The 288,358-nt window shown below is 50.3% G+C and overlaps 3 protein-coding genes across 4 annotated transcripts in view; 2 read left to right on the top strand and 1 right to left on the bottom strand.

Moving 5' to 3' along the window:
* LOC142258105 (uncharacterized) overlaps nucleotides 1-25,947 on the top strand; it is a 198,804-nt gene extending 172,857 nt beyond the window's left edge. Inside the window, exons 6-9 of one of the 2 annotated variants that reach the window (XM_075330573.1) lie at nucleotides 6,730-6,899; nucleotides 7,297-7,530; nucleotides 25,553-25,695; nucleotides 25,826-25,947. In XM_075330573.1, coding sequence (XP_075186688.1) covers nucleotides 6,730-6,899; nucleotides 7,297-7,530; nucleotides 25,553-25,695; nucleotides 25,826-25,875 — 597 coding nt within the window. In that variant the 3' untranslated portion in view covers nucleotides 25,876-25,947. The remainder of the gene's footprint in view (nucleotides 1-6,729; nucleotides 6,900-7,296; nucleotides 7,531-25,552; nucleotides 25,696-25,825) is intronic. The other variant, XM_075330580.1, reaches the window with a different exon arrangement.
* A 99,029-nt stretch (nucleotides 25,948-124,976) lies between these two features.
* SPAG8 (sperm associated antigen 8) lies at nucleotides 124,977-279,515 on the top strand. Its single transcript, XM_075330551.1, has 8 exons — nucleotides 124,977-125,066; nucleotides 129,521-129,584; nucleotides 221,527-221,701; nucleotides 227,119-227,164; nucleotides 261,748-261,865; nucleotides 261,973-262,035; nucleotides 262,114-262,259; nucleotides 276,154-279,515. Exons 2-7 carry the CDS (start codon nucleotides 129,528-129,530, stop codon nucleotides 262,234-262,236), a joined length of 582 nt encoding a protein of 193 aa, XP_075186666.1. The 5' UTR covers nucleotides 124,977-125,066; nucleotides 129,521-129,527; the 3' UTR covers nucleotides 262,237-262,259; nucleotides 276,154-279,515.
* Nucleotides 270,579-285,234, bottom strand: NPR2 (natriuretic peptide receptor 2). Its single transcript, XM_075330564.1, has 4 exons — nucleotides 285,041-285,234; nucleotides 276,498-276,596; nucleotides 276,184-276,275; nucleotides 270,579-271,571 (listed from the first exon to the last, which is right to left on the bottom strand). Exons 1-4 carry the CDS (start codon nucleotides 285,189-285,191, stop codon nucleotides 271,509-271,511), a joined length of 405 nt encoding a protein of 134 aa, XP_075186679.1. The 5' UTR covers nucleotides 285,192-285,234; the 3' UTR covers nucleotides 270,579-271,508.
* Between the last annotated feature and the right edge of the window lie 3,124 nt (nucleotides 285,235-288,358).

Genomic DNA, 288,358 nt, shown 5'->3' with positions numbered 1-288,358 from the left:
CCTGCTCTCTGCTTATCCCTGCAGAGGGCAACAGATCCCAGCTCACTGGCTGGTTACTTGTAGAGGCATTGTCACACCTTTCTCTGACCCCCTCCCCTCCTGTCACAGCTGCAGCTGCGTGTGTGTCTATGGTGTCTGTGCAAGCCGAAATATCAGAGTTCACTCCCTCCTCCCTTACATCATTCATAGATAACACATTAACATTGTCAGGAGTCATGTCAGTACTGGCTGAAGGTTCAGCCCTTGGTTGGGGCCCAAACTGGGAGGTTATCTGCCCCAAATCTGTCCCAAGTAGCACGTTTGCGGGGATCCGATCAGTTACCCCCACCTCCCTCACCCCTCGCCCTGCGCCCCAGTCCACATAAATGTCAGCAACAGGCAGCGCCGGGTCAATGCCTCCAATCCCGGAGACAGCGAGGGTTTTTCCAGGGATCAAGTCTTGGGGGGACACCATCTCAGGCCGCACCAGAGTCACCTCCGAGGCGCTGTCTCGCAGTCCTATGGTCACAGACCGGCCGACGGTGACAGGTTGGAAGCTGTCCAGGGACCTACCACCACCCCCACCCACACAATACACCTTGGGCGGCCCTTGGGACGGGGACGGAGCCGGGGCCTTGGGACGCTGAGGGCACATGGCCTTGAAGTGTCCAGGTAGGTTGCACTGGTGGCACCGTCTTGGCTCTGCCACGGGCCTGGAGAGGGGAGTTGAGGGGGACACCCCCTGCAGTCTAGGGGCAGGTGGGGCAGTCGCCGAATTCATCTTACCCCCTCTCCAGGGGCTGCTGGTGGCCGCTCTCCTGGCCTCAGGGGCCCGGTTGTTGGTGTAGTCATCGGCCAGGGCAGCTGTAGCCGTGGACCCCTTTGGCTTCTGGTCTCGGATGAACTGGCGGAGATCCTCAGGGCAGTTCCACAAGAGTTGCTCCGTGATGAACAAGTCCAGGATCTCCGGTCCGGTGGAAAGCTGCAGGCCTTGGGTCCAGTGGTCGGCAGCTCGGGCAAGTGCCCGCCTGTGGTCAGCCCAGGAGTCCTTTGGTCCCTTCTGTAGGCTCCGGAACTTCTTGCGGTAGGACTCCGGGGTGAGGTTGTACTGTTGGATCAGGGCCCGCTTGATGGTGTCGTAGCCCTGATCTGCCTCAGCAGGCAAGTCCCCAAGGATATCCAGGGCCTTACCCCTTAAACGGGGGGTCAGGTATTTGGCCCACTGGTCCTTGTTCAGATGGTGCTGCAAGCAAGTCCGTTCAAAAGCAGTCAAGAAAGAGTCCAAGTCTCCATCCTTCTCCAGCACTGGGAAGTCCTCAACACGGACCTTTGGAAGTTTGGTGTCTTGAAGGTCACGTGTGGCTGATGAGGGCCGGAGCTGAGCTAGCTGCAGCTGGTAGTCACGCTCTGCCTGGCGCTCTTCACGCGCTGCCTGCCGCTCCGCAGCCTCAGCCTCACGCGCTGCTTGCCGCTCTGCCCTGCACTCTGCCAGGAGTCCCTTGTAGCCCTCCTGGTCTCCAGCCTGGAGAAGGGCCATAGCCATTTGAAGAAGGCTATCCGAGCCTCCCAGGCTCGGTGGAATGGCACGTGGTGATCTGCGGCACGCTGCAGAGCTAGGCGATTCACTGTCCCTTTCAGAGCGGAGGGCTGGCATCTGGCTCGTTGAGGAACCTTGGGTGAGCTCCTCCTCATCTTGTCCAGCAGTGCCAGGTTGCGCAATGTCCTCGGCAGAACGGTTTTCTGGCGTCGAGCTCCTGGAGGACTCGTGGGCAACCTCCTCATTGCTGTCCACAGCACCGTCCTCCCTCTCTTCGGCTCCTGCCTTAGCATTGGCCAGTTGCATAGCTCTGCTCCTGGTGCCATCAGCCATTCTTGCAGACTTTTGGTCACTGACACAGAACTGACACCTGATGCCTCCACACACCTTACAGTATCTGCACTCTGACACTCTAGTGTTGAGCTAGTCTGAAGACCCCAGCAGCCACAGCTGCTGCAGGCAGTCTTTAGTGTCTGGGAGTATGGGTCTCACACTCACACACACTATTATCTCGATCCCACCGCTATGCCACCAATATGTCACAAACCACCGGGGGGGTCACTCAGAAATCCCCCGCGCTGGCTACCAGTACGTCACAATCGGGGGGTAACAAGTGGGGTCACCCCTCCTTTATACCTCCCGACCGACAGACAGAGCACGTGACGCGCTCTCTAGCGCCCCTCTTATAGTCAGGCCAATTATGGAATTGCCCGACAATAAGCAAGGAGGCCGCTATACTACTTATGCCGATTATTGAAGGGTCCCCGGTGAGAGTAAGGTATATATTCCCCCGACCTCCGCGGGCGGAATATATAAAATCTCCCCGAATCTCACTGGCCTCCTCACAATAATCCTTGGCACAATTCGCTGCCACCAACCGATTTACGGTAACTATTAGCCGAACACACAGACGTGGGATTCAAGATCGAGATAACAGAACAGCCCAAGATTAATTATATAATTTAATCAGCCTAAAGCACACTAGAAACTACAATATATACAATAGGGAATCTACAGAATATACATATGTCAGAGTACAGTTACAATCAAAGCATGGGTTACAAACAGGCATACACAGTTCCAGCAGTTACCTTGTTGCGTCTGGCCACAGGGGGGCGCTGTACCCAGGTTTCTAGGATCCTTCCCACAGATGTTTCCTACACGTGCCCCCAGCGAAAGAACCCTGGAAAATGGCCGAAGTAGGGTTATCAACCTGGGCAGATCCAGGTCCCCTCCTACCTTAGTGACCTCACAGGGAGCACTGCTCCACCCCTGGCTTGAGTTATGGACAAAATCCACAACATGGAATATGGCCATAACTTGGCCTGGGAGCGTCGTAGGCGGACGCCGACGCTCTCATTGTGACAGTTATGAATTTAGCTACAGAACGAGGGGACTCATGACCTGTCTGCCAGTTCCCCATTGGCTGATATCACGCCTGGGGCATTTCCCAATGTCCTGCTCCCATAAAAAGGGTGTGCCGGCATCGTCCGCATGCAGAGACACCATTTTTATGGTTGCCATATTTATCGGAAATATGGCTTGCGAGATATGAACCATTTTTTACTGGAGTCGTTCTGTCTGGCTATTTCCATAGCCTTGCTAACTAGCTAGCAGCTCCTACTACAGGGTGACGGCAGGGAGTCATCCTGTGTCCATTGTTCCCACACCACCTCATTTCCATATCACAGGACATGGCCATGGAGGTGTAAGTGGAACACTGAGAACAAGAAGGGAGGGGGCACTGCCAGGGAGTGATGAGGGATTATGACTGGAGTCATAATTCATCTTCATATCCCGGGATTTGCCTCACAATATATATATATATATAATGTATGTGTATATATAGATAAAGATATAGATATATATAATATTATATATATATATAGATAGATAGATAGATAGAGATATATATATATATATATATATATATATATATATATAGATAGATAATTTTATATATCATCTCCTATAGTATATATATCATATATATAGCTGCCACCACCAACTGCTCATCAAGCAGATTGGTCACACATTAAAGATGGTGTAAGGCTTCGGGGCAGTGGTTTATAGAACAAGAGGAACAAAACTATTTAATGTTATGTATTTACTTCTAAAATATTGCCTGTAGTTACAAAAATATACAAAAGCATTTACAAAGGGGACAAAACAATATATGACTGGATGGAGGGAGAGTAGATACAGCGTGTGCTTCAAAAGAAGAGTAAGGGTGGGATTGGATAAAGGATCAGTTATTAGGAGACCCCTCCTCGCCCTGACACTGGGCATGTGAAGGAGTGTACAACAAAGGAAAAAGAAGCGATCAGACGACATTGATGCAAAAAAGTGACCTGTATGATACAATGTGAGGAAAGTGGGGGTAATGTGGCGACACGATAGTCAAAAAGACACACAATACCCATGCAGATGATAAATGTATCTACAACCATATGTAAAAAATCCAATTCTGAAGGATACAATAATATGGTGGCTACAATGTAATGAAATGTAAATAGCCTGTGTGGCCACTATCGGCCGTGTAACCAGAAAGGATTAATAAGATATCCAAAGAAGGGGAGGGGAAATATATGGAGCTACTCTAGTGTCTAATAATGGTCTCAGGATTTCAGTACCATATACTAAAGGAGAATATAATCAATATAAATATGTACAAATATCAAATGACCCAGAGAACCTGGTGTCTCAGTTATAAGATATCACAGTCTAAAGTAGTATATGAAAAAGTACTAAAAGACCTGATTCTTATGGTGAAGGAGTGTGCATGAAGTGAAGGTCAACGTAACACTGCCTACTCCTCTGGGCTGGCGGAGGGTGTCAGCCATGTTTCTTTGAAGCCCAGGAAGGCTAGTTTTCTAGAGGTAGTGAATGACGTGCAGTTTATAGCAGACAGAACAGGTATTCCAAGTGATCCAGAGAAAGGGAGAGTGTGGAGCGGGAGAGTGTGGAGCGGGAGAAAGGGAGCGGGTGGAGCGGAAGAGTGTGGAGCGGAAGAGTGTGGAGCGGAAGAGTGTGGAGCGGAAGAGTGTGGAGCGGAAGAGTGTGGAGCGGAAGAGTGTGGAGCGGAAGAGTGTGGAGCGGAAGAGTGTGGAGCGGAAGAGTGTGGAGCGGAAGAGTGTGGAGCGGAAGAGTGTGGAGCGGAAGAGTGTGGAGCGGGAGAGTGTGGAGCGGGAGAGTGTGGAGCGGGAGAGTGTGGAGCGGGAGAGTGTGGAGCGGGAGAGTGTGGAGCGGGAGAGTGTGGAGCGGGAGAGTGTGGAGCGGGAAGAGCGGGAGAGGTGGAGCGGGTGACCGGGGAATGCATTTTATGTTGGAGAGAATTCAGTAGTTTCTAGTAGGTGGAAAAGTTAATGTGGAGCGTCAGCGGTGTGGGGCGAGGATTGGAAGATATCACCAGCAGTGAGGAGAAGCAGAAAAAGGGAAAGCAGGTGGAGAAGATAAGGAGGTGGGAGGAGAGCGGACGACGTCTTTTAGTGGGAAGGATGTGAGGTGTAGGAGCAGGTCAGCAGATATCAGGTTCGGGGTAAGAGGGACGGTGAAATAAGTATTTGGTGAGTGCTAAAGTTTGGGAGTAGTGAAGGAGGGTAAGAATTAATGGAGGAGAGAATGTAAGGGCAAATATGACCACGGAAAAGGAGAGTATAGAAGAATACACTGGGCGAGTACACTTAAGAGGTAGCGCTATCCTTCCTTCTGGCCATGTCTGGAGTATTTCTGCCGGGCACTTACTGTATAAGCTGCACTTATTGAGCTGCACTGAGACCCCAATGTGAAGAATTCATCTGCTCTGGATGTTAGTCACTGTCCCCCGACCAGTGTCTTGGGAGCCATATGTGGCCGCACAACACTTGCATCTAGCTCCCCAGCTACAGATGCCATTGTACTGGTTGGGTTGGAAGAGGCTCAGATCCGGGGGTTGTGATTGCTCGTGGCTCGAGGGTCTCCGGACTCTGGGGCTCGGGGCCACGCTCAAATGGAAAAGGGAGTATTTACAGGGGATATGGATATAGTTCGTGATGCCACCCGTGGTGTACGGTAATTGGGAGTACTGTTGCTGCCATTGGGAGTACCCGGGGTGATGGAGTGGGGCAGCTAGATGATGTTACCTTCCACGGGTAGGGACAGGCCCCGGGACTCTGGATGGTGATGCGGGGACACAGTGCAGGGGTCAGTCGGGTACTCACTCAGCAATGAAGCAGACGCTGACAACAGGGTAAACAAAGTATCTGAATGCCGTTGCCTCTCGAGGGGAGCTCGTCCGGGTCCCATCCCCTGCAGTGCTGCTGGTAGTCCATAACCTGTCTCCTGGCACAAAAGTTTTAGATTGTCCGTTGTGGTCCGGTAGCTTGGAGCTTTCCGGGCCCCGCTCCCCACTGTGGCTAAGTGAAAGAGCCTGCTCTCAGGAGCTCATGTGGGCTCCTTGCTAGGAAAGCCCTATCCCCCTCGTTGCGCTAGTGCCCCCGATCTCTGAGCTGGTGGGAATAGCCCATAAAGGCCCTGTCCTCCGCAGGTTAATTGCCAGGTCGCCTGAAGCTTCCCCCCGACCTAGGGTCTGTGTACCGTGACATGCCTTCGGTCCCAGACTGGTGATAGGACCAGGCTGCTGACCGTCCTCCTTGACTGGTTCCAGCCACCTAGCCTCAATCCCCTGCGACCGGGGGTCCGACTTCTCTAGGTCCAGACCACCGTCTGCGACCTAGTTTACTTCTCCCCTGGGAGCTCCAACTCCCAGCTTCCTCAGAGCTCCTCTCAGCTCGAGGGCAACCACTGAACTGACTGGACACCTCCCTGCCTGACCCCTAGGTGGGCGGCCCTATTCATGCTTAAGCAGCCCACTGGTGTGCCTGACAGGTTTGGTGCAAAGTGTATCTAGGATTTGTGAATGCTGGTGGAGCCATCACCGCAGGATAGAGACCCAGAACCATGGGGGGTTGAATACTGCACGGGGAGGACAGTTTGTGCAGTACCCGGTGATGACCCGAATAGTCCAGGGGCATCACATATAGCCCTATTCCGCAAGGATCTGGCACAAGCTTAAAATCCCTTTCACTTGAATCTTTCATGTTTTCATTTTAAGAAGCATCCTACGTGTAAGAAGTTGAGTCATCTGTGATAACGGGACATACAAGTGGTTACACGGATGGTGCCCGTCCCCAGGCGCATATGAAGCTGTACAGATCCCATACGTGTATTCACAGGGGTCTCTGGTGTCTACACTGCGTGATGTCCACCCCACCATCTTCATGGGATTCCCTGGACTCTGGGAGAAGGTGCACAGGCAGTGGATATTGGTGGAGAAGAAGGCGACGCCATTACAGAAGATGACCATTGGCTGGGCCAGGACGAAAGGTCTCGTTTGCTACACAAGGTAGGTGACCTGTTGGGGTCCTCTCCAGTCTTCATATAGTGGTGCCCTTACACACGGCCATCATTATCTAATTGTGACTAGTCACTTTTGTGGGTTATTTATGAGTTTGTTGATTGTATTATATGAATTGGCAAAATGATTTTCATGCCCTTACATTTTGGCTATGCAGAGACCATAATTCAACAGTGCAAGGACTCAAAGTAACAACCAAACCCCCTTGTCTTAGTAGTATGACCTTCCGGGATTGTCCCCTGGAGGCTCCTGTACCACCTCTCCTGTGTGGCTATGGCAGATCATCAGATGCCCCCCCCCCTGTGCAGTCATACCATTGACATCCATCTTGGCCGAGTGTGATAGGTAGCACATGCTGATTTCATGGTTCCTCTCTCCTCTACAGCTCGAGCTCGCTCTCCTGGGGACATAGCGTTGCTGATCGTCTGGTCTTCAGGCCTGCCCGGATGGCTCTGGGCTTGGATCGCTGCACGCACTGTTATGTAGGCATGGAGCCAATCAGTCACAATGTGGTGGAGTATTTTGGAAGCTTGGGGATTGATCTGCTGTCGTTATCTGGAAAGAACGAGACCAGTGGGATTCAGAGTGCGGTGCTGCCTTCATCAAAGAGGACCGGAAGGTGAGACACCAGACTCAGAAGACGTAATAGATCTCTCCATCCAGATGCAATACCAAAAACCTCATAAACCTGCCCTGCTCTACAACTGAGAATATGCATGTGTTCTGGAGCTGCCCATCTGCTGGTATGGAGCACAGAGCTGAGAATATCTATGTGCTCTGGAGCTACCCATCTGCTGGTATGGTGCACAGAGCTGACAATATCCATGTGTTCTGGAGCTGACCATCTGCTGGTATGGAGCACAGAGCTGAGAATATCCATGTGTTCTGGAGCTGCCCATCTGCTGGTATGGTGCACAGAGCTGAGAATATCCATGTGTTCTGGAGCTGCCCATCTGCTGGTATGGTGCACAGAGCTGAGAATATCCATGTGTTCTGGAGCTGACCATCTGCTGGTATGGAGCACAGAGCTGAGAATATCCATGTGTTCTGGAGCTGCCCATCTGCTGGTATGGTGCACAGAGCTGAGAATATCCATGTGTTCTGGAGCTGCCCATCTGCTGGTATGGTGCACAGAGCTGAGAATATCCATGTGTTCTGGAGCTGCCCATCTGCTGGTATGGTGCACAGAGCTGAGAATATCCATGTGTTCTGGAGCTGACCATCTGCTGGTATGGAGCACAGAGCTGAGAATATCTATGTGCTCTGGAGCTACCCATCTGCTGGTATGGTGCACAGAGCTGAGAATATCCATGTGTTCTGGAGCTGACCATCTGCTGGTATGGAGCACAGAGCTGAGAATATCCATGTGTTCTGGAGCTGCCCATCTGCTGGTATGGTGCACAGAGCTGAGAATATCCATGTGTTCTGGAGCTGCCCATCTGCTGGTATGGTGCACAGAGCTGAGAATATCCATGTGTTCTGGAGCTGCCCATCTCCTGGTATGGAGCACAGAGCTGGGAATATCCATGTGTTCTGGAGCTGCCCCTCTGCTGGTATGGAGCACAGAGCTGAGAATATCCATGTGTTATGGAGCTGCCCATCTGCTGGTATGGAGCACAGAGCTGAGAATATCCATGTGCTCTGGAGCTGCCCATCTGCTGGTATGGTGCACAGAGCTGAGAATATCCATGTGTTCTGGAGCTGCCCATCTGCTGGTATGGAGCACAGAACTGGAAATATCCATGTGTTCTGGAGCTGCCCATCTGCTGGTATGGTGCACAGAGCTGAGAACATCCATGTGCTCTGGAGCTGCCCATCTGCTGGTATATTGCAGAGAGCTGAGAATATCCATGTGTTCTGGATCTGCCCATATGCTGGTATGGAGCACAGAGCTGAGAATATCCATGTGTTCTGGAGCTGCCACTCTGCTGGTATGGTGCACAGAGCTGAGAATATCCATGTGCTCTGGAGCTGCCCATCTGCTGGTATGCAGCACAGAGCTGAGAATATCGGTGTTCTGGAGCTGCCCATCTGCTGGTATGGTGCACAGAGCTGAGAATATTCATGTGTTCTGGAGCTGACCATCTGCTGGTATGGAGCACAGAGCTGAGAATATCCAGGTGTTCTGGAGCTGCCCATCTGCTGGTATGGAGCACAGAGCTGAGAATATCCATGTGTTCTGGAGCTGCCCATCTGCTGGTATGGAGCACAGAGCTGAGAATATCCATGTGTTCTAGAGCTGCCCATCTGCTGGTATGGAGCACAGAGCTGAGAATATCCATGTGTTCTGGAGCTGCCCCTCTGCTGGTATGGAGCACAGAGCTGGGAATATCCTGGTGTTCTGGAGCTGCCCCTCTGCTGGTATGGAGCACAGAGCTGGGAATATCCTGGTGTTCTGGAGCTGCCCATCTGCTGGTATGGAGCACAGAGCTGAGAATATCCATGTGCTCTGGAGCTGCCCATCTGCTGGTATGGAGCACAGAGCTGAGAATATCCATGTGTTCTGGAGCTGACCATCTGCTGGTATGGTGCACAGAGCTGAGAATATCCTGGTGTTCTGGAGCTGCCCATCTGCTGGTATGGTGCACAGAGCTGGGAATATCCATGTGTTCTGGATCTGCCCATCTGCTGGTATGGAGCACAGAGCTGGGAATATCCATGTGTTCTGGAGCTGCCCCTCTGCTGGTATGGAGCACAGAGCTGGGAATATCCAGGTGTTCTGGAGCTGCCCATCTGGTATGGAGCACAGAGCTGAGAATATCCATGTGTTCTGGAGCTGCCCATCTGCTGGTATGGTGCACAGAGCTGAGAATATTCATGTGTTCTGGAGCTGACCATCTGCTGGTATGGAGCACAGAGCTGGGAATATCCATGTGTTCTGGAGCTGACCATCTGCTGGTATGGTGCACAGAGCTGAGAACATCTATGTGCTCTGGAGCTGCCCATCTGCTGGTATGGTGCACGGAGTTGAGAATATCCTTGTGTTCTGGAGCTGACCATCTGCTGGTATGGAGCACAAAGCTCAGAATATGCATGTCTTCTGGATCTGCCCATATGCTGGTATGGTGCACAGAGCTGAGAATATCCAGGTGTTCTGGAGCTGCCCATCTGCTGGTATGTGGCACAGAGTTGAGAATATCCTTGTGTTCTGGAGCTGACCATCTGCTGGTATGGAGCACAAAGCTCAGAATATGCATGCCTTCTGGATCTGCCCATATGCTGGTATGGTGCACAGAGCTGAGAATATCCATGTGCTCTGGAGCTGCCCCTCTGCTGGTATGGAGCACAGAGCTGAGAATATCCAGGTGTTCTGGAGCTGCCCATCTGCTGGTATGGAGCACAGAGCTGAGAATATCAATGTGTTCTGGAGCTGCCCATCTGCTGGTATGGAGCACAGAGCTGAGACTATCCATGTGTTCTGGAGCTGCCCATCTGCTGGTATGGAGCACAGAGCTGGGAATATCCATGTGTTCTGGAGCTGCCCCTCTGCTGGTATGGGTGCACAGAGCTGGGAATATCCTGGTGTTCTGGAGCTACCCATCTGCTGGTATGGTGCACACAGCTGAGAATATCCATGTGTTCTGGAGCTGCCCATCTGCTGGTATGGAGCACAGAGCTGAGAATATCCATGTGTTCTGGAGCTGCCCATCTGCTGGTATGGTGCACAGAACTGAGAATATCCAGGTGTTCTGGAGCTGCTCATCTGCTGGTATGGTGCACAGAGCTGGGAATATACATGTGTTCTGGAGCTGCCCATCTGCTGGTATGGAGCACAGAGCTGAGAATATCCATGTGTTCTGGAGCTGCCCATCTGCTGGTATGGAGCACAGAGCTGAGAATATCCATGTGTTCTGGAGCTGCCCATCTGCTGGTATGGTGCACAGAGCTGGGAATATACATGTGTTCTGGAGCTGCCCATCTGCCGGTATTGAACACAGAGCTGAGAATATCCATGTGCTCTGGAGCTACCCATCTGCTGGTACTGTGCACAGAGCTGAGAATATCCATGTGCTCTGGAGCTGCCCCTCTGCTGGTATGGAGCACAGAGCTGAGAATATCCATGTGCTCTGGAGCTGCCCATCTGCTGGTATGGTGCACAGAGCTGAGGATATCCAGGTGTTCTGGAGCTGTCAATCTGCCTGTATGGTGCACAGAGCTGGGAATATACATGTGTGCTGGAGCTGCCCATCTGCCTGCTGTTTTTTCTTTGTCCTGATGAAGAAGGCGGATATGCCTTTGAAACGCGTTGGCCTGTGAAAATAAAGGAAAGAATTTACTAAATCTCCCGGATTTGTGGTTTTTAGCGCAGCATTTAGCCCGATTTCCCTTCCTACTCTGTGATTGGTATGGAGCACAGAGCTGAGAATATGCATGTCTTCTGGAGCTGCCCATCTGCTGGTATGGAGCACAGAGCTGAGAATATCCATGTCTTCTGGAGCTGCCCATCTGTTGGTATGGGGCACTGAGCTGAGAATATCCATGTCTTCTGGAGCTGCCCCTCTGCTGGTATGGAGCACAGAGCTGAGAATATCCATGTGTTCTGAAGCTGCCCCTCTGCTGGTATGGAGCACAGAGCTGAGAATATCCATGTGTTCTGGAGCTGCCCATCTGCTGGTATGGAGCACAGAGCTGAGAATATCCATGTGTTCTGGAGCTGCCCATCTGCTGGTATGGTGCACAGAGCTGAGAATATCCATGTGTTCTGGAGCTGCCCATCTGCTGGTATGGAGCACAGAGCTGGGAATATCCATGTGTTCTGGAGCTGCCCATCTGCTGGTATGGAGCACAGAGCTGAGGATATCCATGTCTTCTGGATCTGCCCATCTGCTGGTATGGAGCACAGAGCTGAGAATATCCATGTGTTCTGGAGCTGCCCCTCTGCTGGTATGGAGCACACAGCTGAGGATATCCATGTCTTCTGGAGCTGCCCACCTGCTGGTATGGTGCACAGAGCTGAGAATATCCAGGTGTTCTGGAGCTGCCCATCTGCTGGTATGGAGCACAGAGCTGAGAATATCCATGTGCTCTGTAGCTGCCCATCTGCTGGTATGGAGCACAGAGCTGAGAATATCCATGTGTTCTGGAGCTGCCCCTCTGCTGGTATGGAGCACAGAGCTGAGAATATCCATGTGTTCTGGAGCTGCCCATATGCTGGTATGGTGCACAGAGCTGGGAATATCCATGTGTTCTGGAGCTGACCATCTGCTGGTATGGAGCACAGAGCTGAGAATATCCATGTGTTCTGGAGCTGCCCCTCTGCTGGTATGGAGCACAGAGCTGAGAATATCCATGTGTTCTGGAGCTGCCCATCTGCTGGTATGGAGCACAGAGCTGAGAATATCCAGGTGTTCTGGAGCTGCCCACCTGCTGGTATGGTGCACAGAACTGAGAATATCCATGTGTTCTGGAGCTGCCCATCTGCTGGTATGGAGCACAGAGCTGGGAATATCCTGGTGTTCTGGAGCTGCCCCTCTGCTGGTTTGGTGCACAGAGGTGAGAATATCCATGTGTTCTGGAGCTGCCCATATGCTGGTATGGTGCACAGAGCTGTGAATATCCATGTGTTCTGGAGCTGCCCATCTGCTGGTATGGAGCACAGAGCTGAGAATATCCATGTGTTCTGGAGCTGCCCATATGCTGGTATGGTGCACAGAGCTGGGAATATCCATGTGTTCTGGAGCTGACCATCTGCTGGTATGGAGCACAGAGCTGAGAATATCCATGTGTTCTGGAGCTGCCCATCTGCTGGTATGGAGCACAGAGCTGGGAATATACATGTGTTCTGGAGCTGCCCATCTGCTGGTATGGAGCACAGAGCTGGGAATATACATGTGTTCTGGAGCTGCCCATCTGCTGGTATGGAGCTCAGAGCTGAGAATATCCAGGTGTTCTGGAGCTGCCCATCTGCTGGTATGGAGCACAGAGCTGGAAATATACATGTGTTCTGGAGCTGCCCATCTGCTGGTATGGAGCTCAGAGCTGAGAATATCCAGGTGTTCTGGAGCTGCCCATCTGGTATGGAGCACAGAGCTGGGAATATCCATGTGTTCTGGAGCTTCCCATCTGCTGGTATGGAGCACAGAGCTGAGAATATCCATGTGTTCTGGAGCTGCCCATCTGCTGGTATGGAGCACAGAGCTGAGAATATCCATGTGTTCTGGAGCTGCCCCTCTGCTGGTATGGAGCACAGAGCTGAGAATATCCATGTGTTCTGGAGCTGCCCCTCTGCTGGTATGGAGCACAGAGCTGGGAATATCCATGTGTTCTGGAGCTGCCCATCTGCTGGTATGGAGCACAGAGCTGAGAATATCCATGTGTTCTGGAGCTGCCCATCTGCTGGTATGGAGCACAGAGCTGAGAATATCCATGTGCTCTGGAGCTGCCCATCTGCTGGTATGGTGCACAGAGCTGAGAATATGCATGTCTTCTGGAGCTGCCCATCTGCTGGTATGGAGCACAGAGCTGAGAATATCCATGTGCTCTGGAGCTGCCCATCTGCTGGTATGGTGCACAGAGCTGAGAATATGCATGTCTTCTGGAGCTGCCCATCTGCTGGTATGGAGCACAGAGCTGAGAATATCCATGTGCTCTGGAGCTGCCCATCTGCTGGTATGGTGCACAGAGCTGGGAATATCCATGTGTTCTGGAGCTGCCCCTCTGCTGGTATGGTGCACAGAGCTGAGAATATCCATGTGTTCTGGAGCTGCCCATCTGCTGGTATGGAGCACAGAGCTGAGAATATCCATGTGTTCTGGAGCTGCCCATCTGCTGGTATGGTGCACAGAGCTGAGAATATGCATGTCTTCTGGAGCTGCCCATCTGCTGGTATGGAGCACAGAGCTGAGAATATCCATGTGCTCTGGAGCTGCCCATCTGCTGGTATGGAGCACAGAGCTGAGAATATCCATGTGCTCTGGAGCTGCCCATCTGCTGGTATGGAGCACAGGGCTGAGAATATCCATGTGCTCTGGAGCTGCCCATCTGCTGGTATGGAGCACAGAGCTGAGAATATGCATGTGTTCTGGAGCTGCCCATCTGCTGGTATGGTGCACAGGGCTGAGAATATCCATGTGTTCTGGAGCTGCCCCTCTGCTGGTATGGAGCACAGAGCTGAGAATATCCATGTGCTCTGGAGCTGCCCATCTGCTGGTATGGTGCACAGGGCTGAGAATATCCATGTGCTCTGGAGCTGCCCATCTGCTGGTATGGAGCACAGAGCTGCGGATATGCATGTGTTCTGGAGCTGCCCATCTGCTGGTATGGTGCACAGAGCTGAGAATATCCATGTGTTCTGGAGCTGCCCCTCTGCTGGTATGGAGCACAGAGCTGAGAATATCCATGTGTTCTGGAGCTGCCCATCTGCTGGTATGGTGCACAGGGCTGAGAATATCCATGTGTTCTGGAGCTGCCCCTCTGCTGGTATGGAGCACAGGGCTGAGAATATCCATGTGTTCTGGAGCTGCCCCTCTGCTGGTATGGTGCACAGGGCTGAGAATATCCATGTGTTCTGGAGCTGCCCCTCTGCTGGTATGGAGCACAGAGCTGAGAATATCCATGTGTTCTGGAGCTGCCCATCTGCTGGTATGGAGCACAGAGCTGAGAATATCCATGTGTTCTGGAGCTGCCCCTCTGCTGGTATGGAGCACAGAGCTGAGAATATCCATGTGTTCTGGAGCTGCCCATCTGCTGGTATGGAGCACAGAGCTGAGAATATCCATGTGCTCTGGAGCTGCCCATCTGCTGGTATGGAGCACAGAGCTGAGAATATCCATGTGCTCTGGAGCTGCCCATCTGCTGGTATGGAGCACAGGGCTGAGAATATCCATGTGCTCTGGAGCTGCCCATCTGCTGGTATGGAGCACAGAGCTGAGAATATGCATGTGTTCTGGAGCTGCCCATCTGCTGGTATGGTGCACAGGGCTGAGAATATCCATGTGTTCTGGAGCTGCCCCTCTGCTGGTATGGAGCACAGAGCTGAGAATATCCATGTGCTCTGGAGCTGCCAATCTGCTGGTATGGTGCACAGGGCTGAGAATATCCATGTGCTCTGGAGCTGCCCATCTGCTGGTATGGAGCACAGAGCTGAGAATATGCATGTCTTCTGGAGCTGCCCATCTGCTGGTATGGAGCACAGAGCTGAGAATATCCATGTGCTCTGGAGCTGCCCATCTGCTGGTATGGAGCACAGAGCTGAGAATATCCATGTGCTCTGGAGCTGCCCATCTGCTGGTATGGAGCACAGGGCTGAGAATATCCATGTGCTCTGGAGCTGCCCATCTGCTGGTATGGAGCACAGAGCTGAGAATATGCATGTGTTCTGGAGCTGCCCATCTGCTGGTATGGTGCACAGGGCTGAGAATATCCATGTGTTCTGGAGCTGCCCCTCTGCTGGTATGGAGCACAGAGCTGAGAATATCCATGTGCTCTGGAGCTGCCCATCTGCTGGTATGGAGCACAGAGCTGGGAATATCCATGTGTTCTGGAGCTGCCCATCTGCTGGTATGGAGCACAGAGCTGCGGATATGCATGTGTTCTGGAGCTGCCCATCTGCTGGTATGGTGCACAGAGCTGAGAATATCCATGTGTTCTGGAGCTGCCCCTCTGCTGGTATGGTGCACAGGGCTGAGAATATCCATGTGCTCTGGAGCTGCCCATCTGCTGGTATGGAGCACAGAGCTGCGGATATGCATGTGTTCTGGAGCTGCCCCTCTGCTGGTATGGAGCACAGAGCTGAGAATATCCATGTGTTCTGGAGCTGCCCATCTGCTGGTATGGTGCACAGGGCTGAGAATATCCATGTGTTCTGGAGCTGCCCCTCTGCTGGTATGGAGCACAGGGCTGAGAATATCCATGTGTTCTGGAGCTGCCCCTCTGCTGATATGGTGCACAGGGCTGAGAATATCCATGTGTTCTGGAGCTGCCCCTCTGCTGGTATGGAGCACAGAGCTGAGAATATCCATGTGTTCTGGAGCTGCCCATCTGCTGGTATGGTGCACAGAGCTGGGAATATACATGTGTTCTGGAGCTGCCCCTCTGCTGGTATGGAGCACAGAGCTGAGAATATCCATGTGTTCTGGAGCTGCCCATCTGCTGGTATGGTGCACAGGGCTGAGAATATCCATGTGTTCTGGAGCTGCCCCTCTGCTGGTATGGAGCACAGAGCTGAGAATATCCATGTGTTCTGGAGCTGCCCATATGATGGTATGGTGCACAGGGCTGAGAATATCCATGTGTTCTGGAGCTGCCCATCTGCTGGTATGGAGCACAGAGCTGAGAATATCCATGTGTTCTGGAGCTGCCCATTAATCCTTTGCACCATATCAGCAGTGGTGACAGACCAATGTCCGCTGATGGGTGTGAATAGCCTTTCTTATTTATGAAGAGTCCGCGGTGAGGGACAGGAAGGAAAAAACTTGAGGATAAAATATATTCATTTACTGTATATGTCAGTGATGGCGAACCTATGGCATGCGTGCCACCAGGGGCACGCTGAGCCCATTCTGCTGGCACGCGTGCTGTCGCCTGATCCTGCCGCTTTGATCTGCTGGTGCAGTGGTGCCAGCAGATCAAAGCTGTGTTGGAGCGGAGGAGACATTTCTCCTCGCTCTGACACTCCTCCTCCCCCAGGCCGCAGGTCTGTTGCCTAGGAGACGGAGGAGCGTCAGTGAGGACCCAGCGGCGCGCAGCGGTGGAGCGTTTGCAGGAAGGTGAGTTGTATGTTGTGTTTTTTTTTTTATAACTCGTGTGCGGCTGTGCCAAGGCGGGATGGGGGGGGGCCAGTGCCAGCGCCAGCATGGGGTGGGGGAGAACACACATGCCAGCATGGGGGGGGGGCACACATGCCAGCATAAGGGATGGGGGGAAGAACACATATGCCAGCATGGGGGGGGAAATATACATGCCAGGATGGGGAACAATGCATGGCAAGATGGAGGAAGCATGCATGCCAGGATGGGGAACAATGCATGCCAGGATGGAGGAAACATGCATGCCAGGATGGAGGAAACATGCATGCCAGGATGGAGGAAACATGCATGCCAGGATGGAGGAAACATGCATGCCAGGATGGAGGAAACATGCATGCCAGGATGGAGGAAACATGCATGCCAGGATGGAGGAAACATGCATGCCAGGATGGAGGAAACATGCATGCCAGGATGGAGGAAACATACATGCCAGGATGGAGGAAACATACATGCCAGGATGGAGGAAACATGCATGCCAGGATGGAGGAAACATGCATGGCAGGATGGAGGAAACATGCATGCCAGGATGGAGGAAACATGCATGGCAGGATGGAGGAAACATGCATGCCAGGATGGAGGAAACATGCATGGCAGGATGGAGGAAACATGCATGCCAGGATGGAGGAAACATACATGCCAGGATGGAGGAAACATGCATGCCAGGATGGAGGAAACATGCATGCCAGGATGGAGGAAACATGCATGCCAGGATGGAGGAAACATACATGCCAGGATGGAGGAAACATGCATGGCAGGATGGAGGAAACATGCATGCCAGGATGGAGGAAACATACATGCCAGGATGGAGGAAACATGCATGCCAGGATGGAGGAAACATGCATGCCAGGATGGAGGAAACATTCATGCCAAGATGGAGGAAACATGCATGCCAAGATGGAGGAAACATGCATGCCAGGATGGGGAAACATACATGCCAGGATGGAGAAAACATGCATGCCAGGATGGAGGAAACATGCATGCCAGGATGGAGGAAACATGCATGCCAGGATGGGGAAACATGCATGCCAGGATGGAGGAAACATGCATGCCAGGATGGAGGAAACATGCCTGCCAGGATGGAGGAAACATGCATGCCAGGATGGAGGAAACATGCATGCCAGGATGGAGGAAACATACATGCCAGGATGAAGGAAACATGCATGCCAGGATGGAGGAAACATGCATGCCAGGATGGAGGAAACATACATGCCAGGATGGAGGAAACATGCATGCCAGGATGGAGGAAACATGCATGCCAGGATAGAGGAAACATGCATGCCAGGATGGAGGAAACATGCATGCCAGGATGGAGGAAACATGCATGCCAGGATGGATGAAACATGCATGCCAGGATGGAGGAAACATGCATGCCAGGATGGAGGAAACATGCATGCCAGGATGGAGGAAACATGCATGCCAGGATGGAGGAAACATGCATGGCAGGATGGAGGAAACATGCATGCCAGGATGGAGGAAACATGCATGCCAGGATGGGGAAACATGCATGCCAGGATGGAGGAAACATGCATGCCAGGATGGAGGAAACATGCATGCCAGGATGGGGGAAACATGCATGCCAGGATGGAGGAAACATGCATGCCAGGATGGGGAAAACATGCATGCCAGGATGGAGGAAACATGCATGCCAGGATGGGGGAAACATGCATGCCAGGATGGGGAAACATGCATGCCAGGATGGAGGAAACATGCACGCCAGGATGGAGGAAACATGCACGCCAGGATGGAGGAAACATGCATGCCAGGATGGAGGAAACATGCATGCCAGGATGGAGGAAACATGCATGCCAGGATGGGGAAAACATGCATGCCAGGATGGGGGAAACATGCATGCCAGGATGGAGGAAACATGCCACAATAGGGTACATTTACCACAGGGGTGGGCAATTAATTTTCCCATGGGGCCGCATGAGAAATTGGGATTGGTTTAGAGGGCCGGACTAATATAATTACCTCAGTTCTACCCAATATACTACATCACTACACCCCCTCCATATACTACACCTGTAATAAACTGCACCCCTATATACTACACCTGTAATAAACTTCACCACTACACCCCTATATACACCTGTATTATACTACACCACTATATAATACACCTCCGATATACTACATCATTACACCCCTATATACTACACCTGTAATATACTACATCACTACACCCCATGTACTACAACTGTAATATAGTACACCCCCATATACACCTGTATTATACTACACCACTATATAATACACCTCCATATACTACACCTGTAATAAACTTCACCACTACACCCCCATATACACCTGTATTATACTACACCACTATATAATACACCTCCATATACTACACCTGTAATAAACTTCACCACTACACCCCCATATACACCTGTATTATACTACACCCGCTCCATATATCTGTAATATACTACACCCCCATATACACCTGTATTATACTACACCACTATATAATACACCTCCGATATACTACATCATTACACCCCTATATACTACACCTGTAATACACTACATCACTACACCCCATATACTACACCTGTAATATACTACATCCCCATATAGCACACCTGTAATATACTACACCCCCATATAGTACACCTGTAATATACTACAACTCCATATAGTACACCTGTAATATACTACATCACTGCACCCCTGTATAGCACACCTGTAATATACTACATCACTATACCCCCATATACTACACCACTATATACACCTCCATATAGCACACCTGTAATATACTACACCCCCATATGTCACACACCCTGCTCCCCATACAGCCTGCACCCCCATATCACACACACTACACCCCATACAGCCTGCACCCCCATATCAAACACACTACACCCCGATATGTCACACCCTGCCCACATATCTCACCCTGCCTGTACCCCAACTTACCCCTCTCAAACACTCTGCACCCATTCACATCCTTCTGTCAGTCTGCAGCCCTCATATGCCACTCACCCTGCAACTCCATCTTCCCTGATATGCCGCTCACCCTGCAACTCCATCTTCCCTCATATGCCACTCCCCCTGCAACTCCATCTTCCCTCATATGCCACTCCCCCTGCAACTCCATCTTCCCTCATATGCCACTCCCCCTGCAACTCCATCTTCCCTCATATGCCACTCCCCCTGCAACTCCATCTTCCCTCATATGCCACTCCCCCTGCAACTCCATCTTCCCTCATATGCCACTCCCCCTGCAACTCCATCTTCCCTCATATGCCCCTCACCCTGCAACTCCATCTTCTCTCATATGCCCCTCCCCCTGCAACTCCATCTTCCCTCATATGCCACTCACCCTGCAGCTCCATCTTCCCTCATATGCCCCTCACCCTGCAGCTCCATCTTCCCTCATATGCCACTCACCCTGCAACTCCATCTTACCTCATATGCCACTCCCCCTGCAACTCCATCTTCCCACATATGCCCCTCACCCTGCAACTCCATCTTCCCTCATATGCCACTCCCCCTGCAACTCCATCTTCCCTCAAATGCCACTCACCCTGCAGCTCCATCTTCCCTCATATGCCCCTCACCCTGCAGCTCCATCTTCCCTCATATGCCCCTCACCCTGCAACTCCATCTTCCCTCATATGCCCCTCACCCTGCAACTCCATCTTCCCTCATATGCCACTCACCCTGCAGCTCCATCTTCCCTCATATGCCACTCACCCTGCAGCTCCATCTTCCCTCATATGCCACTCACCCTGCAACTCCATCTTCCCTCATATGCACTCACCCTGCAACTCCATCTTCCCTCATATGCACTCACCCTGCAACTCCATCTTCCCACATATGCCACTCACCCTGCAACTCCATCTTCCCTCATATGCCACTCCCCCTGCAACTCCATCTTCCCTCATATGCCCCTCACCCTGCAACTCCATCTTCCCTCATATGCCACTCCCCCTGCAACTCCATCTTCCCACATATGCCACTCCCCCTGCAACTCCATCTTCCCTCATATGCCACTCCCCCTGCAACTCCATCTTCCCTCATATGCCCCTCCCCCTGCAACTCCATCTTCCCTCATATGCCCCTCACCCTGCAACTCCATCTTCCCTCATATGCCACTCACCCTGCAACTCCATCTTCCCTCATATGCCCCTCACCCTGCAACTCCATCTTCCCTCATATGCCACTCACCCTGCAACTCCATCTTCCCTCAAAGGCCACTCACCCTGCAGCTCCATCTTCCCTCATAGGCCACTCACCCTGCAACTCCAGCTTCCCTCATATGCACTCACCCTGGAACTCCATCTTCCCTCATATGCCACTCCCCCTGCAACTCCATCTTCCCACATATGCCACTCACCCTGCAACTCCATCTTCCCTCATATGCCACTCACCCTGCAACTCCATCTTCCCTCATATGCCACTCCCCCTGCAACTCCATCTTCCCTCATATGCCACTCCCCCTGCAACTCCATCTTCCCTCATATGCCACTCACTCTGCAGCTCCATCTTCCCTCATATGCCACTCACTCTGCAGCTCCATCTTCCCTCATATGCCCCTCACCCTGCAACTCCATCTTCCCTCATATGCCCCTCACCCTGCAACTCCATCTTCCCTCATATGCCCCTCACCCTGCAACTCCATCTTCCCTCATATGCCACTCCCCCTGCAACTCCATCTTCCCTCATATGCAGCTCACCCTGCCTCTCCATCTTCCCTCATATGCCCCTTACCCTGCAACTCCATCTTCCCTCATATGCCACTCCCCCTGCAACTCCATCTTCCCACATATGCCACTCCCCCTGCAACTCCATCTTCCCTCATATGCCACTCCCCCTGCAACTCCATCTTCCCTCATATGCCCCTCACCCTGCAACTCCATCTTCCCTCATATGCCCCTCACCCTGCAACTCCATCTTCCCTCATATGCCCCGCACCCTGCAACTCCATCTTCCCTCATATGCCCCGCACCCTGCAACTCCATCTTCCCTCATATGCCCCGCACCCTGCAACTCCATCTTCCCTCATATGCCCCTCACCCTGCAACTCCATCTTCCCTCATATGCCCCTCACCCTGCAACTCCATCTTCCCTCATATGCCACTCACCCTGCAGCTCCATCTTCCCTCAAAGGCCACTCACCCTGCAGCTCCCCTCCCCCTCATGTCCCCTCTTTTCTTATTACCAGTCATCATGTGTCCATGTCTCCTTCAGGATTCAGTATCTTTGCTTTCTGTCCGGCATCCTGTGTCTCCTCCCACACAGTCACATGGGCGTGACGTCATCGCAGGTCCTGCAGGATGAATTATTCCGTCTGCTGTGCTGCTTCTTCTCCTGCCCGGCGGGAACTTTTGAAATGACACACGCAGCGCAGTACTGACAACGTCAGAGTGCGCGCATGTCACTGACAATTAGTGCCGGCAGGGAACAGAGGAAAGACTCCTGCGTTCCGCTGCCTGCACTGACTGTGCGGACCTGCACAGGATCTCTCCCTGCTCGGCACGCTGCAGCCCGGCTCCACTGCACCGGCTGAAGACGGGCGGGCCGGTAACAGAGACCAGGCGGGCCGGATGTGGCCCGCGGGCCGCCCCTTGCCCAGGTCTGATTTACCAGGATGGGGAACATGCTAGGAACGGGGACATTTACCTGGATGGGGGTACATTTACCTGGATGGGAGTAAATTAACCAGGATTTGGAACATTTACCAGGAAGGGGTACATGCCGGGATGGGGGAACATTTACAAGGATGGGCAATATGCCAGAATGGGGTAGATTTACCAGGATGGAGGACATTTACCAGGATGAGGTATATTTACCAGGATGGGGCCATGATTGGGACAAATATACCAGAATGTAGGAAATATATATCAGGATGGGGGACATGTTTACCAGGAAGTGGCCAGGAAGGGGACAGAACTACACAATGAAGGGGGAGGGCAACTCGTACGTCTTTATGGGATTTCGAGATGTTCAGACTTTGAAATGTAGATGTGGATTACAGGGTGACATCTGATTGCATTCCAGACTAAAATCTGTCTAATCTGCAATTTTTTCCAGAAAGATCAACTGCTGTGTCTGGAAAGGGCTCCGCTTCAATGTGTGGCAAGCATGCATGAGCGTGATGCCCCCTGCTGGAGAGAAGAGAAGACTGCAAAGGTAAGGTTAAAATCAATTATGTACATGATAGGATACATGATAGGATTGGTTGGCACTTCGGAAAAAAAATTGGGTTTAGGGCTACAGTTTGGGCACTCTGCCTGTAAAAGGTTCGCCATGACTGGTATATGGTAAAAATAATGAAAAATGAAATAAATAATTCTTCGCACAGAAAAATGTTTAAGTGAAAAACAAATCTAAAGGCAGAGTCTTTGCATCTTCCATAATCTTCCATATGGCATCGGATCCCACCATAGAACGTGACAGCAGTTATGAGGTTCTTTCCCGTCCTCTAGGAGACGCCTCGTCCCAGAAGTGTCCTCTAGGAGACGCCTCGTCCCAGAAGTGTCCTCTAGGAGACGCCTCGTCCCAGAAGTGTCCTCTAGGAGACGCCTCGTCCCAGAAGTGTCCTCTAGGAGACGCCTCGTCCCAGAAGTGTCCTCTAGGAGACGCCTCGTTCCAGAAGTGTCCTCTAGGAGACGCCTCGTTCCAGAAGTGTCCTCTAGGAGACGCCTCGTTCCAGAAGTGTCCTCTAGGAGACGCCTCGTTCCAGAAGTGTCCTCTAGGAGACGCCTCGTTCCAGAAGTGTCCTCTAGGAGACGCCTCGTTCCAGAAGTGTCCTCTAGGAGACGCCTCGTTCCAGAAGTGTCCTCTAGGAGACGCCTCGTCCCAGAAGTGTCCTCTAGGAGACGCCTCGTCCCAGAAGTGTCCTCTAGGAGACGCCTCGTTCCAGAAGTGTCCTCTAGGAGACGCCTCGTCCCAGAAGTGTCCTCTAGGAGACGCCTCGTCCCAGAAGTGTCCTCTAGGAGACGCCTCGTCCCAGAAGTGTCCTCTAGGAGACGCCTCGTCCCAGAAGTGTCCTCTAGGAGACGCCTCGTTCCAGAAGTGTCCTCTAGGAGACGCCTCGTTCCAGAAGTGTCCTCTAGGAGACGCCTCGTTCCAGAAGTGTCCTCTAGGAGACGCCTCGTTCCAGAAGTGTCCTCTAGGAGACGCCTCGTTCCAGAAGTGTCCTCTAGGAGACGCCTCGTTCCAGAAGTGTCCTCTAGGAGACGCCTCGTTCCAGAAGTGTCCTCTAGGAGACGCCTCGTCCCAGAAGTGTCCTCTAGGAGACGCCTCGTCCCAGAAGTGTCCTCTAGGAGACGCCTCGTCCCAGAAGTGTCCTCTAGGAGACGCCTCGTCCCAGAAGTGTCCTCTAGGAGACGCCTCGTCCCAGAAGTGTCCTCTAGGAGACGCCTCGTCCCAGAAGTGTCCTCTAGGAGACGCCTCGTCCCAGAAGTGTCCTCTCCTCATATCCTGAATCTTCTGTCCACTAACATGCCTTATGCTGGAATCCATTCATGGTTATCGCTTTAGTCTACAATGGTTATGCTCAGCTCTGTAGCTGGTTACCAGTAAACATATTATTGGTTTCCATAGTAGATGTAGATTTTAGGCTAACCTCTGTTGCTTTTGTCGTCTGAAGCCATTTGAGTCTTGTAGAGAACATTCAAGTCATTAACATGAGTTTGAGTTATTTCAAGGCAGGTGTCTCAGCCAAGATTCCCAAAATACTCATCTGCACCCTGGAGTTGTAGTCTGTCCATGAAAAACCCATTGTAACTTGTATTACTGTGAGGCTTCATATGCATAAAATTATTCATAAAAAGTCACTATTTTACACTGGCATGATAGTTGGCTACCCCACACTGTCTACTGCGGGGATGGTGGTTGGCTTCCTCTGCTGCGGGGATGGTGAATGACTACCCTACACTGTCTGCTGCAGGAATGGTGGTTGGCTACCCTACAATATCTCCTCCAGGGATGGTGGTTGGCTACCCTACACTGTCTGCTGCAGGGATGGTAGTTCGCTACCCTACACTGTCTTATGCAGGGATGTTGGTTTGCTACCCTACACTGCTGCAGGGATGGTGGTTGGCTACCCTACACTGCTGCAGGTATGGTGGTTGGCTACCCTATACTGTCTGCTGCAGGGATGGTGGTTGGCTACCCTATACTGTCTGCTGCAGGGATGGTGGTTGGCTACCCTACCCGGTCTCCTCCAGGGATGGTGGTTAGCTACCCTACACGGTCTCCTGCAGGGATGGTGGTTGGCTACCCTACACTGTCTGCTGCAGGGATGGTGGTTGGCTACCCTACACTGCTGCAGGGATGGTGGTTGGCTACCCTACACTGCTGCAGGGATGGTGGTTGGCTACCCTACACTGCTGCAGGGATGGTGGTTGGCTACCCTACACTGCTGCAGGGATGGTGGTTGGCTACCCTACACTGCTGCAGGGATGGTGGTTGGCTACCCTACACTGCTGCAGGGATGGTTGTTGGCTACCCTACACTGTCTTCTGCAGGGATGGTTGGCTTCCTCAGTGTAGTCTATAAGGGATGATGGTTGGCTTCCAAAGTGTCATGGGGATCATGGTTGGCTGCTTAAAGCCAACTGCCTATTAATGTGTAACTTTGGCAACATACAAATCTATAGGAAAGGCCCTGTAGACTATTTTATATTTTAATTTGGGGGTAAGGGGTGTTGCTAGTTATTGGGAATCCTCCCTTACAAAAAGGGATCCCCACTAGGTCAATGAGCATTTCTTTGGTCCCTGCCACCTTCTGCTTTGAAGGGAGTCTCCAGTGCACAAGTGAACAGGGCACATCATGGCACAAGTCTGGAGAAGTTTGTGGTACATACTACACAGATGTGGCTGGAGGACTGGAGGACACGAAGCCTCTTGTGCGCTGATAAATTGTTGTCTTCACTTGCAGAACTGAACTTGCTGGATGTAAAAGTTGTGAGAATGAAGATGGATTTGGGCTCTGCCTGTGGGGGCGTCATATCTTTCTGGGATACTTAGGAAAGGAGCAGGCAACAAGCGAGGCCTTCACAGAGGATGGCTGGTTCATCACAGGTAACGGGATGGAAAGGCTGAGATGATGGGCATTGCCATCAGTACTGAAGACTCTGAATACTACGGAGGGATGGAGGAGGGTAACAGAGGCACAATTTTCCTTAACTAGATTTCCTCTTCCTCTTCTCAGGCCATCAACAACCTTTGAAGATGAGACAAGACGTGTACGAGGAGCTGTGACCTCCGGATGATGGCCGCCTCCACCCCTAGGAACCATGCATTCTGTACTTCATAATAAACTCTTTATTACGACTCCTGGTCTCGTCTGTTCCAGCAGCGTCCATACTGCGCCTTGGCTCCGGCCTTCGTGAAGTTATAGTAATACACGTGAAACTGGCACCCTGCAGAGCATTACACCCAGATATCACTACTACAGTGTCTTGTGCACCAGTCACATCCAGAGCTGCACTCTTAACGCTGCTGCATCTTTCTGGACACACAAGGAGGCCCATAGTCTGTACAGCAGTATAAAATGAAGCAGAGAGTGCAGCTCTGGATGTGGCGGTAGAATGACGCATGCTTTATATTGTGGGGGTACAGGCAGGCAGTGGTAGTCCTGTATACAGGGGTTTCCAGGCCGCAGAGCAGACGCTCGGTAACCCCTTGCCTTCCAGTCGCTGCTCCTCTAAAAGGATGACCGCCACAGTCCATTCTTCAATCCATTCTCTCTCATACAATAAAGTACAGGGTGGGCCATAAGTATGGATACACCCTGATAGAATGGAAGTGGTGGCTGATATCCATATCTGAGAGCGATACCGCAGAAGAAATGCTGCCACAGGCCTCCGGTATCCGCTGTCAGGTCCCCACACCCTGGAGCTGCGGTATGGCGCTCGGTGTCAGGAGTGGTAGAAGAGAATGGCGCTGACAGCACAATGGCAGCACTTTGAGCACATCCTTTAGTGGTTATGTTGTTGCTCCATGTCAAACGTGTCAATAACTCGATAATGAATACAGCCACGTTAATAATGAGCGCATCATTGTTTTTCTTGTGCATTTCTGTGTTTGATGTCTCATGACCCCCTTCCCTGTGAGAAAAGTGAAGTTGAATTCAAAATGGCAGCTTTGCATATGGCCGCCATGGGCGTCACCCGACCTCAAATGTTTTGCCCCTCTCTAGTACTAATATGCCACAAACGGTAAGGTGATATCAGCAACCACTTCCATGTTATCAGGTGTATCCATACTTATGGTCCACCCTGTACACACCGGAGTATTCTCTTTCAATAACTGAACTTTACTATTCTTCTTTACAGTAACTGCAACTCTCTCCTCTTAACCCCTAAACTGTCCACCCAGGTACCAGGACCACCGTCCCTAAGCCACATTGCCTCCTGTGTGACCCTTCAGTGTCCTGGCTACTTCTGCAGGGGTGAGCATAGCCCTGACCCTCCTACATTTTCTCCTTTCTTAAGCTAGGCCGTCCCGAACGACTATACACGGGCCGCACACATTCACTTGACCCAACGCCCAGCAGATACCCCACCGCTTACCAAGCAGCCTAACACCGCTGCTCCAGGGGTCCAGATCAGTCTTCTGCCGCTGGGTCCTACAAACCAAACAGTTAATTTTATGCACACCTTCACACCACAAATTTATATACACAAGTGCAGAACAATATAAATAACCTTAATGAAAACACAATGGCTTTTAAGGCTGAACTCTGTATCTTCGGGCCAGCTGCCCCTCCAAGACCGCATAAAACAAAAACCCGCCAAAAATAAACCGAAACCCCGTATTCATCAGCTCAAGTTCTCAGGGAAGTTCAGTTCCTTCTTCAAATGTTAGGAACCTGATACTGTCCGGCTCAGTCTTCCACCTCCTTTGTGCCCGGCAGTCTTGGGGATAACCATATAACCATGGGAACCAGTTCAGGGGGTTAACCGGGGAAACTTTTTGAACCAGGAAACAGAGAATGTCTTTCTCGCATGCAGTCAGTCCTGGCTTCCAAACTGAACAGTGACTATCGTTGGTAGTGTTTACGCTGATGGTTACATCTAAATTTCGTAATCATGTGTGTCCTGCAATACCTGTCATGGATGGTGCGCGTGCGTGTGCTGTGCCTCTGGCCCGTTCTCCTCCTGGCCGTCACTGATTGGTGTTGGCGCATGCTCGGGAGCTATGGCGACGCGTCTCCGCTCTCGCGCATGCGCTGTCTCCATGACGGCTGGTGAGGGTTTCTGGGATCCGGGAGCGCCGCGCGCGCATGCGCCGTGATGATCCATGGACTCAACACAGCTGATTACAAGCTGTTTCCGGCTATTTAAATCGGCCGGTCACTGGGACAAATCACTCCCTGATGAAGCGTGGTTATATTCCTTGTGAAACGTACGTTGGAGTCTTTATTTGGGTCTAATCCCCTCCTCATCTAACCTTCCTGCCTGCTGATTTGTTCCCTACGTGATATCAGTGCTGCACGGTATGTAGCTGGTCCTCCTTTTGCATGTGCTTAACTGCTGCTGTGTTGGAATCATAGGCACATCATTGTTATAGCACACTGATGCCTGGGTAGTACGAATGTGTGGTGACCTTCCTTGCAGCATTCTTTGCACTATGCAGGTGGGACCTCTGCATGACTGTTTTTACTAATTGAATATTCCAGCATTGGGATCCCCTATATGAGGTGTGCAGGTACGGTCATTGGGACACATGCTCACGCTGCTGTATTGAGATTGGGTGGATGCGATTTATGCCCCCTTATAACCTATTGATCAGCAATGTTCGCAATTTCGTGGCAGTGTGTGCAATGTGTTTATTGAGTCCGCTGCACAATCCTCATTGGGGAAATTGCTATTTCACCTTGTGTGATGTGGCGCAATAACTCACGTAGGAACACGTGGATATTTTTATGTGATATACTCTTGTATTCATGTGACTTTGTCAGTGATGAGTACTATGTACTTTGAGTTTGGCAGGATTAATCTGTGCCTTTTTTAAACATCCTTCCTCTCGGCCATTCAATTGCTGTAATCTCTTCTTATATATTGTTATATGTATTTTGTATCTAACCAAAAATATTACTAAAAATAAGTACATGAAGTATATATAAAAAATAAAAACTACATATATTTTTTGAAGCAAGTTACTCGTTTCCTCCTGTTTTGTATTGCTATCTGAGTAGCTCTGCACAGTGTGTGATATCCCCTGAGGGATTCACACACCTGTGCCTCTTGTTATTGTTGGATCTTATGTATTTAAGAATGGGCGCAATACTACAGGGCACAAGTATGGACAATACTAGAAGAATGGGCGCAATACTACAGGGCACAAGGATGGACAATACTAGAAGAATGGGCGCAATACTACAGGGCACAAGTATGGACAATACTAGAAGAATGGGCGCAATACTACAGGGCACAAGGATGGACAATACTAGAAGAATGGGCGCAATACTACAGGGCACAAGGATGGACAATACTACAGGGCACAAGTATGGACAATACTACAAGAATGGGCGCAATACTACAGGGCACAAGGATGGACAATACTAGAAGAATGGGCGCAATACTACAGGGCACAAGTATGGACAATACTAGAAGAATGGGCGCAATACTACAGGGCACAAGGATGGACAATACTAGAAGAATGGGCGCAATACTACAGGGCACAAGGATGGACAATACTACAGGGCACAAGTATGGACAATACTAGAAGAATGGGCGCAATACTACAGGGCACAAGGATGGACAATACTAGAAGAATGGGCGCAATACTACAGGGCACAAGTATGGACAATACTAGAAGAATGGGCGCAATACTACAGGGCACAAGGATGGACAATACTAGAAGAATGGGCGCAATACTACAGGGCACAAGTATGGACAATACTAGAAGAATGGGCGCAATACTACAGGGCACAAGTATGGACAATACTAGAAGAATGGGCGCAATACTACAGGGCACAAGTATGGACAATACTAGAAGAATGGGCGCAATACTACAGGGCACAAGGATGGACAATACTAGAAGAATGGGCGCAATACTACAGGGCACAAGTATGGACAATACTAGAAGAATGGGCGCAATACTACAGGGCACAAGGATGGACAATACTAGAAGAATGGGCGCAATACTACAGGGCACAAGTATGGACAATACTACAAGAATGGGCGCAATACTACAGGGCACAAGTATGGACAATACTAGAAGAATGGGCGCAATACTACAGGGCACAAGGATGGACAATACTAGAAGAATGGGCGCAATACTACAGGGCACAAGGATGGACAATACTAGAAGAATGGGCGCAATACTACAGGGCACAAGGATGGACAATACTAGAAGAATGGGCGCAATACTACAGGGCACAAGGATGGACAATACTAGAAGAATGGGCGCAATACTACAGGGCACAAGGATGGACAATACTAGAAGAATGGGCGCAATACTACAGGGCACAAGGATGGACAATACTACAGGGCACAAGTATGGACAATACTACAAGAATGGGCGCAATACTACAGGGCACAAGGATGGACAATACTAGAAGAATGGGCGCAATACTACAGGGCACAAGTATGGACAATACTAGAAGAATGGGCGCAATACTACAGGGCACAAGGATGAACAATACTAGAAGAATGGGCGCAATACTACAGGGCACAAGGATGGACAATACTAGAAGAATGGGCGCAATACTACAGGGCACAAGTATGGACAATACTACAAGAATGGGCGCAATACTACAGGGCACAATACTACAAGGATGGGCACAATACTACAGGGCACAATACTACAAGGATGAGCACAATACTACAGGGCACAATACTACAAGGATGAGCACAATACTACAGGGGACAATACTACAAGGATGAGCACAATACTACAGTGCACAAGGATGAGCACAATACTACAGGGCACAATACTACAAGGATGAGCACCATACTACAGTGCACAAGGATGAGCACAATACTACAGGGCACAATACTACAAGGATGAGCACAATACTACAGGGCACAATACTACAAGGATGAGCACAATACTACAGGGCACAAGTATGGACAATACTACAAGGATGGGCACAATAGTACAGGGCACAAGGATGGGTGACATTGCTACCGGGTACAAGGATGGGCATATTACTCACGGTACAAGTAAGGGGCACATTACTAAAGGGCACAAGAATGGGAGACATTACTACAGGGGACTAGATGGTGACATTACTACAGAGGACAAGGATGGGGGACATAACTACAGGACACAAGGATGTGCATATTATACAGGACACAAGGGGTACATTACTACAGAATGGGGGACATTACTACAAGATGTTGGCTAAGATGACTGTATGATGCTGCTAATTGTAAAACAATACTCGAGGAAGGGGATAAAATGTAAAAAAATATTCAAAATTAAGCATGGCTTTTTTTTCATTAAAAATTATTTTATATACAGTACAGACCACAAGTTTGGACACACCTTCTCATTCAACGAGTTTTCTTTATTTTCAGGACTCTGAAAATTGTAGATTCACATTGAAGGCATCAAAACTATGAATTAACACGTGGAGTGAAATACTTAAAGTGTGACACAACTGAAAATATGTCTTATATTCTAGGTTCTTCAAAGTAGCCACCTTTTGCTTTGATTACTGTTTTGAACACTCTTGGCATTCTCTTGATGAGCTTCAAGAGGTCACTGGAAATGGGTCTTCCAACAGTCTTGAAGGAGATGCTTAGCACTTGTTGGCCCTTTTGTCTTAACTCTGCGGTCCAGCTCACCCCAAACCATCTCGATTGGGTTCAGGTCTGGTGACTGTGGAGACCAGGTCATCTGGCGTAGCTCCCCATCACTCTCCTTCTTAGTCAAATAGCCCTTACACAGCCTGGAAGTGTGTTTGGGGTCATTGTCCTGTTGAAAAATAAATGATGGTCCAACTAAACACAAACCGGATGGAATAGCACGCCGCTGCAAGATGCTGTGGTAGGCATGCTGGTTCTCTATGCCTTCAATTCTGAATAAATCCCCAACAGTGTCACCAGCAAAGCCCCCCCCACACCATCACACCCCCTCCTCCATGCTTCACGGTGGGAACCAGGCATGTAGAGTCCATCCGTTCACCTTTTCTACAATGACACGGTGGTTGGATCCAAAGATCTAAAATTTGGACTCATCAGAGCAAAGCACAGATTTCCACTGGTCTGATGTCCATTCCTTGTGTTATTTAGTCCAAACAAGTCTCTTCTGCTTGTTGCCGGTCCTTAGCAGTGGTTTCCTAGCAGCTATTTTACCATGAAGGCTGCTGCACAAAGTCTCCTCTTAACAGTTGTTCTAGAGATGAGAAGGCGTGTCCAAACTTTTGGTCTGTACTGTATATATATATATATATATATATATATATATATAATATAAATCTTAACTAAACAAAAAAGTGCAGGTTTGTTCTAATCAAGCAAAAAATGTTCAAAATAGTGATCCAAAGGTGTATAGAAAAAAACATGGAATAATTTTTTTTCGCGGCCCCCGTCAATTTTTTTTCTATGTGCGGCCCATTCCCCCAGCTGAGTTTGAGACCCCTGGTGTAAAGTAATGCTGGAGACGCGCGTCCTGGGCAGGGACTGTTCCCACTATCACCAGCAGGTGGCATCATCTGCTCACAGGTTTGGGCGCAGCTCATGGAAGGATTTGCTCACAGTCCTAATAATAACCTGGCTGAGGATGGAGGCCCTGACAGAGCAGCAGAGGCACAAAGAGAGTACACATAGTGGTCTAAAAATACCACCCCCACCTGGAACTACAGCTTTAACCCTTTGTGCTCCAGCCTGCCACCTGAAAACACTATGAACAGCTTGAGCCCCTCCTTTGGAAAAGAGGTGATGAAGAGCAGGGGCCTTCGTATTGTCTGATACAAGTGCTGGTAGATCGAGATTAGAATCAAAACCTAAGGACAAAAATTAGGGTTTGAAGATTTTCCAGGGTCAAAAGCAAAATCAGGTGAAGATGCCATTAACTAAAAAACGTGAGTGTTTATGGATATGTCCTCACAATGGATGGAAGGCCACTATGGAGCTTCTGCTATGGAAGGATGTGTCCTCACAATGGATGGAAGGCCACTATGGAGCTTCTGCTATGGAAGGATGTGTCCTCACAATGGATGGAAGGCCACTATGGAGCTCATGCCATGGAAGGATGTGTCCTCACAATGGAGTGAAGGCCACTATGGAGCTCGTGCATGGAAGGATGTGTGTCCGCACGATGGATGGAAGGCCACTGTGGAGTTGGTGCATGGAAGGATGTGTGTCCGCACGATGGATGGAAGGCCACTGTGGAGTTGGTGCATGGAAGGATGTGTGTCCGCACGATGGATGGAAGGCCACTATGGAGCTCCTGCTATGGAAGGATGTGTCCTCACAATGGATGGAAGGCCACTATGGAGCTTCTGCTATGGAAGGATGTGTCCTCACAATGGATGGAAGGCCACTATGGAGCTCCTGCTATGGAAGGATATGTCCTCACAATGGATGGACGGCCACTATGGAGCTCCTGCTATGGAAGGATATGTCCTCACGATGGATGGTAGGCCACTATGGAGCTTCTGCTATGGAAGGATGTGTCCTCACAATGGATGGAAGGCCACTTTAGGTCTTACATGCCATGGAAGGGTGTGTCCGTAGGCTGGATTGAAGGCCACTATGGAGCTCATGCCATGGAAGGATGTGTCCTCACAATGGATGGATGGAAGGCCACTGTGGAGTTGGTGCTATGGAAAGATGTGTCCACATGATGTATTGAAGGCCACTATGGAGCTCATGCCATGGAAGGATGTGTCCACACAATGAATGGAAGGCCACTATGGAGCTGGTGCCATGGAAGTATGTGTCCACATGATGGATTGAAGGCCACTATGGAGCTTATCCATGGAAGGATGTGTCCACACAATGGTGGACACATGGAGCTCATGCCATGGAAGGATGTGTACACACGATGGATGGAAGGCCACTATGGAGCTGGTGCCATGGAAGGATGTGTCTGCACGATGGATGGAAGGCCACTATGGAGCTCATGCCATGGAAGGATTTGTCCACACGAGGGATGGAAGTCCACTATGGAGCTGGTGCCATGGAAGGATGTGTCTGCACGATGGATGGAAGGCCACTATGGAGCTCGTGCCATGGAAGGATGTGGCCGCAGGCTGGATGGAAGGCCACTATGGAGCTGGTGCCATGGAAGGATGTGTCTGCACGATGGATGGAAGGCCACTATGGAGCTGGTGCCATGGAAGGATGTATCTGCACGATGGATGGAAGGCCACTATGGAGCTGGTGCCATGGAAGGATGTGTCTGCACGATGGATGGAAGGCCACTATGGAGCTGGTGCCATGGAAGGATGTGTCTGCACGATGGATGGAAGGCCACTATGGAGCTCATGCCATGGAAGGATTTGTCCGCACGATGGATGGAAGGCCACTATGTAGTTCGTGAATGGAACGTTGTGTTGTCAGAATGGATGCAAGTCCACTATAAACCTTGGGCATGGAGGAGTGTCTTTGTGATGGATTTAAGGCTTCTATGGAGCTTGTACCATGGGAGGCTGTGTCCTCACACGGATGCAAGGCTACTATGTGAAGATATATCCTGTAATGGCATGAGATGACCTCCAGTACATCAATGATGTCCAGTTCTGATCACCAATGGGGGCAGCCAGTACTATGGGTGACTTCTATTAACTAGGTTTTTATTGCTGTGGAGTAGTGATGGGCGATCCCTACCATCCTTGGGTGCTCTATACTCGTTAGTAGCAACTAGATGCTTGGCTGGGCGAGACTTGAGCATATGAGTATAATGGAATTTGATGGGGAATGCTAGCATTTTCTGGAAGATTTTCTGGATATCTGCTTGAGTCTTCCCCCATTGACTTCCATTCCACTCGGGTGCTTGAGTTGCCCCCATCTGAGCATCCAACTGCTCTTAACTACCGTAGTATTGAGCATGGTAGAGCTCGCTCTTCACTAATGTGGACTCCTTATAGAAATTCCATGAACAGGACATAGGGGGCAGTGTTCGTGTATGAATCTGCCAGTCACATGAATATGAAGCATATTGAATCTATCAGTGCATTGCATCATCCCCTCCACCCCCCGAGCAGCCGTCACACCATATACCAGGAACCATAAAACACGCAGCAGAGCTAAACATGACGTATAACCACTGCTCCACCCCACCCCATCGCAGGCTGCTTCCTCCACAGCTGCTGCGGAGACATGGGACCACCGTAACAAGGACGGTTCACGGTATAATGCGCCGCCGGTGAAAGGGTCACCGCGATCAAGGCTGTAGAAAATGTCAGAAATCAGGAAGACGTGTGCATAGACACAGAAATGTTATTGATATTAGTAAGAATGGATGGAAAACACATGGTAAATCTGACGCCTAGTGATGGGCAGCGTGCTGCGGATCCCTCCAACTTTAGGGTGCTTGATACTACATAGAGCACTTTGCTGCTTGGGCGCCATACTCGAGTCCCCACCCACATGTTTCCCGGATCAGCCAGTAAACATGCAGAGATTGGCTGCCAATCATGGTAATGCTACCATGGAATCAATGGTGCTCTATAAATAAACAATAATAATAAATAATAATAATAATAATAATAATAAATGCTAACCATTACCGTGATTGATCGGCCGCAATCAGTCATCGGGTCCATAGAAGAACCAGTGACACCATGTTTGCCGCACTAGACCCGGAAATTGTGTAGAGACTAGGGAGAGATTCTGCTGGGGAAGAGACAGTGTGTTATATATAGGGTGACAGGACCTGCTGGAGAAGAGACAGTGTGTTATATATAGGGTGACAGGACCTGCTGGAGAAGAGACAGTGTGTTATATATAGGGTGACAGGACCTGCTGGAGAAGAGACAATGTTATATACAGGGTGACAGGACCTGCTGGAGAAGGGACAGTGTGTTATATATAGGGTGACAGGACCTGCTGGAGAAGAGACACTGTGTTATATATAGGGTGACAGGACCTGCTGGAGAAGAGACAGTGTGTTATATATAGGGTGACAGGACCTGCTGGAGAAGGGACAGTGTGTTATATATAGGGTGACAGGACCTGCTGGAGAAGAGACACTGTGTTATATATAGGGTGACAGGGCCTGCTGGAGAAGAGACAGTGTGTTATATATAGGGTGACAGAACCTGCTGGAGAAGAGACAGTGTGTTATATATAGGGTGACATGACCTGCTGGAGAAGAGACAGTGTGTTATATATAGGGTGACAGGACCTGCTGGAGAAGAGACAGTGTGTTATATATAGGGTGACAGGACCTGCTGGAGAAGAGACAGTGTGTTATTTATAGGGTGACAGGACCTGCTGGAGAAGAGACAGTGTGTTATATATAGGGTGACAGGACCTGCTGGAGAAGGGACATTGTGTTATATATAGGGTGAGAGGACCTGCTGGAGAAGAGACAGTGTGTTATATATAGGGTGACAGGACCTGCTGGAGAAGGGACAGTGTGTTATATATAGGGTGACAGGACCTGCTGGAGAAGAGACAGTGTGTTATATATAGGGTGACAGGACCTGCTGGAGAAGAGACAGTGTGTTATATATAGGGTGACAGGACCTGCTGGAGAAGAGACAGTGTGTTATATATAGGGTGACAGGACCTGCTGGAGAAGAGACAGTGTTATATATAGGGGACAGGACCTGCTGGAGAAGAGACAGTGTGTTATATATAGGGTGACAGGACCTGCTGGAGAAGAGACAGTGTGTTATTTATAGGGTGACAGGACCTGCTGGAGAAGAGACAGTGTGTTATATATAGGGTGACAGGACCTGCTGGAGAAGAGACAGTGTGTTATATATAGGGTGACAGGACCTGCTGGAGAAGAGACAGTGTGTTATATATAGGGTGACAGGACCTGCTGGAGAAGGGACAGTGTGTTATATATAGGGTGACAGGACCTGCTGGAGAAGAGACAGTGTGTTATATATAGGGTGACAGGACCTGCTGGAGAAGAAACAGTGTGTTATATATAGGGTGACAGGACCTGCTGGAGAAGGGACATTGTGTTATATATAGGGTGAGAGGATCTGCTGGAGAAGAGACAGTGTGTTATATATAGGGTGACAGGACTTGCTGGAGAAGAGACAGTGTGTTATATATAGGGTGACAGGACCTGCTGGAGAAGAGACACTGTGTTATATATAGGGTGACAGATCTGCTGGAGAAGAGACAGTATGTTATATATAGGGTGACAGGACCTGCTGGAGAAGGGACAGTGTGTTATATATAGGGTGACAGGACCTGCTGGAGAAGAGACAGTGTGTTATATATAGGGTGACAGGACCTGCTGGAGAAGAGACAGTGTGTTATATATAGGGTGACAGAACCTGCTGGAGAAGAGACACTGTGTTATATATAGGGTGACAGGACCTGCTGGAGAAGAGACAGTGTGTTATATATAGGGTGACAGGACCTGCTGGAGAAGAGACAGTGTGTTATATATAGGGGACAGGACCTGCTGGAGAAGAGACAATGTTATATACAGGGTGACAGGACCTGCTGGAGAAGGGACAGTGTGTTATATATAGGGTGACAGGACCTGCTGGAGAAGAGACAGTGTGTTATATATAGGGTGACAGGACCTGCTGGAGAAGAGACAGTGTGTTATATATAGGGTGACAGGACCTGCTGGAGAAGAGACAATGTTATATACAGGGTGACAGGACCTGCTGGAGAAGGGACAGTGTGTTATATATAGGGTGACAAGACCTGCTGGAGAAGAGACAATGTTATATACAGGGTGACAGGACCTGCTGGAGAAGAGACAGTGTGTTATATACAGGGTGACAGGACCTGCTGGAGAAGAGACAATGTTATATACAGGGTGACAGATCTGCTGGAGAAGAGACAGTGTGTTATATATAGGGTGACAGGACCTGCTGGAGAAGAGACAGTGTGTTATATATAGGGTGACAGGACCTGCTGGAGAAGAGACAGTGTGTTATATATAGGGTGACAGGACCTGCTGGAGAAGAGACAGTGTATTATATATAGGGTGACAGGACCTGCTGGAGAAGAGACAGTGTGTTATATATAGGGTGACAGGACCTGCTGGAGAAGAGACAGTGTGTTATATATAGGGTGACAGGATCTGCTGGAGAAGAGACAGTGTGTATATATAGGGTGACAGGACCTGCTGGAGAAGAGACAGTGTGTTATATATAGGTGACAGGACCTGCTGGAGAAGAGACAGTGTGTATATATAGGGGACAGGATCTGCTGGAGAAGAGACAGTGTGTTATATATAGGGTGACAGGACCTGCTGGAGAAGAGACAGTGTGTTATATATAGGGTGACAGGACCTGCTGGAGAAGAGACAATGTTATATACAGGGTGACAGGACCTGCTGGAGAAGGGACAGTGTGTTTATATATAGGGTGACAGGACCTGCTGGAGAAGAGACAGTGTTATATATAGGGTGACAAGACCTGCTGGAGAAGAGACAGTGTGTTATATATAGGGTGACAGGACCTGCTGGAGAAGAGACAGTGTGTTATATATAGGGGACATGACCTGCTGGAGAAGAGACAGTGTGTTATATATAGGGGACATGACCTGCTGGAGAAGAGACAGTGTGTTATATATAGGGTGACAGGACCTGCTGGAGAAGAGACAATGTTATATACAGGGTGACAGGTGTGGAGACACGGGGCTCAGTGGGCGCTCTCGTCCACTAAAACCCGCCGCCTTTAGAAAGACAGCGTGGCTCAGGGCTCATCCCAACTGAACGCCGGCCTCCTTAACCGTGGGCGTAACACTACTCAGACAACACAGGGTGAGGGAACCACAATAATTAGACTTTATTGGATCCCCAAAATATTAACGGCACATAACGCATAACCAGCAAAACACACAAATGTAACAGGCAACAGAGTCTCACCCTTCCGCTGGCTCACCAGGGATTAGAATGTCCATGCCTCACAGGTTCCAAGCTGTCTGAGGTCTGCAAAGTCTGTAACAGGTGACTGAACTGTCCCAACCTGCGTGTCCTCCTTAGGTAGTCCTGGTTTGATGTTACAATCCTGGCAGCCGGAGTCGAAATCCCTAGGCTGTGGATATGGTCTCCAACCGGATCCGGAGTCCCTAGATTGGAGCCATAAGATGTCCTGATCCTCCAGTCAGCTCCAAAGAGCTTAGACTGAATCCATCAACCATCAACAACCTGGTGGCTTAAAGAAGTCCTCTCTTATAGCCACAGCCCTCCCCCTGGACACACTGCGTCCTCATCCATTGGTTGGACAAGATTGCTTCTCCCATTGGACGAATTTCAAGCTACATGGACAATGCTCATTCAAATGATGTGCTTAGAAAGGCTGAGGGTGTACATGTAAACTGGGAGTCACTGACTAGACAATGGCTACTAAGGTAATTACATTATCAATACACAGCTACAATACAATGGTTACTGGAAATGTCTGGAGAACAATAGTCTAGCTTTCAGTGGCCAACACAATTTACATTGAGTCAACAAGAGTCTTGTAAAAAAAATGAGGGACTTCTCCCCCGTCTATAGACAATCTATCATGCTGTCTGGCTGGATTTTAAGAAACATTAACCCATGAGAGTCCATGTCGTCACATTCCTCCCCCTTCTTAATATTAGCCAGACATGATAGGCTTCCGATCATCCTTCTCCTCTTGACGGCATTTTCCTTTTTAATGGTGAGGTCAGCAACAGAGGCTTGCATCTATTCACCTCCCCCTGATTACCTCCCCCAAGTTGAGCAGCCATATTGTGGACAAGCCCTAAGGTGGGGTCCATGAGTTGGGCCTGCACAAATCTCCCACTATCAATCCTCCCCCAGTCAATAGCCACAGTGTGGTTAGGCTTACTCACGGTTCTTGGCTCAGAAGTGGATGTTGGAGACCGGGAATGTAAACCATCCCTGGAAAAGATGTTAGAAAAATCCACATCAGGGTCCTGCTTGGCTTGGAGGTGGGTGATGACTGCTTCAAACCGACTGGATAGTCCTTGTCCTAGGTCATTCTCCAAAATGACTGGTGTGAGCAGGTAATTCACAAGCCCCACTTTCACTTCCCTTTGAGTGGTATCCAAAACATCAGGCTTGGTGGGGCCATCTATGAACCCCACTTCAACTTCCTCCTGGCTAGACCCCGAAACAACAGGTGTGGGGAGGCTGTCCATAAACTCCATATGGACCTCTTCCTGGTCAGACCCCAAAGTAACTGGTGTGGGGACGGTGTCCATAAGCTCCACATCAGCCTTGCTCTGATTAGTCTCCACAATGACAGGTGTGGGGAGGCTGTTCACAAGTCTCACATCAACCTCTCCCTGGTCCTTTCCCGAAATAACTGGTGTGGGGACGGTGTCCATAAGCTCCACATCAGCCTTGGTCTGGTCAGTCTCCACAATGACAGGTGTGGGGAGGCTGTTCACAAGTCTCACATCAACCTCTCCCTGGTCCTTTCCCGAAATAACTGGTGTGGGGACGGTGTCCATAAGCTCCACATCAGCCTTGCTCTGGTCAGTCTCCACAATGACAGGTATGGGGAGGCTGTTCACAATCTCCACCTCGACCTCTCCCTGGTCAGTCCTTAGGTCCAACTGCACACATGCCAGAGGAATGTCTGAGCGCTGGCCCTCAGCCAGGGAGATGGATAATTGGGAATCCAGTACAGGGTCTTCTGGGGAAACAATAACTGGGCTTACCAGAGTGATGGAAGATCCAATGTCTCGAAGTCCCTGAGCCTGTATATCACCGACCTTGACCATCTGGATGTGGGGATGGAGGTTGGCTGGTGTACGTTGTCCGACCTGCCGTAGGGTGTGGACTGGATAAACCACTTCCTCAGCTATTGGTGTTTCTTGGGAGTAGCATTCCTCAGGTCTCGTTGGTTCATCTCGGCATATGTTGACTGGTTGGACTGGCAGATGGGCTCCAAGCATGCGGCCTCTTTGTTTTGGTGCAGCTTCTGCTGGGTAGCGGGACCATCCTTCTCGACCGGCTGGTGCTAGCAGTACGGCAGCTGGAATCCCATAAACATATTCCATAACCCAAGCCCTCTCTTCTCTTGAGGCTCTAGGCCCCAATGCATCCAACAATGCTGTGGCTTGGGCCATTTTGGACAAAGTTGATTTCCGATTGTCACTAGATCCATGATGTGGCACATAGTGTAAATCCTCTGGGTCAATATCGGCGGGATCCTCATCGTCCTCTGCATCATTCTGGGCATCCCAACGGACTAATTTCCGGATCAAGTCCGACCGAGCCTCAGAGTTCCAGTAGATAATCTTTCGCCTCTGGCACAGATCCTGTAGCATCCATTTACTGCAGCGGTCGTAACTCCTCTCTTGTCCTTGTCCCATGGCTGAGCTGGTGGGGTTGGACATGGCAGCGTCCGAAACCTGAATGCCTCCCCTATGGCCTGCTGGGTATGCTTATGTGCCTCCCTGGTTGTTGAGCCCTGGACGGTGTCCGAAAACACCAGTCCGCTGCAGCTCCCCTGGGTAAACCAGGCTGAGTAGTATCCCACTGCTGCCACCAATTGTGGAGACACGGGGCTCAGTGGGCGCTCGCGTCCACTAAAACCCGCCGCCTTTAGAAAGACAGCGTGGCTCAGGGCTCATCCCAACTGAACGCCGGCCTCCTTAACCGTGGGCGTAACACTACTCAGACAACACAGGGTGAGGGAACCACAATAATTAGACTTTATTGGATCCCCAAAATATTAACGGCACATAACGCATAACCAGCAAAACACACAAATGGAACAGGCAACAGAGTCTCACCCTTCCGCTGGCTCACCAGGGATTAGAATGTCCATGCCTCACAGGTTCCAAGCTGTCTGAGGTCTGCAAAGTCTGTAACAGGTGACTGAACTGTCCCAACCTGCGTGTCCTCCTTAGGTAGTCCTGGTTTGATGTTACAATCCTGGCAGCCGGAGTCGAAATCCCTAGGCTGTGGATATGGTCTCCAACCGGATCCGGAGTCCCTAGATTGGAGCCATAAGATGTCCTGATCCTCCAGTCAGCTCCAAAGAGCTTAGACTGAATCCATCAACCATCAACAACCTGGTGGCTTAAAGAAGTCCTCTCTTATAGCCACAGCCCTCCCCCTGGACACACTGCGTCCTCATCCATTGGTTGGACAAGATTGCTTCTCCCATTGGACGAATTTCAAGCTACATAGACAATGCTCATTCAAATGATGTGCTTAGAAAGGCTGAGGGTGTACATGTAAACTGGGAGTCACTGACTAGACAATGGCTACTAAGGTAATTACATTATCAATACACAGCTACAATACAATGGTTACTGGAAATGTCTGGAGAACAAAAGTCTAGCTTTCAGTGGCCAACACAATTACACTGAGTCAACAAGAGTCTTGTAAAAACAATGAGGGACTTCTCCCCCGTCTATAGACAATCTATCATGCTGTCTGGCTGGATTTTAAGAAACATTAACCCATGAGAGTCCATGTCGTCACATTAGGACCTGCTGGAGAAGGTACAGTGTATTATATATAGGGTGACAGTCCCTGCTAGAGAAGAGACAGTGTGTTATATATAGGGTGACAGGACCTGCTGGAGAAGGTACAGTGTATTATATATAGGGTGACAGAACCTGCTAGAGAAGGAAGAGACAGTGTGTTATATATAGGGTGACAGTCCCTGCTAGAGAAGAGACAGTGTGTTATATATAGGGTGACAGGACCTGCTGGAGAAGAGACAGTGTGTTATATATAGGGTGACAGGACCTGCTGGAGAAGAGACAGTGTGTTATATATAGGGTGACAGGACCTGCTGGAGAAGAGACAGTGTGTTATATATAGGGTGACAGGACCTGCTGGAGAAGAGACAATGTTATATACAGGGTGACAGGACCTGCTGGAGAAGAGACACTGTGTTATATATAGGGTGACAGGGCCTGCTGGAGAAGAGACAGTGTTATATATAGGGTGACAGGACCTGCTGGAGAAGAGACAATGTTATATACAGGGTGACAGGACCTGCTGGAGAAGAGACAGTGTGTTATATATAGGGTGACAGGACCTGCTGGAGAAGAGACAATGTGTTATATATAGGGTGACAGGGCCTGCTGGAGAAGAGACAGTGTGTTATATATAGGGTGACAGGACCTGCTGGAGAAGAGACAGTGTGTTATATATAGGGTGACAGGACCTGCTGGAGAAGAGACAATGTTATATACAGGGTGACAGGACCTGCTGGAGAAGAGACAGTGTGTTATATATAGGGTGACAGGACCTGCTGGAGAAGAGACAATGTGTTATATATAGGGTGACAGGACCTGCTGGAGAAGAGACAGTGTGTATATATAGGGTGACAGGACCTGCTGGAGAAGAGACAGTGTGTTATATATAGGGTGACAGGACCTGCTGGAGAAGAGACAATGTTATATACAGGGTGACAGGACCTGCTGGAGAAGGTACAGTGTATTATATATAGGGTGACAGTCCCTGCTAGAGAAGAGACAGTGTGGTATATATAGGGTGACAGGACCTGCTGGAGAAGAGACAGTGTGTTATATATAGGGTGACAGGACCTGCTGGAGAAGAGACAATGTTATATACAGGGTGACAGGACCTGCTGGAGAAGGTACAGTGTATTATATATAGGGTGACAGTCCCTGCTAGAGAAGAGACAGTGTGGTATATATAGGGTGACAGGACCTGCTGGAGAAGAGACAGTGTGTTATATATAGGGTGACAGGACCTGCTGGAGAAGAGACACTGTGTTATATATAGGGTGACAGGGCCTGCTGGAGAAGAGACAGTGTTATATATAGGGTGACAGGACCTGCTGGAGAAGAGACAATGTTATATACAGGGTGACAGGACCTGCTGGAGAAGAGACAGTGTGTTATATATAGGGTGACAGGACCTGCTGGAGAAGAGACAATGTGTTATATATAGGGTGACAGGGCCTGCTGGAGAAGGGACAGTGTGTTATATATAGGGTGACAGGACCTGCTGGAGAAGGGACAGTGTGTTATATATAGGGTGACAGGACCTGCTGGAGAAGAGACAATGTGTTATATATAGGGTGACAGGGCCTGCCGGAGAAGGGACAGTGTGTTATATACAGGGTGACAGGACCTGCTGGAGAAGAGACAATGTTATATACAGGGTGACAGGACCTGCTGGAGAAGGGACAGTGTGTTATATATAGGGTGACAGGACCTGCTGGAGAAGAGACAATGTTATATACAGGGTGACAGGACCTGCTGGAGAAGAGACAATGTTATATACAGGGTGACAGGACCTGCTGGAGAAGAGACAGTGTGTTATATATAGGGTGACAGGACCTGCTGGAGAAGAGACAGTGTGTATATATAGGGTGACAGGACCTGCTGGAGAAGAGACAGTGTGTTATATATAGGGTGACAGGACCTGCTGGAGAAGAGACAGTGTGTTATATATAGGGTGACAGGACCTGCTGGAGAAGAGACAGTGTGTATATATAGGGTGACAGGACCTGCTGGAGAAGAGACAGTGTGTATATATAGGGTGACAGGACCTGCTGGAGAAGAGACAGTGTGTATATATAGGGTGACGGGACCTGCTGGAGAAGAGACAGCGTGTTATATATAGGTGACAGGACCTGCTGGAGAAGGGACATTGTGTTATATATAGGGTGACAGGACCTGCTGGAGAAGAGACAGCGTGTTATATATAGGGTGACAGGACCTGCTGGAGAAGAGACAGTGTGTTATATATAGGGTGACAGGACCTGCTGGAGAAGAGACAGTGTGTATATATAGGGTGACAGGACCTGCTGGAGAAGAGACATTGTGTTATATATAGGGTGACAGGACCTGCTGGAGAAGAGACAGTGTGTTATATATACGGTGACAGGACCTGCTGGAGAAGAGACAGTATGTTATATATAGGGTGACAGGACCTGCTGGAGAAGAGACAGTGTGTTATATATAGGGTGACAGGACCTGCTGAAGAAGGGACAGTGTGTTATATATAGGGTGACAGGACCTGCTGGAGAAGAGACAGTGTGTTATATATAGGGTGACAGGACCTGCTGGAGAAGAGACAGTGTGTATATATAGGGTGACAGGACCTGCTGGAGAAGAGACAGTGTGTATATATAGGGTGACAGGACCTGCTGGAGAAGAGACAGTGTGTTATATATAGGGTGACAGGACCTGCTGGAGAAGAGACAGTGTGTATATATAGGGTGACAGGACCTGCTGGAGAAGGGACATTGTGTTATATATAGGGTGACAGGACCTGCTGGAGAAGAGACAGTGTGTTATATATACGGTGACAGGACCTGCTGGAGAAGAGACAGTATGTTATATATAGGGTGACAGGACCTGCTGGAGAAGAGACAGTGTGTTATATATAGGGTGACAGGACCTGCTGAAGAAGGGACAGTGTGTTATATATAGGGTGACAGGACCTGCTGGAGAAGAGACAGTGTGTTATATATAGGGTGACAGGACCTGCTGGAGAAGAGACAGTGTGTATATATAGGGTGACAGGACCTGCTGGAGAAGAGACAGTGTGTATATATAGGGTGACAGGACCTGCTGGAGAAGAGACAGTGTGTTATATATAGGGTGACAGGACCTGCTGGAGAAGAGACAGTGTGTTATATATAGGGTGACAGGACCTGCTGGAGAAGAGACAGTGTGTTATATATAGGGTGACAGGACCTGCTGGAGAAGAGACACTGTGTTATATATAGGGTGACAGGACCTGCTGGAGAAGAGACAGTGTGTATATATAGGGTGACAGGACCTGCTGGAGAAGAGACAGTGTGTTATATATAGGGTGACAGGACCTGCTGGAGAAGAGACAATGTTATATACAGGGTGACAGGACCTGCTGGAGAAGAGACAATGTTATATACAGGGTGACAGGACCTGCTGGAGAAGAGACAGTGTGTTATATATAGGGTGACAGGACCTGCTGGAGAAGAGACAGTGTGTATATATAGGGTGACAGGACCTGCTGGAGAAGAGACACTGTGTTATATATAGGGTGACAGGACCTGCTGGAGAAGAGGCAGTGTGTTATATATAGGGTGACAGGACCTGCTGGAGAAGGGACAGTGTGTTATATATAGGGTGACAGGACCTCCTTGAGAAGAGACAGTGTGTTATATATAGGGTGACAGGATCTGCTGGAGAAGAGACAGTGTGTTATTTATAGAGTGACAGGACCTGCTGGAGAAGGGACAGTGTGTTATATATAGGGTGACAGGACCTGCTGGAGAAGAGACAATGTGTTATATATAGGGTGACAGGGCCTGCTGGAGAAGGGACAGTGTGTTATATACAGGGTGACAGGACCTGCTGGAGAAGAGACAATGTTATATACAGGGTGACAGGACCTGCTGGAGAAGGGACAGTGTGTTATATATAGGGTGACAGGACCTGCTGGAGAAGAGACAATGTTATATACAGGGTGACAGGACCTGCTGGAGAAGAGACAATGTTATATACAGGGTGACAGGACCTGCTGGAGAAGAGACAGTGTGTTATATATAGGGTGACAGGACCTGCTGGAGAAGAGACAGTGTGTATATATAGGGTGACAGGACCTGCTGGAGAAGAGACAGTGTGTTATATATAGGGTGACAGGACCTGCTGGAGAAGAGACAGTGTGTTATATATAGGGTGACAGGACCTGCTGGAGAAGAGACAGTGTGTATATATAGGGTGACAGGACCTGCTGGAGAAGAGACAGTGTGTATATATAGGGTGACAGGACCTGCTGGAGAAGAGACAGTGTGTATATATAGGGTGACAGGACCTGCTGGAGAAGAGACAGCGTGTTATATATAGGTGACAGGACCTGCTGGAGAAGGGACATTGTGTTATATATAGGGTGACAGGACCTGCTGGAGAAGAGACAGCGTGTTATATATAGGGTGACAGGACCTGCTGGAGAAGAGACAGTGTGTTATATATAGGGTGACAGGACCTGCTGGAGAAGAGACAGTGTGTATATATAGGGTGACAGGACCTGCTGGAGAAGAGACAGTGTTTATATATAGGGTGACAGGACCTGCTGGAGAAGAGACAGTGTGTTATATATAGGGTGACAGGACCTGCTGGAGAAGAGACAGTGTGTATATATAGGGTGACAGGACCTGCTGGAGAAGAGACAGTGTGTTATATATAGGGTGACAGGACCTGCTGGAGAAGAGACAATGTTATATACAGGGTGACAGGACCTGCTGGAGAAGAGACACTGTGTTATATATAGGGTGACAGGACCTGCTGAAGAAGGGACAGTGTGTTATATATAGGGTGACAGGACCTGCTGGAGAAGAGACAGTGTGTTATATATAGGGTGACAGGACCTGCTGGAGAAGAGACAGTGTGTATATATAGGGTGACAGGACCTGCTGGAGAAGAGACAGTGTGTATATATAGGGTGACAGGACCTGCTGGAGAAGAGACAGTGTGTTATATATAGGGTGACAGGACCTGCTGGAGAAGAGACAGTGTGTTATATATAGGGTGACAGGACCTGCTGGAGAAGAGACACTGTGTTATATATAGGGTGACAGGACCTGCTGGAGAAGAGACAGTGTGTATATATAGGGTGACAGGACCTGCTGGAGAAGAGACAGTGTGTTATATATAGGGTGACAGGACCTGCTGGAGAAGAGACAGTGTGTATATATAGGGTGACAGGACCTGCTGGAGAAGAGACAGTGTGTTATATATAGGGTGACAGGACCTGCTGGAGAAGAGACAATGTTATATACAGGGTGACAGGACCTGCTGGAGAAGAGACAATGTTATATACCGGGTGACAGGACCTGCTGGAGAAGAGACAGTGTGTTATATATAGGGTGACAGGACCTGCTGGAGAAGAGACAGTGTGTATATATAGGGTGACAGGACCTGCTGGAGAAGAGACACTGTGTTATATATAGGGTGACAGGACCTGCTGGAGAAGAGGCAGTGTGTTATATATAGGGTGACAGGACCTGCTGGAGAAGGGACAGTGTGTTATATATAGGGTGACAGGACCTGCTTGAGAAGAGACAGTGTGTTATATATAGGGTGACAGGATCTGCTGGAGAAGAGACAGTGTGTTATTTATAGGGTGACAGGACATGCTGGAGAAGAGACAATGTAATATACAGGGTGACAGGACCTGCTGGAGAAGAGACAGTATGTTATATATAGGGTGACAGGACATGCTGGAGAAGAGACAGTGTGTATATATAGGGTGACAGGACCTGCTGGAGAAGAGACACTGTGTTATATATAGGGTGACAGGACCTGCTGGAGAAGGGACAGTGTGTTATATATAGGGTGAAAGGACCTGCTTGAGAAGAGACAGTGTGTATATATAGGGTGACAGGACCTGCTGGAGAAGAGACACTGTGTTATATATAGGGTGACATGACCTGCTGGAGAAGAGACACTGTGTTATATATAGGGTGACAGGACCTGCTGGAGAAGGGACAGTGTGTTATATATAGGGTGACAGGACCTGCTTGAGAAGAGACAGTGTGTTATATATAGGGTGACAGATCTGCTGGAGAAGAGACAGTGTGTTATATATAGGGTGACAGGACCTGCTGGAGAAGAGACACTGTGTTATATATAGGGTGACAGGACCTGCTGGAGAAGGGACAGTGTGTTATATATAGGGTGACAGGACCTGCTTGAGAAGAGACAGTGTGTTATATATAGGGTGACAGATCTGCTGGAGAAGAGACAGTGTGTTATATATAGGGTGACAGGACCTGCTGGAGAAGAGACAGTGTATTATATATAGGGTGACAGGACCTGCTGGAGAAGAGACAGTGTGTTATATATAGGGTGACAGGACCTGCTGGAGAAGGGACATTGTGTTATATATAGGGTGACAGGACCTGCTGGAGAAGAGACAGTATGTTATATATAGGGTGACAGGACCTGCTGGAGAAGAGACACTGTGTTATATATAGGGTGACAGGACCTGCTGGAGAAGGGACAGTGTGTTATATATAGGGTGACAGGACCTGCTTGAGAAGAGACAGTGTGTTATATATAGGGTGACAGATCTGCTGGAGAAGAGACAGTGTGTTATATATAGGGTGACAGGACCTGCTGGAGAAGAGACAGTGTATTATATATAGGGTGACAGGACCTGCTGGAGAAGGGACAGTGTGTTATATATAGGGTGACAGGACCTGCTGGAGAAGAGACAGTGTGTTATATATAGGGTGACAGGGCCTGCTGGAGAAGAGACAGTGTGTTATATATAGGGTGACAGGACCTGCTGGAGAAGAGACAGTGTGTTATATATAGGGTGACAGGGCCTGCTGGAGAAGAGACAGTGTGTTATATATAGGGTGACAGGACCTGCTGGAGAAGAGACAGTGTGTTATATATAGGGTGACAGGACCTGCTGGAGAAGAGACAGTGTGTTATATATAGGGTGACAGGACCTGCTGGAGAAGAGACTGTGTTATATATAGGGTGACAGATCTGCTGGAGAAGGGACATTGTGTTATATATAGGGTGACAGGACCTGCTGGAGAAGAGACTGTGTTATATATAGGGTGACAGGACCTGCTGGAGAAGAGACTGTGTTATATATAGGGTGACAGGACCTGCTGGAGAAGAGACTGTGTTAAATATAGGGTGACAGGACCTGCTGGAGAAGAGACAGTGTGTTATATATAGGGTGATAGGACCTGCTGGAGAAGAGACAGTGCGTTATATATAGGGTGACAGGACCTGCTGGAGAAGAGACAGTGTGTTATATATAGGGTGACAGGACCTGCTTGAGAAGAGACAGTGTGTATATATAGGGTGACAGGACCTGCTGGAGAAGAGACAGTGTGTTATATATAGGGTGACAGGACCTACTGGAGAAGAGACAGTGTGTATATATAGGGTGACAGGACCTGCTGGAGAAGAGACAGTGTGTATATATAGGGTGACAGGACCTGCTGGAGAAGGGACAGTGTGTTATATATACGGTGACAGGACCTGCTGGAGAAGGGACAGTGTGTTATATATAGGGTGACAGGACCTGCTGGAGAAGAGACACTGTGTTATATATAGGGTGACAGGACCTGCTGGAGAAGGGACAGTGTGTTATATATAGGGTGACAGGACCTGCTTGAGAAGAGACAGTGTGTTACATATAGGGTGACAGGACCTGCTTGAGAAGAGACAGTGTGTTATATATAGGGTGACAGGACCTGCTGGAGAAGAGACAGTGTGTTATATATAGGGTGACAGGACCTGCTGGAGAAGAGACACTGTGTTATATATAGGGTGACAGGACCTGCTGGAGAAGGGACAGTGTGTTATATATAGGGTGACAGGACCTGCTGGAGAAGAGACAGTGTGTTATATATAGGGTGACAGGGCCTGCTGGAGAAGAGACAGTGTGTTATATATAGGGTGACAGGACCTGCTGGAGAAGAGACAGTGTGTTATATATAGGGTGACAGGGCCTGCTGGAGAAGAGACAGTGTGTTATATATAGGGTGACAGGACCTGCTGGAGAAGAGACAGTGTGTTATATATAGGGTGACAGGACCTGCTGGAGAAGAGACAGTGTGTTATATATAGGGTGACAGGACCTGCTGGAGAAGAGACAGTGTGTTATATATAGGGTGACAGGGCTTGCTGGAGAAGAGACAGTGTGTTATATATAGGGTGACAGGACCTGCTGGAGAAGAGACAGTGTGTTATATATAGGGTGACAGGACCTGCTGGAGAAGAGACAGTGTGTTATATATAGGGTGACAGGACCTGCTGGAGAAGAGACTGTGTTATATATAGGGTGACAGATCTGCTGGAGAAGGGACATTGTGTTATATATAGGGTGACAGGACCTGCTGGAGAAGAGACTGTGTTATATATAGGGTGACAGGACCTGCTGGAGAAGAGACTGTGTTATATATAGGGTGACAGGACCTGCTGGAGAAGAGACAGTGTGTTATATATAGGGTGATAGGACCTGCTGGAGAAGAGACAGTGCGTTATATATAGGGTGACAGGACCTGCTGGAGAAGAGACAGTGTGTTATATATAGGGTGACAGGACCTGCTTGAGAAGAGACAGTGTGTATATATAGGGTGACAGGACCTGCTGGAGAAGAGACAGTGTGTTATATATAGGGTGACAGGACCTACTGGAGAAGAGACAGTGTGTATATATAGGGTGACAGGACCTGCTGGAGAAGAGACAGTGTGTATATATAGGGTGACAGGACCTGCTGGAGAAGGGACAGTGTGTTATATATACGGTGACAGGACCTGCTGGAGAAGGGACAGTGTGTTATATATAGGGTGACAGGACCTGCTGGAGAAGAGACACTGTGTTATATATAGGGTGACAGGACCTGCTGGAGAAGGGACAGTGTGTTATATATAGGGTGACAGGACCTGCTTGAGAAGAGACAGTGTGTTACATATAGGGTGACAGGACCTGCTTGAGAAGAGACAGTGTGTTATATATAGGGTGACAGGACCTGCTGGAGAAGAGACAGTGTGTTATATATAGGGTGACAGGACCTGCTGGAGAAGAGACACTGTGTTATATATAGGGTGACAGGACCTGCTGGAGAAGTGACAGTGTGTTATATATAGGGTGACAGGACCTGCTGGAGAAGAGACAGTGTGTTATATATAGGGTGACAGAACCTGCTGGAGAAGAGACAGTGTGTATATATAGGGTGACAGAACCTGCTGGAGAAGAGACAGTGTGTTATATATAGGGTGACAGGATCTGCTGGAGAAGAGACAGTGTGTTATATATAGGGTGACAGGACCTGCTGGAGAAGGGACAGTGTGTTATATATAGGGTGACAGGACCTGCTGGAGAAGGAACAGTGTGTTATATATAGGGGACAGGACCTGCTGGAGAAGAGACAGTGTGTTATATATAGGTGACAGGACCTGCTTGAGAAGAGACAGTGTGTTATATATAGGGTGACAGGATCTGCTGGAGAAGAGACAGTGTGTTATATATAGGGTGACAGGACCTGCTGGAGAAGAGACAGTGTGTTATATATAGGGTGACAGGATCTGCTGGAGAAGAGACAGTGTGTTATATATAGGGTGACAGGACCTGCTTGAGAAGAGACAGTGTGTTATATATAGGTGACAGATCTGCTGGAGAAGAGACAGTGTGTTATATATAGGGTGACAGGACCTGCTGGAGAAGAGACAGTGTGTTATATATAGGTTGACAGGACCTGCTGGAGAAGAGACAGTGTGTTATATATAGGGTGTGAGGCAAATCCCGGGATATGAAGATGAATTATGACTTCCAGTCATAATCGCTCATCACTCCCTGGCAGTGCCCCCCTCCCTTCTTGTTCTCAATGTCCAGCATCTGTGAAGGTGTTACACCTCCATGGCCATCTCCTGTGATATGGAGATGAGATGATGTGGGAACAATGGACACAGGAGGACTCCCTGCCGTGACCCTGTGGTAGGAGCTGCTATCTAATTAGCAAGCTTGGAAGTATCCAGACAGAACGACTCCAGTAAAAAATGGTTCATATCTCGCAAGCCATATTTCCGATAAATATGGCAACCATAAAAATGGTGTCTCCGCATGCGGACGATGCTGGCACACCCTTTTTATGGGAGCGGGAGCTTGGGAAATACCCCAGGCGTGATATCAGCCAATGGGGAACTAGTAGACAAGTCATGAGTCCTCTCGTTCTGTAGCTAAATTCATAACTGTCACAATGAGAGCATTGGCGTCCGCCTACGACGCTCCCAGGCCAAGTTATGGCCATATTCCATGTTGTGGATTTTGTCCATAACTCCAGCCAGGGGTGGAGCAGTGCTCCCTCTGAGGTCACGAAGGTAGGAGGGGACCTGGATTTGCCCAGGTTGATAACCCTACTTCGGCCATTTTCCAGTGTTCTTTCGCTGGGGGTCACCTGTAGGAAACATCTGTGGGAGTTCCTGGAAACCTGGTCTACAGCGCCCCCCTGTGGCCTGACGCACTAGGTACCTGATTGAATTGCATACCTGTTTGTAAACCATGCTTTATCTGTAACTGTACTCTGACATATGTATATTCTGTAGATTCCCTATTGTATATATTGTAGTTTCTAGTGTGCTTTAGGCTGATTAAATTATATAATTAATCTTCGGCTGTTCTGTTATCTCGATCTTGAATCCCACGTCTGTGTGTTCGGCTAATAGTTACCGTGAAGCGGTTGGTGGCAGCGAGTTGTGCCAAGGATTATTGTGGGGAGGCCAGTGAGATTCGGGGAGGTTTTATATATTCCGCCCGCGGAGGTCGGGGGAATATATACCCTACTCTCACCGGGGACCCTTCAATAATCGGCATAAGTAGTATAGCGGCCTCCTTGCTTATTGTCGGGCAATTCCATAATTGGCCTGACTATAAGAGGGGCGCTAGAGAGCGCGTCACGTGCTCTGTCTGTCGGTCGGGAGGTATAAAGGAGGGGTGACCCCCACTTGTTACCCCCCGATTGTGACGTACTGGTAGCCAGCGCGGGGGATTTCTGAGTGACCCCCCCGGTGGTTCGTGACATATTGGTGGCATAGCGGTGGGATCGAGATAATAGTGTGTGTGAGTGTGAGACCCATACTCCCAGACACTAAAGACTGCCTGCAGCAGCTGTGGCTGCTGGGGTCTTCAGACTAGCTCAACACTAGAGTGTCAGAGTGCAGATACTGTAAGGTGTGTGGAGGCATCAGGTGTCAGTTCTGTGTCAGTGACCAAAAGTCTGCAAGAATGGCTGATGGCACCAGGAGCAGAGCTAGGCAACTGGCCAATGCTAAAGCAGGAGCCGAAGAGAGGGAGGACGGTGCTGTGGACAGTAATGAGGAGGTTGTCCACGAGCCCTCCAAGAGCCCGACGCCAGAGAACAGCTCTGCAGAGGACATTGCACAACCTGGCACTGATGGACAAGATGAGGAGCAGCTCACCCAAGGGTCCTCAACGAGCCAGATGCCAGTCCTCCGCTCTGAAATGGACAGTGAATCCCCTGGCTCTGCAGCGTGCCGCAGATCACCACTTGCCAATCCCTCCGGCCTGAGAGGTGCAGAGGCCCTCCTTCAAGCTGCCTTGGCCAGGCTTATGGCTGGAGACCGGGATACCTACGAGATACTCATGGCCGAGCGTGGGCGACAGGCAGCGCGTGACGCTGAGGCTGCGGAACGGCAAGCAGCGCGTGACGCTGAGGCTGCGGAACGGCAAGCAGCGCGTGAGGCTGCGGAGCGGCAGGCAGCGCGTGAAGAGCGAGAGCGACAGGCAGACCGTGACTACCAGCTGCAGCTAGCTCAGCTCCGGCCCTCATCAGCCACATGTGACCTTCAAAACACCAAACTTCCAAAGGTCCGTGTTGAGGACTTCCCAGTGCTGGAGAAGGATGGAGACTTGGACTCTTTCCTGACTGCTTTTGAACGGACTTGCTTGCAGCACCATCTGGACAAGGATCAGTGGGCCAAATACCTGACCCCCCGTCTAAGGGGTAAGGCCCTGGATATCCTTGGGGACTTGCCTGCTGAGGCAGATCAGGGCTACGACACCATCAAGCGGGCCCTGATCCAACAGTACAACCTCACTCCAGAGCCCTACCGCAAGAAGTTCCGGACCCTGCAGAAGGGACCAAAGGACTCCTGGGCTGACCACCGGCGGGCACTTGCCCGAGCTGCCGACCACTGGACCCAAGGCCTGCAGCTTTCCACCGGACCGGAGATCCTGGACTTGTTCATCACGGAGCAACTCTTGTGGAACTGCCCTGAGGATCTCCGCCAGTTCATCCGAGACCAGAAGCCAAAGGGGTCCACGGCTACAGCTGCCCTGGCCGATGACTACACCAACAATCGGGCTCCTGAGGCCAGGAGAGCAGCCACCAGCAGCACCTGGAGAGGGGGTAAGATGAACTCTGCGACTGCCCCACCTGCCCCTAGACTGCAGGGGGTGTCCCCCTCAACTCCCCTCTCCAGGCCCGTGGCAGAACCAAGACGGTGCCACCAGTGCAACCTACCTGGACACTTCAAGGCCATGTGCCCTCAGCGTCCCAAGGCCCCGGCTCCGTCCCCGTCCCAAGGGCCGCCCAAGGTGTATTGTGTGGGTGGGGGTGGTGGTAGGTCCCTGGACAGCTTCCAACCTGTCACCGTCGGCCGGTCTGTGACCATAGGACTGCGAGACAGCGCCTCGGAGGTGACTCTGGTGCGGCCTGACATGGTGTCCCCCCAAGACTTGATCCCGGGAAAAACCCTCGCTGTCTCCGGGATTGGAGGCATTGACCCGGCGCTGCCTGTTGCTGACATTTATGTGGACTGGGGCGCAGGGCGAGGGGTGAGGGAGGTGGGGGTAACTGATCGGATCCCTGCAAACGTGCTACTTGGGACAGATTTGGGGCAGATAACCTCCCAGTTTGGGCCCCCCCCAAGGGCTGAACCTTCAGCCCGTACTGACATGACTCCTAACAATGTTAATGTGTTATCTATGAATGATGTAAGGGAGGAGGGAGTGAACTCTGATATTTCTGCTTGCATAGACACCATAGACACACACTCAGCTGCAGCTGTGACAGGGGAGGGGGTCAGAGAAAGGTGTGACAATGCCTCTACAAGTAACCAGCCAGTGAGCTGGGATCTGTTGCCCTCTGCAGGGATAAGCAGAGAGCAGGGTGCTGCAGGGGGAGGACCAGTGTGTGGGGTGGGGGCTACCACAGCAAATGTGGGGTCCCCAGAGATTTCACAGCGGGGTTCTGTTGCTGCAGGAGGGGAACAGGCAGGTGAGATTGGGGCCGGTCCAGGAGCGGAAGTGCTCCCAGGTAAGATCTCGGTGCATGGTTCCCCCACAACCGGGGTGTCAGGAAGCCAGGTAGGTCTGCCTGAACCGGCGACTTGGTCAGGAACGGAGGAGGAGCAGGCACGACCCACGGTCGCAGCGGCTGTGGCCGCTGTCACCCGCAGTGGGAGTGCTGGAAGCCAAGGGGCCTCCCGGAGGTCCGATAGCTCTTCCCCTTCTGACCAAGTGGCAGCCGAGTCAGGTGGAGGCCAGGACACAGGTCCCGGGGTACTGACCGAAGATGTGACAGTCTCGTCGATTCTGGCCACATCTAGTCAGGGGTTTCAGGCAGCGTTAGAAGCTGACGACAGCCTGAAAGCTCTTAAGGAGCAGGCGGCACAGCCTCCCTCGGACTCGGACCCGGAGCGAGTGGTCTGGGACCAAGGACGGCTGTACCGGGCCACGGTCCAGCAGGGTTCACCGGAGGCGTGGCCCAGGGACCGACAGTTGGTGGTACCCTATCCGTTCCGGACGGAGTTGTTGCGGATCGCACATGAGATTCCGATGGCCGGACACCTAGGGATCGCTAAGACCAAGGCCAGGTTAAACCAGCATTTCTACTGGCCAAAAATGGGGGCCGATGTGGCTGCCTACTGCCGTTCGTGTGAAACCTGTCAGAGAGTGGGGAAGGCGGGGCCACACCCCAAAGCCCCACTAGTATCTCTGCCCATCATCGATGAGCCTTTCAGGAGGGTGGCTGTGGATCTGGTCGGCCCGCTGGCCATCCCCAGCAGCTCCGGGAAACGCTTCATACTGACGGTAGTGGACTATGCCACCCGGTACCCAGAAGCAGTGGCCTTGTCGTCCATTCGGGCTGACAAGGTGGCCACCGCATTGCTGGAGATTTTCTCCCGAGTGGGTTTTCCCCAGGAAATGCTCACTGACCGGGGGACCCAATTCATGTCCCAGCTGATGGAGGCCCTCTGTAAGCAAGTCCTGGTGCGACATCTGGTGGCCAGCCCGTACCATCCACAGACTAATGGCCTGTGCGAGCGGTTCAATGGCACCTTAAAGCAGATGCTTAAGATGTTGGTCGACTCCCATGGGCGTGACTGGGAGCGGTATCTCCCACACCTGTTATTTGCTTACCGGGAGGTTCCACAGGCCTCAACAGGATTCTCACCGTTTGAGCTCCTGTACGGGCGACGTGTGCGGGGCCCCCTGGCTCTGGTGAAAGAGGCTTGGGAAGGGGATTTGGCCACCCCTGGAGTGTCGGTTATCGAGTATGTCATGCGCTTCCGGGACAAAATGCAGGCCTTGACGCAACTGGTACACGACAATATGGCTCAAGCCCAGGCCGATCAGAAGCGTTGGTACGACCAGAACGCTTGTGAGAGGACCTACCAAGTGGGTCAAAAGGTGTGGGTACTGGTCCCCGTACCACAGGACAAGCTTCAGACAGCCTGGGAAGGCCCATACCTCGTGTACCAGCAGCTCAACCCTGTGACGTACCTGGTCACCCTGGACCCTGCCCGTGGAAGGCGGAAGCCCTTCCATGTGAACATGATGAAGGCACATCATGAGCGGGAGGCATGTGCGCTCCCCGTGTGCAACCTGCCCGAGGAGGGAGAAGCGGAAACCCTCTTGGATATGCTAGCCCAGGTTAGGGCAGGCGGATCCATTGAGGATGTGGAGGTTGGCCACCAGCTCTTGGAGGACCAACGGTCCCAGCTGTGGGCCACCCTCCTCCCCTTCCGGGGGTTGTTTACCAACCAGCCCGGAAGGACTGACTTGGCTGTCCATCACGTGGACACTGGGGATCATCCCCCGATCCGGCGTTCAGCATATCGGGTCTCCCTGGAGGTGCAGCAACACATGCGCCAGGAGATTGACGAGATGCTGAAGCTGGGGGTGATCCAGGCATCCAACAGCGCTTGGGCCTCGCCTGTAGTCCTCGTCCCTAAGAAGGACCGAACCACTCGGTTCTGCGTGGACTACAGGGGGCTCAATGCTGTCACGGTCGCCGATGCGTACCCAATGCCACGCATCGATGACCTGCTCGATCAGTTGGCCGGGGCTCAGTACCTGACCATCATGGATCTGAGCCGGGGATATTGGCAGATCCCCCTGACTCGCAAGGCCAGGGAACGCTCTGCCTTTATTACCCCATTTGGACTATACGAGTGCACGGTGATGCCATTCGGGATGAGGAATGCCCCTGCCACTTTCCAGCGGATGGTCAACACCCTGCTCAAGGGACTTGAAGGGTACGCGGCCGCGTACCTAGATGACATTGCCGTCTTCAGTCCCACCTGGGAGGACCACCTAGAGCATCTAGCACAGGTGCTCAGGCGGATCCACCGGGCAGGTTTGACCATCAAGCCGGGAAAGTGTCAGCTGGCCATGAGCGAGGTCCAGTACCTCGGTCACCGGGTAGGCGGGAGAACACTGAAGCCCGAGCCTGAGAAAGTGGAGGCCATCGCATCCTGGCCCACCCCCAGGACCAAGAAGCAGGTGATGTCCTTCTTGGGGACCGCTGGGTACTATAGGAGGTTTGTTACACGCTATAGTAGCCTGGCAAAGCCCTTGACGGACCTCACCAAGAAGAAGCTGCCCTCTGCAGTCGATTGGACAATGGACTGCGAGACAGCCTTCCAGGCCCTAAAGGACGCCCTGTCCAGCCCGCCCGTGCTACAGGCAGCCGACTTCACGCGGCCGTTTGTAGTACAGACCGACGCCAGTGACTTCGGCCTCGGTGCGGTGCTCAGCCAGGTGGACTCTGCGAGCCAAGAGCACCCAGTCTTGTACCTGAGCAGGAAGCTGTTACCAAGGGAAGTGGCCTATTCCACGATGGAGAAGGAGTGCCTGGCCATAGTGTGGGCCCTGCAGCGTCTGCAACCCTATCTATACGGGCGCCACTTCATCGTGGAGACGGACCACAATCCCCTCAGCTGGTTGCACACCGTCTCTGGGACGAATGGGCGATTGTTGCGATGGAGCCTTGCGCTCCAGCAATACAACTTCACCATTCGCCACAAAAGGGGCCGTGACCACGGTAACGCAGACGGGCTGTCCCGACAAGGAGAGGTCGCGGACGGGCGCACGGGGGAACACCGGAGTGTGCTGCCCCCTAGCGCCCTCAAAAGGGGGGAGGTGTGAGGCAAATCCCGGGATATGAAGATGAATTATGACTTCCAGTCATAATCGCTCATCACTCCCTGGCAGTGCCCCCCTCCCTTCTTGTTCTCAATGTCCAGCATCTGTGAAGGTGTTACACCTCCATGGCCATCTCCTGTGATATGGAGATGAGATGATGTGGGAACAATGGACACAGGAGGACTCCCTGCCGTGACCCTGTGGTAGGAGCTGCTATCTAATTAGCAAGCTTGGAAGTATCCAGACAGAACGACTCCAGTAAAAAATGGTTCATATCTCGCAAGCCATATTTCCGATAAATATGGCAACCATAAAAATGGTGTCTCCGCATGCGGACGATGCTGGCACACCCTTTTTATGGGAGCGGGAGCTTGGGAAATACCCCAGGCGTGATATCAGCCAATGGGGAACTAGTAGACAAGTCATGAGTCCTCTCGTTCTGTAGCTAAATTCATAACTGTCACAATGAGAGCATTGGCGTCCGCCTACGACGCTCCCAGGCCAAGTTATGGCCATATTCCATGTTGTGGATTTTGTCCATAACTCCAGCCAGGGGTGGAGCAGTGCTCCCTCTGAGGTCACGAAGGTAGGAGGGGACCTGGATTTGCCCAGGTTGATAACCCTACTTCGGCCATTTTCCAGTGTTCTTTCGCTGGGGGTCACGTGTAGGAAACATCTGTGGGAGTTCCTGGAAACCTGGTCTACAGCGCCCCCCTGTGGCCAGACGCACAAGGTACCTGATTGAATTGCATACCTGTTTGTAAACCATGCTTTATCTGTAACTGTACTCTGACATATGTATATTCTGTAGATTCCCTATTGTATATATTGTAGTTTCTAGTGGGCTTTAGGCTGATTAAATTATATAATTAATCTTCGGCTGTTCTGTTATCTCGATCTTGAATCCCACGTCTGTGTGTTCGGCTAATAGTTACCGTGAAGCGGTTGGTGGCAGCGAGTTGTGCCAAGGATTATTGTGGGGAGGCCAGTGAGATTCGGGGAGGTTTTATATATTCCGCCCGCGGAGGTCGGGGGAATATATACCCTACTCTCACCGGGGACCCTTCAATAATCGGCATAAGTAGTATAGCGGCCTCCTTGCTTATTGTCGGGCAATTCCATAATTGGCCTGACTATAAGAGGGGCGCTAGAGAGCGCGTCACGTGCTCTGTCTGTCGGTCGGGAGGTATAAAGGAGGGGTGACCCCCACTTGTTACCCCCCGATTGTGACGTACTGGTAGCCAGCGCGGGGGATTTCTGAGTGACCCCCCCGGTGGTTCGTGACATAGGGTGACAGGACCTGCTGGAGAAGAGACAATGTTATATACAGGGTGACAGGACCTGCTGGAGAAGAGACAGTGTGTATATATAGGGTGACAGGACCTGCTGGAGAAGAGACACTGTGTTATATATAGGGTGACAGGACCTGCTGGAGAAGGGACAGTGTGTTATATATAGGGTGACAGGACCTGCTGGAGAAGGGACAGTGTGTTATATATAGGGTGACAGGACCTGCTGGAGAAGAGACAGTGTGTTATATATAGGGTGACAGGACCTGCTGGAGAAGGGACAGTGTGTTATATATAGGGTGACAGGACCTGCTTGAGAAGAGACAGTGTGTTATATATAGGGTGACAGGACCTGCTGGAGAAGAGACAGTGTGTTATATATAGGGTGACAGGACCTGCTGGAGAAAGGACAGTGTATTATATATAGGGTGACAGGACCTGCTGGAGAAGGGACAGTGTTTTATATATAGGGTGACAGGACCTGCTGGAGAAGAGACAGTGTGTTATATATAGGGTGACAGGACCTGCTGGAGAAGAGACAGTGTGTTATATATAGGGTGACAGGACCTGCTGGAGAAGGGACAGTGTGTTATATATAGGGTGACAGGACCTGCTTGAGAAGAGACAGTGTGTTATATATAGGGTGACAGGACCTGCTGGAGAAGAGACAGTGTGTTATATATAGGGTGACAGGACCTGCTGGAGAAAGGACAGTGTGTTATATATAGGGTGACAGGACCTGCTTGAGAAGAGACAGTGTGTTATATATAGGGTGACAGGACCTGCTGGAGAAGGGACAGTGTTTTATATATAGGGTGACAGGACCTGCTGGAGAAGAGACAGTGTGTTATATATAGGGTGACAGGACCTGCTGGAGAAGAGACAGTGTGTTATATATAGGGTGACAGGACCTGCTGGAGAAGAGACACTGTGTTATATATAGGGTGACAGGACCTGCTGGAGAAGGGACAGTGTGTTATATATAGGGTGACAGGACCTGCTGGAGAGGAGACAGTGTGTTATATATAGGGTGACAGATCTGCTAGAGAAGAGACAGTGTGTTATATATAGGGTGACAGGACCTGCTGGAGAAGAGACAGTGTGTTATATATAGGGTGACAGTCCCTGCTAGAGAAGAGACAGTGTGTTATATATAGGGTGACAGGACCTGCTGGAGAAGAGACAGTGTATTATATATAGGGTGACAGGACCTGCTGGAGAAGAGACAGTGTGTTATATATAGGGTGACAGGACCTGCTGGAGAAGAGACAGTGTGTTATATATAGGGTGACAGGACCTGCTGGAGAAGGGACATTGTGTTATATATAGGGTGACAGGACCTGCTGGAGAAGAGACAGTATGTTATATATAGGGTGACAGGACCTGCTGGAGAAGAGACAGTGTGTTATATATAGGGTGACAGGACCTGCTGGAGAAAGGACAGTGTATTATATATAGGGTGACAGGACCTGCTGGAGAAGGGACAGTGTTTTATATATAGGGTGACAGGACCTGCTGGAGAAGAGACAGTGTGTTATATATAGGGTGACAGGACCTGCTGGAGAAGAGACAGTGTGTTATATATAGGGTGACAGGACCTGCTGGAGAAGAGACACTGTGTTATATATAGGGTGACAGGACCTGCTGGAGAAGGGACAGTGTGTTATATATAGGGTGACAGGACCTGCTTGAGAAGAGACAGTGTGTTATATATAGGGTGACAGATCTGCTAGAGAAGAGACAGTGTGTTATATATAGGGTGACAGGACCTGCTGGAGAAGAGACAGTGTGTTATATATAGGGTGACAGTCCCTGCTAGAGAAGAGACAGTGTGTTATATATAGGGTGACAGGACCTGCTGGAGAAGAGACAGTGTATTATATATAGGGTGACAGGACCTGCTGGAGAAGAGACAGTGTGTTATATATAGGGTGACAGGACCTGCTGGAGAAGAGACAGTGTATTATATATAGGGTGACAGGACCTGCTGGAGAAGAGACAGTGTGTTATATATAGGGTGACAGGACCTGCTGGAGAAGAGACAGTGTGTTATATATAGGGTGACAGGACCTGCTGGAGAAGAGACAGTGTGTTATATATAGGGTGACAGGACCTGCTGGAGAAGGGACAGTGTGTTATATATAGGGTGACAGGACCTGCTGGAGAAGGGACAGTGTGTTATATATAGGGTGACAGGACCTGCTGGAGAAGAGACAGTGTGTTATATATAGGGTGACAGGACCTGCTGGAGAAGGGACATTGTGTTATATATAGGGTGACAGGACCTGCTGGAGAAGAGACAGTATGTTATATATAGGGTGACAGGACCTGCTGGAGAAGGGACATTGTGTTATATATAGGGTGACAGGACCTGCTGGAGAAGGGACAGTGTGTTATATATAGGGTGACACGACCTGCTGGAGAAGGGACAGTGTGTTATATATAGGGTGACAGGACCTGCTGGAGAAGAGACAGTGTGTTATATATAGGGTGACAGGACCTGCTGGAGAAGGGACATTGTGTTATATATAGGGTGACAGGACCTGCTGGAGAAGGGACAGTGTGTTATATATAGGGTGACAGGACCTGCTTGAGAAGAGACAGTGTGTTATATATAGGGTGACAGATCTGCTGGAGAAGAGACAGTGTGTTATATATAGGGTGACAGGACCTGCTGGAGAAGAGACAGTGTGTTATATATAGGGTGACAGGGCTTGCTGGAGAAGAGACAGTGTGGTATATATAGGGGACAGGACCTGCTGGAGAAGAGACAGTGTATATATATAGGGTGACAGCACCTGCTGGAGAAGAGACAGTGTATTATGATAGCCAGAGCACTGAAGAACCGAAGTGCATATGTCGCGGGCGGGGAGGACGCCGTCGCTGCTACGTTCTCGCTAACGCTCGGGTTCGGCGCTGCTGCGGCTGCTGCTGCTCGGTGGCTCGAGCGGTGGGCCGGATCCGTGGACTCGAGCGGTGCTCCTCACCCGTGACTGAAAAGGGTGGTTAGTTTGGGGGATTTAGTCCGTGACGCCACCCACGGGTCGTGGTGAAGATGGGCACCACCACTGCTGGTGACGGGGATCCCGGGAGCGATGGTAGGGAGCAGCTGGGATGTTGTTTTTCCCCTCCGTGGGTAGGGGTCGGTGGTCCCGGGGCCCGATGATGTGACGGGGAGGCAGGGTTGGTGAGTTGCAGGGTTGCAGGGACAGCGCGGCGCGGTGCCGGATGGCACGGGTGTACTCACTCAGTAAGAAATGTACAAAGTCCTCGGTAAACCAAACGGCTGGATGTAAGTACCAGCATTCACCCATCACTGCTGACCACAGCCAGTAATTACCAGCACTCACCCATCACTGCTGACCACAGCCAGTAATTACCAGCACTCACCCATCACTACTGACCACAGCCAGTAATTACCAGCACTCACCCATCACTACTGACCACAGCAAGTAATTACCAGCACTCACCCATCACTGCTGACCACAGCCAGTAATTACCAGCACTCACCCATCACTACTGACCCCAGCCAGTAATTACCAGCACTCACCCATCACTACTGACCACAGCCAGTAATTACCAGCACTCACCCATCACTACTGACCCCAGCCAGTAATTACCAGCACTCACCCATCACTACTGACCTCAGCCAGTAAGTACCAGCGCTCACCCATCACTGCTGACCACAGCCAGTAATTACCAGCGCTCACCCATCACTGCTGACCCCAGCCAGTAATTACCAGCACTCACCAGTCACTACTGACCACAGCCAGTAATTACCAGCACTCACCAGTCACTACTGACCACAGCCAGTAATTACCAGCACTCACCCATCACTGCTGACCACAGCCAGTAAGTACCAGCACTCACCCATCACTGCTGACCACAGCCAGTAATTACCAGCACTCACCCATCACTACTGACCACAGCCAGTAATTACCAGCACTCACCCATCACTACTGACCACAGCCAGTAATTACCAGCACTCACCCATCACTACTGACCACAGCCAGTAATTACCAGCACTCACCCATCACTACTGACCACAGCCAGTAATTACCAGCACTCACCAGTCACTACTGACCACAGCCAGTAATTACCAGCACTCACCCATCACTACTGACCACAGCCAGTAATTACCAGCACTCACCCATCACTACTGACCCCAGCCAGTAATTACCAGCACTCGCCCATCACTGCTGACCACAGCCAGTAATTACCAGCACTCACCCATCACTGCTGACCACAGCCAGTAATTACCAGCACTCACCCATCACTACTGACCACAGCCAGTAATTACCAGCACTCACCCATCACTGCTGACCACAGCCAGTAATTACCAGCGCTCACCCATCACTGCTGACCACAGCCAGTAATTACCAGCACTCACCCATCACTACTGACCACAGCCAGTAATTACCAGCACTCACCCATCACTGCTGACCCCAGCCAGTAATTACCAGCACTCACCCATCACTACTGACCACAGCCAGTAATTACCAGCGCTCACCCATCACTACTGACCACAGCCAGTAATTACCAGCACTCACCCATCACTGCTGACTACAGCCAGTAATTACCAGCACTCACCCATCACTACTGACCACAGCCAGTAATTACCAGCGCTCACCCATCACTACTGACCACAGCCAGTAATTACCAGCACTCACCCATCACTACTGACCACAGCCAGTAATTACCAGCACTCACCCATCACTACTGACCACAGCCAGTAATTACCAGCGCTCACCCATCACTACTGACCACAGCCAGTAATTACCAGCGCTCACCCATCACTACTGACCACAGCCAGTAATTACCAGCGCTCACCCATCACTACTGACCACAGCCAGTAATTACCAGCACTCACCCATCACTGCTGACCACAGCCAGTAATTACCAGCACTCGCCCATCACTGCTGACCACAGCCAGTAATTACCAGCACTCACCCATCACTGCTGACCACAGCCAGTAATTACCAGCACTCACCCATCACTGCTGACCACAGCCAGTAATTACCAGCACTCACCCATCACTGCTGACCACAGCCAGTAAGTACCAGCACTCACCCATCACTACTGACCACAGCCAGTAATTACCAGCACTCACCCATCACTACTGACCCCAGCCAGTAAGTACCAGCACTCACCCATCACTGCTGACCACAGCCAGTAATTACCAGCGCTCACCCATCACTACTGACCACAGCCAGTAATTACCAGCACTCACCCATCACTACTGACCACAGCCAGTAATTACCAGCACTCACCCATCACTACTGACCACAGCCAGTAATTACCAGCACTCACCCATCACTGCTGACCACAGCCAGTAATTACCAGCACTCACCCATCACTGCTGACCACAGCCAGTAATTACCAGCGCTCACCCATCACTACTGACCACAGCCAGTAATTACCAGCACTCACCCATCACTGCTGACCACAGCCAGTAATTACCAGCACTCACCCATCACTACTGACCACAGCCAGTAATTACCAGCGCTCACCCATCACTACTGACCACAGCCAGTAATTACCAGCACTCACCCATCACTGCTGACCACAGCCAGTAATTACCAGCGCTCACCCATCACTACTGACCACAGCCAGTAATTACCAGCACTCACCCATCACTACTGACCACAGCCAGTAAGTACCAGCACTCACCCATCACTACTGACCACAGCCAGTAATTACCAGCACTCACCCATCACTACTGACCACAGCCAGTAATTACCAGCACTCACCCATCACTACTGACCACAGCCAGTAATTACCAGCGCTCACCCATCACTACTGACCACAGCCAGTAATTACCAGCACTCACCCATCACTGCTGACCACAGCCAGTAATTACCAGCGCTCACCCATCACTACTGACCACAGCCAGTAATTACCAGCACTCACCCATCACTACTGACCACAGCCAGTAAGTACCAGCACTCACCCATCACTACTGACCACAGCCAGTAATTACCAGCACTCACCCGTCACTACTGACCCCAGCCAGTAATTACCAGCACTCACCCATCACTGCTGACCACAGCCAGTAATTACCAGCACTCACCCATCACTGCTGACCACAGCCAGTAATTACCAGCACTCACCCATCACTACTGACCACAGCCAGTAATTACCAGCACTCACCCATCACTACTGACCACAGCCAGTAATTACCAGCACTCACCCATCACTGCTGACCACAGCCAGTAATTACCAGCACTCACCCATCACTACTGACCACAGCCAGTAATTACCAGCACTCACCCATCACTGCTGACCCCAGCCAGTAATTACCAGCACTCACCCATCACTGCTGACCACAGCCAGTAATTACCAGCACTCACCCATCACTACTGACCACAGCCAGTAATTACCAGCACTCACCCATCACTGCTGACCACAGCCAGTAATTACCAGCACTCACCCATCACTACTGACCACAGCCAGTAATTACCAGCACTCACCCATCACTGCTGACCACAGCCAGTAATTACCAGCTCTCACCCATCACTGCTGACCCCAGCCAGTAAGTACCAGCACTCACCCATCACTACTGACCACAGCCAGTAAGTACCAGCGCTCACCCATCACTGCTGACCACAGCCAGTAAGTACCAGCACTCACCAGTCACTACTGACCACAGCCAGTAAGTACCAGCGCTCACCCATCACTGCTGACCACAGCCAGTAATTACCAGCACTCACCCATCACTACTGACCACAGCCAGTAATTACCAGCACTCACCCATCACTGCTGACCACAGCCAGTAATTACCAGCACTCACCCATCACTACTGACCACAGCCAGTAATTACCAGCACTCACCCATCACTACTGACCACAGCCAGTAATTACCAGCGCTCACCCATCACTACTGACCACAGCCAGTAATTACCAGCACTCACCCATCACTACTGACCCCAGCCAGTAATTACCAGCGCTCACCCATCACTACTGACCACAGCCAGTAATTACCAGCACTCACCCATCACTACTGACCACAGCCAGTAATTACCAGCACTCACCCATCACTGCTGACCACAGCCAGTAATTACCAGCACTCACCCATCACTACTGACCACAGCCAGTAATTACCAGCTCTCACCCATCACTACTGACCACAGCCAGTAATTACCAGCACTCACCCATCACTACTGACCCCAGCCAGTAATTACCAGCACTCACCCATCACTACTGACCCCAGCCAGTAATTACCAGCACTCACCCATCACTACTGACCACAACCAGTAATTACCAGCAATCACCAGTCACTACTGACCACAGCCAGTAATTACCAGCGCTCACCCATCACTGCTGACCCCAGCCAGTAATTACCAGCACTCACCCATCACTGCTGACCCCAGCCAGTATGTACCAGCACTCACCCATCACTACTGACCACAGCCAGTAATTACCAGCACTCACCCATCACTGCTGACCACAGCCAGTAATTACCAGCACTCACCCATCACTGCTGACCCCAGCCAGTAAGTACCAGCACTCACCCATCACTACTGACCACAGCCAGTAATTACCAGCACTCACCCATCACTGCTGACCACAGCCAGTAATTACCAGCGCTCACCCATCACTGCTGACCACAGCCAGTAAGTACCAGCACTCACCCATCACTGCTGACCACAGCCAGTAATTACCAGCACTCACCCATCACTGCTGACCACAGCCAGTAAGTACCAGCACTCACCCATCACTACTGACCACAGCCAGTAATTACCAGCACTCACCCATCACTACTGACCACAGCCAGTAATTACCAGCACTCACCCATCACTACTGACCACAGCCAGTAATTACCAGCACTCACCCATCACTACTGACCCCAGCCAGTAATTACCAGCACTCACCCATCACTACTGACCACAGCCAGTAATTACCAGCACTCACCCATCACTGCTGACCACAGCCAGTAATTACCAGCACTCACCCATCACTGCTGACCACAGCCAGTAATTACCAGCACTCACCCATCACTGCTGACCACAGCCAGTAATTACCAGCACTCACCCATCACTGCTGACCACAGCCAGTAATTACCAGCACTCACCCATCACTACTGACCCCAGCCAGTAATTACCAGCTCTCACCCATCACTACTGACCACAGCCAGTAATTACCAGCACTCACCCATCACTACTGACCACAGCCAGTAATTACCAGCACTCACCCATCACTACTGACCACAGCCAGTAATTACCAGCACTCACCCATCACTACTGACCACAGCCAGTAATTACCAGCACTCACCCATCACTACTGACCACAGCCAGTAAGTACCAGCACTCACCCATCACTACTGACCACAGCCAGTAATTACCAGCACTCACCCATCACTACTGACCACAGCCAGTAATTACCAGCACTCACCCATCACTACTGACCACAGCCAGTAATTACCAGCACTCACCCATCACTACTGACCACAGCCAGTAATTACCAGCACTCACCCATCACTACTGACCACAGCCAGTAATTACCAGCACTCACCCATCACTACTGACCACAGCCAGTAAGTACCAGCACTCACCCATCACTACTGACCACAGCCAGTAATTACCAGCACTCACCCATCACTGCTGACCACAGCCAGTAAGTACCAGCACTCACCCATCACTACTGACCACAGCCAGTAATTACCAGCACTCACCCATCACTACTGACCACAGCCAGTAATTACCAGCACACACCCATCACTACTGACCACAGCCAGTAATTACCAGCGCTCACCCATCACTACTGACCACAGCCAGTAATTACCAGCACTCACCCATCACTACTGACCACAGCCAGTAATTACCAGCACTCACCCATCACTACTGACCACAGCCAGTAAGTACCAGCACTCACCCATCACTACTGACCACAGCCAGTAATTACCAGCACTCACCCATCACTGCTGACCACAGCCAGTAAGTACCAGCACTCACCCATCACTACTGACCACAGCCAGTAATTACCAGCACTCACCCATCACTACTGACCACAGCCAGTAATTACCAGCACTCACCCATCACTGCTGACCACAGCCAGTAATTACCAGCACTCACCCATCACTACTGACCACAGCCAGTAAGTACCAGCACTCACCCATCACTGCTGACCCCAGCCAGTAATTACCAGCACTCACCCATCACTGCTGACCCCAGCCAGTAATTACCAGCGCTCACCCATCACTGCTGACCACAGCCAGTAATTACCAGCACTCACCCATCACTACTGACCACAGCCAGTAATTACCAGCACTCACCCATCACTACTGACCACAGCCAGTAAGTACCAGCACTCGCCCATCACTACTGACCACAGCCAGTAAGTACCAGCACTCACCATCACTACTGACCACAGCCAGTAATTACCAGCACTCACCCATCACTACTGACCACAGCCAGTAATTACCAGCACTCACCCATCACTACTGACCACAGCCAGTAATTACCAGCACTCACCCATCACTACTGACCACAGCCAGTAATTACCAGCACTCACCCATCACTACTGACCACAGCCAGTAATTACCAGCGCTCACCCATCACTACTGACCACAGCCAGTAATTACCAGCACTCACCCATCACTACTGACCACAGCCAGTAATTACCAGCACTCACCAGTCACTACTGACCCCAGCCAGTAATTACCAGCGCTCACCCATCACTACTGACCACAGCCAGTAATTACCAGCACTCACCCATCACTGCTGACCACAGCCAGTAATTACCAGCACTCACCCATCACTGCTGACCACAGCCAGTAAGTACCAGCACTCACCAGTCACTACTGACCACAGCCAGTAAGTACCAGCGCTCACCCATCACTACTGACCACAGCCAGTAAGTACCAGCACTCACCAGTCACTACTGACCACAGCCAGTAAGTACCAGCGCTCACCCATCACTGCTGACCACAGCCAGTAAGTACCAGCACTCACCCATCACTGCTGACCACAGCCAGTAATTACCAGCACTCACCCATCACTACTGACCACAGCCAGTAATTACCAGCACTCACCCATCACTACTGACCACAGCCAGTAATTACCAGCACTCACCCATCACTACTGACCACAGCCAGTAATTACCAGCACTCACCCATCACTACTGACCACAGCCAGTAATTACCAGCACTCACCCATCACTACTGACCACAGCCAGTAATTACCAGCACTCACCCATCACTACTGACCACAGCCAGTAATTACCAGCACTCACCCATCACTGCTGACCACAGCCAGTAAGTACCAGCACTCACCCATCACTGCTGACCACAGCCAGTAATTACCAGCACTCACCCATCACTGCTGACCACAGCCAGTAATTACCAGCACTCACCCATCACTACTGACCCCAGCCAGTAATTACCAGCACTCACCCATCACTGCTGACCACAGCCAGTAATTACCAGCACTCACCCATCACTACTGACCACAGCCAGTAATTACCAGCACTCACCCATCACTACTGACCACAGCCAGTAATTACCAGCAATCACCAGTCACTACTGACCACAGCCAGTAATTACCAGCGCTCACCCATCACTGCTGACCACAGCCAGTAAGTACCAGCACTCACCCATCACTGCTGACCACAGCCAGTAATTACCAGCACTCACCCATCACTGCTGACCACAGCCAGTAAGTACCAGCGCTCACCCATCACTACTGACCACAGCCAGTAATTACCAGCACTCACCCATCACTACTGACCACAGCCAGTAATTACCAGCACTCACCCATCACTACTGACCACAGCCAGTAATTACCAGCACTCACCCATCACTACTGACCACAGCCAGTAATTACCAGCACTCACCCATCACTACTGACCACAGCCAGTAATTACCAGCACTCACCCATCACTACTGACCACAGCCAGTAAGTACCAGCACTCGCCCATCACTACTGACCACAGCCAGTAAGTACCAGCACTCGCCCATCACTACTGACCACAGCCAGTAATTACCAGCACTCACCCATCACTACTGACCACAGCCAGTAATTACCAGCACTCACCCATCACTACTGACCACAGCCAGTAATTACCAGCGCTCACCCATCACTACTGACCACAGCCAGTAATTACCAGCACTCACCCATCACTACTGACCACAGCCAGTAATTACCAGCACTCACCAGTCACTACTGACCCCAGCCAGTAATTACCAGCGCTCACCCATCACTACTGACCACAGCCAGTAATTACCAGCACTCACCCATCACTGCTGACCACAGCCAGTAAGTACCAGCACTCACCCATCACTACTGACCACAGCCAGTAATTACCAGCACTCACCCATCACTACTGACCACAGCCAGTAATTACCAGCACTCACCCATCACTACTGACCACAGCCAGTAATTACCAGCACTCACCCATCACTACTGACCACAGCCAGTAATTACCAGCGCTCACCCATCACTGCTGACCACAGCCAGTAATTACCAGCACTCACCCATCACTGCTGACCACAGCCAGTAATTACCAGCACTCACCCATCACTGCTGACCACAGCCAGTAATTACCAGCGCTCACCCATCACTACTGACCACAGCCAGTAATTACCAGCGCTCACCCATCACTGCTGACCACAGCCAGTAATTACCAGCACTCACCCATCACTACTGACCACAGCCAGTAATTACCAGCACTCACCCATCACTGCTGACCACAGCCAGTAATTACCAGCACTCACCCATCACTACTGACCACAGCCAGTAATTACCAGCGCTCACCCATCAATGCTGACCACAGCCAGTAATTACCAGCGCTCACCCATCACTACTGACCACAGCCAGTAATTACCAGCACTCACCCATCACTACTGACCACAGCCAGTAATTACCAGCACTCACCCATCACTGCTGACCACAGCCAGTAATTACCAGCACTCACCCATCACTACTGACCACAGCCAGTAATTACCAGCACTCACCCATCACTGCTGACCACAGCCAGTAATTACCAGCACTCACCCATCACTGCTGACCACAGCCAGTAATTACCAGCACTCACCCATCACTGCTGACCACAGCCAGTAATTACCAGCACTCACCCATCACTGCTGACCACAGCCAGTAATTACCAGCACTCACCCATCACTACTGACCACAGCCAGTAATTACCAGCACTCACCCATCACTGCTGACCACAGCCAGTAATTACCAGCACTCACCCATCACTACTGACCACAGCCAGTAATTACCAGCACTCACCCATCACTGCTGACCACAGCCAGTAATTACCAGCACTCACCCATCACTGCTGACCACAGCCAGTAATTACCAGCACTCACCCATCACTGCTGACCACAGCCAGTAATTACCAGCACTCACCCATCACTGCTGACCACAGCCAGTAATTACCAGCACTCACCCATCACTGCTGACCACAGCCAGTAATTACCAGCACTCACCCATCACTACTGACCACAGCCAGTAATTACCAGCGCTCACCCATCAATGCTGACCACAGCCAGTAATTACCAGCACTCACCCATCACTACTGACCACAGCCAGTAATTACCAGCGCTCACCCATCACTGCTGACCACAGCCAGTAATTACCAGCACTCACCCATCACTACTGACCACAGCCAGTAATTACCAGCGCTCACCCATCACTGCTGACCACAGCCAGTAATTACCAGCACTCACCCATCACTACTGACCCCAGCCAGTAATTACCAGCACTCACCCATCACTGCTGACCACAGCCAGTAATTACCAGCACTCACCCATCACTACTGACCACAGCCAGTAATTACCAGCACTCACCCATCACTGCTGACCACAGCCAGTAATTACCAGCGCTCACCCATCACTGCTGACCACAGCCAGTAAGTACCAGCACTCACCCATCACTACTGACCACAGCCAGTAAGTACCAGCCACTCACCCCATCACTACTGACCACAGCCAGTAAGTACCAGCGCTCACCCATCACTGCTGACCACAGCCAGTAAGTACCAGCACTCACCCATCACTGCTGACCACAGCCAGTAAGTACCAGCACTCACCATCACTACTGACCACAGCCAGTAATTACCAGCACTCACCCATCACTGCTGACCTCAGCCAGTAATTACCAGCACTCACCCATCACTACTGACCACAGCCAGTAATTACCAGCACTCACCCATCACTACTGACCCCAGCCAGTAATTACCAGCACTCACCCATCACTACTGACCACAGCCAGTAATTACCAGCACTCACCCATCACTACTGACCACAGCCAGTAATTACCAGCACTCACCCATCACTGCTGACCACAGCCAGTAATTACCAGCACTCACCCATCACTACTGACCACAGCCAGTAATTACCAGCACTCACCCATCACTACTGACCACAGCCAGTAATTACCAGCACTCACCCATCACTGCTGACCACAGCCAGTAATTACCAGCACTCCACCCATCACTACTGACCACAGCCAGTAATTACCAGCACTCACCCATCACTCTGACCACAGCCAGTAATTACCAGCCTCCCCATCACTGCTGACCACAGCCAGTAATTACCAGCACTCACCCATCACTACTGACCCCAGCCAGTAATTACCAGCACTCACCCATCACTACTGACCCCAGCCAGTAATTACCAGCACTCACACCATCACTGCTGACCACAGCCAGTAATTACCAGCACTCACTCCAATCACTGCTGACCACAGCCAGTAAGTACCAGCACTCACCCATCACTACTGACCACAGCCAGTAATTACCAGCACTCACCCATCACTGCTGACCACAGCCAGTAATTACCAGCACTCACCCATCACTGCTGACCACAGCCAGTAAGTACCAGCACTCACCCATCACTACTGACCACAGCCAGTAAGTACCAGCGCTCACCCATCACTGCTGACCACAGCCAGTAATTACCAGCGCTCACCCATCACTACTGACCACAGCCAGTAATTACCAGCACTCACCCATCACTACTGACCACAGCCAGTAATTACCAGCACTCACCCATCACTACTGACCACAGCCAGTAATTACCAGCGCTCACCCATCACTGCTGACCACAGCCAGTAATTACCAGCGCTCACCCATCACTGCTGACCACAGCCAGTAATTACCAGCGCTCACCCATCACTGACTGACCACAGCCAGTAATTACCAGCGCTCACCCATCACTGCTGACCACAGCCAGTAAGTACCAGCACTCACCCATCACTACTGACCACAGCCAGTAATTACCAGCACTCGCCCCATCACTGCTGACCACAGCCAGTAAGTACCAGCACTCACCATCACTACTGACCACAGCCAGTAATTACCAGCACTCACCCATCACTACTGACCACAGCCAGTAAGTACCAGCACTCACCCATCACTGCTGACCACAGCCAGTAATTACCAGCACTCACCCATCACTGCTGACCACAGCCAGTAAGTACCAGCGCTCACCCATCACTACTGACCACAGCCAGTAATTACCAGCACTCACCCATCACTGCTGACCACAGCCAGTAAGTACCAGCGCTCACCATCACTGCTGACCACAGCCAGTAAGTACCAGCACTCACCCATCACTGCTGACCACAGCCAGTAAGTACCAGCACTCACCCATCACTACTGACCACAGCCAGTAATTACCAGCACTCACCCATCACTGCTGACCACAGCAGTAAGTACCAGCGCTCACCCATCACTGCTGACCACAGCCAGTAATTACCAGCGCTCACCCATCACTACTGACCACAGCCAGTAATTACCAGCACTCACCCATCACTGCTGACCACAGCCAGTAATTACCAGCACTCACCCATCACTACTGACCACAGCCAGTAAGTACCAGCGCTCACTCATCACTGCTGACCACAGCCAGTAATTACCAGCACTCACCCATCACTGCTGACCACAGCCAGTAATTACCAGCACTCACCCATCACTGCTGACCCCAGCCAGTAATTACCAGCGCTCACCCATCACTGCTGACCACAGCCAGTAATTACCAGCACTCACCCATCACTACTGACCACAGCCAGTAATTACCAGCACTCACCCATCACTACTGACCACAGCCAGTAATTACCAGCGCTCACCCATCACTACTGACCACAGCCAGTAATTACCAGCGCTCACCCATCACTACTGACCACAGCCAGTAATTACCAGCACTCACCCATCACTGCTGACCACAGCCAGTAATTACCAGCGCTCACCCATCACTACTGACCACAGCCAGTAATTACCAGCGCTCACCCATCACTACTGACCCCAGCCAGTAAGTACCAGCGCTCACCCATCACTACTGACCACAGCCAGTAATTACCAGCACTCACCCATCACTGCTGACCACAGCCAGTAATTACCAGCGCTCACCCATCACTGCTGACCCCAGCCAGTAATTACCAGCACTCACCCATCACTGCTGACCACAGCCAGTAAGTACCAGCACTCACCCATCACTGCTGACCACAGCCAGTAATTACCAGCACTCACCCATCACTACTGACCACAGCCAGTAATTACCAGCACTCACCCATCACTACTGACCCCAGCCAGTAAGTACCAGCACTCACCCATCCACTGCTGACCACAGCCAGTAATTACCAGCGCTCACCCATCACTACTGACCACAGCCAGTAATTACCAGCGCTCACCCATCACTACTGACCACAGCCAGTAATTACCAGCGCTCACCCATCACTACTGACCACAGCCAGTAATTACCAGCGCTCACCCATCACTACTGACCACAGCCAGTAATTACCAGCACTCACCCATCACTACTGACCACAGCCAGTAATTACCAGCACTCGCCCATCACTACTGACCACAGCCAGTAATTACCAGCACTCACCCATCACTACTGACCACAGCCAGTAATTACCAGCACTCGCCCATCACTACTGACCACAGCCAGTAATTACCAGCACTCGCCCATCACTACTGACCACAGCCAGTAAGTACCAGCACTCGCCCATCACTGCTGACCACAGCCAGTAATTACCAGCACTCGCCCATCACTGCTGACCACAGCCAGTAATTACCAGCACTCACCCATCACTACTGACCACAGCCAGTAATTACCAGCACTTACCCATCACTGCTGACCACAGCCAGTAATTACCAGCACTCACCCATCACTGCTGACCCCAGCCAGTAATTACCAGCACTCACCCATCACTGCTGACCCCAGCCAGTAATTACCAGCACTCACCCATCACTGCTGACCACAGCCAGTAATTACCAGCACTCACCCATCACTACTGACCACAGCCAGTAATTACCAGCACTCGCCCATCACTACTGACCACAGCCAGTAATTACCAGCGCTCACCCATCACTGCTGACCACAGCCAGTAAGTACCAGCACTCACCCATCACTGCTGACCACAGCCAGTAATTACCAGCACTCACCCATCACTGCTGACCACAGCCAGTAAGTACCAGCACTCACCAGTCACTACTGACCACAGCCAGTAAGTACCAGCACTCACCCATCACTGCTGACCACAGCCAGTAATTACCAGCACTCACCCATCACTGCTGACCACAGCCAGTAATTACCAGCACTCACCCATCACTACTGACCACAGCCAGTAATTACCAGCACTCACCCATCACTGCTGACCACAGCCAGTAATTACCAGCACTCACCCATCACTACTGACCACAGCCAGTAATTACCAGCACTCACCCATCACTGCTGACCACAGCCAGTAAGTACCAGCGCTCACCCATCACTGCTAACCACAGCCAGTAAGTACCAGCACTCACCCATCACTGCTGACCACAGCCAGTAATTACCAGCACTCACCCATCACTGCTGACCACAGCCAGTAATTACCAGCACTCACCCATCACTGCTGACCCCAGCCAGTAATTACCAGCACTCACCCATCACTACTGACCACAGCCAGTAAGTACCAGCACTCACCCATCACTGCTGACCCCAGCCAGTAATTACCAGCACTCACCCATCACTACTGACCACAGCCAGTAATTACCAGCCCTCACCCATCACTACTGACCCCAGCCAGTAATTACCAGCGCTCACCCATCACTACTGACCCCAGCCAGTAATTACCAGCACTCACCCATCACTACTGACCACAGCCAGTAATTACCAGCGCTCACCCATCACTACTGACCACAGCCAGTAATTACCAGCACTCACCCATCACTACTGACCACAGCCAGTAAGTACCAGCACTCACCCATCACTACTGACCACAGCCAGTAAGTACCAGCACTCACCCATCACTACTGACCACAGCCAGTAATTACCAGCACTCACCCATCACTACTGACCACAGCCAGTAAGTACCAGCACTCACCCATCACTACTGACCACAGCCAGTAAGTACCAGCACTCACCCATCACTACTGACCACAGCCAGTAATTACCAGCACTCACCCATCACTACTGACCACAGCCAGTAAGTACCAGCACTCACCCATCACTACTGACCACAGCCAGTAATTACCAGCACTCACCCATCACTGCTGACCACAGCCAGTAATTACCAGCACTCACCCATCACTACTGACCACAGCCAGTAATTACCAGCACTCACCCATCACTACTGACCACAGCCAGTAATTACCAGCACTCACCCATCACTACTGACCACAGCCAGTAATTACCAGCACTCACCCATCACTGCTGACCACAGCCAGTAATTACCAGCACTCACCCATCACTGCTGACCACAGCCAGTAATTACCAGCACTCACCCATCACTGCTGACCACAGCCAGTAAGTACCAGCACTCACCCATCACTGCTGACCACAGCCAGTAAGTACCAGCACTCACCCATCACTACTGACCACAGCCAGTAATTACCAGCACTCACCCATCACTACTGACCACAGCCAGTAATTACCAGCACTCACCATCACTGCTGACCACAGCCAGTAATTACCAGCACTCACCCATCACTGCTGACCACAGCCAGTAATTACCAGCACTCACCCATCACTGCTGACCACAGCCAGTAAGTACCAGCACTCACCCATCACTACTGACCACAGCCAGTAATTACCAGCACTCACCCATCACTACTGACCACAGCCAGTAATTACCAGCACTCACCCATCACTGCTGACCACAGCCAGTAATTACCAGCACTCACCCATCACTACTGACCACAGCCAGTAATTACCAGCACTCACCCATCACTGCTGACCACAGCCAGTAAGTACCAGCACTCACCCATCACTACTGACCACAGCCAGTAAGTACCAGCACTCACCCATCACTACTGACCACAGCCAGTAATTACCAGCACTCACCCATCACTGCTGACCACAGCCAGTAATTACCAGCGCTCACCCATCACTGCTGACCACAGCCAGTAAGTACCAGCACTCACCCATCACTACTGACCACAGCCAGTAAGTACCAGCACTCACCCATCACTGCTGACCACAGCCAGTAAGTACCAGCACTCACCCATCACTACTGACCACAGCCAGTAATTACCAGCACTCACCCATCACTACTGACCCCAGCCAGTAATTACCAGCACTCACCCATCACTACTGACCACAGCCAGTAATTACCAGCACTCACCCATCACTACTGACCACAGCCAGTAAGTACCAGCACTCACCCATCACTACTGACCACAGCCAGTAATTACCAGCGCTCACCCATCACTACTGACCACAGCCAGTAATTACCAGCGCTCACCCATCACTACTGACCACAGCCAGTAATTACCAGCACTCGCCCATCACTACTGACCACAGCCAGTAATTACCAGCACTCACCCATCACTACTGACCACAGCCAGTAATTACCAGCTCTCACCCATCACTGCTGACCACAGCCAGTAATTACCAGCACTCACCCATCACTACTGACCACAGCCAGTAATTACCAGCACTCACCCATCACTACTGACCACAGCCAGTAATTACCAGCACTCACCCATCACTACTGACCACAGCCAGTAATTACCAGCACTCACCCATCACTGCTGACCACAGCCAGTAATTACCAGCACTCACCCATCACTACTGACCACAGCCAGTAATTACCAGCACTCACCCATCACTACTGACCACAGCCAGTAATTTCCAGCAGTCACCCATCACTACTGACCACAGCCAGTAATTACCAGCACTCACCCATCACTACTGACCACAGCCAGTAATTACCAGCACTCACCCATCACTACTGACCACAGCCAGTAATTACCAGCGCTCACCCATCACTGCTGACCACAGCCAGTAATTACCAGCACTCACCCATCACTACTGACCACAGCCAGTAATTACCAGCACTCACCCATCACTACTGACCACAGCCAGTAAGTACCAGCACTCACCCATCACTACTGACCACAGCCAGTAATTACCAGCACTCACCCATCACTACTGACCACAGCCAGTAATTACCAGCACTCACCCATCACTACTGACCACAGCCAGTAATTACCAGCACTCACCCATCACTACTGACCACAGCCAGTAATTACCAGCACTCACCCATCACTACTGACCACAGCCAGTAATTACCAGCGCTCACCCATCACTGCTGACCACAGCCAGTAATTACCAGCACTCACCCATCACTACTGACCACAGCCAGTAATTACCAGCACTCACCCATCACTACTGACCACAGCCAGTAAGTACCAGCACTCACCCATCACTACTGACCACAGCCAGTAATTACCAGCACTCACCAGTCACTACTGACCACAGCCAGTAATTACCAGCACTCACCCATCACTACTGACCACAGCCAGTAATTACCAGCACTCACCAGTCACTACTGACCACAGCCAGTAATTACCAGCACTCACCCATCACTACTGACCACAGCCAGTAATTACCAGCGCTCACCCATCACTGCTGACCACAGCCAGTAATTACCAGCACTCACCCATCACTACTGACCACAGCCAGTAATTACCAGCGCTCACCCATCACTGCTGACCACAGCCAGTAATTACCAGCGCTCACCCATCACTGCTGACCACAGCCAGTAAGTACCAGCACTCACCCATCACTACTGACCACAGCCAGTAATTACCAGCACTCACCCATCACTACTGACCACAGCCAGTAATTACCAGCACTCACCCATCACTACTTACCCCAGCCAGTAATTACCAGCACTCACCCATCACTACTGACCACAGCCAGTAATTACCAGCACTCACCAGTCACTACTGACCACAGCCAGTAATTACCAGCACTCACCAGTCACTACTGACCACAGCCAGTAATTACCAGCACTCACCCATCACTACTGACCACAGCCAGTAATTACCAGCAATCACCAGTCACTACTGACCCCAGCCAGTAATTACCAGCACTCACCCATCACTACTGACCACAGCCAGTAATTACCAGCACTCACCCATCACTACTGACCACAGCCAGTAATTACCAGCACTCACCCATCACTGCTGACCACAGCCAGTAATTACCAGCACTCACCCATCACTGCTGACCACAGCCAGTAATTACCAGCACTCACCCATCACTACTGACCACAGCCAGTAATTACCAGCACTCACCCATCACTGCTGACCACAGCCAGTAATTACCAGCACTCACCCATCACTACTGACCACAGCCAGTAAGTACCAGCACTCACCCATCACTGCTGACCACAGCCAGTAAGTACCAGCACTCACCCATCACTACTGACCCCAGCCAGTAAGTACCAGCACTCACCCATCACTACTGACCACAGCCAGTAATTACCAGCGCTCACCCATCACTGCTGACCACAGCCAGTAATTACCAGCACTCACCCATCACTACTGACCACAGCCAGTAATTACCAGCACTCACCCATCACTGCTGACCACAGCCAGTAAGTACCAGCACTCACCAGTCACTACTGACCACAGCCAGTAAGTACCAGCACTCACCCATCACTGCTGACCACAGCCAGTAATTACCAGCGCTCACCCATCACTGCTGACCACAGCCAGTAAGTACCAGCACTCACCCATCACTACTGACCACAGCCAGTAATTACCAGCACTCACCCATCACTACTGACCCCAGCCAGTAATTACCAGCACTCACCCATCACTACTGACCACAGCCAGTAATTACCAGCACTCACCCATCACTACTGACCACAGCCAGTAATTACCAGCACTCACCCATCACTACTGACCACAGCCAGTAATTACCAGCACTCACCCATCACTGCTGACCCCAGCCAGTAATTACCAGCGCTCACCCATCACTGCTGACCACAGCCAGTAAGTACCAGCACTCACCCATCACTGCTGACCCCAGCCAGTAAGTACCAGCACTCACCCATCACTACTGACCACAGCCAGTAATTACCAGCACTCACCCATCACTACTGACCCCAGCCAGTAATTACCAGCACTCACCCATCACTGCTGACCCCAGCCAGTAAGTACCAGCGCTCACCCATCACTGCTGACCACAGCCAGTAATTACCAGCACTCACCCATCACTGCTGACCACAGCCAGTAATTACCAGCACTCACCCATCACTGCTGACCACAGCCAGTAATTACCAGCACTCACCCATCACTGCTGACCCCAGCCAGTAAGTACCAGCACTCACCCATCACTGCTGACCACAGCCAGTAAGTACCAGCGCTCACCCATCACTACTGACCCCAGCCAGTAATTACCAGCACTCACCCATCACTACTGACCACAGCCAGTAAGTACCAGCGCTCACCCATCACTGCTGACCACAGCCAGTAATTACCAGCACTCACCCATCACTACTGACCACAGCCAGTAATTACCAGCACTCACCCATCACTGCTGACCACAGCCAGTAATTACCAGCACTCACCCATCACTACTGACCACAGCCAGTAATTACCAGCACTCACCCATCACTACTGACCCCAGCCAGTAATTACCAGCACTCACCCATCACTACTGACCCCAGCCAGTAATTACCAGCACTCACCCATCACTACTGACCACAGCCAGTAATTACCAGCGCTCACCCATCACTACTGACCACAGCCAGTAAGTACCAGCACTCACCCATCACTGCTGACCACAGCCAGTAAGTACCAGCACTCACCCATCACTACTGACCCCAGCCAGTAAGTACCAGCACTCACCCATCACTGCTGACCACAGCCAGTAAGTACCAGCACTCACCCATCACTACTGACCACAGCCAGTAATTACCAGCACTCACCCATCACTACTGACCACAGCCAGTAATTACCAGCACTCACCCATCACTGCTGACCACAGCCAGTAATTACCAGCACTCACCCATCACTGCTGACCACAGCCAGTAAGTACCAGCACTCACCCATCACTACTGACCACAGCCAGTAATTACCAGCACTCACCCATCACTGCTGACCACAGCCAGTAAGTACCAGCACTCACCCATCACTACTGACCACAGCCAGTAATTACCAGCACTCACCCATCACTACTGACCACAGCCAGTAAGTACCAGCACTCACCCATCACTACTGACCACAGCCAGTAATTACCAGCACTCACCCATCACTGCTGACCACAGCCAGTAATTACCAGCACTCACCCATCACTACTGACCACAGCCAGTAATTACCAGCACTCACCCATCACTACTGACCACAGCCAGTAATTACCAGCGCTCACCCATCACTACTGACCACAGCCAGTAATTACCAGCACTCACCCATCACTACTGACCACAGCCAGTAATTACCAGCACTCACCCATCACTACTGACCACAGCCAGTAAGTACCAGCACTCACCCATCACTGCTGACCACAGCCAGTAATTACCAGCACTCACCCATCACTGCTGACCACAGCCAGTAAGTACCAGCACTCACCCATCACTGCTGACCACAGCCAGTAATTACCAGCACTCACCCATAACTACTGACCACAGCCAGTAATTACCAGCACTCACCCATCACTACTGACCACAGCCAGTAATTACCAGCACTCACCCATCACTACTGACCACAGCCAGTAATTACCAGCACTCACCCATCACTACTGACCACAGCCAGTAATTACCAGCACTCACCCATCACTACTGACCACAGCCAGTAATTACCAGCACTCACCCATCACTACTGACCACAGCCAGTAATTACCAGCGCTCACCCATCACTGCTGACCACAGCCAGTAAGTACCAGCACTCACCCATCACTGCTGACCACAGCCAGTAATTACCAGCACTCACCCATCACTACTGACCACAGCCAGTAATTACCAGCACTCACCCATCACTGCTGACCACAGCCAGTAAGTACCAGCACTCACCCATCACTACTGACCACAGCCAGTAATTACCAGCACTCACCCATCACTACTGACCCCAGCCAGTAATTACCAGCACTCACCCATCACTGCTGACCACAGCCAGTAAGTACCAGCACTCGCCCATCACTGCTGACCACAGCCAGTAAGTACCAGCACTCACCCATCACTGCTGACCACAGCCAGTAATTACCAGCACTCACCCATCACTGCTGACCACAGCCAGTAAGTACCAGCACTCACCCATCACTACTGACCACAGCCAGTAAGTACCAGCACTCACCCATCACTGCTGACCCCAGCCAGTAATTACCAGCACTCACCCATCACTACTGACCACAGCCAGTAATTACCAGCACTCACCCATCACTGCTGACCACAGCCAGTAAGTACCAGCACTCACCCATCACTACTGACCACAGCCAGTAAGTACCAGCACTCACCCATCACTACTGACCACAGCCAGTAATTACCAGCACTCACCCATCACTGCTGACCCCAGCCAGTAATTACCAGCACTCACCCATCACTACTGACCACAGCCAGTAATTACCAGCGCTCACCCATCACTGCTGACCACAGCCAGTAATTACCAGCACTCACCCATCACTGCTGACCCCAGCCAGTAATTACCAGCACTCACCCATCACTACTGACCACAGCCAGTAATTACCAGCACTCACCCATCACTGCTGACCACAGCCAGTAAGTACCAGCACTCACCCATCACTACTGACCACAGCCAGTAATTACCAGCACTCACCCATCACTGCTGACCTCAGCCAGTAATTACCAGCACTCACCCATCACTGCTGACCACAGCCAGTAATTACCAGCACTCACCCATCACTACTGACCACAGCCAGTAATTACCAGCGCTCACCCATCACTACTGACCACAGCCAGTAATTACCAGCACTCACCCATCACTACTGACCACAGCCAGTAAGTACCAGCACTCACCCATCACTACTGACCACAGCCAGTAATTACCAGCACTCACCCATCACTGCTGACCACAGCCAGTAATTACCAGCGCTCACCCATCACTACTGACCACAGCCAGTAATTACCAGCACTCACCCATCACTACTGACCACAGCCAGTAAGTACCAGCACTCACCCATCACTGCTGACCACAGCCAGTAAGTACCAGCGCTCACCCATCACTGCTGACCACAGCCAGTAAGTACCAGCACTCACCCATCACTGCTGACCACAGCCAGTAATTACCAGCACTCACCCATCACTGCTGACCACAGCCAGTAAGTACCAGCACTCACCCATCACTGCTGACCACAGCCAGTAAGTACCAGCACTCGCCCATCACTACTGACCACAGCCAGTAATTACCAGCACTCACCCATCACTGCTGACCACAGCCAGTAATTACCAGCTCTCACCCATCACTACTGACCACAGCCAGTAATTACCAGCACTCACCCATCACTGCTGACCACAGCCAGTAATTACCAGCTCTCACCCATCACTACTGACCACAGCCAGTAAGTACCAGCACTCGCCCATCACTACTGACCACAGCCAGTAATTACCAGCACTCACCCATCACTGCTGACCACAGCCAGTAATTACCAGCACTCACCCATCACTACTGACCACAGCCAGTAAGTACCAGCGCTCACCCATCACTGCTGACCACAGCCAGTAAGTACCAGCACTCGCCCGTCACTACTGACCACAGCCAGTAAGTACCAGCGCTCACCCATCACTGCTGACCACAGCCAGTAAGTACCAGCACTCACCCATCACTACTGACCACAGCCAGTAATTACCAGCACTCACCCATCACTGCTGACCACAGCCAGTAATTACCAGCACTCACCCATCACTACTGACCACAGCCAGTAAGTACCAGCACTCACCCATCACTACTGACCACAGCCAGTAATTACCAGCGCTCACCCATCACTGCTGACCACAGCCAGTAAGTACCAGCGCTCACCCATCACTACTGACCACAGCCAGTAAGTACCAGCACTCACCCATCACTGCTGACCACAGCCAGTAAGTACCAGCACTCACCCATCACTACTGACCACAGCCAGTAATTACCAGCGCTCACCCATCACTACTGACCACAGCCAGTAATTACCAGCTCTCACCCATCACTACTGACCACAGCCAGTAATTACCAGCACTCACCCATCACTACTGACCACAGCCAGTAATTACCAGCACTCACCCATCACTACTGACCACAGCCAGTAATTACCAGCGCTCACCCATCACTACTGACCACAGCCAGTAATTACCAGCACTCACCCATCACTACTGACCACAGCCAGTAATTACCAGCACTCACCCATCACTGCTGACCACAGCCAGTAATTACCAGCTCTCACCCATCACTACTGACCACAGCCAGTAATTACCAGCACTCACCCATCACTACTGACCACAGCCAGTAATTACCAGCACTCACCCATCACTGCTGACCACAGCCAGTAATTACCAGCACTCACCCATCACTGCTGACCACAGCCAGTAATTACCAGCACTCACCAGTCACTACTGACCACAGCCAGTAATTACCAGCACTCACCCATCACTACTGACCACAGCCAGTAATTACCAGCACTCACCCATCACTGCTGACCACAGCCAGTAATTACCAGCACTCACCCATCACTACTGACCCCAGCCAGTAAGTACCAGCACTCACCCATCACTACTGACCACAGCCAGTAAGTACCAGCACTCACCCATCACTGCTGACCACAGCCAGTAATTACCAGCACTCACCCATCACTACTGACCACAGCCAGTAATTACCAGCACTCACCCATCACTGCTGACCACAGCCAGTAATTACCAGCACTCACCCATCACTACTGACCACAGCCAGTAATTACCAGCACTCACCCATCACTGCTGACCACAGCCAGTAATTACCAGCACTCACCCATCACTACTGACCACAGCCAGTAATTACCAGCACTCACCCATCACTGCTGACCACAGCCAGTAATTACCAGCACTCACCCATCACTGCTGACCACAGCCAGTAATTACCAGCACTCACCCATCACTGCTGACCACAGCCAGTAATTACCAGCGCTCACCCATCACTGCTGACCACAGCCAGTAAGTACCAGCACTCACCCATCACTACTGACCACAGCCAGTAATTACCAGCACTCACCCATCACTGCTGACCACAGCCAGTAATTACCAGCACTCACCCATCACTACTGACCACAGCCAGTAATTACCAGCACTCACCCATCACTGCTGACCCCAGCCAGTAATTACCAGCGCTCACCCATCACTGCTGACCACAGCCAGTAATTACCAGCACTCACCCATCACTACTGACCACAGCCAGTAATTACCAGCACTCACCCATCACTACTGACCACAGCCAGTAATTACCAGCACTCACCCATCACTACTGACCACAGCCAGTAAGTACCAGCACTCACCCATCACTACTGACCACAGCCAGTAATTACCAGCACTCACCCATCACTACTGACCACAGCCAGTAAGTACCAGCACTCACCCATCACTGCTGACCACAGCCAGTAATTACCAGCGCTCACCCATCACTGCTGACCACAGCCAGTAAGTACCAGCACTCACCCATCACTGCTGACCACAGCCAGTAATTACCAGCACTCACCCATCACTGCTGACCACAGCCAGTAAGTACCAGCACTCACCCATCACTACTGACCACAGCCAGTAAGTACCAGCACTCACCCATCACTACTGACCACAGCCAGTAATTACCAGCACTCACCCATCACTACTGACCACAGCCAGTAATTACCAGCACTCACCCATCACTACTGACCACAGCCAGTAATTACCAGCACTCACCCATCACTACTGACCACAGCCAGTAATTACCAGCACTCACCCATCACTACTGACCACAGCCAGTAATTACCAGCACTCACCCATCACTACTGACCACAGCCAGTAATTACCAGCACTCACCCATCACTGCTGACCACAGCCAGTAAGTACCAGCACTCACCCATCACTGCTGACCACAGCCAGTAATTACCAGCGCTCACCCATCACTACTGACCACAGCCAGTAATTACCAGCACTCACCCATCACTACTGACCACAGCCAGTAATTACCAGCACTCACCCATCACTACTGACCACAGCCAGTAAGTACCAGCGCTCACCCATCACTACTGACCCCAGCCAGTAATTACCAGCACTCACCCATCACTACTGACCACAGCCAGTAATTACCAGCACTCACCCATCACTGCTGACCACAGCCAGTAATTACCAGCACTCACCCATCACTACTGACCACAGCCAGTAATTACCAGCACTCACCCATCACTACTGACCACAGCCAGTAATTACCAGCACTCACCCATCACTGCTGACCACAGCCAGTAATTACCAGCACTCACCCATCACTGCTGACCACAGCCAGTAAGTACCAGCACTCACCCATCACTGCTGACCCCAGCCAGTAATTACCAGCACTCACCCATCACTACTGACCACAGCAAGTAATTACCAGCACTCACCCATCACTACTGACCACAGCCAGTAATTACCAGCACTCACCCATCACTGCTGACCACAGCCAGTAATTACCAGCACTCGCCCATCACTGCTGACCACAGCCAGTAATTACCAGCACTCACCCATCACTGCTGACCACAGCCAGTAATTACCAGCACTCACCCATCACTGCTGACCACAGCCAGTAATTACCAGCACTCACCCATCACTACTGACCACAGCCAGTAATTACCAGCGCTCACCCATCACTGCTGACCACAGCCAGTAAGTACCAGCACTCACCCATCACTGCTGACCACAGCCAGTAAGTACCAGCACTCACCCATCACTGCTGACCACAGCCAGTAAGTACCAGCACTCACCCATCACTGCTGACCACAGCCAGTAATTACCAGCACTCACCCATCACTACTGACCACAGCCAGTAATTACCAGCACTCACCCATCACTGCTGACCACAGCCAGTAATTACCAGCACTCACCCATCACTACTGACCACAGCCAGTAATTACCAGCACTCACCCATCACTGCTGACCACAGCCAGTAATTACCAGCACTCACCCATCACTACTGACCACAGCCAGTAAGTACCAGCACTCACCCATCACTGCTGACCACAGCCAGTAATTACCAGCACTCACCCATCACTACTGACCACAGCCAGTAATTACCAGCACTCACCCATCACTGCTGACCACAGCCAGTAATTACCAGCACTCACCCATCACTACTGACCACAGCCAGTAAGTACCAGCACTCACCCATCACTGCTGACCACAGCCAGTAATTACCAGCACTCACCCATCACTGCTGACCACAGCCAGTAAGTACCAGCACTCACCCATCACTGCTGACCACAGCCAGTAATTACCAGCACTCACCCATCACTGCTGACCACAGCCAGTAAGTACCAGCACTCACCCATCACTACTGACCACAGCCAGTAAGTACCAGCACTCACCCATCACTACTGACCACAGCCAGTAATTACCAGCACTCACCCATCACTGCTGACCACAGCCAGTAATTACCAGCACTCACCCATCACTACTGACCACAGCCAGTAAGTACCAGCACTCACCCATCACTGCTGACCACAGCCAGTAAGTACCAGCACTCACCCATCACTGCTGACCACAGCCAGTAATTACCAGCACTCACCCATCACTACTGACCACAGCCAGTAATTACCAGCACTCACCCATCACTACTGACCACAGCCAGTAAGTACCAGCACTCACCCATCACTACTGACCACAGCCAGTAATTACCAGCACTCACCCATCACTACTGACCACAGCCAGTAATTACCAGCACTCACCCATCACTGCTGACCACAGCCAGTAATTACCAGCACTCACCCATCACTACTGACCCCAGCCAGTAATTACCAGCACTCACCCATCACTACTGACCACAGCCAGTAATTACCAGCACTCACCCATCACTGCTGACCACAGCCAGTAATTACCAGCACTCACCCATCACTGCTGACCACAGCCAGTAAGTACCAGCACTCACCCATCACTACTGACCACAGCCAGTAATTACCAGCACTCACCCATCACTACTGACCACAGCCAGTAATTACCAGCACTCACCCATCACTGCTGACCACAGCCAGTAATTACCAGCACTCACCCATCACTACTGACCCCAGCCAGTAATTACCAGCACTCACCCATCACTACTGACCACAGCCAGTAATTACCAGCACTCACCCATCACTGCTGACCACAGCCAGTAATTACCAGCACTCACCCATCACTACTGACCACAGCCAGTAATTACCAGCACTCACCCATCACTACTGACCACAGCCAGTAATTACCAGCACTCACCCATCACTACTGACCACAGCCAGTAATTACCAGCACTCACCCATCACTGCTGACCACAGCCAGTAAGTACCAGCGCTCACCAGTCACTACTGACCCCAGCCAGTACGTACCAGCACTCACCCATCACTGCTGACCACAGCCAGTAATTACCAGCACTCACCCATCACTACTGACCACAGCCAGTAATTACCAGCACTCGCCCATCACTACTGACCACAGCCAGTAATTACCAGCACTCACCCATCACTGCTGACCACAGCCAGTAAGTACCAGCACTCACCCATCACTGCTGACCACAGCCAGTAAATACCAGCACTCACCCATCACTGCTGACCACAGCCAGTAAGTACCAGCACTCACCCATCACTGCTGACCACAGCCAGTAATTACCAGCACTCACCCATCACTGCTGACCCCAGCCAGTAAGTACCAGCGCTCGCCCATCACTACTGACCCCAGCCAGTAATTACCAGCGCTCACCCATCACTGCTGACCACAGCCAGTAAGTACCAGCACTCACCCATCACTGCTGACCACAGCCAGTAATTACCAGCACTCACCCATCACTACTGACCCCAGCCAGTAATTACCAGCAATCACCAGTCACTACTGACCACAGCCAGTAAGTACCAGCACTCACCCATCACTGCTGACCACAGCCAGTAATTACCAGCACTCACCCATCACTACTGACCACAGACAGTAATTACCAGCACTCACCCATCACTGCTGACCACAGCCAGTAATTACCAGCACTCACCCATCACTGCTGACCACAGCCAGTAATTACCAGCACTCACCCATCACTACTGACCACAGCCAGTAATTACCAGCACTCACCCATCTCTACTGACCACAGCCAGTAATTACCAGCACTCACCCATCACTACTGACCACAGCCAGTAATTACCAGCGCTCACCCATCACTGCTGACCCCAGCCAGTAATTACCAGCACTCACCCATCACTACTGACCACAGCCAGTAATTACCAGCACTCACCCATCACTACTGACCACAGCCAGTAATTACCAGCACTCACCCATCACTGCTGACCACAGCCAGTAATTACCAGCACTCACCCATCACTGCTGACCACAGCCAGTAATTACCAGCAATCACCAGTCACTACTGACCACAGCCAGTAAGTACCAGCGCTCACCCATCACTGCTGACCACAGCCAGTAATTACCAGCACTCACCCATCACTACTGACCACAGACAGTAATTACCAGCACTCACCCATCACTGCTGACCACAGCCAGTAATTACCAGCACTCACCCATCACTGCTGACCACAGCCAGTAATTACCAGCACTCACCCATCACTACTGACCACAGCCAGTAATTACCAGCACTCACCCATCTCTACTGACCACAGCCAGTAATTACCAGCACTCACCCATCACTACTGACCACAGCCAGTAATTACCAGCGCTCACCCATCACTGCTGACCCCAGCCAGTAATTACCAGCACTCACCCATCACTACTGACCACAGCCAGTAATTACCAGCACTCACCCATCACTACTGACCACAGCCAGTAATTACCAGCACTCACCCATCACTGCTGACCACAGCCAGTAATTACCAGCACTCACCCATCACTGCTGACCACAGCCAGTAATTACCAGCACTCACCCATCACTACTGACCACAGCCAGTAAGTACCAGCACTCACCCATCACTGCTGACCACAGCCAGTAATTACCAGCACTCACCCATCACTACTGACCACAGCCAGTAATTACCAGCACTCACCCATCACTGCTGACCACAGCCAGTAATTACCAGCACTCACCCATCACTGCTGACCACAGCCAGTAAGTACCAGCGCTCACCCATCACTGCTGACCACAGCCAGTAAGTACCAGCGCTCACCCATCACTACTGACCCCAGCCAGTAAGTACCAGCACTCGCCCATCACTACTGACCACAGCCAGTAAGTACCAGCACTCACCCATCACTGCTGACCACAGCCAGTAAGTACCAGCACTCACCCATCACTGCTGACCACAGCCAGTAATTACCAGCACTCGCCCATCACTGCTGACCACAGCCAGTAAGTACCAGCGCTCACCCATCACTACTGACCACAGCCAGTAATTACCAGCACTCACCCATCACTACTGACCACAGCCAGTAATTACCAGCACTCACCCATCACTGCTGACCACAGCCAGTAAGTACCAGCGCTCACCCATCACTACTGACCACAGCCAGTAAGTACCAGCACTCGCCCATCACTGCTGACCACAGCCAGTAATTACCAGCACTCACCCATCACTGCTGACCACAGCCAGTAATTACCAGCACTCACCCATCACTACTGACCACAGCCAGTAATTACCAGCGCTCACCCATCACTACTGACCCCAGCCAGTAATTACCAGCACTCACCCATCACTACTGACCACAGCCAGTAATTACCAGCACTCACCCATCACTACTGACCACAGCCAGTAAGTACCAGCACTCACCAGTCACTACTGACCACAGCCAGTAATTACCAGCGCTCACCCATCACTACTGACCACAGCCAGTAATTACCAGCACTCACCCATCACTACTGACCACAGCCAGTAATTACCAGCGCTCACCCATCACTACTGACCACAGCCAGTAATTACCAGCACTCACCCATCACTACTGACCACAGCCAGTAATTACCAGCACTCACCCATCACTGCTGACCACAGCCAGTAATTACCAGCATTCACCCATCACTGCTGACCACAGCCAGTAATTACCAGCACTCACCCATCACTACTGACCACAGCCAGTAAGTACCAGCGCTCACCCATCACTACTGACCACAGCCAGTAATTACCAGCACTCACCCATTCTACTGACCCCAGCCAGTAATTACCAGCACTCACCCATCACTGCTGACCACAGCCAGTAAGTACCAGCGCTCACCCATCACTACTGACCACAGCCAGTAATTACCAGCACTCACCCATCACTGCTGACCCCAGCCAGTAATTACCAGCGCTCACCCATCACTGCTGACCACAGCCAGTAAGTACCAGCGCTCACCCATCACTACTGACCCCAGCCAGTAAGTACCAGCGCTCACCCATCACTACTGACCACAGCCAGTAATTACCAGCATTCACCCATCACTGCTGACCACAGCCAGTAATTACCAGCACTCACCCATCACTACTGACCACAGCCAGTAATTACCAGCACTCACCCATCACTGCTGACCCCAGCCAGTAATTACCAGCGCTCACCCATCACTGCTGACCCCAGCCAGTAATTACCAGCGCTCACCCATCACTACTGACCACAGCCAGTAATTACCAGCACTCACCCATCACTGCTGACCACAGCCAGTAATTACCAGCGCTCACCCATCACTACTGACCACAGCCAGTAATTACCAGCACTCACCCATCACTACTGACCACAGCCAGTAATTACCAGCACTCACCCATCACTACTGACCACAGCCAGTAATTACCAACACTCACCCATCACTGCTGACCACAGCCAGTAAGTACCAGCGCTCACCCATCACTACTGACCACAGCCAGTAATTACCAGCACTCACCCATCACTACTGACCACAGCCAGTAATTACCAGCACTCACCCATCACTACTGACCACAGCCAGTAATTACCAGCACTCACCAGTCACTGCTGACCACAGCCAGTAATTACCAGCACTCACCCATCACTGCTGACCACAGCCAGTAATTACCAGCACTCACCCATCACTACTGACCACAGCCAGTAATTACCAGCACTCACCCATCACTACTGACCACAGCCAGTAATTACCAGCACTCACCCATCACTACTGACCACAGCCAGTAATTACCAGCACTCACCCATCACTGCTGACCCCAGCCAGTAATTACCAGCGCTCACCCATCACTGCTGACCCCAGCCAGTAATTACCAGCACTCACCCATCACTACTGACCACAGCCAGTAATTACCAACACTCACCCATCACTGCTGACCACAGCCAGTAAGTACCAGCGCTCACCCATCACTACTGACCACAGCCAGTAATTACCAGCACTCACCCATCACTACTGACCACAGCCAGTAATTACCAGCACTCACCCATCACTGCTGACCCCAGCCAGTAATTACCAGCGCTCACCCATCACTGCTGACCCCAGCCAGTAATTACCAGCACTCACCCATCACTACTGACCCCAGCCAGTAATTACCAACACTCACCCATCACTGCTGACCACAGCCAGTAAGTACCAGCGCTCACCCATCACTACTGACCACAGCCAGTAATTACCAGCACTCACCCATCACTACTGACCCCAGCCAGTAATTACCAACACTCACCCATCACTGCTGACCACAGCCAGTAAGTACCAGCGCTCACCCATCACTACTGACCACAGCCAGTAATTACCAGCACTCACCCATCACTACTGACCACAGCCAGTAATTACCAGCACTCACCCATCACTGCTGACCCCAGCCAGTAATTACCAGCGCTCACCCATCACTGCTGACCCCAGCCAGTAAGTACCAGCGCTCACCCATCACTACTGACCACAGCCAGTAATTACCAGCACTCGCCCATCACTACTGACCACAGCCAGTAATTACCAGCACTCACCCATCACTGCTGACCACAGCCAGTAATTACCAGCGCTCACCCATCACTACTGACCCCAGCCAGTAAGTACCAGCGCTCACCCATCACTGCTGACCACAGCCAGTAATTACCAGCGCTCACCCATCACTGCTGACCACAGCCAGTAAGTACCAGCGCTCACCCATCACTACTGACCCCAGCCAGTAAGTACCAGCACTCACCCATCACTGCTGACCACAGCCAGTAATTACCAGCACTCACCCATCACTACTGACCACAGCCAGTAATTACCAGCACTCACCCATCACTGCTGACCACAGCCAGTAATTACCAGCACTCACCCATCACTACTGACCACAGCCAGTAAGTACCAGCACTCACCCATCACTGCTGACCACAGCCAGTAATTACCAGCACTCACCCATCACTGCTGACCACAGCCAGTAAGTACCAGCACTCGCCCATCACTGCTGACCCCAGCCAGTAATTACCAGCACTCACCCATCACTACTGACCACAGCCAGTAATTACCAGCACTCACCCATCACTGCTGACCACAGCCAGTAATTACCAGCACTCACCCATCACTACTGACCACAGCCAGTAATTACCAGCACTCACCCATCACTACTGACCCCAGCCAGTAATTACCAGCACTCACCCATCACTACTGACCACAGCCAGTAAGTACCAGCGCTCACCCATCACTACTGACCACAGCCAGTAAGTACCAGCACTCACCCATCACTACTGACCCCAGCCAGTAAGTACCAGCACTCACCAGTCACTACTGACCACAGCCAGTAATTACCAGCACTCACCCATCACTGCTGACCCCAGCCAGTAATTACCAGCACTCACCCATCACTGCTGACCACAGCCAGTAATTACCAGCACTCACCCATCACTGCTGACCACAGCCAGTAATTACCAGCACTCACCCATCACTACTGACCACAGCCAGTAATTACCAGCACTCACCCATCACTACTGACCACAGCCAGTAATTACCAGCACTCACCCATCACTGCTGACCACAGCCAGTAATTACCAGCGCTCACCCATCACTACTGACCACAGCCAGTAATTACCAACACTCACCCATCACTGCTGACCACAGCCAGTAATTACCAGCACTCACCCATCACTGCTGACCCCAGCCAGTAATTACCAGCACTCACCCATCACTGCTGACCACAGCCAGTAATTACCAGCGCTCACCCATCACTACTGACCACAGCCAGTAATTACCAACACTCACCCATCACTGCTGACCACAGCCAGTAATTACCAGCACTCACCCATCACTGCTGACCACAGCCAGTAATTACCAGCACTCACCCATCACTGCTGACCACAGCCAGTAAGTACCAGCACTCACCCATCACTGCTGACCACAGCCAGTAATTACCAGCACTCACCCATCACTACTGACCACAGCCAGTAAGTACCAGCACTCACCCATCACTGCTGACCACAGCCAGTAATTACCAGCACTCACCCATCACTGCTGACCACAGCCAGTAATTACCAGCACTCACCCATCACTGCTGACCACAGCCAGTAATTACCAGCACTCACCCATCACTACTGACCCCAGCCAGTAAGTACCAGCACTCACCCATCACTACTGACCACAGCCAGTAATTACCAGCACTCACCCATCACTGCTGACCACAGCCAGTAAGTACCAGCGCTCACCCATCACTACTGACCACAGCCAGTAATTACCAGCACTCACCCATCACTACTGACCACAGCCAGTAATTACCAGCACTCACCCATCACTGCTGACCACAGCCAGTAATTACCAGCACTCACCCATCACTACTGACCACAGCCAGTAATTACCAGCACTCACCCATCACTACTGACCACAGCCAGTAATTACCAGCACTCACCCATCACTACTGACCACAGCCAGTAATTACCAGCTCTCACCCATCACTACTGACCCCATCCAGTAATTACCAGCACTCACCCATCACTACTGACCACAGCCAGTAATTACCAGCACTCACCCATCACTACTGACCACAGCCAGTAATTACCAGCACTCACCCATCACTACTGACCACAGCCAGTAATTACCAGCTCTCACCCATCACTACTGACCCCATCCAGTAATTACCAGCACTCACCCATCACTACTGACCACAGCCAGTAATTACCAGCTCTCACCCATCACTACTGACCCCATCCAGTAATTACCAGCACTCACCCATCACTACTGACCACAGCCAGTAATTACCAGCACTCACCCATCACTACTGACCACAGCCAGTAATTACCAGCGCTCACCCATCACTACTGACCACAGCCAGTAATTACCAGCACTCACCCATCACTACTGACCACAGCCAGTAATTACCAGCACTCACCCATCACTGCTGACCACAGCCAGTAAGTACCAGCGCTCACCCATCACTACTGACCACAGCCAGTAAGTACCAGCACTCACCCATCACTACTGACCACAGCCAGTAATTACCAGCACTCACCCATCACTGCTGACCACAGCCAGTAAGTACCAGCACTCGCCCATCACTGCTGACCACAGCCAGTAATTACCAGCACTCACCCATCACTACTGACCACAGCCAGTAATTACCAGCACTCACCCATCACTGCTGACCACAGCCAGTAATTACCAGCACTCACCCGTCACTACTGACCACAGCCAGTAATTACCAGCACTCACCCATCACTACTGACCACAGCCAGTAATTACCAGCACTCACCCTTCACTGCTGACCCCAGCCAGTAATTACCAGCACTCACCCATCACTGCTGACCACAGCCAGTAATTACCAGCACTCACCCATCACTACTGACCACAGCCAGTAATTACCAGCACTCACCCATCACTGCTGACCACAGCCAGTAATTACCAGCACTCACCCGTCACTACTGACCACAGCCAGTAATTACCAGCACTCACCCATCACTACTGACCACAGCCAGTAATTACCAGCACTCACCCTTCACTGCTGACCCCAGCCAGTAATTACCAGCACTCACCCATCACTACTGACCACAGCCAGTAATTACCAGCACTCACCCTTCACTGCTGACCCCAGCCAGTAATTACCAGCACTCACCCATCACTGCTGACCACAGCCAGTAATTACCAGCACTCACCCATCACTACTGACCACAGCCAGTAAGTACCAGCACTCACCCATCACTACTGACCACAGCCAGTAATTACCAGCACTCACCCATCACTACTGACCACAGCCAGTAATTACCAGCGCTCACCCATCACTACTGACCACAGCCAGTAATTACCAGCACTCACCCATCACTACTGACCACAGCCAGTAATTACCAGCACTCGCCCATCACTGCTGACCACAGCCAGTAATTACCAGCGCTCACCCATCACTACTGACCCCAGCCAGTAATTACCAGCACTCACCCATCACTGCTGACCACAGCCAGTAATTACCAGCGCTCACCCATCACTACTGACCACAGCCAGTAATTACCAGCACTCACCCATCACTACTGACCACAGCCAGTAATTACCAGCACTCACCCATCACTGCTGACCACAGCCAGTAATTACCAGCGCTCACCCATCACTACTGACCACAGCCAGTAAGTACCAGCACTCACCCATCACTACTGACCACAGCCAGTAATTACCAGCACTCACCCATCACTGCTGACCACAGCCAGTAATTACCAGCGCTCACCCATCACTGCTGACCCCAGCCAGTAAGTACCAGCGCTCACCCATCACTACTGACCACAGCCAGTAAGTACCAGCACTCACCCATCACTACTGACCACAGCCAGTAATTACCAGCACTCACCCATCACTACTGACCACAGCCAGTAAGTACCAGCACTCACCCATCACTACTGACCCCAGCCAGTAATTACCAGCACTCACCCATCACTACTGACCACAGCCAGTAATTACCAGCACTCACCCATCACTACTGACCACAGCCAGTAATTACCAGCACTCACCCATCACTACTGACCCCAGCCAGTAATTACCAGCACTCACCCATCACTGCTGACCCCAGCCAGTAAGTACCAGCACTCACCCATCACTGCTGACCACAGCCAGTAAGTACCAGCACTCACCCATCACTGCTGACCACAGCCAGTAATTACCAGCACTCACCCATCACTGCTGACCACAGCCAGTAATTACCAGCGCTCACCCATCACTGCTGACCCCAGCCAGTAAGTACCAGCGCTCACCCATCACTACTGACCACAGCCAGTAATTACCAGCACTCACCCATCACTACTGACCCCAGCCAGTAATTACCAGCACTCACCCATCACTACTGACCACAGCCAGTAATTACCAGCACTCACCCATCACTACTGACCACAGCCAGTAATTACCAGCACTCACCCATCACTACTGACCACAGCCAGTAAGTACCAGCACTCACCCATCACTACTGACCACAGCCAGTTATTACCAGCACTCACCCATCACTACTGACCACAGCCAGTAATTACCAGCACTCACCCATCACTACTGACCCCAGCCAGTAATTACCAGCACTCACCCATCACTGCTGACCCCAGCCAGTAAGTACCAGCACTCACCCATCACTGCTGACCACAGCCAGTAAGTACCAGCACTCACCCATCACTGCTGACCACAGCCAGTAATTACCAGCACTCACCCATCACTACTGACCACAGCCAGTAATTACCAGCACTCACCCATCACTACTGACCACAGCCAGTAATTACCAGCACTCACCCATCACTGCTGACCACAGCCAGTAATTACCAGCACTCACCCATCACTACTGACCACAGCCAGTAATTACCAGCACTCACCCATCACTACTGACCACAGCCAGTAATTACCAGCACTCACCCATCACTACTGACCACAGCCAGTAATTACCAGCGCTCACCCATCACTACTGACCACAGCCAGTAAGTACCAGCACTCGCCCATCACTACTGACCACAGCCAGTAATTACCAGCGCTCACCCATCACTGCTGACCACAGCCAGTAAGTACCAGCACTCACCCATCACTGCTGACCACAGCCAGTAAGTACCAGCGCTCACCCATCACTGCTGACCACAGCCAGTAAGTACCAGCGCTCACCCATCACTGCTGACCACAGCCAGTAAGTACCAGCGCTCACCCATCACTGCTGACCACAGCCAGTAAGTACCAGCGCTCACCCATCACTACTGACCCCAGCCAGTACGTACCAGCACTCACCCATCACTACTGACCACAGCCAGTAAGTACCAGCACTCGCCCATCACTGCTGACCACAGCCAGTAATTACCAGCACTCACCCATCACTGCTGACCACAGCCAGTAAGTACCAGCACTCACCCATCACTGCTGACCACAGCCAGTAATTACCAGCACTCACCCATCACTGCTGACCACAGCCAGTAAGTACCAGCGCTCACCCATCACTGCTGACCACAGCCAGTAAGTACCAGCGCTCACCCATCACTACTGACCACAGCCAGTAAGTACCAGCACTCACCCATCACTGCTGACCACAGCCAGTAAGTACCAGCGCTCACCCATCACTGCTGACCACAGCCAGTAAGTACCAGCGCTCACCCATCACTGCTGACCACAGCCAGTAAGTACCAGCGCTCACCCATCACTGCTGACCACAGCCAGTAAGTACCAGCACTCACCCATCACTACTGACCACAGCCAGTAATTACCAGCGCTCACCCATCACTACTGACCACAGCCAGTAATTACCAGCGCTCACCCATCACTACTGACCACAGCCAGTAATTACCAGCACTCACCCATCACTGCTGACCACAGCCAGTAATTACCAGCACTCACCCATCACTACTGACCACAGCCAGTAATTACCAGCACTCACCCATCACTGCTGACCACAGCCAGTAATTACCAGCGCTCACCCATCACTACTGACCACAGCCAGTAATTACCAGCGCTCACCCATCACTACTGACCACAGCCAGTAATTACCAGCACTCACCCATCACTACTGACCACAGCCAGTAATTACCAGCACTCACCCATCACTACTGACCACAGCCAGTAAGTACAGCACTCACCCATCACTGCTGACCACAGCCAGTAAGTACCAGCACTCACCCATCACTGCTGACCACAGCCAGTAAGTACCAGCACTCACCCATCACTACTGACCACAGCCAGTAAGTACCAGCACTCGCCCATCACTGCTGACCACAGCCAGTAATTACCAGCACTCACCCATCACTACTGACCACAGCCAGTAATTACCAGCACTCACCCATCACTGCTGACCACAGCCAGTAAGTACCAGCACTCACCCATCACTGCTGACCACAGCCAGTAATTACCAGCACTCACCCATCACTACTGACCACAGCCAGTAATTACCAGCACTCACCCATCACTACTGACCACAGCCAGTAATTACCAGCACTCACCCATCACTACTGACCACAGCCAGTAATTACCAGCACTCACCCATCACTGCTGACCACAGCCAGTAAGTACCAGCGCTCACCCATCACTGCTGACCACAGCCAGTAAGTACCAGCGCTCACCCATCACTACTGACCACAGCCAGTAATTACCAGCACTCACCCATCACTGCTGACCACAGCCAGTAAGTACCAGCGCTCACCCATCACTGCTGACCACAGCCAGTAAGTACCAGCACTCACCCATCACTGCTGACCACAGCCAGTAAGTACCAGCACTCACCCATCACTGCTGACCACAGCCAGTAAGTACCAGCGCTCACCCATCACTGCTGACCACAGCCAGTAATTACCAGCGCTCACCCATCACTGCTGACCACAGCCAGTAAGTACCAGCGCTCAACCATCACTGCTGACCACAGCCAGTAAGTACCAGCACTCACCCATCACTACTGACCACAGCCAGTAATTACCAGCACTCACCCATCACTACTGACCACAGCCAGTAATTACCAGCACTCACCCATCACTACTGACCCCAGCCAGTAATTACCAGCACTCACCCATCACTACTGACCACAGCCAGTAATTACCAGCACTCACCCATCACTGCTGACCCCAGCCAGTAATTACCAGCACTCACCCATCACTGCTGACCACAGCCAGTAAGTACCAGCGCTCACCCATCACTGCTGACCACAGCCAGTAATTACCAGCACTCACCCATCACTGCTGACCACAGCCAGTAATTACCAGCACTCACCCATCACTGCTGACCACAGCCAGTAATTACCAGCGCTCACCCATCACTACTGACCACAGCCAGTAATTACCAGCACTCACCCATCACTACTGACCACAGCCAGTAATTACCAGCACTCACCCATCACTGCTGACCACAGCCAGTAATTACCAGCACTCACCCGTCACTACTGACCACAGCCAGTAATTACCAGCACTCACCCATCACTGCTGACCACAGCCAGTAATTACCAGCACTCGCCCATCACTACTGACCACAGCCAGTAATTACCAGCGCTCACCCATCACTACTGACCACAGCCAGTAATTACCAGCACTCACCCATCACTGCTGACCACAGCCAGTAATTACCAGCACTCACCCATCACTGCTGACCACAGCCAGTAATTACCAGCACTCACCCATCACTGCTGACCACAGCCAGTAATTACCAGCGCTCACCCATCACTACTGACCACAGCCAGTAATTACCAGCACTCACCCATCACTGCTGACCACAGCCAGTAATTACCAGCACTCACCCATCACTGCTGACCCCAGCCAGTAATTACCAGCACTCACCCATCACTACTGACCACAGCCAGTAATTACCAGCACTCACCCATCACTGCTGACCACAGCCAGTAATTACCAGCACTCACCCATCACTACTGACCACAGCCAGTAATTACCAGCGCTCACCCATCACTGCTGACCACAGCCAGTAATTACCAGCACTCGCCCATCACTACTGACCACAGCCAGTAAGTACCAGCACTCACCCATCACTGCTGACCACAGCCAGTAATTACCAGCACTCACCCATCACTGCTGACCCCAGCCAGTAATTACCAGCACTCACCCATCACTACTGACCACAGCCAGTAATTACCAGCACTCACCCATCACTGCTGACCACAGCCAGTAATTACCAGCACTCACCCATCACTACTGACCACAGCCAGTAATTACCAGCGCTCACCCATCACTGCTGACCACAGCCAGTAATTACCAGCACTCGCCCATCACTACTGACCACAGCCAGTAAGTACCAGCACTCACCCATCACTACTGACCACAGCCAGTAATTACCAGCACTCACCCATCACTGCTGACCACAGCCAGTAATTACCAGCACTCACCCATCACTGCTGACCACAGCCAGTAATTACCAGCGCTCACCCATCACTGCTGACCACAGCCAGTAATTACCAGCACTCGCCCATCACTGCTGACCACAGCCAGTAAGTACCAGCACTCACCCATCACTGCTGACCACAGCCAGTAATTACCAGCACTCGCCCATCACTACTGACCACAGCCAGTAATTACCAGCACTCACCCATCACTGCTGACCACAGCCAGTAATTACCAGCACTCGCCCATCACTACTGACCACAGCCAGTAATTACCAGCACTCACCCATCACTGCTGACCACAGCCAGTAATTACCAGCACTCACCCATCACTACTGACCACAGCCAGTAATTACCAGCGCTCACCCATCACTGCTGACCACAGCCAGTAATTACCAGCACTCACCCATCACTGCTGACCCCAGCCAGTAATTACCAGCGCTCACCCATCACTACTGACCACAGCCAGTAAGTACCAGCGCTCACCCATCACTGCTGACCACAGCCAGTAAGTACCAGCACTCACCCATCACTGCTGACCACAGCCAGTAAGTACCAGCACTCACCCATCACTGCTGACCACAGCCAGTAATTACCAGCACTCACCCATCACTACTGACCACAGCCAGTAATTACCAGCACTCACCCATCACTACTGACCACAGCCAGTAATTACCAGCACTCACCCATCACTACTGACCACAGCCAGTAATTACCAGCACTCACCCATCACTACTGACCCCAGCCAGTAATTACCAGCACTCGCCCATCACTACTGACCACAGCCAGTAATTACCAGCACTCACCCATCACTACTGACCACAGCCAGTAAGTACCAGCACTCACCCATCACTGCTGACCACAGCCAGTAATTACCAGCACTCACCCATCACTACTGACCACAGCCAGTAATTACCAGCGCTCACCCATCACTGCTGACCCCAGCCAGTAATTACCAGCGCTCACCCATCACTGCTGACCACAGCCAGTAATTACCAGCACTCACCCATCACTACTGACCACAGCCAGTAATTACCAGCACTCACCCATCACTACTGACCACAGCCAGTAATTACCAGCACTCACCCATCACTACTGACCACAGCCAGTAATTACCAGCGCTCACCCATCACTACTGACCACAGCCAGTAATTACCAGCGCTCACCCATCACTACTGACCACAGCCAGTAAGTACCAGCACTCACCCATCACTACTGACCACAGCCAGTAATTACCAGCACTCACCCATCACTACTGACCACAGCCAGTAATTACCAGCACTCACCCATCACTGCTGACCCCAGCCAGTAAGTACCAGCACTCACCCATCACTGCTGACCACAGCCAGTAATTACCAGCACTCACCCATCACTGCTGACCACAGCCAGTAATTACCAGCACTCACCCGTCACTACTAACCACAGCCAGTAATTACCAGCACTCACCCATCACTGCTGACCACAGCCAGTAATTACCAGCACTCGCCCATCACTACTGACCACAGCCAGTAATTACCAGCACTCGCCCATCACTACTGACCACAGCCAGTAAGTACCAGCACTCACCCATCACTGCTGACCACAGCCAGTAAGTACCAGCACTCACCCATCACTGCTGACCCCAGCCAGTAATTACCAGCACTCACCCATCACTGCTGACCCCAGCCAGTAATTACCAGCACTCACCCATCACTACTGACCACAGCCAGTACGTACCAGCACTCACCCATCACTACTGACCACAGCCAGTAATTACCAGCACTCACCCATCACTACTGACCACAGCCAGTAATTACCAGCGCTCACCCATCACTGCTGACCACAGCCAGTAATTACCAGCACTCACCCATCACTACTGACCCCAGCCAGTAATTACCAGCACTCACCCATCACTACTGACCACAGCCAGTAATTACCAGCACTCACCCATCACTACTGACCACAGCCAGTAATTACCAGCACTCACCCATCACTACTGACCACAGCCAGTAATTACCAGCACTCACCCATCACTACTGACCACAGCCAGTAATTACCAGCACTCACCCATCACTACTGACCACAGCCAGTAATTACCAGCACTCACCCATCACTGCTGACCCCAGCCAGTAATTACCAGCACTCACCCATCACTGCTGACCACAGCCAGTAATTACCAGCACTCACCCATCACTACTGACCACAGCCAGTACGTACCAGCACTCACCCATCACTACTGACCACAGCCAGTAATTACCAGCACTCACCCATCACTACTGACCACAGCCAGTAATTACCAGCGCTCACCCATCACTGCTGACCACAGCCAGTAATTACCAGCACTCACCCATCACTACTGACCACAGCCAGTAATTACCAGCACTCACCCATCACTGCTGACCACAGCCAGTAATTACCAGCGCTCACCCATCACTGCTGACCACAGCCAGTAATTACCAGCACTCACCCATCACTGCTGACCACAGCCAGTAATTACCAGCACTCACCCATCACTACTGACCACAGCCAGTAATTACCAGCACTCACCCATCACTACTGACCACAGCCAGTAAGTACCAGCACTCACCCATCACTACTGACCACAGCCAGTAATTACCAGCACTCACCCATCACTACTGACCACAGCCAGTAATTACCAGCACTCACCCATCACTGCTGACCACAGCCAGTAATTACCAGCACTCACCCATCACTGCTGACCACAGCCAGTAATTACCAGCGCTCACCCATCACTGCTGACCACAGCCAGTAATTACCAGCACTCACCCATCACTACTGACCACAGCCAGTAATTACCAGCACTCGCCCATCACTGCTGACCACAGCCAGTAATTACCAGCACTCACCCATCACTGCTGACCACAGCCAGTAATTACCAGCACTCACCCATCACTACTGACCACAGCCAGTAATTACCAGCACTCACCCATCACTACTGACCACAGCCAGTAATTACCAGCACTCACCCATCACTGCTGACCACAGCCAGTAAGTACCAGCACTCACCAATCACTACTGACCACAGCCAGTAATTACCAGCACTCACCCATCACTGCTGACCACAGCCAGTAATTACCAGCACTCACCCATCACTACTGACCACAGCCAGTAATTACCAGCACTCACCCATCACTGCTGACCACAGCCAGTAATTACCAGCACTCACCCATCACTACTGACCACAGCCAGTAATTACCAGCACTCACCCATCACTACTGACCACAGCCAGTAATTACCAGCACTCACCCATCACTGCTGACCACAGCCAGTAATTACCAGCACTCACCCATCACTACTGACCACAGCCAGTAAGTACCAGCACTCACCCATCACTACTGACCACAGCCAGTAATTACCAGCACTCACCCATCACTGCTGACCACAGCCAGTAATTACCAGCACTCACCCATCACTACTGACCACAGCCAGTAATTACCAGCACTCACCCATCACTACTGACCACAGCCAGTAATTACCAGCACTCACCCATCACTGCTGACCCCAGCCAGTAATTACCAGCACTCACCCATCACTACTGACCACAGCCAGTAATTACCAGCACTCACCCATCACTACTGACCCCAGCCAGTAATTACCAGCACTCACCCATCACTACTGACCACAGCCAGTAATTACCAGCACTCACCCATCACTACTGACCACAGCCAGTAATTACCAGCACTCACCCATCACTACTGACCACAGCCAGTAATTACCAGCACTCACCCATCACTACTGACCACAGCCAGTAATTACCAGCACTCACCCATCACTGCTGACCCCAGCCAGTAATTACCAGCACTCACCCATCACTACTGACCACAGCCAGTAATTACCAGCACTCACCCATCACTACTGACCCCAGCCAGTAATTACCAGCACTCACCCATCACTACTGACCACAGCCAGTAATTACCAGCACTCACCCATCACTACTGACCACAGCCAGTAATTACCAGCACTCACCCATCACTACTGACCACAGCCAGTAATTACCAGCACTCACCCATCACTACTGACCACAGCCAGTAAGTACCAGCGCTCACCCATCACTGCTGACCACAGCCAGTAAGTACCAGCACTCACCCATCACTGCTGACCACAGCCAGTAAGTACCAGCACTCACCCATCACTGCTGACCACAGCCAGTAATTACCAGCACTCACCCATCACTGCTGACCACAGCCAGTAATTACCAGCGCTCACCCATCACTGCTGACCACAGCCAGTAATTACCAGCACTCACCCATCACTACTGACCACAGCCAGTAATTACCAGCACTCACCCATCACTACTGACCACAGCCAGTAATTACCAGCACTCACCCATCACTGCTGACCACAGCCAGTAAGTACCAGCACTCGCCCATCACTGCTGACCACAGCCAGTAATTACCAGCGCTCACCCATCACTACTGACCACAGCCAGTAATTACCAGCACTCACCCATCACTACTGACCACAGCCAGTAATTACCAGCGCTCACCCATCACTACTGACCACAGCCAGTAATTACCAGCACTCACCCATCACTACTGACCACAGCCAGTAATTACCAGCACTCACCCATCACTGCTGACCCCAGCCAGTAATTACCAGCACTCACCCATCACTACTGACCACAGCCAGTAAGTACCAGCGCTCACCCATCACTACTGACCACAGCCAGTAATTACCAGCGCTCACCCATCACTACTGACCACAGCCAGTAATTACCAGCACTCACCCATCACTACTGACCACAGCCAGTAATTACCAGCACTCACCCATCACTGCTGACCCCAGCCAGTAATTACCAGCACTCACCCATCACTACTGACCACAGCCAGTAATTACCAGCACTCACCCATCACTGCTGACCCCAGCCAGTAATTACCAGCACTCACCCATCACTACTGACCACAGCCAGTAAGTACCAGCACTCACCCATCACTACTGACCCCAGCCAGTAAGTACCAGCGCTCACCCATCACTACTGACCCCAGCCAGTAAGTACCAGCGCTCACCCATCACTGCTGACCACAGCCAGTAATTACCAGCACTCACCCATCACTACTGACCACAGCCAGTAATTACCAGCACTCACCCATCACTGCTGACCACAGCCAGTAATTACCAGCGCTCACCCATCACTACTGACCACAGCCAGTAATTACCAGCACTCACCCATCACTACTGACCACAGCCAGTAAGTACCAGCACTCACCCATCACTGCTGACCCCAGCCAGTAATTACCAGCACTCACCCATCACTGCTGACCCCAGCCAGTAATTACCAGCACTCACCCATCACTGCTGACCACAGCCAGTAATTACCAGCACTCACCCATCACTGCTGACCACAGCCAGTAAGTACCAGCACTCACCCATCACTACTGACCACAGCCAGTAAGTACCAGCACTCACCCATCACTACTGACCACAGCCAGTAATTACCAGCACTCACCCATCACTACTGACCACAGCCAGTAATTACCAGCACTCACCCATCACTGCTGACCACAGCCAGTAATTACCAGCGCTCACCCATCACTACTGACCACAGCCAGTAATTACCAGCACTCACCCATCACTGCTGACCCCAGCCAGTAAGTACCAGCGCTCACCCATCACTGCTGACCACAGCCAGTAATTACCAGCACTCACCCATCACTGCTGACCACAGCCAGTAATTACCAGCACTCACCCATCACTACTGACCACAGCCAGTAATTACCAGCACTCACCCATCACTGCTGACCACAGCCAGTAATTACCAGCACTCACCCATCACTACTGACCACAGCCAGTAAGTACCAGCACTCACCCATCACTACTGACCACAGCCAGTAATTACCAGCACTCACCCATCACTGCTGACCACAGCCAGTAATTACCAGCGCTCACCCATCACTGCTGACCACAGCCAGTAATTACCAGCACTCACCCATCACTACTGACCACAGCCAGTAAGTACCAGCTCTCACCCATCACTGCTGACCACAGCCAGTAATTACCAGCGCTCACCCATCACTGCTGACCACAGCCAGTAAGTACCAGCGCTCACCCATCACTACTGACCACAGCCAGTAATTACCAGCACTCACCCATCACTACTGACCACAGCCAGTAATTACCAGCACTCACCCATCACTACTGACCACAGCCAGTAAGTACCAGCACTCACCCATCACTACTGACCACAGCCAGTAATTACCAGCACTCACCCATCACTGCTGACCCCAGCCAGTAATTACCAGCACTCACCCATCACTACTGACCACAGCCAGTAATTACCAGCACTCACCCATCACTACTGACCACAGCCAGTAAGTACCAGCACTCACCCATCACTGCTGACCACAGCCAGTAATTACCAGCACTCACCCATCACTACTGACCACAGCCAGTAAGTACCAGCATTCACCCATCACTGCTGACCACAGCCAGTAATTACCAGCGCTCACCCATCACTACTGACCCCAGCCAGTAAGTACCAGCACTCACCCATCACTGCTGACCACAGCCAGTAATTACCAGCGCTCACCCATCACTACTGACCCCAGCCAGTAATTACCAGCACTCACCCATCACTACTGACCACAGCCAGTAATTACCAGCACTCACCCATCACTGCTGACCACAGCCAGTAATTACCAGCACTCACCCATCACTGCTGACCACAGCCAGTAATTACCAGCGCTCACCCATCACTACTGACCCCAGCCAGTAAGTACCAGCACTCACCCATCACTACTGACCACAGCCAGTAATTACCAGCACTCACCCATCACTACTGACCACAGCCAGTAATTACCAGCACTCACCCATCACTACTGACCACAGCCAGTAATTACCAGCACTCACCCATCACTGCTGACCACAGCCAGTAATTACCAGCACTCACCCATCACTACTGACCACAGCCAGTAATTACCAGCACTCACCCATCACTGCTGACCTCAGCCAGTAATTACCAACACTCACCCATCACTGCTGACCACAGCCAGTAATTACCAGCGCTCACCCATCACTACTGACCACAGCCAGTAAGTACCAGCACTCGCCCATCACTGCTGACCCCAGCCAGTAATTACCAGCACTCACCCATCACTGCTGACCACAGCCAGTAATTACCAGCACTCACCCATCACTGCTGACCACAGCCAGTAAGTACCAGCACTCACCCTTCACTGCTGACCACAGCCAGTAATTACCAGCGCTCACCCATCACTACTGACCACAGCCAGTAATTACCAGCACTCACCCATCACTGCTGACCACAGCCAGTAATTACCAGCATTCACCCATCACTGCTGACCCCAGCCAGTAATTACCAGCGCTCACCCATCACTGCTGACCCCAGCCAGTAATTACCAGCACTCGCCCATCACTACTGACCACAGCCAGTAATTACCAGCACTCACCCATCACTGCTGACCACAGCCAGTAATTACCAGCACTCACCCATCACTGCTGACCACAGCCAGTAATTACCAGCACTCGCCCATCACTGCTGACCACAGCCAGTAAGTACCAGCACTCGCCCATCACTGCTGACCACAGCCAGTAAGTACCAGCGCTCACCCATCACTGCTGACCACAGCCAGTAAGTACCAGCGCTCACCCATCACTGCTGACCACAGCCAGTAAGTACCAGCGCTCACCCATCACTGCTGACCACAGCCAGTAAGTACCAGCACTCACCCATCACTACTGACCCCAGCCAGTAATTACCAGCGCTCACCCATCACTACTGACCCCAGCCAGTAATTACCAGCACTCACCCATCACTACTGACCCCAGCCAGTAAGTACCAGCACTCACCCATCACTGCTGACCCCAGCCAGTAATTACCAGCACTCACCCATCACTACTGACCACAGCCAGTAAGTACCAGCCCTCACCCATCACTGCTGACCCCAGCCAGTAATTACCAGCACTCACCCATCACTGCTGATCTCAGCCAGTAATTACCAGCGCTCACCCATCACTGCTGACCACAGCCAGTAAGTACCAGCACTCACCCTTCACTGCTGACCACAGCCAGTAATTACCAGCACTCACCCATCACTACTGACCACAGCCAGTAATTACCAGCACTCACCCATCACTGCTGACCACAGCCAGTAATTACCAGCACTCACCCATCACTGCTGACCCCAGCCAGTAATTACCAGCACTCACCCATCACTGCTGACCACAGCCAGTAATTACCAGCACTCACCCATCACTGCTGACCACAGCCAGTAAGTACCAGCACTCACCCATCACTACTGACCCCAGCCAGTAATTACCAGCGCTCACCCATCACTGCTGACCACAGCCAGTAAGTACCAGCACTCACCCATCACTGCTGACCCCAGCCAGTAATTACCAGCACTCACCCATCACTGCTGACCACAGCCAGTAATTACCAGCACTCACCCATCACTGCTGACCACAGCCAGTAATTACCAGCACTCACCCATCACTGCTGACCTCAGCCAGTAAGTACCAGCGCTCACCCATCACTACTGACCACAGCCAGTAAGTACCAGCACTCACCCATCACTACTGACCCCAGCCAGTAATTACCAGCACTCACCCATCACTACTGACCACAGCCAGTAAGTACCAGCGCTCACCCATCACTGCTGACCACAGCCAGTAAGTACCAGCACTCACCCATCACTGCTGACCACAGCCAGTAAGTACCAGCACTCACCAGTCACTACTGACCACAGCCAGTAATTACCAGCACTCGCCCATCACTGCTGACCACAGCCAGTAAGTACCAGCACTCACCAGTCACTACTGACCACAGCCAGTAATTACCAGCACTCACCAGTCACTACTGACCACAGCCAGTAATTACCAGCACTCACCCATCACTACTGACCACAGCCAGTAATTACCAGCACTCACCCATCACTACTGACCACAGCCAGTAAGTACCAGCGCTCACCCATCACTGCTGACCACAGCCAGTAATTACCAGCACTCACCAGTCACTACTGACCCCAGCCAGTAAGTACCAGCACTCACCCATCACTACTGACCACAGCCAGTAATTACCAGCACTCACCCATCACTGCTGACCACAGCCAGTAATTACCAGCACTCACCCATCACTACTGACCCCAGCCAGTAATTACCAGCACTCACCCATCACTACTGACCACAGCCAGTAATTACCAGCACTCACCCATCACTACTGACCACAGCCAGTAATTACCAGCACTCACCCATCACTACTGACCACAGCCAGTAATTACCAGCACTCACCCATCACTGCTGACCACAGCCAGTAATTACCAGCACTCACCCATCACTACTGACCACAGCCAGTAAGTACCAGCACTCACCCATCACTGCTGACCACAGCCAGTAATTACCAGCGCTCACCCATCACTGCTGACCACAGCCAGTAATTACCAGCACTCACCCATCACTACTGACCACAGCCAGTAATTACCAGCACTCACCCATCACTACTGACCCCAGCCAGTAATTACCAGCACTCACCCATCACTACTGACCACAGCCAGTAAGTACCAGCACTCACCCATCACTACTGACCACAGCCAGTAATTACCAGCACTCACCCATCACTGCTGACCACAGCCAGTAATTACCAGCACTCGCCCATCACTGCTGACCACAGCCAGTAATTACCAGCACTCACCCATCACTGCTGACCACAGCCAGTAAGTACCAGCACTCACCAGTCACTACTGACCACAGCCAGTAATTACCAGCGCTCACCCATCACTACTGACCACAGCCAGTAATTACCAGCACTCACCCATCACTACTGACCACAGCCAGTAATTACCAGCACTCACCAGTCACTACTGACCACAGCCAGTAATTACCAGCACTCACCCATCACTGCTGACCACAGCCAGTAATTACCAGCGCTCACCCATCACTACTGACCACAGCCAGTACGTACCAGCACTCACCCATCACTACTGACCACAGCCAGTAAGTACCAGCACTCGCCCATCACTGCTGACCACAGCCAGTAATTACCAGCACTCACCCATCACTACTGACCCCAGCCAGTAATTACCAGCACTCACCCATCACTACTGACCACAGCCAGTAAGTACCAGCACTCACCCATCACTGCTGACCACAGCCAGTAATTACCAGCACTCACCCATCACTGCTGACCACAGCCAGTAAGTACCAGCACTCACCCATCACTGCTGACCACAGCCAGTAATTACCAGCACTCACCCATCACTACTGACCACAGCCAGTAATTACCAGCACTCACCCATCACTACTGACCACAGCCAGTAATTACCAGCGCTCACCCATCACTACTGACCCCAGCCAGTAATTACCAGCACTCACCCATCACTGCTGACCACAGCCAGTAATTACCAGCACTCACCCATCACTGCTGACCACAGCCAGTAATTACCAGCACTCACCCATCACTGCTGACCACAGCCAGTAATTACCAGCACTCGCCCATCACTGCTGACCACAGCCAGTAATTACCAGCACTCACCCATCACTGCTGACCCCAGCCAGTAATTACCAGCGCTCACCCATCACTGCTGACCACAGCCAGTAAGTACCAGCACTCACCAGTCACTACTGACCACAGCCAGTAATTACCAGCACTCGCCCATCACTGCTGACCACAGCCAGTAAGTACCAGCACTCACCAGTCACTACTGACCACAGCCAGTAATTACCAGCACTCGCCCATCACTGCTGACCACAGCCAGTAATTACCAGCACTCACCAGTCACTACTGACCACAGCCAGTACGCCAGTGCGAGCTGATACTAGTGTGTAAACTCCACCATCATGAGTGGCTGGGAAGGTGGAAGCACCACGCGCTTCTTGCCTTCTCACAGCTATATGACTCCGCTACAATCATTATTGGTTTTCTCAGTATAAGAGAAGAGATGCAGCCGCAGGGGGAATCAACAGGAAGGAGAAGAAAAAGCCACAAAGGCAAAAGCCCATAGAAGATCGAGGAAAATCCCACATAACTCCAAAGACTACAGTGGCAAACGAGGAAGGTGCAAGAGGTAGGAGAGGAGGCTAGCTTGTAAGGCGGATGAGGAAAGTGGGCGAGAAAAGCGAGCGAGGAAAGTGGGCGAGAAACGTGAGCAGGAAAATGGGCGAGAAAAGCGAGTGAGGAAAGGGGGGAGAAAGGCGGGCGAGGAAAGGCGAGGGAGGAAAATGGGCGAGAAAGGCGAGCGAGGAAAGTGGGCGAGAAAGGCATACGAGGAAAGTGGGCGAGAAAGGTGGGTGAATTTCCACCTGTCCACAGATGTCTTAGACTATCTGCGCACTCTATGTTTTTTTCCGCGTTCTGACTTTTGACTTCCCAGCAAAGTCTGAGAATTCAGATTCACTGTACACACGTTGCAGTTTTTTTTGTCTGCAGTTTGTCAAAACTAACAAAAAAGAAGCATAGCTTGTTCATTCTTCTTGAGTTTTTGTCAGGTTTTGTCACCCATTGAAATAAATTAGGGGATCATAAACGCACAGAAAAATGCCACCAAATTTTTGCGTGTGTTTCAGTTGCATTTTAGTCGGCCACATTGTTCCAGGATAAATTCATTCTCTCTGTGTCTCTCCCAGCACTTCATACTCACCGATCACCGGCGCAACTGTCACTGCTCCGGCGGCCTCTCGTTCTTCTTCCGGAGTTGCTCATTAGGCTCATACATATTCACTGCTTCCCCTGACCACCGGCGTCTGTGATTGGTTGCTGTCAGACAGCTAGCATTCAGCGTAGTGGCGTGTCTGACTGCAAGCAAAAACAGATGCCGGTGGGCGGGTCTATTTCATACAGTATCAGTCTATTTTTGTAATGTTCATGATTGTTGTACTTGTTTTTATGTATATCCTTTTCACTTGTAAAGCGCCATGAAATAAATGGTGAAACAATAATAATACTAAATAACTTTAAATAATTTTTTTAAAAAAGGCGTGCGGTTCCCCCAATTTTGATACTCAGCCAAGATAAAGCACCACAGCTTGGGGCTGGTATTCTCAGACTGAGGAGGCCTATGGTTATTAGGCTCTCCCCAGCCTAAAAATATCAGCCAGCAGCTGCTCGGAATTGCCACATCCATTAGATGCGACCGTCCCAGCTCTTTACCCAGCTCTTCCCGATTGCCCGGGTGCGGTGGCAATCGAGGTAATAAGGAGTTAAAAAGGTGGTTCACCCATATTTTTTTATTTTCTAGATCGATATTATATTGAGAAACAATGTTTCTCTCAATACCTGCTATTGCAGACCGCTGTTCCCCGCTCCGTGACCCCTGGGCTCCGTGACCTCAGGGATCCTGTGACGTCACGTCAAGTTCCGGATTACGTCACATCACCGCGGCCGGCTCCAGTCTTCCTGACTCACTGAGCTGTGGGCGGTGTTTCACCGCTCGTCACAGCCCAGTGTGTCTCCTGCTTGCAGCACTTTGCTGTGAGGGAGGAGGGAGCAGATGGGCTGTGACGAACGGTGAAACACCACCCACAGCCCATCACTCACGGACACTGCAGCCGGCCGCGGTGTAACAGGAAACACCCAAAAAATCCTTTATTTGAAATAAAAGACAAAAAAGGCACCCTCTTTCACCACTTTATTAACCCCCTCAAACACCCTTCCAGGTCCGACGTAATCCACTTGAGGTTCCACGACGATTTCAGCACTGCTACATCTGACACAGCTAGCGCCATAGAACAAGACTGCCCGCTGTGAGCTTCACGCAGAAAGTGAAGTCAGCCACGCGATAAGCGGTGACGTCACTCAAGTTACCCGCGGCCACAGCCGGACTCCTCCACCTGTGACAGCAAATCACCCCAGTGACTGAAGTGAGCTGCGCGTTCAGCGGGTACATCACTCAGGTGAGTACTCCACCTACAGCTCACTTCTGTTGTGGCCTGATTTGCGGTCACAGGTGGAGGACGCCAGCTGTGACCACAAATCACCCGAGTGATGTCACCGCTGAACGCTCAGCTCACTTCAGTCACTTGGGTGTAGAACTCCAGCTGTGGTAGCATGTCACTCAGAATGAATGTGAGTGAACCCGTGACGTTACTGCCTTGACAGACGCCATATTGTGGGGCAGGCAGCTATGACGTCAGGGGTTTACCCAAGTTCATTGTGATTGCCCGACTCTACCTGCACTTATAAAGGGCAATCTTGCTCTATGGCTGCTCGGTGTGACAGGACCAGAATGTAGCAGAGCTGAATCGCCGTGGTACCTTGTGTGGATTACTTCAGACCTGCAGGGGTGTTTGGGGGTTAATAAAGTGGTAAAAGAGGGGGATTTTTGTATTTTATTCTAAATAAAAGATTTTTTCAGTGTTTGTGTTTATTTAAATTTACTTACAGATTAGTAATGGCTCGGGGTCTCATAGACGACTGCCATCACTAATCTAGGGCTTAGTGGCACCTTTGGGATGCCATTAACTCCTTATTACCCCAATTGCCACAGCCCCAGGGCAACGGGAAGAGCCAGGACCAGTGCCAGAATTGTCGCATCTTATGTGGGCTGCTATTGTTAGGCTGGAAAGGGCAAAATAACCATGGCCCTTCTCACCCTAATAATATCAGCCCCCAGTTGCCTGCTGCTGTACCTTGGATAGTTTTAGAAAAATAGGGAGGACCCCACGTCATTTTTTTTTTTTTTTAATGAATCAAATAAAGAAAAAATAAAAAAGCATGGGATCTGCTCTATTTTTCATAACCAGCCAAGGTACAGCAGATAGCGGAGGTTTGCAGCCTGCAACTGCTGCTGTTCCTCTGCTGGATATCAAAAACAGGGGGGTCCCACATCATTTTTTTTTACACACACCACCCTAAAATTAAAAAAAAACTACCCAAGCTAGCTATCCCCTATTAAAGGCAACCTGTCACCAGACTTTTCGCTATTAAACTAAAAGACTCCCCTCTGCAGCTCCGGGGCTGCGTTCTAGAAAGGTTCATCTTGCTACTGGCCCCCCTTTCAGACCTACATAACAACTTTATAAAATATTGCCTTTTGCTATAGTAATGATGTTGGCTGGCCCCGTGGGCGGGCTGTATTTCGTCTGTTATCCCCCCTTCTGCCGCTGTTCGCCGTCCCCCAGTGTTAATTTACATAGATGAGGCCGCCGCCCTCATCTTCCGCAGTGCTCCGGAAACTCGCGCATGTGCAACGCGCGACTGAGCACTGTTCTCAAATCGCAAGCGCCGGTAATCTCGTGCCTGTGCAATAACATCACCGGCGCTCATGATTTGAAAACAACGCTCAGTCCCGCGATAGTGCCACTGCGCATGCGCGAGTTTCCGGAGCACTGCGGAAGATGAGGGCGGCGGCCTCGTCTATGTAAATGAATACTGGGGGACGGCGAACAGCGGCAGGAGGGGGGGATAACAGACGAAATACAGCCCGCCCACGGGGCCAGCCAACCTCATTACCATAGCAAAAGGTAATATTTTATAAAGTTATGTAGGTCTGAAAGGGGGGCCAATAGCAAGATGAACCTTTCTAGAACGCAGCCCCGGAGCTGCAGAGGGGATTCTTTTAGTTTAATAGCGAAAATTCTGGTGACAGGTTCCCTTTAAGCTATCCTATTTCTTTCAATCTATTCTATATGTTCTTTCTATTTTTTTTTTATCCATCTATTCTAGCTATCAATTATCCTATTGATGCACCCCAGGGCTTTGGGGTGCTCGGTCCCGGGCCATATATTTACTGGGACAGTTCACTGGGTGGCCGTTGCCCGGTTCCGTGACCCTGGGGGTCACTTAAAAGGAGTTATGTACAGGGGAATAATAATAAAGATTTTGTCGTGACGCCACTTGCAGGTTGCGGCTATATGGATGGAGCTGCCACTACACAGTCTCTCACCACTGGGGCTGATGTTAATGGCAGCCTGGATGTTGTGGACCTCCGCAAGTAGGGCTAGGCCCCAGGGGCCAAATGATGGTATTTGATGTGTAAGTCCAGTAATGGTACCAGGGCACGGAAAGAAGGTAGACCACACAAGAGATTGCAGTGTAACTGGTTCTTTACTCACGATGGTGATGCTTGCAACTCGATGGAGGCTGTTCCTCACCACTGGTCCCCTTAGTCCCAGTGCTGGTGTGGTAACCTGGTGGCTTCTTTCCCCTGCACCTGTCTCTGGATGGTGGGTCCCCGTGGCTTGGAGCATCGGGGGGTCCCCTCCTGGTTGTCTTTTAGTCTTTACTCCGTACGACGGGCAGTTTGAACCCTGTAGGGTCGGTGCTTTGTTCCGGTCCCTGGTTCTCCTGTCACTGCTGGTGCTCTGGACTTTATGGTCAGTAAGGTCCTGGATGGTCTCCTCACAGTGCAGATTTTATCAGGTCTGCCTGGAGCGTTTTCCTGACCTAGGGCTCTGCACCCCGTCGGTGCTATGGTTCCGAGAGTACTCCACCATACTCCTTCACCAACCACATGCCTGCTCCTGACAGGTCACTGTTTCACTCTCCCGTCAGTACGGTTACGTCCGTCTCCTTTCACTTCCACTTACTGACTGTCTGGCCCCTCCTCCCTGGTTGTCGTCTAGTGCACTGGATCGCTTCCACCCCTAGAAGTCCATCCCTAGTCTGTCACCAGTTCTTGGGGAAGGGAGAAAACGGGGATTATATATGTGTTTTGGTGTTACCGACACTGGTCTTCTGGGTCCCTGGAGGTAGGATTAGGCCCTGCATCTTTGACAGGATGCAGTTCCTTGTAGCTCCTGATGGCTTCAGGGGCGCTACACTATCATATTTTGTTTCTCCTTTGAAAAACGCATTAACAAAAACACGGCAATATTGCTGCAAAACCGCACCATCATTACAAGCGGGTTTTTTTTACGTTTCCAGGCTCTCTGTGACAAGGTGCAGTTTTGGCTGCAGTTTGGGTGCAGAAAAAACTGCAGCGTGCGCATATAGCCCAAGTGGAAGAGAGATATGGAGTAGCGGGCTAAGATATGAGTGTGACGACATGGACACTCAGTGCCTAGCATGGATTAACTTTCTTAAAATTCAGCCAGACATGAAGACAGTTTGTTTATAGATGGGGGGAAAATCCCTCATTGTTCTACAAGACTCTTGAGAGTTTAGTATTGAAGTTTTTGTTGACTCATGTAATTGTTTTGGCCAATGAAGGCCAGACACCCATTGTATTAGGATGTGTTTGCTGGATGCGATTTAACTTAGCTGTCTCCCTCGTCTCTGCCATTGACCATTATTACTGGGATATTCTGTATACGGCTTGAAATCTAGCCAATAAGAGCCCAGTCTTATCCACCAATCGTGAAGACCCCAATGGTCTGAATGGAGAGCTCAGGGGTATAAGGAGGACTGTGCATTGCCGGGGAGACTCTTGCTACATGCTACCAATCTAGGATCTGCGGATCCGATTGGCAAGCCATAACCGAACCTGGTTTATAACACTATATGGACTTCAGCATCGAATGCAAGGATTCGGCTGTGAAACCAGAGACTACTTAAGGAAGAAACCCAGGTTGGGATAACCCCGTCACCTGGCTACAGACTTTGCAGACTTCAGCCAGCTTCCTAAATCTGGCGTTATTCCATTCTCGGTGGGTGCCCAACGAAAGCGGGGTGCTGCTGGATTGGAGTAAGTAGCCCTGGAAGCTCTGAGGCACGGACATTCTAAATCCCTGGTGAGCCAGCGGAAGGGTGAGACTCTGTTGCCTGTTACATTTGTGTGTTTTGCTGGTTATGTGTTATGTGCCGTTAATTGTTTGGGGATCCAATAAAGTCTAATTATTGTGGTTCCCTCACCCTGTGTTGTCTGAGTAGTGTTACGCCCACGGTTAAGGAGGCCGGCATTCAGTTGGGATGAGCCCTGGGTCATGCTGTCTTTCTAAAGGCGACCGGGCCAGCGGACGAGCGCACCCACTGACCCCCGTGTCTCCACAGGAGAGCACCCACTGACCCCCGTGTCTCCACAATGAGATGCAGAATGAATCAAGGGAAGACACAGGAGGAAATATTTACAGGAAGGTGGATATGGACAGGGGATCAAGATGAGGTCCCCAAAAATCAAAGATTGTCCACACAGTTAATGTTCAAGTAAAAAAAAAAATGTGTTTTTTTTTTTGCTTATGGCAGAATAAAGCAACCTCTAACAGGTCTTTGTCAAGTACAGGTGAAGGAGATGGACGGAGGGGTGGAGGTGAGATGAGGGGCAAAAGGTAGAGGAGGAGACAAACAGAGGAGGGAGATGAGGGCAAGAAGAGGAGACGGATGGAGGATGGCGATGAGGGCAAGAGAAGGAGGAGACGGACGGAGGGGAGGAGGAGACGGACAAAGGGGGGGAGGAGGGCAAGAGGAGGAGGAGGAGACGGACGTAGTAGGGCGATGAGGGCAAGAAGAGAAGACGGATGGAGTAAAGTGATGATGGCAAGAGGAGACGGACAGAGGGGACGGACGGAGGAGGGAGATGAGGGCAAGAGAAGGAGATGGACGGAGGAGTGAGATGAGGGCAAAAAGAGGAGATGGATGGAGGAGAGTGATGAGGGCAGGAGAAGGAGACGGACGGAGGGGGGCGATGAGGGCAAGAGGAGGAGACGAATAGAGAAGAGTGATGAGGGCAAGAAGAGCAAGAAGAGGAGACAGACAGAGGAGAGTGATGAGGGCAAGAGGAGGAGGAGGAGACGGACGGAGGAGGGTGATGAGGGCAAGAAGAAGAGACGGACGGAGGAGAGCGATGAGGGCAAGAGGAGGAGGAGACTGACGTAGAAGGGCGATGAGGGCAAGAAGAGAAGACGGATGGAGGAAAGTGATGATGGCAAGAGGAGGAGATGGACGGGGGGGAGGAGGAGGAGACGGACGGAGGAGGGAGATGAGGGCAAGAGAAGGAGATGGACGGAGGAGGGAGATGAGTGCAAGAGAAGGAGATGGACGGAGGAGGGAGATGAGGGCAAAAAGAGGAGATGGACGGAGGAGAGTGATGAGGGCAAGAGAAGAAGACGGACGGAGGAGAGTGATGAGGGCAAGAGAAGAAGACGGACGGAGGAGGGCGGTGAGGGCAAGAGGAGGAGGAGGAGACGGACGGAGCAGGGTGATGAGGGCAAGAAGAGGAGGAGGAGGAGACGGACAGAGGAGGGTGATGAGGGCAAAAAGAGGAGATGGACGGAGGAGAGTGATGAGGGCAAGAGAAGAAGACGGACGGAGGAGGGCAGTGATGGCAAGAGGAGGAGGAGGAGACTGACGGAGGAGGATGATGAGGGCAAGAGGAGGAGACTGACAGAGGGGGGGGAGGAGGAGGAGATGGATGGAGGGGTGGAGGAGGGCAAGAGGAGGAGGAGACGGACGGAGGAGGGAGATGGACGGAGGAGGGAGATGAGGGCAAGAGAAGGAGATGGACGGAGGAGGGAGATGAGGGCAAGAAAAGGAGATGGACGGAGGAGAGTGAGGAGGGCAAGAGAAGGAGACGGACGGAGGAGAGTGAGGAGGGCAAGAGAAGGAGACGGACAGAGGAGGGAGATGAGGGCAAGAGAAGGAGACGGACGGAGGAGGGAGATGAGGGCAAGAGAAGGAGACGGACGGAGGAGGGAGATGAGGGCAAAAGAAGGAGACGGACGGAGGAGGGAGATGAGGGCAAGAGGAGACGGACGAAGGAGAGTGATGAGGGCAAGAGGAGACGGACGGAGGAGGGAGATGAGGGCAAGAGAAGGAGATGGACGGAGGAGGGTGATGAGGGCAAGAGGAGACGGACGGAGGAGGGTGATGAGGGCAAGAGGAGACGGACGGAGGGTGATGAGGGCAGGAGGAGACGGACGGAGGAGGGTGATGAGGGCAAGAGAAGGAGATGGACGGAGGAGTGTGATGAGGGCAAGAGAAGGAGACGGACGGAGGAGTGTGATGAGGGCAAGAGAAGGAGACGGACGGAGGAGGGTGATGAGGGCAAGAGAAGGAGATGGACGGAGGAGGGTGATGAGGGCAAGAGAAGGAGATGGACGGAGGAGGGTGATGAGGGCAAGAGGAGATGGATGGAGGAGGGTGATGAGGGCAAGAGGAGACGGACGGAGGAGAGTGATGAGGGCAAGAGAAGGAGACGGACGGAGGAGGGTGATGAGGGCAAGAGAAGGAGACGGACGGAAGAGAGTGATGAGGGCAAGAGGAGACGGACGGAGGAGGGAGATGAGGGCAAGAGAAGGAGACGGACGGAGGAGAGTGATGAGGGCAAGAGAAGGAGATGGACGGAGGAGAGTGATGAGGGCAAGAGAAGGAGATGGACGGAGGAGGGAGATGAGGGCAAGAGAAGGAGATGGACGGAGGAGAGTGATGAGGGCAAGAGAAGGAGACGGACGGAGGAGGGTGATGAGGGCAAGAGAAGGAGACGGACGGAGGAGGGTGATGAGGGCAAGAGAAGGAGACGGACGGAGGAGGGTGATGAGGGCAAGAGAAGGAGACGGACAGAGGAGGGAGATGAGGGCAAGAGGAGGAGATGGACGGAGGAGGGTGATGAGGGCAAGAGAAGGAGACGGACGGAGGAGGGTGATGAGGGCAAGAGAAGGAGATGGACGGAGGAGGGAGATGAGGGCAAAAAGAGGAGATGGACGGAGGAGGGTGATGAGGGCAAGAGAAGGAGACGGACGGAGGAGGGTGATGAGGGCAAGAGAAGGAGACGGACGGAGGAGGGTGATGAGGGCAAGAGAAGGAGATGGACGGAGGAGGGAGATGAGGACAAAAAGAGGAGCTGGACGGAGGAGGGTGATGAGGGCAAGAGAAGGAGCTGGACGGAGGAGGGTGATGAGGGCAAGAGAAGGAGACGGACGGAGGAGGGTGATGAGGGCAAGAGAAGGAGACGGACGGAGGAGGGTGATGAGGGCAAGAGAAGGAGACGGACGGAGGAGGGTGATGAGGGCAAGAGAAGGAGACGGACAGAGGAGGGAGATGAGGGCAAGAGGAGGAGATGGACGGAGGAGGGTGATGAGGGCAAGAGAAGGAGACGGACGGAGGAGGGTGATGAGGGCAAGAGAAGGAGATGGACGGAGGAGGGAGATGAGGGCAAAAAGAGGAGATGGACGGAGGAGGGTGATGAGGGCAAGAGAAGGAGACGGACGGAGGAGGGTGATGAGGGCAAGAGAAGGAGACGGACGGAGGAGGGTGATGAGGGCAAGAGAAGGAGATGGACGGAGGAGGGAGATGAGGACAAAAAGAGGAGCTGGACGGAGGAGGGTGATGAGGGCAAGAGAAGGAGCTGGACGGAGGAGGGTGATGAGGGCAAGAGAAGGAGATGGACGGAGGAGGGAGATGAGGGCAAGAGAAGGAGATGGACGGAGGAGAGTGATGAGGGCAAGAGAAGGAGATGGACGGAGGAGGGAGATGAGGGCAAGAGAAGGAGATGGACGGAGGAGAGTGATGAGGGCAAGAGAAGGAGATGGACGGAGGAGAGTGATGAGGGCAAGAGAAGGAGACGGACGGAGGAGGGTGATGAGGGCAAGAGAAGGAGATGGACGGAGGAGGGTGATGAGGGCAAGAGAAGGAGACGGACGGAGGAGGGTGATGAGGGCAAGAGGAGACGGACGGAGGAGGGATATGAGGGCAAGAGAAGGAGACGGACGGAGGAGAGTGATGAGGGCAAGAGAAGGAGACGGACGGAGGAGGGTGATGAGGGCAAGAGAAGGAGACGGACGGAGGAGGGTGATGAGGGCAAGAGGAGGAGACGGACGGAGGAGGGTGATGAGGGCAAGAGAAGGAGACGGACGGAGGAGGGAGATGAGGGCAAGAGAAGGAGACGGACGGAGGAGGGAGATGAGGGCAAGAGAAGGAGACGGACGGAGGAGGGTGATGAGGGCAAGAGAAGGAGATGGACGGAGGAGGGAGATGAGGGCAAGAGAAGGAGACGGACGGAGGAGGGTGATGAGGGCAAGAGGAGGAGACGGACGGAGGAGGGTGATGAGGGCAAGAGAAGGAGATGGACGGAGGAGGGAGATGAGGGCAAGAGAAGGAGACGGACGGAGGAGAGTGATGAGGGCAAGAGAAGGAGACGGACGGAGGAGGGTGATGAGGGCAAGAGAAGGAGACGGACGGAGGAGGGTGATGAGGGCAAGAGGAGGAGACGGACGGAGGAGGGTGATGAGGGCAAGAGAAGGAGACGGACGGAGGAGGGAGATGAGGGCAAGAGAAGGAGACGGACGGAGGAGGGTGATGAGGGCAAGAGAAGGAGATGGACGGAGGAGGGAGATGAGGGCAAGAGAAGGAGACGGACGGAGGAGGGTGATGAGGGCAAGAGAAGGAGACGGACGGAGGAGGGTGATGAGGGCAAGAGAAGGAGACGGACAGAGGAGGGAGATGAGGGCAAGAGAAGGAGACGGACGGAGGAGGGAGATGAGGGCAAGAGAAGGAGATGGACGGAGGAGGGAGATGAGGGCAAGAGAAGGAGATGGACGGAGGAGGGTGATGAGGGCAAGAGAAGGAGACGGACGGAGGAGGGTGATGAGGGCAAGAGAAGGAGATGGACGGAGGAGGGTGATGAGGGCAAGAGAAGGAGACGGACGGAGGAGGGTGATGAGGGCAAGAGAAGGAGACGGACGGAGGAGGGTGATGAGGGCAAGAGAAGGAGACGGACGGAGGAGGGTGATGAGGGCAAGAGAAGGAGATGGACGGAGGAGGGTGATGAGGGCAAGAGGAGGAGATGGACGGAGGAGGGTGATGAGGGCAAGAGAAGGAGACGGACGGAGGAGGGTGATGAGGGCAAGAGAAGGAGACGGACGGAGGAGGGAGATGAGGGCAAGAGAAGGAGCTGGACGGAGGAGGGTGATGAGGGCAAGAGAAGGAGATGGACGGAGGAGGGAGATGAGGGCAAGAGAAGGAGCTGGACGGAGGAGGGTGATGAGGGCAAGAGAAGGAGATGGACAGAGGAGGGAGATGAGGGCAAGAGAAGGAGAGGGACGGAGGAGGGAGATGAGGGCAAGAGAAGAAGACGGACGGAGGAGGGAGATGAGGGCAAGAGGAGGAGACGGACGGAGGGAGGGTGATGAGGGCAAGAGAAGGAGATGGACGGAGGAGGGTGATGAGGGCAAGAGAAGGAGATGGACGGAGGAGGGAGATGAGGGCAAGAGAAGGAGATGGACGGAGGAGGGTGATGAGGGCAAGAGAAGGAGATGGACGGAGGAGGGTGATGAGGGCAAGAGAAGGAGAGGGACGGAGGAGGGAGATGAGGGCAAGAGAAGGAGACGGACGGAGGAGGGTGATGAGGGCAAGAGAAGGAGACGGACGGAGGAGGGAGATGAGGGCAAGAGGAGGAGACGGACGGAGGGAGGGTGATGAGGGCAAGAGAAGGAGATGGACGGAGGAGGGTGATGAGGGCAAGAGAAGGAGATGGACGGAGGAGGGTGATGAGGGCAAGAGAAGGAGATGGACGGAGGAGGGAGATGAGGGCAAGAGAAGGAGACGGACGGAGGAGGGTGATGAGGGCAAGAGAAGGAGACGGACGGAGGAGGGTGATGAGGGCAAGAGAAGGAGACGGACGGAGGAGGGTGATGAGGGCAAGAGAAGGAGACGGACGGAGGAGGGTGATGAGGGCAAGAGAAGGAGACGGACGGAGGAGGGAGATGAGGGCAAGAGAAGGAGACGGACGGAGGGAGGAGGAGCGGGGTGAGGTGACGCTGGGAAATGTCACGTGTTTATGTTTGATCTCCCGCGCCGCGTATTCCAGCTCTGATTGGCTGCTCGTTAGGACACACCTTCTGTTGGTGTCTGTTACCTTGGAGATGAAGCAACGCACGGCAAAAAACACCGGAGAGAAGAGGCAGAACCGACCGGAAGAGCCCGGAGCCGGTAACAGCGTCCCCTGCAGTACCCCCCTCCCCCTCCATATCCCTGCGGTACCCCCTCCCCCGATATCCCTGCAGTACACCCCCCCCCGATATCCCTGCGGTACCCCCTCCCCCGATATCCCTGCAGTACACCCCCCCCCGATATCCCTGCGGTACCCCCTCCCCCGATATCCCTGCAGTACCCCCTCCCCCGATATCCCTGCAGTACCCCCTCCCCCTCCATATCCCTGCGGTACCCCCTCCCCCCGATATCCCTGCGGTACCCCCTCCCCCGATATCCCTGCAGTACCCCCTCCCCCGATATCCCTGCAGTACCCCCTCCCCCCATATCCCTGCAGTACCCCCTCCCCCCATATCCCTGCAGTACCCCCTCCCCCGATATCCCTGCAGTACCCCCTCCCCCCATATCCCTGCAGTACCCCCCTCCCCCGCCATATTCCTGCAGTACCCCCTCCCCCGCCATATTCCTGCAGTACCCCCTCCCCCGATATCCCTGCAGTACCCCCTCTCCCCATATCCCTGCAGTACCCCCTCCCCCGCCATATTCCTGCAGTACCCCCTCCCCCGATATCCCTGCAGTACCCCCTCCCCCCATATCCCTGCAGTACCCCCTCCCCCGCCATATTCCTGCAGTACCCCCTCCCCCGCCATATTCCTGCAGTACCCCCTCCCCCGATATCCCTGCAGTACCCCCTCCCCCGATATCCCTGCAGTACCCCCTCCCCCGATATCCCTGCAGTACCCCCTCCCCCCATATCCCTGCAGTACCCCCTCCCCCGCCATATTCCTGCAGTACCCCCTCCCCCGATATCCCTGCAGTACCCCCTCCCCCCATATCCCTGCAGTACCCCCTCCCCCGCCATATTCCTGCAGTACCCCCCTCCCCCGATATCCCTGCAGTACCCCCTCCCCCCATATCCCTGCAGTACCCCCTCCCCCCATATCCCTGCAGTACCCCCTCCCCCGCCATATTCCTGCAGTACCCCCTCCCCCGATATCCCTGCAGTACCCCCTCCCCCGCCATATCCCTGCAGTACCCCCTCCTCCGATATCCCTGCAGTACCCCCTCCCCCGCCATATCCCTGCAGTACCCCTCCCCCGCCATATCCCTGCAGTACCCCCTCCCCCCTATCCCTGCGGTACACCCTCCCCCCGATATCCCTGCGGTACACCCTCCCCCCGATATCCCTGCGGTACACCCTCCCCCCGATATCCCTGCTGTACACCCTCCCCCCGATATCCCTGCGGTACACCCTCCCCCCGATATCCCTGCGGTACACCCTCCCCCCGATATCCCTGCGGTACACCCTCCCCCCGATATCCCTGCAATACACCCTCCCCCGATATCTCTGCGGTACCCCCTCCCCCGATATCCCTGCGGTACACACTCCCCCCGATATCCCTGCGGTAAACCGTCCCTCCGATATCCCTGCAGTACCCCCTCCCTCCGATATCCCTGCAGTACCCCCTCCCCCCGATATCCCTGCAGTACCCCCTCCCCCGATATCCCTGCTGTACAGCCTCCCCCCAATATCCCTGCGGTACACCTTCCCCCGATATCCCTGCGGTACACCGCCCGATATCCCTGCAGTACACCCTCCCCCTCGATATCCCTGCAGTACACCCCCCTGATATCCCTGCAGTACCCCCTTCCCCGATATCCCTGCAGACACCTCCCCGATATCCCTGCAGTACACCACCCCCCCGATATCCCTGCAGTATACCCTCTCCCCCCGATATCCCTGCTGTACCCCATCCCCCGATATCCCTGCAGTACACACTCCCCCCGATATCCCTGCAGTACACACTCCCCCCGATATCCCTGCAGTACACACTCCCCCCGATATCCCTGCGGTAAACCGTCCCCCCGTTATCCCTGCGGTACACCCTCCCCCCGATTTCCCTGCGGTAAACCGTCCCCCCCGATATCCCTGCTGTAAACCGTCCCCCCGATATCCCTGCGGTACACCCTCCCCCCGATATCCCTGCGGTCCACCCTACCCCCGATATCCCTGCGGTCCACCCTCCTCCCGATATCCCTGCGGTCCACCCTCCTCCCGATATCCCTGCGGTCCACCCTCCTCCCGATATCCCTGCGGTACACCCTCCCCCCGATATCCCTGCGGTACACCCTCCCCCCGATAACCCTGCGGTACACCCTCCCCCCGATAACCCTACGGTACACCCTCCTCCCGATATCCCCGCGGTACACCTTTCCCCGATATCCCTGCGGTACCCCCCTCCCCCGATATCCCTGCGGTAAACTGTCCCCCCCGATATCCCTGCAGTACACCCTCCCCCCGATATCCCTGCAGTACCCCCTCCCTCCGATATCCCTGCGGTACACCCTTCCCCCGGTATCCCTGCGGTACACCGCCCGATATCCCTGCAGTACACCCTCCCCCTCGATATCCCTGCAGTACACCCCCCTGATATCCCTGCAGTACACCCTCCCCCTCGATATCCCTGCGGTACACCCTTCCCCCGGTATCCCTGCGGTACACCGCCCGATATCCCTGCAGTACACCCTCCCCCTCGATATCCCTGCAGTACACACCCCTGATATCCCTGCAGTACACCCTCCCCCTCGATATCCCTGCAGTACACCCCCCCGATATCCCTGCAGTACACCCTCCCCCTCGATATCCCTGCAGTACACCCTCCCCCCAATATCCCTGCGGTACACCTTACCCCGGTATCCCTGCGGTACACCGCTCGATATCCCTGCAGTACACCCTCCCCCTCGATATCCCTGCAGTACACCCCCCTGATATCCCTGCAGTACACCCTCCCCCTCGATATCCCTGCAGTACACCCCCCCGATATCCCTGCAGTACACCCTCCCCCTCGATATCCCTGCAGTACACCCTCCCTTGATATCCCTGCAGTACACCCTCCCCCTTGATATCCCTGCAGTACCCCCTTCCCCGATATCCCTGCAGTACACCACCCCCCCGATATCCCTGCAGTACACCGCCCCCCCGATACCCCTGCAATACCCCCTCCCCCGATATCCCTGCAGTACACCATCCCCCCGATATCCCTGCAGTACACCCTCCCCTGATATCCCTGCAGTACACCCTCCCCCGATATCCCTGCAGTACACACTCCCCCGATATCCCTGCGGTAAACCGTCCCCCCGATATCCCTGCGGTAAACCGCCCCCCCGTTATCCCTGCGGTACACCCTCCCCCCGATATCCCTGAGGTAAACCGTCCCCCCGATATCCCTGAGGTAAACCGTCCCCCCGATATCCCTGCGGTAAACCGTCCCCCCGTTATCCCTGCGGTACACCCTCCCCCCGATATCCCTGCGGTACACCCTCACCCCGATATCCCTGCGGTACACCCTTCCCCCGATATCCCTGCGGTACACCCTTCCCCCGATATCCCTGCGGTACACCCTCCCCCGCATATCCCTGCAGTACACCCTCCCCCGATATCCCTGCAGTACACCCTCCCCCGATATCCCTGCAGTACACACTCCCCCGATATCCCTGCGGTAAACCGTCCCCCCGATCCCTGCGGTAAACCGCCCCCCCCGTTATCCCTGCGGTACACCCTCCCCCCGATATCCCTGAGGTAAACCGTCCCCCCGATATCCCTGCGGTAAACCGTCCCCCCCGTTATCCCTGCGGTACACCCTCCCCCCGATATCCCTGCGGTACAACCCTCACCCCGATATCCCTGCGGTACACCCTTCCCCCGATATCCCTGCGGTACACCCTTCCCCCGATATCCCTGCGGTACAACCCTCCCCCGCATATCCCTGCAGTACACCCTTCCCCCGATATCCCTGCGGTACACCCTCCCCCGCATATCCCTGCGGTACACCCTCCCCCCGATATCCCTGCGGTACACCCTCCCCCCAATATCCCTGTAGTAAACCTCCCCCTCATATCCCTGCAGTACACCATCCTCCCCGATATCCCTGCAGCACACCATCCCCCCCGATATCCCTGCAGTACACCGCCCCCCGATATCCCTGCCGTACACCATCCCCCCAATATCCCTGCAGTACACCGCCCCCCGATATCCCTGCAGTACACCATCCCCCTAATATCCCTGCAGTACACCCTCCCCCAATATTCCTGCAGTACGCCCTCCCTCCGATATCCCTGCAGTACACCCCCGCGATATCTCTGCAGTACACCCTCCCCCGATATCCTTGCAGTACACCCTCCCTCCGATATCCCTGCAGTACACCCCTCCGATATCCCTGCGGTAAACCTTCCCCCCCGATATCCCTGCGGTACACCTTCCCCCCGATATCCCTGCGGTACACCCTCCCCCCGATATCCCTGCGGTACCCCCTCCCCCCGATATCCCTGCGGTACACCCTCCCCCCGCTATCCCTGCAGACACCGTCCCCCGATATCCCTGTAGAACACCCTTCCCCCGATATCCCTGCAGTTCTTCGCCTCGTTCTGTATCTTGATACTTTTCTCCTATTCAGATACAATATGGAGCAGCGCAGAGTCACCCGTAGCCCCTGTCTACTGAGGAACTGGCAGGAGGAGGTGAGTCATCACCATCACACCCATCACCCTCCACCATCACACCCATTGTTGGTGAGACCTCCAGGGGGTCTCCCTCAGGGTCTCGGAGGAGGATTCCAGATCAGAACTGCACAGATGTGTATGAATAAGGAGAAATGACCACACAGAGACGTATCTCTCTACGGGAGAAGCACAGTGCTCTTCTAACCCTTGTATTCAAAGCATAACATTCTTATACAGTTTTTTCGCATTGTCTCTTAACCAACCAATTAGCTTGGGTCTATCTCATTCCCTTATTTGAGCAAGATTCCTTAGTAAAGCATTTCAGGTTGCCTGGGCATAGACGAGAGTCTGTGGATAGAACAATGTCAGTTACTTATTTGAAACTACAGATGGGTATCTGTTATGATCCAGAACCATGGAAGATCACCACAAATCATTGGCAAAAAGGTGACAAGAGCCTTGGCAACTAATCTGGCCGCCATCCCCTTACTAACCAACACAACTAGAAGTAGCCGAGGGGTGAACTAACATCCTGTGCACCGCGAACCCAGCCGGAGAACTAACTATCCTAAAGATAGGAAAGATTAATAACTCTCTGCCTCAGAAAATAGACAAGAATAGCAAGATACACACAGGTAGATGACAGGATTAGCAAAAGGTGAGGCCCCCGCTGACTAAAATAGGAAAGGACAGGAAATGATGGTAGCCAGAGAAAAACCCTGCAAAATACCAACTTCCTGATAGTACAAAAAGGCCCTCAGATCGCACGATCTGAACTCTGTCCTATATCAGGTGCCCTTGTCATACCAATGAACAGAAAACAAGAATCATAACAAATTCAACAAGCCATAAACACATGGACCCAAAGGAGCTATACTCCACACAGAACTGCAGGGAGTTCCTCAACAATCCCCCGAGGGGGAAAATCCCTGCAAGCAAATAAACTGAAACCAACCACAACAAATGACTAACCCAGATAAGCAAAAGAACCAGGCAATAAATAAAGAGCAAGCACTTATCTGGAGTAGATGTGGTGTAGAGCAGGATTAAGCAGGCTAGAGATACAAAGAACAACTGACATCCGGCAACAGCCTGCAATCAGACCAGGACTTAAATAAGCAGAGAGTTAGGAAAGGAAACACCCACTGCACAACCCACCTGGTCTCTGTCCAAACCCTTCCTGGCCACCAGAGGGAGCCTCCCAGCAGCCAAGACATAACTAACATTCACAACAGGTATCTCTTCTATTCATGAATGTGGGTTACTTATTTGAAACTACAGATGGGTATCTCTTCTATTCATGAATGTCAGTTACTCATTCATGAAACTACAGATGGGTATCTCTTCTATTCATGAATGTCAGTTACTCAGTCATGAAACTACAGATGAGTATCTCTTCTATTCATGAATGTCAGTTACTTATTTGAAACTACAGATGAGTATCTCCTATTCTTAAATGTCAGTTACTCATTCATGAAACTACAGATGGTATCTCGTCTATTCATGAATGTCAGTTACTCATTTGAAACTACAGATGAGTATCTCCTATTCATGAATGTCAGTTACTCATTCATGAAACTACAGATGGGTATCTCTTCTATTCATGAATGTCAGTTACTCAGTCATGAAACTACAGATGGGTATCTCTCCTATTCATGAATGTCAGTTACTCATTCATGAAACTACAGATGGGTATCTCTTCTGTTCATGAATGTCAGTTACTCAGTCATGAAACTACAGATGGGTATCTCTTCTGTTCATGAATGTCAGTTACTCATTAGTATCTCTTCTATTCAAGAATGTTAGTTACTCATCCATGAACTAAAACTTATTCTACTTAGCCCTAAGCATAATTTGTTTTGGTTATACATTCCGTTAATATTTCAATTAGGTATATGTGGAGAAGCAATACATAAAACATTCAAAGGACAGATCATCTTCCTATATTACACTGGACAAACGATTCATAGCCTAGGCCTTCACACCATAACCCTCCACCATCACACCCATCATCCTTCACCATCACCAGGGATGAAGCCATCATCTTCCACCATCACCCTCCACCATCATACCCATCACCCTCCACCATCATACCCATCACCCTCCACCATCACACCCATCATCCTCCACCATCACACTCATCACCAGGGATGAAGCCATCATCCTCCACCATCAGACCCATCACCCTCCACCATCACACCCATCACCATGGATGAAGCCATCATCCTCTACCATCACACCCATCACCCTCTACCATCACACCCATCATCAGGGATGAAGCCATCATCCTCCACCATCAGACCCATCACCCTCCACCATCACACCCATCACCAGGGATGAAGCCATCACCCTCCACATAACACTGTCCATAAAATGAATGTGACGTTTCCATGATTTCTTCTGAGGCTAGATGGAGAGATGTCCTCGGATTATTGTGATTCTCCTCCTTCTCCCGCTCCCGATGATCGCAGCCGATGTCATCGTCCAAAGACATTTTACCACTTACAATCAGAATAATTTATTTTGGTTTCACAATGTCGTCATTAATGTATTGACTGTCCGGGATTATTAGTCCAGAAAAAAAAGTCAACTCCATCCTGCCCGATCCCTCTTACCCGAACACAACTCTCACCATTGGTGTCAATGAGGAAACGTGTCAGAAGTCTCCATTCCTGAGCGAGTGATTATATCCGGTGATTATAACCTACAGCTGAGACCACAGGATTCCCTCCACCCTCTATACAGACACATCTGAGGTTTTTCCCTCAGCTCTCTATACAGACACATCTGCAGGTTTTTCCCTCCGCTTTTTATACAGACACCTCTGCAGGTTTTTCCCTCCGCTCTCTATACAGACACATCTGCAGGTTTCCCCCTCCGCCCTCTATATAGACACATCTGCAGGTTTTTCCCTCCACCCTCTATACAGACACACCTGCAGGTTTTTCCCTCCACCCTCTATACAGACACATCTGCAGGTTTTTCCCCTCCGCTCTCTATACAGACACATCTGCAGGTTTTTCCCCTCCGCTCTCTATACAGACACATCTGCAGGTTTTCCCCTCAGCTCTCTATACAGACACATCTGCAGGTTTTTCCCTCAGCTCTCTATACAGACACATGTGCAGGTTTTTCCCTTCCTTATGGCTGGCTCTCACCGCTCCACATTCTCGTGGCTTTATTGTTCTGCTCCAGACCCTTGTGGCTGGCTCTCCCTGCTCTGCATCCCCGTGGCTTTATCGCTCTGCTCCAGACTCTTGTGGCTGGCTCTGCCTACTCCGTATTCTAGTGACTTTCATGCTCTGCTTCAGACCCTTGTGGCTGGCTCTACCTACTCCACATTCTCATGGCTTTCTCGCTCTGCTTCAGACCCCTGTGGCTAGCTCTGCCTACTCCGCATTCTAGTGGCTTTATCGCTCTGCTCCAGACCCTTGTGGCTGGCTCTACCTACTCCACATTCTCTTGGCTTTCATGCGCTGCTCCAGACCCTTGTGGCTGGCTCTACCTACTCCGCATTCTCGTGGCTTTCTCGCTTTGCTTCAGACCCTTATGGCTGGCACTGCCTACTCTGCATTCTCGTGGCTTTCTCGCGCTGCTCCAGACCCTTATGACTGGCTCTGCCTACTCCGCATTCTCGTGGCTTTCTATCTCTGCTCCAGACCCTTGTGGCTGGCTCTGCCTACTCCACATTCTCTTGGCTTTCTATCTCTGCTCCAGACTCATATGGCTGGCTCTGCCTAGTCTGCATTCTCGTGGCTTTCTCGCTCTGCTCCAGACCCTTGTGGCTGGCTCTCTTTGCTCCACATCCTCATGGCCTCTCTCACTACTCCAGACCCTTGTGACTGGCTCTTTGCTCCGCATCCTCATGGCTGCTTCTCTCTTCTCTGTGTCTTTGTGGCTGGCTCTCTCTGCTCTCATGCTTGTGGCTGCCCCTCTCTGCTCCGCGTCCTTTTGGCTACCTCCTCTCTTTTCCATGTCCTTGTGGTTCGTTCTCCCTGCCCTGCCTCCTCCTGGGTGCCTCTCTTTTCTCCGTGTCTTCATGTCTGCCTCTCTTCTCTGTGTCCTTGTAGCAGTCTCACTCTCCTCGCATCTTTGTGGCTGCCTCTCTCTATTCTCCGTGTCCTTGTTGCTGGTTCGCGCTGCTTGTATCCTCGTGGCTTCCTCTCTTCTCAGTGTCCTCATGGCTAGATTTCTCTTTCTCCATGTCCTCATGGTTGCCTCTCTATTCTCCGTGGCCTTGTGGTTGTCTCTCTCTGCCCTGCATCCTTGTGGGTGCCTTTCTTCTCTCCGTGTCTTTTTGGCTGCCTCTCTCTTCTCCGTGTCCTTGTGGTTGACACTCTTCTCTTTGTACTTGTGGTTGGTTCTCCCTGCCCAGTTGCTACTGGTCATTATTTGCTCTATTGGTGACGCTGCCAACAGTCAGTCTTTTCTCCAATGGAGATGCTGCCACCGGTCAGTCCTCAATCTAGTGGAGCTGCTGCCACTAGTGAGTTCTCACACTAGTGGAGTCGCTGCCAAAAGTTAGTTCTATCGCTAGAGGAGACACTTCCACCGACCAGTCTTTGCTCTAGTAGAGACACTGTCGGGAGTCGGGCCTTGCTCTAGTGTAAAACTTGTTGCCTGTCAGTCATCAATCTAGTAGAGATGCTGTAACTGGTCAGTCCTTACTGTAGTGGAAATGCTACCACCGGTCAGTCCCCGTGCCAGGGGAGATGCTGCCACCGGTTAGTTTTTCTGTTAATAGAAACAATGCTGCTAATCAGTTATTGCTTGTGGAGGCATTCCCGCAGGTCAGTCCTAGCTCTAGTAGAGACATTATCACTGGTCAGTCATTGCTCGTGGGGGCATTCCTGCAGGTCAGTCCTAGCTCTAGTAGAGATATTCTCTCTGGTCAGTCATTGCTTGTGGAGGCATTCCCGCAGGTCAGTCCTAGCTCTAGTAGAGACATTCTCTCTGGTCAGTGATTGCTCATGGAGGCATTCCTGCAGGTCAGTCCTAGCTCTAGTAGAGACATTCTCTCTGGTCAGTCATTGCTTGAGGGGGCATTCCCGCAGGTCAGTCCTAGCTCTAGTAGAGACATTCTCGCAGGTCAGTGATTGCTCATGGCGGCATTCCTGCAGGTCAGTCCTAGCTCTAGTAGAGACATTCTCTCTGGTCAGTCATTGCTGTGGAGGCATTCCCGCAGGTCAGTCCTAGCTCTAGTAGAGACATTCTCTCTGGTCAGTCATTGCTCATGGGGGCATTCCTGCAGGTCAGTCCTAGCTCTAGTAGAGACATTCTCTCTGGTCAGTCATTGCTTGTGGGGGCATTCCTGCAGGTCAGTCGTAGCTCTAGTAGACTATGGGGAGATTCGTTATTGTAGCTCTAGTAGAGACATTCTCTCTGGTCAGTCATTGCTGTGGAGGCATTCCCGCAGGTCAGTCCTAGCTCTATTAGACATTCCCTCTGGTCAGTCATTTCTGTGGAGGCATTCTCGCAGGTCAGTCCTAGCTCTAGTAGAGACATTGTCTCTGGTCAGTCATTGCTGTGGGGGCATTCCTGCAGGTCAGTCCTAGCTCTAGTAGAGACATTCTCTCTGGTCAGTTATTACTCATGGAGGCATTCTCGCAGGTCAGTCCTAGCTCTAGTAGAGACATTGTCTCTGGTCAGTCATTGCTGTGGGGGCATTCCTGCAGGTCAGTCCTAGCTCTAGTAGAGACATTCTCTCTGGTCAGTGATTGCTCATGGAGGCATTCCCGCAGGTCAGTCCTAGCTCTAGTAGAGACATTCTCTCTGCTCAGTGATAACTCGTGGGGGCATTCCCGCGGGTCAGTCCTAGCTCTAGTAGAGACATTCTCTCTGGTCAGTCATTGCTGTGGGGGCATTCCCGCGGGTCAGTCCTAGCTCTAGTAGAGACATTCTCTCTGGTCATTCATTGCTCATGGGGGCATTCCTGCAGGTCAGTCCTAGCTCTAGTAGAGACATTCTCTCTGGTCAGTCATTGCTGTGGGGGCATTCCCGCGGGTCAGTCCTAGCTCTAGTAGAGACATTCTCTCTGGTCAGTCATTGCTGTGGGGGCATTCCTGCAGGTCAGTCCTAGCTCTAGTAGAGACATTCTCGCAGGTCAGTGATCGCTCATGGGGGCATTCCCGCAGGTCAGTCCTAGCTCTAGTAGAGACATTCTCTCTGGTCAGTCATTGCTTGTGGGGGCATTCCCGCAGGTCAGTCCTAGCTCTAGTAGAGACATTCTCTCTGGTCAGTCATTGCTTGTGGGGGCATTCCCGCGGGTCAGTCCTAGCTCTAGTAGAGACATTCTCTCTGGTCAGTCATTGCTCATGGGGGCATTCCTGCAGGTCAGTCCTAGCTCTAGTAGAGACATTCTCGCAGGTCAGTGATCGCTCATGGGGGCATTCCCGCAGGTCAGTCCTAGCTCTAGTAGAGACATTATCTCTGGTCAGTCATTGCTGTGGGGGCATTCCCGCAAGTCAGTCCTAGCTCTATTAGAGACATTCTCTCTGGTCAGTCATTGCTGTGGGGGCATTCCCGCGGGTCAGTCCTAGCTCTAGTAGAGACATTCTCTCTGGTCAGTTATTACTCATGGAGGCATTCCCGCAGGTCAGTCCTAGCTCTAGTAGAGACATTCTCTCTGGGCAGTTATTACTCATGGAGGCATTCCCGCTGGTCAGTCCTAGCTCTATTAGAGACATTTATCTCTGGTCAGTGATTGCTCATGGAGGCATTCCCGCTGGTCAGTCCTAGCTCTATTAGAGACATTATCTCTGGTCAGTCATTGCTCGTGGAGGCATTCCCGCAGGTCAGTCCTAGCTCTATTAGACATTCGCTCTGGTCAGTGATTGCTCATGGAGGCATTCCCGCAGGTCAGTCCTAGCTCTAATAGAGACATTCTCGCCGGTCAGTCATTGCTCTAGGGGAGATGCTGCCTCCAGTCAATCCCTAGTGTATTGGAGACTTGGGTCAGTACTCGCTGTATAGTGGAGATGCTGCCGCCAGTCAGTCCTTAGTATATTGGAGACTTAGGTCAGTACTCGCTGTATAGTGGAGATGCTGCCTCCAGTCAGTCCTTAGTATATTGGAGACTTAGGTCAGTACTCGCTGTATAGTGGAGATGCTGCCGCCAGTCAGTCCTTAGTATATTGGAGACTTAGGTCAGTACTCGCTGTATAGTGGAGATGCTGCCGCCAGTCAGTCCTTAGTATATTGGAGACTTAGGTCAGTACTCGCTGTATAGTGGAGATGCTGCCGCCAGTCAGTCCTTAGTATATTTGAGACTTAGGTCAGTACTCGCTGTATAGTGGAGATGCTGCCGCCAGTCAGTCCCTGGTGTATTGGAGACTTAGGTCAGTACTCGCTGTATAGTGGAGATGCTGCCTCCAATCAATCCCTAATGTATTGGAGACTTATGTCAATACTCGCTGTATAGTATAGATGCTGCCGCCAGTCAGTCCTTAGTATAATGGAGACTTACGGCAGTACTCGCTGTATAGTGGAGATGCTGCCGCCAGTCAGTCCTTAGTATATTGTAAACTTAGGTCAGTACTCGATATCTAGTGGAGATGCTGCCGCCAGTCAGTCCCTAGTGTATTGGAGACTTAGGTCAGTACTCGCTGTATAGTGGAGATGCTGCCGCCAGTCAGTCCTTAGTATATTGGAGACTTAGGTCAGTACTCGCTGTATAGTAGAGATGCTGCCTCCAATCAATCCCTAATGTATTGGAGACTTAGGTCAATACTCGCTGTATAGTGGAGATGCTGCCGCCAGTCAGTCCCTAGTGTATTGGAGACTTAGGTCAGTACTCGCTGTATAGTGGAGATGCTGCCGCCAGTCAGTCCTTAGTATATTGGAGACTTAGGTCAGTACTCGCTGTATAGTGGAGATGCTGCCTCCAATCAATCCCTAATGTATTGGAGACTTAGGTCAATACTCGCTGTATAGTATAGATGCTGCCGCCAGTCAGTCCTTAGTATAATGGAGACTTACGGCAGTACTCGCTGTATAGTGGAGATGCTGCCGCCAGTCAGTCCTTAGTATATTGGAGACTTAGGTCAGTACTCGCTGTATAGTGGAGATGCTGCCGCCAGTCAGTCCTTAGTATAATGGAGACTTAGGTCAGTATTCGCTGTATAGTGGAGATGCTGCCGCCAGTCAGTCCTTAGTATAATGGAGACTTAGGTCAGTACTCGCTGTATAGTGGAGATGCTGCCGCCAGTCAGTCCCTGGTGTATTAGAGACTTAGGTCAGTATTCGCTGTATAGTGGAGATGCTGCCGCCAGTCAGTCCTTAGTATATTGTAGACTTAGGTCAGTACTCGCTGTATAGTGGAGATGCTGCCGCCAGTCAGTCCTTAGTATATTGGAGACTTAGGTCAGTACTCGCTGTATAGTAGAGATGCTGCCGCCAGTCAGTCCTTAGTATATTGTAAACTTAGGTCAGTATTCGCTGTATAGTGGAGATGCTGCCGCCAGTCAGTCCTTAGTATATTGGAGACTTAGGTCAGTACTCGCTGTATAGTGGAGATGCTGCCGCCAGTCAGTCCTTAGTATAATGGAGACTTACGGCAGTACTCGCTGTATAGTGGAGATGCTGCCGCCAGTCAGTCCTTAGTATATTGGAGACTTAGGTCAGTACTCGCTGTATAGTGGAGATGCTGCCGCCAGTCAGTCCTTAGTATAAGTATATTGGAGACTTAGGTCAGTACTCGCTGTATAGTAGAGATGCTGCCACCAGTCAGTCCTTAGTATATTGTAAACTTAGGTCAGTACTCGCTGTATAGTGGAGATGCTGCCGCCAGTCTGTCCTTAATATATTGTAAACTTAGGTCAGTACTCGCTGTATAGTGGAGATGCTGCCGCCAGTCAGTCCTTAGTATATTGGAGACTTAGGTCAGTATTCGCTGTATAGTGGAGATGCTGCCGCCAGTCAGTCCTTAGTATATTGGAGACTTAGGTCAGTACTCGCTGTATAGTGGAGATGCTGCCGCCAGTCAGTCATTAGTATAATGGAGACTTACGGCAGTACTCGCTGTATAGTGGAGATGCTGCCGCCAGTCAGTCCTTAGTATATTGGAGACTTAGGTCAGTACTCGCTGTATAGTGGAGATGCTGCCGCCAGTCTGTCCTTAGTATATTGGAGACTTAGGTCAGTACTCGCTGTATAGTGGAGATGCTGCCGCCAGTCAGTCCTTAGTATATTGGAGACTTAGGTCAGTACTCGCTGTATAGTGGAGATGCTGCCGCCAGTCAGTCCTTAGTATACTGGAGACTTAGGTCAGTACTCGCTGTATAGTGGAGATGCTGCCGCCAGTCAGTCCTTAGTATATTGTAAACTTAGGTCAGTATTCGCTGTATAGTGGAGATGCTGCCGCCAGTCTGTCCTTAGTATATTGGAGACTTAGGTCAGTACTCGCTGTATAGTGGAGATGCTGCCGCCAGTCAATCCTTAGTATATTGGAGACTTAGGTCAGTACTCGCTGTATAGTGGAGATGCTGCCGCCAGTCAGTCCTTAGTATATTGTAAACTTAGGTCAGTATTCGCTGTATAGTGGAGATGCTGCCGCCAGTCTGTCCTTAGTATATTGGAGACTTAGGTCAGTACTCGCTGTATAGTGGAGATGCTGCCGCCAGTCAGTCCTTAGTATATTGTAAACTTAGGTCAGTATTCGCTGTATAGTGGAGATGCTGCCGCCAGTCTGTCCTTAGTATATTGGAGACTTAGGTCAGTACTCGCTGTATAGTGGAGATGCTGCCGCCAGTCAGTCCTTAGTATATTGGAGACTTAGGTCAGTACTCGCTGTATAGTGGAGATGCTGCCGCCAGTCAGTCCTTAGTATATTGGAGACTTAGGTCAGTACTCGCTGTATAGTGGAGATGCTGCCGCCAGTCAGTCATTAGTATAATGGAGACTTACGGCAGTACTCGCTGTATAGTGGAGCTGCTGCCGCCAGTCAGTCCTTAGTATATTGGAGACTTAGGTCAGTACTCGCTGTATAGTGGAGATGCTGCCGCCAGTCAGCCTTAGTATATTGTAAACTTAAGTCAGTACTCGCTGTCTAGTGGAGATGCTGCCGCCAGTCAGTCCTTAGTATATTGGAGACTTAGGTCAGTACTCGCTGTATAGTGGAGATGCTGCCGCCAGTCAGTCCTTAGTATAATGGAGACTTAGGTCAGTACTCGCTGTATAGTGGAGATGCTGCCGCCAGTCAGTCCCTGGTGTGTTGGAGACTTAGGTCAGTACTCGCTGTATAGTGGAGATGCTGCCGCCAGTCAGTCCTTAGTATATTGGAGACTTAGGTCAGTACTCGCTGTATAGTGGAGATGCTGCCGCCAGTCAGTCCTTAGTATATTGGAGACTTAGGTCAGTATTCGCTGTATAGTGGAGATGCTGCCTCCAATCAATCCCTAATGTATTGGAGACTTAGGTCAATACTCGCTGTATAGTATAGATGCTGCCGCCAGTCAGTCCTTAGTATAATGGAGACTTACGGCAGTACTCGCTGTATAGTGGAGATGCTGCCGCCAGTCAGTCCTTAGTATATTGGAGACTTAGGTCAGTACTCGCTGTATAGTGGAGATGCTGCCGCCAGTCAGTCCTTAGTATATTGTAAACTTAGGTCAGTACTCGATATCTAGTGGAGATGCTGCCGCCAGTCAGTCCCTAGTGTATTGGAGACTTAGGTCAGTACTCGCTGTATAGTGGAGATGCTGCCGCCAGTCAGTCCTTAGTATATTGGAGACTTAGGTCAGTACTCGCTGTATAGTGGAGATGCTGCCTCCAATCAATCCCTAATGTATTGGAGACTTAGGTCAGTACTCGCTGTATAGTATAGATGCTGCCGCCAGTCAGTCCTTAGTATAATGGAGACTTACGGCAGTACTCGCTGTATAGTGGAGATGCTGCCGCCAGTCAGTCCTTAGTATATTGGAGACTTACGGCAGTACTCGCTGTATAGTGGAGATGCTGCCGCCAGTCAGTCCTTAGTATATTGGAGACTTAGGTCAGTATTCGCTGTATAGTGGAGATGCTGCCGCCAGTCAGTCCTTAGTATAATGGAGACTTACGGCAGTACTCGCTGTATAGTGGAGATGCTGCCGCCAGTCAGTCCTTAGTATATTGGAGACTTAGGTCAGTACTCGCTGTATAGTGGAGATGCTGCCGCCAGTCAGTCCTTAGTATATTGGAGACTTAGGTCAGTACTCGCTGTATAGTAGAGATGCTGCCGCCAGTCAGTCCTTAGTATAATGGAGACTTAGGTCAGTATTCGCTGTATAGTGGAGATGCTGCCGCCAGTCAGTCCTTAGTATATTGTAGACTTAGGTCAGTACTCGCTGTATAGTGGAGATGCTGCCGCCAGTCAGTCCTTAGTATATTGGAGACTTAGGTCAGTACTCGCTGTATAGTGGAGATGCTGCCGCCAGTCAGTCCTTAGTATATTGGAGACTTAGGTCAGTACTCGCTGTATAGTGGAGATGCTGCCACCAGTCAGTCCTTAGTATATTGTAAACTTAGGTCAGTATTCGCTGTATAGTGGAGATGCTGCCGCCAGTCAGTCCTTAGTATATTGGAGACTTAGGTCAGTACTCGCTGTATAGTGGAGATGCTGCCGCCAGTCAGTCCTTAGTATATTGGAGACTTAGGTCAGTACTCGCTGTATAGTGGAGATGCTGCCGCCAGTCAGTCCTTAGTATATTGTAAACTTAGGTCAGTACTCGATATCTAGTGGAGATGCTGCCGCCAGTCAGTCCCTAGTGTATTGGAGACTTAGGTCAGTACTCGCTGTATAGTGGAGATGCTGCCGCCAGTCAGTCCTTAGTATAATGGAGACTTAGGTCAGTATTCGCTGTATAGTGGAGATGCTGCCGCCAGTCAGTCCTTAGTATATTGGAGACTTAGGTCAGTACTCGCTGTATAGTGGAGATGCTGCCGCCAGTCAGTCCTTAGTATATTGGAGACTTAGGTCGGTACTCGCTGTATAGTATAGATGCTGCCGCCAGTCAGTCCTTAGTATAATGGAGACTTACGGCAGTACTCGCTGTATAGTGGAGATGCTGCCGCCAGTCAGTCCTTAGTATATTGGAGACTTAGGTCAGTACTCGCTGTATAGTGGAGATGCTGCCGCCAGTCAGTCCTTAGTATATTGGAGACTTAGGTCAGTACTCGCTGTATAGTAGAGATGCTGCCGCCAGTCAGTCCTTAGTATAATGGAGACTTAGGTCAGTATTCGCTGTATAGTGGAGATGCTGCCGCCAGTCAGTCCTTAGTATATTGTAGACTTAGGTCAGTACTCGCTGTATAGTGGAGATGCTGCCGCCAGTCAGTCCTTAGTATATTGGAGACTTAGGTCAGTACTCGCTGTATAGTGGAGATGCTGCCGCCAGTCAGTCCTTAGTATATTGGAGACTTAGGTCAGTACTCGCTGTATAGTGGAGATGCTGCCGCCAGTCAGTCCTTAGTATATTGTAAACTTAGGTCAGTACTCGATATCTAGTGGAGATGCTGCCGCCAGTCAGTCCCTAGTGTATTGGAGACTTAGGTCAGTACTCGCTGTATAGTGGAGATGCTGCCGCCAGTCAGTCCTTAGTATAATGGAGACTTAGGTCAGTATTCGCTGTATAGTGGAGATGCTGCCGCCAGTCAGTCCTTAGTATATTGGAGACTTAGGTCAGTACTCGCTGTATAGTGGAGATGCTGCCGCCAGTCAGTCCTTAGTATATTGGAGATTTAGGTCAGTATTCGCTGTATAGTGGAGATGCTGCTGCCAGTCAGTCCTTAGTATATTGGAGACTTAGGTCAGTACTCGCTGTATAGTGGAGATGCTGCCGCGAGTCAGTCCTTAGTATATTGGAGACTTAGGTCGGTACTCGCTGTATAGTGGAGATGCTGCTGCCTGTCAGTCCTTAGTATAATGGAGACTTAGGTCAGTACTCGCTGTATAGTGGAGATGCTGCCGGCAGTCAGTCCTTAGTATAATGGAGACTTAGGTCAGTACTCTCTGTATAGTGGAGATGCTGCCGCCAGTCAGTCCTTAGTATAATGGAGACTTAGGTCAGTACTCGCTGTATAGTGGAGATGCTGCCGCCAGTCAGTCCCTGGTGTATTGGAGACTTAGGTCAGTATTCGCTGTATAGTGGAGATGCTGCCGCCAGTCAGTCCTTAGTATATTGTAGACTTAGGTCAGTACTCGCTGTACAGTGGAGATGCTGCCGCCAGTCAGTCCTTAGTATATTGGAGACTTAGGTCAGTATTCGCTGTATAGTGGAGATGCTGCCGCCAGTCAGTCCTTAGTATATTGGAGACTTAGGTCAGTACTCGCTGTATAGTGGAGATGCTGCCGCCAGTCAGTCCTTAGTATATTGGAGATTTAGGTCAGTACTCGCTGTATAGTGGAGATGCTGCCGCCAGTCAGTCCTTAGTATATTGGAGATTTAGGTCAGTATTCGCTGTATAGTGGAGATGCTGCTGCCAGTCAGTCCTTAGTATATTGGAGACTTAGGTCGGTACTCGCTGTATAGTGGAGATGCTGCTGCCTGTCAGTCCTTAGTATATTGGAGACTTAGGTCAGTACTCGCTGTATAGTGGAGATGCTGCCGGCAGTCAGTCCTTAGTATAATGGAGACTTAGGTCAGTACTCTCTGTATAGTGGAGATGCTGCCGCCAGTCAGTCCTTAGTATAATGGAGACTTAGGTCAGTACTCGCTGTATAGTGGAGATGCTGCCGCCAGTCAGTCCCTGGTGTATTGGAGACTTAGGTCAGTATTCGCTGTATAGTAGAGATGCTGCCGCCAGTCAGTCCTTAGTATATTGGAGACTTAGGTCAGTACTCGCTGTATAGTGGAGATGCTGCCGCCAGTCAGTCCTTAGTATATTGGAGACTTAGGTCAGTACTCGCTGTATAGTGGAGATGCTGCCGCCAGTCAGTCCTTAGTATATTGTAGACTTAGGTCAGTACTCGCTGTACAGTGGAGATGCTGCCGCCAGTCAGTCCTTAGTATATTGGAGACTTAGGTCAGTATTCGCTGTATAGTGGAGATGCTGCCGCCAGTCAGTCCTTAGTATATTGGAGACTTAGGTCAGTACTCGCTGTATAGTGGAGATGCTGCCGCCAGTCAGTCCTTAGTATATTGGAGACTTAGGTCAGTACTCGCTGTATAGTGGAGATGCTGCCGCCAGTCAGTCCTTAGTATATTGTAAACTTAGGTCAGTACTCGATATCTAGTGGAGATGCTGCCGCCAGTCAGTCCCTAGTGTATTGGAGACTTAGGTCAGTACTCGCTGTATAGTGGAGATGCTGCCGCCAGTCAGTCCTTAGTATAATGGAGACTTAGGTCAGTACTCGCTGTATAGTGGAGATGCTGCCGCCAGTCAGTCCTTAGTATATTGGAGACTTAGGTCAGTACTCGCTGTATAGTGGAGATGCTGCCGCCAGTCAGTCCTTAGTATATTGGAGATTTAGGTCAGTATTCGCTGTATAGTGGAGATGCTGCTGCCAGTCAGTCCTTAGTATATTGGAGACTTAGGTCAGTACTCGCTGTATAGTGGAGATGCTGCCGCGAGTCAGTCCTTAGTATATTGGAGACTTAGGTCGGTACTCGCTGTATAGTGGAGATGCTGCTGCCTGTCAGTCCTTAGTATAATGGAGACTTAGGTCAGTACTCGCTGTATAGTGGAGATGCTGCCGGCAGTCAGTCCTTAGTATAATGGAGACTTAGGTCAGTACTCTCTGTATAGTGGAGATGCTGCCGCCAGTCAGTCCTTAGTATAATGGAGACTTAGGTCAGTACTCGCTGTATAGTGGAGATGCTGCCGCCAGTCAGTCCCTGGTGTATTGGAGACTTAGGTCAGTATTCGCTGTATAGTGGAGATGCTGCCGCCAGTCAGTCCTTAGTATATTGTAGACTTAGGTCAGTACTCGCTGTACAGTGGAGATGCTGCCGCCAGTCAGTCCTTAGTATATTGGAGACTTAGGTCAGTATTCGCTGTATAGTGGAGATGCTGCCGCCAGTCAGTCCTTAGTATATTGGAGACTTAGGTCAGTATTCGCTGTATAGTGGAGATGCTGCCGCCAGTCAGTCCTTAGTATATTGGAGACTTAGGTCAGTACTCGCTGTATAGTAGAGATGCTGCCGCCAGTCAGTCCTTAGTATATTGTAAACTTAGGTCAGTATTCGCTGTATAGTGGAGATGCTGCCGCCAGTCAGTCCTTAGTATATTGGAGACTTAGGTCAGTACTCGCTGTATAGTGGAGATGCTGCCGCCAGTCAGTCCTTAGTATAATGGAGACTTACGGCAGTACTCGCTGTATAGTGGAGATGCTGCCGCCAGTCAGTCCTTAGTATATTGGAGACTTAGGTCAGTACTCGCTGTATAGTGGAGATGCTGCCGCCAGTCAGTCCTTAGTATAAGTATATTGGAGACTTAGGTCAGTACTCGCTGTATAGTGGAGATGCTGCCGCCAGTCAGTCCTTAGTATAAGTATATTGGAGACTTAGGTTAGTACTCGCTGTATAGTGGAGATGCTGCCGCCAGTCAGTCCTTAGTATATTGGGGACTTAGGTCAGTACTCGCTGTATAGTAGAGATGCTGCCACCAGTCAGTCCTTAGTATATTGTAAACTTAGGTCAGTATTCGCTGTATAGTGGAGATGCTGCCGCCAGTCTGTCCTTAATATATTGTAAACTTAGGTCAGTACTCGCTGTATAGTGGAGATGCTGCCGCCAGTCAGTCCTTGGTATATTGGAGACTTAGGTCAGTACTCGCTGTATAGTGGAGATGCTGCCGCCAGTCAGTCCTTGGTATATTGGAGACTTAGATCAGTATTCGCTGTATAGTGGAGATGCTGCCGCCAGTCTGTCCTTAGTATATTGGAGACTTAGGTCAGTACTCGCTGTATAGTGGAGATGCTGCCGCCAGTCAGTCCTTAGTATATTGGAGACTTAGGTCAGTACTCGCTGTATAGTAGAGATGCTGCCGCCAGTCAGTCCTTAGTATATTGTAAACTTAGGTCAGTACTCGCTGTCTAGTGGAGATGCTGCCGCCAGTCAGTCCTTAGTATATTGGAGACTTAGGTCAGTACTCGCTGTATAGTGGAGATGCTGCCGCCAGTCTGTCCTTAGTATATTGTAAACTTAGGTGAGTATTCGCTGTATAGTGGAGATGCTGCCGCCAGTCTGTCCTTAGTATATTGGAGACTTAGGTCAGTACTCGCTGTATAGTGGAGAGGCTGCCGCCAGTCAGTCCTTAGTATATTGGAGACTTAGGTCAGTACTCGCTGTATAGTGGAGATGCTGCCGCCAGTCAGTCCTTAGTATATTGGAGACTTAGGTCAGTACTCGCTGTATAGTGGAGATGCTGCCGCCAGTCAGTCATTAGTATAATGGAGACTTACGGCAGTACTCGCTGTATAGTGGAGATGCTGCCGCCAGTCAGTCCTTAGTATATTGGAGACTTAGGTCAGTACTCGCTGTATAGTGGAGATGCTGCCGCCAGTCAGTCCTTAGTATATTGTAAACTTAGGTCAGTACTCGCTGTCTAGTGGAGATGCTGCCGCCAGTCAGTCCTTAGTATATTGGAGACTTAGGTCAGTACTCGCTGTATAGTGGAGATGCTGCCGCCAGTCAGTCCTTAGTATAATGGAGACTTAGGTCAGTACTCGCTGTATAGTGGAGATGCTGCCGCCAGTCAGTCCTTAGTATAATGGAGACTTACGGCAGTACTCGCTGTATAGTGGAGATGCTGCCGCCAGTCAGTCCTTAGTATATTGGAGACTTAGGTCAGTACTCGCTGTATAGTGGAGATGCTGCCGCCAGTCAGTCCTTAGTATATTGTAAACTTAGGTCAGTACTCGATATCTAGTGGAGATGCTGCCGCCAGTCAGTCCCTAGTGTATTGGAGACTTAGGTCAATACTCGCTGTATAGTATAGATGCTGCCGCCAGTCAGTCCTTAGTATAATGGAGACTTACGGCAGTACTCGCTGTATAGTGGAGATGCTGCCGCCAGTCAGTCCTTAGTATAATGGAGACTTAGGTCAGTACTCGCTGTATAGTGGAGATGCTGCCGCCAGTCCGTCCCTGGTGTGTTGGAGACTTAGGTCAGTACTCGCTGTATAGTGGAGATGCTGCCGCCAGTCAGTCCTTAGTATATTGGAGACTTAGGTCAGTACTCGCTGTATAGTGGAGATGCTGCCGCCAGTCAGTCCTTAGTATATCGGAGACTTAGGTCAGTATTCGCTGTATAGTGGAGATGCTGCCTCCAATCAATCCCTAATGTATTGGAGACTTAGGTCAATACTCGCTGTATAGTGGAGATGCTGCCGCCAGTCAGTCCTTAGTATATTGGAGACTTAGGTCAGTACTCGCTGTATAGTGGAGATGCTGCCGCCAGTCAGTCCCTAGTGTATTGGAGACTTAGGTCAGTACTCGCTGTATAGTGGAGATGCTGCCGCCAGTCAGTCCTTAGTATATTGGAGACTTAGGTCAGTACTCGCTGTATAGTGGAGATGCTGCCGCCAGTCAGTCCTTAGTATATTGTAAACTTAGGTAACTACTCGATATCTAGTGGAGATGCTGCCCCCAGTCAGTCCCTAGTGTATTGGAGACTTAGGTCAGTACTCGCTGTATAGTGGAGATGCTGCCGCCAGTCAGTCCTTAGTATATTGGAGACTTAGGTCAGTACTCGCTATATAGTAGAGATGCTGCCTCCAATCAATCCCTAATGTATTGGAGACTTAGGTCAATACTCGCTGTATAGTGGAGATGCTGCCGCCAGTCAGTCCCTAGTGTATTGGAGACTTAGGTCAGTACTCGCTGTATAGTGGAGATGCTGCCGCCAGTCAGTCCTTAGTATATTGGAGACTTAGGTCAGTACTCGCTGTATAGTGGAGATGCTGCCTCCAATCAATCCCTAATGTATTGGAGACTTAGGTCAGTACTCGCTGTATAGTATAGATGCTGCCGCCAGTCAGTCCTTAGTATAATGGAGACTTACGGCAGTACTCGCTGTATAGTGGAGATGCTGCCGCCAGTCAGTCCTTAGTATATTGGAGACTTAGGTCAGTACTCGCTGTATAGTAGAGATGCTGCCGCCAGTCAGTCCTTAGTATAATGGAGACTTAGGTCAGTATTCGCTGTATAGTGGAGATGCTGCCGCCAGTCAGTCCTTAGTATATTGTAGACTTAGGTCAGTACTCGCTGTATAGTGGAGATGCTGCCGCCAGTCAGTCCTTAGTATATTGGAGACTTAGGTCAGTACTCGCTGTATAGTGGAGATGCTGCCGCCAGTCAGTCCTTAGTATATTGTAAACTTAGGTCAGTACTCGCTGTATAGTGGAGATGCTGCCGCCAGTCAGTCCTTAGTATAAGTATATTGGAGACTTAGGTCAGTACTCGCTGTATAGTAGAGATGCTGCCACCAGTCAGTCCTTAGTATATTGTAAACTTAGGTCAGTATTCGCTGTATAGTGGAGATGCTGCCGCCAGTCAGTCCTTAGTATATTGGAGACTTAGGTCAGTATTCGCTGTATAGTGGAGATGCTGCTGCCAGTCTGTCCTTAATATATTGTAAACTTAGGTCAGTATTCGCTGTATAGTGGAGATGCTGCCGCCAGTCAGTCCTTAGCTCTATAGGCTGCAGCAGCTCCACCCTCTAAGAGCCCAACCAGATGCCGGACGCGCTCCCTTTCTGGGACTTCCATTAATCGACACTGATGCTAAAAGTCCTGGAAGAAGCCCTCAATGTCACCAGCAGCCTCATTAAACTGCTTGAAGTCTTTGCGGGACACTCTGGGAAGTTCCCTCATGATGGGTGCTGGGGTTACAGTCTGTCTGGAACCTCTCGCGGCTTCCACAGCGAGCTGCTTATCCAGCAATGCCATCTCCTCCATCCTGCGCTCCTTCTCTTCAGCTCCACGCATGGCCTCCCTCTTATCTTCTATGGTGGCCTCATCTCCAAGCAGTGCCATCTTTTCCTTGTACCACACAACCCATTGACTTTTTTGGGTATTCACCTCCGGCTCCCGTCTTTGCTCCCCTTGCTGTGGAAATTGTTCCTCGGTGCCATCTTGCAGGCAAGCGTGTTCCAATGCCTCAATTAGTTGCTCCTTAGAGAGTCCTTTGTAGCCGACACCTAATTCACGGGCCTTTGTTTGTAGACTCGCCACAGTCCAGTTCCTGTATCCTGAGGTTCTGGTTTCAGACGTCGATTGGCTGTTGTCCTCCATTTCTTCTGCTCTGATCCCGCCGCTGCCAACCAGTTTGTGACGGGGGTGTACAACAGAGCAAAGGATGGACGAGGCCGAGGGACGATCCAACAGGTTTATTAACAGGAATGCAAGAACAGCACACGATAAGTCCACGTAAAACAGATTCGGGGGCCCTTCCCGACAATCCTCGGACCGGATTACAAAGCAATCGTCCTTACAGTAGTCCAAAGAGTTCCACACAATCCCACGGGCCGCCACACAGGCCTAGCTCCGTCCGTGTCCACAGCCACACAGACTGGAGCTCCTGCTCCCTTCAAGTTTCAGCTCACTCTGCCTGAATCTCCCAGGTAAGCAGAGTTTACACTACTTGGACTCTAGGTCCACCTCCCCCTACTCCCAGGGATGGAAGTGCCTCAAGAGGATATAACCTTGCATTTTAGGGGGGTGATTACCTACAACAATAGAAATGTACACAGAAGTAGTTCAAATAAGACAATGAACCCAGCTTGAAATAGGAATCTGTACAGCATATACAGTGAGAGGGTAAATTACATCTTCACAAGTCTGTCCTTAGTATATTGGAGACTTAGGTCAGTACTCGCTGTATAGTGGAGATGCTGCCGCCAGTCAGTCCTTAGTATATTGGAGACTTAGGTCAGTACTCGCTGTATAGTGGAGATGCTGCCGCCAGTCAGTCCTTAGTATATTGGAGACTTAGGTCAGTACTCGCTGTATAGTGGAGATGCTGCCGCCAGTCAGTCCTTAGTATATTGGAGACTTAGGTCAGTACTCGCTGTATAGTGGAGATGCTGCCGCCAGTCAGTCATTAGTATAATGGAGACTTACGGCAGTACTCGCTGTATAGTGGAGCTGCTGCCGCCAGTCAGTCCTTAGTATATTGGAGACTTAGGTCAGTACTCGCTGTCTAGTGGAGATGCTGCCGCCAGTCAGTCCTTAGTATATTGGAGACTTAGGTCAGTACTCGCTGTATAGTGGAGATGCTGCCGCCAGTCAGTCCTAGGTCAGTACTCGCTGTATAGTGGAGATGCTGCCGCCAGTCAGTCCCTGGTGTGTTGGAGACTTAGGTCAGTACTCGCTGTATAGTGGAGATGCTGCCGCCAGTCAGTCCTTAGTATATTGGAGACTTAGGTCAGTACTCGCTGTATAGTGGAGATGCTGCCGCCAGTCAGTCCTTAGTATATTGGAGACTTAGGTCAGTACTCGCTGTATAGTGGAGATGCTGCCGCCAGTCAGTCCTTAGTATATTGTAAACTTAGGTCAGTACTCGATATCTAGTGGAGATGCTGCCGCCAGTCAGTCCCTAGTGTATTGGAGACTTAGGTCAGTACTCGCTGTATAGTGGAGATGCTGCCGCCAGTCAGTCCTTAGTATAATGGAGACTTAAGTCAGTATTCGCTGTATAGTGGAGATGCTGCCGGCAGTCAGTCCTTAGTATAATGGAGACTTAGGTCAGTACTCTCTGTATAGTGGAGATGCTGCCGCCAGTCAGTCCTTAGTATAATGGAGACTTAGGTCAGTACTCGCTGTATAGTGGAGATGCTGCCGCCAGTCAGTCCCTGGTGTATTGGAGACTTAGGTCAGTATTCGCTGTATAGTGGAGATGCTGCCGCCAGTCAGTCCTTAGTATATTGTAGACTTAGGTCAGTACTCGCTGTACAGTGGAGATGCTGCCGCCAGTCAGTCCTTAGTATATTGGAGACTTAGGTCAGTATTCGCTGTATAGTGGACATGCTGCCGCCAGTCAGTCCTTAGTATATTGGAGACTTAGGTCAGTATTCGCTGTATAGTGGAGATGCTGCCGCCAGTCAGTCCTTAGTATATTGGAGACTTAGGTCAGTATTCGCTGTATAGTGGAGATGCTGCCGCCAGTCAGTCCTTAGTATATTGGAGACTTAGGTCAGTACTCGCTGTATAGTAGAGATGCTGCCGCCAGTCAGTCCTTAGTATATTGTAAACTTAGGTCAGTATTCGCTGTATAGTGGAGATGCTGCCGCCAGTCAGTCCTTAGTATATTGGAGACTTAGGTCAGTACTCGCTGTATAGTGGAGATGCTGCCGCCAGTCAGTCCTTAGTATAATGGAGACTTACGGCAGTACTCGCTGTATAGTGGAGATGCTGCCGCCAGTCAGTCCTTAGTATATTGGAGACTTAGGTCAGTACTCGCTGTATAGTGGAGATGCTGCCGCCAGTCAGTCCTTAGTATAAGTATATTGGAGACTTAGGTCAGTACTCGCTGTATAGTGGAGATGCTGCCGCCAGTCAGTCCTTAGTATAAGTATATTGGAGACTTAGGTTAGTACTCGCTGTATAGTGGAGATGCTGCCGCCAGTCAGTCCTTAGTATATTGGGGACTTAGGTCAGTACTCGCTGTATAGTAGAGATGCTGCCACCAGTCAGTCCTTAGTATATTGTAAACTTAGGTCAGTATTCGCTGTATAGTGGAGATGCTGCCGCCAGTCTGTCCTTAATATATTGTAAACTTAGGTCAGTACTCGCTGTATAGTGGAGATGCTGCCGCCAGTCAGTCCTTAGTATATTGGAGACTTAGGTCAGTACTCGCTGTATAGTGGAGATGCTGCCGCCAGTCAGTCCTTAGTATATTGGAGACTTAGGTCAGTACTCGCTGTATAGTGGAGATGCTGCCGCCAGTCAGTCCTTAGTATATTGGAGACTTAGGTCAGTACTCGCTGTATAGTGGAGATGCTGCCGCCAGTCAGTCCTTAGTATATTGTAAACTTAAGTCAGTACTCGCTGTCTAGTGGAGATGCTGCCGCCAGTCAGTCCTTAGTATATTGGAGACTTAGGTCAGTACTCGCTGTATAGTGGAGATGCTGCCGCCAGTCAGTCCTTAGTATAATGGAGACTTAGGTCAGTACTCGCTGTATAGTGGAGATGCTGCCGCCAGTCAGTCCCTGGTGTGTTGGAGACTTAGGTCAGTACTCGCTGTATAGTGGAGATGCTGCCGCCAGTCAGTCCTTAGTATATTGGAGACTTAGGTCAGTACTCGCTGTATAGTGGAGATGCTGCCGCCAGTCAGTCCTTAGTATATTGGAGACTTAGGTCAGTATTCGCTGTATAGTGGAGATGCTGCCTCCAATCAATCCCTAATGTATTGGAGACTTAGGTCAATACTCGCTGTATAGTATAGATGCTGCCGCCAGTCAGTCCTTAGTATAATGGAGACTTACGGCAGTACTCGCTGTATAGTGGAGATGCTGCCGCCAGTCAGTCCTTAGTATATTGGAGACTTAGGTCAGTACTCGCTGTATAGTGGAGATGCTGCCGCCAGTCAGTCCTTAGTATATTGTAAACTTAGGTCAGTACTCGATATCTAGTGGAGATGCTGCCGCCAGTCAGTCCCTAGTGTATTGGAGACTTAGGTCAGTACTCGCTGTATAGTGGAGATGCTGCCGCCAGTCAGTCCTTAGTATATTGGAGACTTAGGTCAGTACTCGCTGTATAGTAGAGATGCTGCCTCCAATCAATCCCTAATGTATTGGAGACTTAGGTCAATACTCGCTGTATAGTGGAGATGCTGCCGCCATTCAGTCCCTAGTGTATTGGAGACTTAGGTCAGTACTCGCTGTATAGTGGAGATGCTGCCGCCAGTCAGTCCTTAGTATATTGGAGACTTAGGTCAGTACTCGCTGTATAGTGGAGATGCTGCCTCCAATCAATCCCTAATGTATTGGAGACTTAGGTCAGTACTCGCTGTATAGTAATAGATGCTGCCGCCAGTCAGTCCTTAGTATAATGGAGACTTAGGTCAGTACTCGCTGTATAGTGGAGATGCTGCCGCCAGTCAGTCCTTAGTATATTGGAGACTTAGGTCAGTACTCGCTGTATAGTAGAGATGCTGCCCGCCAGTCAGTCCTTAGTATAATGGAGACTTAGGTCAGTATTCGCTGTATAGTGGAGATGCTGCCGCCAGTCAGTCCTTAGTATATTGTAGACTTAGGTCAGTACTCGCTGTATAGTGGAGATGCTGCCGCCAGGTCAGTCCTTAGTATATTGGGTGACCTTAGGTCAGTACTCGCTGTATAGTGGAGATGCTGCCGCCAGTCAGTCCTTAGTATATTGGAGACTTAGGTCAGTACTCGCTGTATAGTGGAGATGCTGCCACCAGTCAGTCCTTAGTATATTGTAAACTTAGGTCAGTATTCGCTGTATAGTGGAGATGCTGCCGCCAGTCAGTCCTTAGTATATTGGAGACTTAGGTCAGTACTCGCTGTATAGTGGAGATGCTGCCGCCAGTCAGTCCCTTAGTATATTTGGAGACTTAGGTCAGTACTCGCTGTATAGTGGAGATGCTGCCGCCAGTCCAGTCCTTAGTATATTGTAAACTTAGGTCAGTACTCGATATCTAGTGGAGATGCTGCCCGCAGTCAGTCCCTAGTGTATTGGAGGACCTTAGGGTCAGTACTCGCTGTATAGTGGAGATGCTGCCGCCAGTCAGTCCTTAGTATAATGGAGACTTAGGTCAGTATTCGCTGTATAGTGGAGATGCTGCCGCCAGTCAGTCCTTAGTATATTGGAGACTTAGGTCAGTACTCGCTGTATAGTGGAGATGCTGCCGCCAGTCAGTCCTTAGTATATTGGAGATTTAGGTCAGTATTCGCTGTATAGTGGAGATGCTGCTGCCAGTCAATCCTTAGTATATTGGAGACTTAGGTCCAGTACTCGCTGTATAGTGGAGATGCTGCCGCGAGTCAGTCCTTAGTATATTGGAGACTTAGGTCGGTACTCGCTGTATAGTGGAGATGCTGCCGCCTGTCAGTCCTTAGTATAATGGAGACTTAGGTCAGTACTCGCTGTATAGTGGAGATGCTGCCGGCAGTCAGTCCTTAGTTATAATGGGAGACTTAGGTCAGTACTCTCTGTATAGTGGAGATGCTGCCGCCAGTCAGTCCTTAGTATAATGGAGACTTAGGTCAGTACTCGCTGTATAGTGGAGATGCTGCCGCCAGTCAGTCCCTGGTGTATTGGAGACTTAGGTCAGTATTCGCTGTATAGTGGAGATGCTGCCGCCAGTCAGTCCCTTAGTATATTGTAGACTTAGGTCAGTACTCGCTGTACAGTGGAGATGCTGCCGCCAGTCAGTCCCTTAGTATATTGGAGACTTAGGTCAGTATTCGCTGTATAGTGGAGATGCTGCCGCCAGTCAGTCCTTAGTATATTGGAGACTTAGGTCAGTATTCGCTGTATAGTGGAGATGCTGCCGCCAGTCAGTCCTTAGTATATTGGAGACTTAGGTCAGTACTCGCTCTATAGTAGAGATGCTGCCGCCAGTCAGTCCTTAGTATATTGTAAACTTAGGTCAGTATTCGCTGTATAGTGGAGATGCTGCCGCAAGTCAGTCCCTTAGTATATTGGAGACTTAGGTCAGTACTCGCTGTATAGTGGAGATGCTGCCGCCAGTCAGTCCTTAGTATAATGGAGACTTACGGCAGTACTCGCTGTATAGTGGAGATGCTGCCGCCAGTCAGTCCTTAGTATATTGGAGACTTAGGTCAGTACTCGCTGTATAGTGGAGATGCTGCCGCCAGTCAGTCCTTAGTATAAGTATATTGGAGACTTAGGTCAGTACTCGCTGTATAGTGGAGATGCTGCCGCCAGTCAGTCCTTAGTATAAGTATATTGGAGACTTAGGTCAGTACTCGCTGTATAGTGGAGATGCTGCCGCCAGTCAGTCCTTAGTATATTGGGGACTTAGGTCAGTACTCGCTGTATAGTAGAGATGCTGCCACCAGTCAGTCCTTAGTATATTGTAAACTTAGGTCAGTATTCGCTGTATAGTGGAGATGCTGCCGCCAGTCTGTCCTTAATATATTGTAAACTTAGGTCAGTACTCGCTGTATAGTGGAGATGCTGCCGCCAGTCAGTCCTTGGTATATTGGAGACTTAGGTCAGTACTCGCTGTATAGTGGAGATGCTGCCGCCAGTCAGTCCTTGGTATATTGGAGACTTAGGTCAGTATTCGCTGTATAGTGGAGATGCTGCCGCCAGTCTGTCCTTAGTATATTGGAGACTTAGGTCAGTACTCGCTGTATAGTGGAGATGCTGCCGCCAGTCAGTCCTTAGTATATTGGAGACTTAGGTCAGTACTCGCTGTATAGTAGAGATGCTGCCGCCAGTCTGTCCTTAGTATATTGGAGACTTAGGTCAGTATTCGCTGTATAGTGGAGATGCTGCCGCAGTCAGTCCTTAGTATATTGGAGACTTAGGTCAGTACTCGCTGTATAGTGGAGATGCTGCCGCCAGTCTGTCCTTAGTATATTGTAAACTTAGGTCAGTATTCGCTGTATAGTGGAGATGCTGCCGCCAGTCTGTCCTTAGTATATTGGAGACTTAGGTCAGTACTCGCTGTATAGTGGAGAGGCTGCCGCCAGTCAGTCCTTAGTATATTGGAGACTTAGGTCAGTACTCGCTGTATAGTGGAGATGCTGCCGCCAGTCAGTCCTTAGTATATTGGAGACTTAGGTCAGTACTCGCTGTATAGTGGAGATGCTGCCGCCAGTCAGTCATTAGTATAATGGAGACTTACGGCAGTACTCGCTGTATAGTGGAGATGCTGCCGCCAGTCAGTCCTTAGTATATTGGAGACTTAGGTCAGTACTCGCTGTATAGTGGAGATGCTGCCGCCAGTCAGTCCTTAGTATATTGTAAACTTAGGTCAGTACTCGCTGTCTAGTGGAGATGCTGCCGCCAGTCAGTCCTTAGTATATTGGAGACTTAGGTCAGTACTCGCTGTATAGTGGAGATGCTGCCGCCAGTCTGTCCTTAGTATATTGTAAACTTAGGTCAGTACTCGCTGTATAGTGGAGATGCTGCCACCAGTTAGTCCTTAGTATATTGTAAACTTAGGTCAGTATTCGCTGTATAGTGGAGATGCTGCCGCCAGTCAGTCCTTAGTATATTGGAGACTTAGGTCAGTACTCGCTGTATAGTGGAGATGCTGCCGCCAGTCAGTCCCTAGTGTATTGGAGACTTAGGTCAGTACTCGCTGTATAGTGGAGATGCTGCCGCCAGTCAGTCCTTAGTATAATGGAGACTTAGGTCAGTATTCGCTGTATAGTGGAGATGCTGCCGCCAGTCAGTCCTTAGTATAATGGAGACTTACGGCAGTACTCGCTGTATAGTGGAGATGCTGCCGCCAGTCAGTCCTTAGTATATTGGAGACTTAGGTCAGTACTCGCTGTATAGTGGAGATGCTGCCGCCAGTCAGTCCTTAGTATAAGTATATTGGAGACTTAGGTCAGTACTCGCTGTATAGTGGAGATGCTGCCGCCAGTCAGTCCTTAGTATAAGTATATTGGAGACTTAGGTTAGTACTCGCTGTATAGTGGAGATGCTGCCGCCAGTCAGTCCTTAGTATATTGGGGACTTAGGTCAGTACTCGCTGTATAGTAGAGATGCTGCCACCAGTCAGTCCTTAGTATATTGTAAACTTAGGTCAGTATTCGCTGTATAGTGGAGATGCTGCCGCCAGTCTGTCCTTAATATATTGTAAACTTAGGTCAGTACTCGCTGTATAGTGGAGATGCTGCCGCCAGTCAGTCCTTGGTATATTGGAGACTTAGGTCAGTACTCGCTGTATAGTGGAGATGCTGCCGCCAGTCAGTCCTTGGTATATTGGAGACTTAGGTCAGTATTCGCTGTATAGTGGAGATGCTGCCGCCAGTCTGTCCTTAGTATATTGGAGACTTAGGTCAGTACTCGCTGTATAGTGGAGATGCTGCCGCCAGTCAGTCCTTAGTATATTGGAGACTTAGGTCAGTACTCGCTGTATAGTAGAGATGCTGCCGCCAGTCTGTCCTTAGTATATTGGAGACTTAGGTCAGTATTCGCTGTATAGTGGAGATGCTGCCGCCAGTCAGTCCTTAGTATATTGGAGACTTAGGTCAGTACTCGCTGTATAGTGGAGATGCTGCCGCCAGTCTGTCCTTAGTATATTGTAAACTTAGGTCAGTATTCGCTGTATAGTGGAGATGCTGCCGCCAGTCTGTCCTTAGTATATTGGAGACTTAGGTCAGTACTCGCTGTATAGTGGAGAGGCTGCCGCCAGTCAGTCCTTAGTATATTGGAGACTTAGGTCAGTACTCGCTGTATAGTGGAGATGCTGCCGCCAGTCAGTCCTTAGTATATTGGAGACTTAGGTCAGTACTCGCTGTATAGTGGAGATGCTGCCGCCAGTCAGTCATTAGTATAATGGAGACTTACGGCAGTACTCGCTGTATAGTGGAGATGCTGCCGCCAGTCAGTCCTTAGTATATTGGAGACTTAGGTCAGTACTCGCTGTATAGTGGAGATGCTGCCGCCAGTCAGTCCTTAGTATATTGTAAACTTAGGTCAGTACTCGCTGTCTAGTGGAGATGCTGCCGCCAGTCAGTCCTTAGTATATTGGAGACTTAGGTCAGTACTCGCTGTATAGTGGAGATGCTGCCGCCAGTCTGTCCTTAGTATATTGTAAACTTAGGTCAGTACTCGCTGTATAGTGGAGATGCTGCCACCAGTTAGTCCTTAGTATATTGTAAACTTAGGTCAGTATTCGCTGTATAGTGGAGATGCTGCCGCCAGTCAGTCCTTAGTATATTGGAGACTTAGGTCAGTACTCGCTGTATAGTGGAGATGCTGCCGCCAGTCAGTCCCTAGTGTATTGGAGACTTAGGTCAGTACTCGCTGTATAGTGGAGATGCTGCCGCCAGTCAGTCCTTAGTATAATGGAGACTTAGGTCAGTATTCGCTGTATAGTGGAGATGCTGCCGCCAGTCAGTCCTTAGTATATTGGAGACTTAGGTCAGTACTCGCTGTATAGTGTAGGATGCTACCGCCAGTCAGTCCTTAGTATATTGGAGATTTAGGTCAGTATTCGCTGTATAGTGGAGATGCTGCTGCCAGTCAGTCCTTAGTATATTGGAGACTTAGGTCAGTACTCGCTGTATAGTGGAGATGCTGCCGCGAGTCAGTCCTTAGTATATTGGAGACTTAGGTCAGTACTCGCTGTATAGTGGAGATGCTGCCGGCAGTCAGTCCTTAGTATAATGGAGACTTAGGTCAGTACTCTCTGTATAGTGGAGATGCTGCCGCCAGTCAGTCCTTAGTATAATGGAGACTTAGGTCAGTACTCGCTGTATAATGGAGATGCTGCCGCCAGTCAGTCCCTGGTGTATTGGAGACTTAGGTCAGTATTCGCTGTATAGTGGAGATGCTGCCGCCAGTCAGTCCTTAGTATATTGTAGACTTAGGTCAGTACTCGCTGTACAGTGGAGATGCTGCCGCCAGTCAGTCCTTAGTATATTGGAGACTTAGGTCAGTATTCGCTGTATAGTGGAGATGCTGCCGCCAGTCAGTCCTTAGTATATTGGAGACTTAGGTCAGTATTCGCTGTATAGTGGAGATGCTGCCGCCAGTCAGTCCTTAGTATATTGGAGACTTAGGTCAGTACTCGCTGTATAGTAGAGATGCTGCCGCCAGTCAGTCCTTAGTATATTGTAAACTTAGGTCAGTATTCGCTGTATAGTGGAGATGCTGCCGCAAGTCAGTCCTTAGTATATTGGAGACTTAGGTCAGTACTCGCTGTATAGTGGAGATGCTGCCGCCAGTCAGTCCTTAGTATAATGGAGACTTACGGCAGTACTCGCTGTATAGTGGAGATGCTGCCGCCAGTCCTTAGTATATTGGAGACTTAGGTCAGTACTCGCTGTATAGTGGAGATGCTGCCGCCAGTCAGTCCTTAGTATAAGTATATTGGAGACTTAGGTCAGTACTCGCTGTATAGTGGAGATGCTGCCGCCAGTCAGTCCTTAGTATAAGTATATTGGAGACTTAGGTTAGTACTCGCTGTATAGTGGAGATGCTGCCGCCAGTCAGTCCTTAGTATATTGGGGACTTAGGTCAGTACTCGCTGTATAGTAGAGATGCTGCCACCAGTCAGTCCTTAGTATATTGTAAACTTAGGTCAGTATTCGCTGTATAGTGGAGATGCTGCCGCCAGTCTGTCCTTAATATATTGTAAACTTAGGTCAGTACTCGCTGTATAGTGGAGATGCTGCCGCCAGTCAGTCCTTGGTATATTGGAGACTTAGGTCAGTACTCGCTGTATAGTGGAGATGCTGCCGCCAGTCAGTCCTTGGTATATTGGAGACTTAGGTCAGTATTCGCTGTATAGTGGAGATGCTGCCGCCAGTCTGTCCTTAGTATATTGGAGACTTAGGTCAGTACTCGCTGTATAGTGGAGATGCTGCCGCCAGTCAGTCCTTAGTATATTGGAGACTTAGGTCAGTACTCGCTGTATAGTAGAGATGCTGCCGCCAGTCTGTCCTTAGTATATTGGAGACTTAGGTCAGTATTCGCTGTATAGTGGAGATGCTGCCGCCAGTCAGTCCTTAGTATATTGGAGACTTAGGTCAGTACTCGCTGTATAGTGGAGATGCTGCCGCCAGTCTGTCCTTAGTATATTGTAAACTTAGGTCAGTATTCGCTGTATAGTGGAGATGCTGCCGCCAGTCTGTCCTTAGTATATTGGAGACTTAGGTCAGTACTCGCTGTATAGTGGAGAGGCTGCCGCCAGTCAGTCCTTAGTATATTGGAGACTTAGGTCAGTACTCGCTGTATAGTGGAGATGCTGCCGCCAGTCAGTCCTTAGTATATTGGAGACTTAGGTCAGTACTCGCTGTATAGTGGAGATGCTGCCGCCAGTCAGTCATTAGTATAATGGAGACTTACGGCAGTACTCGCTGTATAGTGGAGATGCTGCCGCCAGTCAGTCCTTAGTATATTGGAGACTTAGGTCAGTACTCGCTGTATAGTGGAGATGCTGCCGCCAGTCAGTCCTTAGTATATTGTAAACTTAGGTCAGTACTCGCTGTCTAGTGGAGATGCTGCCGCCAGTCAGTCCTTAGTATATTGGAGACTTAGGTCAGTACTCGCTGTATAGTGGAGATGCTGCCGCCAGTCTGTCCTTAGTATATTGTAAACTTAGGTCAGTATTCGCTGTATAGTGGAGATGCTGCCGCCAGTCTGTCCTTAGTATATTGGAGACTTAGGTCAGTACTCGCTGTATAGTGGAGAGGCTGCCGCCAGTCAGTCCTTAGTATATTGGAGACTTAGGTCAGTACTCGCTGTATAGTGGAGATGCTGCCGCCAGTCAGTCCTTAGTATATTGGAGACTTAGGTCAGTACTCGCTGTATAGTGGAGATGCTGCCGCCAGTCAGTCATTAGTATAATGGAGACTTACGGCAGTACTCGCTGTATAGTGGAGATGCTGCCGCCAGTCAGTCCTTAGTATATTGGAGACTTAGGTCAGTACTCGCTGTATAGTGGAGATGCTGCCGCCAGTCAGTCCTTAGTATATTGTAAACTTAGGTCAGTACTCGCTGTCTAGTGGAGATGCTGCCGCCAGTCAGTCCTTAGTATATTGGAGACTTAGGTCAGTACTCGCTGTATAGTGGAGATGCTGCCGCCAGTCAGTCCTTAGTATAATGGAGACTTAGGTCAGTACTCGCTGTATAGTGGAGATGCTGCCGCCAGTCAGTCCCTGGTGTGTTGGAGACTTAGGTCAGTACTCGCTGTATAGTGGAGATGCTGCCGCCAGTCAGTCCTTAGTATAATGGAGACTTACGGCAGTACTCGCTGTATAGTGGAGATGCTGCCGCCAGTCAGTCCTTAGTATATTGGAGACTTAGGTCAGTACTCGCTGTATAGTGGAGATGCTGCCGCCAGTCAGTCCTTAGTATATTGTAAACTTAGGTCAGTACTCGATATCTAGTGGAGATGCTGCCGCCAGTCAGTCCCTAGTGTATTGGAGACTTAGGTCAGTACTCGCTGTATAGTGGAGATGCTGCCGCCAGTCAGTCCTTAGTATATTGGAGACTTAGGTCAGTACTCGCTGTATAGTAGAGATGCTGCCTCCAATCAATCCCTAATGTATTGGAGACTTAGGTCAATACTCGCTGTATAGTGGAGATGCTGCCGCCATTCAGTCCCTAGTGTATTGGAGACTTAGGTCAGTACTCGCTGTATAGTGGAGATGCTGCCGCCAGTCAGTCCTTAGTATATTGGAGACTTAGGTCAGTACTCGCTGTATAGTGGAGATGCTGCCTCCAATCAATCCCTAATGTATTGGAGACTTAGGTCAGTACTCGCTGTATAGTATAGATGCTGCCGCCAGTCAGTCCTTAGTATAATGGAGACTTAGGTCAGTACTCGCTGTATAGTGGAGATGCTGCCGCCAGTCAGTCCTTAGTATATTGGAGACTTAGGTCAGTACTCGCTGTATAGTAGAGATGCTGCCGCCAGTCAGTCCTTAGTATAATGGAGACTTAGGTCAGTATTCGCTGTATAGTGGAGATGCTGCCGCCAGTCAGTCCTTAGTATATTGTAGACTTAGGTCAGTACTCGCTGTATAGTGGAGATGCTGCCGCCAGTCAGTCCTTAGTATATTGGAGACTTAGGTCAGTACTCGCTGTATAGTGGAGATGCTGCCGCCAGTCAGTCCTTAGTATATTGGAGACTTAGGTCAGTACTCGCTGTATAGTGGAGATGCTGCCACCAGTCAGTCCTTAGTATATTGTAAACTTAGGTCAGTATTCGCTGTATAGTGGAGATGCTGCCGCCAGTCAGTCCTTAGTATATTGGAGACTTAGGTCAGTACTCGCTGTATAGTGGAGATGCTGCCGCCAGTCAGTCCTTAGTATATTGGAGACTTAGGTCAGTACTCGCTGTATAGTGGAGATGCTGCCGCCAGTCAGTCCTTAGTATATTGTAAACTTAGGTCAGTACTCGATATCTAGTGGAGATGCTGCCGCCAGTCAGTCCCTAGTGTATTGGAGACTTAGGTCAGTACTCGCTGTATAGTGGAGATGCTGCCGCCAGTCAGTCCTTAGTATAATGGAGACTTAGGTCAGTATTCGCTGTATAGTGGAGATGCTGCCGCCAGTCAGTCCTTAGTATATTGGAGACTTAGGTCAGTACTCGCTGTATAGTGGAGATGCTGCCGCCAGTCAGTCCTTAGTATATTGGAGATTTAGGTCAGTATTCGCTGTATAGTGGAGATGCTGCTGCCAGTCAATCCTTAGTATATTGGAGACTTAGGTCAGTACTCGCTGTATAGTGGAGATGCTGCCGCGAGTCAGTCCTTAGTATATTGGAGACTTAGGTCGGTACTCGCTGTATAGTGGAGATGCTGCCGCCTGTCAGTCCTTAGTATAATGGAGACTTAGGTCAGTACTCGCTGTATAGTGGAGATGCTGCCGGCAGTCAGTCCTTAGTATAATGGAGACTTAGGTCAGTACTCTCTGTATAGTGGAGATGCTGCCGCCAGTCAGTCCTTAGTATAATGGAGACTTAGGTCAGTACTCGCTGTATAGTGGAGATGCTGCCGCCAGTCAGTCCCTGGTGTATTGGAGACTTAGGTCAGTATTCGCTGTATAGTGGAGATGCTGCCGCCAGTCAGTCCTTAGTATATTGTAGACTTAGGTCAGTACTCGCTGTACAGTGGAGATGCTGCCGCCAGTCAGTCCTTAGTATATTGGAGACTTAGGTCAGTATTCGCTGTATAGTGGAGATGCTGCCGCCAGTCAGTCCTTAGTATATTGGAGACTTAGGTCAGTATTCGCTGTATAGTGGAGATGCTGCCGCCAGTCAGTCCTTAGTATATTGGAGACTTAGGTCAGTACTCGCTCTATAGTAGAGATGCTGCCGCCAGTCAGTCCTTAGTATATTGTAAACTTAGGCCAGTATTCGCTGTATAGTGGAGATGCTGCCGCAAGTCAGTCCTTAGTATATTGGAGACTTAGGTCAGTACTCGCTGTATAGTGGAGATGCTGCCGCCAGTCAGTCCTTAGTATAATGGAGACTTACGGCAGTACTCGCTGTATAGTGGAGATGCTGCCGCCAGTCAGTCCTTAGTATATTGGAGACTTAGGTCAGTACTCGCTGTATAGTGGAGATGCTGCCGCCAGTCAGTCCTTAGTATAAGTATATTGGAGACTTAGGTCAGTACTCGCTGTATAGTGGAGATGCTGCCGCCAGTCAGTCCTTAGTATAAGTATATTGGAGACTTAGGTTAGTACTCGCTGTATAGTGGAGATGCTGCCGCCAGTCAGTCCTTAGTATATTGGGGACTTAGGTCAGTACTCGCTGTATAGTAGAGATGCTGCCACCAGTCAGTCCTTAGTATATTGTAAACTTAGGTCAGTATTCGCTGTATAGTGGAGATGCTGCCGCCAGTCTGTCCTTAATATATTGTAAACTTAGGTCAGTACTCGCTGTATAGTGGAGATGCTGCCGCCAGTCAGTCCTTGGTATATTGGAGACTTAGGTCAGTACTCGCTGTATAGTGGAGATGCTGCCGCCAGTCAGTCCTTGGTATATTGGAGACTTAGGTCAGTATTCGCTGTATAGTGGAGATGCTGCCGCCAGTCTGTCCTTAGTATATTGGAGACTTAGGTCAGTACTCGCTGTATAGTGGAGATGCTGCCGCCAGTCAGTCCTTAGTATATTGGAGACTTAGGTCAGTACTCGCTGTATAGTAGAGATGCTGCCGCCAGTCTGTCCTTAGTATATTGGAGACTTAGGTCAGTATTCGCTGTATAGTGGAGATGCTGCCGCCAGTCAGTCCTTAGTATATTGGAGACTTAGGTCAGTACTCGCTGTATAGTGGAGATGCTGCCGCCAGTCTGTCCTTAGTATATTGTAAACTTAGGTCAGTATTCGCTGTATAGTGGAGATGCTGCCGCCAGTCTGTCCTTAGTATATTGGAGACTTAGGTCAGTACTCGCTGTATAGTGGAGAGGCTGCCGCCAGTCAGTCCTTAGTATATTGGAGACTTAGGTCAGTACTCGCTGTATAGTGGAGATGCTGCCGCCAGTCAGTCCTTAGTATATTGGAGACTTAGGTCAGTACTCGCTGTATAGTGGAGATGCTGCCGCCAGTCAGTCATTAGTATAATGGAGACTTACGGCAGTACTCGCTGTATAGTGGAGATGCTGCCGCCAGTCAGTCCTTAGTATATTGGAGACTTAGGTCAGTACTCGCTGTATAGTGGAGATGCTGCCGCCAGTCAGTCCTTAGTATATTGTAAACTTAGGTCAGTACTCGCTGTCTAGTGGAGATGCTGCCGCCAGTCAGTCCTTAGTATATTGGAGACTTAGGTCAGTACTCGCTGTATAGTGGAGATGCTGCCGCCAGTCTGTCCTTAGTATATTGTAAACTTAGGTCAGTACTCGCTGTATAGTGGAGATGCTGCCACCAGTTAGTCCTTAGTATATTGTAAACTTAGGTCAGTATTCGCTGTATAGTGGAGATGCTGCCGCCAGTCAGTCCTTAGTATATTGGAGACTTAGGTCAGTACTCGCTGTATAGTGGAGATGCTGCCGCCAGTCAGTCCCTAGTGTATTGGAGACTTAGGTCAGTACTCGCTGTATAGTGGAGATGCTGCCGCCAGTCAGTCCTTAGTATAATGGAGACTTAGGTCAGTATTCGCTGTATAGTGGAGATGCTGCCGCCAGTCAGTCCTTAGTATATTGGAGACTTAGGTCAGTACTCGCTGTATAGTGTAGGATGCTGCCGCCAGTCAGTCCTTAGTATATTGGAGATTTAGGTCAGTATTCGCTGTATAGTGGAGATGCTGCTGCCAGTCAGTCCTTAGTATATTGGAGACTTAGGTCAGTACTCGCTGTATAGTGGAGATGCTGCCGCGAGTCAGTCCTTAGTATATTGGAGACTTAGGTCAGTACTCGCTGTATAGTGGAGATGCTGCCGGCAGTCAGTCCTTAGTATAATGGAGACTTAGGTCAGTACTCTCTGTATAGTGGAGATGCTGCCGCCAGTCAGTCCTTAGTATAATGGAGACTTAGGTCAGTACTCGCTGTATAATGGAGATGCTGCCGCCAGTCAGTCCCTGGTGTATTGGAGACTTAGGTCAGTATTCGCTGTATAGTGGAGATGCTGCCGCCAGTCAGTCCTTAGTATATTGTAGACTTAGGTCAGTACTCGCTGTACAGTGGAGATGCTGCCGCCAGTCAGTCCTTAGTATATTGGAGACTTAGGTCAGTATTCGCTGTATAGTGGAGATGCTGCCGCCAGTCAGTCCTTAGTATATTGGAGACTTAGGTCAGTATTCGCTGTATAGTGGAGATGCTGCCGCCAGTCAGTCCTTAGTATATTGGAGACTTAGGTCAGTACTCGCTGTATAGTAGAGATGCTGCCGCCAGTCAGTCCTTAGTATATTGTAAACTTAGGTCAGTATTCGCTGTATAGTGGAGATGCTGCCGCAAGTCAGTCCTTAGTATATTGGAGACTTAGGTCAGTACTCGCTGTATAGTGGAGATGCTGCCGCCAGTCAGTCCTTAGTATAATGGAGACTTACGGCAGTACTCGCTGTATAGTGGAGATGCTGCCGCCAGTCCTTAGTATATTGGAGACTTAGGTCAGTACTCGCTGTATAGTGGAGATGCTGCCGCCAGTCAGTCCTTAGTATAAGTATATTGGAGACTTAGGTCAGTACTCGCTGTATAGTGGAGATGCTGCCGCCAGTCAGTCCTTAGTATAAGTATATTGGAGACTTAGGTTAGTACTCGCTGTATAGTGGAGATGCTGCCGCCAGTCAGTCCTTAGTATATTGGGGACTTAGGTCAGTACTCGCTGTATAGTAGAGATGCTGCCACCAGTCAGTCCTTAGTATATTGTAAACTTAGGTCAGTATTCGCTGTATAGTGGAGATGCTGCCGCCAGTCTGTCCTTAATATATTGTAAACTTAGGTCAGTACTCGCTGTATAGTGGAGATGCTGCCGCCAGTCAGTCCTTGGTATATTGGAGACTTAGGTCAGTACTCGCTGTATAGTGGAGATGCTGCCGCCAGTCAGTCCTTGGTATATTGGAGACTTAGGTCAGTATTCGCTGTATAGTGGAGATGCTGCCGCCAGTCTGTCCTTAGTATATTGGAGACTTAGGTCAGTACTCGCTGTATAGTGGAGATGCTGCCGCCAGTCAGTCCTTAGTATATTGGAGACTTAGGTCAGTACTCGCTGTATAGTAGAGATGCTGCCGCCAGTCTGTCCTTAGTATATTGGAGACTTAGGTCAGTATTCGCTGTATAGTGGAGATGCTGCCGCCAGTCAGTCCTTAGTATATTGGAGACTTAGGTCAGTACTCGCTGTATAGTGGAGATGCTGCCGCCAGTCTGTCCTTAGTATATTGTAAACTTAGGTCAGTATTCGCTGTATAGTGGAGATGCTGCCGCCAGTCTGTCCTTAGTATATTGGAGACTTAGGTCAGTACTCGCTGTATAGTGGAGAGGCTGCCGCCAGTCAGTCCTTAGTATATTGGAGACTTAGGTCAGTACTCGCTGTATAGTGGAGATGCTGCCGCCAGTCAGTCCTTAGTATATTGGAGACTTAGGTCAGTACTCGCTGTATAGTGGAGATGCTGCCGCCAGTCAGTCATTAGTATAATGGAGACTTACGGCAGTACTCGCTGTATAGTGGAGATGCTGCCGCCAGTCAGTCCTTAGTATATTGGAGACTTAGGTCAGTACTCGCTGTATAGTGGAGATGCTGCCGCCAGTCAGTCCTTAGTATATTGTAAACTTAGGTCAGTACTCGCTGTCTAGTGGAGATGCTGCCGCCAGTCAGTCCTTAGTATATTGGAGACTTAGGTCAGTACTCGCTGTATAGTGGAGATGCTGCCGCCAGTCTGTCCTTAGTATATTGTAAACTTAGGTCAGTATTCGCTGTATAGTGGAGATGCTGCCGCCAGTCTGTCCTTAGTATATTGGAGACTTAGGTCAGTACTCGCTGTATAGTGGAGAGGCTGCCGCCAGTCAGTCCTTAGTATATTGGAGACTTAGGTCAGTACTCGCTGTATAGTGGAGATGCTGCCGCCAGTCAGTCCTTAGTATATTGGAGACTTAGGTCAGTACTCGCTGTATAGTGGAGATGCTGCCGCCAGTCAGTCATTAGTATAATGGAGACTTACGGCAGTACTCGCTGTATAGTGGAGATGCTGCCGCCAGTCAGTCCTTAGTATATTGGAGACTTAGGTCAGTACTCGCTGTATAGTGGAGATGCTGCCGCCAGTCAGTCCTTAGTATATTGTAAACTTAGGTCAGTACTCGCTGTCTAGTGGAGATGCTGCCGCCAGTCAGTCCTTAGTATATTGGAGACTTAGGTCAGTACTCGCTGTATAGTGGAGATGCTGCCGCCAGTCAGTCCTTAGTATAATGGAGACTTAGGTCAGTACTCGCTGTATAGTGGAGATGCTGCCGCCAGTCAGTCCCTGGTGTGTTGGAGACTTAGGTCAGTACTCGCTGTATAGTGGAGATGCTGCCGCCAGTCAGTCCTTAGTATAATGGAGACTTACGGCAGTACTCGCTGTATAGTGGAGATGCTGCCGCCAGTCAGTCCTTAGTATATTGGAGACTTAGGTCAGTACTCGCTGTATAGTGGAGATGCTGCCGCCAGTCAGTCCTTAGTATATTGTAAACTTAGGTCAGTACTCGATATCTAGTGGAGATGCTGCCGCCAGTCAGTCCCTAGTGTATTGGAGACTTAGGTCAATACTCGCTGTATAGTATAGATGCTGCCGCCAGTCAGTCCTTAGTATAATGGAGACTTACGGCAGTACTCGCTGTATAGTGGAGATGCTGCCGCCAGTCAGTCCTTAGTATAATGGAGACTTAGGTCAGTACTCGCTGTATAGTGGAGATGCTGCCGCCAGTCAGTCCCTGGTGTGTTGGAGACTTAGGTCAGTACTCGCTGTATAGTGGAGATGCTGCCGCCAGTCAGTCCTTAGTATATTGGAGACTTAGGTCAGTACTCGCTGTATAGTGGAGATGCTGCCGCCAGTCAGTCCTTAGTATATTGGAGACTTAGGTCAGTATTCGCTGTATAGTGGAGATGCTGCCTCCAATCAATCCCTAATGTATTGGAGACTTAGGTCAATACTCGCTGTATAGTGGAGATGCTGCCGCCAGTCAGTCCCTAGTGTATTGGAGACTTAGGTCAGTACTCGCTGTATAGTGGAGATGCTGCCGCCAGTCAGTCCTTAGTATATTGGAGACTTAGGTCAGTACTCGCTGTATAGTGGAGATGCTGCCGCCAGTCAGTCCTTAGTATATTGTAAACTTAGGTCAGTACTCGATATCTAGTGGAGATGCTGCCGCCAGTCAGTCCCTAGTGTATTGGAGACTTAGGTCAGTACTCGCTGTATAGTGGAGATGCTGCCTCCAATCAATCCCTAATGTATTGGAGACTTAGGTCAGTACTCGCTGTATAGTATAGATGCTGCCGCCAGTCAGTCCTTAGTATAATGGAGACTTACGGCAGTACTCGCTGTATAGTGGAGATGCTGCCGCCAGTCAGTCCTTAGTATATTGTAGACTTAGGTCAGTACTCGCTGTATAGTGGAGATGCTGCCGCCAGTCAGTCCTTAGTATATTGGAGACTTAGGTCAGTACTCGCTGTATAGTGGAGATGCTGCCGCCAGTCAGTCCTTAGTATATTGGAGACTTAGGTCAGTACTCACTGTATAGTGGAGATGCTGCCGCCAGTCAGTCCTTAGTATATTGTAAACTTAGGTCAGTATTCGCTGTATAGTGGAGATGCTGCCGCCAGTCAGTCCTTAGTATATTGGAGACTTAGGTCAGTGCTCGCTGTATAGTGGAGATGCTGCCGCCAGTCAGTCCTTAGTATATTGGAGACTTAGGTCAGTACTCGCTGTATAGTGGAGATGCTGCCGCCAGTCAGTCCTTAGTATATTGTAAACTTAGGTCAGTACTCGATATCTAGTGGAGATGCTGCCGCCAGTCAGTCCCTAGTGTATTGGAGACTTAGGTCAGTACTCGCTGTATAGTGGAGATGCTGCCGCCAGTCAGTCCTTAGTATAATGGAGACTTAGGTCAGTATTCGCTGTATAGTGGAGATTGCCGCCAGTCTGTCCTTAATATATTGTAAACTTAGGTCAGTACTCGCTGTATAGTGGAGATGCTGCCGCCAGTCAGTCCTTGGTATATTGGAGACTTAGGTCAGTACTCGCTGTATAGTGGAGATGCTGCCGCCAGTCAGTCCTTAGTATACTGGAGACTTAGGTCAGTACTCGCTGTATAGTGGAGATGCTGCCGCCAGTCAGTCCTTAGTATATTGTAAACTTCGGTCAGTATTCGCTGTATAGTGGAGATGCTGCCGCCAGTCTGTCCTTAGTATATTGGAGACTTAGGTCAGTACTCGCTGTATAGTGGAGATGCTGCCGCCAGTCAGTCCTTAGTATATTGGAGACTTAGGTCAGTACTCGCTGTATAGTGGAGATGCTGCCGCCAGTCTGTCCTTAGTATATTGTAAACTTAGGTCAGTATTCGCTGTATAGTGGAGATGCTGCCGCCAGTCTGTCCTTAGTATATTGGAGACTTAGGTCAGTACTCGCTGTATAGTGGAGATGCTGCCGCCAGTCTTGTGACGGGGGTGTACAACAGAGCAAAGGATGGACGAGGCCGAGGGACGATCCAACAGGTTTATTAACAGGAATGCAAGAACAGCACACGATAAGTCCACGTAAAACAGATTCGGGGGCCCTTCCCGACAATCCTCGGACCGGATTACAAAGCAATCGTCCTTACAGAAGTCCAAAGAGTTCCACACAATCCCACGGGCCGCCACACAGGCCTAGCTCCGTCCGTGTCCACAGCCACACAGACTGGAGCTCCTGCTCCCTTCAAGTTTCAGCTCACTCTGCCTGAATCTCCCAGGTAAGCAGAGTTTACACTAGTTGGACTCTAGGCCCACCTCCCCCTACTCCCAGGGATGGAAGTGCCTCAAGAGGATATAACCTTGCATTTTAGGGGGGTGATTACCTACAACAATAGAAATGTACACAGAAGTAGTTCAAATAAGACAATGAACCCAGCTTGAAATAGGAATCTGTACAGCATATACAGTGAGAGGGTAAATTACATCTTCACAATCCCTCCCCCTCCCAACTTGTGTACGTACTAGGGACCTCTACAGGCCACTGGTTAAGTACACACAGGCAGAGCGTTACTTACATGTGGCTTCATGCAGCCACGAATTGGCATCGTAGCTCTCCCACATCATTGCCCAGGAGAACAGCTGCAGGCAGACCACCCATCACCCCAACCACACATCGCCTGACCCCAAAACCAAAGCTCAGATCCACAGTGGCTGTGGGAATAGTCCTCCATTGTCCACCAGCCAGTTCAATGACAATCCCAGGTCCTCTATGGATTGCCTCAGGCCGAACCACTCGGGGATCAGCCAGTGTGAGGAAAGCACCCGAGTCACAAAATCCAACAAGTCTCTGTCCATCCAGCACAACCTCCTGCAAGTGCTTACCTCGATGAGCAGAAGTCGTCATAACTGCAGGTCGCACCCCGTAAACTCCTGGTGTTGCAACATGGGCTGAGTCACTAGGCCAGTCCTCACATAGCGGTGCCACATCTTCCTCCATGGCGCTGGGCTGTAAATAATTAACAATCCGATTGGGCGCAGGATCAGTCCTCATTTGAACAGCTGGGCAGGAGACTTGCCGATGCCCTGGCTGTCCACATTGATAGCATCTGAGCTGGGTCTCCCTCCATCCAAGGCGTCCTCTTGGGTAAGGGGTAGGGGAACTTGGAGGCCGGCTCCCACCTGAAGGTGCTGTAGGGGTTTGAGGATGATTCCTCCATGGCCTGGCTGGGCATGAGGCCTGCAAATGCCCGGGATGCCTACAAACATAACACCTGCGCTCTGTTACTTCCTCTCCCCGGCGTATTCCAGAAAGTGCAGTAGAAGCAACTGGAGGCACATTAACACGGGTATCAACATGTGGTGGCTTAGAGGAACGGGGAACAATGGGGACAGAATAACTGGGGGCATCCGGTGTTGTGGAGCTGTTAGGCGTCTCTCCATCCTCCAACAGAACCCTCCACTGAGGCTTGATGGTGAGCACCTAATCAGCTAGAGCAGCAGCTTCCTCCACTGTCGCTGGTTTTCTCTCACGCACCCATTCCCGGATCTCAGCGGGGCACTTGAAGTAAAACTGCTCTTTTAGGAGGACCTGGAGGACGGTCTCCAAGGTTAAGGCCTCCTCTGCCTCCAACCAACGATGCCACAGATGTTTGAGTTTGTGGGCATACATCTTGAAGGACACTTCCTCATCACATGCTAGAGTACGGAACTGAGTCCTGTAAGTGTCTGGCGTTACAGCATAATGTTCTAGAATAGTCTGTTTAATATCCGCATACTCACAGTTCCACCGATGGTCCATAGCTCTATAGGCTGCAGCAGCTCCACCCTCTAAGAGCCCAACCAGATGCCGGACGCGCTCCCTTTCTGGGACTTCCATTAATCGACACTGATGCTAAAAGTCCTGGAAGAAGCCCTCAATGTCACCAGCAGCCTCATTAAACTGCTTGAAGTCTTTGCGGGACACTCTGGGAAGTTCCCTCATGATGGGTGCTGGGGTTACAGTCTGTCTGGAACCTCTCGCGGCTTCCACAGCGAGCTGCTTATCCAGCAATGCCATCTCCTCCATCCTGCGCTCCTTCTCTTCAGCTCCACGCATGGCCTCCCTCTTATCTTCTATGGTGGCCTCATCTCCAAGCAGTGCCATCTTTTCCTTGTACCACACAACCCATTGACTTTTTTGGGTATTCACCTCCGGCTCCCGTCTTTGCTCCCCTTGCTGTGGAAATTGTTCCTCGGTGCCATCTTGCAGGCAAGCGTGTTCCAATGCCTCAATTAGTTGCTCCTTAGAGAGTCCTTTGTAGCCGACACCTAATTCACGGGCCTTTGTTTGTAGACTCGCCACAGTCCAGTTCCTGTATCCTGAGGTTCTGGTTTCAGACGTCGATTGGCTGTTGTCCTCCATTTCTTCTGCTCTGATCCCGCCGCTGCCAACCAGTTTGTGACGGGGGTGTACAACAGAGCAAAGGATGGACGAGGCCGAGGGACGATCCAACAGGTTTATTAACAGGAATGCAAGAACAGCACACGATAAGTCCACGTAAAACAGATTCGGGGGCCCTTCCCGACAATCCTCGGATCGGATTACAAAGCAATCGTCCTTACAGTAGTCCAAAGAGTTCCACACAATCCCACGGGCCGCCACACAGGCCTAGCTCCGTCCGTGTCCACAGCCACACAGACTGGAGCTCCTGCTCCCTTCAAGTTTCAGCTCACTCTGCCTGAATCTCCCAGGTAAGCAGAGTTTACACTAGTTGGACTCTAGGTCCACCTCCCCCTACTCCCAGGGATGGAAGTGCCTCAAGAGGATATAACCTTGCATTTTAGGGGGGTGATTACCTACAACAATAGAAATGTACACAGAAGTAGTTCAAATAAGACAATGAACCCAGCTTGAAATAGGAATCTGTACAGCATATACAGTGAGAGGGTAAATTACATCTTCACAAGTCTGTCCTTAGTATATTGGAGACTTAGGTCAGTACTCGCTGTATAGTGGAGATGCTGCCGCCAGTCAGTCCTTAGTATATTGGAGACTTAGGTCAGTACTCGCTGTATAGTGGAGATGCTGCCGCCAGTCAGTCCTTAGTATATTGGAGACTTAGGTCAGTACTCGCTGTATAGTGGAGATGCTGCCGCCAGTCAGTCCTTAGTATATTGGAGACTTAGGTCAGTACTCGCTGTATAGTGGAGATGCTGCCGCCAGTCAGTCATTAGTATAATGGAGACTTACGGCAGTACTCGCTGTATAGTGGAGCTGCTGCCGCCAGTCAGTCCTTAGTATATTGGAGACTTAGGTCAGTACTCGCTGTCTAGTGGAGATGCTGCCGCCAGTCAGTCCTTAGTATATTGGAGACTTAGGTCAGTACTCGCTGTATAGTGGAGATGCTGCCGCCAGTCAGTCCTTAGTATAATGGAGACTTAGGTCAGTACTCGCTGTATAGTGGAGATGCTGCCGCCAGTCAGTCCCTGGTGTGTTGGAGACTTAGGTCAGTACTCGCTGTATAGTAGAGATGCTGCCGCCAGTCAGTCCTTAGTATATTGGAGACTTAGGTCAGTACTCGCTGTATAGTGGAGATGCTGCCGCCAGTCAGTCCTTAGTATATTGGAGACTTAGGTCAGTATTCGCTGTATAGTGGAGATGCTGCCTCCAATCAATCCCTAATGTATTGGAGACTTAGGTCAATACTCGCTGTATAGTATAGATGCTGCCGCCAGTCAGTCCTTAGTATAATGGAGACTTACGGCAGTACTCGCTGTATAGTGGAGATGCTGCCGCCAGTCAGTCCTTAGTATATTGGAGACTTAGGTCAGTACTCGCTGTATAGTGGAGATGCTGCCGCCAGTCAGTCCTTAGTATATTGTAAACTTAGGTCAGTACTCGATATCTAGTGGAGATGCTGCCGCCAGTCAGTCCCTAGTGTATTGGAGACTTAGGTCAGTACTCGCTGTATAGTGGAGATGCTGCCGCCAGTCAGTCCTTAGTATAATGGAGACTTAAGTCAGTATTCGCTGTATAGTGGAGATGCTGCCGCCAGTCAGTCCTTAGTATAATGGAGACTTAGGTCAGTACTCGCTGTATAGTGGAGATGCTGCCGGCAGTCAGTCCTTAGTATAATGGAGACTTAGGTCAGTACTCTCTGTATAGTGGAGATGCTGCCGCCAGTCAGTCCTTAGTATAATGGAGACTTAGGTCAGTACTCGCTGTATAGTGGAGATGCTGCCGCCAGTCAGTCCCTGGTGTATTGGAGACTTAGGTCAGTATTCGCTGTATAGTGGAGATGCTGCCGCCAGTCAGTCCTTAGTATATTGTAGACTTAGGTCAGTACTCGCTGTACAGTGGAGATGCTGCCGCCAGTCAGTCCTTAGTATATTGGAGACTTAGGTCAGTATTCGCTGTATAGTGGAGATGCTGCCGCCAGTCAGTCCTTAGTATATTGGAGACTTAGGTCAGTACTCGCTGTATAGTAGAGATGCTGCCGCCAGTCAGTCCTTAGTATATTGTAAACTTAGGTCAGTATTCGCTGTATAGTGGAGATGCTGCCGCAAGTCAGTCCTTAGTATATTGGAGACTTAGGTCAGTACTCGCTGTATAGTGGAGATGCTGCCGCCAGTCAGTCCTTAGTATAATGGAGACTTACGGCAGTACTCGCTGTATAGTGGAGATGCTGCCGCCAGTCAGTCCTTAGTATATTGGAGACTTAGGTCAGTACTCGCTGTATAGTGGAGATGCTGCCGCCAGTCAGTCCTTAGTATAAGTATATTGGAGACTTAGGTCAGTACTCGCTGTATAGTGGAGATGCTGCCGCCAGTCAGTCCTTAGTATAAGTATATTGGAGACTTAGGTTAGTACTCGCTGTATAGTGGAGATGCTGCCGCCAGTCAGTCCTTAGTATATTGGGGACTTAGGTCAGTACTCGCTGTATAGTAGAGATGCTGCCACCAGTCAGTCCTTAGTATATTGTAAACTTAGGTCAGTATTCGCTGTATAGTGGAGATGCTGCCGCCAGTCTGTCCTTAATATATTGTAAACTTAGGTCAGTACTCGCTGTATAGTGGAGATGCTGCCGCCAGTCAGTCCTTGGTATATTGGAGACTTAGGTCAGTACTCGCTGTATAGTGGAGATGCTGCCGCCAGTCAGTCCTTGGTATATTGGAGACTTAGGTCAGTATTCGCTGTATAGTGGAGATGCTGCCGCCAGTCTGCCCTTAGTATATTGGAGACTTAGGTCAGTACTCACTGTATAGTGGAGATGCTGCCGCCAGTCAGTCCTTAGTATATTGGAGACTTAGGTCAGTACTCGCTGTATAGTAGAGATGCTGCCGCCAGTCTGTCCTTAGTATATTGGAGACTTAGGTCAGTATTCGCTGTATAGTGGAGATGCTGCCGCCAGTCAGTCCTTAGTATATTGGAGACTTAGGTCAGTACTCGCTGTATAGTGGAGATGCTGCCGCCAGTCTGTCCTTAGTATATTGTAAACTTAGGTCAGTATTCGCTGTATAGTGGAGATGCTGCCGCCAGTCTGTCCTTAGTATATTGGAGACTTAGGTCAGTACTCGCTGTATAGTGGAGAGGCTGCCGCCAGTCAGTCCTTAGTATATTGGAGACTTAGGTCAGTACTCGCTGTATAGTGGAGATGCTGCCGCCAGTCAGTCCTTAGTATATTGGAGACTTAGGTCAGTACTCGCTGTATAGTGGAGATGCTGCCGCCAGTCAGTCATTAGTATAATGGAGACTTACGGCAGTACTCGCTGTATAGTGGAGATGCTGCCGCCAGTCAGTCCTTAGTATATTGGAGACTTAGGTCAGTACTCGCTGTATAGTGGAGATGCTGCCGCCAGTCAGTCCTTAGTATATTGTAAACTTAGGTCAGTACTCGCTGTCTAGTGGAGATGCTGCCGCCAGTCAGTCCTTAGTATATTGGAGACTTAGGTCAGTACTCGCTGTATAGTGGAGATGCTGCCGCCAGTCTGTCCTTAGTATATTGTAAACTTAGGTCAGTATTCGCTGTATAGTGGAGATGCTGCCGCCAGTCTGTCCTTAGTATATTGGAGACTTAGGTCAGTACTCGCTGTATAGTGGAGAGGCTGGCGCCAGTCAGTCCTTAGTATATTGGAGACTTAGGTCAGTACTCGCTGTATAGTGGAGATGCTGCCGCCAGTCAGTCCTTAGTATATTGGAGACTTAGGTCAGTACTCGCTGTATAGTGGAGATGCTGCCGCCAGTCAGTCATTAGTATAATGGAGACTTACGGCAGTACTCGCTGTATAGTGGAGATGCTGCCGCCAGTCAGTCCTTAGTATATTGGAGATTTAGGTCAGTACTCGCTGTATAGTGGAGATGCTGCCGCCAGTCAGTCCTTAGTATATTGTAAACTTAGGTCAGTACTCGCTGTCTAGTGGAGATGCTGCCGCCAGTCAGTCCTTAGTATATTGGAGACTTAGGTCAGTACTCGCTGTATAGTGGAGATGCTGCCGCCAGTCAGTCCTTAGTATAATGGAGACTTAGGTCAGTACTCGCTGTATAGTGGAGATGCTGCCGCCAGTCAGTCCCTGGTGTGTTGGAGACTTAGGTCAGTACTCGCTGTATAGTGGAGATGCTGCCGCCAGTCAGTCCTTAGTATAATGGAGACTTACGGCAGTACTCGCTGTATAGTGGAGATGCTGCCGCCAGTCAGTCCTTAGTATATTGGAGACTTAGGTCAGTACTCGCTGTATAGTGGAGATGCTGCCGCCAGTCAGTCCTTAGTATATTGTAAACTTAGGTCAGTACTCGATATCTAGTGGAGATGCTGCCGCCAGTCAGTCCCTAGTGTATTGGAGACTTAGGTCAATACTCGCTGTATAGTATAGATGCTGCCGCCAGTCAGTCCTTAGTATAATGGAGACTTACGGCAGTACTCGCTGTATAGTGGAGATGCTGCCGCCAGTCAGTCCTTAGTATAATGGAGACTTAGGTCAGTACTCGCTGTATAGTGGAGATGCTGCCGCCAGTCAGTCCCTGGTGTGTTGGAGACTTAGGTCAGTACTCGCTGTATAGTGGAGATGCTGCCGCCAGTCAGTCCTTAGTATATTGGAGACTTAGGTCAGTACTCGCTGTATAGTGGAGATGCTGCCGCCAGTCAGTCCCTAGTGTATTGGAGACTTAGGTCAGTACTCGCTGTATAGTGGAGATGCTGCCGCCAGTCAGTCCTTAGTATATTGGAGACTTAGGTCAGTACTCGCTGTATAGTGGAGATGCTGCCGCCAGTCAGTCCCTAGTGTATTGGAGACTTAGGTCAGTACTCGCTGTATAGTGGAGATGCTGCCGCCAGTCAGTCCCTAGTGTATTGGAGACTTAGGTCAGTACTCGCTGTATAGTGGAGATGCTGCCGCCAGTCAGCCCTTAGTATATTGGAGACTTAGGTCAGTACTCGCTGTATAGTGGAGATGCTGCCGCCAGTCTGTCCTTAGTATATTGTAAACTTAGGTCAGTATTCGCTGTATAGTGGAGATGCTGCCGCCAGTCTGTCCTTAGTATATTGGAGACTTAGGTCAGTACTCGCTGTATAGTGGAGAGGCTGGCGCCAGTCAGTCCTTAGTATATTGGAGACTTAGGTCAGTACTCGCTGTATAGTGGAGATGCTGCCGCCAGTCAGTCCTTAGTATATTGGAGACTTAGGTCAGTACTCGCTGTATAGTGGAGATGCTGCCGCCAGTCAGTCATTAGTATAATGGAGACTTACGGCAGTACTCGCTGTATAGTGGAGATGCTGCCGCCAGTCAGTCCTTAGTATATTGGAGATTTAGGTCAGTACTCGCTGTATAGTGGAGATGCTGCCGCCAGTCAGTCCTTAGTATATTGTAAACTTAGGTCAGTACTCGCTGTCTAGTGGAGATGCTGCCGCCAGTCAGTCCTTAGTATATTGGAGACTTAGGTCAGTACTCGCTGTATAGTGGAGATGCTGCCGCCAGTCAGTCCTTAGTATAATGGAGACTTAGGTCAGTACTCGCTGTATAGTGGAGATGCTGCCGCCAGTCAGTCCCTGGTGTGTTGGAGACTTAGGTCAGTACTCGCTGTATAGTGGAGATGCTGCCGCCAGTCAGTCCTTAGTATAATGGAGACTTACGGCAGTACTCGCTGTATAGTGGAGATGCTGCCGCCAGTCAGTCCTTAGTATATTGTAAACTTAGGTCAGTACTCGATATCTAGTGGAGATGCTGCCGCCAGTCAGTCCCTAGTGTATTGGAGACTTAGGTCAATACTCGCTGTATAGTATAGATGCTGCCGCCAGTCAGTCCTTAGTATAATGGAGACTTACGGCAGTACTCGCTGTATAGTGGAGATGCTGCCGCCAGTCAGTCCTTAGTATAATGGAGACTTAGGTCAGTACTCGCTGTATAGTGGAGATGCTGCCGCCAGTCAGTCCCTGGTGTGTTGGAGACTTAGGTCAGTACTCGCTGTATAGTGGAGATGCTGCCGCCAGTCAGTCCTTAGTATATTGGAGACTTAGGTCAGTACTCGCTGTATAGTGGAGATGCTGCCGCCAGTCAGTCCCTAGTGTATTGGAGACTTAGGTCAGTACTCGCTGTATAGTGGAGATGCTGCCGCCAGTCAGTCCTTAGTATATTGGAGACTTAGGTCAGTACTCGCTGTATAGTGGAGATGCTGCCGCCAGTCAGTCCCTAGTGTATTGGAGACTTAGGTCAGTACTCGCTGTATAGTGGAGATGCTGCCGCCAGTCAGTCCCTAGTGTATTGGAGACTTAGGTCAGTACTCGCTGTATAGTGGAGATGCTGCCGCCAGTCAGTCCTTAGTATATTGGAGACTTAGGTCAGTACTCGCTGTATAGTGGAGATGCTGCCGCCAGTCAGTCCTTAGTATATTGTAAACTTAGGTCAGTACTCGATATCTAGTGGAGATGCTGCCGCCAGTCAGTCCCTAGTGTATTGGAGACTTAGGTCAGTACTCGCTGTATAGTGGAGATGCTGCCGCCAGTCAGTCCATAGTATATTGGACACTTAGGTCAGTACTCGCTGTATAGTAGAGATGCTGCCTCCAATCAATCCCTAATGTATTGGAGACTTAGGTCAGTACTCGCTGTATAGTATAGATGCTGCCGCCAGTCAGTCCTTAGTATAATGGAGACTTACGGCAGTACTCGCTGTATAGTGGAGATGCTGCCGCCAGTCAGTCCTTAGTATATTGGAGACTTAGGTCAGTACTCGCTGTATAGTAGAGATGCTGCCGCCAGTCAGTCCTTAGTATAATGGAGACTTAGGTCAGTATTTGCTGTATAGTGGAGATGCTGCCGCCAGTCAGTCCTTAGTATATTGGAGACTTAGGTCAGTACTCGCTGTATAGTGGAGATGCTGCCGCCAGTCAGTCCTTAGTATATTGGAGACTTAGGTCAGTACTCGCTGTATAGTGGAGATGCTGCCGCCAGTCAGTCCTTAGTATATTGGAGACTTAGGTCAGTACTCGCTGTATAGTGGAGATGCTGCCGCCACTCAGTCCTTAGTATATTGTAAACTTAGGTCAGTATTCGCTGTATAGTGGAGATGCTGCCGCCAGTCAGTCCTTAGTATATTGGAGACTTAGGTCAGTACTCGCTGTATAGTGGAGATGCTGCCGCCAGTCAGTCCTTAGTATATTGGAGACTTAGGTCAGTACTCGCTGTATAGTGGAGATGCTGCCGCCAGTCAGTCCTTAGTATATTGTAAACTTAGGTCAGTACTCGATATCTAGTGGAGATGCTGCCGCCAGTCAGTCCCTAGTGTATTGGAGACTTAGGTCAGTACTCGCTGTATAGTGGAGATGCTGCCGCCAGTCAGTCCTTAGTATAATGGAGACTTAGGTCAGTATTCGCTGTATAGTGGAGATGCTGCCGCCAGTCAGTCCTTAGTATATTGGAGACTTAGGTCAGTACTCGCTGTATAGTGGAGATGCTGCCGGCAGTCAGTCCTTAGTATAATGGAGACTTAGGTCAGTACTCGCTGTATAGTGGAGATGCTGCCGCCAGTCAGTCCTTAGTATAATGGAGACTTAGGTCAGTACTCGCTGTATAGTGGAGATGCTGCCGCCAGTCAGTCCCTGGTGTATTGGAGACTTAGGTCAGTATTCGCTGTATAGTGGAGATGCTGCCGCCAGTCAGTCCTTAGTATATTGTAGACTTAGGTCAGTACTCGCTGTACAGTGGAGATGCTGCCGCCAGTCAGTCCTTAGTATAATGGAGACTTAGGTCAGTATTCGCTGTATAGTGGAGATGCTGCCGCCAGTCAGTCCTTAGTATAATGGAGATTTAGGTCAGTACTCGCTGTATAGTGGAGATGCTGCCGGCAGTCAGTCCTTAGTATAATGGAGACTTAGGTCAGTACTCGCTGTATAGTGGAGATGCTGCCGCCAGTCAGTCCTTAGTATAATGGAGACTTAGGTCAGTACTCGCTGTATAGTGGAGATGCTGCCGCCAGTCAGTCCCTGGTGTATTGGAGACTTAGGTCAGTATTCGCTGTATAGTGGAGATGCTGCCGCCAGTCAGTCCTTAGTATATTGTAGACTTAGGTCAGTACTCGCTGTACAGTGGAGATGCTGCCGCCAGTCAGTCCTTAGTATAATGGAGACTTAGGTCAGTACTCGCTGTATAGTGGAGATGCTGCCGGCAGTCAGTCCTTAGTATAATGGAGACTTAGGTCAGTACTCGCTGTATAGTGGAGATGCTGCCGCCAGTCAGTCCTTAGTATAATGGAGACTTAGGTCAGTACTCGCTGTATAGTGGAGATGCTGCCGCCAGTCAGTCCCTGGTGTATTGGAGACTTAGGTCAGTATTCGCTGTATAGTGGAGATGCTGCCGCCAGTCAGTCCTTAGTATATTGTAGACTTAGGTCAGTACTCGCTGTACAGTGGAGATGCTGCCGCCAGTCAGTCCTTAGTATATTGGAGACTTAGGTCAGTATTCGCTGTATAGTGGAGATGCTGCCGCCAGTCAGTCCTTAGTATATTGGAGACTTAGGTCAGTATTCGCTGTATAGTGGAGATGCTGCCGCCAGTCAGTCCTTAGTATATTGGAGACTTAGGTCAGTACTCGCTGTATAGTAGAGATGCTGCCGCCAGTCATTCCTTAGTATATTGTAAACTTAGGTCAGTATTCGCTGTATAGTGGAGATGCTGCCGCCAGTCAGTCCTTAGTATATTGGAGACTTAGGTCAGTACTCGCTGTATAGTAGAGATGCTGCCGCCAGTCAGTCCTTAGTATAATGGAGACTTACGGCAGTACTCGCTGTATAGTGGAGATGCTGCCGCCAGTCAGTCCTTAGTATATTGGAGACTTAGGTCAGTACTCGCTGTATAGTGGAGATGCTGCCGCCAGTCAGTCCTTAGTATATTGTAAACTTAGGTCAGTACTCGATATCTAGTGGAGATGCTGCCGCCAGTCAGTCCCTAGTGTATTGGAGACTTAGGTCAGTACTCGCTGTATAGTGGAGATGCTGCCGCCAGTCAGTCCTTAGTATATTGTAAACTTAGGTCAGTACTCGCTGTATAGTGGAGATGCTGCCGCCAGTCAGTCCTTAGTATAAGTATATTGGAGACTTAGGTCAGTACTCGCTGTATAGTGGAGATGCTGCCGCCAGTCAGTCCTTAGTATAAGTATATTGGAGACTTAGGTTAGTACTCGCTGTATAGTGGAGATGCTGCCGCCAGTCAGTCCTTAGTATAATGGAGACTTAGGTCAGTATTTGCTGTATAGTGGAGATGCTGCCGCCAGTCAGTCCTTAGTATATTGGAGACTTAGGTCAGTACTCGCTGTATAGTGGAGATGCTGCCGCCAGTCAGTCCTTAGTATATTGGAGACTTAGGTCAGTACTCGCTGTATAGTGGAGATGCTGCCGCCAGTCAGTCCTTAGTATATTGGAGACTTAGGTCAGTACTCGCTGTATAGTGGAGATGCTGCCGCCACTCAGTCCTTAGTATATTGTAAACTTAGGTCAGTATTCGCTGTATAGTGGAGATGCTGCCGCCAGTCAGTCCTTAGTATATTGGAGACTTAGGTCAGTACTCGCTGTATAGTAGAGATGCTGCCGCCAGTCAGTCCTTAGTATAATGGAGACTTAGGTCAATATTTGCTGTATAGTGGAGATGCTGCCGCCAGTCAGTCCTTAGTATATTGGAGACTTAGGTCAGTACTCGCTGTATAGTGGAGATGCTGCCGCCAGTCAGTCCTTAGTATATTGGAGACTTAGGTCAGTACTCGCTGTATAGTGGAGATGCTGCCGCCAGTCAGTCCTTAGTATATTGGAGACTTAGGTCAGTACTCGCTGTATAGTGGAGATGCTGCCGCCACTCAGTCCTTAGTATATTGTAAACTTAGGTCAGTATTCGCTGTATAGTGGAGATGCTGCCGCCAGTCAGTCCTTAGTATATTGGAGACTTAGGTCAGTACTCGCTGTATAGTGGAGATGCTGCCGCCAGTCAGTCCTTAGTATATTGGAGACTTAGGTCAGTACTCGCTGTATAGTGGAGATGCTGCCGCCAGTCAGTCCTTAGTATATTGTAAACTTAGGTCAGTACTCGATATCTAGTGGAGATGCTGCCGCCAGTCAGTCCCTAGTGTATTGGAGACTTAGGTCAGTACTCGCTGTATAGTGGAGATGCTGCCGCCAGTCAGTCCTTAGTATAATGGAGACTTAGGTCAGTATTCGCTGTATAGTAGAGATGCTGCCGCCAGTCAGTCCTTAGTATATTGGAGACTTAGGTCAGTACTCGCTGTATAGTGGAGATGCTGCCGGCAGTCAGTCCTTAGTATAATGGAGACTTAGGTCAGTACTCGCTGTATAGTGGAGATGCTGCCGCCAGTCAGTCCTTAGTATAATGGAGACTTAGGTCAGTACTCGCTGTATAGTGGAGATGCTGCCGCCAGTCAGTCCCTGGTGTATTGGAGACTTAGGTCAGTATTCGCTGTATAGTGGAGATGCTGCCGCCAGTCAGTCCTTAGTATATTGTAGACTTAGGTCAGTACTCGCTGTACAGTGGAGATGCTGCCGCCAGTCAGTCCTTAGTATATTGGAGACTTAGGTCAGTATTCGCTGTATAGTGGAGATGCTGCCGCCAGTCAGTCCTTAGTATATTGGAGACTTAGGTCAGTATTCGCTGTATAGTGGAGATGCTGCCGCCAGTCAGTCCTTAGTATATTGGAGACTTAGGTCAGTACTCGCTGTATAGTAGAGATGCTGCCGCCAGTCAGTCCTTAGTATATTGTAAACTTAGGTCAGTATTCGCTGTATAGTGGAGATGCTGCCGCCAGTCAGTCCTTAGTATATTGGAGACTTAGGTCAGTACTCGCTTTATAGTGGAGATGCTGCCGCCAGTCAGTCCTTAGTATAATGGAGACTTACGGCAGTACTCGCTGTATAGTGGAGATGCTGCCGCCAGTCAGTCCTTAGTATATTGGAGACTTAGGTCAGTACTCGCTGTATAGTGGAGATGCTGCCGCCAGTCAGTCCTTAGTATATTGGAGACTTAGGTCAGTACTCGCTGTATAGTGGAGATGCTGCCGCCAGTCAGTCCTTAGTATATTGTAAACTTAGGTCAGTACTCGATATCTAGTGGAGATGCTGCCGCCAGTCTGTCCCTAGTGTATTGGAGACTTAGGTCAGTACTCGCTGTATAGTGGAGATGCTGCCGCCAGTCAGTCCTTAGTATAATGGAGACTTAGGTCAGTATTCGCTGTATAGTGGAGATGCTGCCGCCAGTCAGTCCTTAGTATAATGGAGATTTAGGTCAGTACTCGCTGTATAGTGGAGATGCTGCCGGCAGTCAGTCCTTAGTATAATGGAGACTTAGGTCAGTACTCGCTGTATAGTGGAGATGCTGCCGCCAGTCAGTCCTTAGTATAATGGAGACTTAGGTCAGTACTCGCTGTATAGTGGAGATGCTGCCGCCAGTCAGTCCCTGGTGTATTGGAGACTTAGGTCAGTATTCGCTGTATAGTGGAGATGCTGCCGCCAGTCAGTCCTTAGTATATTGTAGACTTAGGTCAGTACTCGCTGTACAGTGGAGATGCTGCCGCCAGTCAGTCCTTAGTATAATGGAGACTTAGGTCAGTACTCGCTGTATAGTGGAGATGCTGCCGGCAGTCAGTCCTTAGTATAATGGAGACTTAGGTCAGTACTCGCTGTATAGTGGAGATGCTGCCGCCAGTCAGTCCTTAGTATAATGGAGACTTAGGTCAGTACTCGCTGTATAGTGGAGATGCTGCCGCCAGTCAGTCCCTGGTGTATTGGAGACTTAGATCAGTATTCGCTGTATAGTGGAGATGCTGCCGCCAGTCAGTCCTTAGTATATTGTAGACTTAGGTCAGTACTCGCTGTACAGTGGAGATGCTGCCGCCAGTCAGTCCTTAGTATATTGGAGACTTAGGTCAGTATTCGCTGTATAGTGGAGATGCTGCCGCCAGTCAGTCCTTAGTATATTGGAGACTTAGGTCAGTATTCGCTGTATAGTGGAGATGCTGCCGCCAGTCAGTCCTTAGTATATTGGAGACTTAGGTCAGTACTCGCTGTATAGTAGAGATGCTGCCGCCAGTCAGTCCTTAGTATATTGTAAACTTAGGTCAGTATTCGCTGTATAGTGGAGATGCTGCCGCCAGTCAGTCCTTAGTATATTGGAGACTTAGGTCAGTACTCGCTGTATAGTAGAGATGCTGCCGCCAGTCAGTCCTTAGTATAATGGAGACTTACGGCAGTACTCGCTGTATAGTGGAGATGCTGCCGCCAGTCAGTCCTTAGTATATTGGAGACTTAGGTCAGTACTCGCTGTATAGTGGAGATGCTGCCGCCAGTCAGTCCTTAGTATATTGTAAACTTAGGTCAGTACTCGATATCTAGTGGAGATGCTGCCGCCAGTCAGTCCCTAGTGTATTGGAGACTTAGGTCAGTACTCGCTGTATAGTGGAGATGCTGCCGCCAGTCAGTCCTTAGTATATTGTAAACTTAGGTCAGTACTCGCTGTATAGTGGAGATGCTGCCGCCAGTCAGTCCTTAGTATAAGTATATTGGAGACTTAGGTCAGTACTCGCTGTATAGTGGAGATGCTGCCGCCAGTCAGTCCTTAGTATAAGTATATTGGAGACTTAGGTTAGTACTCGCTGTATAGTGGAGATGCTGCCGCCAGTCAGTCCTTAGTATAATGGAGACTTAGGTCAGTATTTGCTGTATAGTGGAGATGCTGCCGCCAGTCAGTCCTTAGTATATTGGAGACTTAGGTCAGTACTCGCTGTATAGTGGAGATGCTGCCGCCAGTCAGTCCTTAGTATATTGGAGACTTAGGTCAGTACTCGCTGTATAGTGGAGATGCTGCCGCCAGTCAGTCCTTAGTATATTGGAGACTTAGGTCAGTACTCGCTGTATAGTGGAGATGCTGCCGCCACTCAGTCCTTAGTATATTGTAAACTTAGGTCAGTATTCGCTGTATAGTGGAGATGCTGCCGCCAGTCAGTCCTTAGTATATTGGAGACTTAGGTCAGTACTCGCTGTATAGTGGAGATGCTGCCGCCAGTCAGTCCTTAGTATATTGGAGACTTAGGTCAGTACTCGCTGTATAGTGGAGATGCTGCCGCCAGTCAGTCCTTAGTATATTGTAAACTTAGGTCAGTACTCGATATCTAGTGGAGATGCTGCCGCCAGTCAGTCCCTAGTGTATTGGAGACTTAGGTCAGTACTCGCTGTATAGTGGAGATGCTGCCGCCAGTCAGTCCTTAGTATAATGGAGACTTAGGTCAGTATTCGCTGTATAGTGGAGATGCTGCCGCCAGTCAGTCCTTAGTATATTGGAGACTTAGGTCAGTACTCGCTGTATAGTGGAGATGCTGCCGCCAGTCAGTCCTTAGTATAATGGAGACTTAGGTCAGTACTCGCTGTATAGTGGAGATGCTGCCGCCAGTCAGTCCCTGGTGTATTGGAGACTTAGGTCAGTATTCGCTGTATAGTGGAGATGCTGCCGCCAGTCAGTCCTTAGTATATTGTAGACTTAGGTCAGTACTCGCTGTACAGTGGAGATGCTGCCGCCAGTCAGTCCTTAGTATATTGGAGACTTAGGTCAGTATTCGCTGTATAGTGGAGATGCTGCCGCCAGTCAGTCCTTAGTATATTGGAGACTTAGGTCAGTATTCGCTGTATAGTGGAGATGCTGCCGCCAGTCAGTCCTTAGTATATTGGAGACTTAGGTCAGTACTCGCTGTATAGTAGAGATGCTGCCGCCAGTCAGTCCTTAGTATATTGTAAACTTAGGTCAGTATTCGCTGTATAGTGGAGATGCTGCCGCCAGTCAGTCCTTAGTATATTGGAGACTTAGGTCAGTACTCGCTGTATAGTGGAGATGCTGCTGCCAGTCAGTCCTTAGTATAATGGAGACTTACGGCAGTACTCGCTGTATAGTGGAGATGCTGCCGCCAGTCAGTCCTTAGTATATTGGAGACTTAGGTCAGTACTCGCTGTATAGTGGAGATGCTGCCGCCAGTCAGTCCTTAGTATATTGGAGACTTAGGTCAGTACTCGCTGTATAGTGGAGATGCTGCCGCCAGTCAGTCCTTAGTATATTGTAAACTTAGGTCAGTACTCGATATCTAGTGGAGATGCTGCCGCCAGTCAGTCCCTAGTGTATTGGAGACTTAGGTCAGTACTCGCTGTATAGTGGAGATGCTGCCGCCAGTCAGTCCTTAGTATAATGGAGACTTAGGTCAGTATTTGCTGTATAGTGGAGATGCTGCCGCCAGTCAGTCCTTAGTATATTGGAGACTTAGGTCAGTACTCGCTGTATAGTGGAGATGCTGCCGCCAGTCAGTCCTTAGTATATTGGAGACTTAGGTCAGTACTCGCTGTATAGTGGAGATGCTGCCGCCAGTCAGTCCTTAGTATATTGGAGACTTAGGTCAGTACTCGCTGTATAGTGGAGATGCTGCCGCCACTCAGTCCTTAGTATATTGTAAACTTAGGTCAGTATTCGCTGTATAGTGGAGATGCTGCCGCCAGTCAGTCCTTAGTATATTGGAGACTTAGGTCAGTACTCGCTGTATAGTGGAGATGCTGCCGCCAGTCAGTCCTTAGTATATTGGAGACTTAGGTCAGTACTCGCTGTATAGTGGAGATGCTGCCGCCAGTCAGTCCTTAGTATATTGTAAACTTAGGTCAGTACTCGATATCTAGTGGAGATGCTGCCGCCAGTCAGTCCCTAGTGTATTGGAGACTTAGGTCAGTACTCGCTGTATAGTGGAGATGCTGCCGCCAGTCAGTCCTTAGTATAATGGAGACTTAGGTCAGTATTCGCTGTATAGTGGAGATGCTGCCGCCAGTCAGTCCTTAGTATATTGGAGACTTAGGTCAGTACTCGCTGTATAGTGGAGATGCTGCCGGCAGTCAGTCCTTAGTATAATGGAGACTTAGGTCAGTACTCGCTGTATAGTGGAGATGCTGCCGCCAGTCAGTCCTTAGTATAATGGAGACTTAGGTCAGTACTCGCTGTATAGTGGAGATGCTGCCGCCAGTCAGTCCCTGGTGTATTGGAGACTTAGGTCAGTATTCGCTGTATAGTGGAGATGCTGCCGCCAGTCAGTCCTTAGTATATTGGAGACTTAGGTCAGTACTCGCTGTATAGTAGAGATGCTGCCGCCAGTCAGTCCTTAGTATATTGTAGACTTAGGTCAGTACTCGCTGTACAGTGGAGATGCTGCCGCCAGTCAGTCCTTAGTATATTGGAGACTTAGGTCAGTATTCGCTGTATAGTGGAGATGCTGCCGCCAGTCAGTCCTTAGTATATTGGAGACTTAGGTCAGTATTCGCTGTATAGTGGAGATGCTGCCGCCAGTCAGTCCTTAGTATATTGGAGACTTAGGTCAGTACTCGCTGTATAGTAGAGATGCTGCCGCCAGTCAGTCCTTAGTATATTGTAAACTTAGGTCAGTATTCGCTGTATAGTGGAGATGCTGCCGCCAGTCAGTCCTTAGTATATTGGAGACTTAGGTCAGTACTCGCTGTATAGTGGAGATGCTGCCGCCAGTCAGTCCTTAGTATAATGGAGACTTACGGCAGTACTCGCTGTATAGTGGAGATGCTGCCGCCAGTCAGTCCTTAGTATATTGGAGACTTAGGTCAGTACTCGCTGTATAGTGGAGATGCTGCCGCCAGTCAGTCCTTAGTATATTGGAGACTTAGGTCAGTACTCGCTGTATAGTGGAGATGCTGCCGCCAGTCAGTCCTTAGTATATTGTAAACTTAGGTCAGTACTCGATATCTAGTGGAGATGCTGCCGCCAGTCAGTCCCTAGTGTATTGGAGACTTAGGTCAGTACTCGCTGTATAGTGGAGATGCTGCCGCCAGTCAGTCCTTAGTATAATGGAGACTTAGGTCAGTATTCGCTGTATAGTGGAGATGCTGCCGCCAGTCAGTCCTTAGTATAATGGAGATTTAGGTCAGTACTCGCTGTATAGTGGAGATGCTGCCGGCAGTCAGTCCTTAGTATAATGGAGACTTAGGTCAGTACTCGCTGTATAGTGGAGATGCTGCCGCCAGTCAGTCCTTAGTATAATGGAGACTTAGGTCAGTACTCGCTGTATAGTGGAGATGCTGCCGCCAGTCAGTCCCTGGTGTATTGGAGACTTAGGTCAGTATTCGCTGTATAGTGGAGATGCTGCCGCCAGTCAGTCCTTAGTATATTGTAGACTTAGGTCAGTACTCGCTGTACAGTGGAGATGCTGCCGCCAGTCAGTCCTTAGTATAATGGAGACTTAGGTCAGTACTCGCTGTATAGTGGAGATGCTGCCGGCAGTCAGTCCTTAGTATAATGGAGACTTAGGTCAGTACTCGCTGTATAGTGGAGATGCTGCCGCCAGTCAGTCCTTAGTATAATGGAGACTTACGGCAGTACTCGCTGTATAGTGGAGATGCTGCCGCCAGTCAGTCCCTGGTGTATTGGAGACTTAGGTCAGTATTCGCTGTATAGTGGAGATGCTGCCGCCAGTCAGTCCTTAGTATATTGTAGACTTAGGTCAGTACTCGCTGTACAGTGGAGATGCTGCCGCCAGTCAGTCCTTAGTATAATGGAGACTTAGGTCAGTACTCGCTGTATAGTGGAGATGCTGCCGGCAGTCAGTCCTTAGTATAATGGAGACTTAGGTCAGTACTCGCTGTATAGTAGAGATGCTGCCGCCAGTCAGTCCTTAGTATAATGGAGACTTACGGCAGTACTCGCTGTATAGTGGAGATGCTGCCGCCAGTCAGTCCTTAGTATATTGGAGACTTAGGTCAGTACTCGCTGTATAGTGGAGATGCTGCCGCCAGTCAGTCCTTAGTATATTGTAAACTTAGGTCAGTACTCGCTGTATAGTGGAGATGCTGCCGCCAGTCAGTCCTTAGTATAAGTATATTGGAGACTTAAATCAGTACTCGCTGTATAGTGGAGATGCTGCCGCCAGTCAGTCCTTAGTATAAGTATATTGGAGACTTAAATCAGTACTCGCTGTATAGTGGAGATGCTGCCGCCAGTCAGTCCTTAGTATATTGGAGACTTAGGTCAGTACTCGCTGTATAGTAGAGATGCTGCCACCAGTCAGTCCTTAGTATATTGTAAACTTAGGTCAGTATTCGCTGTATAGTGGAGATGCTGCCGCCAGTCTGTCCTTAATATATTGTAAACTTAGGTCAGTATTCGCTGTATAGTGGAGATGCTGCCCCCAGTCTGTCCTTAGTATATTGGAGACTTAGGTCAGTACTCGCTGTATAGTAGAGATGCTGCCACCAGTCAGTCCTTAGTATATTGTAAACTTAGGTCAGTATTCGCTGTATAGTGGAGATGCTGCCGCCAGTCTGTCCTTAGTATATTGGAGACTTAGGTCAGTACTCGCTGTATAGTGGAGATGCTGCCGCCAGTCAGTCCTTAGTATATTGTAAACTTAGGTCAGTACTCGATATCTAGTGGAGATGCTGCCGCCAGTCAGTCCTTAGTATATTGGAGACTTACGGCAGTACTCGCTGTATAGTGGAGATGCTGCCGCCAGTCAGTCCTTAGTATATTGTAAACTTAGGTCAGTACTCGATATCTAGTGGAGATGCTGCCGCCAGTCAGTCCTTAGTATATTGGAGACTTACGGCAGTACTCGCTGTATAGTGGAGATGCTGCCGCCAGTCAGTCCTTAGTATATTGTAAACGTAGGTCAGTACTCGCTGTATAGTGGAGATGCTGCCGCCAGTCAGTCATTAGTATAATGGAGACTTACGGCAGTACTCGCTGTATAGTGGAGATGCTGCCGCCAGTCAGTCCTTAGTATAATGGAGACTTACGGCAGTACTCGCTGTATAGTATAGATGCTGCCGCCAGTCAGTCCTTAGTATAATGGAGACTTACGGCAGTACTCGCTGTATAGTGGAGATGCTGCCGCCAGTCAGTCCTTAGTATATTGGAGACTTAGGTCAGTACTCGCTGTATAGTGGAGATGCTGCCGCCAGTCAGTCCTTAGTATAATGGAGACTTAGGTCAGTATTCGCTGTATAGTGGAGATGCTGCCGCCAGTCAGTCCTTAGTATATTGTAGACTTAGGTCAGTACTCGCTGTATAGTGGAGATGCTGCCGCCAGTCAGTCCTTAGTATATTGGAGACTTAGGTCAGTACTCGCTGTATAGTGGAGATGCTGCCGCCAGTCAGTCCTTAGTATATTGGAGACTTAGGTCAGTACTCGCTGTACAGTGGAGATGCTGCCGCCAGTCAGTCCTTAGTATAATGGAGACTTAGGTCAGTACTCGCTGTATAGTGGAGATGCTGCCGGCAGTCAGTCCTTAGTATAATGGAGACTTAGGTCAGTACTCGCTGTATAGTGGAGATGCTGCCGCCAGTCAGTCCTTAGTATAATGGAGACTTAGGTCAGTACTCGCTGTATAGTGGAGATGCTGCCGCCAGTCAGTCCCTGGTGTATTGGAGACTTAGGTCAGTATTCGCTGTATAGTGGAGATGCTGCCGCCAGTCAGTCCTTAGTATATTGTAGACTTAGGTCAGTACTCGCTGTACAGTGGAGATGCTGCCGCCAGTCAGTCCTTAGTATATTGGAGACTTAGGTCAGTATTCGCTGTATAGTGGAGATGCTGCCGCCAGTCAGTCCTTAGTATATTGGAGACTTAGGTCAGTATTCGCTGTATAGTGGAGATGCTGCCGCCAGTCAGTCCTTAGTATATTGTAGACTTAGGTCAGTACTCGCTGTACAGTGGAGATGCTGCCGCCAGTCAGTCCTTAGTATAATGGAGACTTAGGTCAGTACTCGCTGTATAGTGGAGATGCTGCCGGCAGTCAGTCCTTAGTATAATGGAGACTTAGGTCAGTACTCGCTGTATAGTGGAGATGCTGCCGCCAGTCAGTCCCTGGTGTATTGGAGACTTAGGTCAGTATTCGCTGTATAGTGGAGATGCTGCCGCCAGTCAGTCCTTAGTATATTGTAGACTTAGGTCAGTACTCGCTGTACAGTGGAGATGCTGCCGCCAGTCAGTCCTTAGTATATTGGAGACTTAGGTCAGTATTCGCTGTATAGTGGAGATGCTGCCGCCAGTCAGTCCTTAGTATATTGGAGACTTAGGTCAGTATTCGCTGTATAGTGGAGATGCTGCCGCCAGTCAGTCCTTAGTATATTGGAGACTTAGGTCAGTACTCGCTGTATAGTGTAGATGCTGCCGCCAGTCAGTCCTTAGTATATTGGAGACTTAGGTCAGTACTCGCTGTATAGTGGAGATGCTGCCGCCAGTCAGTCCTTAGTATATTGGAGACTTAGGTCAGTACTCGCTGTATAGTGGAGATGCTGCCGCCAGTCAGTCCTTAGTATATTGGAGACTTAGGTCAGTACTCGCTGTACAGTGGAGATGCTGCCGCCAGTCAGTCCTTAGTATAATGGAGACTTAGGTCAGTACTCGCTGTATAGTGGAGATGCTGCCGGCAGTCAGTCCTTAGTATAATGGAGACTTAGGTCAGTACTCGCTGTATAGTGGAGATGCTGCCGCCAGTCAGTCCTTAGTATAATGGAGACTTAGGTCAGTACTCGCTGTATAGTGGAGATGCTGCCGCCAGTCAGTCCCTGGTGTATTGGAGACTTAGGTCAGTATTCGCTGTATAGTGGAGATGCTGCCGCCAGTCAGTCCTTAGTATATTGTAGACTTAGGTCAGTACTCGCTGTACAGTGGAGATGCTGCCGCCAGTCAGTCCTTAGTATATTGGAGACTTAGGTCAGTATTCGCTGTATAGTGGAGATGCTGCCGCCAGTCAGTCCTTAGTATATTGGAGACTTAGGTCAGTATTCGCTGTATAGTGGAGATGCTGCCGCCAGTCAGTCCTTAGTATATTGTAGACTTAGGTCAGTACTCGCTGTACAGTGGAGATGCTGCCGCCAGTCAGTCCTTAGTATAATGGAGACTTAGGTCAGTACTCGCTGTATAGTGGAGATGCTGCCGGCAGTCAGTCCTTAGTATAATGGAGACTTAGGTCAGTACTCGCTGTATAGTGGAGATGCTGCCGCCAGTCAGTCCCTGGTGTATTGGAGACTTAGGTCAGTATTCGCTGTATAGTGGAGATGCTGCCGCCAGTCAGTCCTTAGTATATTGTAGACTTAGGTCAGTACTCGCTGTACAGTGGAGATGCTGCCGCCAGTCAGTCCTTAGTATATTGGAGACTTAGGTCAGTATTCGCTGTATAGTGGAGATGCTGCCGCCAGTCAGTCCTTAGTATATTGGAGACTTAGGTCAGTATTCGCTGTATAGTGGAGATGCTGCCGCCAGTCAGTCCTTAGTATATTGGAGACTTAGGTCAGTACTCGCTGTATAGTGTAGATGCTGCCGCCAGTCAGTCCTTAGTATATTGGAGACTTAGGTCAGTACTCGCTGTATAGTAGAGATGCTGCCGCCAGTCAGTCCTTAGTATATTGTAAACTTAGGTCAGTATTCGCTGTATAGTGGAGATGCTGCCGCCAGTCAGTCCTTAGTATATTGGAGACTTAGGTCAGTACTCGCTGTATAGTAGAGATGCTGCCGCCAGTCAGTCCTTAGTATAATGGAGACTTACGGCAGTACTCGCTGTATAGTGGAGATGCTGCCGCCAGTCAGTCCTTAGTATATTGGAGACTTAGGTCAGTACTCGCTGTATAGTGGAGATGCTGCCGCCAGTCAGTCCTTAGTATATTGTAAACTTAGGTCAGTACTCGATATCTAGTGGAGATGCTGCCGCCAGTCAGTCCCTAGTGTATTGGAGACTTAGGTCAGTACTCGCTGTATAGTGGAGATGCTGCCGCCAGTCAGTCCTTAGTATATTGTAAACTTAGGTCAGTACTCGCTGTATAGTGGAGATGCTGCCGCCAGTCAGTCCTTAGTATAAGTATATTGGAGACTTAGGTCAGTACTCGCTGTATAGTGGAGATGCTGCCGCCAGTCAGTCCTTAGTATAAGTATATTGGAGACTTAGGTTAGTACTCGCTGTATAGTGGAGATGCTGCCGCCAGTCAGTCCTTAGTATAATGGAGACTTAGGTCAGTATTTGCTGTATAGTGGAGATGCTGCCGCCAGTCAGTCCTTAGTATATTGGAGACTTAGGTCAGTACTCGCTGTATAGTGGAGATGCTGCCGCCAGTCAGTCCTTAGTATATTGGAGACTTAGGTCAGTACTCGCTGTATAGTGGAGATGCTGCCGCCAGTCAGTCCTTAGTATATTGGAGACTTAGGTCAGTACTCGCTGTATAGTGGAGATGCTGCCGCCACTCAGTCCTTAGTATATTGTAAACTTAGGTCAGTATTCGCTGTATAGTGGAGATGCTGCCGCCAGTCAGTCCTTAGTATATTGGAGACTTAGGTCAGTACTCGCTGTATAGTGGAGATGCTGCCGCCAGTCAGTCCTTAGTATATTGGAGACTTAGGTCAGTACTCGCTGTATAGTGGAGATGCTGCCGCCAGTCAGTCCTTAGTATATTGTAAACTTAGGTCAGTACTCGATATCTAGTGGAGATGCTGCCGCCAGTCAGTCCCTAGTGTATTGGAGACTTAGGTCAGTACTCGCTGTATAGTGGAGATGCTGCCGCCAGTCAGTCCTTAGTATAATGGAGACTTAGGTCAGTATTCGCTGTATAGTGGAGATGCTGCCGCCAGTCAGTCCTTAGTATATTGGAGACTTAGGTCAGTACTCGCTGTATAGTGGAGATGCTGCCGGCAGTCAGTCCTTAGTATAATGGAGACTTAGGTCAGTACTCGCTGTATAGTGGAGATGCTGCCGCCAGTCAGTCCTTAGTATAATGGAGACTTAGGTCAGTACTCGCTGTATAGTGGAGATGCTGCCGCCAGTCAGTCCCTGGTGTATTGGAGACTTAGGTCAGTATTCGCTGTATAGTGGAGATGCTGCCGCCAGTCAGTCCTTAGTATATTGTAGACTTAGGTCAGTACTCGCTGTACAGTGGAGATGCTGCCGCCAGTCAGTCCTTAGTATATTGGAGACTTAGGTCAGTATTCGCTGTATAGTGGAGATGCTGCCGCCAGTCAGTCCTTAGTATATTGTAAACTTAGGTCAGTATTCGCTGTATAGTGGAGATGCTGCCGCCAGTCAGTCCTTAGTATATTGGAGACTTAGGTCAGTACTCGCTGTATAGTGGAGATGCTGCCGCCAGTCAGTCCTTAGTATAATGGAGACTTACGGCAGTACTCGCTGTATAGTGGAGATGCTGCCGCCAGTCAGTCCTTAGTATATTGGAGACTTAGGTCAGTACTCGCTGTATAGTGGAGATGCTGCCGCCAGTCAGTCCTTAGTATATTGGAGACTTAGGTCAGTACTCGCTGTATAGTGGAGATGCTGCCGCCAGTCAGTCCTTAGTATATTGGAGACTTAGGTCAGTATTCGCTGTATAGTATAGATGCTGCCGCCAGTCAGTCCTTAGTATATTGTAAACTTAGGTCAGTATTCGCTGTATAGTGGAGATGCTGCCGCCAGTCAGTCCTTAGTATATTGGAGACTTAGGTCAGTACTCGCTGTATAGTGGAGATGCTGCCGCCAGTCAGTCCTTAGTATAATGGAGACTTACGGCAGTACTCGCTGTATAGTGGAGATGCTGCCGCCAGTCAGTCCTTAGTATATTGGAGACTTAGGTCAGTACTCGCTGTATAGTGGAGATGCTGCCGCCAGTCAGTCCTTAGTATATTGGAGACTTAGGTCAGTACTCGCTGTATAGTGGAGATGCTGCCGCCAGTCAGTCCTTAGTATATTGTAAACTTAGGTCAGTACTCGATATCTAGTGGAGATGCTGCCGCCAGTCAGTCCCTAGTGTATTGGAGACTTAGGTCAGTACTCGCTGTATAGTGGAGATGCTGCCGCCAGTCAGTCCTTAGTATAATGGAGATTTAGGTCAGTACTCGCTGTATAGTGGAGATGCTGCCGGCAGTCAGTCCTTAGTATAATGGAGACTTAGGTCAGTACTCGCTGTATAGTGGAGATGCTGCCGCCAGTCAGTCCTTAGTATAATGGAGACTTAGGTCAGTATTCGCTGTATAGTGGAGATGCTGCCGCCAGTCAGTCCTTAGTATATTGTAGACTTAGGTCAGTACTCGCTGTACAGTGGAGATGCTGCCGCCAGTCAGTCCTTAGTATAATGGAGACTTAGGTCAGTACTCGCTGTATAGTGGAGATGCTGCCGGCAGTCAGTCCTTAGTATAATGGAGACTTAGGTCAGTACTCGCTGTATAGTGGAGATGCTGCCGCCAGTCAGTCCTTAGTATATTGGAGACTTAGGTCAGTACTCGCTGTATAGTAGAGATGCTGCCGCCAGTCAGTCCTTAGTATATTGTAAACTTAGGTCAGTACTCGATATCTAGTGGAGATGCTGCCGCCAGTCAGTCCCTAGTGTATTGGAGACTTAGGTCAGTACTCGCTGTATAGTGGAGATGCTGCCGCCAGTCAGTCCTTAGTATAATGGAGATTTAGGTCAGTACTCGCTGTATAGTGGAGATGCTGCCGGCAGTCAGTCCTTAGTATAATGGAGACTTAGGTCAGTACTCGCTGTATAGTGGAGATGCTGCCGCCAGTCAGTCCTTAGTATAATGGAGACTTAGGTCAGTATTCGCTGTATAGTGGAGATGCTGCCGCCAGTCAGTCCTTAGTATATTGTAGACTTAGGTCAGTACTCGCTGTACAGTGGAGATGCTGCCGCCAGTCAGTCCTTAGTATAATGGAGACTTAGGTCAGTACTCGCTGTATAGTGGAGATGCTGCCGGCAGTCAGTCCTTAGTATAATGGAGACTTAGGTCAGTACTCGCTGTATAGTAGAGATGCTGCCGCCAGTCAGTCCTTAGTATAATGGAGACTTACGGCAGTACTCGCTGTATAGTGGAGATGCTGCCGCCAGTCAGTCCTTAGTATATTGGAGACTTAGGTCAGTACTCGCTGTATAGTAGAGATGCTGCCGCCAGTCAGTCCTTAGTATATTGGAGACTTAGGTCAGTACTCGCTGTATAGTGGAGATGCTGCCACCAGTCAGTCCTTAGTATATTGTAAACTTAGGTCAGTATTCGCTGTATAGTGGAGATGCTGCCGCCAGTCTGTCCTTAGTATATTGGAGACTTACGGCAGTACTCGCTGTATAGTGGAGATGCTGCCGCCAGTCAGTCCTTAGTATATTGTAAACGTAGGTCAGTACTCGCTGTATAGTGGAGATGCTGCCGCCAGTCAGTCATTAGTATAATGGAGACTTACGGCAGTACTCGCTGTATAGTGGAGATGCTGCCGCCAGTCAGTCCTTAGTATAATGGAGACTTACGGCAGTACTCGCTGTATAGTATAGATGCTGCCGCCAGTCAGTCCTTAGTATAATGGAGACTTACGGCAGTACTCGCTGTATAGTGGAGATGCTGCCGCCAGTCAGTCCTTAGTATATTGGAGACTTACGGCAGTACTCGCTGTATAGTGGAGATGCTGCCGCCAGTCAGTCCTTAGTATATTGGAGACTTAGGTCAGTACTCGCTGTTGTAATACTTATATATGTTCTGAGGATTTCGATAGCGTAGGGCAATGACAATCAGAGACGAGTTCCTGGTACAAGATGTTTTATAATATGTAACCACGGTAGATACACAACGGAAAACACAGCAGTACAAATACACAAAATACCTTTCCGAAACGAAGGGAAGGGAATTCCCGGGGCCACGCACCGGACTCCCCCAGGGAGACCACCAGAGCGAACCCCTATACAGGGACTGTCCGGCAATCACCCCGGAAGGCCTAAATGCGCCGCAGCCGGGACACAAGGGGCAAGCGGTAAAAGTCCAGGAGTGTCCGTACGGAATGATTGTCCAGAGTGGTTACGAACCAGAGAGAACCGGGCAGAGTGCTGACCGAAGATGGCAGACGGAATCCGGGCACAGCTTAGAGAAACCGGGTAAGGTCCAGAGTCGGTCGGTCGGTAGTCTTTAGGAGGATCCAAAGGCAATCAGGATTAGCAGCAGCAAAGCAGGAGCACACAGCAAGCAGTATACTCAGGCACTGGACTAGGCTTAGAGGCGGCCTTTTAAGCAGCTGGACAGGAAGTAGGGCAACAGAACAGTAAACTCCATGTTAACCGAGGGCAAGCTCATTCAAAAGAGAACTTGAAAACCTGGAAACCTGACATTACTCCCCCCCCCAGAGACGGCCTCAGGACGGATCAGGGCCTGGCTTGTCCGGGAAACGTCGATGAAACTGGGCAATCTTCCGGGGTGCCCGAATGTCACCCACCGGTTCCCAGGAATCGTCCTCGGGGGCGTACCCCTGCCAACGTACCAGATACTGGAGCCGACGACGATGGAGCCGGGAGTCAATAATGTCCTCAACCACGAACTGCTCCTCGCCGTCGACCATCACAGGCGGAGGAGGGGGCACAACACGACCATGAAACGTATTAGGGGAAACGGGTTTGAGGAGAGACACATGAAAGACCGGGTGTACCTTTAGATGGTGCGGTAACCGTAGCCGACAGGCCACAGGGCTCACGATCCCGGTGATCTTGAACGGACCGATGAATTTTTGACCCAGCTTCTGCGAAGGAACACCCAATCTCAGGTTTTTGGTGGATAACCATACAGAGTCCCCTACCTTGTACATGGGTGCCGGTTTCCGGTGAGTGTCTGCCGACCTCTTGTAACGCTCCTGGGCCATAGCCACAGTGTCCTTTAGAACCTCCAGATTTTGTCGTAGTTCTGTCAATCTGTCCTCCACCGCTGGCACCGAAACCGCAACCGGTGACCTAGGTAAAACAGTCGGATGGTAACCCAGGTTAGCGAAAAAGGGTGTTACCTTAGTGGAGCTGCTCTGAGTGTTGTTATATGAGAACTCCGCCAACGGAAGCATCTTCAACCAATCGTCTTGGAGATGGCTGACATAACATCGAAGGTATTGTTCCAGGGTTTGATTCGTCCGTTCGGTTTGCCCATTTGTCTGAGGATGGTATGCAGAAGACAAACAGACATCAATCTGGAGTGCCGTACAAAACCCCTTCCAGAATCTAGACGTGAACTGCACGCCCCGGTCAGAGATGATCTCGTCTGGTACCCCATGCAATCGGAATACGTTCTGGATAACCAAATCCACTGTCTCTGCGGCTGAGGGAAGACCGGTACACGGAATGAAATGAGCCGCTTTGGTCAATCGATCCACCACCACTAAAATGGTATTGTGCCCGCCTGAGACTGGCAACTCCACAATAAAATCCATGGAGATAGACCCCCAAGGGCGAGATGGCACGGGTAACGGTTGGAGGAGTCCCGTAGGAGCCACACGAGGGACCTTGCACCGGGCACAAACCACACATGAGTGGACATAGTCCTTCACATCCTTTAAACAGGTAGGCCACCAGAAGAAACGGCTCAGAAATTCCTGCGTCTTCTGTACCCCCCTATGACCAGCCAACACGGAGTCATGGACCAACTTGAGAACCCGAAGTCTTACGGCCTCCGGGACATAAATGCGTCGCTCTCTCAACCACACACCATTCCGAAGAACAAGAGTTACATCATTCGGGGGGGCAGCAAGAAATACGTCACCATCATAGGCCAGCTTGATGTCCTTCCACAAGTCCTGGTCCTGGATTACTCCAACGAAATTGGCATCCGATAATACGGTCTGAGACGGGGTTCCAGGTACGGAGTCCACGGCGTGGATTCGGGACAAGGCATCGGCTTTCCCATTACGTGAACCTGGACGGTATGTAACGATAAAATTGAATTGGTTAAGAAATAGGCTCCAACGGGCTTGCCGTGGAGACAGGCACCTGGCAGACTTAAGAAATTCCAGATTACGATGATCTGTGAGTACTATCACTTGCTGCGCGGCTCCCTGTAAGTGGTGTCTCCATTCCTTGAAAGCGGAAATAATCGCCAATAATTCCTTGTCCGCAATGTCATAGTTCCTTTCTGCAGGGGACAACCGGCGGGAAAAGAAGGCACACGGATGCAAGAGACTCTTGTCCCCGGTCCTTTGAGAAAGAATGGCCCCTAATGCATAGTCGGAAGCGTCGACCTCCACGATAAAGGGAAGTGCGGGATTCGGATGTACTAATATTGGCGCTGAGGTAAAACATACCTTGAGACGATGGAATGCTTCCTGGGCCTGGGCGGACCACACAAACTTCTGTCCTTTCTTGGTCAACAGAGTGATGGGACGAACAATCTCCGAAAAGTTACGGATAAAGCGTCGGTAAAAGTTGGCAAAACCGACAAAGCGTTGTACCTCTTTGATGTTTCCCGGTTCCGGCCAGTCTAGAATGGCTTGTATCTTGCTAGATTCCATGTTCAGTCCCTGAGGAGAGATGACATAACCTAAGAATTGTATTTGTGAGCAGTGGAACTCGCATTTCTCCAGTTTAATGTATAGGCGGTTTTCCCTCAGACGGGTAAGTACGGTCTTGACGTGCTCCTGGTGGTCCTGTAGAGAATCAGAAAAGATTAGGATATCGTCCAGATAGATCACCATGAATTGGTCCATGATATCCCTAAAAATATCGTTAACTAGATGTTGAAATGCCGCGGGAGCGTTACAAAGTCCAAAAGGCATCACTAGGTACTCAAAATGTCCGTACCGACATCGGAACGCGGTCTTCCACTCGTCTCCGGGACGTATACGAAGCAGATTATATGCCCCACGGAGGTCTAATTTGGTGAATATTTTTGCCTGTTGGACCCTCTCCAATAGCTCAGGAATCAACGGTAACGGATACCGGTTCCGGATGGTTATCTTATTCAGTTCCCGGTAGTCAATACAGGGTCTTAGAGTCCCCTCCTTCTTTTTCACGAAAAAGATGGGTGCCCCTGCGGGTGAGGTAGACGGACGAATAAATCCCTTGGCTAGGCTTTCATCAATATACTCTTTTAGTGCTTCTAGCTCAGGTGCCGCCAACGGGTAGACATGACCAAACGGAATCTCCGCCCCTGGGAGTAAGTCTATGGGGCAATCATACGGTCTATGCGGGGGAAGCTGATCGGCTTTTCTTTTGTCGCATATATCAGCGAAGTCACGGTAAACCGGGGGTAAAACAGGTACCTGTACAGTGCCCTCCGTATTTGGTGTTACTGGAACCGGAACGGCTGGACAAATGGTCGGACCACTCTGCGGTGGGAAGGATATTTCCTTAGTCTCCCAATCGATGACCGGATTTGTAGACCGTAGCCACGGAATACCTAAAATAATCGGAAAATGAGGAGAAGAAATCATCATGAAAACAAGGGTCCCCTGCTGACCTGGCTTCATCACGCATTCGAGCGGTACTGTTTCCCGATCCACTGGTCCAGAGATTAACGGAGATCCGTCTACCGTCTCCATGGTAACCGGTGAGGATCTTTGCTGAGTCCGGATACCGTGTTTCCTGGCAAAGGAAGAGTCCATGAAATTTCCCCCTGCCCCGGAGTCTATCATTGCAGAGGTAGGAATTAGCTGTCCCTCCCAACGGATCTGAATGGGGAGTAAGCAATGGGTATATTTCCCCTCTGAGTCCTTCGGTGAGGTAGACATTACAGTCAAGGGAAATACCGCATCCAAGTGTCCACTTGCCTCAGAGATATCGGACTCTGCATCCGTGTTGTCACACTCTGCCATGGCTGCCAATACCTTATTTGGGCGATTTGGACGTTTCGGGCAGTCGATCAAGAAATGGTCCGATTGACCGCAATAGAAACACAAACGCTCACGGAGCCGGTGTTCACGACGTTCGTTGGTCTCTCGTTTTTGCAAAGAGTCCACTTGCATAGGTACGTCCTCGGCCTCCCGTGGCGTCCTGAGAGCGGGTTCTCTGGAAGGAAACGCAATATTGTTTACACGGTTTACAGCTGCCCATTTTTCCTGTCTACGTTCCATCAAACGAGTATCAATGCGCACACAGTGCTGGAGAAACAGTTCAAAATCCCCTGGAGATTCGGAACGGGCTAACTCGTCCTTGATGGTACTGGACAAACCTCTTCTGAAAACAGATAATAATGCATTGTTTCCCCAGTCGGTGTCTACCACTAACCTCTTGAACTCAGTGGCGTATTCAACGACAGAACGCTTTCCCTGACGTAAGGAAAGGAGAGCCGATTCAGCGGTAGCACGGCGATTCGGATCATCAAACATTTGCGCCATTGCGGTCAGAAAGTCATCCAGGTGGTTCAAACGGATGTCCCGATTCTCTATCATGGGATTAGCCCAAGCCAGTGCTCGTGAGGTTAATAACATGATGATACATAACACCTTTGACCGATCAGAACGGTAATAATCAGAATGTACATCAAAAAACAGTATACATTGGTTCACAAATCCACGAAACTGACTACGGTCACCATTGAAACGGAATGGGGGTAACCGAGGCATACCGGCAGCTGATACGGACGTAGTGGGGCCGGCTTCCTGAGCCTCCACTCTGACTTGCAAGTCCTGTATAGCCGGACCCAGTACCTGGTGATCATGGCCCAGCTGTGCCTCCACATCTCTAAGTTTATTCTGCGCCGCCTCCATCTCCTGCTGCAGGGAGTTAATCATGGAGAAGAGCTGATCTACTCGTGTCTCAGTCATTGCCCCAGCGAAATCCTCTTATGGCCTGAGTATAATGTAATACTACTGTATGTTCTGAGGATTTCGATAGCGTAGGGCAATGACAATCAGAGACGAGTTCCTGGTACAAGATGTTTTATAATATGTAACCACGGTAGATACACAACGGAAAACACAGCAGTACAAATACACAAAATACCTTTCCGAAACGGAGCGAAGGGAATTCCCGGGGCCACGCACCGGACTCCCCCAGGGAGACCACCAGAGCGAACCCCTATACAGGGACTGTCTGGCAATCACCCCGGAAGGCCTAAATGCGCCGCAGCCGGGACACAAGGGGCAAGCGGTAAAAGTCCAGGAGTGTCCGTACGGAATGATTGTCCAGAGTGGTTACGAACCAGAGAGAACCGGGCAGAAGTGCTGACCAAAGACGGCAGACGGAATCCGGGCACAGCTTAGAGAAACCGGGTAAGGTCCAGAGTCGGTCGGTCGGTAGTCTTTAGGAGGATCCAAAGGCAATCAGGATTAGCAGCAGCAAAGCAGGAGCACACAGCAAGCAGTATACTCAGGCACTGGACTAGGCTTAGAGGCGGCCTTTTAAGCAGCTGGACAGGAAGTAGGGCAACAGAACAGTAAACTCCATGTTAACCGAGGGCAAGCTCTTTCAAAAGAGAACTGGAAAACCTGGAAACCTGACAGCTGTATAGTGGAGATGCTGCCGCCAGTCAGTCCTTAGTATATTGGAGACTTAGGTCAGTACTCGCTGTATAGTGGAGATGCTGCCGCCAGTCAGTCCTTAGTATATTGGAGACTTAGGTCAGTACTCGCTGTATAGTGGAGATGCTGCCGCCAGTCAGTCCTTAGTATATTGGAGACTTAGGTCAGTACTCGCTGTATAGTGGAGATGCTGCCGCCAGTCAGTCCTTAGTATATTGTAAACTTAGGTCAGTATTCGCTGTATAGTGGAGATGCTGCCGCCAGTCTGTCCTTAGTATATTGGAGACTTAGGTCAGTACTCGCTGTATAGTGGAGATGCTGTCGCCAGTCAGTCATTAGTATAATGGAGACTTACGGCAGTACTCGCTGTATAGTGGAGATGCTGCCGCCAGTCAGTCCTTAGTATATTGGAGACTTAGGTCAGTACTCGCTGTATAGTGGAGATGCTGCCGCCAGTCAGTTCTTAGTATATTGGAGACTTAGGTCAGTACTCGCTGTATAGTGGAGATGCTGCCGCCAGTCAGTCCTTAGTATATTGGAGACTTAGGTCAGTACTCGCCGTATAGTGGAGATGCTGCCGCCAGTCAGTCCTTAGTATATTGGAGACTTAGGTCAGTACTCGCTGTATAGTGGAGATGCTGCTGCCAGTCAGTCCTTAGTATATTGGAGACTTAGGTCAGTACTCGCTGTATAGTGGAGATGCTGCTGCCAGTCAGTCCTTAGTATATTGGAGACTTAGGTCAGTACTCGCTGTATAGTGGAGATGCTGCCGCCAGTCAGTCCTTAGTATAATGGAGACTTAGGTCAGTACTCGCTGTATAGTAGAGATGCTGCCGCCAGTCAGTCCTTAGTATATTGGAGACTTAGGTCAGTACTCGCTGTATAGTGGAGATGCTGCCGCCAGTCAGTCCTTAGTATAATGGAGACTTAGGTCAGCACTCGCTGTATAGTGGAGATACTGCCGCCAGTCAGTCCTTAGTATATTGGAGACTTAGGTCAGTACTCACTGTATAGTGGAGATGCTGCCGCCAGTCAGTCCTTAGTATAAGTATATTGGAGACTTAGGTCAGTACTCGCTGTATAGTGGAGATGCTGCCGCCAGTCAGTCCTTAGTATAATGGAGACTTAGGTCAGCACTCGCTGTATAGTGGAGATACTGCCGCCAGTCAGTCCTTAGTATATTGGAGACTTAGGTCAGTACTCGCTGTATAGTGGAGATGCTGCCGCCAGTCAGTCCTTAGTATAAGTATATTGGAGACTTAGGTCAGTACTCGCTGTATAGTAGAGATGCTGCCACCAGTCAGTCCTTAGTATATTGTAAACTTAGGTCAGTATTCGCTGTATAGTGGAGATGCTGCCGCCAGTCAGTCCTTAGTATATTGGAGACTTAGGTCAGTATTCGCTGTATAGTGGAGATGCTGCTGCCAGTCTGTCCTTAATATATTGTAAACTTAGGTCAGTATTCGCTGTATAGTGGAGATGCTGCCGCCAGTCAGTCCTTAGTATATTGGAGACTTAGGTCAGTACTCGCTGTATAGTGGAGATGCTGCCGCCTGTCAGTCCTTAGTATATTGGAGACTTAGGTCAGTACTCGCTGTATAGTGGAGATGCTGCCGCCAGTCAGTCCTTAGTATATTGTAAACTTAGGTCAGTACTCGATATCTAGTGGAGATGCTGCTGCCAGTCAGTCCTTAGTATAATGGAGACTTAGGTCAGTACTCGCTGTATAGTGGAGATGCTGCCTCCAGTCAGTCCTTAGTATATTGGAGACTTAGGTCAGTATTCGCTGTATAGTGGAGATGCTGCCGCCAGTCAGTCCTTAGTATATTGGAGACTTAGGTCAGTACTCGCTGTATAGTGGAGATGCTGCCGCCAGTCAGTCCTTAGTATATTGGAGACTTAGGTCAATACTCGCTGTATAGTGGAGATGCTGCCGCCAGTCAGTCCTTAGTATATTGGAGACTTAGGTCAGTACTCGCTGTATAGTGGAGATGCTGCTGCCAGTCAGTCCTTAGTATATTGGAGACTTAGGTCAGTACTCGCTGTATAGTGGAGATGCTGCCGCCAGTCAGTCCTTAGTATATTGGAGACTTAGGTCAGTATTCGCTGTATAGTGGAGATGCTGCCGCCAGTCAGTCCTTAGTATAATGGAGACTTAGGTCAGTACTCGCTGTATAGTGGAGATGCTGCCGCCAGTCAGTCCTTAGTATATTGGAGACTTAGGTCAGTATTCGCTGTATAGTGGAGATGCTGCCGCCAGTCAGTCCTTAGTATATTGGAGACTTAGGTCAGTACTCGCTGTATAGTGGAGACGCTGCCGCCAGTCAGTCCTTAGTATATTGGAGACTTAGGTCAGTACTCGCTGTATAGTAGAGATGCTGCCGCCAGTCAGTCCTTAGTATATTGTAAACTTAGGTCAGTACTCGCTGTATAGTGGAGATGCTGCCGCCAGTCAGTCCTTAGTATATTGGAGACTTAGGTCAGTGCTCGCTGTATAGTGGAGATGCTGCCGCCAGTCAGTCCTTAGTATAATGGAGACTTAGGTCAGTACTCGCTGTATAGTGGAGATGCTGCCGCCAGTCAGTCCTTAGTATAATGGAGACTTAGGTCAGTACTCGCTGTATAGTGGAGATGCTGCCGCCAGTCAGTCCTTAGTATAAGTATATTGGAGACTTAGGTCAGTACTCGCTGTATAGTAGAGATGCTGCCACCAGTCAGTCCTTAGTATATTGTAAACTTAGGTCAGTATTCGCTGTATAGTGGAGATGCTGCCGCCAGTCTGTCCTTAGTATATTGGAGACTTAGGTCAGTACTCGCTGTATAGTGGAGATGCTGTCGCCAGTCAGTCATTAGTATAATGGAGACTTACGGCAGTACTCGCTGTATAGTGGAGATGCTGCCGCCTGTCAGTCCTTAGTATATTGGAGACTTAGGTCAGTACTCGCTGTATAGTGGAGATGCTGCCGCCAGTCAGTCCTTAGTATATTGGAGACTTAGGTCAGTACTCGCTGTATAGTGGAGATGCTGCCGCCAGTCAGTCCTTAGTATATTGGAGACTTAGGTCAGTACTCGCCGTATAGTGGAGATGCTGCCGCCAGTCAGTCCTTAGTATATTGGAGACTTAGGTCAGTACTCGCTGTATAGTGGAGATGCTGCCGCCAGTCAGTCCTTAGTATATTGTAAACTTAGGTCAGTACTCGCTGTCTAGTGGAGATGCTGCCGCCAGTCAGTCCTTAGTATATTGGAGACTTAGGTCAGTACTCGCTGTATAGTGTAGATGCTGCCGCCAGTCAGTCCTTAGTATATTGGAGACTTAGGTCAGTACTCGCTGTATAGTGGAGATGCTGCCGCCAGTCAGTCCTTAGTATATTGGAGACTTAGGTCAGTACTCGCTGTATAGTGGAGATGCTGCCGCCAGTCAGTCCTTAGTATAATGGAGACTTAGGTCAGTACTCGCTGTATAGTGGAGATGCTGCCGCCAGTCAGTCCTTAGTATATTGGAGACTTAGGTCAGTACTCACTGTATAGTGGAGATGCTGCCGCCAGTCAGTCCTTAGTATATTGTAAACTTAGGTCAGTACTCGCTGTATAGTGGAGATGCTGCCGCCAGTCAGTCCTTAGTATAAGTATATTGGAGACTTAGGTCAGTACTCACTGTATAGTGGAGATGCTGCCGCCAGTCAGTCCTTAGTATAAGTATATTGGAGACTTAGGTCAGTACTCACTGTATAGTGGAGATGCTGCCGCCAGTCAGTCCTTAGTATATTGTAAACTTAGGTCAGTACTCGCTGTATAGTGGAGATGCTGCCGCCAGTCAGTCCTTAGTATAAGTATATTGGAGACTTAGGTCAGTACTCGCTGTATAGTGGAGATGCTGCCGCCAGTCAGTCCTTAGTATATTGTAAACTTAGGTCAGTATTCGCTGTATAGTGGAGATGCTGCCGCCAGTCTGTCCTTAGTATATTGGAGACTTAGGTCAGTAGTCGCTGTATAGTGGAGATGCTGCCGCCAGTCAGTCATTAGTATAATGGAGACTTACGGCAGTACTCGCTGTATAGTGGAGATGCTGCCGCCAGTCTGTCCTTAGTATATTGGAGACTTAGGTCAGTACTCGCTGTATAGTGGAGATGCTGTCGCCAGTCAGTCATTAGTATAATGGAGACTTAGGTCAGTACTCGCTGTATAGTGGAGATGCTGCCGCCAGTCAGTCCTTAGTATATTGGAGACTTAGGTCAGTACTCGCTGTATAGTGGAGATGCTGCCGCCAGTCAGTCCTTAGTATAATGGAGACTTAGATCAGTACTCGCTGTATAGTGGAGATGCTGCCGCCAGTCAGTCCTTAGTATATTGGAGACTTAGGTCAGTATTCGCTGTATAGTGGAGATGCTGCCGCCAGTCAGTCCTTAGTATAATGGAGACTTAGATCAGTACTCGCTGTATAGTGGAGGTGCTGCCGCCAGTCAGTCCTCAGTATATTGGAGACTTAGGTCAGTACTCGCTGTATAGTGGAGATGCTGCCGCCAGTCAGTCCTTAGTATATTAGAGACTTAGGTCAGTATTCGCTGTATAGTGGAGATGCTGCTGCCAGTCAGTCCTTAGTATATTGGAGACTTAGGTCAGTACTCGCTGTATAGTAGAGATGTTGCCGCCAGTCAGTCCTTAGTATAATGGAGACTTATGGCAGTACTCGCTGTATAGTGGAGATGCTGCCGCCAGTCAGTCCTTAGTATATTGGAGACTTAGGTCAGTACTCGCTGTATAGTGGAGATGCTGCTGCCAGTCAGTCATTAGTATATTGGAGACTTAGGTCAGTACTCGCTGTATAGTAGAGATGCTGCCGCCAGTCAGTCCTTAGTATATTGTAAACTTAGGTCAGTACTCGCTGTATAGTGGAGATTCTGCCGCCAGTCAGTCCTTAGTATATTGGAGACTTAGGTCAGTACTCGCTGTATAGTGGAGATGCTGCCGCCAGTCAGTCCTTAGTATATTGGAGACTTAGGTCAGTACTCGTTGTATAGTGGAGATGCTGCCGCCAGTCAGTCCTTAGTATAATAGAGACTTACGGCAGTACTCGCTGTATAGTGGAGATGCTGCCGCCAGCCAGTCCTTAGTATATTGGAGACTTAGGTCAGTACTCGCTGTATAGTGGAGATGCTGCCGCCAGTCAGTCCTTAGTATAAGTATATTGGAGACTTAGGTCAGTACTCGCTGTATAGTAGAGATGCTGCCACCAGTCAGTCCTTAGTATATTGTAAACTTAGGTCAGTACTCGCTGTATAGTGGAGATGCTGTCGCCAGTCAGTCATTAGTATAATGGAGACTTACGGCAGTACTCGCTGTATAGTGGAGATGCTGCTCCTTAGTATATTGGAGACTTAGGTCAGTACTCGCTGTATAGTGGAGATGCTGCCGCCAGTCAGTCCTTAGTATATTGGAGACTTAGGTCAGTACTCGCTGTATAGTGGAGATGCTGCCGCCAGTCAGTCCTTAGTATATTGGAGACTTAGGTCAGTACTCGCTGTATAGTGGAGATGCGCCCGCCAGTCAGTCCTTAGTATATTGGAGACTTAGGTCAGTACTCGCTGTATAGTGGAGATGCTGTCGCCAGTCAGTCATTAGTATATTGGAGACTTAGGTCAGTATTCGCTGTATAGTGGAGATGCTGCCGCCAGTCAGTCCTTAGTATATTGGAGACTTAGGTCAGTACTCGCTGTATAGTGGAGATGCTGCCGCCAGTCAGTCCTTAGTATATTGGAGACTTAGGTCAGTACTCGCTGTATAGTGGAGATGCTGCCGCCAGTCAGTCCTTAGTATATTGGAGACTTAGGTCAGTACTCGCTGTATAGTGGAGATGCTGCCGCCAGTCAGTCCTTAGTATATTGAAGACTTAGGTCAGTACTCGCTGTATAGTGGAGATGCTGCCGCCAGTCAGTCCTTAGTATAATGGAGACTTAGGTCAGTACTCTCTGTATAGTGGAGATGCTGCCGCCAGTCAGTCCTTAGTATATTGGAGACTTAGGTCAGTACTCGCTGTATAGTGGAGATGCTGCCGCCAGTCTGTCCTTAGTATATTGGAGACTTAGGTCAGTACTCGCTGTATAGTGGAGATGCTGCCGCCAGTCAGTCCTTAGTATATTGGAGACTTAGGTCAGTACTCGCTGTATAGTGGAGATGCTGCCGCCAGTCAGTCCTTAGTATAAGTATATTGGAGACTTAGGTCAGTACTCGCTGTATAGTAGAGATGCTGCCACCAGTCAGTCCTTAGTATATTGTAAACTTAGGTCAGTACTCGCTGTATAGTGGAGATGCTGTCGCCAGTCAGTCATTAGTATAATGGAGACTTAGGTCAGTACTCGCTGTATAGTGGAGATGCTGCCGCCAGTCAGTCCTTAGTATAATGGAGACTTAGGTCAGTACTCGCTGTATAGTGGAGATGCTGCCGCCAGTCAGTCCTTAGTATATTGGAGACTTAGGTCAGTATTCGCTGTATAGTGGAGATGCTGCCGCCAGTCAGTCCTTAGTATATTGGAGACTTAGGTCAGTACTCGCTGTATAGTGGAGATGCTGCCGCCAGTCAGTCCTTAGTATAATGGAGACTTAGATCAGTACTCGCTGTATAGTGGAGATGCTGCCGCCAGTCAGTCCTTAGTATAATGGAGACTTAGATCAGTACTCGCTGTATAGTGGAGATGCTGCCGCCAGTCAGTCCTCAGTATATTGGAGACTTAGGTCAGTATTCGCTGTATAGTGGAGATGCTGCCGCCAGTCAGTCCTCAGTATATTGGAGACTTAGGTCAGTATTCGCTGTATAGTGGAGATGCTGCCGCCAGTCAGTCCTTAGTATATTAGAGACTTAGGTCAGTATTCGCTGTATAGTGGAGATGCTGCTGCCAGTCAGTCTTTAGTATATTGGAGACTTAGGTCAGTACTCGCTGTATAGTGGAGATGCTGCTGCCAGTCAGTCATTAGTATAATGGAGACTTAGGTCAGTACTCGCTGTATAGTGGAGATGCTGCCGCCAGTCAGTCCTTAGTATAATGGAGACTTAGGTCAGTACTCGCTGTATAGTGGAGATGCTGCCGCCAGTCAGTCATTAGTATAATGGAGACTTAGGTCAGTACTCGCTGTATAGTGGAGATGCTGCCGCCAGTCAGTCCTTGGTATATTGGAGACTTAGGTCAGTACTCGCTGTATAGTGGAGATGCTGCCGCCAGTCAGTCCTTAGTATAATGGAGACTTAGATCAGTACTCGCTGTATAGTGGAGATGCTGCCGCCAGTCAGTCCTTAGTATATTGGAGACTTAGGTCAGTATTCGCTGTATAGTGGAGATGCTGCCGCCAGTCAGTCCTCAGTATATTGGAGACTTAGGTCAGTACTCGCTGTATAGTGGAGATGCTGCCGCCAGTCAGTCCTTAGTATATTGGAGACTTAGGTCAGTACTCGCTGTATAGTGGAGATGCTGCCGCCAGTCAGTCCTTAGTATATTAGAGACTTAGGTCAGTATTCGCTGTATAGTGGAGATGCTGCTGCCAGTCAGTCTTTAGTATATTGGAGACTTAGGTCAGTACTCGCTGTATAGTGGAGATGCTGCTGCCTGTCAGTCCTTAGTATATTGGAGACTTAGGTCAGTACTCGCTGTATAGTAGAGATGTTGCCGCCAGTCAGTCCTTAGTATATTGTAAACTTAGGTCAGTACTCGCTGTATAGTGGAGATGCTGCCGCCAGTCAGTCCTTAGTACAATGGAGACTTATGGCAGTACTCGCTGTATAGTGGAGATGCTGCTGCCAGTCAGTCCTTAGTATATTGGAGACTTAGGTCAGTACTCGCTGTATAGTAGAGATGCTGCCGCCAGTCAGTCCTTAGTATATTGTAAACTTAGGTCAGTACTCGCTGTATAGTGGAGATTCTGCCGCCAGTCAGTCCTTAGTATATTGGAGACTTAGGTCAGTACTCGCTGTATAGTGGAGATGCTGCCGCCAGTCAGTCCTTAGTATATTGGAGACTTAGGTCAGTACTCGTTGTATAGTAGAGATGCTGCCGCCAGTCAGTCCTTAGTATAATAGAGACTTACAGCAGTACTCGCTGTATAGTGGAGATGCTGCCGCCAGTCAGTCCTTAGTATATTGGAGACTTAGGTCAGTACTCGCTGTATAGTGGAGATGCTGCCGCCAGTCAGTCCTTAGTATAAGTATATTGGAGACTTAGGTCAGTACTCGCTGTATAGTAGAGATGCTGCCACCAGTCAGTCCTTAGTATATTGTAAACTTAGGTCAGTACTCGCTGTATAGTGGAGATGCTGTCGCCAGTCAGTCATTAGTATAATGGAGACTTACGGCAGTACTCGCTGTATAGTGGAGATGCTGCCGCCTGTCAGTCCTTAGTATATTGGAGACTTAGGTCAGTACTCGCTGTATAGTGGAGATGCTGCCGCCAGTCAGTCCTTAGTATATTGGAGACTTAGGTCAGTACTCGCTGTATAGTGGAGATGCTGCCGCCAGTCAGTCCTTAGTATATTGGAGACTTAGGTCAGTACTCGCTGTATAGTGGAGATGCTGCCGCCAGTCAGTCCTTAGTATATTGGAGACTTAGGTCAGTACTCGCTGTATAGTGGAGATGCTGTCGCCAGTCAGTCATTAGTATATTGGAGACTTAGGTCAGTATTCGCTGTATAGTGGAGATGCTGCCGCCAGTCAGTCCTTAGTATATTGGAGACTTAGGTCAGTACTCGCTGTATAGTGGAGATGCTGCCGCCAGTCAGTCCTTAGTATATTGGAGACTTAGGTCAGTACTCGCTGTATAGTGGAGATGCTGCCGCCAGTCAGTCCTTAGTATATTGGAGACTTAGGTCAGTACTCGCTGTATAGTGGAGATGCTGCCGCCAGTCAGTCCTTAGTATATTGGAGACTTAGGTCAGTACTCGCTGTATAGTGGAGATGCTGCCGCCAGTCAGTCCTTAGTATAATGGAGACTTAGGTCAGTACTCTCTGTATAGTGGAGATGCTGCCGCCAGTCAGTCCTTAGTATATTGGAGACTTAGGTCAGTACTCGCTGTATAGTGGAGATGCTGCCGCCAGTCTGTCCTTAGTATATTGGAGACTTAGGTCAGTACTCGCTGTATAGTGGAGATGCTGCCGCCAGTCAGTCCTTAGTATATTGGAGACTTAGGTCAGTACTCGCTGTATAGTGGAGATGCTGCCGCCAGTCAGTCCTTAGTATAAGTATATTGGAGACTTAGGTCAGTACTCGCTGTATAGTAGAGATGCTGCCACCAGTCAGTCCTTAGTATATTGTAAACTTAGGTCAGTACTCGCTGTATAGTGGAGATGCTGTCGCCAGTCAGTCATTAGTATAATGGAGACTTACGGCAGTACTCGTTGTATAGTGGAGATGCTGCCGCCTGTCAGTCCTTAGTATATTGGAGACTTAGGTCAGTACTCGCTGTATAGTGGAGATGCTGCCGCCAGTCAGTCCTTAGTATATTGGAGACTTAGGTCAGTACTCGCTGTATAGTGGAGATGCTGCCGCCTGTCAGTCCTTAGTATATTGGAGACTTAGGTCAGTACTCGCTGTATAGTGGAGATGCTGCCGCCAGTCAGTCCTTAGTATATTGGAGACTTAGGTCAGTACTCGCCGTATAGTGGAGATGCTGCCGCCAGTCAGTCCTTAGTATATTGGAGACTTAGGTCAGTACTCGCTGTATAGTGGAGATGCTGCCGCCAGTCAGTCCTTAGTATATTGTAAACTTAGGTCAGTACTCGCTGTCTAGTGGAGATACTGCCGCCTGTCAGTCCTTAGTATATTGGAGACTTAGGTCAGTATTCGCTGTATAGTGGAGATGCTGCCGCCAGTCAGTCCTTAGTATATTGGAGACTTAGGTCAGTACTCGCTGTATAGTGGAGATGCTGCCGCCAGTCAGTCCTTAGTATATTGGAGACTTAGGTCAGTACTCGCTGTATAGTGGAGATGCTGCCGCCAGTCTGTCCTTAGTATATTGGAGACTTAGGTCAGTACTCGCTGTATAGTGGAGATGCTGCTGCCAGTCAGTCCTTAGTATAATGGAGACTTAGGTCAGTACTCGCTGTATAGTGTAGATGCTGCCGCCAGTCAGTCCTTAGTATATTGGAGACTTAGGTCAGTACTCGCTGTATAGTGGAGATGCTGCTGCCAGTCAGTCCTTAGTATATTGGAGACTTTGGTCAGTATTCGCTGTATAGTGGAGATGCTGCCGCCAGTCAGTCCTTAGTATAATGGAGACTTAGGTCAGTACTCGCTGTATAGTGGAGATGCTGCCGCCAGTCAGTCCTTAGTATATTGTAAACTTAGGTCAGTACTCGCTGTCTAGTGGAGATGCTGCCGCCAGTCAGTCCCTAGTGTATTGGAGACTTAGGTCAGTACTCGCCGTATAGTGGAGATGCTGCCGCCAGTCAGTCCTTAGTATATTGGAGACTTAGGTCAGTACTCGCTGTATAGTGGAGATGCTGCCGCCAGTCTGTCCTTAGTATATTGGAGACTTAGGTCAGTACTCGCTGTATAGTGGAGATGCTGCCGCCAGTCAGTCCTTAGTATATTGGAGACTTAGGTCAGTACTCGCTGTATAGTGGAGATGCTGCCGCCAGTCAGTCCTTAGTATATTGGAGACTTAGGTCAGTATTCGCTGTATAGTGGAGATGCTGCCGCCAGTCAGTCCTTAGTATATTGGAGACTTAGGTCAGTACTCGCTGTATAGTGGAGATGCTGCCGCCAGTCAGTCCTTAGTATATTGGAGACTTAGGTCAGTACTCGCTGTATAGTAGAGATGCTGCCGCCAGTCAGTCCTTAGTATATTGTAAACTTAGGTCAGTACTCGCTGTATAGTGGAGATGCTGCCGCCAGTCAGTCCTTAGTATATTGTAAACTTAGGTCAGTACTCGCTGTCTACTGGAGATTCTGCCGCCAGTCAGTCCTTAGTATATTGGAGACTTAGGTCAGTACTCGCTGTATAGTGTAGATGCTGCCGCCAGTCAGTCCTTAGTATATTGGAGACTTAGGTCAGTACTCGCTGTATAGTGGAGATGCTGCCGCCAGTCAGTCCTTAGTATATTGGAGACTTAGGTCAGTACTCGCTGTATAGTGTAGATGCTGCCGCCAGTCAGTCCTTAGTATATTGGAGACTTAGGTCAGTACTCGCTGTATAGTAGAGATGCTGCCGCCAGTCAGTCCTTAGTATAATGGAGACTTACGGCAGTACTCGCTGTATAGTGGAGATGCTGCCGCCAGTCAGTCCTTAGTATAAGTATATTGGAGACTTAGGTCAGTACTCGCTGTATAGTGGAGATGCTGCCGCCAGTCAGTCCTTAGTATATTGGAGACTTAGGTCAGTACTCGCTGTATAGTGGAGATGCTGCCGCCAGTCAGTCCTTAGTATAATGGAGACTTAGGTCAGTATTCGCTGTATAGTGGAGATGCTGCCGCCTGTCAGTCCTTAGTATATTGGAGACTTAGGTCAGTACTCGCTGTATAGTGGAGATGCTGCCGCCAGTCAGTCCTTAGTATATTGGAGTCTTAGGTCAGTACTCGCTGTATAGTGGAGATGCTGCCGCCAGTCAGTCCTTAGTATATTGGAGACTTAAGTCAGTACTCGCTGTATAGTGGAGATGCTGCCGCCAGTCATTCCTTAGTATATTGGAGACTTAGGTCAGTACTCGCTGTATATTGGAGATGTTGCCGCCAGTCAGTCCTTAGTATATTGGAGACTTAGGTCAGTACTCGCTGTATAGTGGAGATGCTGCCGCCAGTCAGTCCTTAGTATATTGTAAACTTAGGTCAGTACTCGCTGTCTAGTGGAGATGCTGCCGCCAGTCAGTCCCTAGTGTATTGGAGACTTAGGTCAGTACTCGCCGTATAGTGGAGATGCTGCCGCCAGTCAGTCCTTAGTATATTGGAGACTTAGGTCAGTACTCGCTGTATAGTGGAGATGCTGCCGCCAGTCAGTCCTTAGTATATTGGAGACTTAGGTCAGTATTCGCTGTGTAGTGGAGATGCTGCCGCCAGTCAGTCCTTAGTATATTGGAGTCTTAGGTCAGTACTCGCTGTATAGTGGAGATGCTGCCGCCAGTCAGTCCTTAGTATATTGGAGACTTAAGTCAGTACTCGCTGTATAGTGGAGATGCTGCCGCCAGTCATTCCTTAGTATATTGGAGACTTAGGTCAGTACTCGCTGTATATTGGAGATGTTGCCGCCAGTCAGTCCTTAGTATATTGGAGACTTAGGTCAGTACTCGCTGTATAGTGGAGATGCTGCCGCCAGTCAGTCCTTAGTATATTGTAAACTTAGGTCAGTACTCGCTGTCTAGTGGAGATGCTGCCGCCAGTCAGTCCCTAGTGTATTGGAGACTTAGGTCAGTACTCGCTGTATAGTGGAGATGCTGCCGCCAGTCAGTCCTTAGTATATTGGAGACTTAGGTCAGTATTCGCTGTGTAGTGGAGATGCTGCCGCCAGTCAGTCCTTAGTATATTGGAGACTTAGGTCAGTACTCGCTGTATAGTGGAGATGCTGCCGCCAGTCAGTCCTTAGTATATTGGAGACTTAGGTCAGTACTCGCTGTATAGTGGAGATGCTGCCGCCAGTCAGTCCTTAGTATATTGTAAACTTAGGTCAGTACTCGCTGTCTAGTGGAGATTCTGCCGCCAGTCAGTCCTTAGTATATTGGAGACTTAGGTCAGTACTCGCTGTATAGTGTAGATGCTGCCGCCAGTCAGTCCTTAGTATATTGGAGACTTAGGTCAGTACTCGCTGTATAGTGGAGATGCTGCCGCCAGTCAGTCCTTAGTATATTGGAGACTTAGGTCGGTACTCGCTGTATAGTGGAGATGCTGCCGCCAGTCAGTCCTTAGTATATTGGAGACTTAGGTCAGTATTCGCTGTATAGTGGAGATGCTGCCGCCAGTCAGTCCTTAGTATATTGGAGACTTAGGTCAGTACTCGCTGTATAGTGGAGATGCTGCCGCCAGTCAGTCCTTAGTATAATGGAGACTTAGGTCAGTACTCGCTGTATAGTGGAGATGCTGCCGCCAGTCAGTCCTTAGTATATTGGAGACTTAGGTCAGTATTCGCTGTATAGTGGAGATGCTGCCGCCAGTCAGTCCTTAGTATATTGGAGACTTAGGTCAGTATTCGCTGTATAGTGGAGATGCTGCCGCCAGTCAGTCCTTAGTATATTGGAGACTTAGGTCAGTATTCGCTGTATAGTGGAGATGCTGCCGCCAGTCAGTCCTTAGTATATTGGAGACTTAGGTCAGTACTCGCTGTATAGTGGAGATGCTGCCGCCAGTCAGTCCTTAGTATATTGGAGACTTAGGTCAGTACTCGCTGTATAGTGGAGATGCTGCCGCCAGTCAGTCCTTAGTATATTGGAGACTTAGGTCAGTACTCGCTGTATAGTGGAGATGCTGCCGCCAGTCAGTCCTTAGTATATTGGAGACTTAGGTCAGTATTCGCTGTATAGTGGAAATGCTGCCGCCAGTCAGTCCTTAGTATATTGGAGACTTAGGTCAGTATTCGCTGTATAGTGGAGATGCTGCCGCCAGTCAGTCCTTAGTATATTGGAGACTTAGGTCAGTACTCGCTGTATAGTGGAGATGCTGCCGCCAGTCAGTCCTTAGTATATTGGAGACTTAGGTCAGTACTCGCTGTATAGTGGAGATGCTGCCGCCAGTCAGTCCTTAGTATATTGGAGACTTAGGTCAGTACTCGCTGTATAGTAGAGATGCTGCCGCCAGTCAGTCTTTAGTATAATGGAGACTTAGGTCAGTACTCGCTGTATAGTGGAGATGCTGCCGCCTGTCAGTCCTTAGTATAAGTATATTGGAGACTTAGGTCAGTACTCGCTGTATAGTGGAGATGCTGCCGCCAGTCAGTCCTTAGTATATTGGAGACTTAGGTCAGTACTCGCTGTATATTGGAGATGTTGCCGCCAGTCAGTCCTTAGTATATTGGAGACTTAGGTCAGTACTCGCTGTATAGTGGAGATGCTGCCGCCAGTCAGTTCTTAGTATATTGGAGACTTAGGTCAGTACTCGCTGTATAGTGGAGATGCTGCCGCCAGTCAGTCCTTAGTATATTGGAGACTTAGGTCAGTACTCGCTGTATAGTGGAGATGCTGCCGCCAGTCAGTCCTTAGTATATTGGAGACTTAGGTCAGTACTCGCTGTATAGTGGAGATGCTGCTGCCAGTCAGTCCTTAGTATATTGGAGACTTAGGTCAGTACTCGCTGTATAGTGGAGATGCTGCCGCCAGTCAGTCCTTTAGTATAATGGAGACTTAGGTCAGTATTCGCTGTATAGTGGAGATGCTGCCGCCAGTCAGTCCTTAGTATATTGGAGACTTAGGTCAGTATTCGCTGTATAGTGGAGATGCTGCCGCCAGTCAGTCCTTAGTATAATTGGAGACTTAGGTCAGTACTCGCTATATAGTGGAGATGCTGCCGCCTTGTCAGTCCTTAGTATCATGGAGACTTAGGTCAGTACTCGCTGTATAGTGGAGATGCTGCGCCAGTCAGTCCTTAGTATATTGGAGACATAGGTCAGTACTCGCTGTATAGTGGAGATGCTGCCGCCAGTCAGTCCTTAGTATATTGGAGACTTAGGTCAGTACTCGCTGTATAGTAGAGATGCTGCCGGCCAGTCCAGTCCTTAGTATATTGTAAACTTAGGTCAGTACTCGCTGTATAGTGGAGATGCTGCCGCCAGTCAGTCCTAGTATATGGAGACTCTAGGTCAGTACTCGCTGTATAGTGGAGATGCTGCCGCCAGTCAGTCCTTAGTATATTGGAGACTTAGGTCAGTACTCGCTGTATAGTAGCGATGCTGCCGCCAGTCAGTCCTTAGTATATTGTAACTTAGGTCAGTACTCGCTGTCTAGTGGAGATTCTGCCGCCAGTCAGTCCTAGTATATTGGAGACTTAGGTCAGTACTCGCTGTATAGTGAGATGCAGCCGCCAGTCAGGTCCTTAGTATATTGGAGACTTAGGTCAGTACTCGCTGTATAGTGTAGATGCTGCCGCCAGTCAGTCCTTAGTATATTGGAGACTTAGGTCAGTACTCGCTGTATAGTAGAGATGCTGCCGCCGTCAGTGCTTAGTATAATGGAGACTTACGGCAGTACTCGCTGTATAGTGGAGATGCTGCCGCCAGTCAGTCCTTAGTATAAGTATATTGGAGACTTAGGTCAGTACTCGCTGTATAGTGGAGATGCTGCCGCCAGTCAGTCCTTAGTATATGGAGTCTTAGGTCAGTACTCGCTGTATAGTGGAGATGCTGCCGCCAGTCAGTCCTTAGTATATTGGAGACTTAAGTCAGTACTCGCTGTATAGTGGAGATGCTGCCGCCAGGTCAGTCCTTAGTATATTGGAGACTTAGTTCAGTACTCGCTGTATAGTGGAGATGCTGCTGCCAGTCAGTCCTTAGTATATTGGAGACTTAGGTCAGTACTCGCTGTATAGTGGAGATGCTGCCGCCAGTCAGTCCTTAGTGTATTGGAGACTTAGGTCAGTACTCGCTGTATAGTGGAGATGCTGCCGCCAGTCAGTCCTTAGTATATTGGAGACTTAGGTCAGTACTCGCTGTATAGTGGAGATGTTGCCGCCAGTCAGTCCTTTGTATATTGGAGACTTAGTTCAGTACTCGCTGTATAGTGGAGATGCTGCCGCCAGTCAGTCCTTAGGTGGAGATGCTGCCGCCAGTCAGTCCTTAGTATATTGGAGACTTAGGTCAGTACTCGCTGTATAGTGGAGATGCTGCCGCCAGTCAGTCCTTAGTATATTGGAGACTTAGGTCAGTATTCGCTGTATAGTGGAGATGCTGCCGCCTGTCAGTCCTTAGTATATTGGAGACTTAGGTCAGTACTCGCTGTATAGTGGAGATGCTGCCGCCAGTCAGTCCTTAGTATAATGGAGACTTAGGTCAGTACTCGCTGTATAGTGGAGATGCTGCCGCCAGTCAGTCCTTAGTATAATGGAGACTTAGGTCAGTATTCGCTGTATAGTGGAGATGCTGCCGCCAGTCAGTCCTTAGTATATTGGAGACTTAGGTCAGTACTCGCTGTATAGTGGAGATGCTGCCGCCAGTCAGTCCTTAGTATATTGGAGACTTAGGTCAGTATTCGCTGTATAGTGGAGATGCTGCCGCCAGTCAGTCCTTAGTATATTGGAGACTTAGGTCAGTACTCGCTGTATAGTGGAGATGCTGCCGCCAGTCAGTCCTTAGTATATTGGAGACTTAGGTCAGTATTCGCTGTATAGTGGAGATGCTGCCGCCAGTCAGTCCTTTGTATATTGGAGACTTAGTTCAGTACTCGCTGTATAGTGGAGATGCTGCTGCCAGTCAGTCCTTAGTGTATTGGAGACTTAGGTCAGTACTCGCTGTATAGTGGAGATGCTGCCGCCAGTCAGTCCTTAGTATATTGGAGACTTAGGTCAGTATTCGCTGTATAGTGGAGATGCTGCCGCCTGTCAGTCCTTAGTATATTGGAGACTTAGGTCAGTACTCGCTGTATAGTGGAGATGCTGCCGCCTGTCAGTCCTTAGTATAATGGAGACTTAGGTCAGTACTCGCTGTATAGTGGAGATGCTGCCGCCAGTCAGTCCTTAGTGTATTGGAGACTTAGGTCAGTACTCGCTGTATAGTGGAGATGCTGCCGCCAGTCAGTCCTTAGTGTATTGGAGACTTAGGTCAGTACTCGCTGTATAGTGGAGATGCTGCCGCCAGTCAGTCCTTAGTATATTGGAGACTTAGGTCAGTACTCGCTGTATAGTGGAGATGCTGCCGCCAGTCAGTCCTTAGTATATTGGAGACTTAGGTCAGTACTCGCTGTATAGTGGAGATGCTGCCGCCAGTCAGTCCTTAGTGTATTGGAGACTTAGGTCAGTACTCGCTGTATAGTGGAGATGCTGCCGCCTGTCAGTCCTTCGTATAATGGAGACTTAGGTCAGTACTCGCTGTATAGTGGAGATGCTGCCGCCAGTCAGTCCTTAGTATATTGGAGACTTAGGTCGGTACTCGCTGTATAGTGGAGATGCTGCCGCCTGTCAGTCCTTCGTATAATGGAGACTTAGGTCAGTACTCGCTGTATAGTGGAGATGCTGCCGCCAGTCAGTCCTTAGTATATTGGAGACTTAGGTCAGTATTCGCTGTATAGTGGAGATGCTGCCGCCAGTCAGTCCTTAGTGTATTGGAGACTTAGGTCAGTACTCGCTGTATAGTGGAGATGCTGCCGCCAGTCAGTCCTTAGTATATTGGAGACTTAGGTCAGTATTTGCTGTATAGTGGAGATGCTGCCGCCAGTCAGTCCTTAGTATATTGGAGACTTAGGTCAGTACTCGCTGTATAGTGGAGATGCTGCCGCCAGTCAGTCCTTAGTGTATTGGAGACTTAGGTCAGTACTTGCTGTATAGTGGAGATGCTGCCGCCTGTCAGTCCTTAGTATATTGGAGACTTAGGTCAGTACTCGCTGTATAGTGGAGATGCTGCCGCCAGTCAGTCCTTAGTATATTGGAGACTTAGGTCAGTACTCGCTGTATAGTGGAGATGCTGCCGCCAGTCAGTCCTTAGTATAATGGAGACTTAGGTCAGTACTCGCTGTATAGTGGAGATGCTGCCGCCAGTCAGTCCTTAGTATAATGGAGACTTAGGTCAGTACTCGCTGTATAGTGGAGATGCTGCCGCCAGTCAGTCCTTAGTATAATGGAGACTTACGGCAGTACTCGCTGTATAGTGGAGATGCTGCCGCCAGTCAGTCCTTAGTATATTGGAGACTTAGGTCAGTACTCGCTGTATAGTGGAGATGCTGCCGCCAGTCAGTCCTTAGTATATTGGAGACTTAGGTCAGTACTCGCTGTATAGTGGAGATGCTGCCGCCAGTCAGTCCCTAGTGTATTGGAGACTTAGGTCAGTACTCGCTGTATAGTGGAGATGCTGCCGCCAGTCAGTCCTTAGTATAATGGAGACTTAGGTCAGCACTCGCTGTATAGTGGAGATGCTGCCGCCAGTCAGTCCTTAGTATAATGGAGACTTAGGTCAGTACTCGCTGTATAGTGGAGATGCTGCCGCCAGTCAGTCCTTAGTATAATGGAGACTTACGGCAGTACTCGCTGTATAGTGGAGATGCTGCCGCCAGTCAGTCCTTAGTATATTGGAGACTTAGGTCGGTACTCGCTGTATAGTGGAGATGCTGCCGCCAGTCAGTCCTTCGTATAATGGAGACTTAGGTCAGTATTCGCTGTATAGTGGAGATGCTGCCGCCTGTCAGTCCTTAGTATATTGGAGACTTAGGTCAGTACTCGCTGTATAGTGGAGATGATGCCGCCAGTCAGTCCTTAGTGTATTGGAGACTTAGGTCAGTACTCGCTGTATAGTGGAGATGCTGCCGCCAGTCAGTCCTTCGTATAATGGAAACTTAGGTCAGTACTCGCTGTATAGTGGAGATGCTGCCGCCAGTCAGTCCTTAGTATAATGGAGACTTAGGTCAGTACTCGCTGTATAGTGGAGATGCTGCCGCCAGTCAGTCCTTAGTGTATTGGAGACTTAGGTCAGTACTCGCTGTATAGTGGAGATGCTGCCGCCAGTCAGTCCTTAGTGTATTGGAGACTTAGGTCAGTACTCGCTGTATAGTGGAGATGCTGCCGCCAGTCAGTCCTTCGTATAATGGAGACTTGGGTCAGTACTCGCTGTATAGTGGAGATGCTGCCGCCAGTCAGTCCTTAGTGTATTGGAGACTTAGGTCAGTACTCGCTGTATAGTGGAGATGCTGCCGCCAGTCAGTCCTTCGTATAATGGAGACTTGGGTCAGTACTCGCTGTATAGTGGAGATGCTGCCGCCAGTCAGTCCTTAGTGTATTGGAGACTTAGGTCAGTACTCGCTGTATAGTGGAGATGCTGCCGCCAGTCAGTCCTTAGTATAATGGAGACTTAGGTCAGTACTCGCTGTATAGTGGAGATGCTGCCGCCAGTCAGTCCTTAGTGTATTGGAGACTTAGGTCAGTACTCGCTGTATAGTGGAGATGCTGCCGCCAGTCAGTCCTTAGTATAATGGAGACTTAGGTCAGTACTCGCTGTATAGTGGAGATGCTGCCGCCAGTCAGTCCTTAGTGTATTGGAGACTTAGGTCAGTACTCGCTGTATAGTGGAGATGCTGCCGCCAGTCAGTCCTTAGTGTATTGGAGACTTAGGTCAGTACTCGCTGTATAGTGGAGATGCTGCCGCCAGTCAGTCCTTCGTATAATGGAGACTTGGGTCAGTACTCGCTGTATAGTGGAGATGCTGCCGCCAGTCAGTCCTTAGTGTATTGGAGACTTAGGTCAGTACTCGCTGTATAGTGGAGATGCTGCCGCCAGTCAGTTGTTGCTCTCGTGCAGCTTTCCATATGACAGTCCTAGCTCTATTGCAGATAACCTCGCTGTTCAGTCTTAGATGTAGGGGAAACTCTGCTGTTGATCACTCCTTGATGTAATGGAAACGCTGCCACAGGTCAGTACTTTCTCTTTTCTAATGACCTGTTCCTTCTGCCTCTCTCCTGTTAGAGAGCAACAGCAAGTTTGGATGCCGTCCCTTCTTCCTCGGGGTTCACCATGGAGGGACAGGCCCACAAATACGGACACAAGGGCATATTGAGCAGTCAGCTGCTGGCGGACATGTCTACAACACACCAAGAGGCATACAGGAAGCCGGGGTGTGATAATGGCCGGCAACACACAGGTACGTGATCTTCACCAGGGCCAGCTAAGACTGATTTTGTATTTATTTACTCACTTATATAGCGTCATTATCTCCGCAAATGTGATTATTACTTTCCCCATTGGGGCTCACAATCTGTATTCCCCATTATCAGTATGTCTGGAGTGTGGGAGGAAACCGGAGAACGCAAAAAACAGGATGATCCAAAGGGTTCATAACCACAAAAACCCCATAGAAAAGCCCATGTGAGATGTATCCTCTAATTGTATTGTCAATGCCCCGTGGGTAAAGACTGTAAAAGGATAGTCACACAAAAAAGAGAGAAAGAAAGGTGAAAGGAGGGGACATCAGGCCTCATATGGCCCTAAACATGTATTGTACTGCCTAACGTGGAGACTGGCACCCTAAACCTGGCAACACTACACAAGGACTGACCCTAATAATGCCCTACACGTGAGGAAAGAGGCCAATATACTGTATGTCCACTGTATATACACAGGACAGACTGAGGAGGTGCCGTGACAGTACGCGAGCGTAGGACAATAGCCCCAGCATGACCCAAGGTGACTGCAATCCTACCTCACCCTAAATTAACATGGCGCCCCCAATCCACAAGGACTGACCCTAATAATGCCCTACACGTGAGGAAAGAGGCCAATATACTGTATGTCCACTGTATATACACAGGACAGACTGAGGAGGTGCCGTGACAGTACGCGAGCGATAGGACAATAGCCCCAGCATGACCCAAGGTGACTGCAATCCTACCTCACCCTAAATTAACATGGTGCCCCCAATCCACGAGATCTGACCCTAATAATGCCCTACACGTGAGGAAAGAGGCCAATATACTGTATGTCCACTGTATATACACAGGACAGACTGAGGAGGTGCCGTGACAGTACCAGAGCGATAGGACAATAGCCCCAGCATGACCCAAGGTGACTGCAATCCTACCTCACCCTAAATTAACATGGCGCCCCCAATCCACGAGATCTGACCCTAATAATGCCCTACACGTGAGGAAAGAGGCATATACACTGTATGTCCACTGTATATACACAGGACAGACTGAGGAGGTGCCGTGACCGTACGCGAGCGTAGGACAATAGCCCCAGCATGACCCAAGGTGACTGCAATCCTACCTCACCCTAAATTAACATGGCGCCCCCAATCCACGAGATCTGACCCTAATAATGCCCTACACGTGAGGAAAGAGGCACATATACTGTATGTCCACTGTATATACACAGGACAGACTGAGGAGGTGCCGTGACAGTACGCGAGCGTAGGACAATAGCCCCAGCATGACCCAAGGTGACTGCAATCCTACCTCACCCTAAATTAACATGGTGCCGCCAATCCACGAGATCTGACCCTAATAATGCCCTACACGTGAGGAAAGAGGCAAATATACTGTATGTCCACTGTATATACACAGGACAGACTGAGGAGGTGCCGTGACAGTACGCGAGCGATAGGATAATAGCCCCAGCATGACCCAAGGTGACTGCAATCCTACCTCACCCTAAATTAACATGGTGCCGCCAATCCACGAGATCTGACCCTAATAATGCCCTACACGTGAGGAAAGAGGCACATACACTGGGTACGGAAAGTATTCAGACCCCTTTACATTTTTCACTCTTTGTTTCATTGCAGCCATTTGGTACATTTTTTTCTCATTAATGTACACTCTGCACCCCATCCCCCATCTTCCCATCCCCCATCTTCCCATCCCCCATCTTGACCGAAAAAAACAGAAATGTAGAAATTTTTGCAAATTTATTAAACAAGAAAAACTGAAATCTCACATGGTCATTGCTCAGTATACCACATGGTCATAAGTATTCAGCCCCTTTTGTTCAGTATTGAGTAGAGGCGCCCTCCCTTTTGAGCTAGTACAGCCATGAGTCTTCTTGGGATCCTGGATTTGGGGATCCTCGGCCATTCTTCTTGCAGATTCTCTCCAGTTCTGTCAGGTTGGATGGTGAACGTTGGTGGACGCCATTTTCAGGTCTCTCCAGAGATGCTCAATTGGGTTTAGGTCCGGGCTCTGGCTGGGCCGGTCAGGAATGGTCACAGAGTTGTTCTGAAACCGCTCCTTGTTATTTTAGCTGTGTGCTTAGGGTCATTGTCTTGTTGGAAGGTGAACCTTCGGCTAAGTTTGAGGTCCAGAGCATCTGGAAGAGGTTTTCTTCCAGGATCTCTCTGTACTTGGCCACGTTCATCTTTCCTTCAATTGCCACCTGTCGTCCTGTCCCTGCCCCCATAGCATGATGCTGCCACCACCATGTCTCACTGTGGGGATTGTATTGGGCAGGTGATGAGCAGTGCCTGGTTTTCTCCACACATACTGCTTAGAATTATCACCAGAAAGTTCTATCTTCGTCTCATCAGACCAGAGAATCTTACTTCTCATAGTCTGGAGGCCTTCATGTGTTTTTTTGTAAACTCTATGCGCTTTCATATGTCTTGCACTGAGGAGAGGCTTCTGTCGACCACTCTGCCATAAAGGCCTGACTGGTGGAGGCTGCAGTGATAGGTGACTTTGTGGAACGTTCTCCCATCTCTCTACTGTATATCTGGATGTAGCATCAGGTAGCAATGACCTCCAGGATGAGCGTGCCACGGATGAATCCCAGGACAGGGGCTGGTGACCTCCTCAGTCTGTCCTGCGTATATACAGTGCCAGGCTCTGTTTTTGGGCATTTATGTGCCTCTTTCATGTAGGGCATTATTAGACTATGTGCACACACTGCAAATTTGGTGCAGAATTTTTTTTGCACCAAATCTGCACGTTGTGGCAAAAAACTGCACCAAACACCAGATGCGGTTTTGGTGCATTTTTGATGTCCTTGAAGTCAATGAGTGAAAAAGTAATTAACATGCTGAAGATTTTTTTCTGCATCAAAATCTGCACCAAAACCGTACAGAAAAAAATGCACTGTGTGCACAGCAAACCCAAAATCCCATAAATTTCGCTGGCTTCAGGAGAGGCGTGCAGATTTAAAAAAAAAAAAAAAACCCTGCGTGAAAAAAACACAGCAAGGGGAGTCTCTGAGGTTCAGTCCTCGTGGAATTGAGGCACCGCGTCACCTTTAAACGGGCTTTACACGCTGCGACATCACTAGTTGATGCTAGCGATGGCGAGCGTGATAGCGTCATAACGATAGGGGCTCGCGCTATGTGTAGATCGCTGCCGTAGTGAACATTATCGCTACGGCAGCGTCACACGTACTTACCTGCTTGGCGACGTCGCTGTGACCGGCGAACCGCCTCCTTTCTAAGGGGGCGGTTTACTCGGCGTCACAGCGACGTCACTAAGCGGCCGCCCAATCAAAGCGGAGGGGCAGAGATGAGCGGGACGAACATCCCGCCCACCTTCTTCCTTCCTCATTGCTGGCGTGTGGCAGGTAAGGAGCGGTTCCTCGTTCCTGCGGCGTCACACGTAGCGATGTGTGCTACCGCAGGAACGAGGATCAACTTCACCCACGCGACAGCAGCGATAATTGGGAGAGGACCCCCATGTCAACGAGGAGCGATTTTGGACGTTTTTGCAACAATCCAAAATTGCTCCTAGTAGTCACACACGAGATTGCTACAGCGGCCGGATGTGCGTCACAAAATCCGTGACCCCAACGAGATGGCTGTAGCAATCTCGTAGCGTGTAAAGCCACCCTTAGGCTATGTGCCCACGCTGCGGAAAATGCACTGAGTTTCCGCAGATTTCTCGCAGAAAAGCCGCGGATTTTCCAAAAATCTCCAGCACAGCTACTCCCCAGCCATTTCTATGGCATTTGGGAAATGCTGTGCCCAAGCTGCGGATTTTTCCGCAGCGGAAATCGTGCGTATTTTCGTGCGGACAAATCTGCAGCATGTCAATTATTGTTGCGGATTTCTCCGCAGGGTCCCATATACTTACCTGCCTTGATAGAATACAACAATGTCACTTTCTCCGTCTGGTGTACAGCAGCTCAGTGGATCCAGCCAGGTACAGGAAGGAAGAGGTGGGCGGGGCCTGCACGAGCTCCGGTCATGTGACAGCCGGAGTTAGTTCAGGCCCGCCCACCTTCTCCTGCAGACGCTGACAGTGACCCGGCCGCCGGAAAGCGAGGTGCTGCATGATGGAGGTAAGTATGAGCACCCCCATCACTGCAGGACTTGTTCTGCATTGAGGATGCAGTGCCGAAGCCATGGTACTGTATCCTCAATGCAGAATGCCCGCAACATATCCGCACGACATTCCGCAATACAACCGCAGCATATCCGCAGCATTGAAACAGAGAAAGTTCTGTTGCGGATTTCTGGGAGCACCTGCGGAATGTCCTGCGGATATATCCGCAGGACACTGTCCCCATGGGCACATAGCCTTAAGGGGGCTTTACACGCTGCGACATCGCTAATGCGGAGTCGTTGGGGTCACGGAATTTGTGACGCACATCCGGCCGCATTAGCGATGCCGTTGCGTGTGACACCGATTAGCGATTTTGCATCGTTGCAAAAACTTGCAAAATCGCTAATCGGCGACACGGGGGTCCATTCTCAAATCTCGTTACTGCAGCAGTAACGAAGTTGTTCCTCGTTCCTGCGGCAGCACACATCGCTCCGTGTGACACCGCAGGAACGAGGAAGCTCCCCTTACCTGCCTCCCGGCTGCTATGCGGAAGGAAGGAGGTGGGCGGGATGTTACGTCCTGCTCATCTCCGCCCCTCTGCTGCTATTGGGCGGCGGTTCAGTGACGTTTCAGTGACGTCGCTGTGACGCCGCACGGACCGCCCCCTTAGAAAGGAGGCGGTTCGCCGGTCACAGCGACGTCGCCGGACAGGTAAGTATGTGTGACGGCTCTGGGCGATGTTGTGCGGCACGGGCAGCGATATGCCCGTGTCACGCAACAGATGGGGGCGGGTACCCACACTAGCGATATCGGTACCGATATCGCAGTGTGTAAAGTAGCCTTTAGAGTGCAAACCTGTATCAGATGTCCCCTCACGTCACCTTTATTATTTTTTGTGTGATTTCTTCTCCAGTGTTTTCCCTCTGCACTTTAATAATATAATTAAAGGTTACATCTTAGATGGGGATTTTCTATGGGTTTTTTGGGAAAACTGAAGAACCTAAAGGTAACCCATAAAAACACGGGGAGAGCGTGCAAACTCATTGCAGATGTTGTCTTTGGTGAGATTTGAACCCAGTACCCCAGCTCTACAAAGCAACAGGCCTAACCACTGAGTCACCATGTGCTAACCACTGAGTCACCATGTGCTAACCACTGAGTCACCATGTGCTAACCACTGAGTCACCATGTGCTAACCACTGAGTCACCATGTGCTAACCACTGAGTCACCATGTGCTAACCACTGATCCAGCATGTGCTAACCACTGAGCTACTGTGCTGCCATGATGTGTTCTCTGCTTTACAACTTCTTCATCCACAGGCCTGAAGGAAGAAAAGATTCGGAAACTTCTCTATTATGAGTTCAGGTGAGTGAGATCCACTAAATATCCTACATGACTGTAATGTTCTCCATCCCTGTGTAAGAGGTGTGTGATGTCATCGGGCGACCCCTCCTGTAATGTTCTCCATCCCTGTGTCAGAGGTGTGTGATGTCATCGTGCAACCCCTCCTGTAATGTTCTCCATCCCTGTGTCAGAGGTGTGTGATGTCATCGTGCGACCCCTCCTGTAATGTTCTCCATCCCTGTGTCAGAGGTGTGTGATGTCATCGTGCGACCCCTCCTGTAATGTTCTCCATCCCTGTGTCAGAGGTGTGTGATGTCATCGGGCGACCCCTCCTGTAATGTTCTCCATCCCTGTGTCAGAGATGTGTGATGTCATCGTGCGACCCCTCCTGTAATATTCTCCATCCCTGTGTCAGAGGTGTGTGATGTCATCGTGCGACCCCTCCTGTAATATTCTCCATCCCTGTGTCAGAGGTGTGTGATGTCATTGTGCGACCCCTCCTGTAATATTCTCCATCCCTGTGTCAGAGGTGTGTGATGTCATCGTGCGACCCCTCCTGTAATATTCTCCATCCCTGTGTCAGAGGTGTGTGATGTCATCGTGCGACCCCTCCTGTAATATTCTCCATCCCTGTGTCAGAGGTGTGTGATGTCATTGGGCGACCCCTCCTGTAATGTTCTCCATCCCTGTGTCAGAGGTGTGTGATGTCATCGTGCGACCCCTCCTGTAATGTTCTCCATCCCTGTGTCAGAGGTGTGTGATGTCATCGTGCAACCCCTCCTGTAATGTTCTCCATCCCTGTGTCAGAGGTGTGTGATGTCATCGGGCGACCCCTCCTGTAATATTCTCCATCCCTGTGTCAGAGGTGTGTGATGTCATCGTGCGACCCCTCCTGTAATGTTCTCCATCCCTGTGTCAGAGGTGTGTGATGTCATCGTGCGACCCCTCCTGTAATATTCTCCATCCCTGTGTCAGAGGTGTGTGATGTCATTGTGCACCCCTCCTGTAATGTTCTCCATCCCTGTGTAAGAGGTGTGTGATGTCATCGGGCGACCCCTCCTGTAATGTTCTCCATCCCTGTGTCAGAGGTGTGTGATGTCATCGGGCGACCCCTCCTGTAATGTTCTCCATCCCTGTGTCAGAGGTGTGTGATGTCATCGTGCGACCCCTCCTGTAATGTTCTCCATCCCTGTGTCAGAGATGTGTGATGTCATCGTGCACCCCCTCCTGTAATGTTCTCCATCCCTGTGTCAGAGGTGTGTGATGTCATCGGGCGACCCCTCCTGTAATGTTCTCCATCCCTGTGTCAGAGGTGTGTGATGTCATCGTGCGACCCCTCCTGTAATATTCTCCATCCCTGTGTCAGAGGTGTGTGATGTCATCGTGCGACCCCTCCTGTAATATTCTCCATCCCTGTGTCAGAGGTGTGTGATGTCATCGGGCGACCCCTCCTGTAATGTTCTCCATCCCTGTGTCAGAGGTGTGTGATGTCATCGTGCACCCCCTCCTGTAATGTTCTCCATCCCTGTGTCAGAGGTGTGTGATGTCATCGTGCACCCCCTCCTGTAATGTTCTCCATCCCTGTGTCAGAGGTGTGTGATGTCATCGTGCACCCCCTCCTGTAATGTTCTCCATCCCTGTGTCAGAGGTGTGTGATGTCATCGTGCACCCCTCCTGTAATATTCTCCATCCCTGTGTAAGAGGTGTGTGATGTCATCAGGCGACCCCTCCTGTAATATTCTCCATCCCTGTGTAAGAGGTGTGTGATGTCATTGTGCACCCCCTCCTGTAATATTCTCCATCCCTGTGTCAGAGATGTGTGATGTCATCGTACACCCCTCCTGTAACATTCTCCATCCCTGTGTCAGAGATGTGTGATGTCATCGTGCACCGCCTCCTGTAATGTTCTCCATCCCTGTGTCAGAGATGTGTGATGTCATCGTGAACCCCCTCCTGTAATGTTCTCCATCCCTGTGTCAGAGGTGTGTGATGTCATCGTGCACCCCTCCTGTAATATTCTCCATCCCTGTGTCAGAGGTGTGTGATGTCATCGTGCACCCCCTCCTGTAATATTCTCCATCCCTGTGTCAGAGATGTGTGATGTCATCGTGCGACCCCTCCTGTAATATTCTCCATCCCTGTGTCAGAGATGTGTGATGTCATCGTGCGACCCCTCCTATAATGTACTCCATCCCTGTGTCAGAGGTGTGTGATGTCATCGTGCACCCCCTCCTGTAATGTTCTCCATCCCTGTGTCAGAGATGTGTGATGTCATCGTGCGACCCCTCCTGTAATGTTCTCCATCCCTTTGTCAGAGGTGTGTGATGTCATCGTGCGACCCCTCCTGTAATGTTCTCCATCCCTGTGTCAGAGGTGTGTGATGTCATCGTGCGACCCCTCCTGTAATGTTCTCCATCCCTGTGTCAGAGGTGTGTGATGTCATCGTGCAACCCCTCCTGTAATGTTCTCCATCCCTGTGTCAGAGGTGTGTGATGTCATCGTGCGACCCCTCCTGTAATGTTCTCCATCCCTGTGTCAGAGGTGTGTGATGTCATCGTGCGACCCCTCCTGTAATATTCTCCATCCCTGTGTCAGAGGTGTGTGATGTCATTGTGCGACCCCTCCTGTAATATTCTCCATCCCTGTGTCAGAGGTGTGTGATGTCATCGTGCGACCCCTCCTGTAATATTCTCCATCCCTGTGTCAGAGGTGTGTGATGTCATTGGGCGACCCCTCCTGTAATGTTCTCCATCCCTGTGTCAGAGGTGTGTGATGTCATCGTGCGACCCCTCCTGTAATATTCTCCATCCCTGTGTCAGAGGTGTGTGATGTCATCGTGCGACCCCTCCTGTAATATTCTCCATCCCTGTGTCAGAGGTGTGTGATGTCATTGTGCGACCCCCTCCTGTAATATTCTCCATCCCTGTGTCAGAGGTGTGTGATGTCATTGTGCGACCCCTCCTGTAATATTCTCCATCCCTGTGTCAGAGGTGTGTGATGTCATTGGGCGACCCCTCCTGTAATGTTCTCCATCCCTGTGTCAGAGGTGTGTGATGTCATTGTGCGACCCCTCCTGTAATATTCTCCATCCCTGTGTCAGAGGTGTGTGATGTCATCGTGCGACCCCTCCTGTAATGTTCTCCATCCCTGTGTCAGAGGTGTGTGATGTCATCGTGCGACCCCTCCTGTAATATTCTCCATCCCTGTGTCAGAGGTGTGTGATGTCATTGTGCACCCCTCCTGTAATGTTCTCCATCCCTGTGTAAGAGGTGTGTGATGTCATCGGGCGACCCCTCCTGTAATGTTCTCCATCCCTGTGTCAGAGGTGTGTGATGTCATCGGGCGACCCCTCCTGTAATGTTCTCCATCCCTGTGTCAGAGGTGTGTGATGTCATCGTGCGACCCCTCCTGTAATGTTCTCCATCCCTGTGTCAGAGATGTGTGATGTCATCGTGCACCCCCTCCTGTAATGTTCTCCATCCCTGTGTCAGAGGTGTGTGATGTCATCGTGCGACCCCTCCTGTAATATTCTCCATCCCTGTGTCAGAGGTGTGTGATGTCATCGTGCGACCCCTCCTGTAATATTCTCCATCCCTGTGTCAGAGGTGTGTGATGTCATCGGGCGACCCCTCCTGTAATGTTCTCCATCCCTGTGTCAGAGGTGTGTGATGTCATCGTGCACCCCCTACTGTAATGTTCTCCATCCCTGTGTCAGAGGTGTGTGATGTCATCGTGCGACCCCTCCTGTAATGTTCTCCATCCCTGTGTAAGAGGTGTGTGATGTCATCGTGCGACCCCTCCTGTAATGTTCTCCATCCCTGTGTCAGAGGTGTGTGATGTCATCGTGCACCCCCTCCTGTAATGTTCTCCATCCCTGTGTCAGAGATGTGTGATGTCATCAGGCGACCCCTCCTGTAATGTTCTCCATCCCTGTGTCAGAGATGTGTGATGTCATCGTGCGACCCCTCCTGTAATGTTCTCCATCCCTGTGTCAGAGGTGTGTGATGTCATCGTGCGACCCCTCCTGTAATGTTCTCCATCCCTGTGTCAGAGGTGTGTGATGTCATCGTGCGACCCCTCCTGTAATATTCTCCATCCCTGTGTCAGAGGTGTGTGATGTCATCGGGCGACCCCTCCTGTAATGTTCTCCATCCCTGTGTAAGAGGTGTGTGATGTCATCGGGCGACCCCTCCTGTAATATTCTCCATCCCTGTGTAAGAGGTGTGTGATGTCATCAGGCGACCCCTCCTGTAATATTCTCCATCCCTGTGTAAGAGGTGTGTGATGTCATCGTGCACCCCCTCCTGTAATATTCTCCATCCCTGTGTCAGAGATGTGTGATGTCATCGTACACCCCTCCTGTAACATTCTCCATCCCTGTGTCAGAGATGTGTGATGTCATCGTGCACCCCCTCCTGTAATGTTCTCCATCCCTGTGTCAGAGATGTGTGATGTCATCGTGAACCCCCTCCTGTAATGTTCTCCATCCCTGTGTCAGAGGTGTGTGATGTCATCGTGCACCCCCTCCTGTAATATGCTCCATCCCTGTGTCAGAGATGTGTGAAGTCATCGTGCACCCCCTCCTGTAATGTTCTCCATCCCTGTGTCAGAGGTGTGTGATGTCATCGTGCGACCCCTCCTGTAATATTCTCCATCCCTGTGTCAGAGATGTGTGATGTCATCGTGCGACCCCTCCTATAATGTACTCCATCCCTGTGTCAGAGGTGTGTGATGTCATCGTGCACCCCCTCCTGTAATGTTCTCCATCCCTGTGTCAGAGATGTGTGATGTCATCGTGCGACCCCTCCTGTAATGTTCTCCATCCCTTTGTCAGAGGTGTGTGATGTCATCGTGCGACCCCTCCTGTAATGTTCTCCATCCCTGTGTCAGAGGTGTGTGATGTCATCGTGCGACCCCTCCTGTAATATTCTCCATCCCTGTGTCAGAGGTGTGTGATGTCATCGTGCGACCCCTCCTGTAATATTCTCCATCCCTGTGTCAGAGATGTGTGATGTCATCGTGTGACCCCTCCTGTAATGTTCTCCATCCCTGTGTCAGAGGTGTGTGATGTCATCGGGCGACCCCTCCTGTAATATTCTCCATCCCTGTGTCAGAGGTGTGTGATGTCATCGTGCGACCCCTCCTATAATGTACTCCATCCCTGTGTCAGAGGTGTGTGATGTCATCGTGCACCCCCTACTGTAATGTTCTCCATCCCTGTGTCAGAGGTGTGTGATGTCATCGGGCGACCCCTCCTGTAATGTTCTCCATCCCTGTGTCAGAGGTGTGTGATGTCATCGGGCGACCCCTCCTGTAATATTCTCCATCCCTGTGTCAGAGATGTGTGATGTCATCGTGCGACCCCTCCTGTAATGTTCTCCATCCCTTTGTCAGAGGTGTGTGATGTCATCATGCGACCCCTCCTGTAATATTCTCCATCCCTGTGTCAGAGGTGTGTGATGTCATCGTGCGACCCCTCCTGTAATATTCTCCATCCCTGTGTCAGAGATGTGTGATGTCATCGTGCGACCCCTCCTGTAATGTTCTCCATCCCTGTGTCAGAGGTGTGTGATGTCATCGTGCGACCCCTCCTGTAATATTCTCCATCCCTGTGTCAGAGATGTGTGATGTCATCGTGCGACCCCTCCTGTAATATTCTCCATCCCTGTGTCAGAGATGTGTGATGTCATCGTGCGACCCCTCCTGTAATATTCTCCATCCCTGTGTCAGAGGTGTGTGATGTCATCGTGCGACCCCTCCTGTAATGTTCTCCATCCCTGTGTCAGAGGTGTGTGATGTCATCGTGCGACCCCTCCTGAAATATTCTCCATCCCTGTGTCAGAGGTGTGTGATGTCATCGTGCGACCCCTCCTGTAATATTCTCCATCCCTGTGTCAGAGATGTGTGATGTCATCGTGCGACCCCTCCTGTAATATTCTCCATCCCTGTGTCAGAGGTGTGTGATGTCATCGTGCGACCCCTCCTGTAATATTCTCCATCCCTGTGTCAGACATGTGTGATGTCATCGTGCGACCCCCTCCTGTAATGTTCTCCATCCCTGTGTCAGAGATGTGTGATGTCATCGTGCGACCCCTCCTATAATGTACTCCATCCCTGTGTGATGTCATCATTTACCTGGCCGCCAAGTGACCATCTCCCTTGCTGGGGGCCAGCGCTCGAACATCCCTCTGGCACAAGTGCAGTTGGACTGGGGAACTGACTAAGGAGAGGTTGAAGTGGGACTCATGGATGGCCTCCACTCCCCTGTTATTTTGGGAAATGACCTAGGGCCAACCCCTGGTCCAGCATCATGTCAACACATTGGCAGTCACTCCTCTAAGACAACCCGCCTACCGAGTGACTCCTCCTGTGTTGGCAATGATGAAGGCCGAGGTGGATGACATGTTAAATATGGGAGTCATAGTTCCCTCCCATAGCCCATGGGCTGCCAGTGTGGTGTTGGTGCCAAAAAAGGACAAGAGTACTTGTTTCTGTGTGGACTATAGACGGCTCAGTGAGGTCACGATTACAGATGCTTACCCCATGCCCTGGGTGGATGAACTACTGGATAGGTTAGGGGATCTCGGTTTATATCTACCCTCGATTTGAGCAAGGGATACTTGTGTCGCGGGCGGAGGGGACGCGCTCGCCACGCTCGGGTCCGGGGCTTCTGCTGCTGCTCGGTGGCTTGAGCGGTGGGCCGGACCCGGGGACTCGAGCAGTGCTCCTCACCCGTGAGTGAAAAGGTGTGGTTTGTTTGGGGAGAGAGTTCGTGACGCCACCCACGGGACGTGGTGATGAGGGCACCACCGCTGCTGGTGACGGGGATCCCGGGAGAGATGGTAGGGAGCAGCTAGGATGTTGTCCCCTCCGTGGGTAGGGGGTTGGTGATCCCGGGGCCCGGTGGTGTAACGGGGAGGCTGGATGGCTGGGGTGCAGGTTTGCAGGGGCAGCGCGGCGCGGTGCCGGATGGCACTGGTGTACTTACTCAGACAATCAATGACAGTCTCTGGTAAACCAAACGGCCGGATGGACGGGTCCTGCAGCCAGCTGCAGTGTTGTTGTGCTCTCCCCGGACGGCTGATGGTGGCTGTCTTTCCCTGCACCTGTTAGAATGTTCTGACTCCTGTGGTTGCCCACCGGTAGTCCACTCCCCGGCGTATAGGTGCCGTAGGAGCCCGTTTTGGCCGCAGGCGCTGGCCCTTGGATCTCTAGCCTGTGGCGGTGGCTGTATATCCTCACAGTGTGGACTGTTGCCTTCTGTCGGGACTTGGTTGTTGGGGAACCCCTGGGGTTCCTGTCACACTCGGATTTGACTATTGACGGCGGCTCCAAGCCTGGTCGGGGTCCGATGGCCCTGCCTGTGTGCATAGCTTCACTCCGCTCCCCGGTTTGGTACCGCAGGTCCTTACGCTTACCTTACCCCGGTCCTTACGGCTTTGCAGAGTTCCACCAACTCCTGCAGACGGCCACCACTGTCTGCCAACCTTGCTGTCAGTGCCTGGGCTCCAACCCAGACACCTGCAGTTTCGTGACCTCTCACTTTCACCTCCAAAACGAATCTCTCTGCTTTTCCCGCCTCCAAACCTGTGAACTCCTTGGTGGGTGGGGCCAACTGCCTGGCTCCGCCCCACCTGGTGTGGTCATCAGACCCTGGAGGGAGGCAACAAGGGTTTTTGGTTGCAGTTGTAACTGTCTAGGGTGGGGGGTGTGTATGTTGTTATGTATGTGACTACCTGGCTAGTCCAGGGCGTCACACTTGCAGATACCACTCACAAAAGGGGCTCAAGAGAAATCGGCCTTCATAACCCCTTTTGGCCTATTTGAGTTTATCAGCATGCCTTTTGGCCTTTTGAATGGTCTACCTTCCAGAGGATGGTAGACCATTTACTGAAGGGATGTCAGGGGTATGCCCAGGCCTATTTGGATGACATCGCTATCTTCAGCGACACTTGGGAAGAGCATCTTCAGCATGTGTCCCAGGTGCTGCAGAGCCAAAGCCCAGCTCACCATCCTACCTGACAAATGCCAAGTGGGGATGGCCAAAGTGCTATACCTGGGACATCGGGTGGGAAGTGGGTGCATTCGTCCCGAACCTGCAAAAGTAGAAGCCATTACCCAGTGGCCACGCCCGGTCAAAGAAAAACAGGTCCGCACATTCCTAGGAACCGCAAACTATTATCGAACGCTTATCCCCAATTACAGTACCGTAGCAAAACCGCTCACTGACCTCACAACCAAAAGATATGCCCGTAACCTTATCTGGACCCCAGAATGTGAAACTGCGTTCCTCCAATTGAAAGACCGGCTAGCCCAAACCCCAGTCCTGACTGCTCCTGACTTAAGTCGCAGGTTCATCGTCCAAACAGACGCATCGGACACAGGACTAGGAGCTGTACTTAGCCAAGTGGGGGACAAAGGTGAGGGATATATAGCCTACCTATCACGGAAAACTGTTAGACCGAGAGAGGGCTTATGCCACCATAGAAAAAGAATGCCTGGCCATAGTCTGGGCCCTGAAAAAATTGCAGCCCTACCTCTATGGCAATGAGTTCACAGTCCTCACTGACCACAATCCATGGAGTTGGTTAAATCGCACTGCCGGGGACAACGGACGCTTGCTCAGGTGGAGTCTGGCATTACAATCCTGCAATTTTTCCATCTCCCATAAACAGGGCAAGAACCATGGAAATGCGGATGGGCTTTCCCGACAAGAGGAGAAGGATGATCGGAAGCCTATCATGTCTGGATAATCTTGAGAAGGGGGAGGAATGTGACGACATGGACTCTGTCAGTGCCTAGCATGGGTTAAGTTTCTTAAAATTCAGCCAGACATGAAGATAGTTTGTTTATTGACGGGGGAGAATCCCCTCATTGTTTCTACAAGACTCTTAAGCTGGGTTCACACATAGCGACAGCGACAACGACGTCGCTGTTACGTCACCATTTTCTGTGACGCAACAGCGACCTTGTAAGTCGCTGTTATGATCGCTGCTTAGCTGTCAAACACAGCAGACGTAGCAGCGATCATAACCACACGCGTCGCTGTGCTACATGTGCAGAGAGCAGGAGCCGCGCACACCGCTTAGCGCTGGCTCCCTGCTCTCCTAGCTACAGCACACATCGGGTTAATTACCCGATGTGTACTGCAGCTACATGTGCAGAGAGCAGGGAGCCGCGCACACCGCTTAGCGCTGGCTCCCTGCACTCCTAGCTACAGTACACATTGGGTTAATTACCCGATGTGTACTGCAGCTACATATGCAGAGAGCAGGGAGCCACGCACACTGCTTAGCGCTGGCTCCCTGCTCTCCTAGCTACAGCACACATCGAGTTAATTACCCGATGTGTACTGCAGCTACATGTGCAGTGCAAAGAGCAGGAGGCACGCACAGCGCTTAGTGCTGGCTCCCTGCACTCCTAGCTACAGTACACATTGGGTTAATTACACGATGTGTACTGCAGCTACATGTGCAGAGACCAGGAGCCGCGCACACTGCTTAGCGCTGGCTCCCTGCACTCCTAGCTACAGTACACATCGGGTTAATTACCCGATGTGTACTGCAGCTACATGTGCAGAGAGCAGGGAGCCGCGCACACCGCTTAGCGCTGGCTCCCTGCACTCCTAGCTACAGTACACATTGGGTTAATTACCCGATGTGTACTGCAGCTACATATGCAGAGAGCAGGGAGCCATGCACACTGCTTAGCGCTGGCTCCCTGCTCTCCTAGCTACAGCACACATCGGGTTAATTACCCGATGTGTACTGCAGCTACATGTGCAGAGAGCAGGAGGCACGCACACCGCTTAGTGCTGGCTCCCTGCACTCCTAGCTACAGCACACATTGGGTTAATTACACGATGTGTACTGCAGCTACATGTGCAGAGACCAGGAGCCGCGCACACTGCTTAGCGCTGGCTCCCTGCACTCCTAGCTACAGTACACATCGGGTTAATTACCCGATGTGTACTGCAGCTACATGTGCAGAGAGCAGGAGCCGCGCACACCGCTTAGCGTTGGCTCCCTGCACTCCTAGCTACAGTACACATCGGGTTAATTACCCGATGTGTACTGCAGCTACATGTGCAGAGAGCAGGAGCCGCGCACACCGCTTAGCGCTGGCTCCCTGCACTCCTAGCTACAGTACACATCGGGTTAATTACCCGATGTGTACTGCAGCTACATGTGCAGAGAGCAGGAGCCGCGCACACCGCTTAGCGTTGGCTCCCTGCACTCCTAGCTACAGTACACATCGGGTTAATTACCCGATGTGTACTGCAGCTACATGTGCAGAGAGCAGGAGCCGCGCACACCGCTTAGCGTTGGCTCCCTGCACTCCTAGCTACAGTACACATCGGGTTAATTACCCGATGTGTACTGCAGCTACATGTGCAGAGAGCAGGGAGCCGCGCACACCGCTTAGCGCTGGCTCACTGCACTCCTAGCTACAGTACACATTGGGTTAATTACACGATGTGTACTGCAGCTACATGTGCAGAGAGCAGGAGCCGGCGCTGGCAGCGTGAGAGCGGCGGACGCTGGTAACGAAGGTAAATATCGGGTAACCAGGGAAAGGTCTTCCCTTGGTTACCCGATGTTTACGCTGGTTACAGCTTACCGCAGATGCCGGCTCCTGCTCCCTGCTCGCTTAATTTCGTCGCTCTCTTGCTGTCACACACAGCGATGTGTGCGTCACAGCGGGAGAGCGACGACCAAAAAATAAAGCTGGACATTCAGCAATGAGCGGCGACCTCACAGCAGGGGCCAGCTCGTTGCTGGATGTTACACACAGCGACAGCGACGGAACGTCGCTGCTACGTCACAGAAAATGGTGACGTAGCAGCGACGTCGTTGTCGCTGTGTGTGACACCACCTTTAGGAGTCTAGTGTTAAAGTTCTTGTTGACTCATGTAATTGCCTTGGCCAGTGAAGGTCAGATACCCAGACAAATCAATTATGCGATGTAACTTAGCTGTCTTTCCCTCGCCTTTGCCCGAGACCATTATACTATTGATATTTTGTATACAGCTTGAAATCTAGCCAATAAGAGCCCAGTCTTATCCACCAATCGTGAAGACCCCAATTGTCTGAATGGAGATCTCAGGGGTATAAGAAGGAGGACTGTCCATTGCCCGGGTAGATTCTTACTACATGCTACCAATCTAGGATCTGCGGATCCGATCGGCAAGCCATAACCAAACCTGGATTATAATACTACATGGACTTCAGCATCGAATGCAATAATTCGGTTGAGATATCAAAGGAAGGAATCTAACTTGGGACAATCCAGTCACCTGACTACAGGTTTTGTGGTCCTTAGCCAGCTTCCTAAATCTGGCGTTATTCCATTCTCGGTGGGTGCCCGCCGAAAGCTGGGTGCTGCTGGATTGGAGTAAGTAGCCCTGGAAGCTCTGAGGAACGGACATTCTAATCCCTGGTGAGCAGCGGAAGGGTGAGACTCTGTTGCCTGTTACATTTATGTGTTTTGCTGGTTATGTGTTATGTGTCGTTAATTGTTTGCGGATCCAATAAAGTCTTAATATTGTGATTCCCTCACCCTGTGTTGTCTGAGTAGTGTTACGCCCACGGTTAAGGAGGTCGGGCATTCAGTTAGGATGAGCCCTGGGCCATTCTGTCTTTTTAACGGCGGCCGGGCCAGCGGACAAGAGCACCCACTGACCCCTGTGTCTCCACACCTGTGTCAGAGGTGTGTGATGTCATCGTGGACCCCCTCCTGTAATGTTCTCCATTCCTGTGTCAGAGGTGTGTGATGTCATCGTGCACCCCCTCCTGTAATGTTCTCCATTCCTGTGTCAGAGGTGTGTGATGTCATCGTGCACCCCCTCCTGTATTGTTCTCCATTCCTGTGTCAGAGGTGTGTGATGTCATCGGGCGACCCCTCCTGTAATATTCTCCATCCCTGTGTAAGAGGTGTGTGATGTCATTGTGCACCCCCTCCTGTAATATTCTCCATTCCTGTGTCAGAGGTGTGTGATGTCATCGTGCACCCCCTCCTGTAATGTTCTCCATCCCTGTGTCAGAGGTGTGTGATGTCATCGGGCGACCCCTCCTGTAATATTCTCCAGCCCTGTGTCAGAGGTGTGTGATGTCATCGTGCGACCCCTCCTGTAATATTCTCCACACCTGTGTCAGAGGTGTGTGATGTCATCGGGCGACCCCTCCTGTAATATTCTCCAGCCCTGTGTCAGAGGTGTGTGATGTCATCGTGCGACCCCTCCTGTAATATTCTCCACACCTGTGTCAGAGGTGTGTGATGTCATCGTGCGACCCCTCCTGTAATATTCTCCACACCTGTGTCAGAGGTGTGTGATGTCATCGGGCGACCCCTCCTGTAATGTTCTCCATCCCAGTGTCAGAGGTGTGTGATGTCATCGGGCGACCCCTCCTGTAATGTTCTCCATCCCTGTGTCAGAGGTGTGTGATGTCATCGGGCGACCCCTCCTGTAATGTTCTCCATCCCTGTGTCAGAGGTGTGTGATGTCATCGGGCGACCCCTCCTGTAATATTCTCCATCCCTGTGTCAGAGGTGTGTGATGTCATCGTGCGACCCCTCCTGTAATGTTCTCCATCCTTGTGTCAGAGGTGTGTGATGTCATCGTGCACCCCCTCCTGTAATGTTCTCCATCCCTGTGTCAGAGGTGTGTGATGTCATCGGGCGACCCCTCCTGTAATATTCTCCATCCCTGTGTCAGAGGTGTGTGATGTCATCGTGCACCCCCTCCTGTAATATTCTCCACACCTGTGTCAGAGGTGTGTGATGTCATCGGGCGACCCCTCCTGTAATGTTCTCCATCCCTGTGTCAGAGGTGTGTGATGTCATCGGGCGACCCCTCCTGTAATGTTCTCCATCCTTGTGTCAGAGGTGTGTGATGTCATCGTGCGACCCCTCCTGTAAAATTCTCCATCCCTGTGTCAGAGGTGTGTGATGTCATCGTGCAACCCCTCCTGTAATATTCTCCATCCCTGTGTCAGAGGTGTGTGATGTCATCGGGCGACCCCTCCTGTAATGTTCTCCATCCCTGTGTCAGAGGTGTGTGATGTCATCGTGCGACCCCTCCTGTAATATTCTCCATCCCTGTGTCAGAGGTGTGTGATGTCATCGTGCAACCCCTCCTGTAATATTCTCCATCCCTGTGTCAGAGGTGTGTGATGTCATCGTGCAACCCCTCCTGTAATATTCTCCATCCCTGTGTCAGAGGTGTGTGATGTCATCGTGCACCCCTCCTGTAATGTTCTCCATCCCTGTGTCAGAGGTGTGTGATGTCATCGTGCACCCCCCCTGTAATGTTCTCCATCCCTGTGTCAGAGGTGTGTGATGTCATCGGGCGACCCCCTCCTGTAATGTTCTCCATCCCTGTGTCAGAGGTGTGTGATGTCATCGTGCGACCCCTCCTGTAATGTTCTCCATCCCTGTGTCAGAGGTGTGTGATGTCATTGGGCGACCCCTCCTGTAATGTTCTCCATCCCTGTGTCAGAGGTGTGTGATGTCATCGTGCGACCCCTCCTGTAATGTTCTCCATCCCTGTGTCAGAGGTGTGTGATGTCATCGGGCGACCCCTCCTGTAATATTCTCTATCCCTGTGTCAGAGGTGTGTGATGTCATCGTGCGACCCCTCCTGTAATGTTCTCCATCCCTGTGTCAGAGGTGTGTGATGTCATTGGGCGACCCCACCTGTAATGTTCTCCATCCCTGTGTCAGAGGTGTGTGATGTCATTGGGCGACCCCTCCTGTAATGTTCTCCATCCCTGTGTCAGAGGTGTGTGATGTCATCGGGCGACCCCTCCTGTAATATTCTCTATCCCTGTGTCAGAGGTGTGTGATGTCATCGTGCGACCCCTCCTGTAATGTTCTCCATCCCTGTGTCAGAGGTGTGTGATGTCATCGTGCACCCCCTCCTGTAATGTTCTCCATCCCTGTGTCAGAGATGTGTGATGTCATCGTGCGACCCCTCCTGTAATGTTCTCCATCCCTGTGTCAGAGGTGTGTGATGTCATCGGGCGACCCCTCCTGTAATGTTCTCCATCCCTGTGTCAGAGGTGTGTGATGTCATCGTGCGACCCCTCCTGTAATATTCTCCATCCCTGTGTCAGAGGTGTGTGATGTCATCGTGCGACCCCTCCTGTAATATTCTCCATCCCTGTGTCAGAGGTGTGTGATGTCATCGTGCACCCCCTCCTGTAATATTCTCCATCCCTGTGTCAGAAGTGTGTGATGTCATTGTGCGACCCCTCCTGTAATATTCTCCATCCCTGTGTCAGAGGTGTGTGATGTCATCGTGCGACCCCTCCTGTAATATTCTCCATCCCTGTGTCAGAGGTGTGTGATGTCATCGTGCGACCCCTCCTGTAATATTCTCCATCCCTGTGTCAGAGGTGTGTGATGTCATCGTGCACCCCCTCCTGTAATGTTCTCCATCCCTGTGTCAGAGATGTGTGATGTCATTGGGCGACCCCTCCTGTAATGTTCTCCATCCCTGTGTCAGAGGTGTGTGATGTCATCGTGCGACCCCTCCTGTAATATTCTCCATCCCTGTGTCAGAGGTGTGTGATGTCATCGTGCACCCCCTCCTGTAATGTTCTCCATCCCTGTGTCAGAGGTGTGTGATGTCATCGTGCGACCCCTCCTGTAATATTCTCCATTCCTGTGTCAGAGGTGTGTGATGTCATCGTGCGACCCCTCCTGTAATGTTCTCCATCCCTGTGTCAGAGATGTGTGATGTCATCGTGCGACCCCTCCTGTAATATTCTCCATTCCTGTGTCAGAGGTGTGTGATGTCATCGTGCGACCCCTCCTGTAATGTTCTCCATCCCTGTGTCAGAGGTGTGTGATGTCATCGTGCGACCCCTCCTGTAATGTTCTCCATCCCTGTGTCAGAGGTGTGTGATGTCATCGTGCGACCCCCTCCTGTAATATTCTCCATCCCTGTGTCAGAGGTGTGTGATGTCATTGTGCACCCCTCCTGTAATATTCTCCATCCCTGTGTCAGAGGTGTGTGATGTCATTGTGCACCCCTCCTGTAATGTTCTCCATCCCTGTGTCAGAGGTGTGTGATGTCATCGTGCGACCCCTCCTGTAATATTCTCCATCCCTGTGTCAGAGGTGTGTGATGTCATCGTGCGACCCCCTCCTGTAATATTCTCCATCCCTGTGTCAGAGGTGTGTGATGTCATTGTGCACCCCTCCTGTAATATTCTCCATCCCTGTGTCAGAGGTGTGTGATGTCATCGTGCGACCCCCTCCTGTAATATTCTCCATCCCTGTGTCAGAGGTGTGTGATGTCATCGTGCGACCCCTCCTGTAATATTCTCCATCCCTGTGTCAGAGGTGTGTGATGTCATCGGGCGACCCCTCCTGTAATGTTCTCCATCCCTGTGTCAGAGGTGTGTGATGTCATCGTACGACCCCTCCTGTAATGTTCTCCATCCCTGTGTCAGAGGTGTGTGATGTCATCGTGCGACCCCCTCCTGTAATATTCTCCATCCCTGTGTCAGAGGTGTGTGATGTCATCGTGCACCCCTCCTGTAATATTCTCCATCCCTGTGTCAGAGGTGTGTGATGTCATCGTGCGACCCCTCCTGTAATGTTCTCCATCCCTGTGTCAGAGGTGTGTGATGTCATCGTGCGACCCCTCCTGTAATGTTCTCCATCCCTGTGTCAGAGGTGTGTGATGTCATCGTGCGACCCCTCCTGTAATATTCTCCATCCCTGTGTCAGAGGTGTGTGATGTCATCGTGCACCCCCTCCTGTAATGTTCTCCATCCCTGTGTCAGAGATGTGTGATGTCATCGTGCGACCCCTCCTGTAATATTCTCCATCCCTGTGTCAGAGGTGTGTGATGTCATCGTGCGACCCCTCCTGTAATATTCTCCATCCCTGTGTCAGAGGTGTGTGATGTCATCGTGCACCCCTCCTGTAATATTCTCCATCCCTGTGTCAGAGGTGTGTGATGTCATCGTGCGACCCCCTCCTGTAATATTCTCCATCCCTGTGTCAGAGGTGTGTGATGTCATCGTGCGACCCCTCCTGTAATATTCTCCATCCCTGTGTCAGAGGTGTGTGATGTCATCGTGCGACCCCCTCCTGTAATATTCTCCATCCCTGTGTCAGAGGTGTGTGATGTCATCGTGCACCCCTCCTGTAATATTCTCCATCCCTGTGTCAGAGGTGTGTGATGTCATCGTGCACCCCTCCTGTAATATTCTCCATCCCTGTGTCAGAGGTGTGTGATGTCATCGTGCGACCCCCTCCTGTAATATTCTCCATCCCTGTGTCAGAGGTGTGTGATGTCATCGTGCGACCCCTCCTGTAATATTCTCCATCCCTGTGTCAGAGGTGTGTGATGTCATCGTGCGACCCCCTCCTGTAATATTCTCCATCCCTGTGTCAGAGGTGTGTGATGTCATCGTGCGACCCCCTCCTGTAATATTCTCCATCCCTGTGTCAGAGATGTGTGATGTCATTGGGCGACCCCTCCTGTAATGTTCTCCATCCCTGTGTCAGAGGTGTGTGATGTCATCGTGCGACCCCTCCTGTAATATTCTCCATCCCTGTGTCAGAGGTGTGTGATGTCATCGTGCACCCCCTCCTGTAATGTTCTCCATCCCTGTGTCAGAGGTGTGTGATGTCATCGTGCACCCCCTCCTGTAATGTTCTCCATCCCTGTGTCAGAGGTGTGTGATATCATCGTGCACCCCCTCCTGTAATGTTCTCCATCCCTGTGTCAGAGATGTGTGATGTCATCGTGCGACCCCTCCTGTAATGTTCTCCATCCCTGTGTCAGAGGTGTGTGATGTCATCGTGCGACCCCTCCTGTAATGTTCTCCATCCCTGTGTCAGAGGTGTGTGATGTCATCGTGCGACCCCTCCTGTAATATTCTCCATTCCTGTGTCAGAGGTGTGTGATGTCATCGTGCGACCCCTCCTGTAATGTTCTCCATCCCTGTGTCAGAGATGTGTGATGTCATCGTGCGACCCCTCCTGTAATATTCTCCATTCCTGTGTCAGAGGTGTGTGATGTCATCGTGCGACCCCTCCTGTAATGTTCTCCATCCTTGTGTCAGAGGTGTGTGATGTCATCGTGCGACCCCTCCTGTAATGTTCTCCATCCCTGTGTCAGAGGTGTGTGATGTCATCGTGCGACCCCCTCCTGTAATATTCTCCATCCCTGTGTCAGAGGTGTGTGATGTCATTGTGCACCCCTCCTGTAATATTCTCCATCCCTGTGTCAGAGGTGTGTGATGTCATTGTGCACCCCTCCTGTAATGTTCTCCATCCCTGTGTCAGAGGTGTGTGATGTCATCGTGCGACCCCTCCTGTAATATTCTCCATCCCTGTGTCAGAGGTGTGTGATGTCATCGTGCGACCCCCTCCTGTAATATTCTCCATCCCTGTGTCAGAGGTGTGTGATGTCATTGTGCACCCCTCCTGTAATATTCTCCATCCCTGTGTCAGAGGTGTGTGATGTCATCGTGCGACCCCCTCCTGTAATATTCTCCATCCCTGTGTCAGAGGTGTGTGATGTCATCGTGCGACCCCTCCTGTAATATTCTCCATCCCTGTGTCAGAGGTGTGTGATGTCATCGGGCGACCCCTCCTGTAATGTTCTCCATCCCTGTGTCAGAGGTGTGTGATGTCATCGTACGACCCCTCCTGTAATGTTCTCCATCCCTGTGTCAGAGGTGTGTGATGTCATCGTGCGACCCCCTCCTGTAATATTCTCCATCCCTGTGTCAGAGGTGTGTGATGTCATCGTGCACCCCTCCTGTAATATTCTCCATCCCTGTGTCAGAGGTGTGTGATGTCATCGTGCGACCCCTCCTGTAATGTTCTCCATCCCTGTGTCAGAGGTGTGTGATGTCATCGTGCGACCCCTCCTGTAATATTCTCCATCCCTGTGTCAGAGGTGTGTGATGTCATCGTGCACCCCCTCCTGTAATGTTCTCCATCCCTGTGTCAGAGATGTGTGATGTCATCGTGCGACCCCTCCTGTAATATTCTCCATCCCTGTGTCAGAGGTGTGTGATGTCATCGTGCACCCCTCCTGTAATATTCTCCATCCCTGTGTCAGAGGTGTGTGATGTCATCGTGCGACCCCCTCCTGTAATATTCTCCATCCCTGTGTCAGAGGTGTGTGATGTCATCGTGCGACCCCTCCTGTAATATTCTCCATCCCTGTGTCAGAGGTGTGTGATGTCATCGTGCGACCCCCTCCTGTAATATTCTCCATCCCTGTGTCAGAGGTGTGTGATGTCATCGTGCACCCCTCCTGTAATATTCTCCATCCCTGTGTCAGAGGTGTGTGATGTCATCGTGCGACCCCTCCTGTAATATTCTCCATCCCTGTGTCAGAGGTGTGTGATGTCATCGGGCGACCCCTCCTGTAATGTTCTCCATCCCTGTGTCAGAGGTGTGTGATGTCATCGGGCGACCCCTCCTGTAATATTCTCCATCCCTGTGTCAGAGGTGTGTGATGTCATCGGGCGACCCCTCCTGTAATGTTCTCCATCCCTGTGTCAGAGGTGTGTGATGTCATCGGGCGACCCCTCCTGTAATGTTCTCCATCCCTGTGTCAGAGGTGTGTGATGTCATCGGGCGACCCCTCCTGTAATGTTCTCCATCCCTGTGTCAGAGGTGTGTGATGTCATCGTGCGACCCCTCCTGTAATATTCTCCATCCCTGTGTCAGAGGTGTGTGATGTCATCGTGCGACCCCTCCTGTAATGTTCTCCATCCCTGTGTCAGAGGTGTGTGATGTCATCGGGCGACCCCTCCTGTAATGTTCTCCATCCCTGTGTCAGAGGTGTGTGATGTCATCGTGCGACCCCTCCTGTAATATTCTCCATCCCTGTGTCAGAGGTGTGTGATGTCATCGTGCGACCCCCTCCTGTAATATTCTCCATCCCTGTGTCAGAGGTGTGTGATGTCATCGGGCGACCCCTCCTGTAAATACTGCATATCTGCGTCACTGTGAAGCTATTGAATGAATGTCCCGGAGTGGGAAGCGACGTCTCTCCCTCCACAGACACTTGAAGTGGAGGGTATTAGCCCCCCCCCAGCATGCACAGTGTGCACGTCTTCATGCTGCATATACTGCGAGTGCTTCACACAGCAGCTGCGGACACGTGCCCTCCCCCGCTCCTACATCCGGACTGAGTGCAGTCTGTGTGGAGCCTCCGGGTCTGCTTCCCATTACAGCACAACGCTGGGACAATTGGCTCTTTGTATATACAAGAAAAAGTAAAGAGCTGCAGCTTTATAGTGGGGTACAGGTCATGGAAGATATAAACACGACCTTACTATATAGAGAGCTATAGAGACGTGCGAGTGTACTGTACCCCCAGAGAGAGGAGACGTGCGAGTGTACTGTACCCCCAGAGAGAGGAGACGTGCGAGTGTACTGTACCCCCAGAGAGAGGAGACGTGCGAGTGTACTGTACCCCCAGAGAGAGGAGACGTGCGAGTGTACTGTACCCCCAGAGAGAGGAGACGTGCGAGTGTACTGTACCCCCAGAGAGAGGAGACGTGCGAGTGTACTGTACCCACCAGAGAGAGGAGACATGCGAGTGTACTGTACCCACCAGAGAGAGGAGACGAGCGAGTGTACTGTACCCCCAGAGAGAGGAGACGTGCGAGTGTACTGTACCCCCAGAGAGAGGAGACGTGCGAGTGTACTGTACCCCCAGAGAGAGGAGACGTGCGAGTGTACTGTACCCCCAGAGAGAGGAGACGTGCGAGTGTACTGTACCCCCAGAGAGAGGAGACGTGCGAGTGTACTGTACCCCCAGAGAGAGGAGACGTGCGAGTGTACTGTACCCCCAGAGAGAGGAGACGTGCGAGTGTACTGTACCCACCAGAGAGAGGAGACATGCGAGTGTACTGTACCCACCAGAGAGAGGAGACGAGCGAGTGTACTGTACCCCCAGAGAGAGGAGACGTGCGAGTGTACTGTACCCCCAGAGAGAGGAGACGTGCGAGTGTACTGTACCCCCAGAGAGAGGAGACGTGCGAGTGTACTGTACCCCCAGAGAGAGGAGACGTGCGAGTGTACTGTACCCCCAGAGAGAGGAGACGTGCGAGTGTACTGTACCCCCAGAGAGAGGAGACGTACCTCTCTGGTGGGTACAGTACGTGCGAGTGTACTGTACCCACCAGAGAGGAGACTTTCGAGTGTACTGTACCCCCAGAGAGAGGAGACGTGCGAGTGTACTGTACCCCCAGAGAGAGGACACGTGCGAGTGTACTGTACCCCCAGAGAGAGGAGACGTGCGAGTGTACTGTACCCACCAGAGAGAGGAGACGTGCGAGTGTACTGTACCCACCAGAGAGAGGAGACGTGCGAGTGTACTGTACCCACCAGAGAGAGGAGACGTGCGAATGTACTGTACCCACCAGAGAGAGGAGACATGCGAGTGTACTGTACCCACCAGAGAGAGGAGACGTGCGAGTGTACTGTACCCACCAGAGAGAGGAGACGTGCGAGTGTACTGTACCCACCAGAGAGAGGAGACGTGCGAGTGTACTGTACCCACCAGAGAGAGGAGACGTGCGAGTGTACTGTACCCACCAGAGAGAGGAGACGTGCGAGTGTACTGTACCCACCAGAGAGAGGAGACGTGCGAGTGTACTGTACCCACCAGAGAGAGGAGACGTGCGAGTGTACTGTACCCACCAGAGAGAGGAGACGTGCGAGTGTACTGTACCCACCAGAGAGAGGAGGCGTGCGAGTCTATAGTGAACTCTGTGTCCTCCCCGGGTGTAATGTCTGTATACTCTTCTGTGTCCTCCCCCGGGTGTAATGTGTATATACTCTTCTGTGTCCTCCCCGGGTGTAATGTCTGTATACTCTTCTCTGTCTCCCGGGTGTAATGTCTGTATACTCTTCTGTGTTCTCCCCAGGTGTAATGTCTGTATACTCTTCTGTGTCCTCCCCGGGTGTAATGTCTGTATACTCTTCTGTATCCTCCCCGGGTGTAATGTCTGTATACTCTTCTGTATCCTCCCCGGGTGTAATGTCTGTATACTCTTCTGTATCCTCCCCGGGTGTAATGTCTGTATACTCTTCTGTGTCCTCCCCGGGTGTAATGTCTGTATACTCTTCTGTGTTCTCCCCGGGTGTAATGTGTGTATACTCTTCTGTGTCCTCCACCAGGTGTAATGTCTGTATACTCTTCTGTGTCCTCCCCGGGTGTAATGTCTGTATACTCTTCTGTGTCCTCCCCGGGTGTAATGTCTGTATACTCTTCTGTGTCCTCCCCGGGTGTAATGTGTGTATACTCTTCTGTGTCCTCCCCGGGTGTAATGTCTGTATACTCTTCTGTGTCCTCCCCGGGTGTAATGTCTGTATACTCTTCTGTGTCCTCCCCCGGGTGTAATGTCTGTATACTCTTCTGTGTCCTCCCCGGGTGTAATGTCTGTATACTCTTCTGTGTCCTCCCCGGGTGTAATGTCTGTATACTCTTCTGTGTCCTCCCCCGGGTGTAATGTCTGTATACTCTTCTGTCTCCTCCCCGGGTGTAATGTCTGTATACTCTTCTGTGTCCTCCCCCGGGTGTAATGTCTGTATACTCTTCTGTATCCTCCCCGGGTGTAATGTCTGTATACTCTTCTGTGTCCTCCCCGGGTGTAATGTCTGTATACTCTTCTGTGTCTCCCCGGGTGTAATGTGTGTATACTCCTCTGTGTCCTCCCCAGGTGTAATGTCTGTATACTCTTCTGTGTCTCCCAGGGTGTAATGTCTGTATACTCCTCTGTGTCCTCCCCGGGTGTAATGTCTGTATACTCTTCTGTGTTCTCCCCGGGTGTAATGTCTGTATACTCCTCTGTTCTCCCCGGGTGTAATGTCTGTATACTCTTCTGTGTCCTCCCCGGGTGTAATGTCTGTATACTCTTCTGTGTCCTCCCCGGGTGTAATGTCTGTATACTCTTCTGTGTTCTCCCTGGGTGTAATGTCTGTATACTCTTCTGTGTCCTCCCCGGGTGTAATGTCTGTATACTCTTCTGTGTTCTCCCCGGGTGTAATGTCTGTATACTCTTCTGTGCCCTCCCCGGGTGTAATGTCTGTATACTCTTCTGTGTCCTCCCCGGGTGTAATGTCTGTATACTCTTCTGTGTCCTCCCCGGGTGTAATGTCTGTATACTCCTCTGTGTCTCCCCCGGGTGTAATGTCTGTATACTCTTCTGTGTCCTCCCCGGGTGTAATGTCTGTATACTCTTCTGTGTCTCCCCGGGTGTAATGTGTGTATACTCTTCTGTGTCCTCCCCGGGTGTAATGTCTGTATACTCTTCTGTGCCCTCCCCGGGTGTAATGTCTGTATACTCTTCTGTGTCCTCCCCGGGTGTAATGTCTGTATACTCTTCTGTGTCCTCCCCGGGTGTAATGTCTGTATACTCTTCTGTGTCTCCCCGGGTGTAATGTCTGTATACTCTTCTGTGTCCTCCCCGGGTGTAATGTCTGTATACTCTTCTCTGTCTCCCGGGTGTAATGTCTGTATACTCTTCTGTTCTCCCCGGCTGTAATGTCTGTATACTCTTCTGTATCCTCCCCGGGTGTAATGTCTGTATACTCTTCGGTGTCTCCCCGGGTGTAATGTCTGTATACTCTTCTGTGTCCTCCCCGGGTGTAATGTCTGTATACTCTTCTGTATCCTCCCCGGGTGTAATGTGTGTATACTCTGTGTCCTCCCCGGGTGTAATGTCTGTATACTCTTCTGTGTCCTCCCCGGGTGTAATGTCTGTATACTCTTCTGTGTCCTCCCCGGGTGTAATGTCTGTATACTCTTCTGTGTTCTCCCCAGGTGTAATGTCTGTATACTCTTCTGTGTCCTCCCCGGGTGTAATGTCTGTATACTCTTCTGTGTCCTCCCCGGGTGTAATGTCTGTATACTCTTCTGTGTCCTCCCCGGGTGTAATGTCTGTATACTCTTCAGTGTCCTCCCCCGGGTGTAATGTCTGTATACGCTTCTGTGTCCTCCCCGGGTGTAATGTCTGTATACGCTTCTGTGTCCTCCCCGGGTGTAATGTCTGTATACTCTTCTGTGTCTCCCCGGGTGTAATGTCTGTATACTCTTCTGTGTCCTCCCCGGGTGTAATGTCTGTATACTCTTCTGTGTCCTCCCCGGGTGTAATGTCTGTATACTCTTCTGTGTCTCCCGGGTGTAATGTCTGTATACTCTTCTGTGTCTCCCCCGGGTCTAATGTCTGTATACTCTTCTGTGTCCTCCCCGGGTGTAATGTGTGTATACTCTTCTGTGTCCTCCCCGGGTGTAATGTCTGTATACTCTTCTGTGTCTCCCCGGGTGTAATGTCTGTATACTCCTCTGTGTCCTCCATGGGTGTAATGTCTGTATACTCTTCTGTGTCTCCCCGGGTGTAATGTCTGTATACTCCTCTGTGTCCTCCCCGGGTGTAATATCTGTATACTCTTCTGTGTCCTCCCCGGGTGTAATGTCTGTATACTCTTCTGTGTCCTCCCCGGGTGTAATGTGTGTATACTCTTCTGTGTCTCCCCGGGTGTAATGTGTGTATACTCTTCTGTGTCTCCCCGGGTGTAATGTGTGTATACTCTTCTGTGTCCTCCCCGGGTGTAATGTCTGTATACTCTTCTGTGTCTCCCCGGGTGTAATGTCTGTATACTCTTCTGTGTCCTCCCCGGGTGTAATGTCTGTATACTCTTCTGTGTCCTCCCCGGGTGTAATGTCTGTATACTCTTCTGTATCCTCCCTGGGTGTAATGTCTGTATACTCTTCTGTGTCCTCCCCGGGTGTAATGTGTGTATACTCTTCTGTGTCCTCCCCGGGTGTAATGTCTGTATACTCTTCTCTGTCTCCCGGGTGTAATGTCTGTATACTCTGTGTCCTCCCCGGGTGTAATATCTGTATACTCTTCTGTGTCCTCCCCGGGTGTAATGTGTGTATACTCTTCTGTGTCCTCCCCGGGTGTAATGTCTGTATACTCTTCTGTGTCCTCCCCGGGTGTAATGTGTGTATACTCTTCTGTATCCTCCCTGGGTGTAATGTCTGTATACTCTTCTCTGTCTCCCGGGTGTAATGTCTGTATACTCTGTGTCCTCCCCGGGTGTAATATCTGTATACTCTTCTGTGTCCTCCCCGGGTGTAATGTGTGTATACTCTTCTGTGTCCTCCCCGGGTGTAATGTCTGTATACTCTTCTGTGTCCTCCCCGGGTGTAATGTCTGTATATACTCTTCTGTGTCCTCCCCGGGTGTAATGTGTGTATACTCTTCTGTGTCTCCCCGGGTGTAATGTCTGTATACTCTTCTGTATCCTCCCCGGGTGTAATGTCTATATACTCTTCTGTGTTCTCCCCGGGTGTAATGTCTGTATACTCTTCTGTATTCTCCCCGGGTGTAATGTCTGTATACTCTTCTGTGTTCTCCCCGGGTGTAATGTCTGTATACTCTTCTGTGTTCTCCCCGGGTGTAATGTCTGTATACTCTTCTGTGCCCTCCCCGGGTGTAATGTCTGTATACTCTTCTGTGCCCTCCCCGAGTGTAATGTCTGTATACTCTTCTGTGTCCTCCCCGGGTGTAATGTCTGTATACTCTTCTGTGTCCTCCCCGGGTGTAATGTCTGTATACTCTTCTGTGTCCTCCCCGGGTGTAATGTCTGTATACTCTTCTGTGTCCTCCCCGGGTGTAATGTCTGTATACTCTTCTGTGTCCTCCCCGGGTGTAATGTGTGTATACTCTTCTGTATCCTCCCCGGGTGTAATGTGTGTATACTCTTCTGTGTCCTCCCCGGGTGTAATGTCTGTATACTCTTCTGTGTTCTCCCCGGGTGTAATGTCTGTATACTCTTCTGTGTCCTCCCCGGGTGTAATGTGTGTATACTCCTCTGTTCTCCCCGGGTGTAATGTGTGTATACTCTTCTGTGTCCTCCCCGGGTGTAATGTCTGTATACTCTTCTGTGTCTCCCCGGGTGTAATGTCTGTATACTCCTCTGTTCTCCCCGGGTGTAATGTGTGTATACTCTTCTGTGTCCTCCCCAGGTGTAATGTCTGTATACTCTTCTGTGTTCTCCCCGGGTGTAATGTCTGTATACTCTTCTGTGTCCTCCCCGGGTGTAATGTCTGTATACTCTTCTGTGTCCTCCCCGGGTGTAATGTCTGTATACTCTTCTGTGTCCTCCCCGGGTGTAATGTCTGTATACTCTTCTGTGTCCTCCCCGGGTGTAATGTGTGTATACTCTTCTGTGTCCTCCCCGGGTGTAATGTCTGTATACTCTTCTGTATCCTCCCCGGGTGTAATGTCTGTATACTCTTTTGTGTCTCCCCCGGGTCTAATGTCTGTATACGCTTCTGTGTTCTCCCCGGGTGTAATGTCTGTATACTCTTCTGTGTCTCCCCCGGGTCTAATGTCTGTATACTCTTCTGTGTTCTCCCCGGGTGTAATGTGTGTATACTCTTCTGTGTCCTCCCCGGGTGTAATGTCTGTATACTCTTCTGTGTCCTCCCCGGGTGTAATGTGTGTATACTCTTCTGTGTCCTCCCCGGGTGTAATGTGTGTATACTCTTCTGTGTCCTCCCCGGGTGTAATGTCTGTATACTCTTCTGTGTTCTCCCCGGGTGTAATGTCTGTATACTCTTCTGTGTCCTCCCTGGGTGTAATGTCTGTATACTCTTCTGTGTCCTCCCTGGGTGTAATGTCTGTATACTCTTCTGTGTCCTCCCCGGGTGTAATGTGTGTATACTCTTCTGTGTCTCCCCGGGTGTAATGTGTGTATACTCTTCTGTGTCTCCCCGGGTGTAATGTGTGTATACTCTTCTGTGTCCTCCCCGGGTGTAATGTCTGTATACTCTTCTGTGTCCTCCCCGGGTGTAATGTCTGTATACTCTTCTGTGTCCTCCCCGGGTGTAATGTGTGTATACTCTTCTGTGTCCTCCCCGGGTGTAATGTCTGTATACTCTTCTGTGTCCTCCCCGGGTGTAATGTCTGTATACTCTTCTGTGTCCTCCCCGGGTGTAATGTCTGTATACTCTTCTGTATCCTCCCCGGGTGTAATGTGTGTATACTCCTCTGTGTCCTCCCCGGGTGTAATGTCTGTATACTCCTCTGTTCTCCCCGGGTGTAATGTCTGTATACTCTTCTGTGTCCTCCCCGGGTGTAATGTCTGTATACTCTTCTGTATCCTCCCCGGGTGTAATGTCTGTATACTCTTCTGTATCCTCCCTGGGTGTAATGTCTGTATACTCTTCTGTGTTGTCCCCGGGTGTAATGTCTGTATACTCTTCTGTGTCTCCCCGGGTGTAATGTGTGTATACTCTTCTGTGTCCTCCCCGGGTGTAATGTCTGTATACTCTTCTGTGTCCTCCCCCGGCTGTAATGTCTGTATACTCTTCTGTGTCCTCCCCGGGTGTAATGTCTGTATACTCTTCTGTGTCCTCCCCGGGTGTAATGTCTGTATACTCTTCTGTGTCCTCCCCAGGTGTAATGTCTGTATACTCCTCTGTGTCCTCCCCGGGTGTAATGTCTGTATACTCTTCTGTGTCCTCCCCGGGTGTAATGTCTGTGTCCTCCTCTGTGTCTCCCCGGGTGTAATGTCTGTATACTCCTCTGTGTCCTCCCCGGGTGTAATGTCTGTATACTCTTCTGTGTCTCCCCGGGTGTAATGTCTGTATACTCTTCTGTGTCCTCCCCGGGTGTAATGTCTGTGTCCTCCTCTGTGTCTCCCCGGGTGTAATGTCTGTATACTCCTCTGTGTCCTCCCCGGGTGTAATGTCTGTATACTCTTCTGTGTCTCCCCGGGTGTAATGTCTGTATACTCTTCTGTGTCCTCCCCGGGTGTAATGTCTGTATACTCTTCTGTGTCCTCCCCGGGTGTAATGTCTGTATACTCTTCTGTGTCCTCCCCGGGTGTAATGTCTGTATACTCTTCTGTGTCCTCCCCGTGTTATGATCCGGAACCATGGAAGACCACCACAAATCATTGGCAAAAGGTGACAAGAGCATTGGCAACTAATCTGGCTGCCATCCCCTTACTAACCAACACAACTAGAAGTAGCCGAGGGTGAACTAACATCCTGTGCACCGCGAACCCAGCCGGAGAACTAGCTATCCTAAAGGTAGGAAAGATGAATAACTCTCTGCCTCAGAAAATAGACAAGAATAGCAAGCCCCCCACATTCAAAGACTGCGGTGATATAGGAAAAACACAATACACAGGTAGATGACAAGATTAGCAAAAGGTGAGGCCCCCGCTGACTAAAATAGGAAAGGACAGGAAATGATGGTAGCCAGAGAAAAACCCTGCAAAATACCAACTTCCTGATAGTACAAAAAGGCCCTCAGATCGCTTGATCTGAACTCCGTCCTATACCAGGTGCCCTTGTCATACCAATGAACAGAAAACAAGAATCATAACAAAGTCAACAAGCCATAAACACATGAACCCAAAGGAGCTATACTCCACACAGAACTGCAGGGAGTTCCCCAGCCAAGCAACTGAGGGGGGAAATCCCTGGAAGGAAATAAACTGAAACCAACCACAACAAATGACAAACCCAGATAAACAAAAGAACCAGACAATAAATAAAGAGCAAGCACTTATCTGGGGAAGATGTGGTGTGGAGCAGGATTAAGCAGGCTGAAAATACAAAGTACAACTGACATCCGGCAACAGCTTACAATCAGACCAGGACTTAAATAAGCAGAGAATTAGGAAAGGAAACACCCACTGCACAACACACCTGGTCTCTGTCCAAACCCTTCCTGGCCACCAGAGGGAGCCTCCCAGCAGCCAAGACATAACTAACATTCACAACAGTACCCCCCCCTTGAGGAGGGGTCACGGAACCCTCACCCACGCCACCGGGTCGCTCGGGATGAGCATGATGGAAGGCGCGAACCAACCTGTCCGCATGAATGTCAGAAGCCACAACCCAAGAGTTATCCTCCTGCCCATAACCCTTCCATTTCACAAGGTACTGAAGCTGACGCCTACTGCGACGGGAATCCAGAATTTTTTCGACCTCATACTCCAGTTCCCCTTGTACCAAAACAGGGTCAGGAGGCGCTGCTGCAGGAACTGCCGGCTCCACATGTTTCTTCAACAAGGACTTATGGAAGACATTGTGAATCTTAAATGACGCAGGAAGAGTCAAACGGAAAGATACAGGGTTAATAATCTCCGAAATCTTATAAGGTCCAATAAATCTGGGCTTAAATTTAGGAGACGGAACTCTCATAGGAATATTTTTAGAGGACAACCACACCATGTCCCCTACTTTAAACCGGGGACCAACAGTCCGACGCCGGTTGGCAAACTTTTGGGCAGTTTCTTGGGACTGAAACAATTTATCCACTACCTGCCCCCAAATCTGCTGCATTCTGTCGACCACCGAATCCACCCCCGGACAGTCAGACGCCTCAAGCTGCCCTGAGAGGAACCTAGGGTGATACCCAAAATTGCAGAAAAAGGGGGACACCAACGTGGTAGAGCTAGCTCTATTGTTAAGGGCAAATTCAGCCAAAGGCAAAAACGAAACCCAGTCATCCTGATCCACAGAAACAAAACACCGTAAATAGGTCTCCAGGGTCTGGTTAGCCCTTTCAGTCTGACAGTTTGTCTGGGGATGAAACGCTGAGGAGAAAGACAGCTGAACACCCAATTTGGAGCAAAAAATCCTCCAAAACCTGGATACAAACTGCACCCCTCTGTCAGAAACAATGTTTTCGGGAATACCATGCAAACGGACAACATGTTGCAAAAACAAAGGCACCAACTCTGATGAAGACGGCAACTTAGATAGGGGAACCAAGTGGACCATCTTGGAGAATCTATCACAGATCACCCAAATCACAGTCATTTTCTGAGAGACGGGAAGCTCCGAAATAAAATCCATAGAGATGTGCGTCCAAGGTTTCTTAGGTACAGGCAAAGGCAATAATAGCCCACTAGAACGTGAACAACAGGGCTTGGACCTAGAACAAACTCCACACGACTGCACAAAATGACGGACATCCCGGGACAGGGAAGGCCACCAAAAAGAGCGTCTCACAAGATCCAGAGTACCAAAAATGCCAGGATGACCCGCCAAAACAGAGCAATGAACCTCAGAGACAACTCGGTCTCTCCATTGGTCTGGGACAAACAGTTTCCCTGTAGGACATCTCTCAGGTTTATCCCCCTGAAATTCCGCCAGTGCCAACCGCAGATCAGGCGAAATAGCCGAGAAAACTACACCATCATTCAGGATAGTAGACGGTTCGACAACCTCCAAAGAGTCAGCGCAGAAACTCCTGGAAAGGGCATCGGCCTTAACATTCTTGGTGTCTGGCAAAAAAGAGACCACAAAATTAAACCGGGTAAAAAACAAAGCCCACCTGGCCTGCTGAGGATTCAACCTCTTGGCCGATTCCAGATAGATGAGATTCTTGTGGTCCGTAAGCACCACCACTTGATGCCTAGCCCCCTCCAACCAATGCCTCCACTCTTCAAATGCCCACTTCATAGCCAATAATTCCCGGTTCCCCACATCATAATTCCGTTCAGAAGGAGCAAACTTCCGAGAGAAAAAGGCACAGGGCTTAAGTTTACCCGAAGTAGCGTCTTGTTGAGACAGAACAGCACCTGCTCCGATCTCTGAGGCATCGATCTCAACTTGAAATGGGCGAGACACATTAGGTTGCTGCAGGACTGGGGCAGAAGTGAATCGCCTTTTAAGCTCCTGGAAGGCCACAATAGCCTCAGGGGTCCAATGCTCAGCATCAGCTCCCTTCTTTGTCAAATCTGTCAAAGGTTTGACAATGGCAGAAAAATTGGCTATAAATTTACGGTAAAAATTAGCAAACCCCAAAAACCGCTGCAGGGATTTTAGAGAAGTCGGTTGCACCCAGTCGTAAATAGCCTGAACCTTAACCGGGTCCATTTCAATAGCGGAGGAAGACAGGATGAAGCCCAAAAAGGAAATCCTTTGCACCCCAAAGAGGCATTTTGACCCCTTAACGTACAGTGCATTATCCTTAAGTATCTGAAAAACCTACCGTACTTGCCCCACATGAGAGTCCCAATCATCAGAAAAAATCAAGATGTCATCCAAATACACAATCAAAAATTTACCAATAAGGTCCCGAAAAATATCATTCATGAAGGCCTGGAAGACGGAGGGGGCATTAGTGAGCCCAAAAGGCATCACTAGGTACTCAAAATGCCCCTCAGGAGTATTAAAAGCCGTCTTCCATTCATCACCCTCCTTAATACGGATGAGATTATACGCACCCTTGAGATCCAGTTTCGTAAACCATTTGGCACTCTGCACTCTAGAGAACAGATCAGACATCAGAGGCAAAGGGTACTGATATTTGACTATAATTTTATTAAGAAGACGGTAATCAATACAAGGCCTCAACGAACCATCTTTCTTAGCAACAAAGAAGAAGCCACTACCCAAAGGAGAAGATGAGGGCCGAATGTGCCCCTTCTCCAATGATTCCCTGATGCATGACCGCATGGCACCATGTTCGGGCACAGACAAGTTGAAAATCCGCCCCTTGGGAAATTTACAACCCGGCACCAGCTCAATGGCACAGTCACAGTCCCGGTGTGGGGGCAGAGAATCAGATTCCTGGTCATTAAATACATCACGGAAATCAGACAAGAAAGCCGGAACATCAACTGCCTGAGCAGACGTGGACGACACGGAAAGGTCCTGATGCAAACCTTGACAACCCCAACTAATTACCGATAAGGATCTCCAGTCAAGAACCGGATTATGGGTCTGCAACCACGGAAATCCCAGTACCAAGGTATCCTGTAGATTATGCAATACTAACAATGTACAAGTTTCCTGATGCGCTGGTGCAACTCTCATAGGCACCTGGGTCCAAAATTGGGGTTTATTTTCTGCCAAAGGGGTAGCATCAATGCCCCTTAAAGGAATAGGAGTTTGCAAAGGAACCATGGGGAAACCACAATCCCTAGCAAACCCAAAATCCATCAAATTGAGGGCTGCCCCTGAGTCCACAAAGGCCAATGCAGGAAAGGAAGACAATGAGCAAATCAGTGTGACAGACAAAAGAAACTTTGGTTGCAAAGAACCCACAGTAACAGAAGTAGCCAATCTCCTTTCACGTTTAGGGCAGACAGAGATGTTATGAGAAGCGTCTCCACAATAGAAGCACAGTCTATTCTTCCGTCTGAACCCCTGCCGACTTGCATTAGAAAGGACCCTATCACACTCCATAGGCTCCAAAGGCTGTTCCACAGGCACAAAACCAGCAGGTATCTTCCTGCGCTCACGTAAACGCCTATCAATCTGAATGGCCAAGGTCATAGAGGCATCATGACCAGAAGGGACGGGAAATCCCACCATAACATCCTTCACTGTATCCGCAATACCCTTGCGAAAAAGAGCCGCAAGCGCATCATCATTCCATTTGGTAAGGACTGCCCACTTACGAAATTTCTGACAAAACGTTTCCGCAGAATCCAAACCCTGAGTTAAGGACAACAAGACCTTTTCAGCTTGGTCCACAATATTGGGTTCGTCATATAATAATCCCAAGGCCTAAAAAAAGGAGTCCACATCATTGAGAATCGGATCATCAGACGCTAAAGAGAAGGCCCAGTCCTGAGGGTCACCACGCAGCAAGGAGATGACAATCTTGACCTGCTGTACGGGATTCCCTGAGGACTTAGGGCGCAGGTCAAAAAAATAATTTACAATTATTTTTGAAGCTCAAAAATCTCGATCTATCTCCAGAAAAAAATTCAGGAACGGGAATCTTAGGCTCTGCAAGGGGAGTCTGTGCAACATAAGACTCTATATGACGAACCTTAGCATCAAGACGAGCAACACGCTCACCCAATTCATCCATGCTAGACAAAAGGAATCTTCCACAGAACCCAAAGAAGAAGAGGAAAAACACCAAAAAAAACAAAAAAACCTCTCAGCAGCTTTCTTTTTTTTTTTTTTTTTTCTTCTTCTTAAGAGTACCCTTTAAATTTGTAGGCCGGATGTACTGTTATGATCCGGAACCATGGAAGACCACCACAAATCATTGGCAAAAGGTGACAAGAGCATTGGCAACTAATCTGGCCGCCATCCCCTTACTAACCAACACAACTAGAAGTAGCCGAGGGGTGAACTAACATCCTGTGCACCGCGAACCCAGCCGGAGAACTAGCTATCCTAAAGGTAGTAAAGATGAATAACTCTCTGCCTCAGAAAATAGACAAGAATAGCAAGCCCCCCACATTCAAAGACTGCGGTGATATAGGAAAAACACAATACACAGATGACAGGATTAGCAAAAGGTGAGGCCCCCGCTGACTAAAATAGGAAAGTACAGGAAAGGAACTGATGGTAGCCAGAGAAAAACCCTGCAAAATACCAACTTCCTGATAGTACAAAAAGGCCCTCAGATCACTTGATCTGAACTCCGTCCTATACCAGGTGCCCTTGTCATACCAATGAACAGAAAACAAGAATTATAACAAATTCAACAAGCCATAAACACATGGACCCAAAGGAGCTAAACTCCACACAGAACTGCAGGGAGTTCCTCAACAATCCCCTGAGGGGAAAAATCCCTGGAAGGAAATAAACTGAAACCAACCACAACAAATGACAAACCCAGATAAGCAAAAGAACCAGGCAATAAATAAAGAGCAAGCACTTATCTGGAGTAGATGTGGTGTAGAGCAGGATTAAGCAGGCTGGAGATACAAAGAACAACTGACATCCGGCAACAGCCTGCAATCAGACCAGGACTTAAATAAGCAGAGAATTAGGAAAGGAAACACCCACTGCACAACACACCTGGTCTCTGTCCAAACCCTTCCTGGCCACCAGAGGGAGCCTCCCAGCAGCCAAGACATAACTAACATTCACAACACCCCGGGTGTAATGTCTGTATACTCTTCTGTGTCCTCCCCGGGTGTAATGTCTGTATACTCTTCTGTGTCCTCGCCGGGTGTAATGTCTGTATACTCCTCTGTGTCCTCCCCGGGTGTAATGTCTGTATACTCTTCTGTGTCTCCCCGGGTGTAATGTCTGTATACTCTTCTGTGTCCTCCCCGGGTGTAATGTCTGTATACTCTTCTGTGTCCTCCCCCGGGTGTAATGTCTGTATACTCTTCTGTGTCCTCCCCGGGTGTAATGTTTGTATACTCTTCTGTGTCCTCCCCCGGGTGTAATGTCTGTATACTCTTCTGTGTCCTCCCCGGGTGTAATGTCTGTATACTCTTCTGTGTCCTCCCCGGGTGTAATGTCTGTATACTCTTCTGTGTCTCCCCGGGTGTAATGTCTGTATACTCTTCTGTGTCCTCCCCGGGTGTAATGTCTGTATACTCTTCTGTGTCTCCCCGGGTGTAATGTCTGTATACTCTTCTGTGTCCTCCCCGGGTGTAATGTCTGTATACTCTTCTGTGTCTCCCCGGGTGTCATGTCTGTATACTCTTCTGTGTCTCCCCGGGTGTAATGTCTGTATACTCTTCGGTGTCTCCCCCGGGTGTAATGTCTGTATACTCTTCTGTGTCCTCCCCGGGTGTAATGTCTGTATACTCCTCTGTGTCCCCCCGGCTGTAATGGCTGTATATTCTTCTGTGTTCCCCCCTGGCCATCCTGTCTGTATACTCCTCTGTGTCCCCCCGGCTGTAATGGCTGTATTCCCCTATGTCCCCCCTGGCCATCCTCTCTGTATAATGCATTGCGTCCTCCCAGCTCTGTACCTGTGGTATGCTCAGACCATGTCCTGTGAGGTCAGACACCTCAATTACACAGTACACAGCAGAGATTATCTCCACACAGGAACATATATAACACTAGCTTGTAGTACGCGGCATTGCCCGGGATAGTAACTGTCTCTCTCCCAGTCTCTGTCTGTGTGTCACTGTCTGTCTGTCTCTCTGTCTGTCTCTTTCCTTGTCTGTCTCTATCTCTGTGTCTGTCTCTATGTGTATGTTTGTCTGTTCCTCTCTTTGCCCGGCTGTCTCTTTGCCCGGCTGTCTCTTTGCCCGGCTGCCTCTTTGCCCGGCTGCCTCTTTCCAGGTCTCTCTTTGGCCGTCTATCTCTCTGTCTCTTTCCAGGGCTGTCTCTGTCTGTCTCTATCTCTCTCTCTCTTTCCCTATCTGGCTCTGTCTGTGTCTCTGTCTGTGTCTCTGTCTGTCTGTCTCTTTCTGTCTCTATCTCCCCACCGACATCATATTACCTCACACATAAGCTTCTTATACTAACAGTTTATTTTGTTCCTATAGCAACCACTGACAGTTGCTATTTATAGCCTATAGCTCCCACCTCCATTCAGTTTAATAGAGGCAGGATTTTTGGAGAGTAAGTGTAAAGCGCGGGGTTAAATTTCCCCACCCAAACAGTCTATGACGTGTCACATGGGGTGTCTGTGGAAAATTTTGTGATTGTAAATGCGCCAGTGTGGATTCCTTTAGGGGACACACGCACGTGCATGCGCACACACACACACACACACCCCTTTATATATTAGATGTATATATTGTTCGGTTGTGGCAAGGATCACTATTCCAGGATCTGTTGATTATAGTGGTCTGTGTTGGTGGTAGACCCCGTTAATGTTGGTGCTGCTCCCCTATTTTGTATTTTCTGATGTCAGTCAGGATTTCCTTGAAGAATTGAAGTCTCCTTTGGAGGAAACAAAAGTCCTAGAGTCTACTAGCCGGAGAGACTATCGGGTGGAGGGCTTCTCACCGCAGACTCCCAGTCCCAGTAAGGTACGTGGCGCTGTGTACTGGTCACATGATCAGCGGATCCCTCCCGATCATCTGATTGCTGGAGATTCAGCTTCAGAGTGATGATCCTTATCTTTCATGCTTAACAGGCTCAGGACTACCGGACAGAACAGGCCAAATCCTTCTGGACGGACAATGTGCACAGAATCACTGTAAGTCCTATGTCCTGGGGTGGGCCTTGCGTATCTCAGGTCTGATCTCTCATGTTATGTTCCTTCTTATCCATGCAGGGAGTGTCGGATGTCAGAACAAGGGACTCTCCCTTCAAAAAGAGCTCCGCTTTTAGCACTCCAATATCACGCTATCTGGATCAGACGTTCCCGTACAGCATGGAAAATTATCCCAACATGTAATTCCCACAAATGGAAAAATTATGGTAAGCAGAACGCTCACCAGACATCACAGATGAAAGCTCTGTGTAGGTCACATGAAAAAAAAATCTCTCCACAAACACAGTCTCAAAGTTCTCTTTATACATCACAACTAATAGAGCGTTCACCGTACGTCACAATCACAACCATCAGAATGATCTGCCTACATAAGTCACAACACGTAGAATAATCGCCCAGCGTCCCAGTCGCAACCAGGAGAGCAATCCACCTGCGTCCCAGTCGCAACCAGAAGAGCAATCCACCTGCGTCCCAGTCGCAACCAGGAGAACAATCCACCTGCGTCCCAGTCGCAACCAGGAGAGCAATCCACCTGCGTCCCAGTCGCAACCAGGAGAACAATCCACCTGCGTCCCAGTCGCAACCAGGAGAACAATCCACCTGCGTCCCAGTCGCAACCAGGAGAACAATCCACCTGCGTCCCAGTCGCAACCAGGAGAGCAATCCACCTGCGTCCCAGTCGCAACCAGGAGAACAATCCACCTGCGTCCCAGTCGCAACCAGGAGAACAATCCACCTGCGTCCCAGTCGCAACCAGGAGAACAATCCACCTGCGTCCCAGGCGCAACCAGGAGAACAATCCACCTGCGTCCCACTCGTAACCATGAGAATAATCCACTTGCGTCCCAGTCCCAACCAGGAGAACAAAGCACGTGCGTCCCAGTCGCAACCAGGAGAGCAATCCACCTGCGTCCCAGTCGCAACCAGGAGAGCAATCCACCTGTGTCCCAGTCACAACCAGGAGAACCAAGCACGTACGACCCAGTCACAACCAGGAGAACAATCCACCTGCGTCCCACTCGCAACCATGAGAATAATCCACCTCCGTCCCAGTCGCAACCAGGAGAACAAACTACCTGCGTCCCAGTCGCAACCAGGAGAACAAACTACCTGCATCCCAGTCGTAACCAGGAGAACAATCCACCTGCGTCCCAGTCGTAACCAGGAGAACAATCCACCTGCGTCCCAGTTGCAACCAGGAGAACAAACTACCTGCATCCCAGTCGTAACCAGGAGAGCAATCCACCTGCGTCCCAGTCACATGTGGAAGAACATTTCCCCTTGGATCAGTGTCACAATTAAGAAAATGTCCCCCTGAATCACAGTCTCAACAAGGAAAACATTTCCCTACATTATAGTCGCTACCCAGAAAAAATCTCCCCTGGATCACAGTCCCAACTGGAAGAAAAATCCTTCTACATCACAATCAACCCAGAGAATGATCCTCCTATGTCACAATCACTACATGTGAGAACATTTCCCCTATGTCACAGCCACAACTAGAGAACTATCCCCTTTTGTCACAGACGCAATCCAGTAACAACCAGGAGAAGATTCCTTCTACATCACAGTGACAACTGATTCAAAGAGAAGGCATGAATGTATGAATGCCTTCTCACCTGCTTCTCCCATGCTTGTGCTACCAGCCCTTCATGGAGGCTCCTGGTAGATGAATGTATGAATGCCTTCTCACCTGCTTCTCCTATGCTTGTGCTACCAGCCCTTCATGGAGGCTCCTGGTAGATGAATGTATGAATGCCTTCTCACCTGCTTCTCCCATGCTTGTGCTACCAGCCCTTCACGGAGGCTCCTGGTAGATGAATGTATGAATGTCTTCTCACCTGCTTCACCCATGCTTGTGCTACCAGCCCTGCACGGAGGCTACTTGTAGATGAATGTATGAATGCCTTCTCACCTGCTTCACCCATGCTTGTGCTACCAGCCCTGCACGGAGGCTACTTGTAGATGAATGTATGAATGCCTTCTCACCTGCTTCTCCCATGCTTGTGCTACCAGCCCTTCATGGAGGCTCCTGGTAGATGAATGTATGAATGCCTTCTCACCTGCTTCTCCTATGCTTGTGCTACCAGCCCTTCATGGAGGCTCCTGGTAGATGAATGTATGAATGCCTTCTCACCTGCTTCTCCCATGCTTGTGCTACCAGCCCTTCACGGAGGCTCCTGGTAGATGAATGTATGAATGTCTTCTCACCTGCTTCACCCATGCTTGTGCTACCAGCCCTGCACGGAGGCTACTTGTAGATGAATGTATGAATGCCTTCTCACCTGCTTCACCCATGCTTGTGCTACCAGCCCTGCACGGAGGCTACTTGTAGATGAATGTATGAATGCCTTCTCACCTGCTTCACCCATGCTTGTGCTACCAGCCCTTCATGGAGGCTCCTGGTAGATGAATGTATGAATGCCTTCTCACCTGCTTCTCCTATGCTTGTGCTACCAGCCCTGCACGGAGGCTACTTGTAGATGAATGTATGAATGCCTTCTCACCTGCTTCTCCCATGCTTGTGCTACCAGCACTGCACGGAGGCTCCTGGTAGATGAATGTATGAATGCCTTCTCACCTGCTTCTCCCATGCTTGTGCTACCAGCACTGCACGGAGGCTCCTGGTAGATGAATGTATGAATGCCTTCTCACCTGCTTCTCCCATGCTTGTGCTACCAGCCCTGCACGGAGGCTCCTGGTAGATGAATGTATGAATGTCTTCTCACCTGCTTCTCCCATGCTTGTGCTACCAGCCCTGCACGGAGGCTCCTTGTAGATGAATGTATGAATGTCTTCTCACCTGCTTCACCCATGCTTGTGCTACCAGCCCTTCATGGAGGCTCCTGGTAGATGAATGCCTTCTCACCTGCTTCTCCCATGCTTGTGCTACCAGCCCTTCATGGAGGCTCCTGGTAGATGAATGTATGAATGCCTTCTCACCTGCTTCTCCCATGCTTGTGCTACCAGCCCTTCACGGAGGCTCCTGGTAGATGAATGTATGAATGCCTTCTCACCTGCTTCACCCATGCTTGTGCTACCAGCACTGCACGGAGGCTCCTGGTAGATGAATGTATGAATGTCTTCTCACCTGCTTCTCCCATGCTTGTGCTACCAGCACTGCATCGACGCTCCTTGTAGATGAATGTATGAATGCCTTCTCACCTGCTTCACCCATGCTTGTGCTACCAGCACTGTACGGAGGCTCCTGGTAGATTAATGTCTTCTCACCTGCTTCTCCCATGCTTGTGCTACCAGCCCTTCACGGAGGCTCCTTGTAGATGAATGTATGAATGCCTTCTCACCTGCTTCTCCCATGCTTGTGCTACCAGCCCTACACGGAGGCTCCTGGTAGATGAATGTCTTCTCACCTGCTTCTCCCATGCTTGTGCTACCAGCCCTTCACGGAGGCTCCTTGTAGATGAATGTATGAATGTCTTCTCACCTGCTTCTCCCATGCTTGTGCTACCAGCACTGTACGGAGGCTCCTTGTAGATGAATGTATGAATGTCTTCTCACCTGCTTCACCCATGCTTGTGCTACCAGCACTGCACGGAGGCTCCTGGTAGATGAATGTATGAATGTCTTCTCACCTGCTTCTCCCATGCTTGTGCTACCAGCCCTGCACGGAGGCTCCTGGTAGATGAATGTATGAATGTCTTCTCACCTGCTTCTCCCATGCTTGTGCTACCAGCACTGCATCGAGGCTCCTGGAAGATGGAGGCTCCTGGTAGATGAATGCCTTCTCACCTGCTTCTCCCATGCTTGTGCTACCAGCACTGCATCGAGGCTCCTGGAAGATGGAGGCTCCTGGTAGATGAATGCCTTCTCAACTGCTTCTCCCATGCTTGTGCTACCAGCACTGCATCGAGGCTCCTGGAAGATGGAGGCTCCTGGTAGATGAATATCTTCTCACCTGCTTCTCCCATGCTTGTGCTACCAGCACTGTACGGAGGCCCCTCGTAGATGGAGGCTCCTGGTAGATGAATGTCTTCTCACCTGCTTCTCCCATGCTTGTGCTACCAGCACTGCACGGAGGCCCCTCGTAGATGGAGGCTCCTGGTAGATGAATGTCTTCTCACCTGCTTCTCCCATGCTTGTGCTACCAGCACTGCACGGAGGCCCCTCGTAGATGGAGGCTCCTGGTAGATGAATGCCTTCTCACCTGCTTCTCCCATGCTTGTGCTACCAGCACTGCATCGAGGCTCCTGGAAGATGGAGGCTCCTGGTAGATGAATGCCTTCTCAACTGCTTCTCCCATGCTTGTGCTACCAGCACTGCATCGAGGCTCCTGGAAGATGGAGGCTCCTGGTAGATGAATATCTTCTCACCTGCTTCTCCCATGCTTGTGCTACCAGCACTGCATCGAGGCTCCTGGAAGATGGAGGCTCCTGGTAGATGAATGTCTTCTCACCTGCTTCTCCCATGTTTGTGCTACCAGCACTGCATCGAGGCTCCTGGAAGATGGAGGCTCCTGGTAGATGAATGCCTTCTCACCTGCTTCTCCCATGCTTGTGCGACCAGCACTGCATCGAGACTCCTGGAAGATGGAGGCTCCTGGTAGATGAATATCTTCTCACCTGCTTCTCCCATGCTTGTGCTACCAGCACTGCATCGAGGCTCCTGGAAGATGGAGGCTCCTGGTAGATGAATGTCTTCTCACCTGCTTCTCCCATGCTTGTGCTACCAGCACTGCATCGAGGCTCCTGGAAGATGGAGGCTCCTGGTAGATGAATGTCTTCTCACCTGCTTCTCCCATGCTTGTGCTACCAGCACTGTACGGAGGCCCCTCGTAGATGGAGGCTCCTGGTAGATGAATGTCTTCTCACCTGCTTCTCCCATGCTTGTGCTACCAGCACTGCATCGAGGCTCCTGGAAGATGGAGGCTCCTGGTAGATGAATGTCTTCTCACCTGCTTCTCCCATGCTTGTGCTACCAGCACTGTACGGAGGCCCCTCGTAGATGGAGGCTCCTGGTAGATGAATGCCTTCTCACCTGCTTCTCCCATGCTTGTGCTACCAGCACTGCATCGAGGCTCCTGGAAGATGGAGGCTCCTGGTAGATGAATGTCTTCTCACCTGCTTCTCCCATGCTTGTGCTACCAGCACTGCATCGAGGCTCCTGGAAGATGGAGGCTCCTGGTAGATGAATGTCTTCTCACCTGCTTCTCCCATGCTTGTGCTACCAGCACTGTACGGAGGCCCCTCCTGGTAGATGAATGTCTTCTCACCTGCTTCTCCCATGCTTGTGCTACCAGCACTGTACGGAGGCCCCTCGTAGATGGAGGCTCCTGGTAGATGAATGCCTTCTCACCTGCTTCTCCCATGCTTGTGCTACCAGCACTGCACGGAGGCTGTATATGTATTTTATGTGATATATCAACATGAAGTGGCCAGTATTTGTAAGGTATAAAGGAAATGACACCTGGTTTTCTAAATAGTTTAGAATTGCAAGTCACAATTTTCAGATTTGTATTTTAATTAGTCCCGTGTAGTCAGGTATGCCTAAAGAAAATTCTGAATAATCCCCTGGATCACAGTCACACCTGAGAGAATAATTCCTCTGGATCACAGACCACCCCAGAAAATAATCCCCCTGGATCACAATCACAGCCCAGAGAATAATCCCCCTGGATCACAGTCACACCTGAGACAGTAATCCCCCTGGATCACAGTGACACCCCAGGGAATAATCACCCTGGATCACAGTCATACCTGAGAGAATAATCCCCCTCGATCACATTGACAACCCAGTGAATAATCACCCTGGATCACAGTCACAACTCAGTAAATAATCCTCCTGGATCACAGTCACAACTCAGTAAATAATCCTCCTGGATCACAGTCACACCTGAGAGAATAAACCCCCTGGATCACAGTTACACCTGAGCGAATAATCCCGTGGATCACAGTCACACCTGAGCGAATAATCCCGTGGATCACAGTCACACCTGGGAGAATAATTCCTCTGGATCACAGTCACACCCCAGAAAATAATCCCCCTGGATCACAGTCACAACCCAGAGAATAATCCCCCTGGATCACAGTCACAACCCAGAGAATAATCTCCCTGGATCACAGTCACACCCCAAAGAATAATCCCCCTGGATCACAGTCACACCTGAGAGAATAATCCCCCTGGATCACAGTCACACCTGAGAGGATAATCCCCCTAGATCACAGTTACACCTGAGAGAATAATCCCCTGGATCACAGTCACACCTGAGAGAATAATTCCTCTGGATCATAGTCACACCCCAGAAAATAATCCCCCTGGATCACAGTCACAACCCAGAGAATAATCCCCCTGGATCACAGTCACATCACAATAATCCCCCTGGATCAGAGTGACACCCCAGAGAAAAATCCCCCTCGATCACAGTGACAACCCAGAGAATAATCCCCCTGGATTTCAGTCACTCCTGATAGAATAATCCCCCTGGATTTCAGTCACTCCTGATAGAATAATCCCCCTGGATCACTGTCACTCCTGAGAGAATAATCCCCCTGGATCACAATCACATCCCAGAGAATAATCCTAATAGATGATAGTCACTCCTGAGATTATAATCCCCTTCGATCACAGTCACATCTGAGAGAATAATTCCCTGGCATGTCGCTCTCCACAAGGTGTAACGTTTTTAGCTCTCCCCATATACATAACAAACTGAAAAGTAAAAAAAAAAGGTTTTAAAAAAATATAAAGAAAAATTATATAAAACACCAAAATTGAAATCCTCGCCCCTTTTTTGTGTATTAGAAATTAAGGAATGTTTGTAAACGTCCGATCTATTAAAATATAACATTAATTAATCCGATTGGTAAACAGCGTAACCACAAAAAAAACACAGCCGCAGAATATCAGGCGTTGGGGTCACTGTAAAAGAGAAAGCATGTAATATCTGCCGGTCTCATCACTTCACCAAAATTATATAAAAACAATGGCTCATGGCGCAAAAGCCAATCCCTCGCAGCTCTACGTCCCAACAATGGAAACGTGCCAACTCTCGGACAATGGAAACGTGCCGGCTCTCGGACAATGGAACACGTGGCGGCTCTTGGACAATGGAAACGTGCCGGCTCTCGGACAATGGAAACGTGGCGGCTCTCGGACAATGGAACACATGCCGGCTCTCGGACAATGGAAACGTGCCGGCTCTCGGACAATGGAAACGTGCCGGCTCTCGGACAATGGAAACGTGCCGGCTCTTGGACAATGGAAACGTGCCAGCTCTCGGACAATGGAAACATGCCGGCTCTCGGACAATGGAACACGTGGCGGCTCTTGGACAATGGAAACGTGCCGGCTCTCGGACAATGGAAACGTGGCGGCTCTCGGACAATGGAACACATGCCGGCTCTCGGACAATGGAAATGTGCCGGCTCTCGGACAATGGAAACGTGCCAGCTCTCGGACAATGGAAACGTGCCGGCTCTCGGACAATGGAAACGTGCCAGCTCTCGGACAATGGAAACATGCCGGCTCTCGGACAATGGAAACGTGCCGGCTCTCGGACAATGGAAACGTGCCGGCTCTCGGACAATGGAAACATGCCGGCTCTCGGACAATGGCAACACTTGCAGACAATAAATGAGAAAATCAGCTCACCGAGTTGCTGCAATCCGCTGCACATGTGGATCCGCGCACGGAAGGCCAGGCTGGCAGTCCCACACCCAGGACGAAAAAAAGTCCAGCGCAGTCCTCAAGTTGCAATTAAAAAAAAAATGTTTTTCTTTTATTTGATAAATCCGTTAAAAATAAGTGGTGTACAAAGCAGTCAGCTAGAAGAGTATAGGGGACATAGAGAGGAACCCCACAGAACTACGCGTTTCGACACATAGTCTTAATCATGTTCTCATGTTTTACATAATTAAGACTATGTGTCGAAACGCGGGTTCCTCTCTATGTCCCCTATACTCTTCTAGCTGACCGCTTTGTACACCACTTATTTTTAACGGATTTATCAAATAAAAGAAAAAATGTAGTTTTTTTTTAATTGCAACTTGAGGACTGCGCTGGACTTTTTTTCGTCCTACTTGCAGACAGTGTGATTATTTTTCACACATCTGTTTGGTGTCCGCTGACTCGTACTGACCTGGAAAATCAGATTGTAAGCTCAGGATTACCTTCAGATAAATGCTGTGAAGAAAAAATCCCCAAAACAATGCAGAATTGCGCTTTTTTTCTTATTTCGCTACACTTTGAATATTTTTTCCGCTTTCTAGTTAATCACATGATAAAATGGATGGCGTCATTCAACAGACAACTCCTTCTGAAAAAACAGCTATGTCACTGGAAAAATAAAACAATGATGGCGTCTGGAAGAAGGGGAGGAAAATATAAGTGCAAAAATCCGGAAAATCGCCTCATCTTAAAGGCTGAAGGGATCGTGAGGTCATTGCCATCATCTCGTGTTCTCACTCGCTAGGGGCGCTCGATGTGTCATGCCGGGATAACATGATGGGGCATATTGGGGGATGATGGAGAAATGAAGAGCCTGGGTGTCGGAATAATCCACACAAAGGGTTGATCTACTCGTCTTTATTGAAGGCTGAATGTGCCATGGACTCGGGACAGCTACATACTACACATCTTAATACAAGCCTCTCCATGAAAGGCTGACCGAGCTGAAGCCGTCCTAACGCGCTGTCCTCCTGGATTACATTGGGGCATGGCTACGGGGAGTGTTTCAGGCGCATTGTGTGGCGTGCTGGACAGTACCGATGTAACCGTCTGCTAGCTGGCCACACTTTCCGACTATCCTCTGTTCCTATCCTTCAGCATGGTTACTGTGTGGAATCACCGGATCGAGCAGTTCTGTGGTGGATCCACTTTACCAAGCGCCTCCTCTTACCGATCTCTGTGTAGCCCACTGTTGTCCTATTTGACTCCAGATCCAGTATAAAGATGACCTATAAGTACGGCTCAGAACCGGGCAGACCTTTGCTAATCTGAGCAAAGAATGAAATCCATGGATCACATTGAGGACGTGGTTTGTAGTGGCATCTGCTGAGGAGATCTTCAGAACCAACACTCAGAGCAAGAACAAATCTTGACACTTGCCCATTTCTGAACATGTTTGGGATCTCCTTGGTGAATTTCAGTAAGGTGCAGGTATGAGTACTGTCTACTACCCATTCTGGACCCTGTTTTGCCTCTTGCAATGATGTGCCTTCGCAGGCTCTGGTTTGGCTAATTGTATTGTATTGCGGCCATTTGACCAATGCAGAGGTCATCTCTTGGCTAAGTAGCTGGTGCATAATTACTCATTCCCAGAGATGAGAATAACAGGATAGAAGTTTGCTCCTCCAAGCAAAGAGGACGCCATAAACAACGTGCTCTGGGAAGAGCGGGCTGTGGGTAGGTTAGTGGTTAACCTTGTTACCCAGATTAGTCTCATGAGTAGCTCTAGACACAGCTGGCCAGGTTTGGAGCTGATTCGGGGCTAGAAAGCCTCAAATAACATCATCGTCTGTAATTTCTCCAAGTAACCAGAAGGTCTTCAATTTCCCTTTACCCTGGAATAGACAAGAGAAAAGAATATATAATGAAGTTTTACCCGGGAAAACGTAGAATCAGGAACCAGACATCCAGAATACTGGTCTGGAGAAATCATTACAAAACCCAGCTGTCTACCACAGGGCAGTGGTGTAGTGAGAGGAATGTCCATTCCGGCACTACATGTGCATACATCAAACGGTCAATAGTAGACAGAGCTTGGGTTGGGGATTTTACTCTCTTCCTCAATGTCTGTGTGAGACTCATGCTGTGAGAGGAAAGGAGCGGGCGGTCATGTTACATTCTCCTCAATGTCTGTGTGAGACTCATGCAGTGAGGGAAGGAGCGGGCGGTCATGTTACATTCTCCTCAATGTCTGTGTGAGACTCATGCTGTGAGAGGAAAGGAGCGGGCGGTCATGTTACATTCTCCTCAATGTCTGTGTGAGACTCATGCAGTGAGGGAAGGAGCAGGGGGTCATGTTACATTCTCCTCAATGTCTGTGTGAGACTCATGCAGTGAGGGAAGGAGCAGGGGGTCATGTTACATTCTCCTCAATGTCTGTGTGAGACTCATGCTGTGAGAGGGAAGGAGCAGGAGGTCATGTTACATTCTCCTCAATGTCTGTGTGAGACTCATGCTGTGAGAGGGAAGGAGCAGGAGGTCATGTTACATTCTCCTCAATGTCTATGTGAGACTCATGCTGTGAGAGGTAAGGAGCAGGAGGTCATGTTACATTCTCAATGTCTGTGTGAAACTCATGCGGTGAGGGAAGGAGCAGGGGGTCATGTTACATTCTCCTCAATGTCTGTGTGAGACTCATGCTGTGAGAGGGAAGGAGCAGGAGGTCATGTTACATTCTCCTCAATGTCTGTGTGAGACTCATGCTGTGAGAGGGAAGGAACAGGGGGTCATGTTACATTCTCTTCCACAATGTCTGTGTGAGACTCATGCTGTGAGAGGGAAGGAGCGGGCGGTCATGTTACATTCTCCTCCTCAGTGTCTGTGTGAGACTCATGCAGTGAGAGGGAAGGAGTGGGAGGTCATGTTACATTCTCCTCCTCAGTGTCTGTGTGAAACTCATGCTGTGAGGGAAGGAGCGGGAGGTCATGTTACATTCTCCTTAATGTCTGTGTGAAACTCATGCGGTGAGGGAAGGAGCGGACGGTCATGTTACATTCTCCTCCCCAGTGTCTGTGTGAGACTTATGCAGTGAGAGGGAAGGAGCGGGCGGTCATGTTACATTCTCCTCAATGTCTGTGTGAAACTCATGCAGTGAGGGAAGGAGCAGGGGGTCATGTTACATTCTCCTCCTCAGTGTCTGTGTGAGACTCATGCTATGAGACGGAAGGAGCAGGAGGTCATGTTAGATCCTCAGTGTCTGTGTGAGACTCATGCTGTGAGAGGGAAGGCGCAGGGGATCATGTTACATTCTCCTCCTCAGTGTCTGTGTGAGACTCATGCGGTGAGATGTAAGGAGCAGGAGGTCATGTTACATTCTCCTCCTCAGTGTCTGTGTGAGACGCATGCGGTGAGGGAAGGAGCAGGAGGTCATGTTACATTCTCCTCCTCAGTGTCTGTGTGAGACTCATGCTGTGAGAGGGAAGGAGCAGGAGGTCATGTTACATTCTCCTCAATGTCTGTGTGAGACTCATGCTGTGAGAGGGAAGGAACAGGGGGTCATGTTACATTCTCTTCCACAATGTCTGTGTGAGACTCATGCTGTGAGAGGGAAGGAGCGGGCGGTCATGTTACATTCTCCTCCTCAGTGTCTGTGTGAGACTCATGCAGTGAGAGGGAAGGAGTGGGAGGTCATGTTACATTCTCCTCCTCAGTGTCTGTGTGAAACTCATGCTGTGAGGGAAGGAGCGGGAGGTCATGTTACATTCTCCTTAATGTCTGTGTGAAACTCATGCGGTGAGGGAAGGAGCGGACGGTCATGTTACATTCTCCTCCTCAGTGTCTGTGAGACTTATGCAGTGAGAGGGAAGGAGCAGGAGGTCATGTTACATTCTCCTCAATGTCTGTGTGAAACTCATGTGGTGAGGGAACGAGCAGGGGGTCATGTTACATTCTCCTCCCCAGTGTCTGTGTGAGACTTATGCAGTGAGAGGGAAGGAGCGGGCGGTCATGTTACATTCTCCTCAATGTCTGTGTGAAACTCATGTGGTGAGGGAACGAGCAGGGGGTCATGTTACATTCTCCTCCCCAGTGTCTGTGTGAGACTTATGCAGTGAGAGGGAAGGAGCGGGCGGTCATGTTACATTCTCCTCAATGTCTGTGTGAAACTCATGCGGTGAGGGAAGGAGCAGGAGGTCATGTTACATTCTCCTCCTCAGTGTCTGTGTGAGACTCATGCTATGAGACGGAAGGAGCAGGAGGTCATGTTAGATCCTCAGTGTCTGTGTGAGACTCATGCTGTGAGAGGGAAGGCGCAGGGGATCATGTTACATTCTCCTCCTCAGTGTCTGTGTGAGACTCATGCTGTGAGATGTAAGGAGCAGGAGGTCATGTTACATTCTCCTCCTCAGTGTCTGTGTGAGACGCATGCTGTGAGAGGGAAGGAGCAGGAGGTCATGTTACATTCTCCTCAATGTCTATGTGAGACTCATGTGGTGAGGGAACGAGCAGGGGGTCATGTTACATTCTCCTCCCCAGTGTCTGTGTGAGACTTATGCAGTGAGAGGGAAGGAGCGGGCGGTCATGTTACATTCTCCTCAATGTCTGTGTGAAACTCATGTGGTGAGGGAACGAGCAGGGGGTCATGTTACATTCTCCTCCCCAGTGTCTGTGTGAGACTTATGCAGTGAGATGGAAGGAGCGGGCGGTCATGTTACATTCTCCTCAATGTCTGTGTGAAACTCATGCGGTGAGGGAAGGAGCAGGAGGTCATGTTACATTCTCCTCCTCAGTGTCTGTGTGAGACTCATGCTATGAGACGGAAGGAGCAGGAGGTCATGTTAGATCCTCAGTGTCTGTGTGAGACTCATGCTGTGAGAGGGAAGGCGCAGGGGATCATGTTACATTCTCCTCCTCAGTGTCTGTGTGAGACTCATGCTGTGAGATGTAAGGAGCAGGAGGTCATGTTACATTCTCCTCCTCAGTGTCTGTGTGAGACGCATGCTGTGAGAGGGAAGGAGCAGGAGGTCATGTTACATTCTCCTCAATGTCTATGTGAGACTCATGTGGTGAGGGAACGAGCAGGGGGTCATGTTACATTCTCCTCCCCAGTGTCTGTGTGAGACTTATGCAGTGAGAGGGAAGGAGCGGGCGGTCATGTTACATTCTCCTCAATGTCTGTGTGAAACTCATGTGGTGAGGGAACGAGCAGGGGGTCATGTTACATTCTCCTCCCCAGTGTCTGTGTGAGACTTATGCAGTGAGAGGGAAGGAGCGGGCGGTCATGTTACATTCTCCTCAATGTCTGTGTGAAACTCATGCGGTGAGGGAAGGAGCAGGAGGTCATGTTACATTCTCCTCCTCAGTGTCTGTGTGAGACTCATGCTATGAGACGGAAGGAGCAGGAGGTCATGTTAGATCCTCAGTGTCTGTGTGAGACTCATGCTGTGAGAGGGAAGGCGCAGGGGATCATGTTACATTCTCCTCAGTGTCTGTGTGAGACTCATGCTGTGAGATGTAAGGAGCAGGAGGTCATGTTACATTCTCCTCCTCAGTGTCTGTGTGAGACGCATGCTGTGAGAGGGAAGGAGCAGGAGGTCATGTTACATTCTCCTCCTCAGTGTCTGTTTGAGACTCATGCTGTGAGATGTAAGGAGCAGGAGGTCATGTTACATTCTCTTCCTCAATGTCTGTGTGAGACTCATGCTGTGAGAGGGAAGGAGCAGGAGGTCATGTTACATTCTCCTCAATGTCTGTGTGAGACTCATGCTGTGAGAGGGAAGGAGCAGGAGGTCATGTTACATTCTCCTCCTCAGTGTCTGTGTGAGACTCATGCTGTGAGAGGGAAGGAGCAGGAGGTCATGTTACATTCTCCTCCTCAGTGTCTGTGTGAGACGCATGCTGTGAGAGGGAAGGAGCAGGAGGTCATGTTACATTCTCCTCCTCAGTGTCTGTTTGAGACTCATGCTGTGAGATGTAAGGAGCAGGAGGTCATGTTACATTCTCTTCCTCAATGTCTGTGTGAGACTCATGCTGTGAGAGGGAAGGAGCAGGAGGTCATGTTACATTCTCCTCAATGTCTGTGTGAGACTCATGCTGTGAGAGGGAAGGAGCAGGAGGTCATGTTACATTCTCCTCCTCAATGTCTGTGTGAGACTCATGCTGTGAGAGGGAAGGAGCAGGAGGTCATGTTACATTCTCCTCAATGTCTGTGTGAGACTCATGCTGTGAGAGGGAAGGAGCAGGAGGTCATGTTACATTCTCCTCCTCAGTGTCTGTGTGAGACTCATGCTGTGAGAGGGAAGGAGCAGGAGGTCATGTTACATTCTCTTCCTCAGTGTCTGTGTGAGACTCATGCTGTGAGAGGGAAGTCATGTTACATTTTTCCTTTTTGTGAATACGAGACTCATGCTTTGAGATTTTTATGATAATGAGGTAATTTAACAGTCTATATTATCATTTTCCTGTAAATTTTGTTGACAGGACCTTTATCTGTATTCTCCATCATTTTACCTTCATTTCAATATCTCCCCGAAGTTCCAGTTGAAAGCAGCCAAACTCATCTAAGACTTCTTTGGTAGCTGAAGAAATATGGATCTTAAGTGCTGAGGAAATAAGAAAATATGAAGGAAAAAGTAACCAGTATGATAAGTGTGACCTAATACAGAAATGTGGTGGGGATCTGAGTGGCTTCATCATCTGGGAGTTGTAGAACCTGTCTGGAGCTTTCTACATGTGGAGGCTCCAGCCCTCAGCCTTTGTTGTTGTAGCTTTGTCCTTACTGTGACGACCACAGATCCCTTGGTTGTATCTCGGCTCATGCTCACCTTCACCATTAGACTCCATCCGTGACGCTGTGTTCACCGTGTCACCAAACAGACAGTAGCGAGGCATCTTCAGTCCAACCACCCCGGCGCAGACTGGACCTGACCAGACAAGAGAGATGTACATGTAAATTGGGTCAAGTCATGAAGAGTTGTTATTGTATAGTGTCTGTCGCAGGACGCTTGCCGCTTACATAGACTCTACACAGTAAACATCTTGGAGCTGCTGACATTACTATGTGTGAGATCATCCTAGTGTACATCGGGGTCATTGAGAACAGAGATCTGAGCCACCTGGAGAGTTTGGACTCCCCCATGTTGGAAAAGGCTGGACACGTAGAACATGGTTTACATGGTTCTACAGTGTAACACTAGACCGTACAGATGAGAGGAGATCGGAGACCTGAGACCGACCTTGTAGAGATGGATGTGGACTTTGAGTCTCGTCAGATTTTACATCTTGCAACTCAGAATTGGTACATAACTAGACACACAAAATCCACACGGTAAATGTTTAAACTAAAAAATATGCCATGGAAAAGCAGGTAGAACCGTCTTGGATGGCAAAAAAGCCACTGCACCCACTGACGAATGTTAGCAAGAAGGAGGAAATAAACTGAGTTTTACATGCTTGAAAAGTTACAGATTTTATTCTTCCAAAAATGTGTAACGTTACAAACACAATAGTTACAGATAGCCTGACAGGATGCACACCTCAGAATAGAAAACAGCTGAAGTGGCCACGCCGGACTAGGTAGAATCAAATGTAAGAGACAGAGGTCACAGTTCTAAATCACAGGCATTAAAAATTAACAGAAATTAAAAAATGCATGGAGAACCTCCGAAAATAGAACCCATCAGTGGGGCATTAAATGACCATAAATCAAATAATGCATGGAGAACCTCATCATACCAGTGAGGGTGCGCAGGGTAGAAGCCACATCCAAAAATAGAACTCATCGGGGGCATTAAAATGACCATAAATCAAATAATATATAAACCAGAAAAAACCTCTAAAACATAACATTTATTGTATTACTTAAAATAGTCAATCTCAATCTAAAAACACTGGAGTAATGTCCATTTGTTACGGTCACTCAACAGGTCGTGAAGTGTAATGATATGTGAGGCCCTGAGATAGGGTAGTGGACAAGGGGCGTGCACCACCCGTTACCAGTAAGTTGTTAATGGAAAATAGCGATAGTGGGATAGGGGGACCTGATATTCCCTAATATTAAAATAAAAATAAAATAAAATCCCTTCCTAGCAACGGAGGTCAGATACACCTTTTAAGTTTTTGGGTGCCCCCCGTTCCTCGGCGGCTAACCCTATTTGTCCCTGTCCCTATTCCTGGCCTAAGACCACCACCAGGTGCAGTGTGCTGGAGTGCTTAATAGTCATGTGTCATAGGTCATGGTCCAATAACCCAAATATCATGCAAATATTATAAGTATCAATCCCCGGTTATGCAATTAACTATATAATTATAGCTCTTGGGGAGATACATAGAATAGGGGTATTAACCAAAGATATGATAGGCCTGATTGTCCCAGTACTTATCCTCCATGACTGGTCTTGATCCCGATGCTGTTGGGAGGGTAGGGTGGTCTTTGGGGACGGGGATGTCATGTGGGGACCCCAGATTGCATTCTGGGGTCGATACATTGATGACATCCTCGTCCTCTGGACGGGGGACGCCAGATCCTTCCAGGAATTTGTTGCTAGCCTCAATGTTAACCAGTTGGGTCTAAAATTTACATTTGAGATAGGAGGTGATAGCCTGACATTTCTGGACACAAGAATTTCGAAGCATGAGGACGGTACTCTGGGCACGAGCATCTACCGCAAGCCCACAGCCACAAACAGCCTCTTGAAGTGGGAGAGCCATCACCCCCTTGCCCTACGCAGAGGAATACCTAAAGAACAGTTCCTTCGTGCTAGAAGGAACTGTTCATCCCTCAGCGAATTTAACAAGCAGGCACAACAACTTGGGGACCACGTCAAAGCAAGAGGGTACCCCTCAGAGGTTATTAAAATGGCCTACAAGGCAGCGCGGGACTCCAACAGAAGAGAACTGTTGACTCCATGTGAGAGACCTACATCTGAGTCCATTACAAGGCTCATAGGATCGTATGACGATCAAAATGACAGGGTTATCAGCATTTTAAGACGTCATTGGGGTATCTTACAGGCGGACCCGGATCTGAAGGACTATATTACCCCATACCCAAGTGTCACCTATAGGAGGGGTAAAACAATTAAAGATATTGTAGTCCATAGTCATTTTGAGCCACCAAAATGTGAGGGAACATGGCTAGATCGGGGACCGATTGGTAGATTCAGATGCGGGTCCTGTAGTTGCTGCCCGTACATCGATCAGACGAAAACCTTCTCTAACTTGACTACAGGCAGAAGATTCTATATTAATTGCTTCGCAAATTGTCGGACAGAGGGGGTTGTCTACAGATGTACATGTTCGTGCCCTATGAGTTACATCGGCAAAACCAAACGCCAGCTTCGTGTACGAATAGGGGAACACCTGGGGGACATAACACACAAGCGAAATACACCTATCGCTACACATGTGATACAGTACCACCAAGGTAACCCTAAATCTATCCAATTCCAGGTGATTGAGGTTGTACCAAAATCTCTAAGGAAGGGCAATTGGGACAGAAGAATTTTGCAGCGGGAGGCGAAATGGACTTATCTGCTTGATACACTTAACCCCAAAGGCTTAAATGAAGTTCTTAGCTTCACTAGTTTTATTTAGTAGGCGTCGTTTTTCCACCTCTGATTAATTCTTATACAAGAAAAACCCCGAAAAATGTTATTAATGACTTCTAGGATCCAGCGGAGGCACCCGGAAACAGGGTGTCAACTTGTTTTTGATTTGAATTAATAGAGAAATAACATGCTAAATTGCACTCCCCTCTTCCTCAAGAAAGTGGGATATACAATGGGTCTGGGGACCTCCATGTCTGTATACATCAAAATAAAAAATTTAAAATACAATACAAATTCTGTGTATGTGTGGGAAGTTCTGTTAGTCAATCCTCTAATGAACAAACACCAGCTCATCCTATCCCAAGGGAAATGAGAACATCCGTTAGTGGACAGCCTACTCCACTAGATTTCTTTTGCAGCCGTACATCGCTTCAACTTTGCAATGTGGGTGATAAACAGCATGTGCTGGAGTGGATGGCAAGCGCTGCATCAAGTGGCCTCTCCTCTTCCTGCACCTCAACATCACACACAGTGCATTCCTCAGAGGTACCACCCCAATTACTCTTTTTTCCACCCATGTCACAAATCTCCAACTGGCAAACTGACTGTGGGTAAACACACATGGGCGAGTCTGCAGAGATGTTCTCTGATGTCCATGGGATAAAATGTGTGGTCTGCTCAAAAGATTCCCAGACATGGGGAATTGGATCCTAGCCCCTGGGGTGAAGGTGATGATGATGAGACTCGGATACCTGAGGTGCACACGTACTGTCCTGTGATGTCAGGTCAGGAAGAGGAGGCGTGGGACAACATATAGCCTGACTATGAAGTTCTAAATCCCACTTGGTGTGAACCCAGAGGCACGCAGCTGAATAGCTCAGCAGATGAGGAGGAGGAGAAAGACGAGGATGTTAAATTGGCGATTTCCACACAAACATGTATTGATACAACCATGAGAAGCACTGCATCCTCAGCTACAACTCTGGCTGTGGCCAGCAGCATTCGTGGGGATGTTAGTTTACTCACGATTAAATGAATCACACAAGTCCAATAGTAAACCAAGGTGCTGGTAGCCGGCCGCTGCGGTCAGGTGTATCTGGTCCCTCACCCGAGCTGATGGTCTGTGTCACTTTCCTCTGCACTGTGTTTTTGATGTGTTGGACTTCCCGGTGTGAAACACGGGAGTCCGCTCCCAGTACTTTGGTTGGGAGCCGTGCCTGCTGACGCTGACCCTTGGAATCTACTGGGCCCTGGTGAGATGCCCTATCCCCCGCGGTGGGCTGTTGTCTGCTTTTGGGACTTTGGTTGGGACAGGACCTAAAATCCTGCCCTCAATTGGTTAATTAGCTAGGCCGCTGGTTCCGGTCCTGGCTTCAGGGTCCAAGTACCCCCTTTGTGCACGGTTTCCGGGTCGGTTCTCCGGTGTCGGTACCGGCGGGCTCCAACCCTGCCTCGATCCATCTTGGATCTCTGGCAGCCGTCTTCCCATCTCCTGACAGACACGGACCACCGTCTGCCACCTAGCGAGTATGCTGGGGCTCCAACCCCGACGCCTTTTCTTTCTGTTTCAGCCTTCACTTTCTCCTCCTCAACTACTCCACTCCACTCCACTTGAACTCCAACTTAGAACTCCGACTACTGCTTTTCCAGCTCCTGGTTCTCCAGACACCTAGGTGGGCGTTCTCTATCCACCTGGTCCCACCCACTGGTGTGCCTTTCCTACCCTGGGGGTGGTGACTAGGGTTTCTGGTCGGCTGTGTGTAACCCTGTGTGGGATGGTGTTATGGGGGGGCCTATACTATGTGACTACCAGGTTTTGCCAGGGCGTCACACATTACTGTGGTACTCTTACTGCACTGAAATGCGGAGAACCAAGCCTACCCAACCACCGGCCACCAAATCAACCGTATCTGCTGCTTCTTACTCCTCCTGCATAACCATCGCAAGTCTTTTCACACAGGTCTTCAACCACAGAACCTCCACTTGTTTACCCGCTACAGTCGGGGTGATTTAGAGCCTGTCAGCTGTTATGGAAGGGAGCATGCCTGGTGTTTTTGACCCATGTGAGACACAGAGGCCACATCCTGTGTGTTGCATGGACCATACCTTCCTGCTGTGCAAAGACACTATGGCGGGGGGAGGGGGGCAATTGATGCCACTATTGTGCTGTCTGCCTGCAATATTTTTAAATATCGAGACTTCAAGATGAGTCTCCAAGTTTTCTCCGGTCTGTACTGTCAGAGGTGTGGGAGTAAGAGGTCTAATCCTGTCACTCATCCCATTTTTTATTTTTAAAAATTTAAAGTTGCATGGACTATACCTCCCTAATGTGCAAACACAATATGTGAAATTGGGGGGTGAGGGGAAAATTTATGCTGCTGTTCTGCTGTCTACATGAAATGTTTTTAAATATAAAGAATCCAACATAGGTTTCCAAGTTGTAATTTGTCTATACTGATAGAGGTGTGGGAGCAAACTGCCTAATCCTGTCACTCATACCTCTTTTTATTTTTGAAATTGAAATGCCAAGGCAAATCCTCTGTGTTGCATTGGACCATACCTCCCTGATGGGTAAAGACACTATGGGAAATTGGGGGGTGGGATTGATGCTACTGTCCTGCTGTCTTCCTGAAAGGTTTTAAAAATCAGTACTCCAAGATGGGTCTCCAAAATATCTTTTGTCTGTAGTGTCAGGGTTCTGTGAGCAAGAGGCCTACACCTGTCATCTGGCTGTCTCTGGTAAAGGTAGAAATGCTAGTTCACGCCTTATGACAGAGCCGGTCCTACGCATCCATGTTGCACTGTTGGACTATTTGTACTGTGCCAACTGTTGCCACTTTTCCAAAAATTAAGGTCAGGCAACAGGAAATGTGGAGACTCCAAGTAGGGTCTCTAAATTGTCTTTCGTCTGTAGTGCCAAGGTTCTGGAAGCAAGAAGCCTGCACCTGTCACTCATGCATCTCTTCATTTTTAAAATGAAAATGCCAGGCCACATCCTGTGTTTAAGTCAACGCAATCAGACAGTGCTTAAATTAATATGCATCGGAGAACGCAGTCACACAGCTGCAGAGTCGTGGACCACTATCCAGGCTGAGTTTGATCGATGGCTGTCTCCACTGAACCTTGAGCTAGGAAAGGCTAAGTGCAATAACTGTGCAAACCTGTTGGTGGCACTATGCCTGGGTAACATCACATGTGCATTGCATGGCTCACATGCTCAACCTGGTAGTACAGAAATTAATAAGGCACTATTCCATTCTGGATGCGCTTATGCAGAAGGCATGGTCGCTGTTTGCTCATTTTTTAAAATGGAAAAGCCAGGCCACATCCTATGTGTTATACGGACCATACCACCCTGCTGTGCAATTACACTATGGGGAAATGGGGGGGGGAAGGCAATTGATGCCACTGTCCTGCTGTCTGCCTTAAATGTTTTTCAATATCAAAACTCCAAGATGTTTTTCAATATCAAAACTCCAAGATGGGTCTCTAAGTTGTGTTTTGTCTGCACTGGCAGGGGTATGGGAGCACAGGCCCTACACCTGTCTCTCACCCACCTCTATATTTCTTATGTCAATAATCTAGGAAGCTAATGGCTATGCCAAAACAGTGGGGCTGTTTTGGAAGCTTTTTGACTCCCCTAAAAGGTATTTTCTCTGTCTTATGTTTGGCTTCCCATTGAATACAATGAGGTTCGATGAACAGTTCGACGAAAGTAGCATTTGTTTGGTAAGGTTCGGCAAACTAAACTTTGAAAGATTTGCTCATCTCTACTCATTATACCAGTGAGGGTGCGCTGAGTAGATGCAACCACCAAAAATAGAACCCATTGGGTGTAATAAAATTGCCATAAATCAAAAAATACATGGTGAACCTCATATCAGTGAGGGTGCGCAGGTTGGAGGCCACCACCGAAAATAGAACCCTGACACTCGTTTCGCATAATTAAATGACTCACTTCCTCAGAGGGATCTACTTGTAGTAAAAGGTTCATAAAGCTCCTGATGTTTCACTTGTAAGTGGCTTGAGTGCCTGAGTGTGATGGGTCTGATAGAAGACCTCCATAAAGGGACCCCTGCTACCCAGAAGGCCAATAGCCTGAAGGGTTAATGTCTTGATTTGTTTTTCTTACTGTTCAGTCTTTTGGTCTCGTAAACCTTCTCTTGGTCTATTTATGCCTCTGCGCAGGATCAGGGACCTTGCATACATGCTGCCTTCATTGTCTCTCCGCTTTGTGATGGATCTTCACATATTTCACCCTGGATCTTCGCTCCTTTTTAGGAATAGTTTTATTCAACTTGTGCATGTGTTTGGTAAAAAAAAGTGATTAACCCCATCAGAGCTGACGTTCTTCTGACATACAAAGTTGTGGACAGATTGCACAGAGCATTTAGCATTCGTAGACGCACACTGGAAGCTCTGTGATGTTTGCCCATTATTGGCCCTGACATATTCCTAGTGTACAAGTCCTTGTCATGGTCCTTGTCTGGGCAGAGCAGTTGTATCTAGAAGGGTGGCCTGTGAAAAAACCTATGCCTCCTTTATAAGAAAAGTGATGTAACAATGTATGTGAGCAGGTTGGTGAGCCTGTCCCACCATAACCAGATTCTATGGTATTTACACACTACTTCACCCCGGTGCTTCAGAATTGAAGAGAACTTTACCAGAAACGTCATCCTCGGCAATGCAAGTTCTGTACTATCTGCCAAGGCCTTCAGCCATCTGTCACGTCTTCAGTCCTCCTGCTGAGCACTGTACTCACCTCTGTGATCCAAGCAGGTCAGTGTTACACACTGCTGGTTACAGTTCACACTGCGCAGGCAGCAGTAGTCACGCCTTGGAGAGCACTTTACCAGAAACGTCATCCTCGGCAATGCAAGTTCTGTACTATCTGCCAAGGCCTTCAGCCATCTGTCACGTCTTCAGTCCTGCTGAGCACTGTACTCACCTCTGGGATCCAAGCAGGTCAGTGTTACACACTGCTGGTTACAGTTCACACTGCGCAGGCAGCAGTAGTCACGCCTTGGAGAGCACTGAAGTATTGGGAGATTGGAAGAGGACAATACCTAGTCACTGGGCCAGTCAATGTACCCTCCACCCGAAGCTCCACAAACGACTGAGACGTGTCAACTCTAGAAAAAACAGCTTGAGCCTGTCCAGGTGCCCAGAGAACTAGGAATAAAATGCCGGTCCTAAATGTCCACCTATACATTTCCAATCTAGAGAAATCCAGAAGTGAACTGACTACTAGATTGTAAAGACTGATCTGTAAGACTCACATGGACTGAACATGGCCGCCCCTATTCATTTACCATACATCCGTGACTACACAGCAACAGCACAACAACAGTACCAGCACAGGAGAACCAGGATCCATAGGCAGGATGCGGGGAGTTGTCCGCAGACGAGGGGGTGGTGGCACAGAGTGCACAGTGTGAGTGAGCACCGAGGATTCCTGGACAAGGGCGTCATATTGCAGGAAGCAGACACCTCGGATCTCGGAGCTGGTCTACTGTGAATCTACATGGATTCATGGCTGCAGTGTACAGTGTCACTGAGGCTTTCCTAAAAAGGAGATTTTAAGAAGAGTCTCCTACATGAGAAGCACTCCTATTTAACCCTGCAGTGACTGCCATGAGCGGTGCAGACTACAATGCTCCACCGCATGTATCGGGTGTATAGAGGCGGTGACTATACGAGGCTCCTATATGGAGGTCCATCACACCCACCCAAAAGAAGGGCCATTATCACAATACATGAGAATCAGACCTTGGGAATCTTCTGGAGACCAGATGGTAAAGCGCTGCCACCATTCTTACCTGTATGGATTCCGATGCGTAGACGCAGCTGAGTGTTTGGTCTGTGCCGGATCTTAAATGTTTTCACAGTGTCCAGGAGGGCCAAGGACATACGAGCTATTTCTCTGGCATGCAGCTTCCCGTTCCGCACTGGTAACCCTGAAACCACCATGTATGCATCACCGATGGTCTCCACCTGCAGAGAGAGCCCCTATGTAAGCCAACAAAGTCTAGGCAATGTGAACAGGGGCCAAAATGGTGAGATGTACCTAAAGATAATGTATATTAATGGTTCAGCTGACACCAACCTCAGCTGTCTCTCCCATACACAGAGCCCTCGATCAGCTGACACCAACCTCAGCTGTCTCTCCCATACACAGAGCCCTCGTTCAGCTGACACCAATCTCAGCTGTCTCTCCCATACACAGAGCACTCGTTCAGCTGACACCAATCTCAGCTGTCTCTCCCATACACAGAGCCCTCGTTCAGCTGACACCAATCTCAGCTGTCTCTCCCATACACAGAGCCCTCGTTCAGCTGACACCAATCTCATCTGTCTCTCCCATACACAGAGCCCTCGTTCAGCTGACACCAATCTCAGCTGTCTCTCCCATACACAGAGCCCTCGTTCAGCTGACACCAATCTCAGCTGTCTCTCCCATACACAGAGCCCTCGTTCAGCTGACACCAATCTCGGCTGTCTCTCCCATACACAGAGCCCTCGTTCAGCTGACACCAATCTCGGCTGTCTCTCCCATACACAGAGCCCTCGTTCAGCTGACACCAATCTCAGCTGTCTCTCCCATACACAGAGCCCTCGTTCAGCTGACACCAATCTCAGCTGTCTCTCCCATACACAGAGCCCTCGTTCAGCTGACACCAATCTCGGCTGTCTCTCCCATACACAGAGCCCTCGTTCAGCTGACACCAATCTCGGCTGTCTCTCCCATACACAGAGCCCTCGTTCAGCTGACACCAATCTCAGCTGTCTCTCCCATACACAGAGCCCTCGTTCAGCTGACACCAATCTCGGCTGTCTCTCCCATACACAGAGCCCTCGTTCAGCTGACACCAATCTCAGCTGTCTCTCCCATACACAGAGCCCTCGTTCAGCTGACACCAATCTCAGCTGTCTCTCCCATACACAGAGCCCTCGTTCAGCTGACACCAATCTCATCTGTCTCTCCCATACACAGAGCCCTCGATCAGCTGACACCAATCTCATCTGTCTCTCCCATACACAGAGCCCTCGATCAGCTGACACCAACCTCAGCTGTCTCTCCCATACACAGAGCCCTCGATCAGCTGACACCAATCTCAGCTGTCTCTCCCATACACAGAGCCCTCGTTCAGCTGACACCAATCTCATCTGTCTCTCCCATACACAGAGCCCTCGATCAGCTGACACCAATCTCATCTGTCTCTCCCATACACAGAGCCCTCGATCAGCTGACACCAATCTCAGGTGTCTCTCCTATACACAGAGCCCTCGATCAGCTGACACCAATCTCAGGTGTCTCTCCTATACACAGAGCCCTCGTTCAGCTGACACCAATCTCAGGTGTCTCTCCTATACACAGAGCCCTCGTTCAGCTGACACCAATCTCAGCTGTCTCTCCCATACACAGAGCCCTCGTTCAGCTGACACCAATCTCAGCTGTCTCTCCTATACACAGAGCCCTCGTTCAGCTGACACCAATCTCGGCTGTCTCTCCCATACACAGAGCCCTCGATCAGCTGACACCAACCTCAGCTGTCTCTCCCATACACAGAGCCCTCGATCAGCTGACACCAATCTCAGGTGTCTCTCCTATACACAGAGCCCTCGATCAGCTGACACCAATCTCAGGTGTCTCTCCTATACACAGAGCCCTCGTTCAGCTGACACCAATCTCAGGTGTCTCTCCTATACACAGAGCCCTCGTTCAGCTGACACCAATCTCAGCTGTCTCTCCCATACACAGAGCCCTCGTTCAGCTGACACCAATCTCAGCTGTCTCTCCTATACACAGAGCCCTCGTTCAGCTGACACCAATCTCAGCTGTCTCTCCCATACACAGAGCCCTCGTTCAGCTGACACCAATCTCGGCTGTCTCTCCCATACACAGAGCCCTCGATCAGCTGACACCAACCTCAGCTGTCTCTCCCATACACAGAGCCCTCGATCAGCTGACACCAACCTCAGCTGTCTCTCCCATACACAGAGCCCTCGATCAGCTGACACCAACCTCAGCTGTCTCTCCCATACACAGAGCCCTCGATCAGCTGACACCAATCTCGGCTGTCTCTCCTATACACAGAGCCCTCGTTCAGCTGACACCAACCTCAGCTGTCTCTCCCATACACAGAGCCCTCGATCAGCTGACACCAACCTCAGCTGTCTCTCCCATACACAGAGCCCTCGATCAGCTGACACCAATCTCAGCTGTCTCTCCCATACACAGAGCCCTCGATCAGCTGACACCAACCTCAGCTGTCTCTCCCATACACAGAGCCCTCGTTCAGCTGACACCAATCTCATCTGTCTCTCCCATACACAGAGCCCTCGTTCAGCTGACACCAATCTCAGCTGTCTCTCCCATACACAGAGCCCTCGTTCAGCTGACACCAATCTCAGCTGTCTCTCCCATACACAGAGCACTCGATCAGCTGACACCAATCTCAGCTGTCTCTCCCATACACAGAGCCCTCGTTCAGCTGACACCAATCTCATCTGTCTCTCCCATACACAGAGCCCTCGTTCAGCTGACACCAATCTCAGCTGTCTCTCCCATACACAGAGCCCTCGTTCAGCTGACACCAACCTCCGCTGTCTCTCCCATACACAGAGCCCTCGATCAGCTGACACCAATCTCAGCTGTCTCTCCCATACACAGAGCCCTCGTTCAGCTGACACCAACCTCAGCTGTGTCTCCCATACACAGAGCCCTCGTTCAGCTGACACCAATCTCAGCTGTCTCTCCCATACACAGAGCCCTCGTTCAGCTGACACCAATCTCAGCTGTCTCTCCCATACACAGAGCACTCGATCAGCTGACACCAACCTCAGCTGTCTCTCCCATACACAGAGCCCTCGATCAGCTGACACCAATCTCATCTGTCTCTCCTATACACAGAGCCCTCGTTCAGCTGACACCAATCTCATCTGTCTCTCCTATACACAGAGCCCTCGTTCAGCTGACACCAATCTCGGCTGTCTCTCCCATACACAGAGCCCTCGTTCAGCTGACACCAACCTCAGCTGTCTCTCCCATACACAGAGCACTCGATCAGCTGACACCAAGCTCCGCTGTCTCTCCCATACACAGAGCCCTCGTTCAGCTGACACCAACCTCCGCT

This window comes from Anomaloglossus baeobatrachus, chromosome 1 (assembly GCF_048569485.1).
Source record: "Anomaloglossus baeobatrachus isolate aAnoBae1 chromosome 1, aAnoBae1.hap1, whole genome shotgun sequence".
Taxonomy (NCBI): domain Eukaryota; kingdom Metazoa; phylum Chordata; class Amphibia; order Anura; family Aromobatidae; genus Anomaloglossus; species Anomaloglossus baeobatrachus.
Note: the sequence above shows the minus strand (reverse complement) of the source record. Positions and strands in the feature narration are given on the sequence as shown.

Excerpts from the sequence above, each read along its gene's own strand:
- SPAG8 (XM_075330551.1), top strand. The coding sequence starts at position 129,528 with ATGGAGCAGCGCAGAGTCACCCGTAGCCCCTGTCTACTGAGGAACTGG. Across the intron at positions 129,585-221,526 it reads TGAGGAACTGGCAGGAGGAG|AGAGCAACAGCAAGTTTGGA; the intron begins GTGAGTCATCAC and ends CTCTCCTGTTAG. Across the intron at positions 261,866-261,972 it reads AGACTCCCAGTCCCAGTAAG|GCTCAGGACTACCGGACAGA; the intron begins GTACGTGGCGCT and ends CATGCTTAACAG.
- NPR2 (XM_075330564.1), bottom strand. The coding sequence starts at position 285,191 with ATGGTGGTTTCAGGGTTACCAGTGCGGAACGGGAAGCTGCATGCCAGA. Across the intron at positions 276,276-276,497 it reads GATGGAGTCTAATGGTGAAG|CACTTAAGATCCATATTTCT; the intron begins GTGAGCATGAGC and ends TTATTTCCTCAG. Across the intron at positions 271,572-276,183 it reads GGGGAGATATTGAAATGAAG|GGTAAAGGGAAATTGAAGAC; the intron begins GTAAAATGATGG and ends TGTCTATTCCAG.